Source organism: Epinephelus lanceolatus, chromosome 12 (genome assembly GCF_041903045.1).
Source record: "Epinephelus lanceolatus isolate andai-2023 chromosome 12, ASM4190304v1, whole genome shotgun sequence".
NCBI classification, from domain to species: domain Eukaryota; kingdom Metazoa; phylum Chordata; class Actinopteri; order Perciformes; family Serranidae; genus Epinephelus; species Epinephelus lanceolatus.
In genome coordinates, this window is record NC_135745.1 from 3627501 (window position 1) to 3906020 (window position 278520).

The window sequence follows — 278520 nt, forward strand, 5'->3', positions numbered from 1 at the left end:
TAGACCGCGGAACCAGGGGGGCCATGGCCCGGGTAACTTTTGTACTCTGACATAGAGGGCTGCATTGGGATTGGGTCCCGCCGGGTCCCGCGGGTCCCCATTAAACAGTAGAAGAAGAAGAAAAAGAAGAAGAAGAAGATGTAGCCTAGCGACAGGATGTCAACACAGGAACTTGGTGCACATGCATGAGCGTTTCCACTCCATATTTATTCATAAATGGACGAATATGCCCCCTGAACAAGCTTTCATACCAAATTGCTGCTTGCTCCACCTGTCTGTCTGTCTGTCTGTCTGTCAGCTCCATCTGTCATGAGACAAACATGAAAGAAGACGTGCAGTTTATTGTGTTTCACCGGCGACGAGCTGTCATTACGTGCGACTATTACGCAAGTCTGCACGCTCTTTACAACTAACTGTGTGAACCTATGTTGCATAATAAAGATTTGCCCCCTCGTAATTTTTAACCGCCCCCTCAGTAACTTCATCCTGGCGCCGGGCTTGCCTTAACCTCAATCACTGCGTGATTATATAAAGGTAGAAAGATAAATAAATACAGAGGAGGAGTATAGAATGAGAAACAGCCTTTATTTCATTAAGAACTAAATGAAAACAACGAAATAGGAGCGTTATTCCTGACCAGTGCGTTAAGACATGCAGACCAGGGAAACGAAACAAACAACCCCATGAATCTCTTTATTAATAGCCTATAAAATGACGTGTTTTCTCCTGCGGGACGGGAGAAGACACAAAATCAATGCATCTCTATTACTGTGCGGGCATAAATTCTCAGAGTTTTGCGGGAGCAGGCGGGAGTGGACATACACATTGCGGTTGCGGGTGGTAATGGTCAGAAATTCAGCGTTCTGGTTACTTTTCAGTAACTGCGCAGCTGCGCTTGTGTTGTTGTTGTGTGTGTGTGTGTGTGTGTGCGTGCGGCTCTGCACATCAGTCTGATATGAGTGCTGACTTGTGATGATAATGAATATGATGTTGATTTAGATTCATTAGATTCATTGGTTGTGGACTGGATGTACTTTGTTGTTTGCTATAGTTTCATCTGTGCGTTTATGTGTAAATAGGCTTGGCCTGGTGTGTGTGAATGTTAGAGTGGGATCAGAATGGTTAATCTGAGCAAGCATGTGTTCGTGTTCATGCGTGTACTGTAGATGTGACTGTGTGGCGTCGGAATAAAAAAAGTGCTTTGCAACGTTATTTAATACATCAGTAATATTGTCTGTTTCAATGCATATCCCCCCCCACCCCCTCCGCGTGACTTGAAATTATGGCCCCCCCTTGTTCAGATGCGTTCCGCGGTCCACGCCTGGACAGCCGAGCTGTGGCGGCACACAGGTATGTGGCGTGTCAGAGGAGAAACAACCCGTTCACATTTCTCTCTTGTGGCAGGTAACGTTCCACAGACCTCACCGCACTTTAGGGACTGTTCTTTACTCCGACGATTTGGGAGTTATGCCCTTTCTCTATCATTTTCATATTGAGACAGCGGCTAGCATGGCACTTGTAGGGGGTCAGTACATCTTGCGCGGAGGGATACACCAGTGAGCAACAGCTGCAGCTCGCTCTGGGACAGGTGCGCTAGGTCACTCGGTAAAAGCAAACAAACAAACACGGATGATACTCACCCGACTGAAAGCTGTCCATCAGCTCCTGCTGGCCAGGGGTGTTTTTTCCAGTTCATCTTAGGAACATGAAAAAAAGTTTCAATCACGCCAGGATTAGCGATTGCTGCAAAGTTTTCAATCCTTGTGATGCACTCTCTGCTGCGGTTTTCCTCCTGCTGATACATCTCCCCAACAATGGTAGCACCGAGTCCCATTCTGTGCAGCAAAATGGGAGCGGAGGATTCAGCCTCTCTTCTCGCCTGCTCATCTGTGTACTCCGGCTCAAACAGGTATGGCTCTGGATCTGTGTCCGCTACAAGAAACTCTTCAAAATCGCGTTCAAAGTCGTCCATTGCAGCTACTAAAATCCGGAGATATCGCTAGGCTAAATAAACAGTTGCGTTTTGTTCACAAGCTACATCTGTGCCTGTCACCGGTGTATCCCTCCGCGGATCACAGCGCAGGATGTACTGTCCCCCTATAAGTGCCATGCTAACCGCTGAGACCCAGCCACTGGACGTACAGACACAAAAAAGATATAGATCACGTTGTCTGAATATGAAAATGATAGAGAAAGGGCATAACTCCCAAATCGTCGGAGTATTCTTTTATGTGAAGATACACAGTGAAGACATAACATAATCCTAACATAATCCTAATCCAAAACTGTTACCTGCAGCCTTTGCTTGCAAAGCTAACACTACTAACGTTAGGTCAGTCCAAGTAATTAGTGGAAACATGCTAACATGCTAACGTTACACACAAATTAGTAGTAAAGTACGACCTGTTCATAAATGTTCTGGTGTAGCTCTGAATTTCTTATAAACTGAGGACAACTGCCTGCTGTATATTTGTGTTCATGGTCACAGTCACAGATAATTTTAGATGATGTTCCTTCGTTATCCGCCATGACATCAAAAGTACAACCAAGTCCTCATAGATACATCTCTGGTAAAACTGCTAGGTGTTATGTGTTCAGCAATGCCCGTTGCGTACTGCTTACTCGAAGAACACTGTAAACACGGCTCCTTCTTCTGTGGTTTAATCACTGTGGGCCGCTGCGGGCGAGCAGAATCACTTCCACCTCGGGTGCCGTATTCTGGTTTGCTGACTTCCGCTGTGTATCCGACCCTAAATAGCCATATAGAGAAAGGCTTTTTTGTCGCTGTTGGGTTCAAATAAATATGCAGATCTTCAAGGGGGGGTGATACGAACTAGGGATAGTTTTATTAATGGTAAAAAGTTCCGCACAGCTGCTTTAAGCTAAGCTAACTGCCTGCTGGCTGTAGCTTCATGTTCATGAGAGAGCTACCAATCTTATAATCTAACTATTGTTTTAAGTGACAACAATCAATTTGTTCTATTAAAGGGTAACCTCAGTAAATGTTTTCTATCCTGGACTCTACTTCCCTATGTTTTTTGAGTCCAAGTGAATAATGCGAGCAGCAGTTTAAGAAATTGATCTAGTATTGATCAAGACCGCTGCAGCCAGCAGTGAAACGGGCAGCAATGTAATCCCTGGCAGCAACTGAGCACTGTCAGAAGGTGCTTGTATTTGCCACTGACAGGCTCAGATTGTTATTTGAAGAGTCTGACAACATCCCTACATCAATCGACCTCCTTTTTAAAGAGTGATGCCAGGTTTAGACAGATATTAGCCCGATTACAGCCCGACACAGCTGTCCTACGGTGTCGGTTCGGATCGTAAACAGCGAGTGCAGTGCGCAATAATCCATCATATTATCCTGTGTAGTGTGTCATAGAAGCGTCTGGGACGCCTCAGGACACGATGGAAAGTCTAGCTGTTTGAACTTTTTGTTTTTGTTCTTCTAAGACACTTTTGGTCACAGCTGTTACTTTGACCAGTGAGAACATAGAGTAATCTGTGCTTTGGATAACTGTATGGCAACAACACACCAGCCTTTATGATATTTTATCTTGGGACTACCATGACAGAGTAAAAGGGAAAAATGCTTGCATGAAATAGCAGAGGCACTTCATGCCATTAGCATGATGCTAGCAAAGAATGATAATTCTTCATAATGGAGAAGGATAGACAGGAATGAAATTCACAAATAGTGTCCTGTTTATTGCTTGGGCGCTGTTATTTATGTGACAACACCTGAACATTACACACACAGACACACATTGGCTGTTTGTTTCTACCTCTCCCCTCGCTGGAAGTCTCGGACCTCCAGCCACCCGCCTCCACCTTGATTAAACGCTGAAAATAAAATAAAAGAGGGAGACAGGTTTTTCCTATTTTATCTTATTTTGTTTTATTTCTCCCTCTCCTCTCGCTAGAAGCGTCGGACCTCCCGCCTCCCGCTCCCGATCCTGTCTCAAACACGGAGGTCTCCCTCTCCGCTGAGCACGCCTGGTCTGTTAAATAGCTTGTAACCGTAACAACTGTGTGACACAAACTCAGTGCTTTGGTCATTAAATAATGTCGGGCTCGGTTCGGGTTCAGACAGAAATATGCTGCCCATGCCGCACTCTAACACACACACACACAAACACACGGAAAACCGGACATTATCATCAGTTTATAAAAAAAACCCCGCACGCCCCGGACGGGAGGTGAAAAGTGGACATGTCCGGGCAAAAGAGGACATTTGGTCAGCCTACTATCTGCAGCACCAAACAGACAGTTAGAGAGTAGCTGGTGAACATTGTGGAGCATTTACTTTCTTAGCAGACAGTGGAGAACAAAATACAGCTAAAAGGCTATCTAAGTTTAAAATCTTACAAAGACTGCTGATACATTATCAAAGGGCTAACTGAGATGAGACTGTTCTTCCCAGGTTTATTGGCCTGTCAGCTGCTATGCTAGTTCCTTGTCTCGGATCTCCAAAAAACATCAGAGCAAATTTTCAAGCAGGAATCATTTAAACAGTCAATAATTCAAAAATCTAAACAGTTGATTTCTCTTCTGAAAAACACGATAACAGTGGGAGAGTTGTGAGTCTAATATCCTGAGCTGCTAATTGATGCCAAATAACATGCTGGGATACCCACACAACTCAGCTCTCAGAGCATCATTGATAAAATCGGGTCTAATGAGAACATCTTCCTCACCTATTGCTGACTGACTGCTGTAAGAAAAGTCTGTTAGGAAAGCTTTCAGATCTTGTGTCAACTATCTAACTTGAATCTTATTTTTTGTTTCAGGGGTCCTTCATAAAGCATCTCATCTTGGCTGCCTTGGCTCTAGGGAACTCTGGTCTCCTAATGGCCTTGCTGTCTTCTATTGCTGAAATCTGACATTTAATGGCAAAGAAACTCAAATAACTTTTGAGACCATAAAATTGACTTTTTATGCAAGGCTTATAATACCAGTAATATTCAGAGTTCAGCAAACCCTGTTAACAGAAAGAAAGAGGAACTTAACTTTAGTATTCAGCCAAAGACACAATCCTTTTTTAAAATTCAAAACCAGATCTGTTTCTTTTTTATTTATATTCATATTTCAGTTGTATTTGTGTAGTTATAGGTTTACTTTATTCCTATACATTTCTAATTAAATGTTCACACTCTTACTCTATTTTGAGTAGCGTTACTAATGTTTAATGGCACTTCTTATGGAATAATTCATTAAAGAAAACTCCTAAATCAGCAAAACCGTCCACCGCTGCTGTTTAATGCTTTTGTTGCTTTTATGCTGTCACGGATAGTTTGTTTTAACCATGTTGAACTTAAGTGAACATTTTCAATAAAACATCTTAACCAGGTTTGTCTCAAGTGTGTCTTAATGAGAGATCAAATAAAAAAGAATTTAATCTTATTTCACTTCCATTTAATGACACGTTTGATTTGCAAAACTATGAATCAATTACATTTAACATAAATATTTATATTTTCGCTTGAGTTGGATTAACTCAATTAAATTATATTGCTTAATGTAATTCTTTTCTTTCAGCTGTGCCTGATTTAAAAAAAAGGTTGTATTAACTCAAATTATATTGCACGAATATACTTAGTTTAAGTTGGGGCTACATATATTCACTGCATGGAAAATCTGCCCACAATTTAACTGAGTTCACTCAATGAGTTACTTTTTTGAGTGACTTATTTTAAATCCAGATTAAATGAGCATGAAAACCATTAAAGGTATGTACATTATTCACAAGGACAAAAAAGAGTGCCATCTGCTCATGCATGCAACATTCACCGCAAACACAAGACACCACAGGGATGCTAGTGATAGAATGTTAGTCTGGGTTTAGTGTCCAGTTTATGACATCACACTACAGGTTATAGCAAAATGGTACATCAAGGTTACTTCACAATTGAACAATACTGTGATTAGAGCCTGGCAGTGCTTTTGTAAATGAATGTAATAATCAAGATAAAAAGGTCGTCACCAGGCCCGGAGTGGCTAATTGGGAGGACCGGGACAATTCAGATGTAGCATCTTTAGCGCGCACAAACCCATTACCTTCAATGTAGAAGCGCGTCATGCACGCTCACAACACTGTAGTGGTGTGCATTCGGTGCGACACGCTTGTTTTTTCATCCAGTGCACAGCTCCACGGACCTGCTTCTCCCTCCGGTGTTGTGTCAGATCCCAGTTCCCCCTCGGGCTGTGTCTCTCCTACTGTTTCCCACGGAGCTCTGCCCTGTTTGAAAGGCGAAGGAAGCCCGTATGTGGAAAGACGTTGCCTCCGAGATGTAGAATGTGTCTTATAGAAGAGAAACACACATTTGAGGACCATGACTTGTATCATCAGAACAGACATGTCCTGTGATTTTCAGTCTACTTTCATATTTAATAGAGGGGGGACAATACCTGACAGTAATATTCTCAGCTGTCAGGATGTGCCTGCTGTAAAAGGTAAATATAATCATAGAAGGCTGAAAATCACAGGACATGTCTGTTCTGATTATACAAGTCAGCAGGGTAAAGCTCAAGCATGTGGGGGCCTCCTTTCATATTTAATAGAGGGGGGTGGCCGTATCTAAAAGTACCGCTGTCAAGATGCCCCCTGCCACAGGCCTTTGCCACCTTGGTCTTGAAAAAGTCAGGGAAAACCCTGAGAAATAGTGTTATCAGAGAGTGCAACATTTTTATTTTATTTTTTATTTTTTCAAATTTAATATTTAATATTTTTAATGTTTGGATATCTCTGAACACTTATTTGAACAGAATATAGATTCTGATATTGTTGAAAAGGATGTTGTGTTGTTAAGAATAATGTTGGAGATGTGCACTCATGTTGAAATAAATCTACATTGTGAAGCAACCCTCACTTGCACTGAATTGGAAATATTTTAGAAAATACACTGAATTACAAGGCTTTAGAGAACAGTGCGATATTGTAGACTTAACATGTAAGGTTAAGGGCCGGGCTGAGGCATGAAACTCCAGGGCTGAAAATGAGTCCCACTCCGGGCCTGGTTGTCACCTCCAGTGTGGAAAAAATAAGGGACACCTTCCTAGTTGCCCCATGCCCACGAGAAACAAATCAAGAGGGGGGCCAGGGGGTCTTCTCCCAGGAGATTTTGCATGTCAGATACCTGATTTTGTGCATTCTGGCTATTTTATGCACCAATTTGTGTGTGTGTGTTTTTTTAAATGTATCAGATGATACTGATAATGATAGTAATCAGCTGCGTCAGATACATTAAGGATGAAGACATCAGATTATAGGCATGGGCAAAATGTTTGGTCTATCAAAACTCAACTATTTGGTATATTTGAAAGAAGCAAGACACGGGAGGCTTTATGCAGGAATCCTGAGGTTAAACCTTATAAGACCTTTTTCAAGAAACTTTCCATAGCCTACATTGTAAGACCTCATTTCACTGCTACAGTGTAAACAAGGCTTGTGCATGTGTGCCCACTATGTAAAACTGTCACAGTGGGCACTTTTCATCCGCCATACATGCCATGTCCTCAGCCACTTCAGTAATTTTCTACTCACCCTGCCTCTCCACCACACCCGCCTGCCAGCCTATTGGCTGTCCACCCATTTTCCTCTCCTTCCAGTTCACCACGCCCACCAAGCCCACCTCATCAGCCTAACGGCTTTCACCTGGGGATCATTGTCTCCTGTCACTATAAAGACACCCGCTTCACAGACACTCCTTGCCAAGAAAAACATAAAAGCATTAGAATGACAGACAGACACACATCCCCATCTCTCTAGTTTAAAGGGATAGTGCACCCAAAAATGAAAATTCAGCCATTATCTACTCACCCTCATGCCAAGGGAGGCTCTGGTGAAGTTTTAGAGTCCTCACATCCCTTGCAGAGATCGGCGGGGGGAGCGGCTAGCACACCTAATGGCTGACAGCGCCCCAGACTAACGTCCAAGAACACAAAATTGAAGCCACAAAATATCTCCAACATGCTCATCCGTAGTGATCCAAGTGTCCTGAAGCCCCGACATAAAAAGTTGTTTTGAAAAACATCATATGAACTCTGTTTTTAGCCTCACTGTAGCCTGTAGCTCTGACTGCTTCTCTGTGCTCCGTGCTCACGTGTGCGCGCGCTTGCACGAGACCAGTGAAAGACCAAATAAGGAGTGTGGACTGGTAGCTGGAGAGGTGTCAGTTCACCTGCCCTTGAGCAAGGCACCGAACCCCCCCAACTGCTCACTCTGACATCCTTCCACTTATTGCATGTATACGTCTTGTTTATGCATGTGTGTGTTCGGACCTGTGTGTAATTGACAGCAAGAGTGAACAAAATGAAATTCCCCTCAGGGGGATCCATATATATATATCACACAAGACACACAAGGCAGAAAGAACACTATTTATCCAAGTGACCACACTTCAGGAACTGAACAATAGATCCCACCACACTTTCACAGCCAAATCCATCCACCACAGAAAAAACAATGCAACCTGTAAAACTACCCAAACCCTCCAAAGCTGACATACAAGCAACCACCACAACCAACCCAAATCCGTCCATACTGCCAAGACACCAGCTCTTCCCTCCACTGAGAAGATTGACAACCTCATAATTAAGAACATGTTTGACATGTTTGAACATGTTTCACTCAGCATGTTTAACCTCCTGTTCGCAGATATCAGCAAATACACCAAAGCCAACCCTCTCAACAGTACCACAATGCAGATGCAATCCATGCTGCCCACCATGGAACAAATTCTTCTTTTTTTTAGCTGTTCAATGTATTGAATAATTCACATCTTTACAATATTGTCTTTCTTACAGAGACATTTTTCTTCATAGAAGCATTATAAAAAAAAAAAAAAAGATTTATCAATACAAATTAATTCTGAGTATTTGAAATGGTTTCAGTTCTAATTTTCTGCAGTATTGATACAATGGTACCAGCAGCACTTGCCTGGTTCTCTTTCTCTTTCTCTTGTTAATGTTACAGTCATTCTGCTGTTCTGCAGTCTGCTACAAACCAAAGAAAAAAAAGTCATTGTTGTGGTATTATATTTATCTTCTACCTAAAGATATTTATTTAACTGTAAGCCCTCAATGTCAATCTTCTTTACCATGGTACTGAACATGTATAATGGTATCAATATAGTATATTCAATATATATCAGCTATTTGATATTATACTAATATCAAATACCAATGTATACCAATACCAGCATCATAACAACACTACTTCATAGTCACTGTTACACCTGGAATACAACATGTTCAAACACAGATGTTTTTTTTTTTTTAACAGGATCCTCAGGCAGTCATACCTAAAGGTACCTTACTGGCCATCCTGATAATTGGAGTCGCCTACCTGGGTGTGGAAGGGATCCCTCTTCCAGAAAGGACGGACTTGCAATAGATGTTGTGAGAGAGAGAGAGAGTGAGAGAGAGAGAGAGAGAGAGAGAGAGAGAGAGAGAGAGAGAGAGAGAGAGATGCAAAGCAACAACAGTAAGAACAATAACTGCAATAACAATTCTAGAAATAATAATAGTAGTTTATGATATTATAGATGTTATATGTATATGATACTATATGATAGTATCTGTACGTAACAATAATAATCATATGTGTATAATAATAGTAGAAGTATAATAAATGCTGAAGTAGTAGGCATCATCATCAATACGACCAGCAATCTGAGGGAACCTGCGAGACAGTGGAGCACAAAGACTCCGGGGGAGAAGCTGAGTTAGTGACATGCAGTAATAGGACATGAATGCTAGCAAATGAAGAGAGAGAGAGAGAGAGAGAGAGAGAGAGAGAGAGAAAGAAGAGAGAGAAGGAGAGAAGGGGCTCAGTGTATCATAAGAAGTCCCCTGGGAGACTAGGCCTATATCAGTCTAACTAGGGGCTGGTCCAAGGCAAGCCTGAGCCAATAAGCTTTATCAAAAAGGAAAGTCTTAAGTCTACTCTTAAATGTGGAGATGGTATTTGCCTCCCGGACTGACACAAGAAGTTGCTTTCATAGAAAAGGAGTCTGATAGCTAAAGGCTCTGGCTCATTTTCTACTCTCTGGGACTTTAGGAATCAAAAGTAACCCCGCATTCTCAGAGTGCAGTGATCTGTTGTGATTATAGAATACTATGAGGCAGGGGCGTAGGTTTGATTTCAGCTTTGGTAGGGACCATGCGAGCACCCACAGGGCGTGAGCTGAAAAAAATTCAGCAATAATTTGTGTGCATACTGTTTTGAGCTACAAATCAAATGATCTTGATGACTGTTTCTTTAATCAGCTTCCTGAACTGATGCATTTGGCCTACAGATGATATAGTCAGACTCATATATGAGTCAGACTCTAATCTCATGCATCTGATGCATCTCCAGACTCCTGCCTCTCCTGATCTTTCCGTTCTGCTGCTTTGGCAAAAAAAATTTCGAATATCCATTTTTTTAACTTATTTTTTGGTGGCATTTTGCCCTCCACTCACCAGCTATCATAAAAGGGAAATGATTGACAATATCAAACTACTTGCAGACAGAAGCACTTTGTTCCGTGTAGCCTACAGCCTATTCTGTGTAGCCTATGTAATCAATCAATCAATCAATCAGTTTTATTTATAAAGCCCAATATCACAAATCACAATTTGCCCCACAGGGCTTTACAGCATACAACACCCCTCTGTCCTCAGGACCCTCGCAGCTGATAGGAAAACCTCCCCCAAAAAACCCTTTAACGGGGAAAAAAACGGTAGAAACCTCAAGAAGAGCAACTGAGGAGGGATCCCTCTTCCAGGACAGACAGACGTGCAATAGATGTCGTACAGAACAGATCAACATAATAAATTAATCCAATAATAATAATATGAACATAATTACGTTGGACTAGTTATTCTGCAGTCACAGACATCAATTGAATTGCATAAACACACCAGATGTCACTGATACAACTCTGTACAGAAAAATAATAGTTGTTCAACATTTTATTCCCTATTTTCAATAACTCCAATCTGCCCAATCAAAATCCTCGCTGTTGCCGATCGATTGTGCTTTGACTCCGAGCTGCGGAGCTCTCATCTCAAGACACTGACAGGCACGCTGGTCGAGGAAGGGAGGGAGGGAGGGAGGGAGGAAGGAAAAGTAGGCTGTTGATTGGATAGCTTGCTGAACGCAGCTGTCAACCAGGCCAGATAAGGTTTCGCAAGTTGTGAATGGTAATTCTAAAATGGCGATTTTGCGAAGTAGGCTACAGTTTTCACTCAGCATTATTTTTGGTACGGACAATTCGTGTTTCCGTGGCTTTGGTATGGACATGTCCATTGCGTCCATACCTAAAACTACGCCTATGCTTTGAGGGATTATAAGGGGTTAATAGCCTAGCAGCTTAATTTCGAGCCAGGGTCCCCTAGCAGGTTAATGCAGCCATGGTTCCTTCAGGAACCTTTAGTATTCTACTTGACATTGAAGCCTCTAAGGGTCAATAGCAGGCCTTTAGACAAAACAGGGTTCACCAATTTTTTTTAAAGAGACATTGCTCTTTTCTTTAACAACCCAACCTGCAACCTGTTTGTGTGTGTCTTGGATATATTAAAGCACGGGACTAGTAATTTCATGTGGTTTACTGAGGCTTATGTTGTCCAGTGTTGTCTCATATGTAACTGTTCTGAATAAAAAAACTACCTTGCTGTGACATCACATTATACATCAATGTCTTACATAACGTCATTAAGCCATGTTAATCAGGATAACATCACAAATTGCAGCTTTTCCACGCCTTATACAGAACACAAGGACTGTTACACTGCAAAGACATCACACACAAAATCACAATGATGCAATAACCATCGCAGTCAGACAGTGAGTATAAAGGAGATTATCATGTGGAGTTTCTGTGTAAAAGGAAAAAAAAAAAATCCTCTGAATGGTTGGATAAGATGGTCGCAGATGACAGATGTGCTTCACTTGTGTGTGTGTATCTGTGTTTGAGAGAGCGGATACTGTGTATGTCTGCATCCGTCCCTATAATAAGTGTGTCAGTGTGAGTGTGTGAGGCTGAACATGTGTGTGATGCAAATGTCGCTAAGGCTGCTGTTTTCTGATTGGCTGCTGCCCACACACACTCAATATGCACCCCGCTGGCACTGAGATGTGTGTGTGAGAGAAAGAGAGAGAGAGAGAGAGAGAGGGAGAGAAAGGGAGAGAGAGGGAGAGAGTCAGGGGGTTTATAAAAGGAAAAGACAGGAATAATATAACGGAGAAGAGAACAACTGTAGTATAGGAATAGAAACAGAACAATTTGTGGCTGTCACACCAGTGTAAGCAGTTGACATCACAACACTATAACAGCTGGAACAACAGGTAAGACACAGCTCTCCAGTTTTCTGTGCTTTTGATTGGCTTCAAAGTTTTTTTGAGGCCTATGAAACACACTGACAAGACTAGGAATTAACAACTGCTGTAGGTGATTATTGTTTTCTGTCTGCTATACATATTTGAGAAGAGATCCATTCAAGGTGGTCTGCTGTGAAGCTCAGCATTAGAGTGATGATACCTGTTGGGAAAAAATGACATCCAATTTGATGTATGCTTTATGATGACGACGATATTCTCCAGGTGTATGGTCTATTCATTTAAAGGGGGTCTGAGAGTGAGCAATTTCTATTTAAATTTTATATTATATTGTGCTGATCCCTGTCATGAAATGACCTAATTTAACATCAGTTGTCAGGTTTGGTTGTCAGTCCCTTTGAATCAAGAACAAGCTTCTTTCTAGTGATTCTTTGTTGCACGGATGTTCAGCAATCCCCAATCCCTAATTAAAGAATGTAGATGTCTGTACTGACAACAGCCTCAGTACACTGGACATAGTGAGTACATTATGCACAGTCTTCCTTGAGAATCTCTGAAGACACAGACGACTGTTATTACTAGTCATTGGTCTCTAGTGGTTGGCATTCTGGAAAATGTAGGACATTAATAACTCAGGTAGAAGAGGGCAAAGAGAAAAACTGAGAGATTGAAGATTAGTAAAAGGAGATTAACATGTTGGAAGACAAAAAGTTTAGTCATTGATGTAGAAAATCTTATACTCTTAATCAGTTTTCATTTTGATGAATAATATCCAAATATTCAAGTTAGTATAATTTCTCTTGTTCTATGACCCCATCATGTGGCACACTAAAGGAAAAGCAAAAAAATCTTTCTTTAGTCACCGTTCATCGTTCTGTTGGGATCCTGCTAACAAGGCCAAATTGATGTAGAAATGATGATCTTGCACTCTTCATCAATCTTCATTTTGATGAATGATATAATGAACTCAGTGAGCCGCAGTTGATCTTATGTGATTATATATCCATTACAACACAAATCAGATCTTTTAGCACAACACATGCATGGACAGAGACATACCAAAAACTTAAACAGAGCAATGATTCAGCCTTAAACAGTACATTTCACAAGTCATACAGCTGTGTCTTACACTGAAGCCTAAACATCTTAACCATCAGACACCCTGGAGTCGGTGAAGGACTCTCAGGTCTTCAAACATATCTAAACCAGTACCATGAATGAGTTCATACATCTTCATACAGTTACTATTCATGATAGCATTCACAGATTTTCAGATGTAATAATTGTCCACGACAGTCATATTTATCCAATTGATTGATTACTGTTGCCATATTTATTCATGTTTTCCCAATGTTATGTACAGCTTCAACTTCACAAGAAATTATATAAAGTTTTATGAGCAATGAAGAAAGAATTTGATTTGGTGTGATTATGATACCAATTACAGAATCAGAAAAAACTATAAAACTGATTGCCTTTTATCTCCTAATGCAAGAGGTATTTTTATGCAATAATTTGCCCCATGGCTTGATTGATCGGTGAGTGTGGAATACAGGAAACATTGTGTAGTGTGTGTGTGTGTGTGTGCGTGTGTATGTGCTGTGTGTGTCTATATGAGACCAAGCTGGCAGCACAGTGTCATCTATCTGTGACCTTGCGTTTCATCTACTAGTCAAGAGAAAAGCGTGTAATGATTCACACTGCTAGAAAAATCCACTACATGCAATGCAATCACAATGGAGCCATTTTGACATGACTGCTTGATTAAAAAGGGAATGTGATTCAGTCAGTGACCTCTGATATGACATGATGGGTGACAGATGAAAGTTAAAACCATAGATTCTTCAACAGTGTGGAACTCTACAGGAGAGATAAACAGCCTTCTTTCTGTTTTGGTGATGGTGGTGGAGAGGACGCTTCAATAGGCGCACATAGGTAAAGGGTTGGGTCATAGCATATTATTCATATCCCTCCCATTACATAATTATATCTCTTTACTTATTTAATCAAGGTCTTTCCTTTCATTTATAACCTTTCTGTATTTATCTCAGGCTTGAACACTTAAAGATGCTCAATATAATTTAAAGACCCGTGTGTCAAACACTAGTGATGCTGCACAGTGACAATGATTCACAGTTGTTATATAAATGGCTGCTGAGTACAGAATAAGAGTTTTTTTTTACATGTTGGGCTGCAGCTAGCATTTGTGCATCACATGTTCCTGAAACCCAAGGCGATGTCTTCAAATGATTTGCTTTGCAAAACCATAGTCCAATACCAAAAGACATTTCATTTTGAATCATACAAAACAGAATGAGGAAACTACAGAATGTTTGGCAATTTTGCTTGATTGAACAATAAATCGATTATCTAAATGATATATTTGTCAACTAATTGGCTAATCGGATGATCAACTAATTATTGTGGCTCCACTTACATTGAATTCGAAATCTTGCATTTGCAACTTCACAACAAAACTATCATTTAACCAATATTGACTGAACATTCATGATTTCATAAGTAAACCTACTATTTATCAGAAGTACAAACTTATTTTATTACATTGATTTGACATCATCTCTCCCTAATACTTGATGGAAGTAATATTTTGACTCATGGACCAAAACCTGTGCAAACACATTTTCAGTGACAAATAAGCCCAACCTTCAACTCGTTCAGAACAAGGTAAACCGCACAACTCACACCCAAAAAAATGCACCACTTTATGATTCAAGTCACTGCTCACTCTGACCCTTTAACAACTTAAGGCCCTGACACACCGAGCCAACAGCTGGTTGTCAGTCAAAGTTGGGCCATTGGGGAGCATCTGTCTCCCTTGTCTTTGCAGTGTGTCCCACCCCACTGGCCCTTGTTAGACCCAATTGGCTTTTTTGTGAGGAAAGTAAACAAACATCTTAAGTCAAGAGGGAGTGAGAACAAAACAACTTTGTTACATAAGGTAAGACTGTTTTTTTTTTTAGCCATTGAGCTCTTTAGCAGAAACATTTCCTGATGGTTTGTGTTTTTGTTCACTGGTCCATGGTAAATGTGCTCTGTTCTTTCAACACTGGATTGTGGTGTTGATGTGCTAACTGTCTGACTAGTTTCAAGACGGTCTTCTGGTTTCCCTTATTGAATGATGAATACAGACTACTGGCGTCTGCTGTTGTGGAGAATTATTTCCTCTCACGCAGGCGCAGAATATACATGCTGGTTGGTCAAAGGCTGTAGTCTTTGTGGTGTGTTTATGTGCAACTTCTTCACTGAGGCATGGTGATATGAGGTGACGCAACAGAGGGTTTTTGTTGCCACTAGTCCTCTGTAGTTGGTTTGGTGTGTCTGGGACTTTAGACGTTACTATCACCGTGTGTGTGTGTGTGTGTGTGTGTGTGTGTGTGTGTGTGTGTGTGTGTGTATGTGTGTATATGTGTGTGAGAGTGTGTGTCATCACAGCATCCCAACCGTGCAAGATGAGGTCTTGAAACTTTAAGGATACATAGCAATGAAAGCCGGGTTCAAAGATGCTGGTGGTGGGGGATAGGAAGAAGCCCTCCCCTTTACAACCCTAGCTCACATTCATTTTAAGCTTAGACTGTAAAATTCATAAATGTAGCTACTGTGATGTCACCCATTGGTTTGTGGACTTCTATACTGAAGCACTGCATTTGGCATTTCGGCTGTCGGTTTTTTTTGGAGCCAGTGACCACATTTGGACGAAAGGCTGGTGCTGTGGGGGAGCGAGGGGTGGATCTGACTGAGAAGCTGTGGACACTATTTGCAGACAGCCTGTCAGCCAAAGCAGCTCGCCCTTAATTATGCATAACTTTAAGCTTTATCAAAATGTAAACAGGTGAGTTATATACAAATTCGACCCCCCTACAGTTGTCACGAATGTTGAAATTAGCTACAGAGACCAAAACTTTTTTTTGGTACGTGGCTGCAAACATGTTTATTTCTGATGTAAAGTTGGATGTTTTAACATGGGGGTCTTAGGGGCTTGACTTTGCTTTGGAGTTAGCATCAAGTGGACATTAGAGGAACTGTAGTTTTTGGCACATCTGCATTAATTTCAAAAGAATTCAGTAAAACATTGGTAAAGACATGATGGAAATACTTGCAGTGATCCTAAAACAGCCTTGTCTTCACTTGTTTTTACAACATAAACAAAAAAAAAACAACTTAAGTCTAATCTTTTGTAATCTATACTGCATTTAGAAATATAGTCAGTACACTACAAGCTTTCCATTCACCATAAAGGCTTAAGAGCAGATTGTCACCAGATTAAAGATCAAGTCATTACATCAACAGTCTAGTTTGGTGGCAGTTCAATGATGATTTTCTATCTGAAGGTCAAATCTGGGTTTTGCTTCCCCTAGTCATGGCAGAACCACATGATTCTCCCTCTCTCCCTGTTCATCTGCCTGTCAGTCCATCTGTCTCTCTCTAATCTGTAGTCCTTATCCAGGGTGGCTGGCACTTACTCCTTTGTTCAGTGTGTGTGTGTTAGTGTCAGTGTGTGTGTGTGTGTGTGTGTGTGTGTGTGTGTGTTTGGTCTGGTCAGTCAGATGTGATCTGGTGTGTAGACACTGAAACCTTACCCCAGCTCACCTAGCTCACAAACTCTCTCTCACGCTCACATACACACACAGATGACATAACAGTCTATCAGTCGATGGTAAAGGTCATGAAACAAACTCCAGCAGGGTCATTTTATTTCATCCATCACTTCTCTTGCAACTGTGACAGCAGCAAGGGTGTTTTTATATATTTCCCTAAATAGCAATGGATGGAAAAATGTATTATTGATGTAAGGAATGAATTGGGCTGAGTATCATAAGCTGTGTCACAGCTACTACTGCAGTTCCAACTGCTGTGTTGAAACTACAACAACTAAATTTCTGATGTTCTTAGAACCCCAGTATGCACCTGTCCCTTTTAGCTCATGCAACATCTTCATCTTGTCTCCGCCTTGTGCCAACCAAGACCCCAGTGTTGGGAACATAGATTAGATGTCACACGGAGGCACCAGTTATGTAGGGAACATAAATTAGGCGTCACATGGAGGCACCAATTATGTAGGGATCAACATTTCTAGGCATCACACGGAGGCACCAGTTATGTTGGGAACAACAATATTAGGCCTCACCAAGGGGACACCATTAATGTTGTAAAGTGGCTATTGGAAATAATTAATTATTATTATTATTATATTATATTATTATATTATTAATAATAATAATATATGTTAAATAATCATGTTAAATAATGTGACTTAATTAACATTAAATCATCTCGTGGGGCACCATTCCCGGAAAGGGAAAATGATAGCCAGTTAAAGATATCAGTCTCATAAAATACGCTAAACTATTAATTTGGAATTCTGATTAATAATTTAATAATAACCATAACCAAACTTAACAGTAAAGCCTGAAAGATTTTGGAGTTCTTGATGCAGCAGAGGTTGACTATTCATTCACTCTTGTGTAACATTAAACAGACAGCAGGTATGATTCCAAAGAATTACATTTATTCATAAAGTAAAACCAAACACACAAATTCTAACTAACAAACTATATACAACCTTGGTGTGTATGTGTGTGTGTGTGTGTGTGTGTGTGTGAGAGTGAGAGAGAGAGGGAGAGAGAGAGAGAGAGAGAGAGAGAGAGAACTACAAGATGGCGGAATCAAAGCTGGCTTTAGATCGGGGGAGGTATTTGTCTGACCGTGTGGTCAGGAGAAAGACAAAGGAAAAGGAGTGGGAACTTTGAGATGCCTCTTTGGGTGTAGCTCTGTTGAAAGCCTATTTGTTAATGAGTCTATAGTACCATTCGGACGGGATTAGTTTTACATGGGCACGTGGGGTAATGTCACTTTACCACAGGACGTCGGTAATATTAATGGCCAATTCGCACGGGATAAGAAGTATCAGTAAAACTACCACAGGTGGGAGGGGTAAATCCATTCATGCACCGCAGTCCCCTCCTGTCGTCATGTGCGTATGACGTTGCTTCCTGTGCGTACCACACTCAAACACACTTGAATCGTGTTCGTCGTAGGCCCACAGTACCTGAGGTTTCACACGGACTTGTCCGACTGTGAAGTGCAAAACTGAGTGCTTCTTCAAGAGCCTCCATGCTTGAAAATCCGCGAAAAACCACTTGTAAACAGGATATGACGAAATATCTACACACAAGTCACACATATTTACTGCTGGTCTATTCGCACAGGATTAGTATTACCTGAGGTAATTTTCCGGGACCCTTTTACAGAAGGTAAAAGTCGCGGTAATCTTTACTGACATAGTGCGGTAATGATTACTGACACGGCACATTCGGATGGGACTAAAATCTCTGGTAATTATTACTTTACCTCACGTACCTATGTAAAACTAATCCCGTCCGAATAGGGCTTATGTCAATGTGATTTGTGTTGCAAACAGTCTGGATTAGTGCAGAGATTGTCTAGTTGTGTGCAAGAATCTGTCTGTGAACAGCATTAGCAAACTAAACACTTAGCTTTGGCGAAGCCAACTAACCAATGACCTAACTGCAAACAATCACAACAATAACTCAATGACAGCATTAAATACCATACAACAAGTTAAACAGTCTTGCTTAGCCTGTAAAGCTGTGATAAAGCTATACCCAGTTGTTAGGTTACCGATCCTTGAATGGATGGAAGAAAGAGTCGCTTTGGTGGTGTGCTGATTTGTTAGCTGGCAGAGGAAGGCGGGAAAGAGCTGTGGTTCCAGATGCAATCTTTGTTGTGTCCTTTGTTCCAAAGGTGAAACTCCGAGGAAGCTGGTCACTCAGGGTCTTTGCAGAGTTAGACACTGTGTGCTAACTCAACTTGGTTCTCCTTGTTGCTGGAAAGTTAGTTGCAAACCTTGTGCTTGCAAATCTAACTTCTCTGGTTCAGGTTTGCCTCTGTCTTGAGCGTGGGCAAATCGTGGTCCAGGAAAAAGAGAGTCTGTGAGCAACTGCCCTCCCATTGATGGTTCAGGGCAAGGAGCAAGGGTCTGAGCATCTGGGCTGTTCCAGGCCCAGCAGAAAAGAGGAAGGCTCTGAAAGAATGCAGGACTTATCTTAGAGTTTCTTACAGTGAGCTCGCGGAGGGGCATGTCACTGTAACAGAACTGTCCAAACAAGTTTGACGACTGAGTCTCACTGGGAGGTGAAAGGTGACCCCCTGTGGAGATGAGTGTCAAACAACTGTCTTTGTTTGAAGAACAAAGAGCATGCAGAGAAGAAAAGCCCTCACATGTCCAGTTTAGATTTTAACAAATGACAAATCATCCGTTGTCCAGTGAATCCCAACACCAGGAACGATTCATGTATAGCTGTGGACACATTCCATTCGTAGCATACACAACACACCCCTACAAACTGTATCCACCACTAGTACAATAATAATCTTTATTTATTTATAAAGTGCTTTTCAAAACAGAGTTACAAAGTGCTTTATATGTTGATAATTAGAACAGACAAGACATGAAATCAACAAAGAACTGATAAAACACTTTAGTGTATAAAAACTGAGGGAATAAAAGACAGTGTAAATGAACTTAAAACTCAAGAAAAATCAGAAAGTACAAGACAAACTGACAAACTTGCTTCTCTGAACCCTGCTACAACACAAATGTGTAGTGAACAAATATGAGGCCAAACGTAGCAATAATCCACTTCATAATTCATTATGCATTAAGACATTATTCACCTTTTAAGTAACAAGATATCGCCCTTACCATTATTTTAACCTTACCTGTTAACCTAGCACTTCATAGCTAGCTAAATGCTAACTTAGCGCTTTCTTCAGGGTTTCCATGTCCGGACCAGGGGGCAAAAGGGGCTGATTGTGGACTGACATGTAGGTATAGTGGGCGGGTCACATAACTGCTCCAGCTGCACCTATACCTACTCACCAGACCAACATAGCCAGGTTAACATAGTGGCCAAACCTGGAATTACAACTTCCTAGTCTGTGACATGTTGCCATGTGGCCCAACAATACTTTTCCCCACAGCTTACATTGTGAAAGAGATGTCTGTAAATCAGCAGATACATTTTTTTTTAACTTTTTTTTTTTAATACTTTATTGTTGTGCCTTTCAAGTCACCACATTGCTCTTGTACAATTGCACTATCCTCTTTTTATACCTATACATGAAAACATAAAACGGAACATATAACCACAGAAACCTTAAAAAAAAGTGTGTTCATGTATGTATGTATTATATGTATGTATGTATGTATGTATGCATTTTTTTGTGCACAGAATGTCTGTTTTACACTTTGTGGCTATTGAAGGACGTAGATATTTTGTTTACTATATGTTTAGGGTATATTTTCTCCCAGTTCACTGAACAATTTCTAGCTGTTAGTGTGATTTTTTCCATTTCCAGTACTTGTTCTGTAGTGTCAAACAATGAATGCAATTCTGGAGTTCTAGGTTGTTTCTATGGTCAATTGCTTCATGGCAGTCAAAGACGGTATTTTAAATAACTTTCGGTCCCTCGCTTTTATCTGGTGTGCTATGTTAATACCTAAAAATGCCTTTTCTGGTGTCAGTGGTACGTTAATATCAAAAATATATTGAGTAGCTCTCTCTACGTCTTCCCAAAAGAATTTAATTTCAGGACATGTGAAGAGTATGTGATTGTGAGAATGATTTGCTTTTTCCTCACCACATCTTCTCCAACAGCTAGTTGCTTGTACAGGTGTGATTTTCCCACATCTATCAGGTGTCCCACATCTATCAGGTGTAATGAAGTATCTCTGACTTATTTTCCAGCCATATTCTTTCCAGTGTTTCGATTGTATTATTTCAAAATTTTCTTTTAAGAAAACTCTCCAGGCTTCGTTGGAAATATTTACGCACAGTTCTTTCTCCCATTTATCCTTTGTTTTACTCTCCACATTTGTTAGCTTTTGCAATGTTCTGTAAGCACTTGAAACAGTTTTTTTTACCTCTACTTCTGCTCTCTACTAAAAAAAATATTAAATCATTTTCCATCTCCTCTTCTGAGTTTTGTTTAATGTAACTCCTTACTTGCAGATACTTTAAAAAACTGTTTTTTTCACAGAGATTCATATGTCTCTATGGTGTATTTATTTAAAAGTTGTGCATATAAAATTAGTCCTTTGCTGGCCCATCCTTCTACAATCTTATCTGTCCTATGTGTTATAAAATTTGGATCATATGCCATTTCTCTGAGATGTATACTCTCACTCTATATTTTGAATTTTTTACACAATCGTTTTAATGGTATTACCAATACAAAATACTTGTAGGAATTGTTTTTGTCTCTCTCTAAGCAACGTTCTGATTAGTCCTTTTGTCAACTCTTTATCTATATTAATCCATTTTGTCTCTGTATCACACCTCATCCATTTCATTATTGTTTAAACTTGTGTAGCATAATAGTAATTTTGTAAATTTGGGGCACTCAACCCTCCTTTGTCTTTCTGTTGTATAAGTAGTTTATATTTAACTCTGTGTCTTTTACCATTCCAAATGAAATTTGCAATCATTTTATTCCATGTACAGTAAGAAAGCTATCTGGTAGAATAACTGGCAATGCTTGAAATAAGAGGAAGAGTTGAGAGAGTACCATCATTTTAATTCTTCCCAGTCTACTATATATCCTGTCTGGTATTAGTTTCCATCTATTTTAATCCTGTTTTATTTTTCTTTCCAGAGCACCATAATTGTTTTTGTACATTTCGTCCAAGTTATCACTAATGTAAATACCTAAGTACTTTATGCTCTCTGTGTCCCATTTTAACTTGTAACTTTTTCTCAAACTTGAATTTATTTGTATTCCAATAGTCAGAGACTCACATTTGTTCTCATTTATTCTATATCCTGAAAATGTGCTATATCCTTTAATCATCTCCATTAAATGTTGTATTGATATTTCAGGCAAAGTTAAATAAATGATTACATCGTCGGCATATAATGCTAGTTTATGTATTTCTTTCCCTATCTTTATCCCTTTGATATCTGTATTTTGTCTAATAGCTATCGCTATCCCTTTAATATAAATAGCAAACAGGATTGGGGAGAGAGGGTGTCCTTTCCTGGTGCCCCTTTGAACGTGAAATTTCCTTGACAAAGTACCATTTGTTTTTACTACGGAGACAGGTTTACTGTAGAGTGCTTGTATCCATTGACATAATTCTTCATCTACACCAAAAGTCCTTATTGTCTCAAACATAAAAGGCCAGCTAACTAAGTCAAAAGCCTTTTCATCATCCAGTGTCATCAAAAGGACGCCTTACATCTCTTTCCTTGTGTAGTCAATTATATTTAACGTTTGCCTAATATTATCGGCCAAAACCCTTCCTGGAAGGAATCCACACTGATCAGTTGTTATTATATCAGCAATGATACTCTTTAACCTGTCAGCTAGAACTGCTGATATTATTTTATGATCTGTGTTAAGTAATGATATGGGTCTATAAGATGCACACTTCGAGGTATCTTTCCCTTCCTTATGTATAAGTGTTATCATAGATGATGTCCATGTTTCTGCCCATTTTGCTGTATCTAACGCATAAGTGTATGCTCTAAGTAGTAGTGGTAGCAGTAACTTGATCTTTAAAAATCCATTGTCACCTGGAAATTTTCCTGTTTTCAAATCCTATATTTGTTTACTTACCTCCTCTACTGTAACTGGTTTTGTCAACTTCACATTGTTTTCTTGTGTTACTTTTGGTAATTTAACTTTTCTTAAATATTCCTGAATATATCCAATATCTTTATTTACCTCTGACCTATATAATTTCTCATAGTAATTAGCAAACTCTTCTGCAATCTGGTTTTTATTAGTTATCATTTCAGCTTGGTCTGTTTTTAATTTGGTTAATGTGTGCTTTCTTTGTTTGTTTTTTGAGCTTGTAGGCAAGTATTTTTAAGGATTTTGGCCCTCCATCGTAGCTTTCTTGCTGTGTGAACCTTATTAGCTTCTCAATCTCAGATATCCGGACATGTTCCAATTTTATCCGTTTTTCCTTTAACTCTCGCTTGTCTTTGTCACATTTTGTTTTACTATGTCTAATCTCTATTTCTTTTATTTCTTCAGCTAGCTGTTTCTCTTGCGTTCGTCTTGCTTTTGCCCTAGCTGAGGAATAAGAAATAATATGTCCTCTCATTACAGCTTTTGCTCCCTCCCATAGCGCAGCCGAGTGGTGGAGGGTTTCAAGTTCGGTGACAGGAGGATCTCATCTCTGCATTTTGCGGATGACGTGGTCCTCCTAGCCCCATCGAACAGTGAACTCCGGCTCTTGCTGGGATGGTTCGCAGCCGAGTGTGAAGCGGCTGGGATGAGAATCAGCACCTCCAAGTCTGAGGCCATGGTCCTCAGCCGGAAAAAGGTGGATTGCCCTCTCCAGGTCGGGGGGAGGTCCTGCCTCAGGTGGAGGAGTTTAAGTATCTTGGGATCTTGTTCACGAGTGAAGGTAGGATGGAGCGGGAGATTAACAGGCGGATTGGGGCGGTGTCAGCAGTGATGCAGGCGCTTAACTGGTCCGTTGTGGTGAAGAGGGAGCTTAGCCAGAAAGCGAAGCTCTTGATTTACCGGTCAATCTACGCTCCAACCCTTACCTATGGTCATCAGCTCTCGGTAATGACCGAAAGAACGAGATTGCGAGTACAAGCGGCCAAAATGAGTTTCCTCCGCAGGGTGGCTGGGCTCAGCCTTAGAGATAGGGTGAGGAGCTCGGACATCCGGGAGGGACTCGGAGCAGAGTAGAGCTGCTGCTCCTCCACATCAAGAGGAGGATCATTTATTTATTTGAATCATTTATTATCATTTATATCATTTATTTCCACATAGTCATTTCATTCTTTTCTAATTTTTTCTATAAATTCTACATCCTGGTAAAGTGAATTATTTAATTTCCAAAGGGATTTACCCTTATTAGCGTGCACTTTTAGTGTCAACAAGATTGCTGCATGATCTGACACATTTATTGAGCTTATTTGACATGTTTTAACCAAGGTTACATTATCTTTATACATTAAGAAATAATCAAGTCTATTGTAGACTGAGTGTCTTCCAGAGTAACAAGTGCAATCTTTTTTATCCAGATTTAGCTCTCTCCATATGTCTACAAGACCCATTTCTTAGCATGCTTTCCTCAATAGGCTGGCATTTTTCTCTGCTTGGTGTACCTTGGTACTTTTATTAGCGAAAAACCATAAAAGGAAACAAAGCATTATAACAAAAACAAGGACATACATAAGGGGGCTGGGTTCCATCTGTACCACCCCCAAATAAGATGGTATCCAATGGTGACTTGTTGTAAATATCTTTGGGATCAGGGTGTCAGCCAACAGTGTAAGCATGTACATACCCTTTTGTGCCAGCTTGTGCCTCCCTCCCTTCCTCCAAATTTTTCTGACAAACGGCATTCTTTTTTTTTTTCCTTGCTTCCTCCTTTTTTATTAACTAAGTAAATAAAATTTTGAAATACAAAAATCATAAGGGGAGGAATTCTCACAAAATTAAACATTCTCTTAAACATAAAGCGAATTACCAACTCTGTGTTACACGTTCCTATAATTATTTTCTACAAATTTAACATTTTCCTTTCTCCCCTTTGTAATAAAGTTAAATAATTAAATAGAAAATTAAATTACAGCTACATTTATTATACCATACAAGCAAACCAATTAGCAAAATGGTTTAGCAGCAGTGTTTGTTTTTTTTTATTTGAGAAAATAAAATAAAACAAAACAAAACAAAACATTGTGAAGTCATGGTCGAAGAAGATCTTTGTGTCTTGGAATTTCACCTCTTTCTTGCTCCATGCTGCTTGCAGGATCTTTCTTTTCGTGTCAAAGTTATAAAAAGCAGGAATAATGGGTCGTGCTGAGTTTTGTCGCTCATTCGCAGTTCAGTGAGCTCGCACAATGTTGAGATCTCCTGAAACTCCAATGGCCTCCGTGAACAGCTGTTTAAGAAAGGCCGTCATGTCGGATCCTTCGCTTCCTTCAGCAACATTGTAAATGCAGATGTTGTTTTGTCTTGATTTATTTTACAACTAGTCCACCTGTCCAATGAGTTGATCGATTTAAGAAATCATTGCCTCAGTCGTTTTTTTGATTATTGATTTCGGCGTCATCCAGGCTGCTTACCCTGGCCTCCAGCTGATCAACTCGTGCCACCATCTGCTCCATGCCATTGCGTAAGTCTGCTGTTTGCTGCATTATTGTTTTTGTGTCACGTTCATTATCTTTGCGAAACTCTTTCAGCTCAAGTCTTAGCTCCTTAAGTTCTTTAGTTAAAGAGTCTTTCAGCTCATCAAACAGTTGCTGAATCTCGCGTTTCTCCACCATGCTGTTTCCGTTTGTGGCTTTGACAGATTTTTCCTTTGCTTTCTTCTGAAATGTAAGTTCATGCAACTCAGAGACGCCACTCGAGCGGAGATTCGTTCCTTATTTTCCGCAACGAATATTTCCACTGTTTTATGAATTTGGTCGAACTTCATTAAAGTGGGGAAGCTCATTCAAGCTGCCGTCATGTCACCGGAACCCACAAGCAGTCTTCTTTGAGCCTGGCTCCTGGTCTGTCACATGTTGCCATGTGGCCTAACAATACTTTTTCCCACAGCTTACATTGTGGAAGAGATGTCTGTAAATCATCAGACACAAAATGCAAAATGGCTTGTTTCACTAACAGGATTTGATCCAATAGATAACTTTTAGAAAGTCTTGAAGAGCTGCAAGATTAAATCATTTTATTCCCAACTGAGTTAGAGGTGGGTTAAATCGGAAATTTGCTGCTTAACTGGTTAAGGCGCGGGCCATGCTGTCTTCACGAACAACACGAGATGACTTCCTCACTGAACTGCTGCAGCTCACACACTTGCAGTGTTCACACAGACAGCGTTGTCGCTGTAGGGCTGCTGCAGAACTGTCTGCGACAGCAGCTAGTACTGTATTTCCACAATTTAAAGCCAATACTCCACTTATTTATGGAGGCATGCAAGCCACTGCATTGTCAGCAACATGGCTATGCAAATATTTCACAACAAAAAAGCCTTGTGTTAATTGTGTGCATTGTCAGAGGGCTTTTGTTTTGAAACAGAATGGTTAAGTAAAACAGAAGTGTTTTATTTAGTCATGTCTGTGAGTGGTCCAGACATTGAAACCAAAGTGAAAGGTGGTATGATGTCAGTATGATTTTCAAAAGACCATTTTCAGTCTGAGTGCGTCACACTGAAAAAAAATGCAAGCCTCCAAATCTGTAGATATACAGCAGCTGAGTAGCAGCCAAGTTTGGCAGTGTGGCTGCTTTAACCTGTTAACATTGGCACCAAAAAAAAAAAAAAATCAATTGTCTTCATTCTATGAGATTAGTAAAACAGTCACAAACAAGCCTCAGTGTTATTAACCTACAGTAAAATGGACTCAAATGTGTTTCAAAGAAACTAAGAAGCCATAACTTGGCAATAGAGCTCAAAATCAGTATGGTGAATGTAAGTTTGTGGCATGGTTTGTTTAAATGTCCAGTGTGTAAGATTTAGGGGGATTTAGTGACACTTAGCAGTGAGGATTACAGATTGCATGTAGCCAAAACTCCTCCTAGTTAGAATTCCTTTAGTGTTCATTCTTCAGGAGGTTGTTTTTTTACCAGGAGCCAAATTGTCCACAGAGGTCTCTTCCTCTTTCAAACAAATGGACCAGGTAATTTAAACCATTAAAAACACAGAATAAAGCAGGTTCACGTTAAAAAAAACAGCGTTGGGGCATTGCTGGCTTAGTGGATAGAGCAGGCGCCCTATGTACAAGGCTTCAAGGTTCGACTCCAGCCTGTGGCCCTTTGCTGCATGTCATTCCCTCTCTCTCTCTCCCTCTTTCACACTTGACTGTCCTATCAATTAAAAGCTAAAATGCCCCAAAATATATCTTAAAAAAAATAAAAATCAGTGTTTCTCCTATCCTGTTTGGCATCTAGCAGACAGGCTGCTAGTCCAGCACCTGCTATCTTGTGCTTATGTACGGGCCACACTGCCTGCGTGAGCAGTATGTGTCCATTGTGGAACATTTTATTTTTCATTTTGGCATCTGTGTTAACAGGTTAGAGAAGCCCCACTGCCCGTGTGAGCAGTGCTGCTTAGGTGGGCAAGGCTGCTGTTCAGCTGCTGCACATTTAGAGAATAGAAGTCATGTCTATTATTTGCATGACATGCACAGTTATCTGTAAAAACAGAGAGTGAAAATAGCCTTTAATAATCACAATGACATTATATGACCTTTCACTGCAGTTTCATTGTTTTATCTGTCGCAAACATGAAAAAATATAAATATTTCTTTTTAACTCAAACTTTCCCTCATGTATTTTTAATTAAAGCCCTCTGATGTTTTTGTGGACAGAATCCCTTTATTTTTCATCACAAGGCATTTGTTGTGAAATATTTGCATGAACATGTTGTTGACAATGCAATGGCTTCCATGACTCCGTAAATGATCAGTGTACCAGCTTTAAATTGTGGAAATACAGTAGTTACAGCAGCAGGCAGCTCTGCAGCAGCAGCACCACAGCAACAACGCTGTCTGTCTGAGTACTGCACGTGTGAGCTGCAGCAGTTTAGTGAGGTAGCCGTTATGCGCTGCCCACGCGGGTAGTGTGGCCCAGACATCATCCATTCTTCTGATAACTTAAAGTTGCTCACCTTATTTCTGATCCAGACATTCAGGAGGTTTTCAGGACCTCGAGTGTGATATTGCTTTTAGGTAACAGTTCAACAACAGCTTAAACAGCAATGCTGAGTAAGAAAATGTTAACAAAAGGTGATGAAATAAATTATTTAAGTATGTTATGTAGCTCCACAAAAAAAACAGTTCCCCCTGTCTGTTGCCAGGCAACGCAGCACACATGCCAGGAACTCAATCAATCAATTTTATTTATAAAGCCCAATATCACAAATCACAATTTGCCTCACAGGGCTTTACAGCATACGACATCCCTCTGATGCAGTAATAGAATATGAGGGAGAGAGAGAAGGAGAGAAGGTGCCCGGTGTATTATAGGGGGGGTCCTCCGGCAGACTAGGCCTAAGTCAGCCTAACTAGGGGCTGGTACAGGGCAAGCCTGAGCCAGCCCTAACTTTAATTTAATTTTAATTTTATATACTTTATTAATCCCCGAGGGGAAATTCAATTTTTCACTCTGTTGTCAATTACACACAGGTCCAAACACACACATGCACAAACTGGACCTATACATGCACTAAGTGGAGAGATGTCAGAGTGGGCTGCCCATGACAGGCGCTCTGAGCGGTTGGGGGGTTCGGTGCCTTGCTCAGGGGCACCTCGGCAGTGCCCAGGAGGTGAACTGGCACCTCTCCAGCTACCAGTCCACGCTCCATATTTTTGGTCCAGACGGGGACTTGAACAGGCGACCCTCCGGTTCCCAACCCAAGTCCCTATGGACTGAGCTACTGCCGCCCCTAACTATAAGCTTTATCAAAGAGGAAAGTCTTAAGTTCTCCCTGTGTCAGCGTGGGTTCTCTCCGGGCACTCCGGATTCCTCCCACAGTCCAAAGACATGCAGATTGGGGACTAAGTTAATTGATAACTCTAAATTGTCCATAGGTGTGAATGTGAGTGTGAATGGTTGTTTGTGTCTATGTGTCAGCCCTGCGATAGTCTGGCGAACTGTCCAGGGTGTACCCTGCTTCTCGCCCGATGTCAGCTGGGATAGGCTCCAGCCCCCCCACGACCCTCAAGAGGATGAAGCGGTTAGAAGATGAATTAGAAGATGAATGAATGAATGAATGAATGAATGAAAGTCTTAAGTCTAGTCTTAAATGTGGAGACGGTGTCTGCCTCCCGGACCGTAACAGGAAGATGATTCCACAGGAGAGGAGCCTGTTAGCTGAAGGCTCTGGCTCCTGATCTACTTTTGGAGACTTTAGGAACTCACAAGCTACTTTGTATTTACGTTGATCTGCAACTGTGTAACTTTGTCCAGTTCAGCTGATGAAACGTTGGCAAACCTGGATGTTGGCACGGCCGGATTCAGCTTCCGCTCTCCCTCATCCTCATCAGTACCTCATCAGATGATCATTGATAATTCAGTTCAAACGATATCACAGCTTTGCTTTGCTTTTATAGCCTATAGCCTAGTTTGCATCAATGTAGCGAGTGTGACAGTTGGTTATATAACACCTGTCAGCAGAGTGATTTTACTGTTACATGTCCCAGTGATGTTGTACTCTTATCAGCACTCATGGAATGCCTCTCGTCCAATCAAATTAGTTGGTCGGAACTAACTGTTGTATAATATTTCTGCCACACTGGACCTTTGAATTGTTACAGTGTGCTGGTTGTTGAGTTGAGGTAGGTTGCTACATTTAGTTTTTATTACATTAAGCAGCGAGTTGTGACAGGCTGCTATATTGACATACTGTTTGGAAACACCCTGGGCAATGACTGAAAAAACCCAAACCTGTCAATACTGAGTGAAAGCATGTTGAAATATACTGAGATAAATATTGGCCTGAATGGTATTGGATTACTTTTGTTTTACCAGATGTCATCAAGGCTCCAACTACAGGGGAGCCAGGGGGTGCTTAGCTCCTCGTAATAAGACACAAGCTCCCCTGAAAACATAATTTGTGAAGTGTTTTTTTTGTATCAGATCAGAAGAAAAAAACATTCTTGGTCTCACTAAGTCTGTGGGCTAATCGACATTTTTCATTTCTCTGTTTTGTAGTCAGTATACAGATTTATCAAAAAACAAGGAAGTTTATAGATTTAATACCCATACATTTTGTGTGTATACAGGCTGTTTTGCTATTTGACCTATCTTTGTTTTATTTGTGTGAATAAACCAGAGGATATAGTGAGATACATCACTGTCCCCTGCTGAAGTTGGTTATATTGCATCATACTGTGATGTTTGGTTTTGATACCCGTGTGGAGGTTTGATGTGTCATTAACTGATTATATATCAGATGTGCTGACATAAAGCAAATAGGCCTACATACTTGCAGCTATGAATATTTATTTGCAAGAGGAGTCACAGTCAGTGCTCTCTTACCCCTTTTCCACCAGCATGGAACTGTTTCTGTTCCAATTCCCACACCATTCTGAACCATTCGGAGCATTTTGATGAAAAATAAATTGGTTTGAAAAGTTGACTCTCTGCAGGTTTTTCTTGGCCTGTAGGGCAAACTGTTATGACATCAGTGTGCGTGTTATATGCTATGGGTTGGAAATAGAGGATAGAGAAGGCAACGATGAATAAGTTGAGTAAGAAATTATCGGAAAAAAACAGCATGCAGAGGTCTCATTATAAGTTGGACCGTGCTTGTTTTGGATATATAACAAAAATCTTAAGTATCAAGTGAATCTGGATCAAGTCATCACATCCCTGATTACAATGGATCTGATTGAAACTAACTTTAAGTGGGCTAGTTCGCAAGAAAGCATGAATACTTTGGTGGATAATGGGTATCTTTGAAGCAAGCGTGATCTCCAGCCCACCCTGCATTAAAAATCCACCAAGAGTGAGCTCCCCCAAAGTCATGGTGTAGTGTGCACACTGAATGACATATCATATTTGTCAACTGGCATCTAAATTTAAATTCCATAGCCCTTTGATGTGGTTGTTGAAATAGAAATAAACAACATGAAAAAAGTCCGCACACCATAGCTCCCATAAGTGCAATTAATTGGCACATCCACAAGTGGTGTTTAGAGCTGAATGCTCTTCTTCAGACTTTAAATACATATGCTAGGGTCACATGGTAGTCACGTGATGATACTACATTATCTAATTGCTACATAGATAGACATATTATGAATAAACAAAGATCATACAGTCAGTAACAGCAAGTAGCCTAAACAGTTACCAGTCCACCTATTCATCAGTGATTGTTACTGTTCATTATGATTGGTGTATTCAGAGGACCCCTGTTGTAATTGGTATGTCGATCCTCTCCCCTATGAGTAATGGTGGATTTTGTTAAGGTCTATCAACACATTCTCACTCTGACCTTGTCACATATTGACATTTGGTCATGGACTTTCCACGTCGACATATGATGTGCAAGGTACCTGGGTGCATTGGTTGTTGATGTTCTGGGACACCATGTCATCTTCAGCCTGTTCCATGCATTGTCTGTTTTCAAAATACACTTCTGTTTTCACAGGAAATGTAGAGTTTGCATACTGTCTCTTTCAAAATAAATGCACTACATTGGTACAACACTGCAAAGTGATGTTTTTTTCCTTCAACAACAAACACATGTGGTTACATTTAGCCAACATACACTCCTGGTTGGGTCTAGGAAAAAAGAGCAGGGTTTGGCTTTACAATTTTGCGGGAAGTGAACACTGGCCCCCCACGTGAAAGTCAGTGATTGTTGGACCCATCCACCACCCCTCTCACCTGCCCTACTCAGACTTCTACTGCCTTAACTTCCGTTGTCCTGCTGCATTTTCCCTTGATGTTGTTGGGCGCCATTAAACAATAACGGCAACCGGCCACGTATCATGGCAATGTGAAAGGATGGTTTTTTGACTGCGTCTGAAATCAGAAGTCACTGACCAAGCACCGGTTTTCGATGACTTTGGAGTGAGACTGGGTTGATCCTATAGTAGTATAGGGACATCCTATTTAATATAGAGGCGCATTTATTTGGATCTAGCCATAAAAGAAGTATGATGGCCTCTGGCCTTCTTATGTGCTCCAAGGTCTTCTCTCTATAAGAATGTACATGTGTTTTTCTTTACATACATTGATTTATCTCACTCATTTGTATATATTTTGTATCTATTTTTTGTAATTGTTTTTGCCGGAGCGCTCTGAACTCCTCAAGTTGAAAAAAATGGGATGATTTGAGAGGCAGACTTTCTGTGGTGGTCACAACAACAATGTTGGCAAACAATGGAGGAGAAACTGGTGGTAGTGGCTGCTGGATACCCAGAGCTACATGACTTTACAAACCCCAGGTACCACCATCTCAACAGAAAACAGCAGGTGTGGAAGCATGTAGCCTAAGTGTAATACTTGAAACGCGCCTTAAGTGGTTTTTGGATGTGTGCAGCTGCTATGTTTTCATGTTGTTGAAATGGAAGAAATATTCTCAAACACTGCCTGTTTAATTTGTTGTAGGCTGTGAAAAGTGTAATCACCAATCATGTCCTCCACCATAAGGTCACAAGTCAATTGTGAATTTGATGAACATGACATCCCTACAGGCCTAGCCTACTTGTTAAGATGGCTATCTTTTAGAGTGTTGGAGCCTGGAGGGCGGAACGGCTGGATGCAGCATGCGCGTGCAGCGGTAGAGGGATGACAGAGAGAGACAGAGCCAGCGATAGAGGAGAGAGAGAGAGAGGGAGAGAAAGAGAGAGAGAGAGAGAGAGAGAGAGAGATGAACAATATTCTGCCAATACAGATTTATCTCTTCTGCTCTAATTCACCGGCAACATAATAGCCCAGGTCGATATATCCTTCCTCTCTCTCTCCCCCTGTCCCTCTCTCTCCGCTCCTCTCTCCTCTCACTCTCTACCTCTCTCCACCACACACACATACACGCGCCGTCAGCTTGTATGCGTCCCTCCTCGAGCCAGCGGGTGGCCGCCTGGCTGCTCGCGCTGCCGTTGGGGAGAGGTGGAGAGGAATGCGCGCGCCGCGGCCGTCTGGAGATGATCTCGTTTTGGTTGCTGTGCTGGAAGCTGTTGGTAGGTAAATGAACAGATCAGCGACACACGTCAACGACGTCTTTACGTCTTTATAATAAACAACAACACCCTTCTCGGGGTTTATGTCGTGCGGTGGAGATTTGGGGACGTTTTTGGCGGCCACCATGTAGCCTATGCGTGAGGTGTATGCGCGAGGCTTTGGCTGAGCTGGAGCTACCATCAAAGTCCGATTTTCTTGGCTTCTGTATGTGCGATTATCTGTCACGATTTTGGTGCTTTGCCTGATTTTAGGATGCTGTCTTATGCAACATACTTGGCAGAAACGAATATTGTAGCAGAATATTATCATCAGAATGTAACCACACTGGATGACAAAGAATAGAATAGAGTAAAACAGAACAAAATGGAACACATGATTGAATACAACACCACAAAATAGAATAGAATGGAATCCTCATCTTCAAATTATTCACATGATGCCTAAAGCTGCTCTGTAATCCTCCCACACACACACACACACACACACACACACACACACACACACACACACACGCACACAGAGGTGTCTGATTAAATGGTGTTGATGAGGCTGTCTCCAGCTGTTGGTAGTGGGTAAACTGAGGTTTGAGCCAGGCAAAGTAATTATGGTTTCTTTTTTTTTCTTTTTTTTTTTTAAATCTGAAGTTCAAAAGGAAGTTAGATAGCAGGTTAGATAGCAATGATCCAAAAGGTCACTGTTTCACATCCAGGCAGACAGTGATCAGAAGCATGGATTAGAGCTGAGAGAGCTGCATTGCAACTAATAACTCTTCAGTCCTTCCCCCATATGTTCTGACATGATTGACTAACAGCAGAAGCATCTATGTACTGTCCATTCATCATTTAGGAACTATAACAAAGTTGTAAGTTGTTCTAACCTAACCTAACCTAACCTAACCTAACCTCAACCATGTATGTGGGAGATCAGAAAACACTCATAAGAATCATCTCTTCTTCAAAAACACTGATAAACTATGTCATCCTGGCGATAGGGATGCCAGATCAAAAAACATATGAATCTTTTTGGAACAGAGGAGCAAAGAACCTTATTTGTTGTCTTGGTATAACGATTTTTGGCATCGCAAATCTTGATTCTCCTGCTGCATGGCATGTTTCATTTGTCTGGTAGGTCATTTAGAACAAACTTGACAATGTCACGAGATGTAATTTTTTTCAAATTCAGAATTCAACCAAAAGCTTGCACCAGTGACTGGTGCTTTCATCATAGAAAGGGTCACAGGAAACACACATGATTGAATGATGAAGAGGACTGTCAATCTCTGGCTGTGTGATGTAAATAAAATAATGCTTGTTTAGAGAAAAAGTCTCTTGAGCCATGCCAGATCACACTTAACTGAGAGCTGGAGTTCCAGTGGTCATTGTTATTATACGAAACGAGCATGTGTTACTGTTGCAGAGGCATTACTAATTTTCATAAATGATTGAATTTAGTCCTCTGAAGCTGGGCTGTGTTCAGGATTCATTTTAGATATGTGTTTGTGAGTGTTTGTTAATATTTATTTATGGGTTAGAAAGTATTAATAGGAATGTTGTTATTTCATTTTTTGGCTGTTAAACTTCTATAGGCCTACATCTACTATCTCATCACACCAGTATAACTATCACCCAGCTCAGGAAGAATATGGAAAATGTCATCAATTTTTTTGCTGAATAATATGCAATTAATTTGATCTTTCTCCACACTGTGACTTGCCTTTGCAGCTATACTTAGTGTTACCATAGCAACACTTCTCATCTGTCACCAGCACATGCCTGGAACGACAGACCATAATAATCTGCTAACCCACTCACTGCCAACGCATTGCCACCATGGTAACAATATGAAGGCTTGAGTTTAGCACATCACACATTTACAGGGTGTATACAGTTATATAATCTACTGTGTGTGTAGCCTACGGGTTTGGAAATATGTGACTTGGTTGAGTGTGTCTAGAAGTGCATATAACTTTATGTGTGTCAGGGGTCCATGGATGTAAGTTTAAAAAAGTCATTGTTATTTCTTCACTTTTCCATTTGTTGTCCACACAAAGCATTGTAGTAGATTACAAATTTGTCAGGCTGAATCATTATTTTGTCAATATGTGGCAGAGAGAAGCTTAATAAGACAATCTGTGTTAACATTTGCATGCTTATAAATTGATTTATGGAAGCCTATTTCTGCCGCAAAAAGACTCTGAGTCTAAATTACAACAAAAATAGGGTTGCACAATATGCAAAAAAATAAAATGAAATAAAATCATATTTCAATTATTTTGACAGATTTTGCAACTGTGATATGAGACCAGATAAAACAGAGTGTGTAATAAACATTGTAAGGTACATCAAGACTGTAAGTTACAATGTCAATATTTTGGACATTTTGACCTCAGAATTATTTGGGAAGTCTCAACTATAAAAGTATCTTCCAACAGGGATCTTCATTGTTTTTCAGGCCAAAGACCCCTTAGGTGAAAGAGACATGGGGCAGGGACCCCTACTACATATATACTATAAAATTGTATAGCACATTGAACCAAGCAGATGGAGATTGTCAGGCCTCAGTCTTGACCTGTGTTTGCTTTTCAGGCCGGTGAGGAAGGAAGCTCCACTTTCACAAAGATAGGCTATTGCAAAAGGCAAAACATGTTGGGCTCACATTAATGTATATTCTCAGACGTAGTTTAATTTTAAAAGAAAAAAAATCCCTTAAAAAAATGATCAAACAATAACTTGGATGCCCTCCTGCAGTAACTCTGAGGGGTCCCACACATCCTGCTGAACACGAGGTGTTCTCTCTCTCTCTCTCTCTCTCTCTCTCTCTCTCACTCTCATCCTATTACTGCATCTTGCTAACTCGGCCATTCTGGATGTCACTAACTCGGCTTCTTCTCCGGAGCCTTTGTGCTCCACTGTCTCTCAGAATAACTCATACCGCAGCGGTGCCTGGACAGTGTGACGTGTGTGGTTGTGCTGCTGCCGTGGTCCTGCCAGATGCCTCCTGCTGCTGCTGCCATCATTAGTCATTAGTCATACTTCTACTGTTATTATACACATATGACTATTGTCACACAAGTATACTGTCAGATATTAATACATACTTTCAACATATTGTACCACAGTAGCCAGAACTATAACTATAATATTATTACTTTCATTAATGTTGTTGTAAGCTACTGTCATTACCTGCATCTCTCTCTCTCTCTCTCTCTCTCTCTGTCTCATTGTGTCATATGGATTACTGTTAATTTATTATGCTGATCTGTTCTGTACGACATCTATTGCACGTCTGTCCGTCCTGGAAGAGGGATCCCTCCTCAGTTGCTCTTCCTGAGGTTTCTACCGTTTTTTTCCCCGTTAAAGGGTTTTTTTTGGGGAGTTTTTCCTTATCTGCTGCGAGGGTCTTAAGGACAGAGGGATGTCGTATGCTGTAAAGCCCTGTGAGGCAAATTGTGATTTGTGATATTGGGCTTTATAAATAAAATTGAAATTGAAATTATAATATTGGCTTAAAAAGTCACAACTGAGTTGAGTTTGAGTTTACCTCACTTTTGACTTACTATCTCATAGCTTTGATTTAGGATCTTACCATTTTGACTTGTCTCAGAATTCTGACTTAGTAATTACAAAAAATTGTATTCAATTTTGACTTCCTGTTCTTGATTTGACTTGAAAAGTCTAAATTGGGACTTAGTGTCTTACACATTTGTCTTTTTTTTTTTTTTTAGCTCATTCCTAAAATTTAAGCCAGCGATTTCTGCGTCAGATACCTATGCAAAAAGGCACCTTTTGTAATGGAATGGCATCGGCGTATAACCCAGCTGCACGCCATCAATGTGTAACACCTCAGATAACAACGTAACTTAAGGAGCTGAAAAGTCCTGGTGGGAGGGGAGGGCTGGTGGGAGGGGAGATGGATAGTTCCAACTAACCCTGGACTTTCACCCATGAAACCAGTGTATTGTGTCATACGGATTACTGTTAATTTATTATGTTGATCTGTTCTGTACGACATCTATTGCACGTCTGTCTGTCCTGGAAGAGGGATCCCTCCTCAGTTGCTCTTCCTGAGGTTTCTACCGTTTTTTTTCCCCGTTAAAGGGGTTTTTTTTGGGGAGTTTTTCCTTATCCGCTGTGAGGGTCTTAAGGACAGAGGGATGTCGTATGCTGTAAAGCCCTGTGAGGCAAATTGTGATTTGTGATATTGGGCTTTATAAATAAAATTGAATTGAATTGAATTGTTCACCTCCTGTGTTAGTTTTAAGCCAAACCATGTTTTTTTCAAAACCTAAGAAGGTGCTTTTGTTACACAAGGACATAAGCATAAAAACACTGTGTTTAATTTTGAAAAAGACTGTATACATCTAATGAGCAGAAACTGTACATTTCCTGTGAAAACAGAAGTGAATTTTGAGAATGCACAATGTATGTAACAAGCATAAATTGACACGTCGTCCAGAACATAAACAGCATACGCAGGAGGCTACCTAGTGAGTAATATTTAGATGTGAAAGGCCACTGACAAAGTGGCAGTATTTGAGGAGTTTGGATGAGAACATACTGAACATTTCATCTTTTAAAAACAATTTTTTTTTGGCAGAAATGGACTTCCATACAAATATTGTATAAATAAAAACCAAAATGTTCAGAATGTTTTAATATTCAGGCTAGAATGAAGTTATCAGGTTATAATTATAAGGTTATAGGTATAATATAGGTTATATAATTAAGTGTTTGTGTCCACAGAGAGCAACAGCTGGGCTAAGGAGGGCCACAGCTGAGCTAACGGACGTCAACCACGAGAACAGCAGCTCTGGAAACAATAACCCCGTCAACAACTCTCCCACTCCTATACAGCCAACAGATCCAGTTGCCATGGAAATCAGTTCATCGCCACCACTAACAGACATGGAGAGAGAAAACTTGGTTAGCTGGCACAGTCAGGAAGTGGAGGAGCTCCATTACCCAGAGGTCCTTGGGGTGCAGCAGCCAATCAGGGACAAGCAGGAGGAAGATGAGGCTGCAGAGAAAGACAATGGAAAAAGAGATGGAGATGAGTGTGACTATCTTGTTTTTGAGATAGGAGAGAAGAAGGGAAGGGGTGAAGAAGACAGAAGTGAAGGACACACCACTGACAAAGGAGGAGAGGGAGAAGAAGATGGAGAAAGAGGAGAAACAGAAAGAAAAGAAGAAGGCAGTGGAGAAACAGAGAAGGATGAAGGAGGAAGAGGAGAAACAAAAGAAGAGAATGGATGGATTGGAAAGACAGCCGGAGGGATGAAAGATGATACTCTGTCAGAGCTCCTCTTCATCTCTGATAGCTCAGTGTGTCCTTCATCATCAGAGCCCCCGACTGTCACCTCAGATCCTTCGGAGCAACCTGCAGCAGCCGTGGTACATGAGACCTGGGGTCACGACCTCAGCAACAGAGATGATCTTAGCGACAGTCACCTTAGTGACTGTCTTCAAGCTGAATTGGCTATTGTGTACTCGGACAGCGAGGCAGGGGAGGATCAATGGGCAGCCTTCACATCCTGTGATGTCACTAACCAGGAAGAAGCAGGTGGCGGGATTCAGAATAGCATCTGTGATGGAGAGAGCAAGGAAGAGGAGAGAGGTGTGGATGATGAGGAGAGAGGGGTACAAAAGGATAAGGCAGAAGTAGAGACTGGACGGGAGGAGCTAGATGGGAGAAGAGGCAGGGATGATGATGAGGAACAAATGAGATCAAGGAGAGATCTTTTCCTGCGATCTCCTTCTGTCAGCTCCACAGCCAGCTCCACAGACCCAGACAGGAAGGTAGGATTTTCCCTCTTTTTATGTAACACTGAGCATTAACTTTGGTTCCAAGAAGTCTCAAATGTATCCTCCCCACACAAGAAGTTTGCACATACACTGATTATTACATAGCCTACTCTTTCCAACAATGAGATGAGAATTTAGATATCAATGTTATGCATTAAGATTATGCATTAAGAACTAAGACACCAATGCTGACCCTAATGTTGGATGCGGAAAAGGCATTCGACAGGGTGTCATGGCCTTTCCTGACCAAAGTCAGACTTTCATTAATCTGATAAAAGGAATATACAAAGAACCAACAGCAAGAGTAAGAGTAAATGGGACTTTATCTGACACACTGACTATAGGAAGGGGAACCAAACAAGGGGACCCCCTGTCACCACAACTTTTTTGTTTTATGTATAGAACCCTTAGCTGAGAGTACAATACAGAATATAGGGATAAGAGGACTTACCATAATAGAGGAAGAACAGAAAATTGCACTGTATGCTGATGATATAGTTATGTATATAACAGATATTTAAACTCTTTATCAGAGTTGTTAACCGAAATCACAGAATATAGCGCTTTATTAGGTTATAAGTTGAATTTGAACAAAACAGAAGCCATGTAAGTTAGACGATCTCATTAAAAAACAGTCTGAATTCAGATGGGACCAAGATGAAGTGAGATATCTGGGAGTGACTATTCCAAACAACCTGGATAATCTATATCATTGCAACTACGGGAAATTAGAAAAGTCAATAAAACAAGACATACACAGGTGGAAATATCTACCATTAACACTATGGGAAAAAATTAGTTCATTTAAAATGAATGTTTTACCACGTTTTCTATTTTTGTTCCAGAATCTACCCTTGTATATTACATGGGCTTCTTTCAAATACTGGGAGAACTTGTTGAGAAAACTTTGTATGGGATAGAAAGCAACCAAGAGTGAGGCTGACAATTATACAGCAAAAAAGAAATTAAGGGGGACTTGCCCTACCCAAACTAACTAACTATTTTTACACTGCACAAGCAAAATCAATTTTAATGATGATTGATAAAGAAATTACCCCCAAATGGAAAACACTAGAGAGTAAATTGGTGAGATCATTACATAGACTGATTTCTTCAAGTCAGATGAAAGCAAATTGCTTCACACTTAAAAATACAGTCAAGACCTGGAGAAGATTATTTAAAATAACAGATGTTTAAGACAGAGATCTAATTTGCCTGAGACAAATACAAGACCCAAATACAAGACCCAGTCATTTGACAATGTAGCAAAAACATACAGTATATTTTTGCTACATTGTCAAATGACTCAATTCCTTTCTCACAGTACATTTGACAATATATTGTTAGGCCTCTGTTGCCCCATATTTTGAAAGCATCATCTAACTTGCTTGGTATAAAGGATGGGTCTTGTATTTCTCTCAGGCAAATTAGATCTCTGTCTTTAACATCTGTTATTTTAAATAATCTTCTCCAGGTCTTGACTGTATTTTTAAGTGTGAAGCAATTTGCTTTCATCTGACTTGAATAAATCAGTCTATGTAATGATCCCACCAATTTACTCTCTAGTGTTTTCCATTTGGGGGTAATTTCTTTATCAATCATCATTAAAATTGATTTTGGCCTGTACTGTATCAACTCCCAAGTAATCACTTTTACAGGTACTTGCAAGTTAGAATTAGAATTAGATTACTGGACAACTTTACCAAATATTACAAGATAAGGAGATTAAAGACTTGAATGGTATCAAAGAGAATTGGGAGAAGGAATTGAAAATAAAAATCTCTGACAATGAATGGACGCAAAGCTTTAAAGACATTGTAGCTCATAAAAGATCCCCTTATTGGCAGGAATATGCATGGAAGATGAATTTAAGATATTTTATAACACCACAAATATCTCTGAAGTATGCACAAGCCAATACCAATTGTTGGAGGGATTGTGGGGTTAACAATGCAGATCATACACATATATTCTACACATGCAAGAGATTGCAAGAATACTGGACTGATGTCTTAAACATTCAAAACAACCAGATGCACTGACTCAGCTTTCCTAAGTCTTGACATCGAAGTGAAGTGAACAGGTATGGTACCACTGAACAATGACCTGTATCGAAACCTTCTGTCTCTCTGACTGTACCTGCCATAGCCAGTGGTGCTGCACAGAGGTGCTGGGTGGATTAGTAAATTATTTTTTACAGCATGTAATCCATGCTGACTGCTGTGCACTGGCCAATGTCTTCCCGACAGCAGGCCAGCTTTTAGGAAATATGGGCAGGGGGACAACATTTTCTGTAGTGGGCCCCTCATTCACACTCATCACAGTGGGGTTGGGTGCAAAATCACCATACATACCACTATGCAAAATGTATACTGCCTGTGAATATAATCAAATTAATTATATTTCAACATGTATTTTTTATCCACTCTGTGTTAAGACCTTATATTTTGAAAAGTAGAGGTAGTCACCTGTGTGTCCTGGGCTGAAAAAAATGCCCTCCAAGAATGGTCATAGAAAATTCAAATCAGACACTGACTGAAGAAATTACTGCAAGGTATTAAATCATAAGATCAAATCATGAGTGAAAAACAGCCCTAATATTTTTTCTTCATTTATTTATTCTATCTTGAGGGCTACTTAAATCAAATATTTGTTAAATTATGTGCTGAACTGAAACAGTGTAAAGAATATATGGTTGTCAACTCTCAGTTTTTCAATCAAACCCAATTTATGCAATTTCAAGACTGTTTAGGGACTCCAGTATGCAGAAATATTTAAATACACCATTTTTTTTAAAAAGAGGCAATATTCCCTTTTCCCTCACCAAAATTTAGCATAACTGGAGTGTCATTTGAACTTATTTTCAACAAGATATGATAACATGGTTGGTCCCAATGGATGCCTCAAGCTCTCTAGTTTGTTATGATACCAGTGTTTTCACTGTAGCTTTAAAACTGAACCTTATACGGCAGATTGTATTTGCCAACATTAGTCTGCCTCACTTCTCACCATCAGCTCTGCTTGTCATACCTGCTGCTTCCTCACATTTTTTTTTTTTTTTTTCATAGACATTTGTCCATTGTTCTCTGCTTCTTTCATTGTCTTGTTTTTTCTGTACTCTGGCTTTTTTTTATGAGTCCCTGATTTTTTGGTGAGGCATTCTGACTTTGTTAGTCAGACTGCAGTCCATCTCACATGTTTACATTAACAGCGCTTGTGATTTCTGTGTATCACACACCTGACCCCTTCTGTCAGATGGACTAAACCATTTCACAATACCTGCGGGGAGTGGGGGTATCAGATAGCACTTTGAAATGTGTTTTTTTTTATTATGCAAATCTTGGCAAAATTCTGTCTGTCAGACAGCATCATCGCAATATGTGAATCCTCCAATGTATGAATTCAGTCTCCGAACCTGCAGAAGTGTGATGTGTTCAATTTCAAATGAATGTTGAATTTGGTGTTGGCCTATCTTAAAGGTCATTTTTATGATTCTCTTCATTAGTTATTCTTTGTATCTGATTGAGCAGATTGATTGTTTCGATCTTTGCAGGGGTGGTTATGGGTCCTGGTTGTGTGTGTGTGTGTGTGTGTGTGTGTGTGTGTGTTAGTATGTGTGTGTGTATGCTAATATAAGTTTTTGTGGTTCTTGTGGTTCTTTGTCATTGGTGTATTCGTATTGTTTTTGTGTCTTGTATTAATGTTTGTTTTCTTGTGTTTTTTTTTTTTGTTTGTTTTTAAAAAAGGAAAAAATGGCCAATAAAAAATTGATCACAAAAAAGAATTCAGTCTCCATTTTAATGTACATATGTCAACATTTTTCTATGGTGGGACCCCTCAAATGTCCATTCAAAGTTTCGATCACCTATATGTTTATTAACCTAATCCTGAACCTCATTATCCTGTCAGGTTCCTGTAGATTTCTGTGTCCAACAAGAAACCCACAGTGAAAATGTCTCCACTGAGCATGTGGACTTTCTGTTGGCCTGCCAGCAGTGGAGGAAAATGGAGGAGGAGGTCAAAGGTCAGCCAATTCCCAAACCAGGGCTCAGAGCTCAGGGGAGTTTCCAGGGAACCCACACTGCACTGTACCCCCCCACTCGCAGCCCCCGACTCAAACACAGGTAGGAAATAGGAAATGGAGGTAGGTTATTGACTGTCTTATCAGAGAATATGCTGTAGAGCTGAAACAACTGGTTAATTAAGCAGGTAACTGATTAGCGAAAAATATTTGACAACTGTTTAAACAATTGCTTAAAGGGATAGTGCACCCAAAAATGAAAATTCAGCCATACTCAGCCATATGCCGAGGGAGGCTCAGGTGAAGTTTTAGAGTCCTCACATCCCTTGCGGAGATGGGGCTAGCAACAAAACTCCACCTAATGGAGGCTGGGCGCCCCAGATTAAGTCATTAATTGAGAGCAAAACCAGGACATATTCTCTGGTTTCAGCTCTGTAACTTATTTATTTTTTATTTATTTGTTTATTTATCAGGGACAATGCATATTAATGAACAGTGAACTGTAAATATGCCGGAATCATCCAAAAGGCTAGTTTTCATCTGCGGTCCCTGGCCAGATCTGAGCTGGCAGCCTAAGTAATAAAAAAGTTAGAACAAGTTTAAAACAATATCATTGCATGCATTGCCTTATATACACACTGTGAGGTTCAGCTGCTTTTGTTGGCTTAATGAGATAGTAGAGTGAATATCTTTGGGTGTTGGACTATTGCTCAGAAAATGCAACATGTATGTTTTTGGGCTTTAGGAAATTATAATGGGCCTCTTTTTCTCTTTTCTAAGATTTTTGTTTAAACCATCAGCAGATTAATGGATAATGAAAATAATTATTTGCCAACCTTAAATGCTGACATTTCTCCCTAAACACAAGAAAAAGTCATTGTATGTCAGACATGTTGTCTGTTTCATTCACCTGTTTAATGGACATTTGAAATTTGAGTGAAAAGGCCCAAAATTAGAAGAACCCCCCCCCCTCCAATAATATTACCAAAAAAATGCACAAAGTTGTGAGGTTGGCATATCAAACAATAATATGTTGTAAGCCTGATGGAAACATTTTTTCAAATATGCCATGATGTTGTTAGCCTGGTAAGACCATCCTATTGATGTGAGCTCAACATTCTGTTTCACTCGCTGTATCGGTCTGGACTCAGTGCCGCTCCAAACACTTGCAGCCACCATTTTTTTTACCATTTGTATGTGATATGTATCTCATCACCAACAATCTCTGTGAGGTTTTCATGATACACTGGCATATTTTGTCATTTCTCATTCAGCAACCAAGTGTCTGGACTACTGAATACCAGCTGGCAGTGTCCTTGTTGTGTATCCGAAGCATTGCGAACACTAATCTGCGTGGCCATAATCCCCAGCTTTGAAGCCTCTCCTATCTTGTCTTCCATTAGTGCAGTCAGTTAGTGAAAACATATTTACCTCTGGAAAACTCGGCGAGTGCATACTCTTGTTCTTGTTTGATTATTGTTATTGACTCTATTTCTACAATAACTTCACTTACTGCTGTGTTTACTCTGCTAATGTTAGAGTTGGCGTTTGTTGCTTCGGGAGCGGCCATTACTGTTCTGCAAGCTGTGGCCTGCATTTTACGTCATCAACTACAGCGCAGTCCCTGATTGGCTGCTTACGTTGTCAATTACGGTGCAGATCCCTGATTGGCCCAGATTGGATTTTAATGTCTGGAAAGTGTTTGGGGGGGCACTGAGTCCATACTGATACAGATAGTAAAACAAAATGTTGAGCTCATGTCATCAGGATGGTCTTACCAGGTTATGATGTTACCATACCTGTCTCTGCTTGTTCTGGTGTATCAGCAGAATAAACTGCATGAATAAGATTGGATGGTACTAGTCAGGTCAACCTGATCTCACAGAAATACGTGAAATGACCACGACCTCTTAACACCGCATTCCGTGGTGGCAGCACGTAATGGGTTGAAATTACGTGCCGGTACCACGGAAACAATGCCAATGTAAAGTCAATTAGGATCCATTGTCGTGGTGTCCACACGGATTCCCTGATTCAACAACGTCCTGTATACACACAAAAATACGAAAGTGTTCTTGATATTAAAACAGCAAATATATTCCTCTGTTATAATTTCCCACCAATAATAGTTAGTAGTTAACAGATAGTTCGGCTGTACTAGATATTTGATATATTCAGTAGATTTACTTTTTTATGACACTATTTGACAACTCTACAACTGGAGTCCCAAAAACGCCATTTCTAGAGAACTTGCTAAAATATCTGAAATTAACCATCATCCTTACTTTTTCTTAACATATTTTATCTAGGTGCAGTGTCATTAGTAGTTCGGCTTTACTAGACATTTGATATATTCAGTAGATGTATCTTTTTACGACTCTATTACAACAAGCTGCAAAAAACTACGATTCCAAAAACGCCGTCTCTTGAGTACTATCTAAAATATCTGAAATTAGCCAACATCCTTACTTTTTCTTAACATAGTTCATCTAGGTGCAGTGTCATTACTAGTTCGGCTTTACTAGATATTATATATATTCAGTAGATCTATCTTTTTATGACCCTATTTTACAACTCTATTTTACAAGCTGCAAAAACCTACCATCCCAAAAACGCCGTTTCTAGTGTATTAGCTAAAATATTGAAAATTAACCAACAATCTTTACTTTTTCTTAACATAGTTCATCTAGGTGCAATGTAATTACTAATTCAGCTTTACTAGATATTAGATATATTGGGTAGATATATCTTTTTACAACCCTATTTAGAACCCTACTTTGCAAATCAGAAGAACTACAACTATGTTGCTAATATGTATCAAACTGCATGGTGCGGTCCTAGGGAATTGTAGTTTTTGGAAAATGTAAGTGTTTTTCCTAGATTTGGAATTGAGAGTACACTGTGGACTTTAAGGGTATGGTAAACACATTTGTGTAATCAGATTTTAAATATCTAACTTCTAAATGGGTGAAAATTATTTTTATCCATATTTTACCCATATCTGACAGCACCCCCAGTTGTTGACTACACTCACATGATAGTTGAAGTCAAGAACTCTCTATAACAGTTGGTCCCATGTCTGTACCCCCTTTTGTTGCTGAGTTATACACCTTCAAACATGCACTGAGGTCAAGGTTCAAAGGTGAATGGCTCAAAACAGGAGCCATGTAGAATCTTCATACTGACATATGTCACTCTCCAGGTTGAGACCTTTCCAATGATGTATTTGGTTTAGCTCTACGACAAAGTTTTGATTTTTTTTTCATTTTTTGGACACAAGTCATGCCAGGTGTAGTTTCAGAGAGCACTCTGAAGGCCCAGTGTATAAAATGATTTTTGTTTTTTTTCTTTTTTACTGTACGCAGTTACTAAAATGAGTCATCCTCAGAGAATACAATACTACTAAAAAGTAAACCAATAATAACAATAATGAAATAAGCAAAAATAATACTAAAATTATATTGAAATTTTAAAATCTATTTACAGAGTGGAATGGTAGCCTAATAGATAACTTAGATACTATTTATTATTGTTTAGACACTTTATTATTGCTTAGATACTATTTAGCCTATTATTGCTTAGATACTATTAAGCCTATTATTGTATTTACTTTTAGCATGCTCTAATTTTATCTACTGTAGGCTATATGTTTTAATTTATTTAATAACAAATTTATTTTATGTTAGGCCTACATCTTAATATTTTATGTCATTTATCATAGTTTAGTTCTTAACTCCAGTGTTTCCTCAGTGGGAGCAGTGTGCGCCAGGGGGCGGCTGCTGGTTCTGTGGCACTGGCTTGGGGTCCACTCTCCCCTGGTGGAGTGGAGAGTGGCCAGGTTGCCGCCTCCTGATACAGACGGCTCCATGTGATGGTGTTTCCTCTCTGGTTCTTCCATGCTCAGCCTTATTTTTTTTTCTTATTTATTTATTTATTTATTTATTTATTAGTGGCGTTTGGATTTGGTTACGGCAGACGGACGACAATTTGAAATGGAATGAACAGTAGCTGCAAAACAGTAGTGGAACGCGCCCACAGCACAATGCTCTTAAAGCCCTACGCTATCAAAAGCTGGCAAAATACATTTATTGTATTTTATGGCCTTGACATTAACCTGTCATATTGTTGAGTTATCAAGGACACTTTTGTGTTTTTGTGTGTATACAGGAATGTTAAAGATATCATTGAGGAAAACGAGGTTGACGTGACGTTGTTGAATCAGGGAATCCGTGTGGACACCACGTCAATGGATCCTAATTGACTTTACATTGGCATTGTTTCTGTGGTACCGGCATGCACGCAGATGGCACTGGGGATGGGGGAGACGTGTCCCCCCAGATTTATAGTGACCCCGATCCGTCCCCCCCACTGCTAGCCTGGTTCCAGACCATAGACCCCGCCCACTCAACTGAGTAGGCTTGCATCTCTAGTCTGGCATACTGCAATGAATTTGCGATTTATCTCGTCCAAACGATGGACAGACCAATGAACGCCGGGAGTGGGGGCAGGTCTAGCGATTAGCCAATCAGCGCCACGCTGATGTCAAGCTGTACGCTGGTGGGTAACTGGTGAGGATAGCAACAATGGCGACCACTACAGATCCTACAGACCACATTGACGATGCTATCGAGGTATTTCGCCACTACTCGCGTTAATGGAGGATCAAATTAAGGAAGCTGCTAAACTGGATTTAACGGCGATGCAGCTGGGCGTGCACGACGACGGAGACATTTTAAACGGGCAATGCTCACTTGTTTTCGGCACACCCGAGGCATGGATACTAATGACGTCAGATTCTGGGTGAGTCGTTGATCTCTACTGATTGGTTAGGGAAAAATCAAATTCCCTCTCCCTTGTAAATCGCCTTCAATGGAGGCAATGTCAGACTGAAGGTTCTGAGAGCTTCAGTCTGACACTCAGGCTACCCCACTGCCCCCCCCACACATAGGTGAAAAAGAGGATCAATATTCTGTTAGTTAGGCTAACTAACGCATTGCAGCACAAAGTTGAAATTGCAGCGGCAGTAGCCTTGTCAGTGATCAATCCACATTACACTGATTCAAGAAGGGGAAAGGCTGGAGTAGATCCTTGCTGAGCTGGGAAAGCAAGTTGTTCAATTCTCCACGTAATTCTCGGTTAATAACACTGCACAGCTGATCCATTGATAGCCCGGTGTTTGTGCCACAACTAATGGTGCATTCAGTTGTACTAGTAAGTTGGAGGTTTGAAGTCGGAAAAGCATTGAAATCTAGCATCTACAAGCATAAACGTTGGGTTTTTCATTTCATTTCATTAACTGTCCATTTTTTTTCAAATTCCATGTTCCATGTCCCAGTTTATAAACTGAGAAGCGCTCAGTTCGGAGGTTACATTGTTCGGAGCTCCGAGTTCCGACTTACAATGTAAATATAACGCACCATAAGGCACGGGGGTCCTAAGAGGAGCTGGTAGCTGTGCCTGTGGATGTCGCGGTAACCATAGTGATCATATACAACTGTCTAATGAATGAGCTGGTGATTTTTCTGCCATATGAAGCCAGAGAAGAAAGAAAAATAATCACAGTGTTTTTTTCAAGAACCAAAAGATGTAAATATCCTATGCCTGTTGCCTGTTGACTCTCCCAGATGTGGTGTTTTGTAATGTTGAGTAGCTAGTCTGACAATAATAAAAAGGCATTTGGACTTACCTGAAGTAGGCTAAATGTAAAATAACAGCATTCTAGGCTGTAGGTGAATATCTTTAATGTTGCCGTAATTTCAACCCATTATGTACTGCCACCACGGAATGCGGTGTTAAGAGGTTGTGGTCATTTCACGTATTTCTGTGAGATCAGGTTGAGTCAGGTGGTAGCCAGGTGAAGCATGAGCAAAGCAGTTGATGCCAATCAGCTGATGCTATGCTCTGTAAAAAAGAGAGATTGCATACGGTGTAGATGCAAAGCCGATACTGTAGCCTGATGGCCTCCTCCTGTTGTGGTTTTTTGTGAGCAATGATCAAGGTTGACAGGAGAACATAGCTGGTTAATGATTAGAAGCATCATATCCTGTGTTAAACTCAAATGTTTAATCAAGAGCACCAAATGTTTAAACAGAAGCACTGTGTTTTGAATTAAATCTTTATGGTGTGAATTAAAACTGTTAAAAATATAATTTGGATCAGATTTGAATCTAATGGAACAACAAAACTTGTGAAATGTGTTTTTTTTTAATGGTTAGAGTGGACAAAGCAACATCTCTGTCAAGAACAAATCAAAGCTTTCCCGGATCATCAACCAAGAAAGTAAAATAACTGGCAAAACTCAGACTCCATTATCAGAACTTCATACCCAAGCAGTCACACAGAAAGCCAACCTCATCACAGTAGATCCCACTCACCCCCTGCACAAGTCCTTCCACCTCCGGTTAAAGTCCCCCTGCTATAAAGTCCCCCTGTCCAAGAAAAAACACTTACCGCAACTCTTTTATCCCCACTGCCATAAACATTTTAAACAAACAACAACAATGATCCCTAGCACATGCACTTTACCACGTTGCACATTTTAGTTTTTCTTAAACTCTGTATAAATTATTTATGCTTCAGTATTCTTTTATCTCACTAGGTTTTAGGAATTGTGTGTTTCTGTGTTGTGTTGTTTGTTGTATGAGCAATGTCTAAGACGATTTTCTGTCACGATCAATGAAGCTTTCTGATTCTGATTCTGAAGCAATATCAATGTAAAAGCTAGGGAACACTGGAAATTTCCCCAGAGATTGCTAGTTTTTCAGGAATGTAGTAAACAAGTAGATCTGGAAAGCAACTAAAATGTGTTAATTTCATTGATGAAAACTATAACGGAAATTTTTCATCAACAACCTTTTTTCCATGACAAAAACAAGACAATGACGAGCTAAAATAGGTCTTGATAATAACAACCAAGATGAAATCTATGTTTCATTTTTAATGACAAGATGAGACGAAAATGTTAGTGGTGGACTATCGGACATTGAAAGCTGACAACGGCTATGCCTATAATTATAATTATTCAAATGCTGCATAAGAAACAGGCTGGCAAACTCCAGTAATTAGTCGGTGCCAGGATGATTTGCGAGCAGCTGAATGGCAGTGGAGCAAGCAGCCACCAACTGCCAGATTCTCATCTGATCTCCGCAGGACTCCACTCAGTCGGGACTGGAGAAGGTTAATGGTTTGATGCTGGTTGATAGGCAGGTAGGAGGTGCAGTTATCTGTGAGTGTAGCTGTGATGTAAGTAAACAGTCTGAACTCAGGTCAGTTTTCTCTGACAGCTTAAAGTTTAGTTTTAATCACCAACTCTGTGAGAGGAGTTTATAAGTTCATACCTCCAGACTAAAATGTTGCAGACTGAAAAGAATTCAGGCTTTAATTAAGTTATTTTTCAGCTTCTTAACAGTGAAAATGATAAGTCGGAGTTTACAATGAACCTGGGTACAAATCCTAGTTGTCTCAGATTAGTTACTTGTGGTGTCAAAGTTATTGAGAGCATAAATAGAGATATGTTGAGCTTTTCAAATTATCACTCCCTCCAGGAATTAGACGACACCATGGGTTTTCAGTTACTGATGGATTTATTCTCTTTTCTCCGCCCTTCATCACCGTCATCATATCCACCATCAAACTGTTCAAATATATGACAATTTACAGATGACAACATATTAATATCACTTACAAGCTGTAGAAACATGACAGTAAAAATGCACAATGAACATACAGTAAATCCCAAAATAAAACATACCTCGCTGGCTGCACACAACCGAGAGGCAATGAGTCCACTTGAGCAAAAATATAAAAATAAAATCTTCAAAAACGGCAATAAAAGTTACTTCTTCTTTTGTCCGATAATGAAATGTTACTTTATACTCTTGACTTTCTCCACTCTCAACTCCTTCTTGGAGGAGATTACAACTGCAGCATCTCTGTACCTGCTCTGCACCTCATGTAAACATTATGCGCAACACCCGAAAGCGTCCCCTGCGCAACACAATACACACCCAGTACCTCTGCAGTCCTGATACAAAACAAAATCGAAATTCAGGAAAATAAATCATTTAAATAATGTATGTAAACAAAACATATCAAATAATGACATAAATAATTTATGGCAGTTAAACAAATGACGATCAGTTTGTACATTGTACATATTGTAGATTTTCACTAGCACGAACCACACCACAACAATATGTCGTTTATGGGTTTAATGGAATACAGGAGTTATTGTATGTTGAGAATAGACGAATGGATGTGGGTGAGGTAGAGGGAAGATGTCATCTGTTAGGCTGGTTGGGGGGGATGTACTGAAGACTGGGCGGAGGGAGACTCAGTGCGGGGGTTCCGTCTCAGGCATATATATCCACCCGAGCTGATCACTGGCCCCCAAAAGAGTCAGATTTAAATTGAACTGATTTGAACATGAGCTTGACGGAGATCGTTAAGATTGTTGCAGATGTAGGAGCGATATGCTTGGGATGACCAGCAGCCTAGGACCTGAATGGTTTGGTCTGAGATGCCTAGTCTGGCTGCTGTGGATGCTGCGCCGATGCGGAAGGAGTGGCTAGAATAGAGTTCTGGAGATACGCCTGAAATGCGTAGGACTTGGTGTAAGTGTTTCTGGAACCAGAATCAATTGGCCATTTTTCCTGTTTCAGTGACAAAGAGTGGGTGTTGAGGTGATGCCTTAGCAGCATACCTGGAGCTGATGTATTTGGTCAGTGGCTCGTATGGGCTTAGGTAGGATTCGAGATAGGGAAAGAAACTCCCAACTGATCTGTTTTGCTCCTTCGGAGCGTGAATATGAGTGAGTCAGCAGTGTGGATGGTTATGTCAGATAGACTGGGGTAATGAGAAGGATTATAGACAGATGAAGTCGGGGCAAATTCAGAGCACCTCAGGAATCCGAAAAAAGCCAGTAGAAACATGGATTCTAGAGTTAGGGCAACCATAGGATATATGTAGCCTGAACGAAGGGAACGAATGCAGAGGCTGAGAAGGTCTGAAGTGAGTGGCAAGCGCCTAGCTGGGACAGCCAGTTCCTGTTTACGCAGGCCTTTTATTAACATAGTAACGTGAGAATGGGAGGTTGAAGGACAATGGAAGCCAGTGACTAGTTTGATGAAGAAGTTGATTCCTGCTAAGTAGGTCTGGATGGTGGAGGACTGTATTTTTTGGATGGAATGAGCATGGGTGATGAAATTGCAGATGGACATGACGTCCAGAGAGGGAAAAGGCAGCTGGTAGGTGGAGTGATATGCCTTGAAGCAATTCCAGCCAGTTAGGTAGGCTGAGAGTGTGCTTGGCGCGAGACTGTTAAGGATGGCTTCTTGTGAAGTGTGAGAGAGGTTTGACAGCTGTCGAGCTAGTTGAATATTGTGGCTGAAAACGGTGGGATAGGTGTTGGGTGGAGATCCAATTCTGGGGCCAAATGTCTGAATTTCTGGAACGAGAAGCGAGACAATGAGTCAGCAATGCTGTTGTGTTGACCGGGAACGTGGGCTGCCTGGAGGATGAACTGGTGTTGAGTTGAGAATAAGGTGAGTCTGCGCAGGAACTGCATGATGGCTAAAGAACAAGATCGACCTTTGTTCAGGATTTCTACAACTGCGGTGTTATCAGAATGGATAAGTATGGACTTCCTAGACCATTCATGTCCCCAAAGAATGGCAGCTATTATGATGGGATACAGCTCGTGAAGCGCAGAGTAAGGAGAGCGGGACTCTGAGTCGAGGGATTCGAACTTTGGGGACCAAGCGGAGACGAACCATCTCCCTCCATAGCAGCCATCAAAACCTGTGGAGGGAGCCGGGTCTGTGAAAAGTTGAATGTCCTCAGGCTGGGTGATGAAGTCGTCGTAGAAGAAGGAAATGCCATTCCAAGAAGATAGGAAATGTAGCCACATACGCATTTCCATTTTGCAGGCATCGTCTAGAATGACCCTTTCGTGGAGAGAGGGAATGGCAACAGCCTTAGACAAAAGGATGGACAAGAAGGATTTAGCTTGAGGGATTATGCGGATGGCATAATTGAGATGGCCAAGGAGGGCTACCAGCTGGCGTTTGGTGCATCTGTCTGCTAGGAGGTAGTTTAACAGAAGCAGAGAGATGCGCTGTATTTTCTCCAAGGGCACGGATGCTTGGAAGGAAATTGAGTCCAGGGTGATGCCTAGGAACTCAATGGAAGTGCCAGGTCCTGATGTTTTCTCCTCGGAAAGTGGGACGCCGAGTTCAGAGAAAGCATTAGTGAGCGTATTGAGCCCGTGGCGAGGAGGTGAGGATGGTGGAGTGACGACGAGAAAATCGTGGAAAATGTAAGGGAGCCTGTGGTTGTTTGTAAGGATCCAACATAGAGCTTTCTGAAAGAGAATTGAAGATCTTAGGACTGCTTTTGCAGCCAAAGGTAAGGCACACAGAAAAATAATATGCCCCCTTCCAGCAAACGCCAAAAAACCCCCAGAAGTCAGGATGAATGGGCAAAACTCTGAATGTGCTGGTGATGTCTGCTTTAGAAAGCCAAGCTCCACATCCTGCTAGCTGAATGAGGGTGATGGCATGGTCGATGGTTGCGTATTGCATGGAGAAATCCGGACTGGGAATGACACTGTTGATGCTTGGAATGTGTGAGCCGTGTGGGGAAGACAGGTCCATAATTAGCCTCTTTTGTCCAGAGTATTTGCGAGTGGCAACACCTATTGGGCTGATGCGGAACAGTGGAAAAGGAGGAATATCGAATGGGCCTATCATGAATCCTTCTTTGACCTCTTTAGCCAACAGGGTGTCAACAGTGTGAGGTTCTGCAAGAGCAGACTGGAGGTTGTGACAGACGTGGGAAATGTCAGGGAGAACTGCCATACCGGGATGAAAACCATGTGTGAAGCCATCTATGAGAAAATGAACAAGCTGTCTATCAGGATGGTTTTGTACAGCAGTGGCAAGGACATTTACCTGAACGGGGGGTGCTGAGGTGCTGTACAAGTTGGTCTGCAGCTGTGGTTGGATTGCGGGGGCAGGTGCTCCTGGCATGCACACCGCCGCAGAAGGAACAGACATGCAGGAGGCGGAAGTTGGAAGTGAAGGAGGAGGCTGGAGATCACCGAGTTGGTTAGCCTGTGGTGGGACCCCTTGAGTTGCTGACTGAGGCTCTCCTGCTGCGTTGGCTCTTGCAGAAAAAAAGAGCAGAAGCCATGTTTCTGGGAACGGCTGAAGGAAGGGTAGGGGAAGGGATGATGGGATGAAAGGATGTATGTGCACAGGGATTTTGTGAAGCCTGTGAAGACAGGGATGAAAAGAAAGCTGAAATCATCTCAGAGAATTCAGGAACAGAGGGAGCAGGCACAGGGGGACATACAACCTGGCCCCCACCAGAGGGGGCTGATGATGCAGGCTGTGGCTGAGGCAGCGACGGCCCTGTGACGTCATGCCTAACGACACCAGCAGTTGGTGGCACGGGTGAGGAAGCTGGAAGAGCGCGAGGTATGGAGTCTGTTGCTGCATTGATAGAGGCTTAATACAGCCGAAAAAGTGTGGCTTTGTTGGCGTTGCGGTGAAATGGGATGCCCTCACTCCGCAGGAAACGTTGGAGGCGAGTGGCGGTCCAGTCTCTGATATTGAGCTCAGTTTGAGGACGCAGAGACTGCCGACTTGCAGATGAGGGCAAGAGCCGGGAGCTGGAAGCCTAGGCGATGGGGTCAGCTGCCGATGAGGAGAGGGTTGGAGCTGGCTCATACGCCCATGCCCGCGGTGTCTGGTCCTCGCTGAAGGAGGAGAGGAGGCCTGAGATCTGCGGACCCCTGTGATCTGAGTCGGAGTCAGAGAGATCTCGTTGGCAGAGCTTGAATGGAGACGCCGGGACTGAGGTACGCTGACCACTGTATGCAAGTGACTACACCGGTGTGTTTGGCTGCGGTCTGGTCGCTGCTGCGAGTCTGTGGAACAGAACGTCGAACGGATCACTGCCTGAATCGGTCGGGTAGATCTGCAGTACCGGATCCATGGTAGGTAACGTTAGACAATCTTTACGTTTTGTCTTTGTTTGAATGGAAGTTTTCTCTATGAAGCGTTTAAGCAAGATGCGCGGTCTGTCTGAGCTCGAGAAATCTTAAGACAAACAGGGTAGGATGGGTTGACCCGGCATAAGTAGGCTTGGCAGGTGATTAGAGGTGTGGTTGAGGCGTGGTTCTGCTCCCGAACCTAAGTTAACAGGTTAACTACATACATAAATACATAAATTGCAGCTACATTTTAGTAGAATGGTTTCAGTAGAGATTACATCTAAGACATCTGAATGTACTAGTTATTTCTATTCATTTGTTTTTGTATAATACAGGAATCTGTCATCTCAATCTGCTGTGGTAAAATTGATGAATTCACGGGTTAAAACTTTTGTTGTTTAACGGGAAATGTGTTAGGAGCAGAATTTTTAATAACTTTGGTATTATTACCTAACACAAGCTATATTAGTCTGATCATAGATAAGCCTGCTTAGATAAAAAAAGGAGTTATGCTTTACACCACTGCATATAACTGGTGAGAGCTGCTGTTGGTGTTTCCACGTTATGTAGTAACTGACTATATTGTTAGAAACCTTTTGTACTCTGCAGCAGATGTTTTTAACTTCATTCAGTCAGAGGACAGACATACAGTTGTTACCATAATGTCATCATGTTACAACTGAAATATAAGACAGCTACAAAGTAAAAACTTCCCACTGTGAAATGTCTTGCTCCAATCTTTGTTTCAAAGGTGCTTCGGAGTCTATTGGCTCGTGTTTCTTCACTCAAATTGATGAGGGAGAATGGCCGCCATTGTTAGCTTAGCCTCAGTTGTTGTTTTGCAGCAGCCTACGGAGGTGAAGTCAGATAAGGTAAGGGGCGTGATGTTTCTGATACACGCTCTAAACATTGCACCAGCTACAGCAGACTGAGTGAGCTGATCAATCAGAGCAGATTGGACAAGACAAAAAATGTGTGTTTTGAACATTAAAGCACATATATCTATTCCACTAGACCCCAATATTACATATTTAAATCAATATGACCCTGAAAAAAGCATAATAGGTCTCCTTTAAGATGGGTTTCCTCCTGTCCTCTCAAAGGGAAATGCAACCACCAGTGCCCAGGGAGCCCCCCCTGTCCTCCACCCTGTCCCCCACTTCAGAGGACTCAGGCCTGGATGACTTGTCATACCGCAGCCCACTGGAGGAGCCAGAGAGCGCTGTGGAGAGAGAGATCCGACTGACTCTGGAGAGAGAGGAACGGCACCGCAGGGAGAGGGGGGGGATTTCACAGGGCCTCACTATACCCAGGTAACAACAAATAAAAAGGATGGAAAGGATAGTGTTTTTCTGTAGCAGTCAAATGTTTCACTATGTTCACCTGCTAGTCAATCATTTTGTCTGTCTGCTGTTTGCTCCTGGGCAGCTAATGTCAAAAAATATTAGTACGTTTTTAGGAGAGGGATTTTAAATTAAATAATGGATTTACAAGGAGCAAGAGCAGAAAAGCTGATTCGGGAAAAATATGATTCTAGTTCCTGTCAGTATGTGTTTCAGCATTCTGGATAAACTGCAGAGTCTTTAAAGTCTTACTTAGGCAGTCTGATAATAAGAATTTACAATAATCTAGCCTAGATGTAACAAATGCAGGGCAAATTTCTTTTTTTTTCTTGCATTTTTTTGAGATGGGATGTGCCTGAATGTCAGTGCTTGAGGTTTTTATACGTGGGCATTATATTATTATTATGGCATTTTCTGGATCCTGTTAAGGACTTATCGTGTTCAAAGATAACTCCAAGATTCTTTACATTGGTTCTTGAGGCCAGGGCAATTCCATTTAAAATAGCTACTACTTAACTTTAGATAATTTTGTTTTGGAGGTGTATGGGGCTAAGTACAATATCTTCAGATTTGTCTGTGGTTAACTTGGTTGTGAGCTTGGTGGTTAGCTTGAAGCTTAGCTAACTGATTGGTTTCACACAGTTTGATATGTTATAATTGTGTGTCATCTGCATAATATTAAAGTTTATGGAGTGTTTCCTAATAATACTGCTTAAAGGAAGCATATATTGTAGTATTAGGTGACATGCCGAGTAAGGAACCTTGTGGAGTTATTGTGTTGCACGGGGAGCGTGAACTAAGAAGGCACTGAAACGTCCCTAAGTGTCTGCCATACGTTCCTGTGTTAAAGGAATACTCAGACGATTTGGGAGTTATGCCCTTTCTCTATCATTTTGATATTGAGACAACATGATCAATATCTTTTTTGTGTCTGTACGTCCAGTGGCTGGGTCTCAGCGGTTAGCATTGCGCTTATTGGGGGTCAGTACCCTACTCAGTAAAAGTGAACAAATAAACGTTACAGAAACCCTGAAGCTGGCATTTCTGCACATGCATTTAAAACAAGCATGTTTAAACATTAATTCAAAAAATGAGAGTCCTTTTTAGTCATTTTAGAAGAAGTTTGATACATGGAAGTATAGTGTGTTTATGTCCTGTGCGGAGGGATACACCGGTGAGCAACAGCTGCAGCTGGCTCTGGGACAGGTACGCTAGGTCACTAAAACCAAACAAAGACGACACGGACGATATTACTCACTCAACTGAACTTTTCCAGTTTATGTTAGGAACATGAAAAAAAGTTTCAGTCGCGCCAGGATTAGTGATTGCTGCAAAGTTTTCACTCCTTGCACTCTCTGTGGCGGTTTTCCTCCTGATGATATATCTCTAGCCTCCCCAGCGATGGTAGCACCTAATCCCATTCTGTGCAGCAAAATGATTCCACCTCCGTAGGCATAGGTTGGCAAGCCCCGCAGCTACACCACCAATCCTCCCCTGACCTCCGTCTCCCCTTGGCCCCTTGCTGTTCCGCTGCCTCGGAGGATTCAGCCTCTCTTCTCACCCGCTTAGCATCCAACACATGCAGTTCCTCATCTGTATACTCTGGCTCAAACAGGTATGGCTCTGCAGCTACTATAGTCCGGAGAGATATCGCTAGGCTAAATAAACAACTGAGTTTTGTTTACAGGCTACGTCTGTGCCTGTGCCCGCTCACCGGTGTATCCCTCCGCGGATCACAGCACAGGACATACTGACCCCCTATAAGCGCAATGCTAACCGCTGAGACCCAGCCACTGGACGTACAGACACAATAAAGATATCGATCATGTTGTCTCAATATGAAAATGATAGAGAAAGGGCATAACTCCCAAATCGTCTGAGTGTTCTTTGAAGCCTCCAGATATTACTCGACAATAGACAAGAGTAACAAGACATATATGAGGTCCAAGTACAGAGCCTTGTGGAACTCCATGACTAATGTTGGCTTGCATGGAATCATTGTCAACAAGTACAAACTGAGATCAGTCTAATAAATTGGACTTAAACCAAATGTTCCAATCTCTATGATAGGATGTGGTGTCGAATGCAGGAAGGAAGGAACCATTAGTGCAGCGTTAAAAATATGGAATATTGCATTGAATATCCATTAATGAAATTGCAGTATCAGAAGTCAAAAAGCTCCTTTCCACTGTGTGACCTTCTACTGGGAAACAGATAAACTGAACCAAAATGAAACTTGTTGAAACTGATTGTTGTTTTTTTATTGTTCTGTGTTCAGACCCTCTACGTTGCAAACAGGACGATCTCCACCCAGACCTCCAGCCTGCCGCACCCCTACCTTGTCCATTTCCCCATCCCCTTCCTGCTCCTCCTCCCTTCCCCGATCTGTCTACCATGAAATGACAGCCAATAATGTCATTATCTTGGAGCCCGACTGCTCCAGCTCTGCCTCCAGGAACCGCTTACTCTCCTCTGCAATTGGGGGCCTCTCCGATTGGCCAACAAGCCAGGATGCAGTTCCTTCCGCCAATGTCATTGTAGTGGAAACCTCCAATCTCATCATTCGCAGTGCTTCAGAGTTCTGCCTAAGCTCCGCCCCTGTATCCATGGAAATGCAGGAGAGCACTTTTTCATCCAATCCGTTCTTTAAGCTACGTTCCCTCAGCAGCCAATCGCTGGTGGAGCAAGAGATCCGCTTGGTGAGACAGAGGGAGGAGGAGTGGAGGAAGCAGAGGGAGGAGATGTGGAGGAGGAGGAGGGAGGAGGAGTGGAAAAGAGGGAGAGAGAGGTATGATACTGTGCTGGTGTCTCCAGGCCTGAACGATAGCATCAGCTACAACGGTACGTAAAGTCATGGCCACCAATTTAAATTTCAGGAACACTCATGGGTTCATGACCAGTTGAACATCCTAGAAACATCACTGTTGTGTCGTAGTTCAGCTAAAATGATTAATTGTAAAACTTGTTAAAAGGGGTCTTTGAGTTTTTAATCAACAGGGCATCACTCAAACTGAACCAACTAAACCGCTGCTTCTATTTGTGATTTAGTCAAAGCCATATTGTCATTAGTCAAAGCCTTATTGAGTAAATTTAGTGTTGGGGATTCAAAATACTGTCAGTAATAATTAAATGGTTTGCAGATGATGGTGTGATTTCACCATTCTTATCCATTATTGAGTAGAGCACTTGTCAATCAATACTGGATTAAGAGTGTGGGATAAGAAACACATTCTTAAAAATCTGGTTTCTGTCTGGGATAAAAATCAGATTAAATTATAATGATCACTGCTTTGATTCAATTCTCTTTGTTCCATTTGTTTTTATTCCAGTGCCAGAGGTCCCAGATAGATGTGTCTCCTCCCCATCATCCCCCTCCAGGACCCGCAAAATGGAACGATCCAGTGTGTCTTGTGACCACAAGGTGGGCTGACACACACATGTATACACACCTATATACACACAAACTCTATCTACAGCAGGGATGCACCAATTTATTGTCTGAACATCGGTATTGGCCGATATTCTCAATCAGCCTATCATCAAATAAGACAACATGAAAGTGACTGATGTTTTTCTGTTGTGTCACATCAGTTTTGCCCAGGCTAAAAAGTAGGGCTTGATGATTAATGGCCACAGTCTTAAAGGTCATATGTACAGGTGTTTCATCAAAACGAGTATTTGAAAAAAAATAAAATAAAATAAAATATATCCATAGAACATCTAGAAAGGTGTATAATTAAAGTCTATATTTTCCTGAGAAAAATAATTGCAGTAGAGAAATAATTGTTTTAGAAATTTTGACGGGTCCAAAATATGTCAATATTTTGATTTGGGTATGTTGGTTACGTGCAGAGGGGGGGGGGGGGGGGGGGGGGGGGGGGCTCAGGGTTGCCAGATTGTGATAGCTGCAGAGGTATGGCGTTGTCCCAGTGCTATCCATCGCAGATTATAGCCGACCAACGGAGAAGCAAAACCAGAATCATCTGCTGAATATATCTAATATCTAGTAAAGCCGAACTAGTAATTACACTACACCTAGATGAAATATGTTAAGAAAAAGTAAGGATGATGATTAATTTTAGATATTTTTAGGAAGTTCTCTGGAAACAGTGTTTTTGGGACTGTGATTGTTCCGGTTGTAAATTTGATAAATAGTGTCGTAAAAAAAGTAAATCTCCTGAATATATGAAATATCTAGTACAGCCCAACTATCATGTTATTATTATTATTATTATTATTATTATTGGTGGGAAATTATAACAGAGGAAAATATTTGCAGTTTTAATATCAAGAACACTTTCGTGTTTTTGTGTGTATACAGGACATTGTTGAATCAGGGAATCTGTGTGTCCACCACGACAAAGGATCCTAATTGACTAATTACGTTAGCATTAGTGACGAGTAGAGCTAAAAATGCTTTACGGAGATTGTTACAGTGTGTTACAGGGCGCACAAGAGAGGATTCATGATTTATTATTATTATTTATTAATTACTATACCACAAAAAAACTCTTCACTTGACATTGCTGTCTTCAGTGTCTGTCGTTTACGAAGTGTCTGTTGTTTACGAACCTGGCAACCTGTATAATTGAAGAGTGGAGCGAGAGCGGGCGAGTGTGAGTGCGACACCTACTGACCGGGAAGTATGAATCCTATATCTATCACCACAATTAATGAGCAGGTACAAGAACAATACAATGACTGTTTGGAAAATCGCCTCTGTGATCTCATTGTTGTGTGTTGTGATGGCTAGTAGCACCTGGCATCCTGTCCTCCCTGGGACAATAGAAAACATGTTTGTGACAAACAGATCTTCCCGTTTGGGATGAAAAGATGCAGTAAACTTACTACTGTCACATCAGAGGACGCACCCTATTGTTTCTCCGACAATGCTACATTGTGAACAATGAATATGTGCCAATATTGGCAGCAGTAGTGCTACTTAAAGTTAGCTTTAAGCAGACGGTGAACAAAACTAACAGCACATGGAGGTTGCATTGTGTTACATTATGATAAGTTCAAGCTCTATTCAGTAAAAATTACTATTAGGTGAAGGTGAATTCAAATGTTCTCATAATGTCTTCAGTGTAATCTTGTAAAATGTAGTTTTTGACTAGAAATTTTAAAGCAACACAGTGGAGTTTTTGAGCCCTCAAAATATATATTCAAGATCCTTGTGATGGTTCATCAACTCACAATAGGTTGGATGACACCTCCGTCATTGCTTGAGAGCATCTGTTCCACTTGCACTGGCACTATGCAGTTTCGGGGTTCAGGTAGGAACCTGGACTCCAAAAGGACTACAAAATTTGTCTGCTTTGCTGCATACGTCATATCCCCCTCCTCTCTTTAGAGTAGCGTAGCCAAACCAAGGTGAACGAAGTTAGACGTGGTTGTCATGGCTGACAAAGAAAAGGAAGAAGGTGAAGGTGTTGTTGGAGGGAAAAAGAAAAGAAAACAGGAGAGTGATAAAACAAGAGCTCAAACAAGGATTAATTTTGGCCCGGCTTTCACACGCTGGCGAGAGCTGAAAGAGGAGGAGGGATGCTTGACCGATGGTGACCTGGCGCTGTTACTGCTGTTAACTTCTACTTAGGAGACACACTGTCTGCAGGTCGGCTGCCTCAGGTACATTTTAAGATAAAGTGTTAGCCTACATAAAGACAGCTTTCATTTTACTTTGTCTTTAACAGTTTGCTGTTAGCACCGCGAGCGCGATGTGCTTGTGTGGACCGCGATCGTAAATCATAATAGCGGTGAATGAGAGACTGCGGACAGAGCAGATTGAAATATGGCTTCCTACATGCTGATCACATGTATTGATAAAGTATTGGCTTGGCTGGCAGAGGTTTTATTGCACTTACTTACAGTAACAAGCATAGTTGTTGTCAACTAGAGTAATCTTGACATTATATTCCCTTCATCTGCACTGCAGCCTCCCTGCTGTTGTCTGACTTCACTCCGTTGTGTTTGTGTGTGTGTGTGTGTGTGTGCGCTGTGAGGAGGAGGTCAGCCCTGACATGGGAGCAACTAATTTCGAAGTTTCGAAAATGAATAAATAAATAAAGCAATCGGCCTAATCATGTATGTACAAAATGCTATAAGGCTACTTTACCTGTTCTGAAGACATGATGACACGGCTAGCTTCAGGAAGTTCATCGGTATCATTGGCTTGTCAACAAATGCACGCACAGAAAGATTTTTGCGACAGTTGTAACAGACAATAAAGTTTTTTGTGTGTAGGGGGACCCCGTGAGGTAAAAAGCGCAATCCTCCATTGTGTTGCTTTATTAAATACCGTTGTTTCAAATAGAAATGTGTTGATGTTTTCACAGTAATAAAAAATAGATATTAGAGAGGGTATTGTGATATATATATACAGTAAATGGCTTTTGAAGCAGTTTTTAAAGATGTATTTCATGTGAATATTTGTGTTATATTAAGGGTTGTTTCATAAATGTGTATGAATTTGTGCTCATGTACAGGTAATGTAATGAAGGGCTTAACTACTTTAAGGCAGTTTCTTTGCATCCCTGGCACAAAAGGAGGAATAAATAACAACAAAAACAAAAAATAACAATATAAAAGCATCTGTATTGGCTCCCAGCCAAATTGTTATTTTAAACATTGGTATCAGTATCATCCCTGAATTTCGAAATTGGTGCATCCCTAATCTAGTCAGTAGAACTTTATTTTGATGTGAAGTAACTGGTAGCTTAGCTAACTACATTTTATAAGTAGCTTGCCCAACACTGATTATCATTCATTAATCAATGTACATACGGTACACCACTGAAAAACATTTAACTTTACAATCATTTTGTTACCTTACAGTAACATTCACTATAAAATGTCATGTCCTTCCTGATACAAACATGTATATAATGATTTTATGATGATTATAATGATTGTATCCTGTTAGACAGCAGCTAACTGTATTTCACTGTGTTGAATTTCTTCATGTATCAGTGCATGGCATGAAAATCATATTCAAATTTTCAAATTTGTTCTTTTGTACTTTCTGTGTTGGATAATTGATTTCTTCCTTTACTCATTCGTTCATTTGTTACCTTTAATAATTGTGAACTTCCTGATTTGTTAATCAGTTGGATTGATACATTTTTTAATCCAGTAGTTCACAATTTAGCAACTATATTATTTGTCTCATTTTTTCATTAACCCTTCACTCTTGCATTCATTCATCTAATATTTTCTCCAACCATCCCATCCTCTGTTTCTCTTTTTCCCCATTTATCAATCATCCATCCATCCATCCATCCATCCATCTAACCATATTCATTTATCCACCCATCTTGGCTCCAGTGGTTCAGCTGAGTCTTCCCCCTCCCTCCAGTTCCCCCCTTGTCTCTCTTCGGTATCAAGACGACCAAACGCCATGGCGCAGCGATGGGAGGCCTCCCTATTAGCCAATCAGAAGAAGGAGTGAGCAACAACAGTGCTCAACTGTCAGCCATTTAAAAGCCAAAATGAAATCTTACACCTCTATTCCTTCGTCCTCCTGTCCAGAAAACTCTTACAGTCCTGTCTGTCTGCAGCTGATGTCTGATGTTTGTCACCGCTGTGGGTTTGAAACCAGTGGGTCACAAATGTGTTGTCTGAAGGATGTCCCATGAGAGAAGGACTGTTTCTTTCAGTCAGCTTGGTTTCAAAGACTAAGGTAATTCACCTAGTTTGACTTTCTACTATGAAAATGTTAAAAAGTTTCATAGTCAGAGTGGTCTTTTGTATGACGTCTGAAACAGTATGACTGTATGAAACAATGGAACTGCCAGCCATGTCACAGTTTAGACATTTTTTATGTACTGTATATTATAACGTTTGTGGACTTGTAAGGCACAGGAGGCTTGTCATAATAATGACTAAATACAAAGTTACAATTTAATAATACCACTGTTTTTGACATTTGACCCAGATTTTATGAAAACCTTTGAAGCACATGTCAGAATCTGCGGTATTCTCCTTTAATATTTAGTATTAACAGCACTTTGATATCTAGATATGTATGAATTATGGTACTGGTACAGCTGCTGATATTTATTGATTTTTATGACTGACTGACTGTAATGCAATGATTTTCAAACTTTTTCTGGGCAGTCACATTTTAATTTCACATATTAATTCAGTCTATTTATTTTAAAATGACAGACGACATACAGCATTTTTTTATATTGTAGCTATGCATAGCAAAGATTTGAGACGGTAGCCTACATGCAAAAAAAAAAAAATATATATATATATACCATGTTGTGTTCTTTTCAAATGACACTATGTGTATTTTACCAACCCAGACTTTGAAAATCACTGCAATAGTGAAATGTTATAATAAGCCATATAGATCAAAAGAGTTTTGATGTTCCAGGTTTCCATGTTGGCCAAAGACTGCTGGCTGCTAACTGGATAGTACCATAGAGTGCCCCAGGAATAAGTTCTAAAATCTGGAAATGAGTCAGCATTTTAGCACTGGCGGTTCCCTCGTCTCAAAGTCAAAATTATGTCAAAATAATGCATTAATTTTGATAAATTAATCAAAGAAAAATTAACGCATCAAAAAAACCCACTGATTGATCACATTCCATGGTGCCCTTTGACCCGGTGCGTCATTGAAGGCCACAGGGGCTTTGTCATTTGATGGAGGCAGATAAGACAAAGCTGCTTGGCCCCATAAATGGAACATATACATTTGATAAACGCCCAAATGGAACTGTTGATAGGAGCACGGTTCTCAGCAGTTTCTGCAGTAAGTAATTTTTGTACCATCAGAGTACTTCCAGCCTGAAATATCACCTCAACACAAAGCATATAGCAATGAACCTGCGGAGTCCTGAGCTAGCACAGCCTCTATTGCTAGCGCTATTAGCCAACCGCGTAAAGCCACAATCAACCAGGTGTTCAGACGCAAACTGAGTTAAGTCTATACTGTGATCGACTAACTAACTCCCTTGCAAAATGGATTGAAAAGGACTCTAGACCATTTTCGGTGGTAAAGGACAGGAGGACCATTGTGTCCAAAATCCAGTAGCTTTACTACGACCGACTGCCAAAATTCATTTGAATTGAAATTTTTTGTAAATGATTTTTGATTAATAATCACAGAGCATGTAATTAATCAGATACATTTTTTAATTGCTTGACAACCCTAATTTCAACATTAAAAAGTTAGTGTCCAGGCTGCTTTAAGTTGACTGAATTTGAGAAGACAAGTTGAGGTACTTTTGTAATGATTCAACGTGTCGTCCCAAATTCAGTCAACTTAGAAATTAAAGGCAGCTCCCACACTAACTTTTTGAAATTAAATACAAATAGTTTTATTTTACAGTGCAGAAAATGTCATTGCTAGAGCACTCTATTTGGGTCACAGTGACACCAACTAGCTTTTGCCTCTGCTTTGGAGGACATTGCTTACCGCGATAGTGTTCAGGAGTGGGGTGCAGTTTTGTGGTCTTCTGATTAACTCAGTGGGACAATGTAAACAGCAGTCTTTTTTGAGGACATCGTCTTCAACTTGCAAACCATGCTAGCTTTCTTTACTTTTAGCTTTCTTTCGACGTCAACATGTAATGCACAGCGTGCAACACAGGGCATGGACATTTTTGACTATAGCTGTTGATGTTCTACACAAAACCAACAACTGTGCAAGTTGAGCCTGAGCTCATTTTTAAAACAGTATAAATGATGTAATATTAGTTTTGGTTCGCTCTGTTTGCCCATTGACTTCTGAAGAAATGTGAGGCAGAAAGGGTAAAATAACAGAGCTATTTGAACAAAAGAAACTTCTAATATGGATGCCAGAGAGACCTGACACACACAAGCACACTCCACATGGCAGTGCTTGCATTGCTAGCTAGATTTCAGCTAATGTCTTTAGAACTGTTATATAGGTCATTGGCAGTTTGGAGCAAACAGATAAACAGACTGTAAGAATGCTCCAGCTGTCAGATGCATGTGGATAACTCAATATTCACATTCAGTCTGAACACACCTTTGAAATAGACCTCTACAACCTGGTCAAACTGTCTGTCTGTGGCTCTGCTTTTTTTTAGCAAAAGAACTTCTGAAAGAACTAGATATTCTATTCCTTGAGTCTAGTGAAGAGTTTTACATATTTTTATGTCCTGTCTTGATCCCTAAAAATAGATTTATTGTATTGTATTTTTGCTGCATATATTTATGAATTGAGCAATGCTTTTAAATCCTTAAAGCTTTTATTTGTAAAGGGTTTATATTGTGTCAGAATGACTGACTATGAAGTGGAAGTCTGCAATGTTTTTTAGGAGATGACTTCTGTGTGTGCATGTGTGTTTTATAGTTATCAGCTAGTCAGAGCTTCCTTTAGTTTGACTTATAGCTCCAAAACAAGCTCACTCACTAGTTTCTCCATTTAACTCAACCTGAATCCGCTGTCAAATAAAGGTGCATTCAAGTCAACTCAGAAATGGAAGACTTTAACTGCCAGGGTGAAATAATACCAGGTGAGTGGAATGCTAGTCAGTTTAGCATCATTATATTTTTTGGTTGTGCTTTAGGCTTTGATGTGTTTACACTACTGTGTTACAGTATAAATATACAACAAAGGATCAAACCACCTTGGTAGCTGATTAACTACATTTGAGCTGTGAGTCACTGTGCAACCTGAAACTGTTTTGATACATATGATGTAGCTTGTATCTATATCTTCTGCACTTAATTTGGAGGTTCAACTCTATCTTAGTATAATACTACAGTTCATATGTACATTAAAATAGTTGTTGGTTGCTGTTTTCCTCCTCTTCATACTGGCTGTGTATTTTGTCTGACATATTCATAAATAAGTGTTTGGCCAATGACATCCATGTCCTTTAAATGATGTTGTTAGATCAAGGGTGAAGCAATATCATGAGTTTGCCATTGTTTCTCAAACTACCTTTTCCGAAGTTTATTTAGTGATTTAGTCTGTCCAGTACAACAAAAGAGAACGTAGTGGCAGATTTTTCTATAGGCAACACAGGTGGCTGCCTAGGGCACCACCCAGAGGGGGGAACTGATTAGAATTTGGTGGTCAAAGGTCAATGTGACCTCACAGAAAATGTTTTTGGCCATAATTCAGGAATTCATAAGCTCATTATTACAGTATTTTACAAAAATGTCTAACTGGATAAAATGATGAAGTGCTGGAATTTTATATCCAAAAGGTCATCATAATGTTCTGCAAAAATACTTTTCTGGCATTATTCAATGTCATATCTCAGGAATAGAAGGGGAGACATTTGGTCAGATACTGAATTGGTGACACTAATCTTGGGTGCCCACCTTACCCAGGATACCAAATGTGCTGGGTCAAGCACTGAGAGAATGACATATACAGCAAAGATTAAGGAAAAAAAAAACAAAAAAAACACTCGGTCACTACTTGAGATTGGACCACTGCTGACCAGATGCATAAAAGAAAACAACTTGAACTTGGGTTTATTTTGTTCCTGTGTGAATTGTCTGCACTCTGGGACTCTGTCCCCCCACGCCAATGGAATTTTCTTCTAGACTGTAACTCTAGAAGATTTCCACTTGATTCGGCTTACTTAAATTGCAGAGACCCCATAATAGCTGCAGTTTTGCCCAGAATTAGTCTGGGAATGTTTGTTGAGCATCTGTTCTATTGTGTTCACGCTAGGGGGAGATCCATTTAGGGCAAGCATGGAGAGGAGGATTGATTCCAGTAAACAGTAACTGTTTCAGTACACCTATAGCATGTGGGTGTTACATTAAGGTAGACTTGAAAAAATCTGAACATATTCTTTAAGAGCAAAAATCTTGGAGCTGTGATGTCATGAGATTCTGAGATGTATTGAATGCACAATAATAACTGCTATGTCTGAAGCAGGGCAGATTTTAAGCTGAGCATGTCATGATGTTCCTGTGTTAGATATTCTGTATGATAGCACATATTACACACTACATGCACTCAGTGTTTGCCCTGTGATTTGGGCTGTTATATTCACATCCATACCTGATTCAGCTCCTGTTTTAGCCTCAGCGTAGTCAGCTTTACTATATAAGATACTTTATTACTCCACAACTCTACTTTAAGTTTTTAGAAGACAGTACATTTAGTCATGAAGTTCTTTAACATTTCTGGATTTCTCTTGTCAGGTGTGGTAGAGTTCATGAATACAAAGGGTGACACTACATGCTACTTGCTAGAATATTCTGTATGGTCTCATAGAAACAGCTGTCCACACTATTACAGCTTTTCCTCACTAGCCTAACATAATTTATTCTGGCTCTGTTTATTACTTAGTTTATTTGCCTTGAGTTTTAGTCTATTATTGCCAAATTAAAGCTCTGGTGATGACATCTTCAATAAACTCTTGAAACCTATTGTGTGTGTGTGTGTGTGTGTATTGTATTGTATGTAAAAAAAAACAAAAAAAAAGGGGCAAACAAAGTTAAGGCATGAAGTCAGAGGTTCTGATATCATTAAATGACTTGAGTTTTATAACTATATCAGTTGGGGCAACCTCTAGCTCTCCAGGTGGAGTGTGCACCCCATATAGGCTAAGGCCTTTGCAGCAGCCTGGGTTCGATTCTGACCTGTGGCCCTTTGCTACTTATCATCCCCCCTCTCTCTCTCTCTTCCACATTTCCTGTCTATCTTAAGCTGTACTATCAATAAATGAAAAAGAACAAATGACAAATCATTTCTCTTACAAGTCAATAGCAATGATTCTCAGGCTGCAAAGTTTCATGGCTGGAGTCCTCCATGTCAATGACAAATGTGACAACGGGGTTAAAAGTTCAACTAGTCGGGGCGTCGGTGGTTTGGTGGTAGAGCAGGCACCCCATGTACAAGGCTGTTGCCGCAGCGGCCCGGGTTCGGGTCCGGCCTGTGGCCCTTTGCTGCATGTCACTCCCTCTCTCTCTCCCCCTTTCACACTTGTCTGTCCTATACATTAAAGGCTTAAAAATGCCCCAAAATATATTTAAAAAAAAAAAAAAGTTCAACTAGTGTCATTGATTGTCAAAAGTAAAAGGAATTGCAGCTTGATAATAATGATTTAGATGTAAAAATATTATACATATACTGCACATCTTTCAGGTTTTATTTTGAAAAATGAAAAAAATAAATGTTTGTTCTCACCCGCTGCCTGTCCGCATGTAGTTCATTTTTACCCGTGACCGTACCTGTGAATTTATATGTACTGTATGTAGGACCCTGTTAGTGAGTGTTAAAGGTGAAGTCTTTGAGTCTGAGACAGACTGTTTATATGAACTAAACACTCAAACAAATACACTGCTCCTATCAGTGCTCCTTCAGTAGCTCTTCTAACATCTCCAATGTTATTTATGTTTCATTACAACCATGGTGTAGCTCCATTCCTCATGGGTGAAGATGTAGAAGAGATAGAGCAGCCGGCACACTGTGAAACTCAATCTGAGCCTCATAGACGGGGACACATCCCCCCCTCAATATATAAATACACTCAAAATGTCTCCCCAATATATTGAAAAAAAACAAATCAAGACAAAAAGTTGCTGTGCTATGAAAGGCAACCACGCACCACTGTCTGAATTAATCACTGATATACTAAACAAAATGCCATTATTATTACTACCGGTTCTAATATTTTGATGTACTGCAGTTCTGAGTGTGGTTTGACCAAATGATATTGCTGTGCCCCAGCAGAAGCTGTTGCCCTACTGCTGTGGGTACAATCAGTGTCAGACACTGTACTGTCTCTATTTCATTACTTTCAAATGTGTGAAAAAGCGGGAAACTAAAATGGAATAGGGGTGTTATGTAGGTTATATTGCTGATGTCTGTTATAGTATTTGTAACGTGTTTGTATTTCATAAAAATTTATAGTTTATGCCCTTTTCCTGTGTGTCCCTCAGTCTGACACTGACTCAGAAGGTAGAGCAGGTCATCCATTTTTGGAAGCTCGGTGGTTCGAGCCCCTGCTCCTCCAGTCTGCATGTTGAAATATCTTTGGGCAAGATACTGAATCCCAAATGGCTCCTGATGGCTAATTCATTGGTGTGTGAGTGTTTGTGAATGGTTACTTAGCAGCAGGTGGCACCATGTATGGTAGCCTTGGCCACCAGTGTGTGAATGAGTGAATGTGACATGTAGTGTAAAAGCGCTTTGATTGGTCAGGAGACTAGAAAAGTGCTATACAAGTGCAGTCCATTTACCAGTCCCCATTCCCTGAAATGGCATTCAGTCATCAATAGCTCAGTCCATAGGGACTTGGCTTGGGAACCGGAGAGTCGCCGGTTGAAGTCCCCGCCTGGACCAAAACAGCCAATCACATGTCATCAAAACAAATGACAACAGCCACTACATATTCTACCACATTTCAGTTTAACATACATATATATATTTTTTTTTTTACCATATTCCACAATGTTAAAATACAGAAGCATTAAGCAGATTACTAATAGATAAAAACAAAACAGAAGTTAAGACATCAGCTCTAAATGAACATCATGAACAACTGAGGATAAATATCCAGTAAATAGCAGTACATTACAGAAAACATTTTACATTATAGTCTTCATTTTTTTCCTTTTTTTAAGATTATCATAACTCCAATGCCTAAGAATTTATTTATTTATTTATTTTTATTTATTTACTTATCTCTCTCTCCAACATACACGCCATACCCCACCCTGTGTAATTCACTAAACATGTAAAGACTGACGTACGCAGGGACTCAAAAGCAGATTCGTGCACAGTGGAATACACAAACTTGTCCTTTAATCTTGCCAAAGTCGGTACACGGGAGGTCAAACAGCGGAGGCAAAGGTACAGAGACAGCAGGCAAAAAGCAGGGTCAAAAAAGGGTAGCAACTGGTCAAAAAACACTGAAGACTCACAAGGAAAAAACGCTGTCACAAAGGAACAAGATGAACTGGCACAGAGGGGAGAAAACAAGCAGACTAAATACTCTACAGGGAGGGAAGACAATGAGACACAGGTGCAACACATTAGGGGAGGGGCAGGTAATCACACAGGTGGGAAAACACAAGGGCAGGAAGTGAAGGACCTGAAATGAGACAACAGGTGAGTTTCAACATAAAACAATAAACAAAGATAAATGTGAGAAACAAAAAGTAACTTAACTAACAAGGCGAGGTGTGACAAAACATGGACATCTACCGCTCATTAAAATATTGAAACATGCCCCATGCTTACGACAACCTAATTTCTACTTGGACTCTTACTGTATGAATACACACACCTTCATATCTGTTTTTTGTTGTTTGTGTCTATCGTTTGTATGTCTGCTCACTTTATGTCTACTTGTTATGTCCTATATTACTGTTTTTTGTTCTGTTGTTTTGTTCTTGTCACCCTGCTTCACCAATAAAAGGGGGGGGGGGGAATAAAAAAAATTATAGTCTATATTCAATCTGTGGGGTGACAGGGTTCTCAGACAGTGGATCCAGCAATGTTCTCTCCTGGAAAGTAACACATCAGAATTCCCTCCTCTTGGGGGGAGGGTTACCTTTTCAATCCCAACATATTTTAGAGAGGAAATAGGATGATTCAATTCAACCAAAAAAAAATTTTTTTTTACATCCAATAGTACTTCTGTATTCAGTGGTATGTGTGTGTGTGTGTGTTCCGACCTGTGTGTAATTGACAACAGAGTGAAAAATTGAATTTCCCCTCGGGGATTAATAAAGTATATAAAATTAAAATTAAAATTAGGTGTGGCCTATGTAACAGATTAGTGTACCTGTGTCTCAGTGTGATTGTTGATCTTGAAGGCAAAACAGCTGAAATGTCATTATCAAAATAAAAGAAATGCATATTGAGACAGAGTATGTGACACTTGTTTTCTATGAGCAAGTGTACTGCCAGTGATCAGCACCTAGTTATAATTCTTGGTGTGTGTTACTTTTATATGTTAAATAGGAGATTACCATCCTGCTTCCTCTCATGCATGTGAAATGCAGGGCCCTTTTGCTTCTTTCTTGTCTCACCTTGTGGCAGCTGGACAATAATTGGACAATTTTTAGTACAGAGATTTGAAAATCTTTAGTAAGTACATCAAACTAAAACTGTAAATGTGGGCTGAACACAAATATGAATATGTCTCCCCTTCTGTTCCTCAGATATGACGTTGAGTAATGGCCAGAAAAGTTTTGATGTTGTTGTGAAATAGACCTTTAAAATGTCATCATTTTATCATTTTATCCTCTTAGACATATGTGTTTAGTTTTATCATAATTAGCATGAGAATCCTTGATTTATGGCCAAAAACATGTTTTGTGTGGTCACACTGACCTTGACCTTTGACCTTTGAACACAGTATTCTAATGACTTTATTCCTTTGTCCAACCTGACGATTGTGCCAAATTTGAAGAAATTCCCTCAAGACATTCATGTTCACGAGAAGGGGATGAACCTAAGTAGGGATATACATATGTACAGACGGACAAACGAGCTGAAAACATAATGGCTCGAGGCATAATAAAAAGCTTTTGAGCAGTGGAGGCTGAGCACCAGGCTGGTGATGAGTTCGTTGGTGTGGTCACTAAGACACAACCCAAAACTCCTGCATGTCAGATGGATCAGCTCCTCTTCTTCACTTCTTGTCTGTACCTGACACACACACAGTACACACAGTCATCAGTGCATCTCCACACCAGGCAGCGCTAGTTTCACACTGACTGTGAAATGTGCTTTGCTCAAAGCCAAAATGGTGAAAACAGAAATTATATTATTGTGTTACACTTCACACATTTCACACACTAAATTGCAATAAGGCATCACAGGAGTTTCAGGTTGGATTCTTTTCTGAAATACATTGTGTGTCTATACATGCTGCTGAGAACAACAAAACAACCACAATTCTGAGTGGAGAAGCCTACAAAAGGCTTAAATTACTCTTAATCTGTGGAGAAACATTACAATGTACTCTTTTTTTATCTGGTAAGAAACAAGTGTCCACAAATATCTGATACACAAATATAATATGAGCTCATTTGAAAACAACCTTGGAACCTTGGAAGTTTACATTAAAAAATATTAACTCCACTTGCTTGTTCTGGAGCTTTCCACCATGTCACACTGTTTTCATCAGAAGAAGTTTATTCAGTTGTTGTGGACCTGGAGATATTCAACCTGTTCAGTGTCCTGATGTTACAGATCATTCTTGTCTTAAGGCCCGAACATACCCGGGTGGAACGTATGCGAAGCAGACGTCCGCAAGCCCTGTGCGCGCAAAGCTCAGATTTCCGCGCACCAGTGACTGCTCGGCATGTATTTTTCACATTGCAGGGATTTTTCACAGACATTTTTACAGGAAACTACAACGCGGAAGTGCGCTCGACTATGAAAGCCCGAATGACTGCGGACATTCCTCACGGAGTCCACTTCGCTTATAGTACGCCCGAGTATGTTCGGGCCTTTAGATACAGTAGTTAACAAAACAATTCCATCTGCTGATGAACATTATGTGATTCTGTTGAAAGCGCTGCACAAGAACAAGCAAGCAAGTGGACCATCAGTTGAGACTTTTTTTTTTTCTGTTGAGGTATGTGGAGGTGAATGCGGTTGGGTTGATGTACCCTGAAGACTGCAGCCATGAACAATGGTACCATTGTAATCAATGGCAAATGAATGTTGTCTGCCTGTCAGTGCCAATGATACAAGTACTGCCATTAATGTCATTAGACCTGATGCTGTCAGCTACAGGATGCATCCTGTAATGGGTGTTTCAAAAAGAAGGAGGCAGTGTCCTCACTCTGTTGCTGAAATACACTTTTTGGTCCTCACAATGTATCATGTACAAGTACATACACACACACACACACACACACACACACACTGTGATAAAAGTTAGAGCAGCACAAACAGAGCAAGCCATTAACATCAATTTCTAACAAAGGTTTATTATAGTCATCATTACACATGCTCATCATCTGACATACTGTAGACAAACAGTTCACAGTTCAAACGTTTAAAGTTAGTATAAAACTGAGTCGAATCAGCTGTTAAAAAAGAAAAGAGTTCTTAGATCACATGCTTTCTGGTAGAATTATGGAACAGTAAGATAATTTTAATCTGTAAATAATTCTGCCTTGCCTTTTCCACTATGTGTCACTGATAAATGTTTTTACAAATGTTTTGACTAAATATTACTGGTAAACACTGTGTTGATCCATCATTTTAATTTTGAGAAACCAAATGAATGCTGCATCATACCTAAGACTACATTAAATGAAGATCTCCTATTTTACACCAATTTGATTTGATACTGGGCTAACATCTAGCAGCATTAGTCTATCAAAATTATTGAAAGTGCTTTCATTTCCCAGTTTACCACAAGGTATTTTCTGAAATTTTAGAGACCACTGTAATACAGAACGCAGCACAGTTTGTTGAGCTCAAAATAGAAATGCCATACAGTTTTAGCTGAACTATAGGTCTACTCTGAGTTATTATAGCTGCTCATCATTTTCTGCTGTTTCATCTATGTCACCACCTCACCTTGTTTGAACCAGCAGAGGGAGCCACAGGAGAGCAGATAGAGCTCCAACCCTGTGCATGTTTAGTAGCAGTAAGTTTAGTAAGTTGAAACCATTTTAGAAAGTTGCAGAGGAAAGTTGCGGCAGTGTGAACTGGCCGGTCTGAGCTCGACTCATGTCGGCTGATGGTGTCACCAGCGCCCACATCATCCCGTTCATAAAACTGGATGATGTAATATAAAAACATTGATCAGTGGAGCTTTCAGCATGGGTAAAGCCAAATGTATGCCTGATCCAAGTGGTCAACATGAGTCCCCCTACAGATACCTATGGGAAGGCTTTAATATTGAGTTGAGCATTGGATTTCACCTGGATGTGTAGTACGTCATTGAGTCATGTCCTGCTTTCCTTAGATATCCCACAGTAACTGTTTCACTTGAGACACAGAACAACGGTGGGCTACTAGGGTTGGGCGATATGTTAAAAATTTCCAATCGGCCACCGTCAGCCCATCAACCGGCGGTTGCCGATATATTTGGCAGTTGTGTGTGTGGCGGAGAAAAAAGAGAGGGGGGATGTTGCATTCATGTGATGTCGAAAAGAATCGAAAAATGACTTTCAGAATGGGATAATTCACATTAACGCCACCTCATGTCAGAAAAACAGCTCGGCAACTTGGATCTCCCGACACCACATGAATGCAGCAAAAAAATGCAGCGTGCTTTGCGAGCCCACTCATGTCCAACATGGCACGGAAATATCTGTGCATACCGGCAGCAAGCACGCCATCAGAGAGGGTGTTTAACAGGGCTGGTAACATTGTTAACCATATGCGCATATGAATTCACGTTATGGCCGGGTTCCACCGGCTGCAAACGTAAGCATCACGTCAAGTGTCTTGTTTACCGTTTGCTGAGCCATGATAGTTAAAGCATTTTCCACCTAAGTTATTACATATATTTGAGTAATCTACAAGTTTACTGTACTATTTGTCATCTACTCGCTTTCAAATGTCCGCCACGGACATTTACACAATGTCACGGATAAACATGGGTAAATGCATGAAAATGAAAATCATCACATATCACCTCTGATAATGGTTTATTCATTTTAAAACACATTGTGCTCGTTTAGCACACTATTTCATGTAGTTTTTATCTGCTGCAGGGTCGCGTAGGGGAACGTAGCGCGACAAAAATAGAAGAGCATCCTAAAATAGAGAGTTGTCGCGCGGCAGATGGGGGTTGTTGCGCCGCTCCCGTTGCCGGTGCAGCCGCTGTAATTGATTAACGGGGGGTGAGCTGCTACGGGACTCGCGCTGCAGACGTGTCGCGCCGCTCCCGTTGCCGGTGGACCTCGGCCGTAACTTTCAGCTCCGCAATCACTGACGTGTTTTGTGAAAGACTCGATGGAAATCAGTGTGAAGCTGCCAGTTCCAATACGCACACACTGTGAATTGTGCTCTACATAGTGGTTATGGAATATATGTACCGAGTTTAATTCTGTGGAGACAGACCATTAATTTAGCAAAATAAAATGACAAAAATCGCCCATAAAATCGCCAAAAATGAAACCAACCATGATGGACTCAGCCGATGGGCGATTGGCGATATATTCGTCCAATCGCCCAAGCTTATGGGCTACTTACATACTTTTATAACTGGAGATACATCCAGGTCACCTCTATTTTGCCTTGCCACATTACTGAATATGCCACGCAATTGCCACGTTCATTTTCTTCCATTTATTGTGATAGACATCAGTGATAAGGCTCTTTCCTAGATGTGTTTAACTAAAAAGGAGCAACCTCACTAACATTGTCGTCACTAATAACAATCTCCACTGGGACTAGAAACTGGGCTGCTTGTGTTTCTAAGAAGAAATACAAGCAGCCAATCACAGTTCTTGTGGTCCCAATGTGTGGTTACATGTTTAAAGAGGCGCACAGCATCCAATGCATAGCTTAAGCCGTAGTTTCTTAACACATGAGTCAAGCTCAAGATTTAACAACCTGTTCCTAGTTCTCGTAGCTTAACCCTGTTTCCACCAAGCAGTCCAGTATGGTTGAGTTCAGTATACTTTTTTCTGTTTCCACTGTGAAAAATTGTGGATGATACCAACAGAACTATTCCTTACCATCCCTATTTTTAGTCACCCCTCTGTTGGGGTACCTAGCACACAGATCTGGTACTAAAAGGTGGAGCTAGAAACACTGCAGTCTGTTGATTGGTCAATAGAGGACGGTCACTCTGCTCAGGGCTGAGTTGTGGCTGGTTTTGAGACTTGCGTAATCACTGTTCATGGCAAGTCTGACATATATTAGTAAACAATGACTATAAAATAAAGGATGTTTTTCTAATCTCGCAGCAGCTGTAGACTGAGGACTGCCAGCAACTTTTAAAGTGGAATGTTTACCTATTATGTCATTCAATGCATGAGTTGATGACTGCCATCCATCACCTTAAATTTCAATGACAAATTAGACCATTCCATTAGTCTTTATTGTCTCTCTTGGATGACATACACTTTTAGTAATGAGTGAATCTTCAAGTGTTGAAAAATATAAATTAATTTTGACCGGATTATGTGAACTGCATGTATTCTAATCCTCATTGGAGGAAAAAAAAAGTGTTACAGAGCATGGTTCCTGTGGGCTTTGGCAACACTAAAACCCTATGTTTGCCTGAGAAGGATTAAATGCACAAACCCAGAGAGTGAGAGAGAGCGAGAGAGAGAGAGAGAGAGAGAGAGAGAGAGAGAGAGAGAAAGACTCTCACTGCAGCCTGTTCTATTTTGTTCTGAAAATGGTGGCATGCGACCCTGTCCTGTGGACAATAAATGAGGTGCAGACTTCCCTGTGTCACTGGTGATGAGGAAATACAGCGAGCGCTGGACGGAGCAGTGAGTGACAACAACACTGCCCACATTTAAGAGTACTGTTTGCGGTGTAAAGGCTTAACAGACATAAGGTCTGGGTACCATGTCTGAAGGATTACTTTTGGTTCTAAAGACACTATACCGAAAGTGTTTGGTAAAAATGGGGCTTTATTGTACTGTACATTACTCTTGATGTTGCACCTAAATCTTGCACTGCTCTAGTTTAGGTTTTATTCACGTATCAACTTTAAATCATCCATTGTTCAACAATTTATTCCTCTCTTTCTACACACTTGCCCGGTCAGTTGAACATTAACTGTGTTTTTTGTATTGTTGTGTTTTATGTGTTTGTCATAAAGCACTTTAAAATGCTGGTCTTGAAAAGTGCTATGCAAATAAACTTTATTATTAATTCTGTTAACAATACGTGTGCTACAGCAGCTCAGTTGGTTGCAGTTAGTCATGAGGTTAGCGGACTGATACAGCTGGTTACTGAGTTCGACACTCGGGCATGCATTAGTTAGTCCCGTTAGCAGACAGTGCAGCAGGGTTTGTGTTTTTTCTGGATCTTTCTGATACCTGGTCCCACCCGTCTGTCCATACGTCTGTCTCCAACTCCCTCCACACGTCCCATGTTTCCATTGGCTGACCTTCCTGTCTGATAACTGTTTCCTACAAGCTGGATGTGGCGCTGCTTCCCCTTCATTCTGTTGTCGTCAATGTTGTCTTCATTGTCCTCAATGATGACAAGCTCCGCCTTCAGGGAGCCCTCAAACTCCTGACTGTGCCCACTGTCATCCTGCGCTGTCTGGAAGCCCATGAAGATGGCCGTGATTGGCTCAGTGGTCTCCATGGCATTGAGGATGGTGTAAGGGGTATCGTCTCCGTAGAAGGGGGAGGGTACTCTGTCAGAGTGGGTGGGGCCACTGTATAGAGCAGTGGGTGGTTTCCCATGGTTGCTGTGATAGGAGAGTGGGCTGTAGCAATAAAGTTCTTCTTCATCCACGCTGACATAATCACTAAGAGGAATATAATTGGCTGGAGTGTAACAGAGCTGTGATTGGTAGGGAGACACTGCTTCCTGGTCATGTGATCTAGGAGGAGGGCAGTCATTGGCTCTGCCTCCATTTAGCAGACTGTTGCTTCTGATGATGCTGCTGGTGTGGTGGCTAGCAGGCTGGTCTTCCTGAACACTGTGACAGTTTCTCACCTGGTCCAAACTATGACCATCTTTCTGGTTGCCATAGTGATGTCCCAGCCCCTTGTGGCTTCCAAGCTGATGACCTTCGCTCAGGTTGCTTTTGTTATTATTTCTCCCTTTCTGCCACCTGTAATGGCTTTCCTGGTGACCATAGCCATGGTTTGCCTCTGGTTTTCTCTGCCAGTTTTCCCTGCGAGTGCAATCTTTCTCTGCAATGTTGTTTCTGATGAGATGGTTACCATAATAACCTTGCTGCTTTCTGAGGTCAAACCCCTCCGCTCTGTCTCTCTCATCGCAGTGGTTGTAAAAACAATGCTCCTCTGTTCCAATGTGATTTTGATGGTAGTTTGCTTGGTTTACTTGGCGATGCATTGTGGCGCTTCTCAGCAGCTGTTCCACCTCGTTGGCTGACAGCTCAGACACACAGCTCTGATCATGTGACTCCTATGAGCAGAAAGGAACATGGGTCATTATTAGGGGTGTAACAATATACATATTCATATTGAACCATAAAGAGGCTTTCAGTTTGGAACGATTACAAACTGTACGATATGCTGAATTATCCTATTATATTTGGAAAATAAAACCTACAGCTTAAACTGTGTTTAATATAGTATTCTCAGTGCCACTGTGCTCAACAAGGCAGCCCACAGGACAGAACAGGCAACATGCTGTCTGCCCTCAAACCCAAAATCAGAGCATTCTACTCCACTGAGATACATTGGGAGGCAGCTATGTTAAGCTAGCTCGTTGCAAGAGGGCCAGTACCGCCATTACCAGACGAGAAACAGAAGATCCTCCAATAGGGTTGGGTACCGTTCATAATTGAACCGATACGGTACCGGTACTGGTATCTGGAATTCGGTACCGGTACCAAATGGTACCTTATTTCGGTACTTTTTAACCCTAGAGGCCCTAGGCCTTTTTGGGGTATTTTTACTGATTTTACTTTTAAGCTCATATCACAGTCATTATAAAGGCTACATACACGCTATATCTTGTTTTTTTCAGGACAATCTGGGCTAACCAGATTTGCCATCATTTCATGTTCTTCTATGTGCCTGTATTTTATATAAATTTTTATATCAATGAAAAAAACAAATCTGTGTGCCTAAATTCTTACATTTTTACATGTATCTCAGCATAGCAAGTTGGAAAAAGACATATTCTACCATATATGAAGAGGGGAGACCATGATGCTGGGACATTCTGTCACTTTAAAGTTGTCCAAAACATGTGGTTTGTGCCAGGTGGACATGTTTGCCAGTATTTTTTCATTATTGCAAGAAATTCCATTGACTCATTCACAAGTCAAAAATGTGTTTTATCTGAAAGAAACATGCAATATTTACATCTAAGATAATAGAAAAATAGTCAACCAAATGCAATGATGTCCTCCAAGATAATATTTGTTTTTCAGTTTCAGTTATATATTGGGGAGACATTTTGAGCATTGGTGGGGGGGGCACGCGTCCCCCTCAATGTATATGGTGATTACGGCCCTGTCAGCATGCATTAGGCTGCAGTTGTCTGGGTGCGCAAAGGTGAAGTGGCTGGTCTTGTCATACAAAGTTTGATGGAGTGTCAACTGGACAATATGGAGATATTTGCATCTTGAAAGCCGGACTACAAATGTGGATAGACAGGGAGAAACACACGCAAGCCTAAAACGTGGTAAGATACAATATTCCTCACTATATGAAGTGACTGATAACAAGATCTGTATATTGGATTGTAAAGAAATTCGTCAAGTTTTTATTTTGTAGACAACTGATCTGTATTTAGAGCGTGATGGGATGACAGCACAATGATGTGTGTGGTCCTGCGCTTTCATGTGATATGCGTGGCATTTCTGTGCGAGCCTGCATTCGCGAGTAATCCGTCCAAGAGTAATGTGTGTGCAAAGCTGTATGAAAGCTCTGTTATACATCATTTTATTGTAATTTTTCGCTGTGAAAACATTGGATTACCGACAAGTGCAAGTGCTTGTCAGAAAGCTACAATTCTGCTGTTTCCGCTGAACTTGGACGCACTATGCATCGTTCGGGCCCATAGTCTAAACTTCTCAGTTTCAACATTTTATTGAGAACATTTAGGAACAGTGCTGCACGTTAATTTTTGTCTGCACATTGTTTTTGTTGCCATTGTTGCTGAGTCTGAGATGTGAGTCATGCGCTCTCACTCCGCCTCCACCTCAGGTACCGAAATTTGGCATCGTTTCATTTTAAGTGAATCGGTACTCGGTAGTACTGACGTGAATCGGTACCAAGTACAAAAAGTACCAGGTTTCGGTACTCAACCCTATCCTCCAATAACCTGCAGCTCTGGTGTTTGGTGAGAGAGAGCGGTGTATAAAAACGCACTGAACCAAAGACAGACAGCAACCTTACAGCTACAGACTCTCCTTAGCAGCTAACCCAGTAGCACAGTAACATACACTACCCCCAAGCCAGAGCACGAGCTGCTGCTGAAATGCTCACACATCATACTGAAATGCTCTAATATAATATACTGAAATGCTCTCACACATCATACTGGAATGCTCTCACTTATAGTGAAATGTCTATGTCTATGCTCTGATGTCAGTAGTAACCAGGTTTTCTAAAGTGGCACACAGAGATGGCGATAAACTGTTTAACTCCATGGTATAGTACTACACAGTTCCCAGTCTTTTGACATGTTTTCAACAAGCATTTTTTAACTTGTATAATGTGTTCAGAAAGAAAATACAGATTTTGCTTTACCCAGACTTTAATGAGCCCATTTCAACCAGACTGTAATTCCTGTTTTGTACAAAAAACACAAAAGCCCAAATTATGTTAATTTTCATACATTTAAATCTTTAAAAATCAAGGAAATTTCTCTGGCATTTCTGGCAGCATTTCTGTGACACCACTGTATTGTATTAAACTAAACCGTGAATTTTGTGACACTGGTCATGACCTAGTCATTATTAGGAGAACACAGTAGCCCCTTTTACACTGCCAGATTTTCCGCAAATATTGGGCCGTTTTGCCGGCAAGCTGCAAGCGTTTAGACACACAGAGCCGGACTGGCGAGTTGATCCGTGATGCCCAATTTTCCGCCTCGTAGGGTAGTCATATTGGCGGAACTCTTTTAGTTTAAACAGACCGAGGCGGCCTTCTGCAACGGCAGGGGCTGTTGAAGACTTGTGGGAGGAGCTGTTGATGACGCTGCACGTGCGAGCCACTGGCGGTGGCAGGAATTAGCGAGCAGCTAGTAGCAAGAGGGAAACACAAACCTGACAGATACTGTAAAGATGAGCAACTGGGGAGACAAGGAATTGCGTGCCTTCCTTGTCCTCGCAAACGAAGAGGCCATTAAGTCAGATGACAGGAACGGTGAACTACAAGAGAATCGCCGAAGGCCTGACTAGCCGCGGCTTCCCTCCCACGTCACACGCTGAGCTACACGTTTTGCTACTTGCTCACGCTCCCCATTGCCCCAAAAAAGGCACATTCTGTATAAATAAAAGCAGGTAGGCGGCATTTTGCCGCACTCCCCGATTTCATTTTTATACTGCCAATGCTGACAAAAGACTGATTGGGCTTTCCTGCAAATTTGCACAATTCCTATCTAAAAAGGGCTAATGACTGTAAATGTCACAAAAGAGGTCATTACTTTAAAGCACTCCATGCTCTGGCTCCAGCATACATTAGAGCCCGTATATGCACTCATTATCACATCTTGCAACAAAACTCTGCTAGCCATCCCTCAATCTACAGTAGGCTTCAAACTTAAAAGGAGATTGTGCATTTGCCATCAGGGCCCCAAAGCAGTCTTCCTGTTGACATTTAACTTGCTACCTCAGTGACAATGACATTACCTCTTGTGAATTCAAGGCATAAACACACTTCCTGCCGTCATCATAAACCTTGAGGCCGGCGTGTTGGTTTATCTCCTCAGGAGGGACTGTTGAATGAACTGTGCTCTTTCCAGTCAGATGGTTTTTAGTCACATTGATCTCCATGGCAAACAGAGCTGAAACACAGAAGACAAACAAAGTCTATGTTATTATCTGTTAATGTTGGCCTAATCTCACATCTGTATATATGACGTCATCGCTTCAGGTTGCTTCCATGATAAGCAATGACCACTGCAGCTTCAGCAGCTGCTCCCTTGTAAAAGTACTTTTTTTTTTTTTTTTAGCATATAACAACCCCAAACCCCAAAAGTCCTCAAAGTTCACTCCTCAGTGAGATTAGAAATCATTTGGTTCTCAAGAAGGTATAACCAGCACTGCGTGTTCAGCTTGCTGATCCTATCTCCATCATCACCTGATAATAAGTGTTTACATGTGCACTACATTTCCTGGTTAGGTCCACATGTTTGGAGTATCCTGGTTTTGTGTTTGCACATGTAAACACTATTCCACTTTGAGAAATCCCTAATCCTGGTTTTGTGAAAATCAAGTATGTAAACTGTAGCACTCAATGGAAACCAGGATATTGTGGCAAGTAAACACCTTATTCAAGGTTCTGATTAGTGTCTGCCATGTTCACAGATCCACCTGCAACTGGTAGTTAGTGAGTAAAACTAAAAGTACAGGCTGGCTGGGGCCACTCAACCTTTCTTTAGAACTTACAACTTCAGACATTTTGTTGGGGGTCCTGGATGAAACTATCCCCAGATAATAAATACAATAATGTTATTCTGTTGGGTAAAATACATATATGTAAAGCTCAATCCAGAACACATTTGAATTGAGGTTTCCTGAAAAATACAGTTCAAAGTCAATTCTTATGGAACAAATTACTACTACAAATCATTGTAAATTAGCACAACATAACACGCAATGGAAGAAAATTTGCTCTAGTGAAGACTGAAACTATATAGAATTATAATTATGCTCTACCTGTCATATAAATGTAAGCGTTTTTGTACTAGTACCATCAACTTATTTATCAAAATTATTCATGTGATCCTGTGAAGTTTCATATGTCCTTTCTTTTATTGCCTTTATTCTCTATAAGTCAACTTTTTTGTTTGTTTTTTTCTTTGTTTGTGAGACTATATTGTTATGACATGTTGTCATATATGCTATGCGTATTATTATTTGCCTGTAATTCATTTAGAATGAAAAAATAAAAACAGAGTGATCAGATGGAAAAACTGAACTTCTGTGGAGGTAACAGGGTACAAAAACAACAGTTTGGCAAGACGCAAAGATAAATGGATACTGTTGGAATCATGTACAGGGTATACAAGGTACCATGTACAGGACTGGTATTCAAGCCTGGTTATGCTCAAACCAGGGCTATCTGGAAAACTACCAGCTGAGCTATGGAGTCATTCAATAAAGCCAGGAAAAATGGGCACACCAAAGCACACACACATGTGAGTTTAACTAAAAATAATGCAGAGGCAGATCAGTTCCTCAAATGTTGACACCTGCCTGGTCCCTCTTGAAGGGGATTTATGGTTGTGAGTAGACCCTACGCACGTTGCCTATGCCGTTGTGAGCATTTTTACTTCTGCGGTGGTGTGTCTGTGTCACTCTGCAGTTACACCTCCAAAACAAACAAAAGGACGCAAAGGAGGCGATAGACGCGAACTTCGCGGCTGTGAATTGTTTTTTGCTAGTCACAAGTTATTAGCTTTAGCATGTTTACATTGTATAAATTAGCCTAGTCACTAGCAGATTTTTTTTCCTCTACTCATACCTTAACAAATTTACATGTAACGTTATTGTTTTTCTTTCTCACTGTTGGTTTAAGTCTCTGCATCACCTGACAGAACAGTTCGTTTGAATTTCAGCCTGCATGCACATTTTTTCAGCTGAACGTTGTTGAAACAGAGCAGCTGATGTAGCTGCAAGAAGTAAATGGAGTGAGATGGCAGGCAGGTAACGTTATATTGTGTTTTATCTTGCAACAGCATCATTTACATACAGCATGTGCTTTGTCTGTTAACCTATATTTTCTCTGAAATCCAAAATATTTCCACACTGCTGATTTAATTCCTGATTAAATAACTAGTAATATTATTAATAATAATGGCGATAATAATACTAATACTAATACTAGAAATAATAACAAGTTAGAAAATTATGCTCATCATCTTTCACTTGGCTGCTTGCTGACTGCTGAACTGCAAAATACAATGTGCTTTGACTGACATTACAGGACTGTGTAAAATGATCTCACTTTTTCTCTGTGTGCTTGGTTCAGGGTGTTTGTTGGCTGTTGGAGAGAGGAATTCTGGGACATGACAGGTCACTGTGGTGACCTGTAATGGCTCTGTGGGGCAGAAAACAGAACTGTTACCACAGATTCAACTTTGAAGTTAGTTAAAACATTGAAATGATGTCATGACTTACCAGGAAAAAAGCTGTCCTGAGCCTCCTGGAGGACAAACGCAAATCAGTAAATGCAACGTAGTGGAGGCACTAAAATAAAGCTGTGTGTGTGTGTGTGTGTGTGTGTGTTTGTGCGTGCGCGCGCACACCTTGATAATGTCCCCTGGACTTTTCTCCACAGCCTTCAGTCTGTTGAGGATGAAACTCTCATTGGTAGAAATCATAGACTCCTCTCTCTCCAGACACTCCACCTCCTTCTCTATCCTGATGTTTCAGAGGAGACAATGCAACAACAGCTCATATTGATATGCAGTGGTGGAAAGTAACTAAGTACATTTACTTAAGGACTGTACATACGTAAAGTTTTGATGTTGTACTTGACTTTAGTATGTCCATTTTATGCTACTTGATACTTCTGCTCCTTTACATTTTGGGGGGAAATAATGTACTTTTTACTCCGCTACATTTATATGACAGCTATAGTTACTAGTTGCTTTGCAAATTTATATTGTTAATACAAAATATTATTCAACTAATAAATTATGATATATTATAATAGGTTAAGGTACCCAGAAGTGGGTAAACTAATTAAACTCCACCAACATTACCAACATTAAAGTAATGAACACATTAATGCATCAATAATTATAATCCAGTAATATAATACATATGAAAGTGAAATATGCATTTCTACATTGAGAGCACATCAGTTTTGGCACTTTGAACTGCTAATACTTTTCTACATTTACTGAAGTTAGGTTTTGAATGCAGGAATTTTAAAACAGAGTATTTCTACACAGTGGTATTGCTATGTTTACTTAAGTAAAAGGTGTGGGTACTTCTTCCACCTCTGTTGGTACGTGGGTGTCTATAATGTGTGTTTGTGTTTAGTACCTGTGGATGTTGAGCTGCAGTGCTCGGGTGTGCTGCAGGTCAGACAAAATGCTCTGCTGCTGTGGGGAGTCTGTTGCATTGTGGGAAGCAGAGTCTTGTAGGAGCCACTGCTCTCTCAGTGCTTTTTTCTGATTATTTTAAAGGACACAACACAGGGGTCTATCATGTGGATTAAGATCTCTTTAAATGGAGTTCAGGTTTACACCAACAGCTGTCATTTTCTCAGATCATATTCTGATTTCACTGAATGAGTGCATATGACAGCAGCTGGTCAGTGTAATCAAACAGTAAATGATAACCACAGTGCCTGTCATGTCACAGGAAGAAGAATTATGCACATTTGTGGACAAACAGATGGACAGAGTGATTATTCATGCTAATAAGAGATAATACCCATCTATGAAAACGATTTAGCACACACCTCATCTGGTGTTAGTGCTGACCCTTTATAGAATTGAAACAATGTTTGAGCGTAGATGAGTGAAGTGAACCTTTAGGTGCTTAAGTGTCAGTTTTTCTTGGTCCAGTTCGAGTTTCTTCTGTCTAATGTGTTCCTGAATGCGATGCTTCTCCTGGTACATTAAAGACAAAAATGTGAGTGAATTTACAGAGCAGTGACAAAACATTGCAACAAATGAAAGGTTACAGATAAGGCCATCAGAGAGATGCAGATAGGCATAATATAAGTTGTATTTTTAAAGGGATAGTTCAGAAATTTGAAAGTGGGGTTGTATGGGGTACTCATGGACAGTGTATTACATACATAGTCAGCATGCCCCCATATGGAGAAGCAGGCTGGAGTCTGACACAGTAGCCAAACAATCTATTACTGTGGAAAGGGTCAACAACAAAATGCATTTTAGCCACCTAAAAAAAGTCCCACCTAAAAAAGTTAATATTGATTTAAGTGTATGCTATATTGAGATTATTTTCACTGCTTTAGCTTAATGCTGGACAGTGATTTCCAAGGGAAAATTAAGCCGTTATATCAAAGCCAGACTCATTTGAATAAAACAATGATTTCACATCGCTGAACACAAGAGCTGCTAGTCTACCGCTGCTAGTCTACTGTTGCCTCAGTTGCATCGATCATTTTCTTTGTGTTATTGTGTGACTTTGATCTTTAAAAGGGTTCATTCAGATTCACCAAAGGCACACAATAACACAAACAAACTAACCCACCAAAGTAACGGTAGACCAGCAACTCCTGCATTCAGCAAGCTAAAACTATTGTTTTTCTCAATGGAGTTTGGTAGCTTTGATGAGAGCATAGATGGAGAACTCAAGCCATTAATAGCTTCCCCATTGGAACAGTCTGTTGGACGGAAAGGTAAAGCAGAGAAAATACTCTCAATATAATGTACACTTAAACTGATATTGATCTTTTTTATGCCAGACTTTTTTTAGGGGGCTAAAATAAATTTGTTGCTGACCCACATCCACAGCAGTACTTTGCTTAGCTTCTGATTCAGACTCCAGTCTGCTTCTCCAAACTAGGGGCGTGACAACTGATATCTAAGAAAAGCTCTAGCGATAGTTCAGTCAGGAAGACAATACTTTTCCTGCTCAGGCAGTAGATTTTGTTCCTCACCCTGCCACTCACTCCTTGCACATATGCTGACTCACTATCTCTAACTGTCATTGTTCAGGGCTGTCAATTGAGTCATCAGCTGTTGTACAGCTGATTCACAATCAATGAATTTCACAGCGACACACCCTTCCTGTCAGTCTATCATCTTACTAACCTGGAAATCCAGATGCCCCGCCTCTAGCAAATTCTAATTTGCACTACACAGGAATCTGGCTCCGACGAGCAGAGCCCGCTGAATCGCCAATCGGACCAATCCGATCAGTCTGACAGAGGCGCACTCTGGGTGGGTGTAACGTGATGAGGACAGCGCTGCGCCTTAGGAGTCGAAAAGTAAACAGCCAAGATAGCAGCCGCCGAAGGATCACGCCCATTCAATTTGGCTTTGGAAGAAACGCTAAGCCAACTACACTTATCTTTTTCCTTGAGAGAGGAACAGAAGACTGCCCTAGAAGGCTTCGCTTCCAGGAAGGACATTTTTGCTGTTTTGCCGACGGGATACAGCAAAAGCATAATATATCAGTTAGCCCCACTGTTCGGCAAACAAATGGGGCTTAGTGCAATGAATAAGTCACCTTGTTTTTTGCTCTGATTGGCCATCGTGCTGTCCAATTGCGTGCGGCGGCATTTGAAATGCCTCAGTTAGTGCCGCCCCTTGGGTAGAAAGCGTGTATCGGTGAGGGCCAGACTCAAAATCTTTTGATCTTTTGATTTGAGTCTGGATTTCCAGGCTATCATCTTACTGCTTCTCATTTTAAATATGGTTCTTTCTCTGCCATAGTTCTATCTTGCTGCAGTCATGTGCACCCTCCATCTCCCATTACCACATGGTCTTCACAGATTCATCATCCTCATCTTTCTCATCTCCCACTGGCCTCAGAGTCATCAGCCACCACCACCAGTGTCTGGACTCCATGGGGGAAATTTATCTTGCTGCTGTCCAGATGTCCCTCGATCACAAAATCCCCTTGGTGTCTCAGTCAGCACAAATCATCTGTTACTCTGTATATTCATATTCCGTATTAAATATTACCTTAATTATTACCTCCTGATTGAACTGTAGGTAACACATTGACTATGGATAAGTACCCCATACAGCTCCACTTTAATACATAGCTTTTTTTAACTGTAGCAGATATTAGAGTTATGGCTACAACACTCCAACATCACTGTTTCACTCAAGCAGATATTGAGCAGAGTAGAGTAAAGCATTACGGTGATGGCCTGTAGCCTTTCCTTCATCAGGTCAGACTCCTCCATACTGCTGCAGGAGAGAGAAAATCGGAGCAAAGAGAGAATGGACAAGAAAAACAGGGAAATTTGTTAAACACCTTTTTCTACAGTTACACGTCACAATAAAAGCATACTGCAATAAACCACAATATAAATCAATCAAAGCTCAGCCAGACTGCCATGACAATAATGACAATTATGACAACTTTTACAGCACAAAGCAGTGCAGATGGATTTGAGTCTTACTGTACTATACTGTATCTCACTGTTTTATTCTGAATTAAATTTACTGTTATTCATTATTATTGAGTAAAACAAACATTGTAAGAACAACAACAAAAGAATGTTTCTCAGGATTTCACTATTATTTACCCACGACAAGAAAATAGCTAAAAGGAGCTGCATATAGTTACACAATAGACAATATTCTGTACACTTGAATTTGCATAATGATGGACCTAAAACTTACATCCATCTAACATCATCCATCTTATTGTCAACCATCTAAGATAAAAATTTGAAAGAAGCAATGAGGATTCCAGCATCCCCTGCTGGTCTAAATGCTGCTTCACACCTTTTTCCACCCTGACAAGATTATCATTTTAAGAAAATTGATTTGTCACCATAAAACTGCTAAGTTTTAAAACTCTGCACACTTCTGCTCACTAGATTGGCACTTTAGTATACTAGTATTCAAAATGAACACTTCTTCAGCTTTTGGCGTGTCTGCTGGCCCTGCTTCTAACAGTTCAACTCCATCAACATTTAGATCATTGTTCTTCTTCTTTTTACTGCTGACTGTTGCTAACTCAGCCTTAGTTGTGTGTCCTTACTCTTGCAATGTAACTATAAATCATGGAATCGCTGTCTTTCTGTCTTTATGTAGGTACAGTGGCATGCAAAAGTTTGGGCGCCCCTGGTCAAAATTTTGTTTACTGTGAGTAGTTAGGTAAGCAGAAGATGAACTGATTTGAAGTGAAAGATGACATATTTCTTCAATATCTTAAGTAAGATTACTTTTTAATTTTACATTTTCTAATAAAATTTAATAAAAAAGGAAAGGGGCCTGATGCAAAAGTTTGGGCACCCTGCATGGTCAGTGCTTAGTAACACCCCTCTTGGCAAGTATAACAGCCTCTAAACACTTTTTGTAACCAGCTTAGAGTCTTTCAGTTCTAGTTCGGGGGGATTTTTTTACCCATTCTTCCTGCAAAAGGCTTATAGTTCTGTGAGATTCTTGGGCTGTCTTGCATGCACTGCTCTTTTGAGGTCCATCCACAGATTTTTAATGATGTTAAGGTCGTGGGACTGTGAGGGCCATGGCAAAACTTTCAGCTTCAGCCTCTTGAGGTAGTTCACTGTGACTTTCAAGGTTTGTTTAGGATCATTGTCCTGTTGTAGAAGTCATCCTCTCTTCATCTTCAGTTGTTTTACAGATGGTGTGATATTTGCTTCCAGAATTTGCTGGAATAACTGAATCCATTCTTCCTTCTACCTGTGAAATGTTCACTGTGCCACTGGCTGCAACCAAAGCATGACTGATCCACCCCCGTGTTTAACAGTTGGACAGGTGTTGTTTTTTTTTCATGAAATTCTGTATCCTTTTATTCTCCAAACATACCTTTGCTCATTGCATCCAAAAAGCATTAGGCTTGTTTAGATGTTCCTTTGCGAACTCCTGACGCTGAATTTTGTGGTGAGGACGCAGAAGAGGTTTTCTTCTGATGACTCTTCCATGAATTTCACATTTACAGTATACAGGTGTCACTGCACAGTAGAACAGTGCACCACCACTCCAGGTCTGCTAAATTTTCCTGCACTTCTTTTGCAGTCAAACAGGGGTTTAGATTTGCCTTTCTAACAATCCTACAAGCAGCTCTCTCTGAAAGTTTTCTTGGTCTTCCAGACCTCAACCTGACCTCCACAGTTCTTGTTAACTGCCATTTCTTAATTACATTACGAACTGAGGAAAGAGCTACCTGAAAACACATGCTATCGACTTATGGCCTTTTCCTGCTTTGTGAGCATCAGTTATTTTAGTTTTCAGAGTGTGAGGCAGCTGGTTTGAGGAGCCCATGGCTGCTGATGGGACAAGGTTTCAGGCGTGTTTATAAAGCTTTAAAATGTGCATCACATGGCCTTTTTTAATGATAACTGTGAACAAGCCAGAGTCCAGAGTCCTAACAAGTTAATTATGGTCTGAGGCCCTGGTAAAAGTTGTCTGAGAGCTCAAATGTCTTGGGGTGCTCAAACTTTTGCAGGGTGCTTGTTTCCTTTTTTTCCACTCTAAAATTGTACAAAACAGAAATGATACACTAATCTTGCTTAAAATGTTGAAAAGAATATTCCATCTTTAACTTCATGTCTTTTGGATATAACTTCATCTTCTACTCAATTAACTATTCACAGTAAACAAAATTTTGACCAAAGGTGCCCAAACTTTTGCATGCCATTGCATGTGTGTCCTTTGCAAATTTTAGGAACTGTTCATCCAATCTTTGTCACACTTGGTAGGTGTAATACTGGGGATCCAAGGACATGTAGTGTTGAACTTGGTACAGTGTTGGACAAATGACATGTTCAAATCACCAAACTTTGAATAAACAAGCCAAAAGCGCTTTGGGGCTCTGTGCAGCAGCAGGGGCGAGGCTTCAGGGCTCTGCAGGGTCCATCATGTTGTCAGCAGCGAGCTGGCCACTGCTCTTTCAGTACTTTTACATGACATTAGAGAAAATTGATTTATTATGTTAGTCTGACTAAAACTGGACTTTTAAAATACATGTAAACATGTTTATCCGACAGAAATTGTACTAAATTAAGATAATGCGATTGGGAATTGAATTACTCCTGTATGTATACAGTAGGGCTGTCAACGAATATTCTAAATTCGAATTTAAATTTGAATTTGAAATAAAATGGACCTTCGAATGTGAAAATTGATATTCGATTGTGGAGGAAAAAAAACACCACCGCAGCTGTCCTCTTTGCGAGTGGGAGGTGGGATCGGTTAACATGGTCGCCGAAAGGAAACTGGCTTCGCTTCTCGGCACTTCGAGGCTATTCGCAGCGCTTCCGCGGGCCCGCGGTCGTTTACAATGTAATGTTATAGATAATTGTTTTATGTGTTTTAATGTGTAGGTATGTAAATGTTTTCAAAGACATTTATGTTGAAATAAAAATACCTACATAGCTATGACTTGAATGTGTTTTTCAGGGGCAATTTAGCGATTTGGGGGCCCCCCAGCAAAAGCCATCTTGCTTTACCTTTCAGGCACTTTCTAACTGGAAATATTGGTTTTAACAGTGGTAGAAGAAGTATTTTTTCTGAATTAAAACTATCATTTATTAATAGTAAAATTATTAATACTGCATGGTAACACTGCATTCAAAGTTTGACTTAAAGAGTGAAAGAGGGGAATTATCAGTACAATCTGCCTAAATTTACATAACGTCTAAATAAGGTTGCACTTTCAATTCAAATATAACGCTGAATAGTTAAATGAATAACAATGTATCATATTTCAACTGTTATATTTTGTGACTAAAATCTGAATCTGGAATGTAACTAACATGTCAGGTAAATGTGGCAGTACAATGCTTTACTCTGAGGTTGAAGTAAAAGTACATAGGAGGTAAGCAATATACTGTTGAGTTGTATATTTTCTAAGTGCTCTGGGGGCCTTTTATGAGTTATTTCAGGGTACAATGAAGTGGAAAGCAGTGAGCAGCTGTACAGTGAATCACTGTGACATTGTGCTAATAACACTCACTTTCAGGGAGACAATTGGCAACAGATTTCATTTGTGGAGATATGTAAAATTGGCAGGCTTGTTGATTTCTGTTGTCATGTTCAGTTAAACATGGTATCCAAAATTTCTGTAATTTCCGCTGTGCTTATTTTATGTATCATTTTTTTCCCTGTTAAAGGTTTTTTTTGGGGGGAGTTTTTCCTTATCTGCTGTGAGGGTCCAAAGGACAGAGGGATGTTGTATGCTGTAAAGCCCTCTGAGGCAAATTGTTATTTGTGAGATTGGGCTTTATAAATAAAACTGATTGACTGATTGATTGATTGATTGATTGTGTTGGTTTGCTATCATCTTTGGTAAACCAAATCAATTAGCTCGCAAGCTAAGCAATGTACAGCTGTGGGCCACAACAAAAACACATATTAGCCACCTGAAAAAAATTAATATCAGTGTTAAGTGTACACTATATTTAAATATTTGCTCCACTTTACCTTACTCACTAACCAGTCGAAGCCTCGGTGACCTGCAACTCAGTGTTCTGCTCTGAAATTACTCTTTTGTCATTGCAGTCTGGTGGCTTTGATATAACGGCTTTAATTTCCTGTCAGAGAAGGCTGTCTGACAGTAAGATAAAGTGAAAATATTCTAAATATAGCGTACATTTAAACTGATTTCTTCTGATGAGCCTTTTTTTCAGTTGCTAAAAACATATCAATTGAGGCAGCGTTTGAAATGATCACATTTCTAGTTGGATTAGGTATACAGTATGTATTACACATACTGTCAATCAGTGTGATAACATGATGTTTTTTACGTCTTTACTTGTAACTACATGTGTAAAAGTGTGCCAGCTGCTGTACTAGGAGTAGATCTGTGACTTCCTATTGAGAAATGAGGCAATCTGGCTTTTTATATACTGCTAGGTCAACTCTTTTATTTCTATCCAGTGGGTCAGTGGGCTGTCTCCTGGGAGAATGCTGATGTCCTGCTGGTGCAGCTGTCCACAGCGTGTCACATGTCATTGCCTTGTTGTGTTTTTAAATTTACTTTTTTTAAGCAGTCTATGGTTTAGTGTTGGGTTGATTTCTGGTTTTGCTGGTCTGGTGTATGAGCTGAAGCTGGTTTGAGTTTAAGCAAACCGACTGAACCATCATTTGTCATTCCAACACCTCAAAGAAATTAAAAAGTAGCCCTAAAATGGCAACCTGTGCTGATGACATCGTAGCACTAAATCCAACATCTGACTGGCTGTGAGCCGAGGCCAGCAACATGAAGGAGATCACATTTCGAGAGATGGGAGGGACAGAGCACCACAGTCTGTGTTTGTTTACAACAAAGTTCATGTGTTTTTGTGGTGACAAGAAGAGACATGGCAAGAACACTGAAACTGCACCAATATGACAACATTTCAGATTCCAAGCTGACATAAGAGGTGTCCTAAATAACCGCAAGTGACGCAGCGCTGCTGTTTTTTGTCAGACAGTCTGTTTATATTTATATCTTTCACTCACTTCAAAAGCACCACAGTTGGTGAGGAACAACTGACTCATGCCTTTAAGATGAGAAATTATCTACAAGATAGCTTCTCATTTCACTACAAAAAGCTAAATAAGGCATCATCTGGCTGGAGAAAGATTGCCAGGGAGCTGAAAGTTTCTGGTGAGCTAAATGATGCTCACTAATTACAAGCTAGGCTACTTCCTAGTGGCTATATTCTCATTTCCATCAAATATCACAATATAGAATGTGTGTTTTCTGTTTTAAAAAGTAATGATTCAAACATAGGAAGATAAGAAGTAGGCTACTTCCTCATCTTTTAAGTGAATATGTCTCCAGTAGGGATGCACGTTAACATTGGCACGTCAGCAGTATAAGCCAATATTTGCTTTAAAATGAACTATCAGAAATGGCCAACATGCTTTTTCCTATTTTGCACAATGAATGAATATTACATACATTGAAAAGCATTCTATTTCATGTCTCCATCTGTTGGTGGACCATCACGAATAAGAGCATGCACGCATAATGCGATGTTAATTCCACTACAGAGCAGACTTGATGATCGCTAAAATTAGGTGGGGAAGAACGTGGCTATAACAATACTGGTATCAGTTATCAGCCAAATAAGTTGTTATACAGTACAGGCCAAAAGTTTGGACACACCTTCTCATTCAATGCGTTTTCTTTATTTTCATGACTATTTACATTGTAGATTCTCACTGTAGGCATCAAAACTATGAATGTGTCACAGTCTCCAGTCTCCTTCACCCAGTATGTTTTCCTTGCCACACCCATCTCATCAGGCAATTCCACTCACCTGTGTTCTTCAGCACACCTGTAACTCATCTCATGCAATCAGCCCAGCATACTTAAGCTCCAGCTCCACACACACCAGTTGCCAGATCGTCTTCGCTCTCATGCAAGCCTTTCCAGCAATTTGTCTTGGACTGATCACCCGTTGCCGACCTGTTTCGTCCCCGTTCCTGCCTGCTCGCCTTGCCCTCGGACTGATTGCAAGATTCCGACCTGTTTCTGCTCTGACCCTGCCTGCTCGTCTGATCCCCGGCTATCGACCTCGCCTTCTGACTCTGACACCGAGCTTTCTGCCTGTAAGTCCCAACTGTGCTGGTTATCTGATCCCTCGTCTGTCCCCGACTCTCCAACTGTCTGTTCCCCCGCAACTGTTCATCTGGACTGCAAGTCACGTAATCTCCTCGTGGACGGGAGGTTGCGTCTCTGACTCCCCTCCCGGGTTAGTGGTAACGCTGCCGATTTTCCCCCCGGCAACCCGGGTACGAGACTCACCTGAAGCAGTTACACATTTTCCTGTGTTTTCGATAAAGACTGTTGATTACTTCATCTGCTTGCTGCTTCGCATCTGGGTTCTTTCCTGTGAGTCTGGACGTGACAGAATGAACACATGTGGAGTTATGTACTTAACAAAAAATGGTGAAATAACTGAAAACATGTTTTATATTCTAGTTTCTTCAAAATAGCCACCCTTTGCTCTGATTACTGCTTTGCACACTCTTGGCATTCTCTCCATGAGCTTCAAGAGTTAGTCACCTGAAATGGTTTTCTAACAGTCTTGAAGGAGTTCCCAGAGGTGTTTAGCACTTGTTGGCCCCTTTGCCTTCACTCTGCGGTCCAGCTCACCCCAAACCATCTCGATTGGGTTCAGGTCCGGTGACTGTGGAGGCCAGGTCATCTGCCGCAGCACTCCATCACTCTCCTTCTTGGTCAAATAGCCCTTACACAGCCTGGAGGTGTGTTTGGGGTCATTGTCCTGTTGAAAAATAAATGATCGTCCAACTAAACGCAAACCGGATGGGATGGCATGTCGCTGCAGGATGCTGTGGTAGCCATGCTGGTTCAGTGTGCCTTCAATTTTGAATAAATCCCCAACAGTGTCACCAGCAAAACACCCCCACACCATCACACCTCCTCCTCCATGCTTCACAGTGGGAACCAGGCATGTGGAATCCATCCGTTCACCTTTTCTGCATCTCACAAAGACACGGCGGTTGGAACCAAAGATCTCAAATTTGGACTCATCAGACCAAAGCACAGATTTCCACTGGTCTAATGTCCATTCCTTGTGTTTCTTGGCCCAAACAAATCTCTTCTGCTTGTTGCCTCTCCTTAGCAGTGATTTCCTAGCAGCTATTTGACCATGAAGGCCTGATTTGCGCAGTCTCCTCTTAACAGTTGTTCTAGAGATGGGTCTGCTGCTAGAACTCTGTGTGGCATTCATCTGGTCTCTGATCTGAGCTGCTGTTAACTTGCCATTTCTGAGGCTGGTGACTCGGGTGAACTTATCCTCAGAAGCAGAGGTGACTCTTGGTCTTCCTTTCCTGGGTCGGTCCTCATGTGTGCCAGTTTCGCTGTAGCGCTTGATGGTTTTTGCGACTCCACTTGGGGACACATTTAAAGTTTTTGCAATTTTCCGGACTGACTGACCTTCATTTCTTAAAGTAATGATGGCCACTCGTTTTTCTTTAGTTAGCTGATTGGTTCTTGCCATAATATGAATTTTAACAGTTGTCCAATAGGGCTGTTGGCTGTGTATTAACCTGACTTCTGCACAACACAACTGATGGTCCCAACCCCATTGATAAAGCAAGAAATTCCACTAATTAACCCTGATAAGGCACACCTGTGAAGTGGAAACCATTTCAGGTGACTACCTCTTGAAGCTCATGGAGAGAATGCCAAGAGTGTGCAAAGCAGTAATCAGAGCAAAGGGTGGCTATTTTGAAGAAACTAGAATATAAAACATGTTTTCAGTTATTTCACCTTTTTTTTGTTAAGTACATAACTCCACATGTGTTCATTCATAGTTTTGATGCCTTCAGTGAGAATCTACAATGTAAATAGTCATGAAAATAAAGAAAACGCATTGAATGAGAAGGTGTGTCCAAACTTTTGGCCTGTACTGTATATCAGCATAATGGATATCGCCAAAAAATCCAATATTGTGCATCCCTATTCTCCAGTCTGATCTCGAGCAAAGAGCTGATATTTACTAAGTGGTTTGTTTACATGAAGTAACAGAAATGCATATTTAATTCAGTGTGCACAGACAGCTCCAATGTTTCGTGGTGTAACGTGATAGTCTAACACTCGTTTGCTATTGGGACACAGTGTCATTATGTTCCACTCTCTATCTACTATAGTTAAAAAATAGCTTACAGTGCACATTAAAAACACATCCAAAAGAATATATTTCATGGCAGTTGTAAGGGTGCAATGTGTTTCACACATTCTAATCATTCATATTATGAATTCCCTGGTTACTACAATGTCTTTCTGTTCTGTATATCAATACTGACTTTTTTAAAAGAATACAATCGAAGACTCGTCATCTCATCCCCTTCATCCCACCAGTCAATTTTCTTTCACAAAAACACATCAGTGTTATTATCCCAGTTTATGCAGTGGATTCGTTAGGTAACAACATTCTTCAGCCTGTCAGTTGCTGAGTACACATGACAGCTGAGCAGATGTTCCCGTGCAGTCTGAATAAATTACATTATTTGTCCAACTGTTCAATACTCAACACTGTGTTTTGGGTGTACAACTTTCTACCACCTATTTGATAACCAATTGAAGGGATCCTTGTTACAGAACACCTGTGTGAATTACAGGAATTCCAGGGCTGATATTTTATTTGTTACAGTAGCCTACAAAATGAAATAAATGTTAAATACTCTTGTGGTTCATTTCCCACCCTACTGTCTGCTGTATGTGTATAGGCAAGGAGGCTGTGTGTTTAATATAGATGTGGGTCAGGAGAGTTTATAGTGGGGGTTCAAACATGTATAAGGGGGTCAGAGGGTGGAGAGTGTATATATAGAAAGAAATATACACATTTACTGCTTCTATTTCCAGGTCACCATTTGCCAAACTGAGTACAAATCCAGGTGGCTGCTGGAGGGCACATCTCCACTGGTATTGTACCAATACCTCCTAAACCCCTTACATGTACAGTCTGCTCCATAAAACAAGCAATATGCTACCATGCTATTGACCCACTGCCTCAGGTCAGCCAGGAGAAAAGGGGCTCAGATTAATTTTGCTCTAAGTCACCTTAACAAGCCAGCCCATCCGCACTTCTGCCCTAACTCCCTCAGACAAGGCATCCATCCTGTCAGCCTGAGGCGGGGGCTTAGCTGACCCACCTCCAGTCACACAGACTGTCAGTCAGACAGTTCCCTATTTATCCAGTCAGCTGTCACAGCATCTCCTTAATGACAGGAAAACACATTTACCAACCAGCCTGTCAGTATTCAGTTAGAATGGCTGACTTTTCTATCACTCCTACAAAATAAAAGCAAAGTAGAATTTATATCAGCTTGTCAGTCAGTAAAGCAGTGGGCAAACTCAGCTAATCTGCTCATGAGGCTGCTAATCTGTGTAAACCATCTGCTTGCCAACCACAGTATAGACAGGACAACCATGTGGGCTGATCAGTATGACTACCATGTGCTCAGTGCCTCACCATATGAAAATACTCCAAACTGTTTTTTTGCTAAAGTTGTTCAAAAAGCATTTATTTTATGTCATCTGCATTATATTATCACTGTACTCTTACACTTATTTTAAATTCAATGAAATACCGTTATTTTTTTTTCCTTTTATGGGATTATTTTGAAACATTAATGCATCTCTGAAACATTCAATATAGAGTGCTCTATTCAGCCTCCTTCCACAGAATGTGCCAACTATCACCAATTACTGCAACAAAACCACCACATCAGTGGTATTCAGATAGGTCCTGTCCATGTGTTTTATATTACTGAGGATTCAACATGTAATCCTACACCCCTGCGGAGAAATATCTCACATAGTAGGGGGTGGGACCAACTGTAATGAACCAAATCAACAATGTGAATTAAAACGAAGAAAATGAGGAAAAAATAGATTAATAGTATTTTTTGTTCGGCAAAACAATTTACAGAATCAGCTTTAGGCCCAGTAACAATGAATTCCTTTAACAAATGCCTTTAACTGGTTTGAAATCATCATAATCTGATGTCTTTCACTCAACAGCAATGCAGGACAATGTCATATGTGGTCAAATATACCTACTGGTGTCAAGTCAAGCTAATAAACGCTGGAAACTGTATGAGGAAAATGCATAGTTTGAATAATATATCATGAAATTTGCATGCTATGGCACAATTACACTGAACAATGCAACCGCTTAAGTGTTTGCAATATATTTATATAATATTACTGTATTACTCAAAATAAACTGAGTTTGTGTTGAGTAAATCTGCAGATGTCTCCCAAATAAGAATTTCAGAGTGTATACACATGGGGTTAAGTCAGTGCAGCCTACCATGCCTTGTTGGAGCATGCAGTGTACACAGACTCTTACTGGGACAACCAGCAGCAGCAGCAGTGAGGAGAAACTGAAGCTTAAACAGAATTAAGGAATTATCTCCACCTCTCTCTCTCTGTCTTCCTGTGTGGCTCTTTCTCTCTTGTAGGCCAATTCAAATGGTCAGTCAGTTTATCAGATTACAACATTTTTCCTATCTAAAACTTGGTAATTCCAACATCCAGTGAGTTAACTGCTTTGCTGAGCAGTAGGCTACACTTATTGTATGTTGCTCAGGCTCATCACTTTGTCAACATAAATGCTCTGAATAGGCTTTTTGAACGGATTTTAACTAGCTACCTGACTGTATCTGAAGCTTTGAAAAAAATGCTGCTGCATGTTGGCAGACTAAAGTCCGTAATGACAAAATTAGTTTAATAGTCGGTGGTCCATGTTATTACATATCTACACAGCTAGAAAACACTTAATGCTTTACATACTTAATACTTAATACTTAATACCCATTAATACTATTAAAGATAAACCTGTAGAAAACTGTGTTCAGTTAGCTTACCTAGTAGAGGCCCTCTTCTCTCTCGTGCTGGGCGGTTGTGGCTGTCCCGCGGGGAGACCACAGGGCTGCAGGTGGATGTGGGCGGGGCTATGCGTGAGAGTATATTGTCACATCTGATTGACAGTTGGCTGTTGAGTCAGCCAATCGCAATGAGATCACTGTCGGTACTAGAAATTCTACTTAAGTCCTCCGTCTGTTTATCTGAAGTTCTGTGTGACATCCGTAGTTAAAGAGCTCTCTGTTACCATATATTTGTTAGGTGGGGAAAAAAAGTCCATTGACAAAAAAACATTTTTTAACTCTGAACTGCTGACTGGTCTGTAACTGCGGATGACAGGTCCACAGTTGTCTACGAAATCCTTCACTTACATGTGCAGTTACAAATATTAAATATATCAATATTATTATAATATTATTATTATCATGGGTTTCAATCTGCAGTCCCTGGCAGGTTGATAGCATATTAAAACACAGTAAAAGCAAACACAAAAGTACAAAAGCAAAGACAAATAGTAAAACAGTGACATAACCCCACAGAAAGCAATAACCCACTTGATTGGTTTGTTTGTGGATGTGAGGTCAAATGTCTTATCCTATATTGTTTTGGTACGTGCATTAATAGAAACATCTTATGTTCATAAGGAAAACTGCATGTTTTGAAATTGAAATGAGTCATTATGGGCTTGTAATGGGTCAAAATGTTTATTTCTGAGCACAGTGTGTATTTGGCTAAACTCATTAATGGAATGACCAAAACAAATCTTCAAATATGGCTTACAGTAAATAATGTACTTAGAAAAATACATGCTCTATGAAAGCACTTTAAGTCAAAACACTGCTGAATGTTTTTATTTATCAAACAGTTGTTGTGGTGGTGATATTGTGATATAATCTTTTACACTGGCACATGCCTAATAGTGAGCCCTCAAGTATGAGTACTCAAGTGCGATTGGTTAATAATATTTTATCTGATGGCTTTATTCATTTCATCAGACAGCTGCAGTGAAGTCAGAGTGCAGCAGATGGGAGTCTTGTGTCATTTATGGACAGTCCCTGACTGACTTCTCAAAATGCTGTGTGGTGTGGTCTACAGTCCTGAAGAGACCAGAGACATAAACCTCTACTTCACCAACAAGTGTTCTTAAAGTGACTGTATGGGACTGTTCTTTATTTGTCAGAGGAGGGGCTGGTTGCAGTGTGACTTTGTTTTTTGTTTTGTTTTGTTTTTTGTTTTTGACTCTCCCTAAAGCTAAAATATGGAACATACATTACCCTCCCTCCACCATGAATGAGTTATTATATTTTTAAAACTTACCCTGTGATGTTTGAAAGTTAAAGGTGAGGATAAAATCCTGGAGTTGAAAACAGCCTCGGTTTTTCATTCTGTGCATGCTGGTAGGTTTGTGCAAATGGTTTATTTTTAGCCAAATATTAAATGAGATGTACAATAAAGTGATTTTGATTAAATATCACTATTTTATGCTTTTTTTCCCTGATGGACGAGTTCGTCACACATGATGTGTCCAAGGACTATTGGAAATTTTTGAAAAATCCAACAATATTTTTTGTTTTTACAGTTTCTACCCATTTTAAATGGTGTAATTTGGGTAATATTTTTAAAGAAAACATGCCCTCTAAACCCACCCAAAAACAAACAGTTGCTGACTCTTGTGTCAGTATCAGGCTTATAGTTATTATAGGTCATTGTTATAGCTAATAATAATAATAATAATAATAATAATATTAATAATAATAATAATTTAATAATAATAATACTAATACTATGTGATGAATGTGTAAATCTGAACAAAGACAGCACAGTCAGATTGACTTAAAATGGGATTTACATTTAATTAGGCAGGGGGGTGGGGGGGGTTTCAACCCAACCAGACAATAACAATAAAACTGATTTTGACTTCTGCTACTGTACAACCTTAAAATCAACATTGTAGTTTTGAGGCCTTTCTCATTCATTTCACCATCCACTGAAGCCCAGACACCTAAACATCCCTACAGATGATGCATTGAAGAAGTCATCACATCACTGCACTAACAATGTCAAAAGTTTCAGCATCAGTCTGAGAAATCACTTGTGACAGCTTCATGGCAACTTGATTTAAGTTCCTACTTCATGGCGAAACTAAATCCATAGTATATTTACATTTGTACACTTATCAGAAGAGACAAATATGCATTCATATCAACAGCTACAGTATATGAAGCTATAATTTTTTATTGACTAAAATAAGTAAATACCTACTGCCCCAGAACACATCATACTGGCTTATGAGACCAGGTCTTATCATCATTTTGATTAGCAGTGTCTGAGATTTTTTTATTTAAAATTCTGGAACGTTTGGATATACAGCAGACTTTATTAGAACGGTAAACAAACAAAAAAGAACTAAAACATGCAAATACATTACTAAACAGAGATATACAAAACCAACAAAACTGGAAGTTATGCAATCAAACTACCATTAAACACAGATGCAACCAACACAAAGTGACCGACATGATTTCACTCAATTTTCCCTTTACACACCCTAAAACCTATGGATTACTACTAATATTCTATGATATATATTATGAATTCATGGTCCACTGTTTTATGTAATGTCATATTAGACATGAATGGATGGCAGAGGAGATACCCGCACACCAATGTAACTGGGCTAGAAAGCCACAAAAAGGACTATCATCAGTGCTATAGTGTATGAGGACCTAAACATTTGCTGCTGTTTTTAATTTAATATTTTTTCACTGTGCACCTTTTTGTGCACAGATATCTTAAATAAATAGACTATTTTTGCACTGATATCAGCCTGTGGACCTTTTTGTGGCTTTCTAGCGCAGTAACATTGCTGTGTGGATACCTCTTCTGCCATCCTTTCTAGTTTGTTTATTGTATCGATGCACCCAAGACAAACTTTTTTGTTGCCCCAAGTACGCGCAGTTTTACAACAGCCCAAGACTTTGCATATCTCCATAGACATGAAGACATGAAGAACTTGTTTGTACATGTAGCCTACCATTATTTACAGTGTAGCATCATAGGCTTTGGTATAATTAAAGTAAACAAATCAGACTATGTTTAAAGTGACAGCAGCTTTTGTCTGACACCAATGGTATTGCCAAAATTAATAACACATTTGTGCTTTTTTTCCCTTTCTTTTTGAACTGCGCCTGCCAGATTTCATTGTGGAAGAAAAGCACCCACTTCCTGCTGCGCACAAGAAGCTGAGGATAAAGCAGATATCCAGCAAAACTGATTTGGCATCATGCAAGACAAAAGCAGATGCATGTAGTGACCATTTGTTTGCCACATTTACACTCATTAGTCAAGATTAAGGTGGTAATAACTGATTATTTCCAAATGCTGCAAAAAGGATCTTAAAGAGAATAAGGTCTTTGAATATGAAGGTCCTAATGTGACGTAGAACAGGTGACTTCCATTTCCCCCTGGTCATGCAGTGGGGGGGGTTCATAGTCATGTGACTTCTGTGAAGGATCCTGGACTCTGTTGGAGAAGAACAGCAAACACATTTAAATTAAAAATTCAAAGAGAACTTGTAAATTGCTACATATTATTGAGATCTTCATTATTTGAGTTGTCCTGAAAACTGTTGAAAGTTTTAATGGTGCTCTGAGTATTGTGAACATTTCTGTATTGTTAGACTCCTTCATAATTGTCAAGACACTGTGACAAGTGACACTCCCTTTACTACAGTGGTTAAACTTTTGATATGTGTCTACTATCAACTGATGTCATGTCATTAAAACAGTACATATGGACATACTGGTTTTCATCTACAGAATGGTATGTTGTGCACTGAAAACAAACCTTTCCGTGTATAAAAGTGTTACCTTTGTAACAATGTATTTGTCACTGGCTTCCATGCTGTGATTTCTTTGGGGAGAAGCCTCATCAGTGTCTGCTGTGCCTGTGTCTGAGGGACTCTGAGAAATCACAGGTCTCTTTTTAAAATACTGAACCACAAACATCACCTGGAAAGACAGAGAGAGGAAGAGACATTGGTTACAGTTACATACAGCCATCTTAATCATTTCACACAATTCCTTCCAGATAAGACAACTATTTGCATGACCAAAATAAGTCATTTGTAAATCACAAGGAACATATGTAGACAAAAACAGACATACGACAAAAGAGTAAGCCTAATACAGAGACCTGTATTAGGTAACCTGTGCTACTGAGGTATTGAGACAAAGCTTCGTCATTTTTGATGACATTGTCTCTGTGACCCAGCTTTTTTACCCGACAAGACTGTCGTGCTTGACTTGTGACACAAAAAAGGAATTCAAGTTCATTCAAGCAACAACTTGTGTGCATTGTGTATGTGTGTCCTGCAGCATTTTTGTCCATTAGACCAGTTTTCTATTAAGAAAAGTGCCTAAATATATTTGGTTAAGTGACTTAATAATGAAGAGTGGCAGAGTGGTGGTCTGACTCTCTGGAAAGAAGCTCTGGGATTCCTTTGTGAGGCAAAGTCATTCATTATATCATTTTAAATCAATATTATCATCAGAGTTCAAAGAAGTGGCAGGATGTGAGGAGCAGGACAATCAGCCTTTGTTTATTGCAAAAGAAAAACTTGATTTCATTTGCGTTGACCGTTTCGTTGATTTTATTAATGGATTTACTGATTTCTAAAATGATTAACCCTTTTGTAAATTTATACTCTGACTCCAACTTCTTTTAAACTCTCCCTGCCTTTTCCCTTTATATGAGGAAATGTTTACAGTACATGTAGTGCAGACATGGGGGAAAGTCACACATGTGCAAGTCACAAGCAAGTCTCAAGTCTTTACCTTCAAGTCTCAAGCAAGTCCCAAGTTAGTTGTGGTGAGTCAAGTCAAGTCCCTCCTATAAGTCAAGCAAGTCAAGTCGAGTCATTGCTCAGGTCAAGCAAGTCACAAGTCAAGTCATATGTTACATACAGCAAACATCTCCTCACAATCCGCTAGCTACATGTCCTCTGAATATGCTGTGAAAAAGTCTGGTATCTGTAGGCAGCCAAGGCTCCGCAAATGGCAATAAAAACATTTGGGTCCATGATGTACCAACCAGCCAGCGAGAGACCAGTGAAAGCAAGCGCACACACATGAACGCGATTCCCATGTCTCACAGTCTCGCGCAAGCACGCACACGTGAACGCGATGCCCAGAGAGGTAGTTAGAGCTACAGGCTACAATGAGGCTAAAAACAGAGTTCAAACAGGGCTCTATGCTAACCTTTTTCACTAGGAGCACATGTGCTCCTAGTGAAAAAATTTAGGAGCACAGAAAGAAATTTAGGAGCGCAGTGAAAATTTTAAATAACACATTTAATGTTCATCAGATGAACTCAGCTAAATTTTAAAAATCTAATTCATGGTGAAGAGTCATGCATTTTCCACCAGTCACTTCAAAAAGCTCAAGGAAAAATATTTGGTAAGCTAGCTCCATTGTGTTTGATAACATTGTTGAACGTAAACAGAAGTGACACCCAACGATGCTTAGCGTGCCTTTAATATTGAATTAAAGCCAAGTCCTTTCAAGTCATCTGTCTCAAGTCAAAGTCAAGTCTCAAGTCATGAATACAAAGTCAAAGTCAAGTCGAGTCTTTTATCAACGTTAGTCAAGCAAGTCTCAAGTCATCATATTTGTGACTCGAGTCTGACTTGAGTCAAGTCATGTGACTCGAGTCCCCCATCTCTGATGTAGTGTAAATTCACCTAAATTCACCTAAAATGCCTGTCCAAGTCATTCCTATAGTAAATTGAAAGCTTTTTTTGTTCCATTGTTAGTGCATATACATGCATGGTCTAATTTGAAAGGTAACACTCAGAGGTTTTTCCTCAACAGTAAGAATCACTGTAAGTGCTTCTGTATTGACTTATAGAAGTTTCAACACACTAACATAAAAGTTGTTGTTTTTTTCAAATCTGAATGTTTTCTTGAAAAAAGCTGCAAATGACCGGAACTGGGAAGTATTAGCTGGAAAACACAATAGGGCCATACCGTGAGGTTACATGTGTAACCCTGGTTCTCTGAGTGAAGAGGCTTCCCCTCCACCCAGAGATTTGTATATATCTCTATTGGAGACTTGAACCCTTGGGTCAGGTGACGTGGATAATTTCTTTAAGACAATCCACCTGTGGTCGTGGCTGACAGCCTATATAAACCCCTGTCAACCACGCCCCCAGTGATCTAGATATGATGGAACGAATCCCAGAGCGCCCTCGAGGTGGAGGGGAAGCCTCTTCACTCAGAGAACTAGGGTTACAGCATCAACTTCAAATGATACGTCCCCGCCACCAAAGTGCTCTACAAAATACACTCTGTGCCCAATGAACTATATACAAATGTACACTATATACACACCCCAGGCTAGCCAGCTCCGCAAGATGCAAGATGCATGATTAAAGGGGTGGAGAGGCCACTCAGGTGAGCCACACAGGCTGGCATGACAGGGAAACCATATTTCACTACTGCTCGGCCAAGCCAAGAACTCGCTCACCGAACGATGTGCCTGCAGCCACACTGAACTGGTAGAATCTTGCAAATGTGGATGGGGCAGACCAGGTAGCTGCTGTGCAAATCTCATCGAGAGACGCACTGCGCCATGACGCCCAAGAAGTAGCCATGCCCCGGGTTGAATGTGCCTGCATCCCAGATGGGAAGGTCACCCCTGCCCCTACATATGCCTGCTGGATAGTTCCCATAATCCAGTGAAAAAGACAGGCCTTGGACAGCGGCTGACCCCGGAGGTCTGGCCTAAAACAGACAAACAGCTGATCTGTCTGCCTATGGCACCGTGTCCGTTGCAAATACACCCTGAGTGCCCTAACTGGGCACACAAGTGAGTGCCTACGATCACCTTCCTCTGCTGAGTTGGAGAGGAGAGACCGTACCACCATGTCTTGGTTCGGCTGAGAAGGAGACAGAACCTTAGGAAGCAAAGCAGGGTTTGGACGTAGGACCACCCCTGCCCCCTCTGGCATGAACCTGCACAGATGCTCATGTACAGAGAGAGCATGGAGCTCCCCCACCCTCTTGGCTGTTGCCAGCACCAATAAAAGAGCAAACTTAAAGGACAACCATTTTAGGTCCACTGACTCCAAAGGATCAAACGGAGGTACCTCAAGAGCCCTTAAGACCAGCTCCAAATCCCAGGGTGGGAGAGACGGCCTGGAACACAGACCAGCATGTGGCCTAGCACCCTTAAGGAACTGGGAAACCAGTTTGCCTGCCTCTTCAGGCAACTGGTAGTGTCCCATCCAAGCTGCCTTAATCGCCGCCACCATACCCCTTAGAGTTGAAAGCGACTTCCCGGCATCCAAAAGACACTGAAGGAACTGCAGGATAGTCGGGGCTGAGCAAGTTACTGGGTCAACATGGTGCCCCCCACACCAGGCTGCTAAGGCCCTCCACCTGTATGTGTAGAGCGATCTTGTAGATGGTGCATGAGCCTCCTGCAGTGTACAGACCACTGAAGGAGATAACCCCGTAACTAACAATTCAGACCCCTCAGGAGCCATGCACACAACCTGAGCCCCTGGGGAACGGGATGAACCAGAGTCCCGCGAGCCTGGGACAGCAGGTCCCGACGTATTGGGAGCTCCCAGTGAGTCCCGTCCAGCAACGGTGGGATGTCCATGAACCAGGTCATGTGTGGCCAATATGGGGCCACCAGAATCAGCCTCATTCCTTCCTTCCGTACCCTCCCAAGGAGGGGCGGAAGAAGGACAAAGGGGCGAAAGGCGTACAACAGGACGCTTGGCCATGGGTGAGCCAGAGCGTCTGCTCTGAGGGGAGGATTGTCTCTGGACCCAGCAGACTGCCCTTGGAGAAATTCCTGCTGTCCTCCCACCAATGGAGAGCCACCCGCAACCACCTGGTTACAAGCACCGTGGTATCCAGGCGACTCTTGGGACCCAAACCCAGACCCAGGATGCACCTCTGCACTGGCCGCATGTGTAGGAGAGCCAAAGGGACTGCTTGGACTGAGAACGCCATCAGGCTCAGAAGGCAGAGACACAGCCTCCATGTGACCCCGGCCCCCAGCCTGAATAGAGAGAGACTGGACCTGAGAGACAGCTGCCTCTCCTCTGTCAGAGAAAGTAGACCAGCGTGGGAATCTATAACTAGGTCCAGGAACTGTGTCTCTTGAGATGGCTCCAGCCTGCTCTTCTCTAGGTTGAGATGCAGGCCAAGGTGCTAAATGTGGTCTAGGAGGAGAGTCAGATGCGCCCAGCACTGAGCCTCCGAATGTGCACACAGGAGCCAATCGTCTAAATAATTCAATATTCGTATCCCCTTCTGCCGTAGAGGCACAAGAACCGCCTCCATGCACCTTGTGAAGGTGCGCGGAGCCAGAGAGATACCAAGCGGCAGGACTTGGAACTCGTATTCCTTGCCGTTGAACACGAAGCGGAGAAAACGCCAATGCCTGTTCCAGATTGGAATCTGAAAGTAAGTATCCTTCAGATCTACTCTTGTGAACCAGTCCCCTTTGTTGATGGACTGTCTCACCCAGGGAATCGTCAACATTTTGCAAGGCAGCCACCTGAGATGCCAGTTCAGACCCCTGAGATCTAAAATGGGTCGCAATTTCCCATCCCTCTTGGGGATGAGAAAATAGCGAGTAAAACCCAGCCTGCCTGTTGCCGTGAGGTACTTCCCTGATGGCCCTTTTTCCCAACAGAGTACAAATCTCGGTCTGGAGAACTGCTTTTCGTTCTGCGTCCACCACCGTGAACACTGTAGGTGTCACTGAGGTTGGGAGACGCTGAGCAAACTGAATACGATACCCCTGGGTCATGGTTGAAACCACCCAGGGGCTCGCATTCATTGACTCCCAGGCTGCCACTCAAGCCTGAGTTTGCTGGAGGCAGGCTGGATGTGATCTGGTGTCAGGAAGAAGATGAAGGCTCTGCCCACTTTGCCTCTGGCAGCTTCTCTGGCTGCACCGGCGCGACCGTGGCAAGCATCCAGGGTAGCCCTCAGGTCACCAGGCCCCCAGCCTGATCCAAGTGCCTATGTGGGGCCCTGAATCCTCTTATCCCCAGCCTGACCAGACCACCTGGGCTTGGCCTTGGGGGTCAGTGCACTAGAGACCTCCTTAGCACAACAGTGGGCCTCCTGTGCCCGTTGCAAAAGAGTAGTGGCACCAGGCCCAAACATGGCTGTTGGTACGACTTGTCCTCTGACTGCAACTTAGATCTGGACAAATACAGCTGGTGCCTGGTAACCCAGAATGATGACATGACCTTCCTGGCAGTCAGTGTTTGCTCTTTAATCAGTGATGACAACATAGATGAAACGAGCTGTATCTCAGAAATAGGACGGGCATCAGCCCCAGTGCTCAGCTGATGTACCAACTTCCGCTGGTACAGCACTAAGACGGACCCGGTATTCACCAGTTGAGTCTGAACTTCCATAGACCTGTGCAGTCTAGCCAGTGAGGCATCCAGCATTTTGCAGTCCCCTGACGGAGTAGCTAGCCCTAACACAGAGCTGGCCAGAAATAAGAGGGCTGAAACCGACTGGTCTAGCTGAGGCAAAGAACCACAGCCCACCTTCTCCTTATCCTGCATGGCAGACATCCGTCTGGTGGTAGCAGTAAAGGAGAGCTTAGCCGTGGGATTCTCAAATGCCTTGTGCATCAGGTGTTCCACATCTTTTTTTATATTTAACCTTTGAATTACCAGGAAATAGTCCCATTGAGATTCAGAATCTCTTTTGCAAGGGAGTCCTGGCCAAAACAACAGCATAATAGTTCCCCTAAAAACACAGCAGGTTAAAACAGACAACATGAAACAAACAGTTACAAAACAGCTGGCAATTCATTCGAGACAGTATAATCACCAGAAGCGCTCAGTAACAGGACATGTACATTCAGTACTCAAATAGTCCTTAATCCTACTTTTAAAATGTTCCATACTTGGCAGGTAATCCATTTTAAAATGTCTCTGTAACTCACACCAGGACGAGGGTGCGAATACTTTAAAGGCAGGAGAGGCACTGCAAAAGGCATCTCCGTATCAGGGAGATCATCATCCTCATCAAAGCGTGAGGGGGGAGGAGCTTGACCTAATACTGGTCCGAGCCCAAGAGCCTGAGAAGCCCTCTCAATCAAGCTTCTGAATTGCTAGTGCTTACTTTCTTTGGTCTCACTCTCCTCAATCATCCCCTCAGCATCTGCATCATCCAATAACCCTAACACATCAACTTCCTCCTCCACATCCTCCTGGTCATCAGCTTCGGGCCTTCTGATTCTGATCGTGTCACCAGGCAAGAAGGACCTGGGAGGGGACTTAGGGCGGGAATCTACAAAGGAGCTGCCTCCAAAATCCCCCATCTTGAGGCACTTAGACTGCTGGGGCACTATGGATGGTGTAAACTCTCTTCGCCCCCACCTACGCTTCACCCTAAACACACAAAGCCGAGCCTCTAAGGATTGTGCTGGCAAAATAGAACAATCCATACAGAAGGATGGATTGTCGACTGCCGCAGCATGTTCCTCCCCCAAACAATGCACACACACATCATGCCCATCCTCAGTGGGCAATTGAACGCCACACACCACACAAAAATGGCTTATTGACTCCATTTCTCCAAATCTCACGATAACCCCACCCTCGCGGGATCACCACGCGGAAACTGGCTCTCCCTGCACGCCTCCTGCCAAACTTTTACCGGTAAAACTGTGGGATTGTGGAATGTATTGTGTATGAATGGTGCAATGTACAAACAAAGGGACAGGCAGCAACTTTAATAACCCACAAACTCCTTCTCAATGCCCCAGCGAACAAAGAAGAGAGTTCTGTGTCGGTAACATGAAGAAAATCCCCGCACAGGGACAACACGCTCAACACTATCAACAAACTCACGGATCCTTCTCCCCTCGGCCAAATGGGACCGGGATAAAGACCCTGGTGTTATCTGGCACGGAAGCCTCTCCACAGAGACAATATGCCAACACCAAGAGTGCGACAGCAAGGACGGCAACACAGCCACCGTGAGAGGCAATCACCCTCTCTCAAACCCCGTGAGGTAAGCGGCACGGACTGTGTATTTGTTAGCATTGCTAAACGAAAGTTTTCTTTTTGTAGAAAGACAGAAGATAGAATTGTCTCAAAGAAGCACAGCGACACACACCACACTGCTCCAAATGGAATCAGAAAAATCACTGGAGGTGTGGTTGACAGGGCTTTATATAGGCTGTCAGCCACGACCACAGGTGGATTGTCTTAAAGAAATTATCCACGTCACGTGACCCAAGGGTTCAGGTCTCCAAAAGAGATATATACAATATATCTCTGGGTGGAGGGGAAGCCTAGAACGATAGAGAACATGAAGCCTCATTATTTTTTTATTTATTTTTTTTTTAAAGAGGGTAAAACAATATAAATGTGAAAAAACTAATCAGCACAGACAGAAAAGTCTATTTAGGACCTTACTCAATATAAACACAATTCCAGAAAACCTAATTTGATAAGAAAGACTGTTTTTTTTCCCTGTAAGACATCAGAGGAGCCATTTGTTTGCCATTTCTGTACATGTGTGCTGCCTGTAAGGAGTTCACATCTGCTGTGGAGCTTCATTTGTTATTGACTACAAGACCCATAAGCCCCGGGTGAGGTTGGCCAATCAATGGCTCTAAACTACAGGAAATGTGTGTCTTCAGCTTAGGCCTCATTTGGCCAGTAAGGCCATACAACAGCACTGGAAGCTCCTATTGGCTCAAATGAGGTGTCAGTGGAAAGGTCAGTAGCTCACCTCCACTTTGAGATAGTCCAGTCAGTTTGTTTACATGAAGGACAGAGAAATTATTGATAATATGTGGAGAAATATGGGTGTTTAAAACTGATGCAACAGCAGTTTGTGTATATCTATGGTTGTAATAATGTGTTTGGAGTGGACTTAATATTTCACTAGATTTAGATCATCTGGACCTTTGTCAGTGTGAAAACTGAAATGGGATCTGTGTATGCTGTGATTCTGTCTGAATAATATGGATCAGTGGATTATGATAATGCATCATAGGTGAGTAATAACTATTTAATTGTTTGTCTGACAGAAGTATTTATTGAGTCTGCTCTGGTGGTTTTATCTTGAAATGGTCAGTAGTAATGAACTGACCAGAAATACAGCAATAGCTCCCCCAATGGCTTGTCCTGCAATGACATCACTCCAGTGGTTTCGGTACTCGGCCACTCTGTTGATGCCTGTTAGCACAGCCAGACTGACCAATGAGAGGCTGACGAGGGGTCCAGTCAGACGGCCTCCTCTGGAACCGACACAGGACATGACGTACATCTGAAAAGGATGGTTACTTTATTTCTGTGACACTATTCAGAACCAGTGTTATATGGTGAGATACAATAAGATTTATACTCAGTGGTAAAGCAACCTGGTCTCACTCTAAAGTCACTGAATACCAGCGCTTGGTCAGAGACTTCCCTGTCAAACACCAACGAAAAAAGCCATCCTTTTATATCGTTTGCTTCCTGTAAGATTGTAAAGTCAAACCCTGTTCTTTTTTCCTAATCCCAACCACGTGTGTGTGTTGGCTAAACCAAACCATGTGCATTTGTTTTTGATGGGAAAAAATGTCAATTTGTGGTGTTTTACTGACATGGTGCACTTATTTTGAAAGAGACTGTTTGCAAACTGTACATTTACTGTAAAAATGGATATGTATTTTGAAAACAGACAATGCATAAAACAGGCTGAAGTTGACACAGTGTCCCAGAACGTCAACAACCAACGCACCCAGGGTGACTTGCACATCATATATCGACATGGAAAGTCCATGACCAAACATTGATATGTGACGAGGTTGGAGTGAGAATGTGTTGGGTAAAAATAAACTGCATGGGGATCTTTTATGCTTGTCTCTGTCTCTGCACATCTTCAGCAGCTGTTACATTAAACAGAGCCACTCACTGCCAGGTAAACAGCCGTATACAGACTCAGCGCAGCCTCTTTGGAGGGGAAAGTCTTTCTGGCTCTCATGATGTCATCAGGGTCACCAGTGCAAGCATCTGATTGGCTGACAAAAAGCGTTGTGTCCAGACAGCCGAGGGCTGTGTAATTGGGCTGGCAAACAGACAGGAAGTGAGGAGCCAGACATCCTGTGACCAGCTGACCTGTGTTGACAAATATGTCTGTTGTAAACAGACCAAAGACATACACACCTACAGAGAAACACACAGAGATGATATGATTACAATTCAACACATTTAAAAGCAGCATGTTGCCATAACATAGAACATAGAACATAACATAGAATGAGACAGCCCATTCAAGCTTTAGTTAAATCACATCAACACTGTGGTGGAGGAAGAATTCAGATCCTTCAGTAAAAGTAATACACCTATATTAACATACATTACAAGTACAGGTTGTGCAAAGAAAATGTTACTTAAAAGTACAATGTGTACCATATGGGCAGAATTTTGGTTTAAAGCTTTCCAAAAATTATCTACCATCATCAACAAAATGTGAAGAAGTAACAGTGTCTGTTATGTCAAAGTCGTCTACGTATAAGCATGCTAGCTAGCCCTGGCCCGTCCTGTTTGAAACACCCATTGGTTTGAAGCTAAGCCCACACAACATTTATGTTAGACCATTATTTAACATTTAACAGTGGCTATTGGCAAAACATATTTTAAGTGCAACTAATGACCACAAAAAGTGCACCAAAAAATATTCCAAATACAAAAAATAAAAAAATGGCCCCCTTTGGTTTCGGAGGGAGTTGCTGTCCTAAGCAAAGGAGTTCAAGTGTATCTGGGTCTTGTTCATGAGTGAAGGTAAAATGGAACGTGAGATGGATCAGCGGTTTGGTGTAGCGTCTGCAGTGATGCAGGCACTGCGCTGGACCGGCATGGTGAAGGGAGCTGAGCCCGAAGGTGAAGCTTTTGATTTACTGGTCCATCTACATCCCAGCCCTCACTTATGGACATGAGCGTTGGGTAGTGACTGAAAGAATGAGATCACGGACACCAGCGGCCAAAATTAGTTTTCTCCAAAGGGTAGCTGGGCTCAGCCTTGGAGACAGGGTGAGAAGCTTGGACATCAAGAGGGAGCTCGAAGTAGAGCCGCTGCTCCTTCGTGTCGAAAGGGGCTAGTTGAGAAGGTTCTGGCATCTGATGCCTCCTGGGTGCTTCCTATAAGAGGTGTACATTGACGTCCAACTGGTGGGAGGCCCTGGGGCAGACCCAGAGCACACTGGAGAGATTATATATCTCGTCTGGCCTGGGAATGCCCCGGGATCCCCCAGGAGGAGTTGGAAGGCCTAGCTGGGGAAAAGGACGTCTGGGGTTCTTTGCTTGGCCTGCTGCCCTCAAGACCCAGCCCCGGATATGTAAATGAAAATGAACGAATGAATGAATGAATGAACTAAAATTTGATATATGGTTTTGTTGTGCCTGTTTGTTTGCTATGATGATCTAGCTAAAACTGAGCTAAGAAAGATGCAACGTAAGCTACACACAAAGATTATAAGACCAGTGTTAGTTTGACTGGCTCTAAGAGTTTCAGCAGTTTTGTTGAATTTAACATGTTCTTGCTGTGCTGATATTAGCTATTTTATTTTATTTTTTTCAGTAACTGATGACTGTTAATGTAGATTGAATGGACCCAGTAGTGGGCTGGTGAAATGCTGCCCCCTATTTCTTTGGAGCTTGTGGCCAGGCATTATACATTGCACATTTAAATAAAAGAACATAAATATTATTAGCAAAATGTACTAATGTATCATAAGGAAAAGCACTCTGATGTAGAATCTTAATTTGCAGAGTAACAAGTAACTATAGTGTAACTGTCAAAATAATAGTAAGAAGCACAATATTTATGTAGTACAGTGTACGTATCAATACTGTAGCATAAAATGGAAATATTTAAGTAGAGTAGCCAACAAGTACCTCAGATTTCTACACAAGCACAATCCCTGAGTAAATGTAATTAGTTACATTACGCCACTGCATCAACATAGGTAATGCCTAGATGTTGGCATGGTATTTTGTGTTTGTTTCAAAATGTTTTTTATTAAGGTTTTCAAAAAGAAAAAATGCTGGGTTGGGCAGACACATTCCACAATACCACACAATACACATCAGTGTACAATACAAACAAAAGTAAACATAACCCTGAGGCGATCAAATTAATACCCTATATGATACAACAGCCCTTCCCTACTACCCCCCACCCATCCCCCTGTCCCTCGTTTTTTTTCCTCCCTTTAAATACTTTTAAGGCACAATGTCTGGATTTAATGAGCAAAGTAGCAATATCCATGGAATCAGATTTTACTTTTAGAACACATTGAGAGCTGATGTTGTTGGGTGTTATGAAAATAAGACGGAAAGGGTCCCTAGGTCTTACAATTTTTTTCTCTGAACCATTGGCAGACAGTGCAGTATCTCCAATTTTAGGCAGGACATTACATCTCGAAGCCACTGGCCAGATGTGGGCGGGGCAGCCTCCTTCCATTTGAGCAAGATTGCACGTCTGGCCAAGAGCAAAGCATAAGTCACCATATGGTGCCTGGTCGTCTCCACCAGCAATACCAAAGAAGCCAACAATAGGGAGTAGTTCAGGATTTTTTAAAGGATTTTAGAGAGGAGCATGGTATAATCTATCACTTAATATAGTGTATGCCACAGTGTTAACATGACACCTTCTATCACACAAATGTGCATGCATGAGTGAATTTGCTATATGAAAAAAACAATGTCACTGACATGAAACAGAAACAACAATAAACAACATCATTACTTCAAACATTTGTCATCATAACGAAAAAAGAATCTTGTAAGAATCATTTAAAAGCAGCATCTAAAAGCACCTCTGTCGGGGCGTCGGTGGCATAGAGTAGGCACCCCATGTACAGCGGCCCGGGTTCGACTCCAGCCTGTGGCCCTTTGCTGCATGTCACTCCCTCTCTCTCTCTCCCTTTCACGCTTGTCTGTATCGATTAAAGGCCAAAATGTCCCAAAAAGTATCTTAAAAAAAAAAAGCACCTCTGTCATTTTATTTAAATGGCCACATTATTAATATGAAATTTATACACAATGTATTCCCCCCCAAATTCTAATGATGAAGAGCAGTCTGGGCACTTCTTGCTGCCAACAATCCCATGATGCAAATGCAAAAATGACAGTTGTGCAGCACTTCATCTCAGTGATAATGACAAGAATGTATTAGTGTCTGAAATCTGTTGGGATTCACTGGACTAAAGATAATTTGTCATTTGTTACAATCTAAACTGGACATCTGAAGGCTTCTTCTCTTGCCATCTGAAATGGTAAGAAACCTCATGTTCTTTGTTCTTCAAACATATGACAGTTATTTGATACTCATGTCCACAGGATGCCCCACCTCACACCAAAAGTGACACCAGTCGTCAAACTTGATTGGACAGTACTTTTACAGTGATATGCCCCTCTGTGATGTCACCAAGCAAACTTCAGGGAAAGTTGTGCTCTCTCACACAGTCTCTCCTCTTTCCTCCTGGGCCTTGATAAGCCCAGACAGGTCTTCCTCTTCCTCATGGGCTCTGACAAGCTCAGAGGCCCTTGCCCCCAAATCACTAAGGGGAGGGCAATTGCTCTGCAGACTCTTGCTGTCTTTCTCCTGGACCATGATCTGCATGCCCACAACAGGACCAAAACCTTAAAACCAGAGAAGTTAGTGTGCCAAACACAAGGTTTGCAAATAACTTTCCAGCAACAAGGAGAACCAAGTTGAGTTAGCACCCCATCATCTAACTCTGCATGGACCCCGAGCGAGCTGCTTCCTCAGATCTGCACCTTTGGAACAAGGATACAACAAAGACTGCACCTGGAACCACAGCTCTTTCCAGCCTTCTCCTGCTGGGTAACAAAAGCAGCACACCACAAAGCGACTCTTCCCTCCATTCATTCAAGGATTGGTAACGTAAAAACTGGGCATAGCTTTATCATAGATGTACAGACTAGGCAAGACTGTTTAACTTGTTGATTGTGATTTAATGCTGTTTATTGAGTTACTGTTGTGATCAATCAATCAATCAATTTTATTTATAAAGCCCAATATCACAAATCACAATTTGCCTCACAGGGCTTTACAACATACGACACCCCTCTGTCCTTAGGACCCTCGTAGCGGATAAGGAAAAACTCCCCCCAAATAAACCCTTTAACGAGGGAAAAAAACGGTAGAAACCTCAGGAAGAGCAACTGAGGAGGGATCCCTCTTCCAGGATGGACAGACGTGCAATAGATGTCATACAGAACAGATCAGCATAATAAATTAACAGTAATTGGTATGACACAATGAGACAGAAAGAGAGACAGAGACAGAGAGACAGAGACAGAGACAGATGCAGGACAGACGGTAACAGTAATAGCTTACAACAACATTAATGAAAGTAATAATATTATAGTTATAATTCTGGCTATTGTGGTACAATATGTTGAAAGTATATAATAATATCTGATAGTATACATATGTGACAATAATCATACGTGTATAATAACAGTAGAAGTGTTATTGTTATTGTTATTGCTGTCAGGTTATTGGTTAGTTGGCTTCGCCTAAGCTAAGTGATGTTAGTTTGCTCAATTCAGTCCACTCAGACCCAAAGTAGTTCACAGTCAATCAATCATTCAGTCTTCATTTTCACCACAAGGAAGTTTAAAAATTCATCTTCCACTACAGTTTTGCCATCAGTAGCAGTATAAATCTCTAGTTTTATCCGTGATAACCGTGATTTACTCAGAGCTGCCACACCTCCACCTGCTGCCTCCAGCATCTTGTTTATCATTATTAATTTAACTGTTAATCAAAACTTTTGAGACTGATACCATTAACTGGCACAAATCATTTTTCAATTATATATCTCGTGCCGCACAAGGTGATTTAATGTAAATGAACATTATTCAATAAACAATTTAACATAATTAATATTGATTATTAAAAGTTATTAATTATTTCAGATAGCCAATTTGATACTTTAATTGCAGATCTATTACGAGGTCAGGCCCATGTTAAGATTTAAGTCCCAACAAATGGTGCTGCCATGTAAAACATAGCACTGATGCCTAGATCACAACATTTTGGTGTCCCCATGTGACACGTAGTATTGTTATAGATTGTTATAGAACAGTTTGTTCCTACAGTGTGTGGAGAGCAATGATTTGCCTAAAACAGCACAACACACTAACAGATTCCATTCCAGGCCTTTCTCTTTCCGAAGTAGTCATATACTGCTTATTTCAGTTTCAGACATGGATGGCAAAAGCCACCTTTCATGGCATTAGGATATGCTGCCGGGTGGTGTTGGTTTGTAACGCAGCCAGACGGAATCTTTTGTGGTGTTAATATACCCTGCCAGTCGGCCAGATTGCACCTGGCCCTCCCCTGTCCTTAAAAAATAATTTGCCATCCCTTTCTTTTGCACCACCCACTCCCCCCTCATAAGTAACGAAAATTGTCTTATAAAATCCCATGTGAGCTCCATGTCTTGTGTCTTACCTTCCAGGCTCCAGACAGTCCCTTAGAAAGTTATTTTTGTCTTTCTTTTCCTTCTTTTCTTTTTGGAATCCCAGAATTCCCGCCTTTTGTGGAAAGACATGACAGTGTACGTTGGTGCTCTAGAAGCAGAAACACTCGAAGACAAATCCTAGTGCAGTGGTGGAATAAACCATGTTTGTGTTTGATTTTTAAGCAAAGCTCATTTTTTAACCAATTTATTTAGCACACACACACACACACACAACAACAACAACAACAACAACAACTACCCTTGTTTTTTGTATAACAAGACCATCACGTCGTTATAATGTTTAAAGTAATTTTTATCAACACTGCACAGGAACATTTTAACTGATCAAGTCCTGATGTGGTTACAACTGTGCAATGCTAAAAAAGGTGTTCTCATCATCAGAAAGTATGTAGCCATAATGAGAAAAGCATCTCATAAAATGTTCTTTCATAACAAACAACATACCTTGTCAGAGTGTTAAGCTGTTAAAAATGAAACACCTTCTCATATAATGGCTGAATGAGTCTGACTCTTTATTAGCTCCTGAAGCAGAACACCTGGGAGACAGTGTATTTGGTGTTTTGGATGCATAACAATTTAGAACTTTGCCTTTCACCTTTTTACCCATAAATTGAAGCCTGGACTGCCTACATCAGTGAGAGCTGGCCAAAACCAGACAAAGCCTACTGGCAGGGTGACCACTACCACCACTGATTGACACTGACTGCTGATTAAAAATGCTATTCAGTATGAAGCAGGCTGGATTAAACCACAAAATATACAAAATTATGAATAACACATAGCAGCTAAATATCAGTATAGGTTTGAGTTATTTTTAGTGCATATATGCAATTAGATTACCAAGGAAACGGAAGGTCCTGCGCACCATGGGGTTCACGTAGCAACAGTCACCCATGACAACAACCTTCTCCTGGTTGTATAGGTTGTTTGAGTTGTAGTGAAGGAGGAAGATAACGAGCTCTACGCCTGAAATCTGCCAAACAGAAAAAAAAACGAAATTACTATTGGATCCAAATACTTAGATTGTGGAACTGTTGAAAAAAAAGTTACCAGTGATGATATCTGTCAAACACACCACATGTTCATTATCAGTCTCAAGAGTGTCAAAAAATCTTCTAAAACAGCATCCATACCGTATTGGGAAAACAAATCCTACCTCTGAAAACCACTACCTATGCACAGGAGATCTACAGGTTTCACTGAGTTTGCCGTTCAGACGTGCAGTGAACGCACTGTGATATATTATGGAGCTTTATCCCTACCTTTATTCAAGAGAGTGGTCTATCAGTTTGAGAGCATTATTTATTAATTTCACGTTCAAAAACCCTGCCCTCACACTCAAATAGCCTCTGCTTGCGCTCGCATCTACTCTGTTTCTGCTCAAACTGTGTGCTCACACTCAGATACCATTTGCTCGCACTCAGATACCATGTTGCTCACGCAGATTTCCTGCTCGAGCTTCGGCTTTTCTCCTCGCGCTCAAACTGTTTCTGTGAGCTTGCGGAATTTCTGCTCTCAGATTTCTGCCCTGCTTTTGGATTTTTTTGTGCAACAACCCTGTCAAAATCCCCCAACCAATAGAACGTCAGGTTTATTGTTGACCAATGAAATGATCTCTGCCTCCTTGCGGGCGCTCTCGCTTTAGTTTTAGAGCATCCTGTCCGGGCGGGAACTCTTTAACCGGGTTCATCCACTCCCACCCTCCAGGGATTTATTAAATGTTCTTCCCTTGCTTTCTTTACCACTTTTGGAATAAAGGGACTGTTAATTTCCACACGTGCACCATATATATATATATTAGGGCTGTCAAACGATTAAAAAAATTAACTGATTAATCGCAGTACTACTCTGTGATTAATCACGATTAATTGCGATTAAAATACTAATATTTTTGTATTTTGGTGGGGAGATGTGTGGTGTTGGAAATAAAGAAATGACAAACTAGTCTGAGAAATCTCTTTTTCTTACTTTATTAAGAATAGTGAACATTCCCTTTTCTTAGTGCCTGTGTGGCGTTACAGGTCCCATTTCACAGTTAGACCTTAAATTAACATAAAATTGTGCTTGGCGTTACAGACAAATTAAAACCTGAGCAGTCCTGTTTCACAGTTACTGTAGACCTTAAATTAATACAAAATTGTGCCTGGTGTTATCTGAAAACTGAACAGTCCCTTTTCACAGTAAGGGGGATCCATAATATACAAACAATAAACAGTTAGTTCTTCAATTAACATATTGTGCCTGGCATTACAGAAACAAATGAACAGTCTCTTTTCACAGCCTTAGAAGTCCACTACTTCTCTCTTAACCAGTTGCTTAGGCATACTAGCTAGTTCACACATCTAGAGCTGTTGCTGCCTACAGAAAGAAAGAAAGAAAGAAAGAAAGAAAGAAAGAAAGTTTAATTTCCCATATGCAATAAGTACAGGTAGCCTACATTGAAATTATTGCTTCTCCCTACACAGTTTATCAGTTCCATCCTTATCAGTTCACTAGTGTGACATACGTACCTTCAGCCATGACATGTTCAGGTTCTCCTTCCGCTTGATGAGGTCCTCTCTGAATGTAGTCTTGAAGCGTAAGACATAGGCAGGGTCATCATCTGTCACCTCCAGGTAGCACTGCAGAGCAGGACACATATTTGTCACCACCCAGGAGGTTAGTGACATACCTACAAACACACACACACACACACACACACACACACACACACACACACACACACACACAAGAGCAACAGATGACTACACTTTTCATTCCCACTTTTTCACATCCATTAAAAAAACAGGCCTAAAATTATTTCAACAATACAATACCAAAATGACTATTACTTGTACGCCTGTTAGGCAACAGAAAATAAAATTGGAAATGAACTTACTTGCATGGTTCTAGCAGTGTTTTCAGTCTTGCCAGCCTGCCATATTCAGCTGCTGTTAGCAGGGCAAAGTTGTGCTTCTGCTGTGCCAGTGTTGCCTTCAGTGGCTCTTTGTTTTTGAGGACTCGTGTTATCATCCCCAGGGTCGAATTCCAGCGAGTGGGTACGTCCTGGATGTGTGGCTCTTCGTCTTGACCATGAGAGGCTTGCTGTGCTTTCAGCTCAGCTGTGTTTGCAGGGCTGTGTTTGAAATGTCCCACGATTTTGCGGCACTTGGCTAATGCACCATCAAACCTACTGTGACTGAGAGACACTGCTATTACTCTCTGTATCGTGTGCTGTACAGGACAGATGCTCAAAGGGCAAGCTCCTTGCTGCAGCAATCATGTTACGAGCACTATCTGTTCCTATAGTTGTGACCTTATCCGTTATTTTCCACTCGTCAGAAACTTGAATGAACTGCCTTGCGCATGCGTCTGCAAAGTGTCTTTCTTCAGTTTTCACCACTCCCAATGCGAACGAGTGCAGCTGCCATTTATCATCAATAAGGTGTCCTGTTACACCGAGGTAGTTTTGGTTATTCACCGATGTCCAGTGGTCGCCAGTCAATGCGATACACGGAGCTTGAGCCAACAGCTCCGTTTTCATTAACTTCTCATTGTCATAGAGCTCATGGATTCTTGCGACAACAGTGCCCCTCGAAGGTGCTTTGTAAAATGGGTCAATGGGTCTTCAACAATGCTGATGGGCCTGCAGTCCATAGCAACCCATTTAGAGATTGCATTTGTTAGTCTACTTGTTGTTGCTTTGTTGACAGGCTTACCTTGGCTGCACTGTGTTATTTTAAGTTGCCGGACCTGACTTCCAGCTAGCTCTGTGCTAGCGCCACTGCTAGTACTCGCACCAGAAATGTGCTTGGCCTTGAGGTGATATTTAAGGCTTGTTGTGGATCGGTGGTATGATAAAACGTCACGGCAGTATTTGCAGACAACTTTGCTTTTATCTAAATTCCCACCTGGAGTTTTTTTAAACAGAAATTGGTTCTGTAGAACGCCAATGTCCGACACTTCCTCCTCTGCCATCCTTAGTCACTGCCAGGCTGCAGGTGTGGCGACACAGACACAGACCACACAGACAGGCTCTACCTAGATCATGTGACACGATTAATCATGCGTTAATTTTTCTTTAACGCGTTATTATTTTCAGGTTAATCACATGTATTAACGCGTTAACGTTGACAGCCCTAATATATATATATATATATATACATATATATATCCCCTTGATGACTGAATGTATTAAAAATTAATGCTATGTGCTTTTGCTTTCAAGCTAATGCGAAATTAAGTGGAGATTGTTAATTTGTCTTTTGTACATAGAATAGATATAAATTTAGGTATGATGCAAATTAGCGACAACAGGCATAAATGGAAAAAAATGGTAAAAAAAAAAAGAAGAAAAAAAAAGATAATAATAATAATAATATTAAAACACATTTTCCTGTCTCAGGTATGTAGATTTTATTGATGCCACATAATTATTTTCAATGTTCTGACTATAACACCAACTATTATAATCCAATGTGAAACAGAGCTCAAGCTTTTCACTTAGAACACTGGTGCTAGGAAGTGCATCGTGATTTCCATCGGAGTCTTCATCACTGCTGCTCCTGTTGTCAGTACTCTCACTACTGCTGCTTTCATCACCTGGTGTAGAAAAAAGAAATCACTATGTAAGAGTGCAGACATTTTTATCTACATTATATACACATCATGTACACATGGTTACATTCACCAACATATGGCCATGTGTAAACCGCAAAAAGCTGAAACTCTACACGAAATTATAGCATTATTACTGCTGGGTTTTTTTTATAAGATTATCTATTTGGCCTTTTGCTTTAGGACAGCATGAAGTGGGGAAAGAAAGAATGGGGGAATGATGGGCCCCAGGCTGGGATCGAGCCTGCGACCGCTGTGGCGCCTCTGTGCATGGGGCCTGTGCATGCTGCGTACAGACTACACTCCTAAACAGGTGATGTAAACGGCAGTAACAGGGGCATCGTTAGCTTAGTGGATAGTGCCAACGCGGTGTAGGAGTGTAGTGTTCATCACTATCCCCACTCACTGTCACTGAGGCAGCTGTCGTCACTTTTGACTGGTGGAACCCTGATTTGAAGTCCACCTGGTCTCTTCCCATAGAACACTGATGCATTCATTTTGTTCTGTGTTCTGAAAAACTACAAAAATGCATTTATGCATTATGCATGCTATTTTTATAATGTTTATAGAAATTAAAGCCACAGTGTGTAGGAATTTCTCCCATCTAACGTTGAAATCATATATTGCATTCAAACAGATGGCGCACTCTAGTGCCTTACTGTTTCAAACACGTATTGCAACAACTGTAGCCGCTGTGTACCAAAAAGCTATGATAACACTGATGAAACCATGTCATCCGATACTACCAATTCAGGCTCCTACACAAACACACATGACGCGAGTTGACAAACCCCCTCCGCACCATGCTGGCTGTGTTTACAACGTAGGACTGTTGGGGCGGATGTAAATTGAAACAAACCAATCACGTCTTGTCCTTTGACAACTGACAAGTGGCTCAACCTCACACACCTCATCCCTCTCCGCGCATTACTGCGCCGCTAACAGCTGTTAGTGGCCAGCGGCACTACTGCTGCATAACAAAGTCCCACTCTTTGAGCATAATGCAGGATCATGTATTATGCAGCATCACGGGAGACGGAATCCTTGTCGCCAAGAAAGTGCAAAAGGGAATCAAAAAGGCAGCGTGACCGGCGAATTAAAAAAACAAGGGTCAGCATTGGGGTTGCCTTTCCCAGGTGGAGAGAGCTGCTGAAGGAGAAAGGTAATACAATCACAGGCCAGCACTAACAGTGGCTAACAGCGGCTAACAGTGGCGCAGTGATGCGAGGAGAGGGATGAGGCTGTTAGCAACTGGCCGGTAACAGCGGCTAACAGCCAACAGCGGCGCTGGCCTGTGATTGCATTACCATTCTCCCTCAGCAGCTCTCTCTACCTGGGAAAGGCTACCCCGATGTGGGCCTTCATTTTTTTAATTCGCCGGTCACGTGGGCAGGTGTATTCTCAAGATGGCGAAACGTAATGGAACCCCACAGACGACTTACCCGCACAATGTACAAACAAATCCGAAATTCTCCTTTTACGAGAATAAGTCAGATTATTGGTGGAGGTAATAGTACACCAGTGATGACATATTTATGAATGCAGACATCAATTTTTGCCAATAAACAACTGAAAATGTTACACAATATCCCTTTAACTAGAGTGTCCTTTCCCAAAGAAAATGTATGTGAGTGCTGAAATACACCTAAATACAGCGTTATTTCTATGCTGCTGTTATGTAACGTTAGCGAATTCGCGACAGACAGAAATCTTCAAATAACGTAAAAATTAATCGCCACATGAATTCTTTTCCAATATGTCAGCTGTAGAAGTAAACAATAAGCTGGCACATATTTTTACCTTAGCACAACTTACCTCATATTGGACATTTTTCTCCAAATTTGCAGCTTCCACATGCAGCGGTTGTTAGCCAAAGCGTTAGCTTCCATGAACTAGTTCTCACTCCGACCAGTCCTACAAGAAACCAGTGCTTGCAAAAGGTTCCTAGATACATATTGAATATGCACAAACTGGCACTGGGGGAATGCATACACTATCTCGGCTGCAGTCTGAATGGAAGCCGTATGATGCAAATTCACAACAATCGGCTTCAATCCAAAAGTCGTAAAGAAAGTAAGGAAAGAGCATTTAATAAAGCCCTGGATGGTCAGAGTGGATGAACCCGGTTAAAGAGTACCCGCCTGGACGGGAAGCTCTAAACCTAAAGCGAGCGAGCCCACAAGGAGGCAGGGATCATTTCATTGGTCAACAGTAAACCTGGCGTTCTATTGGTTGGGGGATTTTGACAGGGTTGTTGCACAAAAAAATCCAAGAACAGGGCAGAAATCTGAGAGCAGAAATTCCGCAAGCGCACAGAAACAGTTTGAGTGCGAGGAAAAAAGCTGAAGCTCGAGCAGGAAATCTGTGTGGTCAACATGGTATCTGAGTGCGAGCAACATGGTATCTGAGTGCGAGCACACAGTTTGAGCAGAAACAGAGTAGATCCAAGCGCAAGCTGAGGCTATTTGAGTGCAAGGGCAGGGTTTTTGAACGTGAAATCAATAAATAATGCTCTCAAACTGATAGACCACTCTCTTGAATAAAGGTAGGGATAAAGCTCCATAATGTATGTGCTCATTATTCAGTGAGAGGCAGACAGGTACCAAGAAACACAGGTCAAGGAGAATTCAAATACTGGAATCAACTGTAAATATCAAACATTATTATCCACCCATCCATTTTCAACAGCTTATCTGAAGCTGGGTCACGGGGGCAGCAGGCTGAGCAAGGTACTACAGACGCCCCTCTCCCCAGCAACGCTTTCCAGCTCTTCCGGGAGGATCCTGAGGCGTTCCCAGGCCAGATGAGATACAAACTCTTTTCAGCTGCTTATATCAGGGATCTCATTCTTTCAGTCACTACCCTAAGCTCATGGCCATAGGTGTGGGTTGGGATGAAGATGGACTGGTAAATCAAAAGGTTTGCCTTCTGGCTCAGCTCTCTCTTCACCACAACAGTCTGGCCAAGCAACTAATCCATCTCATGCTCCATTCTACCCTCACTTGTGAACAAGATCTCAAGATACTTGAACTCCTTTGCCTGGGGCAGCAACTCTCTCTCGACCCGGAAGAGGCAATCTATCATTTTCAGGAAGAGAACCATGGCCTCAGACCTCAAGGTGCCAACTCTCTCTTATATATAAATCCTACTATTAAATGGAGAAACCTCTGTCCTTCCATCCATCTGTCATCAACCGTTTTCCTCCTCACTGCTTTGACCTATTTCTCTGAACTTTCACATAGGCTTTCATCTTGGTCATGTGCAGACAGCCACGATGCTGTTTTTGCATTTTTCCCACATTTCTACTGTTTATATTCACGTTTTTTTCCACTACCCATTCATACTGTTCTGTCCCCAACAGGACATTATTTTTTCTTTAGTTTAGTTATCTTCTCTTGCTGTCAGTAGTTTGTAGCTATTATTGTAGTGTGGGCCTTTAAGAATCTGATCTTTGCACCATGTGACACTCTGCACCATGTGACTCAGTAAGGCAGTTCATAATGAACAGGACAGCCACAGGACTGCACATGCTGCTGCATGTTGCATATTATTGCTAAGTTTGATGTACAATATGATGATTTTTATGATCGTTTGTTAGCTCACATGGCACATGGCACCATACTAGCATGCTACAGTAACTACAGTCAGGTCCATAATTATTTGGACAATGATACAGTTGTCATCATTTTGGCTCTGTACACCACCACAATGGGTTTTAAATGAAACAATGAATACCTGCTTTAAGTGCAGACTCTCAGCTTTCATTTAAGGCTTTTTTCAAAAATGTAGTATGAACCGTGTTGGAATGACAACCATTTCTTCACACAGTCCCCCAACTTTAAGGGCTCATAAGTATTTGGACAAACTAACATAATCATCAATTGATCAGTCAGTTTTAATACTTGGTTGCAAATCCTTTACAGTCAATGACTGCCTCAAGTGTTGGACACATAGGCATCACCAGATGCTGGGTTTCTTCCCTGGTGATGCTCCCACTCCAGATGCAGCGCTTCACCATTCTCACCTGAGACCTCTAGCTCTTCAGATTCCTGAAATTGACCACCAAGCTGCAATCCTGCTACTCCTTGGACGGGACATCATAAGGGTGCACCAAGTGCATGAACAGATCAATGGTCCTCATGACACCCCATATGTGCAAAAGCTTGACCTAGGGTGGGTCATTGTTGGGGACGTTTGTTTGGGGAATGTTCACAAACCAACGACTGCAAACACTCTCTTCACAAGCACACTAGAGAATGGTTGTCCATCTCTCTTTAAACCTTGTCCCAATCGTTTCCTCATCAAAGAGAGATACAGTGAGTCTCTGCCCACCGGTCTCATCCAGGGCTACCACAGAGATGATGTCACCTGTGACAAAGAAGGAAACCACCTTGGATGCACAGTATTCCAGAGGACAAAGGAGGATAGCCAAACAGCTCCCTCAATTGAAGATCGGGCCTTCATGAAGATGATGGAAAAAGGGCTTCAAAAGGACAAAGGCAACAACTGGGTAGCCCCCCTTCCCTTCAGGAACCAGAGGCGCCACCTTCCTGACAATTGAGCACAGGCACTGAAACGGCTTTCTGTGCTTAGACGGAACTTTGACAGAAAACCGGAGATGAGAGACCACTTCGTTTCTTTCATGGAGAAGATATTTGAAAACGACCACGCAGAGGTTGCTCCTCCACTGAGGGAAGAAGAGGAACATTGGTACCTACCAACCTTTGGCATATACCACCCGAGAAAGCCTGGACAAATTCGTGTGGTATTTGATTCCAGCGCGCAATGTGTGAGTTTCGTTGAATGATGTCCTCTTGACAGGTCCAGACTTTAATAACACCCTCCTTGGTGTCCTGATTCGCTACAGGAAAGAGTCCATTGCGGTCACTGCGGGCATATAGCAAATGTTCCACTCTTTCCTGGTCAGAGAGGAGGACAGGAACTTCTTGTGATTCCTTTGGTTTAAGGACAACGACCTCAACAACAACATCACTGATTATCGCATGAAGGTTCATGTCTTTGGCAACAGCCCCTCTCCAGCTGTTGCCATCTATGGTCTCAAGCGGTTGGCACAAGATGGTGAGGCTGAGTTCAGCACAGACGTCAAGCAGTTCATAGATCGAGATTTTTATGTGGATGATGGCCTGAAGTCACTGCCCTCCGAAGAAGCTGCCATCAGTTTGCTGAAAAGAACACAGGACATGCTCGCCTGCTCGAACCTCAGGTTACACAAGATCGCGTCAAACAGCAGTGAGGTAATGAAAGCCTTCCCCTCTCAAGACTATGCAAATAATCTGAAGGATCTGGAGCTCGGCACAGACACCTTGCCAACGCAGCGTAGCCTTGGGCTCAACTGTGACCTGCAGACGGATACGTTCATGTTCCAGGTTTTGGATGAAGATAAGCCGTTCACTCGTCGGGGTGTCCTATCTACAGTAAACAGCTTATACGACCCCCTGGGATTCGTCGCTCCAGTTACTATCCAAGGCAAAGCTATTCTACGTGAGCTCACCATGGAAGCGGGTGACTGGGACTCCCCATTACCACATGAAAAAGCGGAGCTGTGGACAGCATGGAGAGACTACCTGAAGGATCTCGAAAGTCTTCAAATCCCGAGAACATATGCTCCAGTCTCCATCTCAGAGGTTCAGCGGCGAGAGCTTTGTATCTTCTGTGATACTTCAGCCAAGGCCATAGCTGCAGTTGCCTATATCAAAGTCATTGATATCGAGGGGAAACACCATGCAGGGTTCGTTCTGGGTAAGGCAAAACTTGCACCACGACAGGAACATACAATACCGAGACTGGAACTGTGTGCTGCAGTATTGGCAGTAGAGGTAGCAGAGCTTGTCACTTCAGAAATTGATGACCTGGACGTTACGAGTTACTACACAGACAGTAAAGTCGTGTTAGGTTACATCTACAATGAGACTAGACGGTTTTATGTCTATGTTAGCAATAGAGTCCAACGCATCCGAAGATCAATGAAACCTGAGCAGTGGCATCATGTCCTTACTGAGCTTAACCCTGCAGATCACACTACAAGAGCTGTTCCAGCAGCCACTCTGAAGGACACCACATGGCTGACAGGGCCAGCATTTTTGACAAACCCTGAATAGAGTCTTCCCAAGAAAGATTTCTTTGAGATGGCAGATCCAGGAGCAGATCCAGGAGTTCGACCTTAAGTGTCTACACTGAGCACCACTGCCTCAAATGCTCAGCTTGGATTGCAACGCTTCGAGAAGTTTTCCAGCTGGAAATCACTGACTCGTGCCGTTACTTTCCTGATCCATATTGCTCGACTCTTCAAGAAAGCATCGTCGTCGGGACCAAGTGAATGTAATGGCTGGCATCACTGCCAGAAGGCCTACACAGTGGATGAGCTCTTGCAGTCGAGAGACCTCATAATTCGCACAGTACAGCGGGAGGCCTATGTGACAGAGTTTGAGTGCCTAAGGAACCAGGAGGAAATCCCTAAGGACAGCACTCTAAAGAAACTGGATCCATTCATCGATGAAAACGGCTTACTGAGAGTTGGCGGCCATATCACAGAAAAGAATCCTCTGATCATTCCCGGCAGCCACCACATTGCGAGGTTACTTGTGCGTCACTACCATGAACAGACCCGTCATCAAGGGCGCCTTTTTACAGAGGGTGCTGTTCACACTGCTGGTCTGTGGGTAGTTGGAGTGAAAAGGCATGTGAGCAGCATAATCTACAAATGTGTCACCTGCCGCAAGCTCCGTGGCACATTTCAGGCTCAGAAAATGGCCAACTTACCAGCAGATAGACTGAGCACAAAGCCTCCCTTCACAAATGTGGGTCTTGATGTATTTGGGCCCTGGTCTGTTCTGGCAAGGCACACACGAGGAGGCCACTCCAACAACAAGCGCTGGGCAGTAGTCTTTACCTGTCTAAGTATCAGGGCTGTACACTTTGAGGTAATCGAGTCCTTAGATACATCAAGCTTTGTGAATGCCCTCAGACGATTTATCTCCATCCGCGGGCCAGTGAAGCACATACGGTCAGATAGAGGCACCAATTTCATCGGGGCCTCTAAGGAGCTCAAGGTTCCTTCAAACATAGACAGCGTCCGTGTGGAGAGGTACCTATCTGAACAGGGCTGCACATGGACTCAGTAAGGCAGTTCATAACGAACAGGACAGCCACAGGACTGCACATGCTGCTGCATGTTGCATATTATTGCTAAGTTTGATGTACAATATGATTATTTTTATGATCATTTGTTAGCTCACATGGCACCATACTAGCATGCTACAGTAAGCTAGTAGGCAAGTCTTGGTTTGTATTGTGATACATGCACATTCATTTAAATTTGTGATAGAGGTTGTTTTACTGTACATACAGTACTTTGTGCATTATCACACTAGTTCATCATATTATTTTGCAAGCTTTAGATTGGCTACACCGTATGTTAGCTACACTTTACGTTAGCTGCTCTGCTGGCTGATATATTTTGTAATATATTTTGGCGATTGTGCTTGTTTTTCAGTTTCACCCTTTTTCTCTGTCAATAAACTGACACTCGAAGATTTCAGTCTCCAGTACTTGATGGAGGAAGGTGTTTAGCTGTTTGTCAGTTTGCACAGGGTTACGTGCATGTGGGACAAGACATACTGTGAGCACCATTAGCAGTGCGAGCTGCGCATGCGCGGAGACCACTTGGAAAACACCTGCACTGGGACCACAGTTTATGGCTGGGACATGCAATTTCAAGCACCAACACTTGCTGAAGACTAAGGTAATGATTTTACTGAATGAATGTGCATCTGTGTCTGTGTGGGCGAGCCAGCCGTTGCGTATTTTCACTTTACTGACATTAGCCTACAAACTAAATTACAAACTAAACATTGCGCTGTGCACTTTGCACTGTTTCTTTCATTCTTCCTCCGTGTTGCATGTGTATGTGTGTACCTGCGTGCCCGCTCGTGCCTCTGTGCCGTCAGCCAAAACTATGCTCCATGTATTTTGCCATAAAACATGTTTCTAAATACAGTGTGCATTGTTTGTCTTACATTAATATTTATTACACAGTGCATTTACAGTGCTCTGATTTTGCATCTCCTCTAATATACTGTTTTTGATTTCTTATTCCTCTATACACAACACATCCCCGGGTATGGACTAGTATATATAATAAAACAAATAATAAGAATGTTGTTGTCACAAAAATACCCTGAAATATTGTGATATTATTTTGGGACCCTATCGCCCACTTCTAGTAAATACCCCACTGTGAATTTTGAAGCTTTTCTGTGTCTTTAAAAAGAGGTGATTGCTAACAAGTGAGACTACAGAATGTCATCTCATGGCTTTACAGCCTGTTCATGTTTTGAAGTAATGTGGTGTAGTTTGTTTATACCCTAACATTAGCTTTTTACTTCTGGTGATTGCATTTTGGCTTCAAAAATCATAAAAGTGGTTTACAATTGTGAAGATTATCCTGCTGAACAAAACATGTAAGTATAAAAAATGTTTATTTGCCATAGATCTTATTTTCTGCAATAATCCAAAATCTAATGGAAAAATCCCATTGTCTTTTTGATGAGGGAACCAGGACCAGGCTAACTTGTGTGTAGGCCTGTACCAAATTGAGGATCATCCATCTGAATCCTGCACTGATTGAGCAAATCACACAGTAAGTTGAACTATATTTTATCTGTCTGGTGATGTTTGCTTATTGAACTATCTGGTGTGGACTGGCCATCTGGACTTTTCAAGAGAATCACAGAATGGCTGGTGGTCCAGAACGACTGGCTGAACTTTTATAAGATTTTGAGAAATCGCGATTTGAAACGTTGCAATTAGCTAATGCAAAGGCTGCGACATTAAAACACATATGCAGTGCATCTGAAGGCAAACTCATGTCCTCCAGGAGGGCACAGAGTTGGAGCTAGCAGCATTCAGTCACAAAGTGGAAGCAGTGAGTACCAGAGAGCCGAAAGCAGCTGCAAATGTTCAAAACTTGACACAGGCAGCAGTCGCTCCTGTAATGTGAAATGCAAAGCTGGCAAAGGCAACAAACAGTAAATACAGTTATCTTGTCCATTGTTACCCAAATAACAAACTGTGGGTAACAAAGGACATCAAAGCCATCCTCAATGCAAAGAAGAGGGCCTTCAGAGCTGGTAACAGGGAGGAGGTGAGAACAATACAGGAGGAGCTGAAGATGAAGATCAGGGCGACTAAGGAGAGGTATAGGAGGAAGCTGGAGAGAAAACCCCAGCAGAACAACATGAGAGAGGTCTGGAGTGGAATGAGGACAATCACTGGCTTCAGGACCAACAACCACAGAGGAGCTGAAGGTAGCATGGACAGGGCCAATGAACTGAATCTGTTTTTTAACAGATTTGACACTGCTGGACCTGCCCATCCCCCCCCCTGACTCTTCTGCTGTCTGTCTTGGTCAACCATCTCCCACTCCGCCCTCCTCCCCCACTCCTCCCTCTCACTCCTCAACATCCTCCTGCTTGACCCCCCCCCCCCCCCCCCCCTCTCCTCCTCCTCCTCCTCACACCTCATCCCCCCGTGGTCAGACTGACTGCTCTCTCCATCATGAGGACTACACCCCTCCCCCACGTGTCGTCACCTCCACAATGTGCTTCACTGCTGACCATGTGAGAAGACAGCTGATGAGACTCCACTCAAATAAGGCTGCAGGCCCTGATGGTGTCAGCCCCAGGGTGCTCAAAGCCTGTGCCCCCCAGCTATGTGGAGTACTTCAGCATGTCTTCAACATGAGCCTGAGTCTCCAGAGGGTCCCCTTGCTGTGGAAGACATCCTGCCTCGTTCCTGTGCCAAGGACCAAAGAGTCCCAGTGGCTCCAAGGACCACAGACCCGTGGCACTGACCTCCCACATCATGAAGACCCTGGAGAGACTCGTCCTGGAGCAGCTCCGGCCCATGGTCAAGCCACTTTTGGACCCCCTCCAGTTCGCCTATCAGCCCGACTTGGAGTTGAGGACGCCATCATCTACCTGCTCAACCGTGTCTACGCCCATTTGGATAAGCCAGCGAGCACTGTGAGGGTCATGTTTTTTGACTTTTCTAGTGCGTTCAACACCATCCGTCCAGCTCTACTGGGTGACAAGCTGACAGCAATGCAGGTGGATGCCCCCCTGGTGTCCTGGATTGTAGACTACTTGACTGGCAGACCACAGTATGTGCGCTTGCAACGCTGTGTGTCAGACAGAGTGGTCAGCAATACCGGGGCCCCGCAGGGGACTGTCCTCTCTCCCTTCCTCTTCACCCTCTACACCACGGACTTCAGCTATTGCACTGAGACCTGCCATCTTCAGAAGTTTTCTGATGACTCTGCTATAGTTGGATGTATCAGCAAGGGTGATGAGGATGAGTACAGGGCAGTTGTGGATAACTTTGTCACATGGTGTGAGCAGAACCATCTGCAGCTCAACGTGGCAAAGACAAAGGAACTGGCTGTGGATCTGAAGAGGACCAAGACACCGGTGACCCCTGTTTCCATCCAGGGGGTCAGTGTGGACATTGTAGAGGACTATAAGTACCTGGGGGTACACATTGACAATAAACTGGACTGGGTTAAGAACACTAACGCTCTCTACAGGAAGGGCCAGAGCCGTCTCTATTTTCTGAGGCGACTGAGGTCCTTCAACATCTGCCGGACTATGCTCAGGATTTTCTATGAGTCTGTGGTGGCCAGTGCTATCCTCTATGCTGTTGTGTGCTGGGGCAGCAGGCTGAGGGTGGCTGATGCCAACAGACTCAACAAACTGATCCGCAAGGCCACTGACGTTGTGGGAATGGAGTGTGACTCTCTGATGGTGGTGTCAGAGAGGAGGATGCTGTCTAAGCTACGAACTATCTTGGACAATGTCTCACACCCACTCCACCATGTGCTGGTCAGGCACAAGAGTACTTTCAGTGGGAGACTCATACCACCAAGATGTACCACTGAGCGCCACAGGAAATCATTCCTGCCTGTGGCCATCAAACTGTACAACTCCTCCCTCTGAGTGGCCCTGAGACTTTTTCACACACTGCAATAATTTCATTTAACTTGTGCAATAACCCCATTCACCCTGACTGTATATATTCTGTTTGTGTAAATAATCTTGTTCAGTTTACAATATATATATGTATATATATATTTATTTACGTTTATGTTTGTTAATAATTCCTGTTTATTTAACTATATATTTGTTAATACTATTGTTTAAATTTCTTATATTTTCACGTATCTTTCCTCTCTTGCAAGGAGCACCTGTAACATAAATAATTTCCCCTCGGGGATCAATAAAGTATTTCTGATTCTGATTCTGATAAAAGCTGATGAGTGCAGTTTGTCAGCGTCCCGCACAGCAGCTGCTGCAGCTAATGTTAGCACGCCTGCACTGACTGCAGGCTGTAGAGACAGTTTGAGAGGGGAGAGAGATGGATTTTCTGGATGCTCTTAATGAATAACAAAATATTCCAAAGAAATAACAATGTTACAATTAGTTGAAAAATGTGTGTATTATGCTTCAGCAACAGATTTGTGGTCAAAATAGATGACTGTATTGTCTGTGGTGTGAAGCTTAACTTAACACAATTAAATCACACATCAAATCGCAATATCAGTCAAAAAAAAAAAATTCAAAATTGCTCAGCCCTAATCTTGATTTACGCTATGTGTTGTGTGCTTTCAGGTTACTGTTTCCTTCTGTACAGCCAGACAGATATGTGATGTGTTTCCTCCATCTTTCAGTGAGTATTCTACTTAAACTGTATAAATACAGTCTATTTATCTGTTTTATCATGACTTATACCATGTGTTGTTGTGTGCTTTCAGGTTACTGTTTTCTTCTGTACAGCCAGAGAGATATCTGAGGCGTGTTTTTTTATCTTTAATGGAGTTTTCAGCTTCAACTGTATAAATACAGTCTGAATTTATTATCTGCTCTATCATGACACAAGTTGTTGTGTGCTTTAACATAAAACACACATTAAGTATTTCAGTTGGGTTAAAGAGTTTCTCATATTTTCTAAGTCTCTTCTTTTCCATAGATTTTTTTATAGCTGCATTTTAGTTAGCTAAATAATGCAGTATATGTTGCATATATGTCAGTGAAATTGATAATTAAGCAATATCACACGAGAGGGAGTGATGTTATACTCGTATATCGTCACGGCTGTGATTCAGTCATATGCACGAGGCTGAGTGCCAAAGACAATCACAGCCGTGATGATCACAACAAAGACACTAAAGCTGGTGACTTTTGTGTGTTACATTTTATTGGCTAGTGCTACCTAGCTAATGTCCACATATTGTTGTCATGGAAACAAAACCCACATGCAGCGCATCATTTTAAAAAAGGCACTGGGAGCGCTGGTTTAATGAAGTGCTGGGCTTGCATGCTCCCCAGCATCTTTCCACCACTCTCCAGCAAAAGAAAAACATCACGTAGTAGTGCGCTCTCACATGAACCATAAACCAACCATAAACCATTCTGCTTTTTAGTTCTGTTTTGGTCTCCACCAACTCCTGAGAAAAATATCAGTTTCTTTAGCTGCTAATTGCTCCACTATGTTCACCATCCAGTCTCAAACTGTGTCTGTCTGTTGTTTGCTGCTGAGCAGGTAGTGTACAGTGGGTTCTTAGAGCTTTTTCATTAGAAGCACCTGAAGTTACACACTCTAAAACCAAAACAATGAGCTGAGAGATGCTAAAACGTCATGTGCTGACATTGCTATTTGCAACTGTTTCACTTTTGCATCATCTGCAGCACTCTGTGTATTTATAAGGACTATATTCTATTTACTTTTTGTTGTCCCAGCTGCAACAGGCCAGTTTTCCAACAAGGGATCATTTCATGTAAAGTAAGCTTATGTTGTCTACAAATGTGTCATCACACCTCTGTCTCTCTTTACACTGTCTTGTTAATTGGCACTTTTTTAGTATCCTGTCAAGATTGGCTACCATATTACCTTAAACTCAAATTAGTAGTCCAGGCTATTATTTGCTTAAATCACTGAAGTCAACAGGCATATATTTGGGACAGGCATTTATATGGGACAGGCATTTAATTCCTTTTACACAAAACTGCTGCTCAGCAAAGATGGGAAAAAAGGTCAAATTGTTTATTTAAGCCAGTATGAATATTACTTGTATAAAAATTAGGTTTCAAATAATATATAAGTTCCAAATCATTAATTTAATAATCATTTATTAAGCTCTGACCGTCAGGGCATCAGAGAGAGGGAGAGAGAGAGTGTTATGGCACTCGAGAATTACAGCCCCCGACATACTGACCCAACACCACTTTATCCTGTTAAAACAATACTTACAACTTGGATGAATATTTATTATATTCTTTTCATCAATAGACCCTTATGGACTAAAGGAATATAAATAACTTACCAGATATTTTAAGGAATGGACACATACTCTGACTTTATGACAGCTTCAGATGAAGGGAGTCATCTCTTTTTTTCTTTTGTCATGCTAGTAAATCTGAATGAATTACGGTCTTCTCTGGTGCTGATAGTTTCAATAAAATGAGCTCAGCGATTGAATTGTGGAGAATCAAACCGAGCTAACAACATGTGACGTTAATTCCAGTGGGTAGCCAACAACCTGGTTTTACACATCCAAAGAATTATAAAATGAAGTGTTTAGCAACCAGACCAGGTAACTAATTGAGACAGGCCTTAAATTGTCAAAATGTGTAGCCACACCAGGCTAGTAAAAGGAACTGAATGTTTCATTGGGACTAGGCTTTTAAACCTTTCAAGTATAGTGTTCACCACAGTGGACAGCTGTGTAAAAGCCATTTTCTTGTATATGCATGGGTTTTGATGCTATAGTTGCATTTAAGTTTCTACAGTGGACCCTTATGTGTTATACCATACACTGCCACCCACTGGCCAGGTGTTGGCAGTGCAACACAAATCTCTCAAAATCAAGATAGCTGACAGAATGCAAGAAATGTTGTGCCCCCCAAGAATATCTTGCCAATCCTTCTATGACAGGAGACCCTCACAGGTAAATAAGACTTGGAAAAAATCAAGTAACATCTAAGGATTAATACAGTTGTTACATTTTTTTCAAATACTGATTATATGTTGTGAGGAAATGGTAATTAATCACCTGTCCACTAAACTGGGCCTAATGCATCGCGGGCTTGATTTCAACTACAATGCATGAGTTGAAAGGGGGGGATGGGGGGTTAGTACAGAAGGGAGGAGTAGAAAGAGAGGCGAGAAGCTTAGGAGTCAGGAGGAGCAAAGTTCAACACCTTTGTGTGGCATTGAACAATATTAGAATTTGTTAAAAAAAAAATGTGAACACACTAGTTTAAATGCATTAAAATATATTTAAAGTTTCACATGATATATATCATTTTTTTGATTGGTTCATATTTTGTTTTAGTTTAAAACTTAAATGCATGCTGTCTACCCAAGTGGACATGTGAAAATATATTTGAATAAAAACACTTAAGAAAAGAAAATCTTGACTGAGGTCATAATAATTCATGCATGAACTTTTAAAGTATAGTTTAAAGGGGCATCAAGCAATCTATGAATGCTGCTGGGAGATGTAACCCATCTTATTCGAGCACAGTCAACACATACATCAGGAAAATTAGTGGTAGTATATCTGTTTATCTTTAATGAAAGAGAACAAGAAGGAATGTGAATGTCAAAACTTGAGATACAAAAAAAATGTTTTGTTTTTTTTTAAAGATAAGGCATTTTGCCTCTTAGATATGTATGACTGTCGGCCTCTCTGTCTCTCTCTAGATCTCTTGACAGTAGCATCATCATCATCATCACAACAAAGAAAAGATACCTTTGCTAACTGTATTTAAATCATAGTTAGACTTACCAGCACAACAGGCAGTCCACCCACCACAGAGTACAGTATCACTGGCTGTACACGGCTGTCCTGTTCAGGTCCAGGGTCTGGTTTAGTTAAAGCAGGGTCTCTGCAGATAAAGCCCTGTTGGGCTGGACTGAAGGTGTCAGTAAACTCACAGTAGTAAACCAGCATCACTGTAGCTGCCAAAATCACCACCTGGAAGTACAGCATGGTGGACCCTGCCTCCAACAATCTGATGCTACACGCTCTTCAGTACTGTTTCCACAGTGATTAGGTATTCAGTCGTACAAAATCCTGGATACCCTGGTGATGGAGTATCCAACTTAAAATTTCCAATGACTGCTGTTGTTTGAAATCCAATTATGCCAGTTTCTGGTTTGGGTCACCATGGTTAATGTGGTTTTAATCATTCCTGCTTAATAATGCTTAAAAAAAAAAAAAAAAATGTGATGTATAATCTGTGCTGAAGATGATGATTATTTGCCCCTCAGAGACAAAGTTGTTCTTCTTTGCCTCCTTTGTGAGTGAGAGGGAAGCCGTGTCCTTCCGCCCCGCTGAATATCCTGAATCAGCTGACTGCAGTGAACCAGGGAATAAATTCTTTTTCACTGAACAATCTCTAAAGGGTTGCCTGCAGTCTGCTGAACACAAACTCACATCAGTACTTAGCAGTATTGGTGATTTAGGGACAGTGGAGGGCAGATAACTAGTTTTAGTTAGTAATTAGTTTGTAATAGTGATTACTTTTTTTCATCACAATTTTTTACCATTAGTTGCACATTATTAGCTGTGTGAATGGAATGGGGTTTTTTTGGCCACTTGGGGGCAACATAGCAAATAGTAGCATGGTGACTGGGGACAACAAAGAACCTGAGCTTGCTACAGTGAACACCACTGCGTAACAGATGGAGGTTTTACATATTTTTTGCACTTGGTATCAATACTGTTGTTGAATAGAAGCTGAAAGGTCAAATGTTGGAGACAATGTTTGCAATTTGCTGTTTAAAAAGAAGACAACAAAGACAAAAAGGCAGTTAAAAAAAAGCCATTGTCAGTTCCAGTAAGTGCAAAGCGGCAGTGTGTGATTTGAGACAATACTACCCTGCTGAAATTAGTGCACCATGCAGTAAGTATGTGGTGTACATAGTGTACTGCATTGAGGTTTATGTAACTCACTGCCTCTGTACGCCCGTCGCCAGACTCCTTCTGCACTTCCCCTAGGACTCTGCATTGTGATTTTTTCTTTAAAGTTGCAGTGGAGTGTCATGCAGGGAGAAAAGGGGGCACCAGAAGCAGGGTTTGGGGATTGTGGTTGACCTTGACTGCGGTTTTATTTGGGGAACATTGAGTAAAATCTCTGCTGCTGGCATTCCACTGAACTTTTTTAAGGAAATAAATCTCTTACTTAAACAATAATTACCATTAAAAAAAAATAATACATCAAATGAAAATAAACTGTCAAGGTAAATGAAATATGACTGTCTGAAATGAATAAATTACCAACATAAGACATACATTGTCAATTAAGCTTTAACAGCTGAAGCTGTGAAGTGATGTTTGCAATGTGATGCATTAAAACATGTCTGATGTACAGAAAATATATAGAAACATTTTATTTATTAACAATGTTCATATATTTTAATATAATTTGCTATATCCTCTTATTCTTATTCTTATCTGATGGGGGCCCAAACGCACTCAAAATCAAACACAAAAATATTATGCAGGCTGGAAGACATTTTACTTATATTTTACTTCATTCTGTCAATATTAGGCTGAGGTTAATTGAATTGCTGAATTGCTGTGAAATTACATCCAATTCACATAATCACCTTTATGCTCAGATGGAGCTATGATGGGGATGTGAGTCCCATAAATGCAGCCAATTACACCACGGAATCTTTAAATACATGAAAAGTATTCATAAATCATTATATAATGTATCCACGTAGATTAATTTCTTAACACTGACAAACCTGCAATTCTGTGGAATTCCCCCTTGATGATCCTTTCTGATTTAAGCCCAGAGAAAACCACATCAACGGGTGAAAGTCTTTTCAGAGCCAGAGTCACTTTTCTTATGGTCCGACAAAACGTTGCTTTGCTATGTTCAGTAGCTCTGATATGGTTATAAAGAAAACTGCAGTAGCTGAAAAATTGATGGGATAGCATAAAATTTGCTTCGATGATAATGCAAATCCACAATGTGTAATATTTGATATGGGTATGGATATGATCTGGGTGGAGAAGATTGTTAGATAAATGATAGAGTGTGAGGTGAAGCAGTATCCTTCATATAGACACTCCTTCGGGAAAGATAAGACATCCAAATGGGGAATAATCACCTTCTCCTTACACAACAGCCTCTTAATAATTTGTGCCTCAACATCCCCAACTTAATTCACAAAAGGACACGCAATGTCTCTCCCTCCTACTACACACTCAGCTGGTGATCAGCCTCAGGCTTAGATGAAGCAAACCTGCAAGTCAGCAGGTGTACAGTTGTTTTATTAGAGCTTATTCACAACAGCTACTGCTGGAAAACAGGTTGATTAAGTGTTGAGTGTACTTCAAAACTTCAAACCAGAACAACTTGCAACAAGAGACTAAAAGGAGCTGAGAGGAGCAGCACTGTTGGGTTATGTGATACTATGAGCAACTTCTTTTAAATTACAAGGCCGGTTTACCAATGAAGAGACTGACTGTTCCAGGGCCAAGAGCCTCAGATTCAGATTTTTAATAATTTGATTAATTGCAAATGCATTACAAATTTTACAATCCTACTGTTCCTGACATTCAATGAAGCTATCATGCATAGTCTGCAGCCCTTTTTACGCAGAGATCATGCTGCAGGGCTGATGTCAAGTCCCTACTTTATGCTGCCTTTGCACTTTCACACTGAACCTAACAACAGTTGCGTCATGGCGCTCCAGTGTGTGATGTTAGACAGCATGCTGGCATCATGGAATAAAAAGAAGCGTAACATAACACAGCAGAATCAGCCTCTAGTGTGACATATAGTACGTTCTCCACTCGGAGGGAAAGGAGCTCCAGGACCTCATTGTTTTCACAACTGGCAGACATTTTGAGCTGCTGTTTTACCTCTCTGTGTTATGGACTTTGAGTCTCTGAGCCACTAACTGCTGTCAGCTACTTTTAAAATCTCCCATGGTGGGTCACACGCATAACATATCGTCAAACATCACACCCGTGCCGCCCAGTATCCCATCTAGCTGGCTGTCCCTTTTATACAGACATTATTAAAATTGTACCTTTAGTACAGAATGGCGAGGCCACATAATGGTGTAAACCTTGCCTTGAAGAGGCAGTGTAAAAGGACTCCTATGTAGTCTGTACTTGATGGGAACTTGGAGGCAATAAGGTGTATGGATAGATTGGGGGTGTGATGGACCAATAGGGGTCCACCAGCAATTTTTTGCCATGTGGCCCCAAACATGTTCATATGGCCATGACATCACCCCTGGATACTAAATATTTACTAAAAGGCCACCAGGTGGTTAATTTTTTTTTTACTAAATTATTATATTTATACAAGAGGTCAGTTCAATCCCAGTGAGTGTCACTGAATACAAATTATACTGAGAAACCTTGGAGTTGGAGTTGTTATATAAACACTGCTGCCCTCTAGTGGAGATACTGAAACACAGTTAATTTTAAGAAACAGCTTCAGAATAGTAGCATCTGTGTATTCTGTTCGATGTCATTACAAGCTTTCAGTCAACGACTACAACTGGTCTTATATCTCAGATGGTGTAGTTGGGACGTATGCCTAAAGAATTTACAGTGAGAGCTACAACACAGTGCACAGGACTGAGTGCAGAGCAAGATTCTTCATACCTGGAGGCTGAACTAATAGGGAGGTCTAATTAGTGACTGTAAAGCAATTAACAGGTGAACTGTTATATTGTATGTAGGTAGAAAAAACTCTATCAGGCCTACTCCAGGACAGAATCACCTCAGACAGCCCTGCTGCTTTGTAAATGCATTCAATACACACATACAAACAAATAGCACACATATAGGGGTGATTTCAGACATCTAAGTATGAATTAAAAAGAAAACTGTTTGCTACACCTTTGCCCATGAATCACCAATATGTGTTTCTGACAACAGTAGCCATGATAGATCTTTTTCTTTTGTTCCTGAAACAAGGATAAGAAATGTTAATGATTTGTGTATCAGTTGGAACATCATCAGTGCCTTCAGTGATGCATAGCTCAGTGAAAATACACTCAGTGGCCACTTTATTAGGTACATCTATACAATCTAATGCAGTCCAATACAACAGCTGTGTTCATTCAAACATGTTTATTATGGAGGTCATATTTAAGGGTGGTCTTGGACTACATTATATTGACAGGCTAGTTTCCCAGCTCATTTATAGATTTTAAAGTGCCACAGGATCTTAGACGTGTCTTTATCAGCTGCCCTGTGTACTATCTCCCTACCTCACCTATCTGCGTGCCAACTGGTCCATCTCATAATGCAGATTTTCCTACCAAGCGACAACCTCCAGGGCTGAACAATGAGGTAAATGCTGCAGTGCCAAAAACTGCAGCTCCTCTAATGGCTACCTAAAGCTGGCCGTAAAACAGAGTCAACCCCTAACTATCAACAGAGCCACTTTTGACCAAAAATAATTGACAACTAACTAGATAGGTCATACTTTGTCAGTACATTGATTAAATTAATCTGGAATGTTTAACTCCCAGAATTGCATCTCTGCTTTTCACAGACAATGTGGTTCTGTTGGCTCCATCACATCATGACCTCCAGCCTCCACTGGGGCGTTTTGCAGCAGAATGTGAAGCAGTTGGGATGAGAGTCAGCACCTCCAAGTCTGAGGCCATGGTTCTCTGTCGGACACCGGTGGATTGCGCTCTCTGGGTTGGGGGAGAGTTACTGTATCAAGCGAGGGAGTATCTTAGGGTCTTGGTCACTAGTGAGGGTAGAATGAAGCGTGAGATGGATCGGCGGGTCGGTGCTACTTCTGCAGTGATGTGGGCGCTGCGCCGGTCCGTTGTGGTGAAGAGGGAGCTGAGTCAGAAAGTAGTGCCCAAAAGAATGAGATCGCGTATACAAGCGGCGGAAATGAGTTTCCTCCGTGGGGTGGCTGGGGTCAGCCTTAGAGATAGGGTGAGGAGCTTGGACATCCGGAGGGAGCTCAGAGTAGAGCCGCTGCTCCTTCGCGTCGAAAGAAGTCAGTTGAGGTGGTTCAGGCATCTGACTCGGATGACTCCTGGGCACCTCCTGCTGGAGGTGTCCCGGGCACGTCCCACTGGTAGGAGGCCCCGGGGTAGACCGAGAACACGCTGGAGGGATTACATATCTCGTCTGGAACGCCTTGGGGTCCCCCAGGAGGAGCTGGAAAGCGTTGCTGGGGAGAGGGATGTCTGGGATGCTTTGCTCGGCTTGCTGCCCCGCGACCGGGCCCCAGATAAGCCCATGAAAATGGATGGATGGATGGATGGATGGGTGGATGGGTGGATGTTTAGCTTTTGAAATCATGGAAAACAAAGTGACTGTGCTGATGTTTCTCGTTTATCATTTTATTGTAAATGCAGTTCTTCTGTCCATGTTGGAGCCGTGCAAAATTGGTAAATCCATCACTCCAGCAAGCTGTTCACTCATTTTAAACTGATCTATTCACTTAAAGCAGATCCAAAACAGGGTGGCAGTGTGGTTTAGGTTACCATAGTGATCCTCTTTGTGATACAGCGCTCTCAAATAAAACTGATAATCTTCACCAGTACATTCAGAAAAGAGTGACATTATTATCTAGTCAGTGATCACAGGAGCATGTCAGCATCTTCACAGAGTCACTCCTTCATGTGAATAGATCCAGACAGTCATCCAGCTCTGGCACGATGCTGGGCCCGTCACCATGGCAACAGTAAGTCTGATGGTGCTGTTCTCTCTTTCGCCTTCGTTTATACACACTTGTTTTGTTTGTCTCCCCCTTTTCTGTCTCCGCTCTGTAAGGGACTTCCTGTGGTTCCTGTGAGACAGGAGAATCTGACATTTGTAATTTGTGTAGTTTCTCTGTTGGCAGGGCAGACTGCAGATTCTGGTGGAACCTGGAGATATAATTAAATTTAGATGTATAGAATTAGTAAGAACATTTTGTTTGTGTAGTGGTTAATAGCAACTGCTAGTTTTACCGATCACTGAATAGGAAAGAGCCAATTATCAGACTGACCTGTGGATCCGTCTGAGGTTCTCCTCCATCTTCTGATTGGCTATCTGAGTCAGGAAGTGGATGTACTCATGATCAACCAGGAGCTTTCCTGCGTGGCTTAGAGGAACCTCCAGGCCGTGGGTGCTACGGACTGCCTAGAGGGACAAAACACAGCAGAGCTACATTCACATCTTTTACATGGTATATACAAGAAACATATGAAGCAAAGCAAAGGGCTGTTTGAATTGCACGGATTGTCTAAAGTTTTTATTTACTATTTAACATAATCTAATATTCTGATAAAGTTATGGCAGCAAAATGCCACTGATGTCACAGAGCCTACCGTGATGATTTTTCCTGTCTTGCCGACAGTGAGACCAGAGTTCCTGAAGCCTGAGTTGATGGCCACAGAGTGCTGGAGGAGTGACAAGACATTTTGATGACCATGTGCTCAGTTCATTTAATATTCAGTATAAAAGCACTTTGGTGGCAAATGGCCCCATGTTAAGGTCTAATGAGACAAAGTCAAATCTAACAAATCAGTCTCCAAGAATAATTTATTCCTAAACAAGAAAAAAACAAACAAAACAAAAAACTGAATTAACCGCGCTGCAGTTGTATGCTTCGGTGCACCAGTCAAGTTTCTCTTACAGTTAACATCCATGTCCATGAAAACATGGATGCTTCACACACATCTTCCCTCCAGCAGCACAAAGGATCTACACAATCAGCAGTTTCAAGGTGGACACCCAAGATTAGTGTCACCAATTAAGTATCTGACCAAATGCCTCCCCTTCTATTCCTGAGATATGATGTTGAGTAATGGCCAGAAAAGTGTTTATGCAGAACATTATGATGTCACAGTGAAACTGACCTTTGACCTGGATATAAAATCACTTCATTATTTTATCCTTTAACTTTGTCATAATTAGCGCATGAATTCTTGAGTTATGACCAACAACATATTTTGTGAGGTCCCCTTTACCTTTGACCACAAAATTCTAATCAGTTTATTCTTCAGTCAAAGTGGACGTTTGTGTCAAATTTAAAGAAAGTCCCTTATGGTGTTTTTGAGATATTGCAGTCACCAGAACAGGACAGATGCAAGGTCACACTGACCTTTGACCACCAAAATCCATTAAGTTCATTGTTGAATCCAAGTGAACATTTGCACCAAATTTGAAGAAATTCATTCAAGGTGTCCTTGAAATACCGCACTCACAAAAATGAGACAGACAAGGTCACAGTGAACTTGACCTTGACCTATGCACTTCAAAATCTCATCAGTTCATGTGTCCCGGGCAGTCCAAGTGAATGTTTGCGCCAAAGTTTAAGAAATTCATTCAAGCTGTTCTTGAGATACTGCGTTCACGAGAATGAGATGGATGCATGTCACAGTGACTTTGACCGTTGACCCTTGACCACCAATATCTGAAGAGTTCATCTTTAAGCCCAATTTTACCTTTCTGACAAATTTGAAAAAATTCCCTCAAAGTAGTCTTGAAATATCGCGTTCACTGAATGAGACAGACAAGGACACAGTGACCTTGACCTTTGACCTACTAGAACTAATAGGTTCATTGTTGAGTCCAAGTGGACATTTGGGCCAAAAATATAGAAATTCCCTTGAGGCGTATCCTGTTGACAGGTACCTTTGGTGCATTCAAGGACAATCCGACATCTGTGATCAGACAACTGGAGATGGGGAAAAAAATCTTTAATTTAATAAATTACCTTATTCATATGATCTTATTCAGAACATCCATTTTTAAAAATTGTTCTCTCGATTTGAATTTCCAGCTGCATTTTTCACTAATGCTTCACTGTGTGGCAGTGGGCCATCAGTTCTGTCATACACCACCGTTCAAGGAGAGCTTTAACATCAGTCCCTGCTCACAACTGCATTACCATGCAACAGACAAAAGAATATAAGTGACTATTTGTTCCCTGGGATACATCATCTGTCTCAATCTACTTTCAAGTCAGCAACGTTCAGACTGAAAAGTGTCTGATGGTATTCCACTCCAGCTGAACACAAGACTGCAATCAGCACCAAAAATATGGAGTATGCAATTACATGTCATCATGTCTCATATAATCACGGCTCTTCTGCATCTCTTAGATTCTGGGGAATTAAAAAAATTACACCATCCCCGAGAGGTGGAGATATTATTAATAGATTGCTATGTAGAGGAGTTTTCTGGATCACTGAACTAAACCCTTTTAAACAATCAGGATTTACAGGGAGCTAAGCATTACTTGTATTTTACCAAGCCATTAGGTATTGCTTAACACAGGCCACTGACTACTGTTGCTGATAAATTGTTACAGTCTAAGGGTGGATGTAATGACATGTGTTTTTATATATCATTTATTATTTGATAATCAGGACTTACAGGCAGCCTGTAGCTAAGGGTCCACGGCTTAGCTGTGGTAAAATCGCCGGCAAACCACAGGCTCTTGGGGCTAATTGCTTAATTCTAAAAGAGGCTGGAGGCTAATGCAGTATAATGTGTGAGAATTACTTTGTGTTAGTCATAAGTCTACCAATTTTTGAACATCTTGGAGCTGCTCCAGTTAGGCGGCAGGTGAACAAGGCATTACATTAATGGAGGCAGGAGGATATAAGAGCATATTTTGTCTGTGTTACTGAAGGACCGAACTGATCTAAGTTTGGAGACAGTCTTTAGTTGATAAAAACATGACTGGACTTCTTTCTCTACATGTTACTCCATGCTCAGTTTACTATCCAGGATAACACCCACATTTTTTGTAAGTGACTTTATGTTAGGAGGAGTGGCTGTATTTGTTTTGAGATGAGCTCAGAGCCAATGCTGAGAACTTCTGTCTTGTCAGAGTTAATTTAAGAAGTTTTAGGTCATCCAGCTTTTCATGTCATATAAACAGCCTTATATTGAAGCTAATTTACTGGTGTCAGAAGGTTTAAATGACAGGCACAGCTGTGTATCATCCACATAACTATGGAATGAGATGTTTTGATGATGGATTATCTGTCCCAAGGGTAACATGAACAGGGTATACACTAACAGAACAGAGCACAAACTGTCATTCTCACCATCAGCTGTGCATCTTCCAGCCGCCTACACTGAACATGGAGCACAAAGGGCTCAAACTTTAACACTGCTTCTCCACTGGAGTTTGCCAGAGCAGATATCTGAGGAAAAAACACAAATGCAATCTGGTAAATATTAAACCCATATTATTAGGAGAAATATCAGTGGTGCAGGAGTCCATCATATCTCACCAGGTCATCAGATTTGCATTTCTGGTGTGAGACAAACAGCCAAACACAATTCTGTTTGTGAATATCACTGCTGTCTGGAGCCTGGAATGGAAGTCACAAGACACAGAACTCACATGGGATTTTATAAGAGACTGTTTGTTATTTAAGAGGGGGGAGGAGGCGGTGAAAAAAAGTGGAGGAATGCCTTTTTTTTTTTTAGCGCAGGGGAGGGACTTATGCTTTCATATTTTGGCTTAGGGGAGGAGAATAGAAATTTAAACTTAGACTTTTTTATTTTATAAGAAAACATGTTTTCTAAAAAAATTCACCAGTTACACCATTTATCATCATCAGGATTTTTACATTTCTGACAGTCCTTGGCTATATCATGTGCGAAGACACGCTGGCTCAGGATCTGCAGCAAAAGTTGCAGTCTTGGGTCTATTTTTCCCATGAGCTGTGAGCAAATCTCACAAGAAAAGACACTGGTAATCTATTTTGAATGATCTAAAGACTATATTAGATAGGTGAAAAAGGTGAGAGGTGAGGTGAAAAACTGGGGCTTTTTTTTAACTCCAGGATTCGTTCTCAGCTTTTAACTGTCACAGATCAAAGGGTAAGTCTTAAAAAGTCTAATAACTAATTTATAGTGGAGGGAAGGTCATGGATCTTCTGCCAGTCACTCAGGGAGGCTCAAGGAAACATATCTGTAGCTGTAGGGTAAGTCATACTTAAAAAACAATAACAATAAAAACGAAAATAAATAAATAAATAAATAAATAATGATAAAAGAAGTCACACCCAAGCCACCCCCTTCTCTGATAAGTAAAGCACACTCCCTGACCAGACTTAGTAGAGAAAATGTTGGTCGGTGGTAATATTCAATATGTCATTTTAAATAGTTATGTTTTTTTTTTTTTCATGCCAAAGGAATAACGTTACCCTTCAGCTATGTGGAAGCCAATTGGCTTGTTAGCTGTGCTCACAGTGCAGCCCAAAGTAAAGCCACTCTCACCCCGTCGATGAGAATGATTCTCCCGGAGCAGGAGCTGGTGGTGAAGAACTCCTCAAAGCTGTTGAGCAGAGACACTACATGTGCAATATCCTCATCCACGCTGCCCTTCTTACTCAGGTCCAGCTTGTTCAGACACTGCTTCTTCCATTGACTGAACCTTTTCTCCATAGCTAACGTTACTCAGTTCATGTGGCTACCGCGGTGCGTTTTCCGTAGCGTGAGCTGACGGTGTCCAACAGCTCAGGACCTTGGAAACACAAGCAGAAAAACCTGCTTAGCTACGTCCTACTTCGTAAATATTAGTTAGCTAGCTGTTAGCCCTGGTATCCTATGGTAGTGGTGTTTGTTCGGCTTCTTCCTCTATCACGTGTCTTTTTCTTCTTCTTTTACATTTTAATGGCAGATTAGGCGCGTTTGGCGCTTTGCTGCCTCACTCTGTTTACAGTGGTCATTACACGTTACAGCTCTTGCTTGTTTAAATCATGGGAAACGGGCCTGTAACGTGGAGAAAATATATGATTTTCCCGGCAGTTTGGCTTTTGTTGTAGATCAGCTCAGTTCAGAAGACTGCAACAGCCCTGTCTGCCCTGATAGAACTCAAACCAGGATGTGCTCATTCCAAATCCTGCTCTGCCACTCTCAGGATCTTTTGACCCATTTGTATACATCTGTTGAGCTGAGCCCCATTTTAGTTTCAAATGCTCATCAACTAACCTGGCTGGGTCTCCAGCTTTCTCAAACCTCAGTCTGTTCTTGATACTCATCTCTACATCAACCTCTGACACTAACCAAAAAGGAGCTGGTAGCCAGCAAACTGATAGTGCAATCTATAGCCTGATTATTCATATCTTCCTTGCCCACTCAGTCATACAGTTATCCCAACTGACTCTGTTTGAACTTCCTCCTCTTCTTGGGAATTTCACTGTGGCCTCAGAGGGGCTTCCCTCATCTCCACCAAAACTGGGATTGGGGTGGTACAGAAAGCTCCAGACCATAGCCTTAATGCCTGAGCTTGAACTCTGCTTCTTCTTCTTCTTCTTCTTCTTCTTCTTCTTCTTCTTCCTTAGTACAAATAGCTGCCTGAGATATGAGCCAGTAACAGCTACCTGCTGTACCATAGGTGATACTCTGAGACATTAAAACATGCTCCTCATGTCATACAAGGAAACTGTAACATTTATATTTTCCTTGATGTCATAGGGTGAAGTCAGGTAATTGAGACACTTTTGTTACATTACCAAGAAAGCCCCCTAAAACACTGGGTACTACCTTGAGTGTTACTTTTAGAACTTGTCATGGATCTCTGCTATATTTCTATGAAGAAAATATGTTGCCAAAGTAAAATAATTTTGAAAATTTGGACCTTTAAACATATTGAGAATCCCTACCTCACTCTGATGACATTTTCAGGTCAAATAGGACAAACTCAGATTCAGATTCAGATTCAGAATACTTTATTAATCCCGGGGGGAAATTGTTTAAATTGAACATGTGTTTGTGTTTTAACTGGTTAAATGCATTTATCAGTTCGGTCATTAATTCATTATATCATTAATGCAACCTGTGGCTATTCATTAATAAAGATCATCCATCTTTTCTGCCATGCTTTCTCTGTTCTTTTGCTGTCTGTTTCATTGGTACCATATTGTCTACAATGGACATGCATGTGTGTAACAAATATGGCGAATTCTGGACTATAGTGGCTGACATGGACTTACTGTATTAACTTCAACACTTTTTGAGTGACAAAAATACTACAAATGTCTGTAATATTATAGGGTGGCACACAACAGCATAACTTATGATTTCATGGCACCTGGTTGTGTAAAAACATGCTGGTTTCACTTCAGAAAAATGTCGCTTTTTAGCTTCAATTTTTGTCCCATTTTACCTGAATGCATTTAGTGCACACTCAAACCCTTTCCTATAAAAACCAAAATTTATTATAAAAATAATTTGGTTAAAAATTAAACATGTAATAAAATGCAACATCTTACAAGTATTTCTGTTGTTATGTCCATACTGTTTTAGCTGCAGTGTTCTTATTACAAAAAAAGAGAAATTAACATGCCATATGGCATGTTCCTGGCAAGTTGTGGGACCAGTGAGTTTTCAGATGTTTTTTCAGCCCATCCTAGGTATCTCAGACCAATTAAAATGATTGTTTCATGCAAAGCACATTTGTATTAACAATGCAGTAACATGTTTGGTGATTAGCTGCTAATATTTAAAGAGCATAAGATGTAAAACCTTATTTGTCTCATTTTACCTGACGCCCCATAATACCTGACTTCACCCATTTATTGCATAATTGCATTCTAACTTTACTAAGCGCTCAGTGAGTGGTAGCACATGCTAATAAGACCTTGTCACTGAAAAAAGCTGTGCTCCATTTACAGGCAAATATAGGATTAGGTTATTGGTATACTGAGACAATCATTCGGGTTTTAAAGGAATTCTGTCCATTTAAATTGGGTATTTATTTAAAATGGAGGTGTACTAAAGACAAAATGTGACAAATTATACAAATAATCAATGGAAAAGTGAATAGATAATCACTTCATCTCTGTTCATTCATTCATTCATCTTCTAACCGCTTCATCCTCTTGAGGGTCGCGGGGGGGCTGGAGCCTATCCCAGCTAACATTGGGAGAAAGGCAGGGTACACCCTGGACAGGTCACCAGACTATTGCAGGGCTGACACATAGAGATAAACAACCATGCACACTCACACTCACACCTACGGACAATTTAGAGTTATCAGTTAACCTAATCCCCAATCTGCATGTCTTTGGACTGTGGGAGGAAGCCTGAGTGCCCGGAGAGAACCCACGCTGACACGGGGAGAACATGCAAACTCCGCACAGAAGGGCTCCCACGCCCAGGATCGAACCGGCAACCCGCTTGCTGTGAGGCGAGAGTGCTAACCACCACACCACCGTGCCGCCCCTTCATCTCTGTTAATATCTGTTAATAAAAAATGACACTAATAAATTAAAAATGTAATAAAAGGTAGAAATGTCTCCCCATATTTAATAAACAAGTAAAATCCAGTTAAATAAGCTACTGATTTTGTTCATTCAAAATACAGTTTCAGCTGATGCAGTAATTATGACTGATACATTTCTACAGATCTTTGTATTCGCTGCAGCTTCTTTTGTCTTTGTGTCTCTAAGTCATTCCAGAGCAATTTGAAATTATTTTCTTGACACCATTTTCCCCATGAGCCAAACTGTGCCAAATATCTCTATTATTTTCTTTTTTTTTCTTTTCTTTTCTTTTTTTGAGATATGTTTTTGGGCATTTTGCCTTTAATTGATAGGACAGCCAAGTGTGAAAGGGGGGAGAGAGAGAGGGGGGGAATGACATGCAGCAAAGGGCCACAGGCTGGACTCGAACCCGGGCTGCTGCAGCTATTATTTTACTTTTTACTTTTATTTATTTGCGCTTACAATTTTGCTTGCAAAACATAAAAGCCATCATTAACAACTCAACATACTAGACATGTGGGGAGTAGAAGGGGGAAGGTTCAAACCGATGATGTACCCTCCCCCCATGGTTCTTGATCATGTTCCTGTGTTCACTCAGGCAAAACAATCTAGGATCTATGTTAGGGGCCTCTCTTGAGATTGCTGTTTCTGAATTTGTTGCTGACCCAAGAAGGTCAGCATAGTCATGGAAGGACTGATATGTAAGGAAGTTATGGCTTTTCAGCCGTGACTGTGAGGGATGACAGAGGTATGTTTGAGCAATGTGCCATGAAATTCTTTACTGTTCACCAGCAGGGTTTTCTTTTGTTCTCATCTGGACTAGGGATGCACGATAATATTGGCATGTCATTGGAATCGGCCAACATGCTGATAACATCGGTTTCTCATCAGCATTGGCTGATATTGGCTTTGAAATGATCAGATCAGAATCGGCCAACATGCTTTTTCTTATTTTGCACAATGAATGAATATTATATACTTTGAAAAGCATTCTATTGTATGTCTCCATCTACTGGTGGGCCATCACGACCACAGTATGCATGCATAATATGATGTTAGTTTCACTACAGAAGAGACTTGATGATTGCTAACCTTAGGTGGGGAAAAAAGTGAATATATTGATACTGGTATTGGTAATCAGCCAAATGTTTTTTTTATATATTGGCATATTGGATATCAGCAAAAAATCCCCACGTCTCATCTCATTCAGCAGGGGAAGAACATTTTCATCCTTTGCTTGTTTGCCATATGCAATCCTACAGGCAGCAATGAAATCGGCCAAGCACATTGCCTCAGATTCTGGTGTTTCAGGTCGGGATTTATACTCTCTACAAAAGAGAGGGGATAACCCATTTTAAGTGCGATGTACAAATGCAGTTCTGTGTGTACACATTTTTTTTCCCATACGCAATCATATAAAACATGTTTATAGGAAAACATATGAGACACATGAGATATGTATGTATGTATGTATGTATGTATGTACTGTATATATTTTTTTCTATTTTGCTTAATTATTTTATTACCTATTTTGCTCTGATGACTATTGACACTTGTGTAATCAGTTGTACATTTTATTTACTGCCTTTTAATTGTAGTTGTGTTGTGACAATACATTAAATGTCAGGCCAATTACTGAATTGAATTGAACTGATTTGAAATGAGAGAGAGACAGAGAGAGAGGGAGAGAGTTGGTAGAGAGTATTATCCCCAGTTGGACTGGCATGATTTCACTGCCCCAGAATCTATTAGTGACGACAGAGCAAAGAACAGTAGTGAGGAAAACAGCTGAAAGAGATTGTGATACAGTTGCACAGTCAGTACAGAATCTTTGCCATGAAGACATCATGAGGATCAGACCACAGGTCAGTCTCACTCTTTTCTCACTCCATTTACATGTTGTAGTGACCTACGGTGTGTGCAGCAGCAGTATGAGCTTCAGTTCCGAGATCACAGATGAGTGAATAACCAGCCATGAGGTAATGAAGTGTCAGGGGTCAAATAAGAGGCCAGTGTTTGGGAGCAAATCACAGCAGGACAGTAGACCCAGGCTGGAAGGAGTTCTTTCCTCTACTGGTGTCTCAGCTGTTGTTGGAGATTATTGCAATAATAATGACTGGTGCCATCCAACAACATAACCCCCAGTGCTGTACATAGGCTACAGGAGAAAAGAAAAGAAAAGAAAAGAAAAGAAAAAGAAAAAGCAGTCCTAATAGTTTATATTTCACCTCAGTGAATAGAATATGGCATAAAGGCTACATTTTCATAATTTTTGGGTAAAAACTGAGAAAAGTGCTCAGTTGTTTTTTCTTTTTTTTTGCTTTGATCAGTTGACTGAGACTAAAATTAAAAACACTCTCTGTATATTTCTATTTTAAGTAGTTCTTGAAGTAGTTTTTACTCAGTCTTTACTTAGTTTTTTGTGTTGTTTGTATTGTTTTTCTTTTCTCTAAGGTCTCATTTTTATTTATGTTTTTATTTCAGTGGACTAAAATGTTGTTTTCCACCCGCAGTTCTGGTTTTTGGTTTAGATTTAGTTACTGTAAAACTTCCATTAAAGCCTAGTCCCAATTAAACACCCAGTCCCTTTTACTAGCCTGATTAGGCTAGTTAGGGGGCCAAGCCCGAGGGGCCTCGGGGAACGCGTATGCAAGCAGACGCGTTTCCTGGGACCAGCGGTGCTAGGAACCCTATTGTATTTGTAAAGATTTTTATAGTTCTCTATTTTTATTCTTCTGTTGATAAAAGTGGTGCTGCAGGCTAAACCGTGCAAGGGAGGGTGGTGCAATTTGGAGGGTTGATCCAGACCCCTGCACGTACCTCAGACGCAAAAAACTACATATGTCCACCTGCAGGGGGCGCTATAACCAAGGCCAACGCGTTTTGGCCTATAACTCCTACACCGTATGTCGTACATTCAAAAACGTTATATCCCCAGATTCCCTGAATAGAGCTGAATCACTTTGCAATTGGCCACGCCCACTTCCACCTATATTTTTATTCCGCAAAAACTGGAAAACCTACTTTTTTGAACTCCTCCTTGGGATTTTGTCAGATCTGCGTGAAACTTGGCACGTACACTCTTCACCTGGACCTGATCTAAAGTTATCAAAAGAATTTTGTTCCGTCAAAAATTCTGCAAATTATTAATGAATAAATTTGTGTAGCTAGCTATAAAAATGTAAACTGTTGCATATCTCAGTCAAACTTAATGCTATCAACACCAAATCTCAGATCCTTAGTTGGCATGACACTGTGAAGGTATGAGCCGAATTTGGCGAATGTTGGCCACTAGGAGGCACTACAAATATGGGAAGTTTATATCTCTTAAACGGCTACACCCATTTCTACGAAATTCGGTCAGTATGATGTAGGGCCATTCCTGAGGCCATGTATTGAAGGTGGTCATGACTGGTCAATGTGGGCGTGGCTTATTATAGGATAAACAACAAACATTTACTACAGCTGAACTATTATGCTGAGGGCTGTGAAATTTATAGGGTACATATAGAATAGGACACAGATCTTCCATACCAAAAATTGTGCATATGCTTCACTAGGTGGTGCTATAACGGATGCAAACACGTCTTTGGGTGTAACTTCCACATTTTAAATGACACATTCATAAACATTATATCCATGTGTTCCCTGAATAGAGCTGGGTTTTCTGACACAGGCCCCGCCCACTTCTGCTGCACATTCTCCTTGCTAATTCGCCACATGTCCAAAACCTACTTTTTCGAACTCCTCCCACAGTTTAAGCACCACCTGTATGAAACTTTGCACATAGCATCTCCAGATGTGTCTGATCAAAAGTTATCAAAAGAATGTTGGCACTCCAAAAAATGCGCTAGTTATAATCAAACTATTTTTTTTGCTAGCTGAAAAACACATATTGTTTCATATTTTGGTCAAAATAAATGCTTTCAACATCAAACTTAAGTCACTTGTTCCTGAGGTCATCAAGAGGCTCTATGCCAAATTTGGTGTAAATCGGCTAATGGGGGGCGCTAAAAACCTACAAACATCAAGTCTCAAGTACAAGATTTGAACAAAATTTGGTGAGTGTGATATGGGGTCACTCCTGAGGCCGGACATAAAGTTAAGTAATGATTGATCAAAGTGGGCGTGATTTATTACAACAAATCCAAATCACCACACTTTCAGCCTTTCACACTTCCAGTGCACTTCCCATTATAGCAAATACCGCGGCTCGGACGTCGGCCCGCGTCCCTGTGCTTGCCCTGAGCCCGTCGTGCTTCGGGGCCGGCTTCCGTGGGCTCCGTGGGGCACGGGGGCCGAGTTGCGCGGGGAGGCTTGGCCTCCGTTCAAGTGCTTGCAGTTCTAGTTCTTTTTTGTTTTTTTTGTACAAGTTGGATGTCAAAAACTGGGTTGTTGGCTACCTCAATTTATGTGTCCATTCTTTGATTACCCAGTTAGTCATATTCCTTTTGTCTATATGGGTCCTCAGATCAAAAGAATCAAAAGGGGTTTTCACAAAAATCAATCCAAATTGTGAGTATTGTTTTAACAGTATAAAGTGGTGTTGTAGTATGCAGGGTGCCTTAACCCTGGAGTGCCATAACTCTCTCCCTCTGAAAAAAACAACAATGTATTTGTGTGTCTCTTGATATTTTCTGATTTCGCCACCCTTTTCTTTGTTTCTCAGTTACAAACCCTTTTTTCCAACTGAAGACATAAATCTTAAGCAACAGCTCACAGATATATCATTTCATTTTCAAAAAAGATTCAGTATTTTCCTAAAGCAGCTGGCCACTGTAGTTTAGGACATTGCATTCATTTGGAACAAACAGATCCTGTTATTGTTTTTCCAATCTATAATATTAAGTGTTATGCAGTATGGAATCAGAGCATGGTACAGTTGTTTCTATGTTCAGCTTAAACCTACTGTGGTGAGACTGCTGCGTGTCTGCTCAAAGATTGTTGGTCAAGCGCTTGAGTTAAGTTTCCAAACTGTGTATTCCGCTGTGCCTGGTTGGTAAAATTACATCAGACCCCTCTCATGCACGATTTCAAGAATATGAGCTTTTTGCCATCACACAGAGGATTCAGAGTCCCACCGGCTCTATTGAACAGGTTGAGAAGCTCATTTGTTCCTCAGTCTGTCAACCTATTACATCAGAGTATGGCTTCTAAGTAGCCTGGGTCAACACTGGATGTAATAGGTCATGACAAATGCGTTGCATTTTTATAATGTTTGCTGTGATTTGTATCATTTGTTGTATTTTGTTGTTTGGTTAAATGTTGTTTTGTTTTTTTGTATTTATGTGAAACTGTTGACATCTTGGTACACAAAGAAATCTAAAATTATTTTCCCTGTCAATAAAGTGAAATCAAACATTACTCAAACAGGAGGAAATAGTACATTTATTGGGAAAAAAAATTCTGTGGCGAATTAATCCGCATTTGGTGCCAGTGAGTATTTGGTGCAGCAGGATTGTGTATTTATTTAAAATAAATCACAGTGTGTGTTCATGGTAATGAAGGAACATGTTTGCCAGTGCAACAGTGTGACTAACTAAAATGTGAGTTTAACAACAGTGGAGCTCTATGGCACAGAGGAAGAAGAAACATCAGGCAGTGGATCAGGTTAATAATTTAAAATAAAAATAAAAGTACACTGTAATCATCAAATCTGACCACAAGCTGGATGAGCATCATTATTGTATTGTCATGTATGGATGCAAGCAAGCAAGAACACGAGTATTCAGCCTTTACCCATGTTATAAATGTTTTCAACCTAGAGTTTCATGTAGAGTATGTGCACTTCTCATTGAGATCAGCACCACTGGTGTCTAACACAAACCCTCCATCTCTGATTTTGCCATTTCCATCTGTGTTTGACATCTGACCAGCATGTACAACTTTTGATAGCACCAAAGGACTTTCAATCTAGTTGTATCTTTTTTTTTTTTTTTTTTTTTACAAAGAAACTAGTTCATATCTTCCAGCTGGTGTAAAGCCTGTCACTTTGTTGCCAGAAGGGATTTATTCATATTTGATGAATAATTAAATATAATTAGAAAGTGTTCCTCCCACCTCCCCCACACACACTAACATTTGTCAACAATTAGTCAGGCAGTTGTATCACATTCTGTATCTTTTTCTACCAAGTTGCTCTTTCATCACATATTAAAAAAAACATAGGTAATTGCAGTAACATGTTACTGTTACTGTTAGTCCTATTATACTACAGAAACATGCGGTGTAGAGTTAGACTTTATTTAGAAAAATGAGAGGACAAATGACTGAAAGTCATCACACACAGACACTCGTTGCAGCATATGTCAAAAGTCCCACTGTGAACAGCTTCATAGTCTCTAAGAGGAATGTGTATCTCTTACTCAAAATGGTTTTGCAGTTCATTCCAATAGTGAGGGGCATTGTACTGAAAACCAGTCTGTCCCAGTTCAGAGCTAGTATGAGGAACTGCAATAAAAGCTTTTTTTGCCACTTGGGGGCAGCAGAAACAAACTCTGAACACAACATTAACATGTCACTTCCTTCTAATCTGAAATGGTGAACTTATTAGCAAACAGAGAGACATTATCATTCATGTGTGCTGTTTGTGCCCACCCCATTGATCAAAATTCAATAATAATAATGTTCACCAGCAGTACTTTAACTGTGTCTTTCTGCTGCTTAGCAGGTAGTGTACAGTGGCTTTGTCAGAGCTTTTTCACTGAAAACAGCTGCTGCTGCTGCTGCTGCTGAGAACAACACAATAAGAGTGGTGAGACTGATCCAAAACAGCAAAGGTGTAGACTGGACACCTTATACATATATATAAAACTGCACTGCCTGCACTGTCTATATTTATGCCCATGCATTCCACTATTCTGGAAATGGGAGGATGACTGACAGACAGGACTGATCACATGTATGAGGCAGTCTATCAACACACTGACAACATATTGCAGGCAGCGACCTGAGGCCATAACATGGCACAGTGTTTTATGGCCATGTGTCCTGGAGGCTATGTGCCCCACATATTATCGCAGTACGGCTCTGTTGTGCTATCAGGGGCGTTCACACACACACACACACACACACACACACACACACACACACACAGATGCGCGCTACCCGTGCGGAAAATAGGTTTTTAGCACACTTGTGACGTCACGCCCATCGATCGACATTGGTTTGCCTTCAAAGGTTGTATATTGATCAGATGAATCACTCTGTTGGTGAATACAGGTGCTAAATACTGGGCTGGAGGTGGGTTTTAAAGGGGCAGATCACCCAAATACAAAAAAAAAAAAAACCAACAGAAAAAAGAAAAATTAGCCTATATTAGCCTATTAGATTTGTAGAAAATTATAATTCTACCATCAAAACAAATGTTAATCTCCATTGGAAATAAAAGGCTAGTTAAAACCTTACTAAGGTTTGCACAAGTGTTGTTTAAAATGGGATTACTGATTGGAGAGGAGACTACTGAGAAATAGTCCAATGGTTTTATTGTGAAAATCGTGACAGGAAATCTTATTGGTTATTGTGGCTGCTTTAACGGCGATCACCTGCTGCAGCAAAGCAGAGCTGGAGGAGAGCGAGTGGACCAGCATCAGTGAGGTACCCGGGGGGTGACCGAAGGAATCTTCTCCTCTCAGCACCGTAGACATTATCAGGATGCATTTTAATGTCAGCACACAGGGTGGACAGTGTGAGGGGAGACAGTGCCAGTCCTGCGCTGGCACTATTTTTTGAAGCCCAAAAACCGCATTTTAGGGGGCCACGGACAAATCACAGTAACAGCCGTCGACACCTCCCGCTCTCCTCGCCGGGCGATGGAGGTCTGCCGTTAAAGACTTGGGGGTAGGGGGGGACCGGAGTCTGTCGGAATTTCGCCAAAATTACGACGGGAATCAAGTACAGCTCCCTGTCTCCCGGTAACGGGAGAGTTCACCGGCCGCTCGTGATGTCTCGTGCCAAGGAGCGGCTGAAAGGCGGGAATGAGACCAAGGACAGCGTCACTCTGCTGCCGTGCTTTTATTTTGTAGAGGTGAAATATCTGTCTATCTATCTATCTATCTATCTATCTATCTATCTATCTGTCTGTCTGTCTGTCTGTTTGCCTGTCTGTTTGTCTATCATTTTGCAGAGGTGCAAATGGAAGTGAGTGGTTGGCAGGCTGTGTGATATGGTTGACTGATAAATTGGTTAACTAAATGGTCAGATGGTCTGAGGAAGCAAGCACACTGAATACCACCATCAGGTTAAACTGATGATGCAAATAAATATTAAGTTATCATTCTGGATTCTTGATCCTAAAGATGCTGTGTGCTATTGAGATGCCACATAACAATGAGCTAGACAGGCTTTAATCCTGGCATCAAGAAACCCATGCAGTTTGATAGCAGTGATGCTGAGAATCTGTATTCACTTCGTCCCTGTTTACCCTGTTTTTTTTGCAGCCAATGACACTGCAGTCTCCACAGGGTATTATGATTCCTAGTGTATACACATAACATTTTGTGTGGCATGATGCAAAGATAAATATGTCCAATACGTGCAATGCCTCATCATTTGTGTATCATCAGTCAGAATGCATAGATAGGAAAAAGGTAAGGAGAGCCACAGTGTTTAATGGAGGCTGTGAACGACACCAGCTATCCAAATATGAACATGCACTTCAATTTCATGCCACACTAACACAGTTTAGACACAATATCCATTTAATCATCCATATTAAGAAGCGATTGGCCACAGTTTAGCCTGTCCCTGTCAGATCACCGTGTTCCACTGACTCTTTCATAGTAATTGTTCCTTGCCCCAGGACCAACATTGATGCTGCATTTAGTTCATACGCCCCCAGACTACGAACAGCCCTCCTGTAGGCTCCACAATGTGCACTTCTTTCAACATTTTAAATTATATTAGAGTTATTGCTATTAGTAATGGTAGTGGCTGTTAGGATCACATTTCCAGTACTATGGTAGTGTGATATTTAAATATGAACACACACAGATATGAGGTGCTGTGATTTAGCAGTGTGTTCCGAATCAAAGAAAGAAATGTCTTTTCTTACATCTTACAGATGTAAGATGTGACATTTCTACCTTTAAATGTCTAAAACCTACTAGACCTATAGGCCTAATATATATTTTGTTGAGTTGTGTACTGACATAATCTTAGATGTTTACAACAGTGTTCAGGCCCAGAGAAATCTGTAATTTTATTCATGGTGTGTTTCATTTGGTCCCATGTCAGTGGCATCACATCCCCTTCACCCCTCTAGTGGCTCTAACCTCCAGGGAAACACGGGAAACACCAGCTGATACATCATATAAATCATACCATTTCACAGAATTTACTTGATAATTATAGGGGTAGGAATCACCGGAGGATCCACCATACAATATTATCACGATACTTAAGTCACGATACAGTATTATTTTAATTTTGAATATGTTGTGATATGCTGAGCATTGCTATAAAATGTATTGTGATATATTGCAATTTATTACCTTTTATCATTTGTAAACTATGTCCCCAAAACTTTGTCAACATATGTTTTATCTAATAAGACAAAGTTTTCAGTCTGTTCGTCTCACCTTAGCCATGTTTTTACAGCAGTAAAATGTATGTAGTGGATTAAATAAGCAATTGGTTACATTATTCTAGCAAGCTACCCAAAGTTTAATTTGCATTTGTAATATTAATAATTTATACAATAAAAAATTAATACTATTAAGACCATATTTGGGCGAGAGGCTGGTGCTGTGGAGGAGCGAGGGGCAGATCTAACTGAGAACAATAAGAATATAATAGTAAATAATAATAATGAGTTCTATGAAATTTCGCCCCCGCAAAGTTGTCATGAAGGGGGAAATTAGTTGTAGAGTCCAAAACTGCTCTTTATACCAGGCTGTAAACATGTTTTTTTCTGCTGTAAAGTTGGACATTCAAACATGGGGGTCTGTTGGGATTGACAAACTTCTGGAGCCAGCCTTAAGTGGCCATTCAAAGAACTGTAGTCTTTGGCACTTCTGAGTTGGCTTCATTTTTAAGCCCTGGAGGTTGCCGCTTGACTATGAGTCAAAGTCAAAAGTCAAAGTCAATGTATCTTTATTGTCCCTTTCAGAGAAATTGGTTATCAGCCAGGAAAATACACAAAACATACAACATACAAAACACTGATGGACAAAAACACATAACATGACATAATGGGAAGATTCTAGGAGGCTTTAAAAATAAAAATAAATGAAGATTAATAGGAAAATAATCAGCATCAAAGTGCAAAGTGCCAATGCAAAGTGCAGATTCCAGCAGCCTGAACAATCTGTGCAAATAGACATAAGCACATAAACAATTTACAGACTATCTGCTATTCAACAATTGAATGGCTGAAGGGACAGAGGAAACCTTAAATCTCTTTGTCCTAAGAGCAGGCACCTTCCACCGACAGCCTGAAGGCAACAATACAAATTCAGAGAGAAGGGGGTGATTTACACACTCCAAAATAGAAGAAGCCTTCCTGACCACTTGCCTACTATACAGATAGATCAGTAAGTTGGGCTTGACTCCTCCCTGAAGCCTTACTGGCCACTTTGACAAGAGGCTCATACCAGCCCTCAAGCTAATGCATGCAGTAAGCTAACGTGTACAGTAACATTATACATAACGTTACAACAACAGTGTTTTCCCTTAGACTATATATAAAGATGGACGACGTGTCTCCATGTGCCCCCACAGTACAGAAGCGGAGCTAAAACATCTTGATTACGGCCGCTGCCATCTTGCTCTGGTGACATCATTTAGAGCCAAAGTCTGCGCAGTAGTGATCTCTGCAGAATCAAGTCTCCTGCCCATACACCCATCCGACTACTTGCTAGCAGTGCCACTGAATGGCTCACACAGTTGTCAATCACATTGTAAAATCCCAGTGTTATAGCATTAAATAACTAATTAAAATCAAATCTATCAGAAAAACAAACACGGACAGAAACCATCTTTGGGAAAAAGTTATTTGATGTGCACTTTGTGTTTTTAGTTTGGCCCATGTCCCATCCACTAACATGGAGGGGGCAGGCTTTATGACTCATACTGCAGTCAGTCACCATCTTTATATACAGTCTATGTTTTCTATACATTGATTTATTTGTGTTAGCCCGCTACAATATCCACATTGACTGCCACATATAGATTTTTTTTTATGGAGCCTTGAGCTGCTCTGGTGAGCAAGTGGAGCTGCATATCAAATGTAAGGCAACAGATGTCATTAAGGTTGTAATAAACATCACAATCAAATACGCTGAAGTTGCAAGAACACCCAGCATTTCCGCTAGTAATGTTCTTTTGTAAGTAATAGTAGTTACTGGATGTAATTTCAGTTCAGAACTGCAAGGAGAAGAAGAGGAAGTGAGACGGCTCCTGGACGAGGGTGTAAGACATGATGAATGTATCATAGTTTATAAAAATGCAGTGCAAAGATGATACAGACATTTTATAAACTAAATGTATAAATCCCACAAACCTGCAGATCTGCATGTCGCCCTTTTGACATGATCACATGACTCAGCCATCCCATCATTCTGTTTGTCACTGTGAGTTGGGACCTCAGTCTGCAGCGTAGTTCATATACTTGAATGATAAACCAGAGAATTATACAGTAACATTTGGTTTTATGATCAAAGGAAATTTTTGCATAGCATCAACCTAACCTGAACTCTAACCCAGTCTCCCTCTCTCCCTTTTTTTTTTTAAAATCCTTTTTAATCCTTTCTCCACTCCCCTTTAATTTATTTTAGCCAACCCTAGCTTTTTATGGAGCTTTTGTAAGTATTGTATACTCCCTTTCCTTGAGCCCGTACCCCCGCAAGTCCTGTCACACTGCGACGAGCTTTGTGTCCCCTGCAAACCTAACCTTAACCTGTGTAATGGCAGCAACAGAAAGTTTGCTGATCTGGCAGGGAGTGGAGCAGTCTGAATTTGAGTTGCTACAGGGCGCTCACTGAAGGTCAGTGTAGAGAAAATGGTTTTACAGTGTACAGTGACAGCCATGCTCTGTTCACCACTTGGATTCTCCCCCTGATGATGCAGACAACCATGGACTGAGCAGCACCAAGACAATCATGTTCAACTAGAGTCTGACTTCCTGGTCTCAAAGGATTACATGGTATGGATAATCAAAGGTCTTGGGAGTGTACCGAGTCTTGCTTGCTGCTGCTCAGCTCCTGCTTGCATCATCAAGTGTTAAATTTGGGGTTGAAGTGGTTTAATTTAAAGCAGCAGAAGGCAAAATATCCCTTTGTCCTTAATGTAGGTCAAGCCCCACCACCACTGATCCTTAACATCCCATAATGCAACTCAATAGCACCTTTTATTAGAAACTCCAGATGGGAATGGAACATACTGTATATGGAACATTTTCCTGGTCTGTGTAACTTTATGTCACAATATGGATATATACTATATAGTTTGGGATACATTTAATGAAAACTCAATAGAGATACCATATACAGAGAAATAACCAGAAATAGCACAGCTTTTTTTTGCCGGTGTCTGACGTTGAAAGTCACTGACCAGTCGCAGGACCAAGCTTCCATAACCCTGATGGCATTATCAGAGTTCTTTGCTCTGAGTTGAAAAAAGCTCCTCCAGTGTAGTAGCTACTTACCGTGACTAGAAAATTTGCAATGACATGTAAAATTGATGACGTGTCTTATTAACAGGGTTCCCCATTCCGCAAGTATGGAAAAGTATGGAAATAAATTTGATCAATTTCCAGGTATTAAAAAGTATGGAAAAATATTTATGTTTCCAGACTATTACCACTGTTCTAAAATACTGTTTTCTAAAATAGAAAATTAGGTATTTCCAAAAATAATTTAATCAATCCGGATTGTGTTTTATGTTTACTCTCACACAAACTGAGCTTGGCCAGGCCAAGCACAGTTTGTGTGAGAGTAAACGTCTCAGAAAACATACCACCCCTTTTACCTGATTGACAAGTGGTATGTCCAGTCCGCTGCCCCATGACCCTCCTCCATCCCTCCAGGTATCAAGTTTCACTCCAACACTGCACCTTCGACAAGAAGACGAGTTTCACGTGGTTCACAATGGGTAGATGCAAGTTTTTGGATGGATGGCTTGACAGTACCGTATATAAATACTGGTTGGCCAAGGATTCCCAATTCACACACAGAGCTAGATGCAAGCTTTGTGTGAAATCGTTTGACATCGCCAACATGGGGGAGAAGGCGATTCTGAGCCACATGAAAGGAAAAAACACCAACGTCTCGTTACTGCATCTCTTGCACCCAGAATCCCAATCTTTTTGCCTCAGCCCAGACATTGAATTTACCTGAGTTTTTATTTGCATGCCATTATAGTACGTGGCTACAATTGCCTATTAAGAATAATTAAATATGATGTGAAATGTGATACACCGATATATTTACTCAGATGTCGCATATTCTCTGGGAAAAAAAAAATGCTGAGAAGTCTGGAAATTAGGGTATGGAAAAGTATGGAAGTTTGAAATTCCAAATGTGTAGGAACCCTGTATTAATGTCTGGGGGGATTTTGCACTAGTCTACAAGCTCATAGAAAACAACAGTAAAATGGATATGTGGCTATGTATTGATTTTCCTCTTGATGACATTATAAAGCTTCCTGACACAAACTTTATCACTTAGGGTGATAGCTGCACTGTTAGGTAGCAAGTGGTTGCCACCGCTGCTTCCTTTGTTTACAATGTAAATATGACAGCAGCCCCCCACAGAGGAAGTGTCAGGGAGAGAAAAGGCTGCTGTCACTCTAACCAACATGCATGGCTATTTGCTGCTGCTGTCTGAGTCAATGATGTCTCACCTCTGTTTGATTTGCCACCACAATCTTTGTATTGTATGTCCACCTCTAGACCAGTAAACAGTGTTTTGATATGGGGGCGGCTGTGGCTCATGGACTGTGGTAGAGCGGTTCGTCCATAAATCAAAAGATCAGCGTTTCAATACCCGGCTCATCCTCCAGTCTGCATGTTGAAGAGCAAGATACTGAACCCCAAATTGCTCCTGATGGCTGTTCCAGCAGTGTGTGAGTGTGTTAAAACCTGAGTAGCAGGCGGCACCTTGTATGGTAGCCTCGGCCACCAGTGTATGAATGTGTGTCTGAATGGGTGAATGTGACTCGTACTGTAAAAAGTGCTTCGAGTGGTTGGATGACTAGAAAGGCGCTATACAAATGCAGGTCCATTTACCATTTACCATATAAGTTAGCTAAACCTACTATTTTAATATATACTATATTATATTGTTTCAATTTATATTTACATTTTTCAATTGTGTGGCTATCCAGAGTTGTATTGACGAATGTGCAGAAACAAGAAAGGTTTTGGGGAGGAGAAGTTGACCTGGGGTTTCTGTTAAGTTTGGGACGTGCTGACGCATTGCGGTAAGCGAGTTGTGTCATTTCCGGTGTTTCTGTGACAGCGTCTCTGTACTGCTCTGGTGAATTCTGCTAGCCTGCTTTCTAACTTCAGTTGCTTTAACGTCTACTTCAGGTCTTAACCCACAGTGGTTCTGTTTAAGCACTTATAGCTCTCCTCCTTTCTGCGACTTTCTCGCTAATCTCTTAGCTGTTGTTTGCACGTTACTAGCCTTGGTAGCTACATTAGCTTTACAGTTAGCGATGGCTTCTCCTTCTGCTCTTTCTTGCTCGGTGTGCCAAATGTTCAGTTATGCCTCTGCCTCCTTTAGCGACAGTGGTAATTGTAATAAGTGTAGCTTATTTGCTGCGTTGGAGGTGAGGCTTAGTGAATTAGAAGCGCGGCTCCACACCATGGAAAACCATTCAGTAGCTGCAGTAGTTAGCCAGTCCCCTGTAGCCGGTGCGGAGCCACATAGCATAGCCTTAGCCTCTGCTAACTGTCCTCCGGCAACTCCCGTGCAGCCGGGAGGCTGGGTAACTGTTCGTGAGAGGCGCAGCTCCAAGCCGAAGCCCATGGCTCACCACCAGCCTGTTCACGTTTCCAACCGCTTTTCCCCACTCAGCGACACACCCGCTGAGGATAAAACTCTGGTTATTGGCAGCTCTATTCTGAGGAACGTGAAGTTAGCAACACCAGCAGCCATAGTCATATGTATCCCTGGGGCCAGAGCGGCGACATTGAGTCAAATTTAAAACTGCTGGCTAAAGCTAAATGTAGATTCAGTAAGATTGTTATTCACGTCGGCGGCAATGACACCCGGTTACGCCAATTGGAGGTCACTAAAATTAATATTGCCTCGGTGTGTGAATATGCAAAAATGATGTCGGACTCCATAGTTTTCTCTGGACCCCTCCCAAATCTGACCAGTGATGACATGTTTAGCCGCATGTCATCATTTAATCGCTGGCTGTCCAGGTGGTGTCCAGCAAACGATGTGGGTTTCGTTAATAATTGGCAAACTTTCTGGGGAAAACCTGGTCTTATTAGGAGAGACGGCATTCATCCCACTTTGGATGGAGCTGCTCTCATTTCTAGGAACCTGGCAAACTTTATTAGTAAATCAAATCCCTGACAACCCAGAATTGAGACCAGGACTCGGAGATGCAGTCCTATACGCCTCTCTGAGCTTCTAGTTCAGTTACCCAGCCACAGTTTTCATAGTTTTATACAAACGGTGTCTGTCCCCCGACCACCTAAATTATTTAAATCTAAAATTAAACAAAGAGGAGTTGTGCATAACAACCTCATAAAAATTAAAACCTCTTCTGTGACAGAAAGACAAAACAGGAGAATTAAATGCGGACTGTTAAATATCAGGTCTCTATCATCTAAAGCAGTGTTAGTAAACGAATTAATATCAGATAATCATATTGATTTACTCAGTCTCACAGAAACCTGGCTGTGTCAAGATGAATATGTCAGTCTCAATGAATCCACTCCTCCCAGTCATAATAATACCCACATTCCTCGAGGCAGCGGCCGAGGAGGGGGAGTTGCAGCCATTTTTAACTCTAGTCTGTTAATCAGCACTAAACCTAAACTAGATTATAATTCATTTGAAAGCCTCGTTCTTAGTCTTTTACATCCGACCTGGAAAACCTCGCAGCCACTTTTATTTGTTATAGTGTACCGTGCTCCTGGCCCGTATTCTGAATTTGTATCTGAATTCTCAGAGTTTTTATCCAGTTTAGTTCTTAAATCAGATAAAGTTATTATTGTAGGCGATTTTAACATTCATGTCAACGTTGATAATGACTCCCTGGCTACTGCGTTTATCTCATTATTAGACTCCATTGGCTTCAGTCAGGGTGTACATGAACCCGCTCATTGTTTTAACCATACCCTCGATCTAGTTCTGACGTATGGAATTGAAATTGATAACCTAAAAGTCTTTCCACAGAATCCCTCGCTATCGGATCATTATCTGATTACTTTTGATTTCTTTTTACCCGATTACACGCCACTCAGCAACAGTTACTATACTAGATGTTTATCAGATAGTGCTGTCGCAAAATTTAAGGAAAAGATTACTCCGTCGTTAAATTCAATACCAAGTCCCTCAGTAACAGAGGTTTCCTGTACCGACTTTGATCATTTTGTCGATAGCGCCGTTGGCTCGCTGCGAACAACACTTGACTCTGTAGCTCCTCTTAAAAAGAAGTTAAAAAAGCAAAGAAAGTTCGCTCCTTGGTATAACTCGCAAACCCATAAGTTAAAACAAATATCGCGAAAATTTGAAAGGAATTGGCGATTGACCAAACTGGAAGAATCTCGTTTAATCTGGACAGACAGTCTCAAAACTTATAAGAGGGGCCTCCGCAATGCCAGAGCAAACTATTACTCAGCATTAATAGAAGAAAACAAGAACAACCCCAGGTTTCTTTTCAGCACTGTAGCCAGGCTGACTGAGAGTCGAATCTCTATTGAGCCTTGTATTCCTTTAGCCCTTAGCAGTAATGATTTTATGAGCTTTTTTAATGACAAAATTCTAACTATTAGAGGCAAAATTCATGACCTCCTGTCCTCAGATAGTAGCTATCTAACCTCAAACACAGCTGTAAGACCTAATATATATTTAGATTGCTTCTCCCCAATTTCTCTTCAAGAATTGACAGCAGTGATTTCTTCATCTAAATCATCAACGTGTCTCTTAGACCCCATCCCAACTAGGCTACTTAAGGAGGTCTTTCCTTTAGTTAACACTCATATATTAGATATGATCAATATATCCTTATTAACAGGCTATGTACCACAGTCTTTTAAGGTAGCTGTAATTAAACCTCTACTAAAAAAGCCCACCCTGGATCCAGAGGTGTTAGCCAACTATAGACCAATATCTAATCTTCCCTTTATGTCAAAGATCCTTGAGAAAGTAGTCACAGACCAGCTGTGTGATTTTCTCCATGATAATAATTTATATGAGGAATTTCAGTCAGGATTTAGAGTGCATCATAGCACTGAGACAGCACTAGTTAAAATTACAAATGACCTTCTGATTGCTTCAGACAAAGGACTTGTCTCTGTACTTGTTTTATTAGATCTTAGTGCGGCGTTTGACACAACTGACCATCAAATTCTACTGCAGAGACTGGATCACTTAATTGGCCTAAAAGGTTCTGCACTAAGCTAGTTTAAATCTTATTTATCTGATTGTTTTCAGTTTGTTGACGTTCATAATGAATCATCCTTACGTACCAAAGTTTGTTTTGGAGTTCCGCAAGGTTCTGTGCTCGGACCAATCCTATTTACTCTATATATGCTTCCTTTAGGTAACATCATTAGAAATCACTCTATAAATTTCCATTGTTATGCGGATGATACTCAGTTGTATTTATCGATGAAGCTAGAAGAAAGTAATCAATTAACTAAACTCCATAACTGCCTTAAAGACATAAAAACTTGGATGAGCACCAATTTCCTGATGTTAAATTCAGACAAAACTGAAGTTATTGTTCTTGGCCCCAAACAACTCAGAGACTCTTTATCCGATGACATAGTTTCTCTAGATGGCACTGCTCTGGCCTCTAGCACTACCGTAAGAAACCTCGGAGTAATATTTGATCAAGATTTGTCTTTTAATTCTCATTTAAAACAAACCTCACGGACTGCATTTTTTCATCTGTGTAATATTGCAAAAATTAGGCCTATCCTGACCCGAAAAGATGCAGAAAAATTGGTCCACGCTTTTGTTACCTCTAGGCTGGATTACTGTAACTCTCTATTATCAGGTAGCTCTAGTAAGTCCTTAAAAACTCTCCAGCTAATTCAGAATGCAGCAGCACGTGTACTAACAGGAACTAAGAAACAAGATCATATTTCTCCTGTTTTAGCTTCTCTGCACTGGCTCCCTGTAAAATCCAGAATTGAATTTGAAATCCTACTGTTAACTTATAAAGCTCTTAATGGTCAAGCCCCATCATATCTTAGTGAGCTCATAGTGCCATATTATCCCACCAGAACACTGCGCTCTGAGAACGCAGGGTTACTCGTGGTCCCTAAAGTCTCCAAAAGTAGATCAGGAGCTAGAGCCTTCAGCTATCAGGCTCCTCTCCTGTGGAATCATCTTCCTGTTACGGTCCGGGAGGCAGACACCGTCTCCACATTTAAGACTAGACTTAAGACTTTCCTCTTTGATAAAGCTTATAGTTAGGGCTGGCTCAGGCTTGCCCTGTACCAGCCCCTAGTTAGGCTGACTTAGGCCTAGTCTGCCGGAGGACCCCCCCCCCCTATAATACACCGGGCACCTTCTCTCCTTCTCTCTCTCTCTTTCTCGTATTCTATTACTGCATCTTGCTAACTCGGCCATTCTGGATGTCACTAACTCGGCTTCTTCTCCGGAGCCTTTGTGCTCCACTGTCTCTCAGATTAACTCATATCGCAGCGGTGCCTGGACAGCGTGACGTGTGTGGTTGTGCTGCTGCCGTGGTCCTGCCAGATGCCTCCTGCTGCTGCTGCCATCATTAGTCATTAGTCATACTTCTACTGTTATTATACACATATGACTATTGTCACACATGTATACTGCCAGATATTAATACATACTTTCAACATATTGTACCACAGTAGCCAGAACTATAACTATAATATTATTACTTTCAATAATGTTGTTGTAAGCTACTGTTATTACCTGCATCTCTCTCTCTGTCTCTCTCTCTGTCTCATTGTGTCATGCGGATTACTGTTAATTTATTATGCTGATCTGTTCTGTACAACATCTATTGCACGTCTGTCCGTCCTGGAAGAGGGATCCCTCCTCAGTTGCTCTTCCTGAGGTTTCTACCGTTTTTTTTCCCCGTTAAAGGGTTTTTTTTGGGGGAGTTTTTCCTTATCCGCTGTGAGGGTCTTAAGGACAGAGGGATGTCGTATGCTGTAAAGCCCTGTGAGGCAAATTGTGATTTGTGATATTGGGCTTTATAAATAAAATTGGTTGAATTGATTGATTGATTGATTAAATGTGCTTTTCTGTTAAATTTTTACTTAGTTTAGCTTAGACCATAATTAAACACATGCATAAATTGTATGGGGTATTTGAAACTCCAACATCTATAGCAGTATTTGAAACTCCCTGTATCTTTGTAGTTTTTTGTTTGTTTTTTAACTTCTAAATGATCCTGAGCTATTTTTCTCAGTGTTGCCCGAGCAGCAGTTTGTAGCATTAGGAGATAGAAAAACGGGTTCTGAATGTTCTGGATTTGTTGGGGGGATGCCTGTTGCATTGTTCAGGGACAGGTGCGAATGGTCTTGAATGTGAACCTGTAAGTGCTCTGGGGGGATGCATGTGTTCCTTTAGTGATTCAGTAACATCTAAAGAACTGCTTTGCCCATCACTACACCAAAGTGTAACAACATCAGCTGGTTCAAACTAACTGATGAACAGAGGGTAATACAAAAGTGGTAAAGTGAGCTCAGCAGTGTGACATCATGTGGTATATAATATATATTTAAACAAGAGTTTAAACTGGAGAAGGATCTGTGGCATGAAAACAAAAAAGGCTGTTTGTAACTTTAGAGTAAATAACACCAGAAGTCCTGAAGTCAGTGAAGATGTGACGGGCTGGACAGAAACCAGAGGATCTGTAACCTCTGTGATGGTGATGACGATGATGATGATGGTGTGGGACATGAGTTTCATATTCAGTTTGAATGTCAGAATGAAGCTTAATGACTTCCAGAGAAAGGTATTAGCCAAAGTATTATTTGAACCGTCCATCTAAAGTCATCTGTTAACTGGGTGTTTTGTCTAAAGAACGTTCTTCCTCTGTTTGAGTAACATTGGTTGTACTTTGGCCACGCCGTGTGCCATCCTTCTGTTATTGTATGTAATGTGATATGGTCTTGAAAATGAAAATAAGAAACTGAATGTATTTGCCATCATCCAAAGGTTTTTATCACCTTAATTGGGATCAGTGGACCAACAGTATCTCTTTAGCCCATGAATTTAACGATCCAATGCCTGTTGCATTGTTCAGGGACAGGTGCGAATAGTCTTGAATGTGAACCTGTAAGTGCTCTGGGGGGATGCATGTGTTCCTTTTAGTATGATAAGCAGAGAGCATAATAGGCCAGCCAGACAGTATTGTTTGAATGTAGTAAACCACATTGAAAGTGATGGAGGAAAAAGTTTTGTAAATATATTTTTTTCCAATATTTTTATTTATAAATGCTTATTCATAAAACTATGATTGTTGTGTGATTATTACTCATGATGTATATTGTTATGGGGCTAAGTAAGCAATCAACCCTGCAAATGAATACTTAAATGTTCTGTATATCTGTTCAGACAAAGTGAGTACAAACACAGAAGTTCTGCTCCCAACTATGCCCAACGTTGCAAATTTACATTTCCCTAAAAACTTACTAAAATGTAAAAAATTTGAAAATTCTTTGATTTCTACATCAGAGGCCTCCTAAAACAATATCTGAGAGGTCAAAAAAAAAATTGCTCATTTTTTTCTATATCTGGGTCTTACAGGGTTAACAGTTTGCTGTTAGCACCACGAGCGCAATGTACTTGTGTCGACCGCGATTGTAAATCATAATAGCGGTGAATGAGAGACTGCGGACAGAGCAGATTGAAATATGGCTTTCTACATGCTGATCACATGTATTGGTAAAGTATTGGCTTGGCTGGCAGAGGTTTTATCGCACTTACTTACAGTAACAAGCGTAGTTGTTGTCAACTAGAGTAATCTTGAAGTTATATTATCTTCATCTGCACCGCGGCCTCTCTGCTGTTGTCTGACTTCACTCTGTTGAGTTTGTGTGTGTGTGTGTGTGTGTGTGTGCGAGCGCGCGCGCTGTGGGGAGGAGGTCAGCCCTGACATGCAGAGAGCAACTCATTTCTGAGTTTCGAAAATGAATAAATAAATAAAGCAATCAGCCTGTGTGTACAAAATGCTAAGATAAAATAAGATAAGATACACCTTTATTGATCACAGTTGAGAAATTCCAGTGTTACAGCAGTCAAGGAGAAAGAGTCAGATTAAAAATTTCAAAATTTATACTTAAAAACTAGGCATGCAAAATAAAGTACAAAAATACAAGAAACCGCGATAAATAATAATAATAATAATAATAATAATAATAATAATGAGAAGTGAATAAAAATGAGTAGTGGATTAAAGAGAGCATATCTAGTGCAAGTGATTGTATGTGCAAAAAAACAGCAAACAGCAACAAGGGGGACAGTAATCTTAAAATGGTGTTTATAAAGTGTCCATAGTGTCCATAAAGTGTCCATGGTGCAGTTTACTGTGAGCAGTGCTGGTTATGTAGCCTGACAACAGCAGGCAGGAAGGACCTGCAATAGTGTTCCTTCACACACTTTGGGTGAATCAGTCTATTGCTAAAGGAGCTCTCCAGAGCTTTTATCTCCTCCTGCAGGGGGTGGGAGTCCTTAGTCCTCAGAGATGACAGCTTGGCTGTCATCCTCCTGTCTCCCACCACCTGCACAGAGTCCAGAGAGCATCCCAGGACAGAGCTGGCCTTCTTGATCAGCTTGTCCAGTCTCTTCCTATCCGCAGCCGAGATGCTGCTGTCCCAGCAGACCACAAAAGATGGCTGATACCACCACAGTTTCAAAGGTCTTCAGGTGCGCCCCCTGCACTCCAAAAGACCTGAGCCGCCTCAGCAGGTAGTCTGCTTTGGCCTTTACTGTATAGTGCTGTTATATGATCAGTCCAGTCCAGTTTACTGTTAAGATTAACACCCAGGTACTTATAAGATGTCACCATCTCAATGTTCTTTCCCTGGATGTTCGCTGGTGTTGGGGGGAGGAGTCTGCGCCTATGGAAATCCACCATCAGCTCTTTGGTTATCCCCGTGTTGATCTGAAGGTGGTTCCTCAGGCACCAGTCCACAAAGTCCTGGATCAGTTCTCTGTACTCCCTGTCGTCTCCATCTGTGATGAGGCCGACTATGGCAGAGTCGTCGGAGAACTTCTGCAGATGACAGGTGGGGGTGTCGTATGAAAAGTCTGCAGTGTAGGGTGAAGAGGAACGGCGCCAGCACCGTCCCCTGTGGGGCCCCGTACTGCAGACAACCAAGTCCGATACACAATCCTGGGTCCTGATATACTGCGGCCGGTCCGTGAGGTAGTCTAGGATCCAGGATGTGAGGTGATTAGCCACCCCTATGTGCTCCAGTTTGTCCCTCAGAAGCGCAGGCTGTATGGTGTCGAAAGCGCTGCAGAAGTCAAAGAACATGATTCTCACAGAGCTTCCGGGCTTTTCCAGGTGATAAAGAGCTCTATGCAGGAGGAAGATGACGGCGTCATCAGGCTGGTAGGCAAACTGCAGCGAGTCCATTGAAGGGCCTACTGCAGGGCGGAGACGAGACGTGACCAGGTGCTCCAGAGTCTTCATGAGGTGTGATATTAATGCCACCGGACTGAAGCTGCTGAAGTCCTTGGGGTGCGGAGTCTTGGGCACAGGTACCACGCAGGATGTCTTCCACAGCTGTGGTACTCTCCCCAGCCTCAAGCTCAGGTTGAAGATGGTTTCAACTATCCCGCACAGTTGGTCTGCACAGGACTTCAGGAGCCTGGAGCTGATGCCATCTGGACCCGCAGCCTTCCTCGTCTTTATCCTCCTCAGCTGATCTCTCACCTGACAGTTAGTGAAGGACAAGCTGGAGCAGGGGGGCTATTTTACCTGTTCTGAAGACATGATGATCATACATTACACGGCCAGCTTCAGGAAAATCACAGGTATCGTTTGCTTGTCAACAAATGCACGCGCAGAAAGATTTTTGCGACAGTTGTAACAGACAATACCGTTTTTCGTCTGTAGGGGGACCCCGTGAGGTAAAAAGCGCAATCCTCCATTGTGTTGCTTTAAGACCTACGGGAGTGCCTGCAATGCCATTTGCATATCTATTTTTAAATGCCGGTAGAATTGCAACCAAATAAAACAGAGCAATAATTCTTATGGCATAAAAAAACAGAGGAGTTACAATGACATAACATGCATTCATCGTGTCCCAGAGCGCTGTTTCCTTGCACAAATGGGTTTGTAGAAAAAAAGTACAAAGCGCACACAACAAAATCATTATAATCCAGACCGCCGATATTCACAGCACTTCCTACGTTGGAATAAGCATCATCATGTTGTGAGCATGAACTGACTTTCTTGTGTGTATTTAGAAAAATATGTGTAAAAAAAAAATTCTTTTCATTTTTATTGTAGTTTATTGCACTCATTAGCAATTTATTTCATTTGTATGGACATAAGTCCAAACAAATTAAATTTGGGATATAAGGGATGTATTGATGGATAGCATAATAACTACTTCAAAAATGGCACTACAGCATATAAAAATGTAAAGCTATGCTCTAGCAGACTTGTTCTATGGTAGGTCATAACGGGTTAAAAAGCTATGAGAGCTTATAGAACATAGCAAAGTCACTGTTGGAACATACTTTCCAGCTGCATACACACCTGTGATAATACAGTCAGTCGCCGGTTGTTAGGCCGATGGTGGCTGGGTGGAAACAAACAAATCACCCAACCCTATACTGTAGGCTAGACAATGTAATTCATGCTACAAGCCCTGGCCAGAGGAATAATGTTTTTGGGTTGTCCGTCTGTATGTACATACCTCGTACTTACGCACCTCTGTATGTACACATGTCCATCCCATCCTTGTGAACATGATATCTCATGAATGTCTCAAGGGTATTTCTTGAACTCTGGCACAAATGTCCACTTGAACTCAACGATGGACTGATTAGTTTGTCGTAGGCATAGGTAAAAGGTCACTGTCACCTTATCTGTCTCATTCTTGTGAACATGATATCTCAAGAACACCATAAGGGAATGTCTTTAAATTTGACACAAACGTCCACTGTGACTGAAGAATAAACTGATTAGAATGTTGTGGTTGAAGATCAAAGGTGACCACACAAAATGTTTTTTGTCATAACTCAAAAATTCATATGCTAATTATTATAAAACTTCATACAAATGTCTATTAAGATACAATAATGAAGTGATGACATTTTATATCAAAGGTCAACTGCTCTGTGACATCATAATGATCTGCATAAAACATGTTTCTGGACATTACTCAATCTCATATCTCAGGAACTGAAGGGGAAACATATGGTCAGATACTGAATTGATGACACGAATCTTGGGTGTCCAACTTGAAACTATGCTGATTGTATAGATCCTCTGTGCTGTTGTCTTTTTTACAGACATGGATGTAAACTGTAAGAGAAACTTGACTGGTGCACAAACGAATACAAAAATTCTAAAAATACGTAAATTCTAGTGTATTTGTATTTTTAACACAAATAGACTACCGCCATATACCATATGCCGCAGTTATTTGTCAGGAAGGTACAAAGATATAAAAAAAATAAATACCACCCAAGCCTACTTTGTTCCACAGTGGTCCCACTCCACACCACTCATATACTGTACCTAGTGTGCAAACCAGTTGATATTTCTCAGCAGCCTGGCTGATACATATCTTCAAGTTGTTGTATCACAAAATATACTTTAATGTGCTGGTGGGTGATGATGTCTTTACCTGTCTTCTGCCCAATGGACGCAAGTTTCCAAACCACTCTTCAAATGAAGACACAATGTGATACAACCATGCTTCTCCCAAGCGATAGGCAGTGCTGTATATTATGTGTTCGGCACACTGAATAATGAATAAAAGACTAATGAGAAATAAGCCTTGGCATGTAGTTTTTGCTGATTTTATGCTTTTATTGAAATTTTGCCCTGTTAACTGTAAACAGAGCGCATGATTAGGGATAGTTCCAGCTTGGCCTCTTTTTCCAGAATCAACAATATTGTGAAGTCTGGCGTGAACACAGAATTGCACATCAGTATTTATTAGCATTGGACGACTGGGTTGAATTTTCTTTGCTCTGGGTAAAAAAACATTGTGAATCTATCATAATTATCGCGTGTTTCTCCTTTGTGAGAGCTGCTCTGTGTCTCCTACATTTTCTATCTCACACACTGTCACACCATCCTACCCACCAACTGGCTGCTAGGCAACATGGCCCTCTGAATGGGGTGTATTTTTACATCTGTGTGTTCAGGGCTAGAGACATTATGAGGAGAAAAACATCCCTACTGCAGCCTGGTTTCCTCTGTGTGCACAATGGCCAGTGAGGCTTCAGTTGATATGTTTTTAAAACAAGGGAGAAGGTGTTGTTTCAATATTGGGGGGGACATATGAAATGGGGGGATTGGGGGTCCTCTGCCAAAAATCTTTAAGCGTCAAACACTTAATTTTTACCATTTGGCTGATTTTATATGCACGTGTAATCGTCTTAAATTATGTCAAAGTAGAACTCCTCTGCTACTTGTTTTTAAATATTGAGGGGGATGTTACCCCTGTCCCCCTTCCCCAAATCTATGCTTTTGCTTTAAATTGATCATCACAATGTATTTACTTCATGAGAAATAAAAAAACTTGTGGTTTTTCTCAGGCTCAGGAGGTACAGCGAGTCATCCACTAATTGGAAGATAAGCGGTTCGATCCCCAGCTCCTCCAGTCTGCATTCCGTAGTATCCTTGAGCAAGATACTGAACCCCAAATTACTCCCGATGGCTGCTAACATCGGTGTGTGAGTGTGTCAGAAAACTGAGTAGCAGGTGGAACCTTGTATGGTAGCCTCGGCCACCAGTGTATGAATGGATGAATGTGACTCATAGTGTAAAAAGCGCTTTGAGTGGTCGGATGACTAGAAAGGCGCCATATAAGTGCAGTCCATTTACCATTTACCATTTGTCATATCCTCACAGTATGGCAATTAAATTCACATCAGCAGGTCTGTGTCACGTATGTCCTGTGTATGAAATGTCTGTATGGTAACTGCGCTGCATTTTTATAAACTGACAATCTGGTCACTTCTCTCACCTTTCCTTGCAGTTCTCATACAAGTGTAGTTACATCCAGGATCTGCTGTTACTAAGCCACTTCTCTGTTAAATCTGTTTTCCGGTTATGGCGTCAAGCTCAACGGCAGCACTCCTCCTACTCTTTCGCAAACTTCAAGATAACTACTGCAATAACCACCCAAGTACTCCTTTGAAATTTACTCAAAGTTAAACTAGTTATCTTCAGCCAAATATGCCAAAACCAGTGACAAGATAAACCGTCTTGCAAATGGGTGACGAGACTGCCGCTAACTCGGTCCACCACAAGGAAGACGCTGTGCTGATGGAAACAGACAGCAGACAGGTAACTAATATTACCGGCGTTGACATAAAAGCCATTAAATCCCTAAAGCAGGACTTTCACACAGAAATTGGCGATGTGTTAGCAGCTATTAAGGATATTCAAAACCAACATAAATGAGTGCAGCAGCTGTATCACACAGGCAGAAGAGCGTGTATCCACCGCTGAAGATGCTATCAATGTGCTACAATCAAAAATTAACATGCTGGAAGGAAGAGTAAAATAGGGCTACTTGACAAGCAAGACAGAAGATCTGGAAAACAGGAGCCAACGTAACAACATGCGAATAGTGGGCATACCTGAGAGGGAGGAGGGGATGGATCCCTGCGCATTTATGGAGAGGAGATTTACAGAAACCCTTGGCGTGCATCCCCCAGTGGTACTGGAGCGGGCGCATCGTATTACTGGACAAATGCGCAATTCTACTGCCCCCCAAACCTTCATTGTGAGGTTCCTGAACCATCAAGACAAGGAACGTGTATGGAAAGCTTTGAGAGCAAAGGGCCAGGTGACCTACCGAAACAACAAGATCAGATTCTACCCGGGCTTGTCGGCTGAGGTATATAAACAACAACATGACTACTATGAAGTTCGCCAAAAACTTCGGGAGAAGGGGCTTGATAAACACCGGATTATTTTTCCAGCAAGACTGCTTGTGACCCACGAAGACCACACTCATACCTTTGATACGCCAGCTGCAGTTAACCAGTTTATTGCTGCTCTGGGAGAAGAGACATAGAGAGGAAAAGGTGGATATCTGACGACCCTAGACACCTGTATACAGAACGGCACTCATTTCACTTTAAGTTCTAGATGCCAAGAAAGGACCTCCTTGTTTTTGTTTAATCTTTTTTTCTTTTGGGAAGAGAGAGGACCACAAAGATAAGTGATGGCTCATTACTTGTTCATGGAGGTAAGCTGAGATATTCACAATTTGCTTGATCAAGGGGAGGCCAATGTTAATTTATACTGGACATAAGGACTTAAAATGGCAATACCCTTTCAACCATAACTTTTTTGTTAAGAAATGGTGTTCAGTGTAAAAAGGTTGAATAGAAAACAATCGTGGCTAAAAGCTTACCTCCAGTATGCGATGAACAAAAGACAGAAAAAGGAGCTTTGATATCTGTTTGGTTAAATATCTTGGTAGGAAAAAAAAAAGAAAATGAATGGTGCACTGCTGTAATGTTTCCTTCAGGGGTGGAGTAGAAATAGTAAATAGTTACGATTTGAGTGGGAGATATGAGCGCGGGAGGTCTGTGTAAATGGATGGAAATACAGATTTACTTCAAGACTGCAGAAAACAATATGCAGTCAAGGCCCAGACTCCAATGTGGATGATCTGCATAACCCTTTATTTCTTTGCAGCAAACGTTCCTTCTTTCTCAATCCAAACATGTTTTGGGATTTTGTTAATTATACTGCAAGGAAACCCCATATATTTATGGGATAACATAACAGAAGTCTGGATTCTGAATATTCAAATATATGTAGCTATTGCGTTTGTTCTAATATTTTGTTTTATGTCATGGCTTTTGATTAAAGTTTCACCTCAGGGTCATTTATCTTTACAGTATTTTTGCAAACTAAAAAAAATAAATGGTTTGATAAACAAAATGCAGTTACCAATGAAAGATATAAGAGTAATTAGTTATAACGTTAAGGGTCTAAATAGTCCCTTAAAGAGAAAAAAAATTCTTAATGAGCTTAAACATTTTAAATGTATGATAGCCTTTATACAAGAAAGCCACCTGTGTGTGTGTGGCAGAACTCCGGCATGCGCGATACAGAGAGCAGAGAAGAATTGATAACGCGTGACCATGTAGAGACAGAAATGATATGATGACATAACACGATAAATAGTATAGTGTTATGTTATTATATGAAGCTTCCATCGTGCAAAATAATATAACTTTAGTTTATGAAGAGATAAGACGGAGCCCTCTCCTCTCCTCTTATATGCTTTATTCACAAGTGTGTGAATTGACCTGGATATGAAGCGTCCATAGCGCCAAATAATAAAATGGTAGTTTCTAAAGAGCTGAGATGAAAAAAAATAAAAATAAATAAAAGCAGCAGCTGCGGTCATATTTCAGCAGCGGCGGTGTGCTGAAGTTTACAAATTAAAAGCACTTTGTAAATGCAGGTTCGACAGTTCATATATCAATGTAACAACCTCCAAATATGTATTTGATGAAAATTGCAAATACTTTTACATGTGTACATTTGTGAATTTCAATTGCACATATTTAAAACAAGAAATATTTGTGTGTGCATCACAAATATGTTTATAAATCTTATTTTCTATATATGGATTTTCTTTTACCTATATATGGAATGAAACATATTTACGTTCGTTCATTCGTTCATCGTCCTCCTCTTATCTGGGTCCGCGTCGCGGGGGCAGCAGCCTCAGCAAAGAAGGCCAGACAGTCCTCCCTCCAGCCACTTCCGTCAGCTCTTCCGCGGGAACCCCGAGGCGTTCCCAGGCCAGCCGGGTGATGTAGTCCCTCCAGCGTGTTCTGGGGCGGGCCCGAGGTCTCCTCCCGGTTGGACATGCCCGAAACACCTCCCAAGGGAGGCGTCCGGAAGGCATCCTTACCAGGTGCCCGAACCACCTCAACTGGCTCCCCTCGATGTGGAGGAGCAGCGCCTCTACTCCGAGTCCCTCCCGGATGTCTGAGCTCCTCACCCTATCCCTAAGGCTGAGCCCAGCCACCCTGCGGAGGAAACTCATTTCGGCCGCTTGTACTCGCAATCTCATTCTTTCGGTCACTACCCAGAGCTCATGACCATAGGTGAGGGTTGGAACGTAGATCGACCGGTAAATTGAGAGCTTCGCTTTCTGGCTAAGTTCCCTCTTCACCACAACGGACCGGTTAAGCGCCTGCATCACTGCTGACGCCGCCCCAATCCGCCTGTCAATCTCCCGCTCCATCCTACCCTCACTCGTGAACAAGATCCTGAGATACTTAAACTCCTCCACCTGAGGAAGGACCTCCCCCCTGACCTGGAGTGGGCAATCCACCCTTTTCTGACTGAGGACCATGGCCTCAGGCTTGGAGGTGCTGATTCTCATCCCAGCCGCTTCACACTCGGCTGTGAACTGCCCCAGCGAGAGCTGGAGGTCACTGTTTGATGGAGCTAGGAGGACCACGTCATCCGCAAAAAGCAGGGACGAGATCCTCCCGTCACCGAACCTGACACCCTCCACCACTCGGCTGCGCCTAGAAATTCTGTCCATAAAAGTTATTAACAGAACCGGTGACAAAGGGCAGCCCTGGCGGAGTCCAACCCTCACCGGGAACAGGTCCGACTTACTGCCAGCCACGCGAACCAGATTCATGCTCCTTCGGTACAGGGACTGGATGGCCCTAAGCAAGGGGCCACCAACCCCATACTCCCGGAGCACCCCCCACAGGATGCCCCTGGGGACACGATCGTAATCCTTCTCCAAATCCACAAAACACATGTGGACTGGTTGGGCAAACTCCCATGCCCCCTCCAGCACCCTGGCGAGGGTAAAGAGCTGGTCCACGGTTCCGCGTCCGGGACGAAAACCACATTGCTCCTTCTCAATCTGAGGTTCAACTATCGACCGGACCCTCTTCTCCAGCACCCTGGAGTAGACCTTACCGGGTAGGCTGAGGAGTGTGATCCTCCTGTAGTTGGAACACACCCTCTGGTCCCCTTTCTTGAAAATGGGGACCACCACTCCGGTCTGCCACTCCAGAGGCACTGCCCCCGATGTCCACACAATGTTGCAGAGGCTTGTCAGCCAGGACAGCCCTACAACATCCAGAGCCTTGAGATATCCAGGACGAATCTCATCCACCCCCGGGGCTCCGCCGCCTCGGAGTTGTTTCACTACCTCAGCAACTTCTGCCCCAGAAATTGGACGACCCGCCCCCGAGACCCCCGTTTCTGTTTCCTCACTAGAATACGTGTTGGTGGGATTGAGGAGCTCCTCAAAGTATTCCTTCCACCGCCCGACAATGTCCCCAGTTGACGTCAGCAGCTCCCCACCCCCACTGTAAACAGTGTGAGCAAGTTGCCGCCTTCCCCCCCTGAGGCGCCGGACGGTTTGCCAGAACCTCTTTGGAGCCGATCGATAATCTTCCTCCATGGCCTCACGGAACTCCTCCCACGCCCGAGTTTTTGCCTCAACGACTGCCGCCGCTGCGCTCCGCTTGGCCCGCCGGTACCCGTCAGCTGCTTCCGGAGACCCACAGACCAACCATGCCCTGTAGGCCTCCTTCTTCAGCCTGACGGGTCCGCCGCAACTGGCCCCACCGGCCTTGCGGCCACAGCTCACAACTGCCGCCTCGACAATGGCAGAGCGGAACAAGGCCCATTCGGACTCAATGTCCCCCTCTGCCCTCGGGACGCGGTCGAAGCTCTCCCGGAGGTGGGAGTTGAAGATCATCCCTTTCGTCTACCGGGGTAAACCCCAACGTACAGGCAGAGAGTCTGGGGGCTATCAGAAAGCCCATCCCGGCCCTCCGCCTCTCACCCGGAGCAACTCCAGCGAAGGAGAGAGTCCAACCCCTCTCAAGGACTAGGGTTCCAGAGCCGGAACTATGTGTCGAGGTGAGGCCGACTATATCTAGCCGGTAGCGCTCAACCTCTTCCACAAGCTCCGGCTCCTTCCCCGCCAGAGAGGTGACATTCCATGTCCCAAGAGCCAACTTCTGCAACCGAGGATCGGACCGCCAAGGCCCCCGCCTTGGTCTGCTGCTCAATCCACATTGCACTGACATATATATACATATTTATGTGTACATTGAAAATGTGTTTGTGTTTTGAGTCATATATATATATGTAAATCCTCCAATACATTTGTTAATCCTTTTTTGTGCATTTATTAATTTCTGTGTGCATATATTCATTTTGAGACTCTTGTAGCTCCATAGATACCTATTTAGAAAATATAAAATTACCAAAGCTGTCTGATGAGACTTCACAAGCTATAGATGGTCATATAACAAAAGAGGAAATAGTGGAGGCAATTAAGGGGTTGAAAAATAACAAAAGCCCAGGCTCAGATGGATATTGTAACGGATTTTACAAGGTTTTTGTGGATGATGTAAGTCTGATTTTAGAGAAAGCATACAGATATGCATTTGAAACTGGGGAACTCCCTCAAAATTGGAAGGAGACAATTATCTCATTGATATATAAAGAGGGTAAGGACCCTACAGAGTGTAGCTCTTATAGACCCATAGCACTTCAAAATTCTGATTGTAAAATACTGACCACCATACTTGAAAAAAGGCTTAAATCTGTCATTACAACCCTGGTGTATCCAGATCAGACAGGCTTCATTGCCGGTCGTCAGCTGTCTGATAATATTTGTAGAATATTAGATATATGGGGTATTGAAGTGAATGGGAAGGAGCACAGGTTGTTGCTATATGCAGATGACATAATTATGTATATAACTGACCCTGCAAAATGTATTCCAAATCTTCTTCTTCAGCAAACCTATATTTGCTATGAAAAGATAGAGTGATGGTGTCCTGAGTAGAGAATGAAGTCACACCACTTCTCTGTGTGTGTGTGTTAATCCGTGTGGTTTGTTGTGGTGGTGCCTGTGCATGTTAGTGCATGTACTGTATGTATTCCACTGGCTAACTGCCGCTTTGTACTGCACTTATATGGTGGTTACCACTGATATTGGGATGGCATCATAGCAGAAGCACAGTGCCCACTTTCCAGTCCCCTCCAACACTGTTAGCTCTGTCAGCACTGTTGCTGTTGTTTAGCACTGTTTATGGAGTTAGCACCATTAGCTGCTAGTCGCTGGCTCAGCCACCTCCATGCTGAAAACTGTATCCAGACAACTCATACACTCTGGATTTAGCAAGGAGACCCTTTAGTGCTGAGACATTATTTTCCTGCTCATATGGGTCTTCAGTTCAGTCTTAGATTGTAACATCTGTTGACGATGACTGTAATTGAGACAGTAAAGAAGTCAGCTAAGTGCTGCTTCCCTCTTGCCTTTACTTTTCAATGTAGTTTGTTATAGAGGGCTTTTTTATTTTCCTTTTTATTGTTTCTAAAAATCAAATCATAGAGGGTCTCAGTAAGAGTAAAACAAAATCCCTGTCCGATCATGCAACAGCGTCTGAAAACCTCCTGTCTGACAGTGCAATCAGAGTGGCTGTGTCTGACAAGTTTTGTAATTTTCTAAAAAAAAAAAAAAGACAGAAGACAGAACGGAGAAGACTGATGGGGGAAAGCAAGACAGGATTTCAGTTTTTCACACAATTTTTTCTGTCACTTACTGTGTTTACAGTTGCGTGCAATACCACAAATGCCTCATCTCATCTCCCCCCTTTTATGACAGAAGCTTTTCACCCTGCCTTCCAGTGTGGCCATTTACAACATGGGACAACACTTTTGCCTTTAGACGATCATTGAAAGCATACTGCAGCTTTAAGTTAATTCAGTCTGTAGAAGCACTGTCAGTAAGGTTAATAACTCAACAGCCAACCATCTGTCATGACTGTTTCTGTATATTTTGCAGTACTTGATGAAGCTTTGAACTAGAGCCCGACCAGCACTGGATTTTTGAGACAGATATCCATGTCGATACATGACAGTAAAATAAAAAAAAAAATCTAAAATTACGTACAAACCAATATTGTTTTTATGCCTCCGTGTTGGCGATAGCTGTGGCTGGAGGCATTATGTTTTTGGGTTCCCATTCTTGGAATACAGTATCTCAAGAAAACCATCATGGAATTTCTTAAAATTTGGCACAAATGTCCACTTGGACTCACCAATGAACTGATGAGATTTTGGTGGTCATAAGAGATCATGGTCGTTGTGACCTTATCTGTCTCACTTTCCTGAACATAATATCTCAAGAATGCCTTGAGGGAATTTTTTCAAATTTGGCACAGACATTCACTTTGACTCAGTGATGAACTGATTAGAATTTGGTGGTCAAAGTTGGGGGGTGGTGGTGATGCAAGGGCGACATTTATGTAATATACGTAACACCGCTTTAAAAGTGTAGGGATAGAGTCCCATTGGCCCTCCAGCCCCTTATCAAAGGCTTTTAACAGGCAGGCCTGCCGTTCCATGTTTAGTAGGTCCAATTATTCCTTCAGCCAAGAGTCCCTTGAGAAGCAAGATGCTTTACGCTCCTTCCAGTTTAGAAATGTTAGTCTCTTAGTGGATAAGCAAGCCAGTGTCCACAGGTGCTCAACAGTTACTCCGACATTATTATCCAACTTCAGGCCCAGCAAGCATACTTTAGGGCACACAGGGAAAATGACATTAAAAAACTCAGACACAAAAGATACCACTTCTGACCATAATGTTTTAACAGATGGACAGTCCCAGAGTAAGGAAAATAGAGAACATCTGTCCACAATTATGACAGCATAAATCTTGATGTTTATCATCCATCTTGGATAATCTGACAGGAGTGATATATGCTCTGCACAGAATCTTATATTGTATCATCCTAAATCTCACACATTTATAAGATCTCAAAGCCGAACTCCGAAATGCCGAAATTATGTTCCACTGGGAGGCAGCCACAGTTGTATTAAGATCATGCTTCCAAGCCAGCTGGACAGAAAAATATGCATTAGGGGCAGCTACGGATATTTTGTTATCGATGTCTTAGACCACAGCTCTTGCCAGAGTTGCCTTCTTTAGAAGCTGATCCCACTCTGGACATGAGGCAGGGACCACTCCTTCTTCACATTTCTTATTTAGAACAGAGGATAATTGAGGATATGTGAAGTGAGAGTCCAAGAGGCCAAACTGATTTTTAGGTTGATGAAATGGTAACATTTTTCCACTTAATGTTTGTCCAACTCTAGTAATGCCAAGTCTCTGCCATAATTTATTACTTAAAGTGTTTCCACCAGCTGAAAAAATGGGGTTACACCAGTGAGGGCAGGATGGAAGGGCCCCTCAGTGCTAAGAAATGGAGTGCTAAGTCTCTTGTGCAGCTGCTTAACAATAGAGCATGAGAAACTAATATTATCTAATGGGGGTGGGGGTTTTGGAGAGTACCACAATGAAACCAAGGATATGTTCTTATTTACAGATATAATATTTCTCTCCACTTGCAGCTGCCCACTACAGCCTCAGATTTATAGGCCCAAGTCAATGGATATTGCATTGTACGAAAGATAGAACTGAAATATATCTGGAACTCCTCCTTTTAAGAAATTTTAAAGGGATAGATGCAGATGAATAAGTCTTGGTAGTACATTCATTTTTAGTATTTCTGCTCTACCCCATAGAGACAATGGTAAAGCAGACCATCTGATGATGGGAGATATGATGTTAATTCCCAGGTATTTCATCTCATTTGTTTTCCAGATAAAGGGGGTGTCCATTAAAACAGATTTAAATGTGTGAGGGTTGAGTGGAATTGCCTCACTCTTTTTCCAATTTATCTTTATATCTTAAAAAACTGCCAAATGAATCAGTCAAATTCAAAATGGCAGGGACTAAGGACGCTGGCTTGGTTAAGGTGAGCAAAATATCATCAGCATACATATTCAATTTAAAATTATGACCATAAATGTTCACACCATGTATATCATCATTACAGCGATAGCACATGCTAATGGTTCAAGTACTATAATGACAAGCAAAGGGCTGACTGGGCAACCCTGCCTGATGCCCCAATGTAAAAGAAAGGGTTCTGAGATTAACCCATTAGTTCTGACAGAGGAAAGTGGGGAACTATAGAGAGCTTTTACCCAGCTAATGAAATTAGGCGTGGTGACGCAATGTGGTCGCGCACATGCACGTGACATTTTTCAATGAGTCAAAGGTCCATTTATTATAGTTGGTCAAGCCACAAGCCATAATACTGTCATATTCAAAACAACAAAATAAAAATACATACTAAAATAAAATAAAATAAAATACCATTTCCATTTTGACATAAATTCAAATACTCACTACTACTACTACTACTACTACTACTACTACTAACAAAACATTTCAACACCTTTCTTTTCTTTTCAAACTTTTTTTTCATTTTCATTTGCTCCATTTTTCATTCAATCTAGGCTTCTACTGCTGGCAAAGTATCCATAAACATACCGCTTCAAAAGCGAAAGTAAAAAAGTGCCCTTCTCGCTAACAGCCTATCAGTACATAGTTGGCATGGGGATTACAGCCCATTTATACGTGCTGATCAAACGAAAACACACACAGTGAAGGAGTCACACGTTCGGCATTTAGACGGCTCATTTGAGGGCCACTGGTCTAGATGAACTATAGATGGCACTACCTTCTCCAAACGGAGTTCCAGTACCTTAGCCATGATCTTGTAGTCAAAATTTAACAAACTTAAAGGACGGTGGCTACTCATCAAAAGTAATTTTCACTGTTACATCATAACGTTGAGACATTGACATTACTCAACGTCATAATAAAAGAGGAGACGTTTGGTCAGATACTGAATTGGTGACACTAATCTTGGGTCTATCTTGAAACTGTGCTGATTGTATAGATCTTCTGTGCATCTGGGGGGAAGGAGTGAAGCATCCATGTTTTCATAGACATGGATGTAAACTGTAACTGCAACTTGATGTGTTTGTGGAGGCAAACAACCACAAGGCGATAATTCTACTTTCAGTATATCAACATTCTGTTTTTACATATTAAACACCATACTGCTTTTTTTACTCTCAAAAAATCCAATACAAAAATCAATATACTGCTCTGCCTGATAACAGCAGGGAATTCTGCTGTATTACTCTTTTGTTGGCTTGTTGGTGCACACATCTACTGCCCCACTTCCACTGGAGCTTCCCACTAGCGTTCAGTTTTCAATATATCTTTGCAGGAGCCATTTTTTAATTCTTTCCCTTCTCTTTCTGAAAAGTTAGTTTTACATGCTCCTAATGTGTTGTGCTATGTAGATCCAGATTTTGTAAATGTCCTATTTGCATGTAGAAATGAATATATGAAGTGCTCCCCCAGACTTTTCAAGCCAGAGTATTGAAAATCTCGTAGGTGGGTGAGCAGCTCCTTAGGGCAGGAAGCAGGCTTTACTGCAGGTACTACTGACTGACACTCATAAAACTATTTTGTAAACCCTCCTACACTTGAATGATTTGGTTCATTTCTCACCTTGAATAAATACAGAAATTATTCCAGCATGCAGGGAATCATCAAAATGAGTTATTAGAGTTGGAGTTAAAAATTTGTTAAAATGAAAATCACAGCAGTATAAAGTGAGAAGCTGTATTGCACTACCTTAACTATTGAAGAAAACGGTGGCTGTCATCATGTAGTACAAGTGGTGGGCTCAGGGCTGCCAGCTCACACACACATTGACCTTTAGACTCACAAGACACTTTTAACAAGACACTTTCCATACGACAATTATCTCACGAACTGAAAAACAAATTTAAAACTGATAATGTTGCAATCTGAAAAGAGGACTATAGTCGGGTTTCCATCCACCTCTTTTTATTCACATTTTCAACAATTGCGAAAAAAAAACTTGAATGGAAATGCCAGAAATTCGAAAAAAGGCCAAAATATCTCAAAAAAGTTTTTACGCTTGGGGGGGGATGGGGGAGGGGGAGTCAGCGTATCGATATTAGGAAATTGCGACTTTTGGCAATGGAAACAAATTTAGCGAATAAACAATGACGTAGGCTATGGGATCCTACTTCTACTACACACACACACCTGTGTGAACTTAGAGAGAGGTAATCACTCCAGTGTCAGGTGAGTGTAGGCTATTTCACAACTTACCTGAATAGACTGGATGTGTTGAATACCGCTGCATCATGTGCGCTGCCTGGTGTACCAACACAGACATCACGGCATTATGTAGGCTACGCTGACAACGCTGATATGAGTGTGACGAGAGCTCTCGCAATAGCCAAGACGTTCCCAAGGAATCTCTCCATCTCGCCGTAGTCATGGATGTGCCGGTAATTGTTTACATCAGTTGTGGACATGAGACACTCTCAATGATGTCATCTCATGGCGCCCTCTTCATCTACGGGTGTTCTTTTGCATTTTATTTTTCATGAGAAGCGCCACCTTCTGCTCGACCTGTTGACTCCCAATACTCGCAAAACAATAATGAATGGAAACGTGCATAAATTTGCATTTTCTTTTGCGCATTTTCACAAAATTCGCTACTGACGTTACTGACAGCATACACACAAACGAGACAGTAGCACAGTGCAACAGCACTACAGTGGTCAAGTGAGCTGTCATTCAGATTTCGATGCACATCTATTCTTGCTGTTAAGGAGTGGCCAAAAAGCACCATGGAAGACTTGAATTACAGTAATAATGTCTCACATTTATACCAAATAAAACTGTCAGTACTTGATAAATCAGTTTCCATAATAAGTAGGGCTGCCCCCTGAAAGTCAGAGATTTTAATCGTCAGTCGGAGACTGCTTCAAGTTGAGCAGTCTTTGTTTTTTGAATTGCCTGTCAATATGCATTGTAGGCTACTTCTGGGGATGTTGTGGTCCCCAGATTTTGCTGCAGAGTAAGCGCTCTCTACTTTTTTTCCAGAGCTTTGACAAAATCTTAAATGTTAGGCCCCAGTCACACAGAAAGCATTTTGCAGGTGGCGCACAGCACTGCCTTTTTTTATATTAAAAAAAAATCAAATGCCACAAGTAAAAAATGCTTGCTGCACCTTTTTATTGTTGCCTAGACATTGCTGCTTTTCCTGCCAGGATTGTGCCACCCAAACAGGGTATTTTATGGTAAAACTTGATCTCTTTCTAACCATAACCAAGTATTTTTTGTGCCTATACATAACAACACGTTAGCCACAGTGTTGTTGAAACGTTAGGTTTCAACATTTACATAATAACATGCAAATTTAATGTGTCCGTGGTTTGCAGAACATTAGATGCAGAGATCCTGTTTTGTTACAATCCCAATGAGTGAAAGGAAAATATAAAATCTCTTCCCAAAAAGAAAGAGAATATATTACTCAAAATGTTAAACTATTAGATTTATGCAGTAGTTTATTTAAATTTTCATGGATTATCATTTGATATCACAAGCATATTTGATTCAGAGTCAAATTCCTTCTATGTGCACACATTAGGGTTGTCAAAAGTATCAATACTCTGAAAAGTATCGATACTCAAACGCTGTATCCGGATACAATACTAATTTACAAAAGTATCGATACTAACAGTGCACGCCACCTCAACGCCTGTCGGTTGCACGCGATGGGTCCGACGGACATGCGCTGTGCAGGCAGTATCTGGCAGGCACAGAGCCCTTGCTGCAACCCGGCTTGTTGTCGTTGCTGTGCATGCATGCACACATTTCTGTCTGTAATATGGCCAGCGCAGCTGCAGGAGGATCAGAGCAGCCAGTTTTGGTGAAAAATGATAAAGGAAAAAGCGCTCTTTGGAAATATTTAGTGAAGTGAACACAGCACGCTGCAGACGGCAGGTACAGCCCCTCCCCTCACTAGCAGCTGAGCAGCTGGTGTCGCCAGCATCAAACTAAAATATAACTTCTAATGTTAATGTGGGAGCTAAGCAGAAAACTTTATCAGTCATGCCCGTCTGTAACATTAATAGACAATGTTAGTTTAACAGGACAACACAATTATGTGTGTCTGAAAAGTTATGTTAACTGTAAAGTCACAGATTGAAGCTGAAAAAACGTTTGGTTTCTTCTGTAAACCCTGGTTCTCTGATCACATAGTGAGGTAGAAACCGGAACATCCTGAGCCTAAACTACCAACTCTATTTGATCAGCAACGAAAATATGGTGCCAATTCACCAGAAGCACAGAAAATAAACAGGGCTGTAGATAAATACATTTGTATGGACAGATCTTGTTTCTGGTTGTTATTTATTTTGGGGGGATTTTTTGTTGTTATCATTGATGTTACTGTTCTGATCTTTATTTAAAAAATGACATGCCTCTTAATTTTTTGCTGCTGTATTTGAAAATGGTATCGAGTATTGAATATTTTCCTGGGTATCGATATCGAGTTTGAAATTTTAGTATCGTGACAACCCTAGCACACATACTTGACCAATAAAGCTGATTCTGATTCTGCTTCACTTAATACTGGGTGGGTGATTTTGGTGCTCTCTTTGATCAACTCAAGATGTTAGATGTATCAACATCACTGCATTCATGCTACCCAGAGAATGAAATGAAATGACACTGTTGATCCTGTCTTCTTCTCTAGCACAACATAAGCTTAACATTTGTGTTTTTTTGCGAAATGTCTGACAAGATTTGGTACAGACATGCATATTTCCCACAGGATCAGTTGTAATAACTTTGATGATCCCCTATTTTTTTTCATCTATTGCCATTTTAATGTGTCATTTTAATACCTTGGTTAATGACCAAATATACCTACAAAACTAATGACATCCCCATCAGCCTCAGCTGGACTAAGCGTTTAGTGTTGATTCAAGTTAGTATGCTAACACATTAAACTAAGATGGATGGATGGATGAACACTGATAACATCATACCTGCTGAACAGCGTGTTAACATTTTCTTTGTAAGCATTTTGCGATGCTGACGTGCATTTAGCTCAAAGCCCCACTGTGCCTCAGCACAGCCTCAGAGCCACTAGCATGACTCTTTGTAGACATTGCAAATAAACAAATTTACCTCTCTATTTTGTTATTTTTTTAGACTCTTATCCATACTGACTTTAAATACTTTAAATACTTCGTGTTGTCATGGTGTCAAAAGAAAATAATTTGTAAATGTGTAATTCTAAGAATCATGAGAAACTTCTAGCAACCTTGGTGGTTGATCCTGGCATACAGGCTGTGGAAAAAGAGAGCATTTCACAGTCAATGACAACACTTTACATAACTCCTGCAGTCAGAAATGTGTGCACCTCAGGCAAAAGGGCAGATCATGTAGTTGATAATTTGAACAGCAGGGAATCAGGGCACGATGCAGCCTCACACTCACATACAAGCAATATCCATCATTTTGCAATTTGTAATCTTGCTAGTACAGAGCAATAAAGTGAACATGACATTCTTTTCAGGATTGTCATGATGCTTCTATGCAGGGGTCTAGGGAAGAGTTTGGTAACAATCATTCTGCTTTTAATGCCACCAGTCACCAACAACAGTTTTTTTTTATCCACGTAGCAACATTTTTGTTTTCATTTCATGGTAAATGGACATTCACTTGTTTAGGTAGGAAGGAAGGAATCAAGAATTTCCTTCAGGATAATCAAGAATTTCCTGTGGGATAAAATAAGTTCTATTGAATTGAATTGTATTGAATTGAATAGCGCCTTTCTATTCTACCAACCATTCAAAACTCTTTTTCACATTCACATTCATATACTGGTCACTGAGGCTACTGTACAAGGTGCCACCTGCGACTCTACTACGCTACTATCTTATCTTACTCAGTTCAATATTTACACAAGTGATTTGGGGTTCAGTATCTTGCCCAAGGATACTTTGACATGAGGACTAGAGGAGCCGATGATCGAAACAGTGGATAAATCACTCTACTGTCTGAGCCAAAGCCATTACTTAGTATATAAAATGTTAGAAAATAGTAAGAAAAAAAGGAAACATATTAATTGCTTGTCAATTGCCTGTCAGTGCAGTCTGACAATGCTCAGATGCGCAGAGCTCTCAAGTGCTGCTAAAAAAATCAGGGACTCTCTCAGTTTTAAAGCTACAGTGAAGACAAGACAAGACACCAATAGATGCCCCAGGACCTGGGACATCCATTGGTACCAACCATGTTAAGCTATGTTCTTGGAAAGGGGACCAAATAATGCTCCAAAGTTGAGCTCAATTTCAGCAAGAGACAAAGGAATATTATTAAGGAATAATATTTTTCAAAGTGGTGTATTAATGGTCCCTAAACAATTTCATAAATTGGGTATAACTTGAAAACTGAGAGTTGACTGCCATATGCTTTACACAATTTCAGTTCTGCACACAATTTGACCAATATTTGATTAAAGTAGCCTCAAGACTGAATGAATAAATTAAGAAAACAATATTTGTTCTCTCCCGCTTTGACGTTACAATTTAGTACCTTGCAGTTATTTCATCAATCAGTGTTTGATTTTATATTTCTTCAATCATTTATTGGATTGCATTTTTTCAGCCAAGGACACACATGTGACTTCCTCTGCTTTTCAAAATAATATGACAAAGAGTAGACAGAGTAGATACAAAATACACATGGAAATGTGATTAGTTGGACTATATTTGCACGAAGTATAAAACTTTGCATAGTGATTGTGCTCACCCCCACTCCCTCTATGGATGTGGATGAGGGACCCAACTGGAGGAGCTGGGGATTGAACTGCTGATCTTTCGCTTGGTTGACAGACTACCCAGCAGCCACAGTTGCTGGTGGTAGCAGCAAGTACTTTTTACCATTACAGGTCGCAGAGGTTCACCTCTCTATTGGAATGAGCGGTGTCCTCACTGAGGACTTTGTGGCAAGGAAAGCCAGAAGGGTAAGGTTTTAGCTGCAAGTGTTCTTCTGATCAGTGCAGTAGTATGTGCGCGCATTGGGGCGGAACTCTGCTGTGCGCGATACAGAGAGCAGAGGAGATTTACAAAGGCGCAACCATGTAGAGACAGAAATGACATGCAGTGGTGTAAATAAAATAAATAACAAGGTTATTCAGTTCGTTTAATAAGAGGACAAGGTATAGACCTGTTCTATAGGAAATGACTTCTGTTGTGATCTGGCGCTATATAGAAAATAAAATTAAATAAAATTAACTTGACCTTCAAGGGGGGCAGGGGGTAATGTTGGGCCATAGGGGGGTGTCGCCCAGGGCGGCATTTAGGCTAGAACCACCACTGGCTGTGAGGCACAATGCAACCGCTGCATCCTTAAAACATATTGTCGGATAATTAACACTTATCTCACCTACTTATTTTCCCTAATTGAAAGTTAAAATCTATGAATATATAACCCTCAATAATTTTTCAATATCATTCATGTGTAAGCTGCATACTGGCCCATGACTGGCTCCAAACTAGTTGTGATGTCATAAAGCCTGCTGGTACGTTTACGTGTTTACACTGAAAAACGTACCCCCATTTGGCCAATGGTTGTGAAAACAGCCCTCTGTTGTCAAACTCTGCGCATATATCATTGTGCATAGTAAAGCAACTACAAGCAATACATTTTGACTGGAGGGGACTTGAACACAGCTCTGACATGGCTGTAGGATGGCCGTCAGCAAACAGAGAAGCTTCTATCAACTGGTTGAAATTACTGGTGTTGCTTTCTCTGATACCCTTGTCTATAATGCTTTTAGAATATCTAGTATGTACCCTTTTGTTTTTCCTCCAGCTCAAAAAAAAGCAAACAAAATGAGCAGAATAGATGAATCCCTGTCTACCAGTACTATTTATTATAAAACACCTTTTGTTTCAGCCTAGATTTGATAAATATTGAAACTCACATCATGTGCAAATGGTGTCCTTTGATCAGGATTTCTTTGAAGACACTAGGAGCAGTCTCCTTATGCCAGCACTGGCCAACATTTATTTGATGCTCATGCCTGGCATTACTTTGTATATGTTCTGTATCACAGACTTAAGTGCAGTAAGTAAAATTATTTCTGCTCATGGTGGTTTGCAGTGTAATATTTTGCCTTGTGCGGAGTGTTTTTACATTCAATTCAATTCAAATCAGTTTTTTATAATCCTCTGTGTGCACTGCAGCTGTGTGTCCTTGTGTCTGTGTATGTATGTGCTGCTTACCTGACAGGTATAAGGTTACCAGAAGCAGAAAGAGCTATCATTCCTAGGGCTGTAGTCAACCAAAGAAAATCTTGGTTGGCTGAAATTCTACCTACACATCAACCAATCAAGTGGTCGATAGGGGGTGGGGGGTGGGGCCTGGTAGCCTTAAGTCTGAGTTTGGCGATTTTGTATATGTCAGAAAGTTACAAACGTTAAATATTTGTGGAACATTACATGAGGGAGACTAACTTTTAGTCCCTTTTAGAAGCTTTGCAATTCAGTCATGAATTGTGGTGTCTTTATTGAGACTTTGGAAAATATTCATGTTCCTGTTTGAAAAATAAGAGTTGGGCAGTGCAGGGCAGCAGGCTGAGCAAAGAACTCCAGATGTCCCTCTCCTGAGCGATGCTTTCCAGCTCCTCCTTAGGGATCCCGAGGTGTTCCCAGGCCAGATGAGAGATTTAATCCTTACAGTGTGTTCTGGGTCTGCCCCGGGGCCTCCTACCAGTTGGACGTGCACCTCAAAAGGGAGGCAGCTAGGAGGCATCCTGATCAGATGCCCAAACCACCTCAACTGGCCCTTTTAAATGTGAAGGAGCAGCAGCTCTACTCCAAGCTCTCTCCAGATGTCCAAGCTCCTTACCCAGTCTCAAAGGCTGAGCTCAGCCACCATTTGGAGGAAATTCTTTTCGGCCACTTGTATCCATGATCTCATTTTTTCAGTCATTACCCAAAGCTCATGACCATAGGTGAGGGTTGGGACATAGATGGACCGGTAAATTGAAAGCTTTGCCTTCTGGCTCAGCTCTCTCTTCACCACGACAGTTCAGCAGAGCCCCTGCATCGCTGCAGACACAGCACCAAATGGCTGATTCATCTCACACTCCATTCTACCCTCACTCGTGAACAAGACCCTGAGATACTTGAACTCCCTTGCTTGGGGCAGTTACTTTTGGGTTAAAATGCTACGCTTGTCACTTTTTACCCAACTGTTCAATCTCAGTGGAGGAAGGGCGGGAAAAATACCCCAAGACCAACTGTCACATACACGTACAAGTGCTAAACTACAACAACAACTGGGAAATGGGCTTTGGTGGACAAATGGCCTTATGAAAGTAACACCAGCAATTGTCTGACCAATGAGAATTTGATCGGACAAAAGCATATTGACTAACCAGTCAACCAACCAACCAGAGGGTGTCAGCCCGAGACATTCTAGATGCTACTTTAGCTATGTAAACTGTGTCCGTGTTGAAGTGAACTAGGAAAACCTTGAATATCTCAATACTGAATGTATGATTTTTTGGGGGGGCGGCTGTAGTTCAAAAGGTAGAGCAGGTTGTCCATCAATCACAAGATTGTCAGTTTGATCCCCAATTCCTCCAGTCCACATATCAAAGCATGCTTGGGCAAGATACTGAACTACAAATTGCCACTGATGGCTGTCCATGGTGAATGAATGGTTTGCACCTTGTGTGGTAGCGTTGGCCACCATTGTGTGAATGTGGCAAGTGGTGTGAAAGCACTTTAAGTGTTCAGAGGACTACAAAGGCACTTTAAAAGCGTAGGTATATTTTGTTCCAATAGAAGTTGGAGTGTCAACAGTATACATGTGTAACTGCATATTTTCTTCTGCCTTATGCACTTAACTACAGTGGCTGTAGTTACTGATTGTAGTTAAGATGTGAAGCTGCTGCTCTGTTAACATGCTGTGTAGAAACTGTGTTGTCGTCCTGCATGAAAGTATTGTGCCATTTAAGGCATATTAAGATTAAAAAAAACATTAATGTTTGGAGACATTGATTGACATGGTCCAAGCCAATGACAGTTAGCCATAGTGGCTGATACAACAGCACTATCTTGTTGAACAAATTTTAATTTTCCCTTTACAACCAACTAACAAAACTGGCTGCAGGTATTAACCCAAAATCTGGGCTTCAAAACTTCTGTTAAAAACTACTACATTCATATCACTGACACTTGGTTGATGTTTTTGTGTGTGGTGTAAAAACTGTTGCAGAGGCTTGCTGCCTTGATAAGAATAAAATTCTTGAGGAACCACAGAATAATAATATAATAATAATGATAATAATTTTGGTGTGAAAACAGTCCTATAGCCTGGAGTTTTCTTGTCCTTTTAGTACATTTTTCTTGTCAAATTAATACTTCTGCATTCACAGTTTTTGATGGACATCATTCTGGTCTTTGCTAGTGTCAGTGTGTAGCGGGCCCTGTGGCTGGGCATAAAATCTCAATGCTCTTTTTGTGCCATCCAAAACATGACCTATGCACGAGGTATTTAAAACTTTGAAGTTCTTAAACCTGCCATTTAATGTCATTGTCAATTTGTACTCTTTCTACTTTGATTAGACACATTCTGGATTGATTTGGAATATTTAGGCTAAATTCTAGTAGAGCTCCTTGTTTTTAGATGACATTCAAAAATGTAACAAGGTTAGCTTCTTTAATAAATATATTTTTAAAAAATTGTAAACTTTGTAAAAAAGCATGTGTAAATTACTAGTAGTAAGGTATTGTGTTTTGGTATCAGCACAGAAACTTGGGCGTCACATCAGCATAAGTACTGACAAATTTAATACCCAGTCCTAGTCCCCTGATGAACATGAGATTTTGAAACTATTTTCTTAATTCTTTTGTATTCTTTTGTTTCTTTGCTGCAGCTCCCTATCCTGGCCTCCTCTGTTGTCAGTCTTTATTTCCTGGAGCTGACGGATATTTTCCAGCCGGTGCATTCTGGTTACAGCTGTAGTGACCGCAGTCTGTCTCTGCCCTACATCCTGCCCAGACAGGAAGTCTGTCCACTGCCTCTGCTCTTCAGCTTAGCTTTCGCCGCTCCCACCGCCACTGTGAGTAAATCTCCACACTGGACCTCACAGTAACATCTACATGTGGCTAACTCAACAACTGGTTTCAGGACTGTGATTATAGACGGGTTTCTGTGCAAGCCAAGCTCCAACACAGAGATGATAAGGAGATGTTGTGCAGTAAACTGCATCAAATGCAGAAAAGATAGATGGAACGTGTCTAATATTCTGAGGGGATCACTTCCCTTTCCTAAGAACAGGAGGACATTATGGATCCAGGCCATTAAAAGGGTGAATTGGGGGTCCTAAAGTCAGTGACAGTATGTGCTGTATGTTATCTACGCTTTGTAATTGATGCAAGGCATTTCCACACTGTCCCAGACATTGCTAGCTAGCTGTCACACTGATCTCATGTCTTATACAGTAGGTTTACAATTCCTGACAAAATTCTTTCAGATGTGGCAGGTCGTAAAGTAGCCTTGTCATTAATATTTTTACTTTGAAATAGTCAGTTGGTGTAGTGACACTAACATTAAAACTACCTCCTGATATTGGGTACGTTTACATGCACAAAATATATTTTATATTTTTGCCCTTATTCCAAAAATGACAATATTCACACTAAGCTGTTTAAATGACTAATGAAAATGAATATTCCATTAATATTCTTGTTTGCATGCAGCCCTGCTGCATGTAAACAAGACGGGCGTTAACATGCCATTCATCACATCAAAATATGGAATTGGAGCTGCTTGTTATTTTGCTTCTTTGCGTCTGACCACAAATGTTGGCTTTTCTTTTGGGGATGCATCTGTACTCCAACCTTCAAATTTTTGGCAAGGTGGTTTGTGTACAACGTCTCCAACGCACAGAGCTATCCATAAACAGGCAAGAGGCCATGTGTCACAAACTGTGGTAAAAACCCCAACAGAGATGAATATTCTGAATGGGCTATATACATGTCCAAAGAATTCTCCAAAAAACCTGAATGATATTGGCATATCTCACATATCATAGGCCCTGATCACACAGAAAGTGTTTTGCAAACTGCAAAATGCGAGGCGCACCACAATAGTAAAATAATTAGTAGTAAAAAAATATTTATTAACATGTGCACATAGAATGCAAAATGTGAAAAGTCCTTGGCAATTAGACCCCTTAGAGATTGCTTGATTTAAGGAGGGTGATGAATCCATAGTTGAATAGGAAAAAGGCCTAATTTGGAATATTCAAACAGAATATGCTGCTTATAAGACTCGCATCACATTCAGAATATTGTCACATTTGGAATAATAGTGGAATTTTAGTGTGCATGTAATGGTAAACATAGCCTATCACAAATAAGGAAAGGATTGATAATCTCAACAACCAAGACCACATAAGCTGAGTGAAATACATACGACATATCAGCCATAAAAGTTTTTGTGATTTGGCTATCTCCTTGTAGCTAAACATTTATGTGAATAACCTGCCAAATTTCATTCTGAGACCTGATAACCATAGGTCACTAGTCAAGTATTGTTAGCTAACAATTCCTTAATGATGTATTAATATACAAATAAAAGACAACAGATCCATCTCTGAAACTGCATTTTATTATCGAGTCAACAAGAATTTACAAACAATGCAAATTCCACTGATTACAATGGTTGACTACAGTCTTGTGAGCAACAACCAAAGTGGTTTTGTCCCCTGGATGCTTGAATACAAGAAACGTGTCTATACATGCAGGGACTCAGCTGGTGTCCACACTAAGACAAAAGCCTTATTAAAGCTATTTCTATGAACTATTGCTTCTTATGCTTTATTGTTACCACCAATAAACCATAAATATACCAGGTGACTAAGTATTCCTCCTCTGACTGACTAATTCATTACATTCAACTGTGGAAAAATACACATAGTAGCTGATGTTTTAAAGGGAGAGCTATCTTCCCACACTTAGAGGTGGTCTTGTACATGTTGCAGATTTAAAAATGTGCCCATAATGCTGTGGGAGTCTGACCACACTGAGACAAGTACAAGTGAAAGCACTAAGCTGTTACCATGCAACACAACCATTTGATGGGAATAAGCCAGTCATTTTAACTATGCTGACTAGAATACTTTTAAACTAACTGCCATATGTGGAGTGAAATTGCCTCGTCCAGCTCACAGTAAAGACTTTCTTTCTATTTTCAGTTCACTCCAAAGCTGCTGTTGTGGTATGTAACAGGAAAACATAACCATTAAACACTGCAAATTCCCTGCTAAGAATTTCTATGACTTCAAAGAGGTCATAGAATCTAGTATACAATCACTTCTAATTTTGTAAACCTTCCCCCCAGGGCTTTTTAAAAAATCTGGTAAGCAACTGATAACTGCTAGTACAGCCCAAACATTACTGGATTTTTCTACCAGCAATATGTTATTTTTGTCCACAGCTGGCATTAGTGTATCAGACAGTTAAGCCACCAAGCAGTCCGGTACGTTCAGTTCAGGACGCATTTTTTCCATTTCCAATGTGAAAAGTTGTGGATGGTACCAATGGAACCATTTCTTACCGTCCCCATTTTTGGTCACCCCTCTGTTGGGAGGGAACTGCCCATTGGTTCGACAGCCCATTGGTTCGACATCCCATTGTTCCGACCATATTAAACTCATTGTTCCGAAGTCCATTCCGAAATCATCATGACGCCCTGTGGTTAAGGTCTGGTTAGGTTTAGGCACAAAAACCACTTGGTTAGGGTCAGGAAAAGATCATGGTGTGGGTTAAAATGAAAAAGAAAGTGGCAAACACATAAGCCGTGAGCCTGCTCCGCCTCAAGCCGGTCGCGGCGCACCATACGCCCGCCGCGAGCCGTTCAGCACCGCGGACAGTCGGACTAATGGGATGTCGAACCAATGGGCTGTCGAACCAATGACATGGACCCTGTTGGGATACCTAGCACACAGATCTGGTACTAAAAGATGGAGCTAGAAACACTGCAGTCCATTGATTGGTCAATAGCAGACGGTCACTCTTGCTTAGCACTGAGTTGTGGCTAATTTTGAAGCTCATGTAACCAGTGTTCATACCGTGGCAAGTCTTACATATATTAGTAAACTATAACTATAAAATGAAAGGATGTTTTGCTGCTTCTCACAGCAGCTGTAGTCTGACAAAAAAATAACTGAATTCACTGAGTTGCCTGCTGGTAACTTTTAAGGTGGGCCATCTACCTGTAAGGTTACTCAATGCGTGAACTGACAACTTGAATCCACTTTAAATTTCAGTATGACAACTTTGATCGTTTCTTTAGTTTGTATTGTCTCCCTTTGATGACATACACTTTTAGTAATGAGTGGATGTTCAAGTGTTTAAAACTATATATTAATTTGAACTGGATTATGTGAACTGTACATATTCTAATCCTCACTTGGATCCGTTCCTGTGGGCTCTGGCAAAACTACGCCCCTGCACTTGCCTTAACCTGCTTTTTTTAAGTATCCCATCGAGAGAGACTCTCACTCTGGCCTATTCTGTTTTGTTCTGAAAATGTCTGCATGCATCCCCACTGCATGGACAATAAATGAGGTGCAAATTTCGCTTTGTGTCACTGGTGATGAGGAAATACAGCAAGCGCTGGACGGAGCAGTGAGTGACAACAACCCCACACACATTTAAGAGTACTGTTTGCAGTTGAAGCGCTAAACGGACCTAGGGTTTAGGAACCATGTCTGAAGGGTTACTTTTGGTTCCAAATGTACCATACTGAAAGTGTTTGGTGGAAACCAGGCTTTATTGTGGGCGGCTGTGGCTCAGAGGTAGAGCGGGTCGTCCACCAATCGGCGGTCTGATCCCCAGCTCCAGTCCAGTCCAGTTCAGATACTGAACCCCAAATTGCTCCCGATGGCTGTTCCATGTGTGTGAGAGCATGTGAATGGTTACTGAGTAGCAGGTGGCACCTTGTATGGTAGCCTCGGCCAGTGTGTGAATTTGTGTGTGAATGGGTGAATGTGACTCAGTAGTGTAAAAAGCGCTTTGAGTGGTCAAAAGATGAGAGAGGCGCTATACAAGTGCTGGTCCCTTTATCATTTACCATTGTACTGTATCAGCACGGTACACTACTGTATCAGGCTACAGTGCTAGCACAACAAACACTGCCATCATAACATAAATGTAAAAAGTTTTAAATGCTATTTTCTGAGGTATTACTGTAAACATATAGCTTGTTTTCATTATTTATGTTTTTCTAGAGAGACTGGATGCAAAGAAACCTGAAACAGCCAGCGAAGAGTGGACTTGTCAGTATAGAGAGCAAAATTAGCATTAGCGTAGTGAAAGTTTTGATGGCAAAGTGTGTGTGTGCAGACCAATCTGAACACACTTTAACATCGTGGAAGATATTATTGTATGTTTCACAACCGCTTACACTGCATCAGCCACTGGCAGTTACAAGCTACAGGATGCTAACTTCATTCTATTCTGATACGTCTGCTAGTTGCTGATTTTGGTGCACAGCAGACTCCTCATCTAAGTCTGGGTCTGACTAAGGCTCAGACATGTATGGCTGAATCTCTCCCATGTTTCCTCTAACACTAACGCTAGCCATCTTGGTGCACACTGCTCCATCACTGATCAACTGCTCTGGGGTCTAGCCCTAGAAGTGCCGTGCCAGCACTGGTGAAAGCAGAGAGTGAGGGGTGAGAGGTTGTCTAATAAGATAAAATAATTGAAGTGATGACATTTTATATTCAAAAGGTCAATTTAACTGGGCATCATATGTTCTGCAAAAACACTTTACTGAACATTATTCAGCATCATACCTGAGGAACAGAAGGGGAAACATTTGGTCACATACTTAATTGGTGACACTAATTGTGAGTGTCCACCTTGAAACTATGCTGATTGTATAGATCTTCTGTGCTGTTGGGGGAAGATGTGTGTGAAGCAGTCATATTTTCACAGGTATAGATGTAAACTGTAACAGAAACTTGACTGGTGTGTGAGAGGGCATAAAACTGCAGTGTGGTAATTCTAGTTTTCTTTTACTTTTCATGTGGCAAAAGCCTGTTAAACAAAATATCATAGATTAATTAGTATTTCTACATACACTAAAAGGTATCTGGAGGAGGAGTTCAGTCTTTCATTTAAAGAAACTACATCAAAGAGCTGTCACATCAAAAATAAAAAATAAAAAATAAAAAAAAATCTTACTACTAGCCTTTCTTGAACATCTTGCAGTCTTCCTCCTCTGGGATTGAAATCTCTGGAATTTTTTTGTGAAATCTTGCATTTTATCTTCTATTTATTGTTTAAATAAATGAAGAAAAGCATAGACTGTGATTTTCAGTCATGACAGTGGGATGTTTGCATCAATAAATGGTCGAGTTAATGCATTCAGCAGATCTGTGAGATAGATTTATCTGGTAATACAAAATCTGCATTGTCAACAATCTTTTGTTTCTCTGTGTCTGTATGTAGATTCTTATAGGAGAGGCCATTCTGTACTGCTATCTCTCCAGGAGGTCATCAGCTACACAGACTGAGGCCAACATCAACGCTGCAGGCTGTAATTTTAACTCCTACATCCGCAGGGCTGTACGCTTCATAGGTGGGAGGACACATGCGTTATACACAGCTGATTATATGCATGTTGTTAAGAACTGAATCTCAGACACAGAAAACAACAGTAGCTGTAAGATAATAATAACATTTGTCAGACCACGAGTGGACACAGACTAAAACACATTATCATTTTTAAAGAAGCACAAGGTTATAATCTAACTAATCCACTGTTTGATGTTGTAACATGTTGTTTTTACAGGTGTCCATATCTTTGGCCTGTGTGTGACAGCACTGATAACTGATATCCTCCAGCTGTCCACTGGTCAACACACCCCCTACTGGTTGGATGTTTGTAAACCCAACTTGACCCACATTAACATGTCCACTTGTGACGAAGCCTTTATTCTGGAGGATATCTGCTCTGGACAGGACACTGGGCTCATTAATGCTGGGAGGTAAGGCTGAGTTTTACAAAGCCAGGGAGTGTGGGAGGGTGTACGAGTGAACTAGTGAGTGTGTCAGAGGATGTGTGTGGGTGTTTTTCAGTGCGTGTTTATGGAGTCATTTTTAATGTGCAGTTTGAGCACACACACACACATGCACACACACACAAACACACACACACACACACACACACACACTTGTAGCTTGCAGCCATAGACTAGTTTTCTCTGTTGTTATGGTTACGAATCTGCTCTCGGGACATGTACTGAAACATAGAAAATAAGAGCTGAATATTAGCATACTCTACATCATCACTGCCAAGGTCATGTGCTACAACATAAACTGGTGACAACATGGCCGCTCTACTGTGATGAGATTGCAAATGAAATATGTTAAGATTACCTTAAGGACGTGCGTTACAGCTCACTTAAAGCACTTAGACCCCCACAGGTGTTTTCACTTATTGGCTGATTGCACCATGCTGAGTCAGGACATTTTCCTGAAGATAGGGCTTGTTTTATTCTCAACGTTAGGACTGTTTTTGGTCTATTTAAGCAAGCACTAAAAAGAAACTAAAGAAGTTGAATGTAGTGCAGCAGACTTCTCTCAGTCACTCAGTATGTTCAGATGACATTAGAGAAAATTGATTTATTGTGTTAGCCCGACTAAAACTGGACTTTTAAAATACATGTAAACATGTTAGTCTGACTGAAATCATACTAAATCAAATTTATCAAATTCAGAGTAACACACCCAGATAATGTGATTGGGAGTCAAATTACTCCAGCGTGTACACAGCCAATTGGACCCAAACTGGCCTAGGCACTCTGCACATGCTCCACAGTTTCCGCCCCGGGCTTTGACTCGAAAGTCCAATAGCATTAAATGCGTACCACAAGAAGAAGCTCCTAACAATATGGTGCAATCTGCACTCAGAGCCGTGCATCTTGGATGGACGAGGAGACATAGTTCATGCTGTTTCAGCTGAAAAAGTTAAATATTTAACAGCACATACTAAATGTGCAGAGCTGTTAAGTTGTCCACCATGATACCAGTTTGCTGCTAGCTAACTGTAGCTAACTTATTTGTCAGTTGTTTGGTCCATGACATATTATGTCATCTGGAAAAAGGTCCAGTATTAACAAGCAGGAAGAGGGCATATTTTCACCTATCGTAGCGGAGTTGGACATACTTCAGTCAATAATTCGATTTCCCTTCCCATGCTTGTATACTTGGAAGAAGACAGTAGTCCAATTAAATAGCCTAGTTGAGCTACAACTCCACTTAACTTTGCAAGTAAACATACAGAGTGAGACCAGTGACTGAGACCTGCTTGCAGTCAGTCAGCTGCTGCAGGTTATAAGCCTTGCCTTGTTCATGTTTTGAAAAAAAAACAAAAAACAAAAAAAAAACAAATTAAACATATTTTGATGGTGGACAATTATTGAGATTGTTGAGGACAGTGGAGATGATGGTTTGCATAACTCTGCTGCAGTGGGTCATTAAGTGAAAATTATGGTATGATCATGTAGAGGGTGTTGGATGCCAGGTACATTCAACCTGACAAGTCATTTGACTTTGTCTCATTAATGAAATGTAAGATACTATGTAGTATAGGCAACTTGACTTATAGATACTGTATGTGTGAAGTGTATGAATGGCAGAGAAGAATTTAATGCAGAAAATGAAGCCGACTATACCATTTCTAGCAACTTCCTATGCAACACACTTTTGGTATAATCCAAATACAGATATGAACACATATTTATGTGACATAAATGGGTAGAGATACTAGCATTGTGTTGCACCACTAGTAGACAACTGGTAAGGCTGCCATGTCACAAGCAGCACCATGTCGGCAAAAGGCTGCCAATCTGTAGTAATATTTGCCGCTGTTGGAATTTTTTGAGAAGGGGACCATATTTATTGTACCAGCTTTGTAGTATTATACTGGTGCAGTTCAATAAGTGGACTGATAGTAAGCTACTGTAAGTGTACACTGTGGCTTCCAGTTGTAGTTGAGGTGGTACAGCAGGTTGTCCATTAATTTTAAGGTAGTTGGATGACCCCTGGCTCCTGCTTTCAACATTTTAAGCATTCTTGAACAAGGCACTGAATTCCAATCTCCCTAGCTTCAAGACCCGCATCTGACAGCTTCTGTATGGCAGTCGCCCTGAGGCTGTGATTGGTGTAGATAGCTGTTGTCCCCGCCTCTTTACACATCTTCGGCAGCATCTGTGCGAGTGAGTTTATTCCCAGTGGAGCTTTAGTGTACCAGATATTGTCTGTGTGAGCTGCTGTCATCCTGGGCTTCAGATAAAGGGCATTTGCATCTGGTGGAAGTTTGTTTTAATACTTTTCCAGGGATGCAACGCAACTGCTGACCTATCTGACACTAACCGTCAGTTTTGATTTGATTGTTGATTGCAATCAGCTGTGAGGCGGAGTGATACATACACAGTGAAATAACCGTGATGTTGTACTCCAATATCGTCACGGTTTTACTGTCTCTCGACCAATCAGATTGCAGGGCCGGAACTAACTGTTGTATAAAGAGGAATAAGAAATCAAAAATAGTATATTAGAGGAACTGAATCTCAGACACAGAGAGCACTGTAAAAAAATCAGAGCACTGTAAATGCACTGTGTAATAAATATTAATGTAAGACAAACGATGCACACTGTATTTAGAAACATGCTTTATGGCAAAATACATGGAGCATAGTTTTGGTTGACGGCACGGAGGCGGGCGCGGGGCCGTACGCGGGCACACGGGTACACACATATAGGTTTCGATCCACAAGTGTCGGAGATGAAGGCTTCCCAGCCAAACTGTGGTCCCATCACAGGTGTTTTCGAAGTGGTCTCCGGGCATGTGCAGCTCGCGCTGCTAATGGTGCTCACAATATGACTGGGTAGTGGACAAAAACGCAAATATAAACAGTAGAAATGTGGGAAAAATGCAAAAACAGCATCGTGGCTGTCTGCACATGACCAAGATGAAAGCCTATGTGCAAGTTCAGAGAAGTAGGTCAAAGCAGTGAGGACGAAAATGGATGATGACAGACAGACGGAGGGAGGGACAGAGGTTTCTCCATTTAATAGTAGGATGATGTACTGTAGTCAGTTTTTTTAAGAAATGCAAATAATATAGCTGGAATTTTAGGCAGTTTAGCAGAAAAAAATAAATGTACAAAAAAAATGCTGTACAGATAGTTTATGTTGCCCAGTGACTGCACGTTGCTCAACATGTTATGTTATGTTATGCTATGTTATATTATGCTTTGTGTATCTCCAAAGCAGTGCTTGAGGTGTATGATGAATTTTTGGAAGCACTGTGGTTAAAAGACAACTTCGGTATTTTTCAACCTGGGCTCTATTTCCCCATGTGTGTGTGCGCGTATGATTCATAGGTACAACTCGTTCTAAAATTGGTTCAGTATTGAGGGAGGCGGATGCAGCTGGCAGCTGTGAAACGAGCTAAAATGGTAATGGGGGCAAATGCGTCCCGTATAAGTTTGCGCATTAAAAGTACTTTTTATCGGTACTGTTGCTGCCAGTTACCTAACAGTAGGTTTGGGTGGTATGTATTTTTTTTATACCTTCATAACTTCCTGAAACTTCAGCGGGGCATATGGTTCATGAGGGTATTTGTGTGGGGGCACTCCATACTCCAGAGGGGCAAGTATGTTCTAACAAAACAAACTCACAAAATGTCAAAAAGGTAATATTGTGACATGTATTTATGTTATTAAACAGAGAAATACAACCACACACTTCCTGAATTCACTGAGTTAAGATTAGCTTAACTGACTTGTTAAAGTCGGGTGAAGTAAAATCTGAGATTTACATTTAAACACAATATACATGTTAGAAAACACTTATTGAAAATGCACATAGACTGGGAACTCTATAGTACTGAATTGTGGCGTTAAACCGTTAAACTGTTTTTCACCAGTTCTGTGTCCAGGATTTTTTGGCTGGGGCCGAAAGCATGCAGGCTGACCCAGTGGAGCGACCCTTAGCATAAGCCCGGTTCCTATACTATGTAAGAACTGGAGCCTGTTGAATTTTTGAACCCAACACACCCAAGACCAGGTCAGCTAGCACCACAAATAGAAATAAAACTCTGGTGAAGTTGACAAAATATGTTTTGTTTGTATCAATTTATAGCCTAACTTTATATGGCTAGATCATGTTAAAGCATCCATTGTAGTGCTACAATTAAAAGAGGCTGCTACTTTCCTGAAAGTGGGCGTGGCTACAGCACATTCAGCGGGAACGCCCCCAGCGTCTCAGAGCAGAGAATACTGCCATTTTTTGTAATGATTTTGAAACTTTATTTTATATTCTTGATGACTTTTTTAATCAATCAAATTTGGCTGGGTGCTTAATAACACATTCTGTGGTGTGACAAACTCATTTATTTTTACTTTACCCAGACTTTAACCAATCGTAAAACACACTACATTCAAACTAAACAGAAACACAGTAAAACACACTAAAACCATCATAGTCTCATTAGCCATCTAACTAATTAGTCCACTGTTTCTACAATCATCAATGCTGGTTTAGTCAAAATAAACCCTTAATCTGCCTTTGCTGTCCGCCTGTTCAGAGTTTTGTAATGTGATCCCCACCACTCAAAGGCACCATGTTTTCCAGCTCAGCTGCTTGTTAAAGTAGTAAAGACTGATCTCTAGTGGTGCATGATGTGCACTACATACAATCAATACAGCATCTTTGTATTCATTTAATAGAAAGAGGAGCATCTCTGTTTTTGAAAGTGTGTCATTGTTACTGCATCTCACTAACGCGGCTGTACTGCTTGTCACTAACTCGGCTTCTTCTCCGGAGCCCTTGTGCTCCACTGTCTCACAGGTTAACTTATATCGCAGCAGTACCTGGATAGTGTGACGTGTGTGGTTGTGCTGCTACCGTAGTCCTGCCTGATGTCTCCTGCTGCTGTTACACATATGATTATTGTCACATATGCGTACTATCAGATATTAATATATACTTTAAACATATTGTACCACAATAGCCGTAATTAGAATTATAATATTATTACTTTGATTAATGTTGTTGTAAGCTACTGTCATTACCGTCTGTCCTGCATCTCTCTCTCTCTCTCTCTGTCTCTCTCTCTGTCTCATTGTGTCATGCGGATTACTGTTAATTTATCATGTTGATCTGTTCTGTGCTACATCTATTGCACGTCTGTCCGTCCTGGAAGAGGGATCCCTCCTCAGTTGCTCTTCCTGAGGTTTCTACCATTTTTTTTTTCCCTGTTAAAGGTTTTTTTGGGGGGGAGTTTTTCCTATCTGCCACAAGGGTCCTAAGGACAGAGGGATGTCATATGCTGTAAAGCCCTTTGAGGCAAATTGTGATTTGTGATATTGGACTTTATAAATAAAATTGATTGATTGATTGATTGATTGATTGGCGGAATTTCTAAATTCCCTGATACTGCCCAAACCTACACTGCAGCTGGAGCTGAAGGCTTCTCATTATGCAGCTCTCACTGTACTGTAAATGACACTTCAACTGTGAAGACAACAGTTTTCCTGCCCACTCCATCATCAGCTTCAGTGGCAGCTTATGTACCTATGGCTTCTAGTCCCTTCCCCACTACACGCAAGCACTAAGCATGCAGGAAGCTTGTCTCTTGTGCTTCATCGTAACAAAGCTTATTGTTTAGTCAGCACAGACCTGCTCTTAATTTTTAAGTAATTTAAGTATGTGTTGTGTTTAATGTTAATTAATACAAGTAACTGAAAAGAGATGAGTGCTTGTGCCCCAGATCCTCCATCCATTATCTAGACCCACTTTTCTCTGTCAAAGTGTAATCTTCCAGCTCACATTTGGCCTTTGTGGGGTACATCCTGAGCAGAGACAACCAGCCACACTCAGAATATAGAGTCGCTAGGTTACCTAACCTGCATGTCTTTGGACTGAGGTAAAAAAAATAAAATAAATCTTAGCATACAGAGGTAACCCACACAGGTGAGATGACAGTGCTAACCACTGCTCCACCATGCCACCCCTCATATCTACTTATCAGTAATAGATCACACTTCTGCTTGTGTGATCGTTTTGCCTAAGGCTTGAGAGCTTAGATGAAGTAAGTGGCTGGCTGGATCTCACTTGTAAAAATCCATCTAGTATTCATCTGTGCAGACATACTGAGATGTACTGAGGTGTAAAAACATCTTGAGTTCCTCATGGCTGTAGATATCATCTGAAAATATCCTGATAAACCAGGAGGTGATAGAAGCTTAAGGTGTACATGTACTGTAGTTCAGTGTTCTCCTTGCAACAGCATATTTAGCTTATCTACCAATATGCGCTGACTAGTTGTTGCCATATTATAGTTTTCAAACACATCCCGGTCTCACACCCACCTCATCAAATACCAGTGCTTAGTCAATGGCCCTCGACATCAGATACTGATGCACAGAGGCACCCTTTAGCAGTGGTACGACATGCTCCAGACAGTAAGTTATTTTGATGCTCAAGGCACAGGCAAAAAGCCCCTTGAGATGTAGCATCTCATTTTCAAGGGGGTCCTAAAAACACAAAATACGGAATATAACACATACTTACAATGACAACGTTACATAACAAACATAGACTACAAATACACAGATACAGACAGCTCTCTCACCATCTCCCACCCACACCCCCACCCTCAGCAGTTGTACAAGAAGCTAGATACAAGAAATGAGAAATGACCCGTAAAAAGAGATCAGTTTCATCATTACCAAGAGCACTTGAAACAATTAATCTTCTAATTGCAAATACACACAAATTAAAAGCATGAACAGGTTGTTTTAAGATGACAAAATAAAGAAGTCTTGAAGCAGTGAAAAGAGTAAATAGATCTAAGAGAAAGAGGAAGATTATTCCAGTCGACTGGAGCTTTGTACTGAAAAGACCTGCGTCTGGGGACAGAAAAGAATGGATATTGCATATGTCTGAGTGAATAAGAAGATCTATATGGAACCAAAAACTGTTTCAAATAGAAAGGACAATTAAAGTAAACACATTTAATCAATCAATCAATCAATCAATCAATCAATTTTATTTATAAAGCCCAATATCACAAATCACAATTTGCCTCACAGGGCTTTACAGCATACAACATCCCTCTGTCCTTTGGACCCTCACAGCGGATAAGGAAAAACTCCCCCAAAAAAAACCCTTTAACGGGGAAAAAAAAATGGTAGAAACCTCAGGAAGAGCAACTGAGGAGGGATCCCTCTTCCAGGACGGACAGACGTGCAATAGATGTCATACAGAACAGATCAGCATAATAAATTAACAGTAATCCATATGACACAATGAGACAGAAAGAGAAACAGAGAGAGAGACAGAGAGAGAGAGAGAGAGAGATGCAGGACAGACGGTAATGACAGTAGCTTACAACAACATTAATGAAAATAATAATATTATAGTTATAGTTCTGGCTACTGTGGTACAATATGTTGAAAGTATATATTAGTATCTGCCAGTGTACATGTGTGATAATAATCATATGTGTATAATAACAGTAGAAGTATGAATAATGACTAATGATGGCAGCAGCAGCAGCAGGAGACATCTGACAGGACCACGGCAGCAACACAACCACACATGTCACGCTATCCAGGCACCGCTGCGATATGAGTTAACCTGAGAGACAGTGGAGCACAAGGGCTCCGGAGAAGAAGCCAAGTTAGTGACATCCAGAATGGCCGAGTTAGCAAGATGCAGTAATAGGATACGAGAGAGAGAGAGAGAGAGAGAGAGAAGGAGAGAAGGTGCCCGGTGTATTATAGGGGGGTCCTCCGGCAGACTAGGCCTAAGTCTGCCTAACTAGGGGCTGGTACAGGGCAAGCCTGAGCCGGCCCTAACTATAAGCTTTATCAAAGAGGAAAGTCTTAAGTGTAGTCTTAAATGTGGAGACGGTGTCTGCCTCCCGGACTGCAACAGGAAGATGATTCCACAGGAGAGGAGCCTGATAGCTAAAGGCTCTGGCTCCTGATCTACTTTTGGACACTTTAGGGACCACGAGTAACCCTGCGTTCTCAGAGCGCAGTGTTCTGGTGGGATAATAAGGCACTATGAGCTCTCTAAGATATTACGGAGCTTGACCATTTAGAGCTTTATAAGTTAACAGTAGGATTTTAAATTCAATTCTGGATTTTACAGGGAGCCAGTGCAGAGGAGCTAAAACAGGAGAAATATGATCTCGTTTCTTAGTTCCTGTTAGTACACATGCTGCTGCATTCTGAATTAGCTGGAGAGTTTTTAAGGACTTACTAGAGCTACCTGATAAAAGAGAGTTACAGTAATCCAGCCTTGAGGTAACAAAAGCGTGGACCAATTTTTCTGCATCTTTTCGGGTCAGGATAGGCCTAATTTTCGCAATATTATGCAGATGAAAAAATGGAGGTTTGTTTTAAATGAGAATTAAAAGACAAATCTTGATCAAATGTTACTCCGAATTTAAAGATGAACTGAACCCAGTGAAACTGCCTTCTAGCTTTAGGCTGCAACCAATTAAGTGATTCATACATAAAGCAATGATGAGTTCTATATAGGCACCTCAAAATAAATCTACAGAGAGTTATACAATACATTTAGGGGTCTAAGATAAGTATCAGAGGTGTTCAGATAGACAATGTCAGCATAATCAATTATAGGTAAAATTAACTGAGAGATTATTCTTTTTCTGACATGAAATGAAAAACAATTAATTGAGCGATAGAGTGAGCACAGACAGCCAAATGTTCATTTCATAATAAAATCAATGTGGGGCTGAAGGCAGAGTTCAGGGTCAATCCAAAGTCCGAGATATTTGAAGGAGTCAACTTTCTCAAGGGGATAGCCATCATCAAAATTAATATGAAAGCCACAGGGATGTGAGCGTCTTTGTCGCATGCCAAACACCATGCTGCAGGACTTCTTCTTACTCAGTATGAGTCTGTTATTATGAAGCCATTTTTGAACCATGTTAAAGTCAAATTGTCAAATTGAGTTCTGGATCTGTAATATATCGGAGTTAGAGGTGTATATAACAGTATCGTCAGCATGTAGATGAAAAAGAGAATTTGAGCATAATTGTGGTAAATCATTAATAAAGATAGAGAGAAGAAGTGGTCCAAGAGTGGAGCCTTGTGGAACACCCTTATCAACAGTTAAATAATCAGACTGAGAACCTTGAAAGACAACACACGACTATTGTGAAGATAGGCATTAAACCAGAGGAGAGCATTTTGAGATAGACCAATAGAATAGAGCTTATCAAGGAGGAGGTAGTGATCAACCAAATCAAAAGCTTTGGAAAGATCAATAAAAATTGCACCTGTAAGTAGGCCTTTATCAAAAGAGAAGAGAGACACACACATCATTGGTGAATTTTAGCAGGGCTGTTGTGGTGGAGAAATTAGGTCTAAAGCCAGATTGGGTTGGAGATAGAATATTGCACAGATTGATGTACTGATATAATTGATTAAAAATAAGTTTCTCAAAAATTTGGCAATGGTACAGATAATAGAGATTGGTCTGTAGTTATTCACATCTAGTGGATCTCCTCCTTTAAAAAGAGGGGTAACTCTAGCACATTTCCATATGGGGGGAATTGAACAAGTAGATAAAGACATTAAATAAATCAGCAAGGGGATACATAAGAACATGAGCTGCAAGTTTAACAAATTTAGCTTCCAAACCATCTGGACCAGCACTACTATTTTCTTTTAACTCATTTATAACATAAAATACATCAATAGGCAGAATTTTTCTAAAGAAAAAGGAGTGCAGTTTAAAGAGCAAGCAATATCATAAGAATTAAAGTGTTGGGAACCACAGATGAGAAATGACGGTTGAAAGCTTGGGACATAAGTGGAGGATCGGTAATAGTTTCATTATTCATACATATCTGATTTAAGAGGTTTTTGTTAGTTTTATTGAGAATATTGTTCAAATGTTTCCAGAACTGTCTAGGGTTATTGGAATTCTGTGAAAATAGTAGTTAGATTTTGCATTCCTTGTTTTGGTTTTACAAAGATTTCTCAAATATCTGTAGGTTTCCCAATCAGCAGCATCCTTAGACAAGCGATATTTGGTCCAGGCTTTATCCCTTTGTTTGAAAAGGCTGATTAACTGTGAGCTAATCCAGGGTAGGTGTCTACCTTTAACTCTAATTGTTCTTATTGGGGCATGTTTATCAATTATGTTCATAATTTCAGAGTAAAAAAAGTTCCATGCATCATCAACAAAAGGAATTAACTGAAATCTGTCCCAATTAATGGAAATTATATCTTGAATAAAACTATCTACATTAATGTTCTTACATTGTCCCAGTCTAATATATTTAGGAGGCACACTTGGAATTTTGATTTTCCAGACACAAAATATAACAGTGATCACTTAAACATTTTGACATAACACCAGATTTAATTATTCTTTCAGGATTAGTGACAAGTATCCAGTCCAACAGAGATGATGACTGATAAACAACTCTTGTAGGTTCCTTAATTAATTGAGTGACGTTTACACTATTAATTAAATTCCTATCATTGGAGGAGGAGCGATCAAGCCAGTTACTATTGAAGTCACCCAAGATAATCATTTCGTTATGCCTCTCAAGAGAATTAATAGTTGGCAAAATACACTTAATGGAGTCAGTCGGAGCAGAGGGAGGCCTATAGATGTTGCCAATTTGAGGCGACATATGTGGCCACTTCACCACCTCTAGAAGCCCTATCAGCTCTGTACAAAGCAAAGTTGTCAATTTTAATTTCGTCATCAGTAATATTACTATGTAGCCACGTTTCAGAAATAGTGATGATGTTGGGTTTATAAAGAGTAACCCAGGCTCCGAGGAGATCGATCTTTGAAACAAGCCTGCTAATGTTGAGATGAATGACCTTTAAACCTTTGGCTGATTCAATTGTGCCTATAGAAAAAAATGGAAACAGCAGTTCAGAGAACAAAGTTGGGAGAGGGAAGGTGATGGAGGAGGAAAGTGAGAGCAACAAGCACACACACATATATGAAAAACATAAGAGCAAGGTGAGTGGCTGATAACTAAAGTAGAGCAAATAGCCACAGGCTCAGACTGCTACATAGCCTATGTGAGGAAACAAAAGGAGGGCCCTGCTTAATTTATCCCAGGTCAGAAATAAGTAAATAAAAATAAATAAATTGAAATAATAATCCAAGATCAAGGAATCAAGTAGCTTATATTCAGGCAAACATAAATATATATAGATGGCCACAGATAATCACAATAAGAAGAATGAGTCACAAAAGAAAGAGGGCCATTTCATTATTTCGAGAGGGTAAATAAAAGATAAATAAAAATAAAATAAAAACAAATAACAGCAACAGACGCTCAGTATTCTGCGACATTGCATTGTTACGACAATTTTGGTGGAACGACGTCACAATTTACAGCAAACATTGACTGTCCATAGCAGCATCGGTTCTGCAGAGGTTTAGGAGCCTGAGCCCGTCAGCGGCTCAGGAGAAAGAGCAGCAAGAGTGTGATGGAAAGCAGAACTTCTGCTTAAGTTGTCTTGGTGACATCACAAGGTCACATGTCACTGTCAAAGTAGTGTCCCATCAATCTGAAGACTGGTCTCTCACTTAGGTGTGGAGATGTGGCAATAGAGTAGAGTTTTTGACTAGGTTTTTCAACAAGGTCTTAGAGAGTGAGAGGATGCCTGAGGAATGGAGGAGAAGTGTGCTGTGTCGATTTTTAAGAACAAGGGAGATGTGCAGAGTTGTGCATCTACAGAGGGATAAAGTTGATGAGCCATACAATGAAGCTATGGGAAAGAGTAGTGGAAGCTAAACTAAGAGCAGAAGGGAGCATCTGTGAGCAGCAGTATGGTTTCATGCCAAGAAAAAGTACTACAGAATGCAGTATTTGCTTTGAGGATGTTGATGGAGAAGTACAGAGAAGGTCAGAGGTAACTGCATGGTGTCTTTGTAGATCTAGAGAAAGCATATGACAGGATGCCAAGAGAGGAGCTGTGGTATTATATGAGGAAGTCTGGAGTGGCAGAGAAGTATGTTAGAGTGGTGCAGGACATGTATGAGAGCTGTAGGACAGTGATGGGGTGTGCTGTAGGTGTGACAGAGGAGTTTAAGGTGGAAGTGGGACTGCATCAAGGATCAGCTCTGAGCCCCTTCTTGTTTGCTGTGGTGATGAACAAGATGACAGATGAGGTTAGACAGGAATCTCCATGGAGTATGATGTTTGCAGATGACATTGTGATCTGTAGTGCGAGCAGGGAGCAGGTGGAGGAAAATCTAGTGGATAGGATCAGGAATGAGTACATCAGAGGGACAGCTCACGTTAGATGTTTTGGAGATAAAGTCAGAGAGGCCAGACTGAGATGGTTCAGACATGTTCAGGAGGGATAGTGAATAAATCGGTAGAAGGATGGTGAGGTTGGAACTGCCAGACAAGAGGCCTAGAAGAAGACCAAAGAGGAGATTTGTGGATGTAGTGAAAGAGGATATGAAGTCAGTTGGTGTGAGAGAAGAGGATGCAGAGGATAAGAGGTAAGACGTCCTGTATCCATTTATTGTGTGTTGGGGGAGAAGAATCTTTTCATTTGGAAAGAATGGTGTGCCTGGCCAACAAAGTGGTGAAGGCAATGACACGCTTTGCAGTGTAAGGCAAGTTTTCTGTTGGCATCACTGTGGTTACAATATATTTTAGCTTATTTTTAATTGGTGAAGTGGGCTCTATGGAGCACTTTACATTGCAGAAGGCCGTGTCTGGCACATATGGATGAGGAATGGACCAGTTTTAAAATGCTTCTCCACTGGTTGTCAGTTATCTCTGTCCCTAAATACTGCTCTCACAAATCCTTAAGTGATATAGTGGGGACTGGATTCAGGAGTCCAATTTTGGTGGTGGTGGATATCAGTCCTTTTCGATCAGGATCGAGGCAGAGTAAGTGGTCTATTTCTGCTTCGGGGGGCGGTTCGGGAAATGAGGAAACTGTTTTTGGAGGAAATGCCTCACTTGGAGGAATCAAAAAAAGTGGCTATTAGGCAAATTGAAACAAGAAAGATGAAAAAGTCTCTCTTTCATACAGGTCGTGTTTTGAGGCCTTTAGTTGACCATATACGAAAAGTGGGATCAGAGCAGGAGGGAGGAAATGAGTAATTGTTCATATCGGAGCATGGATCCAAGCCCTAAGTAGACCGTGTTGTTTCCTGAATTGAAGCCAGATCTTAATTGTGTTAGTGATGACCAGGTTTTGCAACATCTTATGAACACTTATGGGCAGAGAGCAGTAGGAGGATGAAAATTCAATGTGAGTCCAGTGTGGACAGGTGTCTATAAAACTGCAATGGACCCAGTGTATTAGTTTGTTGATGTTGCAGGCCCAGAAATAGTGGTGAAAGTTTGGAAGTGCTAGTCCTCCTTCAGACTTAAGGAGCTGAAGACTGGATTTCCTGATACGGGCTGGTTTGCTCTGCCAGATAAAGGCATTAAACTGTTGGTCCACGTTATTAAAAAAAATATTTATTGAGATTGGCTGTGTTGAAACAAGTACAAAAATTTGGGAAGGATAACCATTTCCGCTAGGCACAGAGTAGGGGCTGCCTATCTGGCCAGGTCTGATTTACACTTGTCTAACAGTGGTTGGAAGTTTTTAAGGAACAATTCTTTGAAGGAGCCAGCGACCAACACCCCCAAATATCTGAATCCCTCCTCAGGTATTTTAAAGGGGAATGTGGTTTGTTGGCGTGACCTTGCCAAATCGTTCACAAAAAATAGTTGGCTTTTTTGAATATTCAATTTTTATTCCGACAAGCAGCCAAACTGATCCAAAATTGACAATATTGGAGGAAGAGAGGATGCGGGGTTTGAAATAAAGAACAGAAGGTCGTCAGCGTATAGAGAAAGTTTGTGGACTAGGCCAAAACGGGTAATGCCTTCAAATTCATCTTGGCTTCTAACCCAGATGGCTAGTGGCTCGATGGCTATGTTGAACAACAGAGGCGGGAGCGGACACCCCTGCTGGGTCCCACGTTGGAGAGGGAAAAATGGAGAATGAGTGCCATTAGTGTTTACCGAAGCTGATGGGGTAGAATACATAAGTTTAACCCAAGATATAATAGAATCAAAGCCAAATTTCTCTAAGACAAAAAACAAATAGCCCCACTCAACCCTATTGAAGTGCTACTATAATTTCAGGGGTGTTAGATGCACTTGTGAAAATTATGTTAAACAGCCCTCTGGTATTAAAGAGGGTTGTCTCCCTGACATGAAGCCTGTCTGGTCAGATGAAATTATGGATGACATCACCTTTTGGAGACGAAGGGAAAGAACCTTTGTCAGAATCTTGTAATCCACATTTAAAAGTGAGAATGGTCTGTAGCTACCACAAGAAGTAGGATCTCAGTCCTTCTTTAGAAGCAATAAAATAGATCCCTCTGACAAGGTTGCTGGTAGTTGGCCTTCATTAAAGTAGTCGTTGAACATTCTTGCTAAGATGGGGGCTAATAATGCTGAACATGCCTTATAGAATTCGACTATGAAGTCATCTAGACCAGGTGACTTCCTACTCTGCACAGACTGGATTGGCTCTTGAATCTGTAAAGCAGAGACAGGTCTACCCAATTCCCTCGCCATATTATCATCAATTGAGGGTAAGTTAATGAATCTAGGGGGTCAGGGGTCATTGTAGTGATCGGGGGGCATTCTGAGGGATACAATTTGGTGTAGAATTCAGAAAAAACTCTGTTAAGGCCAATTTAATCAGAGATGTAGCTACTGTCAGGTAATTTGATTTTAGAGATTAGTCTAGAAGCACTAACTGCACAGGCCTGTTGTGCCAGAAGTCTCCCAGCTTTGTCTCCCTGTTCAAAGACGCATTGTTTGGTTTGTCTAATCTGTCTCTCCACTATATGCGTCATCAGCAGGTCGTGCTCTGAGTGTAATAAAACCCTAACCCTTTTTTATAGAGGTTGGGGAATGGAGAAGTCGAGTAGATTCTGTCAAGTTTGAGGAGTTCACTGCAATTTCTGCCAGCCTAGCCCTTTCCGCCCTTCTCATTTGAGAAATTTAGGATACCACCTGTCCATGAACTGTAGCCTTCCCACAAAATGCCACTACTAATGCCTGGAGTATTGCTTAACTCTATATAGGAGCGGATTTGTGTAGCAACAAAATCTTTGAACTTACTATCCGAAAACAGGCGGGATCTGAACCTCCGTGATTGAGGTTGAGTTGTACCATGTGGGAAACTGATGTCTATAGAGGTTGGAGCATGGTCAGGTATGCCTATAGGGTGATAATCGCATGCACTCACACAGTGTAAAAGATAATTATCAACAACAAAAAAATCAATTCGAGAGAATGTATTGTAATGAACCTTGTAAACTGGGCAGATGAACGCTGCCACCACCTGGAATTACCAGTAAGGTTTCTGTCAGAGGATTTGAATAAAACCACACAGGACACAGAAAGCGATAGTTATATAAAAATATATGCTTTATTTATTTCTTTTAAAGTGGGCAATAATTTAGGGTGCAGGAACACAGTGGCTGAGAGACAGACAGTAGATTAACAGCCAGGAAGGGAAGTACAAAACATAGGCTACAGAACTCACCCCTCACCATAGAGGGCTAGATAGGAAATAGACTAGCTTAAACACACCGCACTCTAGTTTAAATCACAGCACGCCACTGTGCGCTTTAATTAAACAGCACACCTCTGCACGCTTGAATTAAACAGCACACCAGTGCACACTGGAATTAAACAGCTCACCACTGCACGCTTGAATTAAACAGCACACCACTGCATACTTGATTGATGTTTCCCACACTGCAGCTACTTCATGTATTCGACCTCCCGCAAGGCTATCATCCAACCCTCCCCGCTACTAAGCTTGCCGGCTCCCCACGCAATTTAAAATGAATTAGTAACACAGACAAACTAATAACCTAACATACAAGACAAAACTATATAGGACAAAGACACAAAAAGATGAGTATATACTCAACTCGCCCGTTGGCGAGGACCCCGTGCTGTCTCACTACAGTATGGTGTACATGCGAGAAGAATGAGAAAGCTCTACCCTGGGGGTTGCTAAATATCCAGCTCATAGCTCATCACCACATCTGCTAATTTCTATAGTGTGATTTGATTGAGAGAGGATCTGTCGAGACTCACATCAAGTTTGGGATCCTGCAAACAAAAAACACAACAACATCAACAAGAAATAGAAAAAAGGGGAAAAAAAGAAAAAAACAGTGGAAAGCATATATCCTTGAAACACCAGTAATCCTGGAACCAGAACAAGAACCAAATCCAAGCTCTGGCTCACAGTTTATAGCTAAACCTACCTTCCGGGGTCCCATTCCTTACAATAATAGTATTTGACCCCATAGGTCCAAAGAGAACAGTCAAGTAAACACAGAATAATAAAATAGTGTGTAAATGTTTCATAGAACTGAACAAAGGCAAACAGTACTCTGCGTAAGGCACATGTATCAGTAACCCTCCTTCAGTGCAAATTATATCCTGAAAACATTGTCTGTGTATGGCAGATTAACACCCATCTTGAGGTAGAACTGGCTGTGTGATCTTAATAACACTGATAAGAAACCAATCACATGGTAACAGCTTAGCATTGCTCTCCGTTAACATAGTGCATGTTGCCTCCAATGCTTATAAGTGTTCATCTTGCAAGTTAGCATTTTCCTCAAGCAAGGTTATATTCTGAGCATTGCCCAACACTAGCGTGAACGTGATCGAGCTTTGTTTTGAGTGTCAAAATAGTAGTCTTAAAATGTGTGGCAAGGGCCTGGTGGTGTTCTTCAAGGAGGCTAGCTATGGCCGACATGTTAAGCTTGCCGTCGTCTCCGCTGGAGGGATTGGGCTTGGCACTCTGGTCTCTCATACTCTGCCTGGTCAAATACGATGTCATTTTCCGATGGTGTGTCCTCGGCTCGTTTGTCTAGTTTATGGGGTATCAAAAATGTTTAATTGTAAAAAGTTGCAGGGGAGGGACTCAGACACGTGTCTTCTCCATCTTACCCAAACCGGAAGTCCAGTTTAGATTTTAACAAATGACAAATTATCTGTGGTCAAGTGAATCCCAACAGTACCTCTATTTTGACATGTAGGGCCACTGACCAAGTGTCACTATTTGATGAGTTAGGAGTTAGAATGTGTTGTCAAACAAGCGTCACAATCCAAAGTACATCATGTAAAACTGACAACCATGTGGCAAAACAGGACAGGAGTAGGCTCTGTTGTCTTTTTAGGACCCCAGCATGAAAGTGCAAGGAAGCTATTGTTTTTGTAGAGATTATTTTTCAGCTGTGTAGTCACGTTTTTGTGGAGCTTGGGATGCTGTAAAACTCATGAAAACTTGCACACAATTCAGAAATGGTGGAAATATCAAAAATCTGCAGTAACTGGGCTCAAGCATGGCCAGCGGGTTCTAAAGTGCTCCCAAATGCATGTCAGAGTAGGGATAAAGGTCCTTTGAGATTTAAGAAATTCGGTTGCATCATTTCTCACATCTTTAAGAACGTGAACTTTTTTAAAATCTTTCACCCAACAGGAAATCAGCCATTTTGGATTTCCTGCATTACTTATCATTTCACAAACACTTTTGAGGACTTAGGGATGCACAAAAACATAAGGTTACATGTGTAAACATGGTTCTCTGAGTAGGAGCACCACCCCACACGTATGGCGTGGCTTTCAAATGAGACGTCACCGCCACCAAAGTGCTCTACAAAAAAGAAAACCCCCGTGTGTCAAACCAACTATATACAAATGTACACTATATACACATCCCCCAAGCTAGCCAGCTCCGCAAGACGCAGGACGCTGGCGCCCCAGCCCTGGTGCAAGACGCAACCAAGGGCCAGATGGCCCCACAAGACGCAAAGGCTCAATCAGAGGGGTGGAGAGGCCACTCAGACCAGCCCCCACGAGGCTGACTGACAGGAAAAATGAAAAAGTCACTACCGCCGGGCTACCCCAAGCACCCACTCACCGAACGAAGCGCCTGCAGCCACATTGAACTGGTAGAAGCGAGCCAATGTGGACAGGGCCGACCAGGTAGCCGCTGCACAGATCTCATCGACAGACGCACCGCACCATGACGCCCAAGACGTAGCCATGCCCCAAGTCGTGTGCGCCCGCACTCCTGATGGGAAGGGCACCCCAGTCCCCACATAGGCCTGCTGGATAGCCTCTACAATCCAGTGGGAAAGACGGGCCTTAGACAGTGCCTGACCCAGAAGGTCCTGCCCTAAAGCACACAAACAACTGGTCAGTCCGCCTATGGACCCACGTCCGGTGCAGATACACCCTAAGGGCCCTGACAGGGCACACAAGTGAGTGCCCACGCTCCCCCTCTTGCGTTGGTGCAGAGTAACGAGACAGGAGCACGACCTCCTGACCTGGCTGCGATGCAGAGAGGACCTTGGGAAGAAATGCAGGGTTGGGTCGCAGGACCACCACTGCCTCCTCCGGCAAGAACCTGCACAGATCTTCATGTACGGAGAGAGCATGGAGCTCCCCCACCCTCTTGGCCGTGGCTAGCGCCAACAGGAGGGCAGATTTGACGGACAGCCATTTCAAGTCCACCGACTCTAAGGGCTCAAAAGGAGGATGCTCCAGAGCTTGCAAGACCAGCTCCAAATCCCAGGGCGGCAGAGGTGGTCTACCATGTAAACCAGTATGCCTCCTAGCACCCTTGAGGAACCGGGATACCAATTTGTCCACACCCTCAGGCAATTGGTACCTCCAATCCCGAGCTGCCTTGATTGCCGCCACCATACCCCTCAGGGTAGAGGACACCCTCCCAGCATCCAAGAGTCCTTGTAAGAACAGCAGGACAGCTGGGGCTGAGCACCTAAGTGGGTCCGTCTGGTGTCCCCTGCACCAGGCCACAAAAGCCCTCCATCTGTGCGCATAAAGTACTCTTGTCAACGGTGCGTGCGCCTCCTGCAGCGTACTGACCACCGAAGGTGACAACCCCATGGCTAGCAGCTCGGACCCTTCAGGAGCCACGCCCAGAGCCTGAGCCCTTGGGGAAAGGGATGAACCTGAGTCGCCTGTGCTTGAGACAGCAAGTCCAGATGAACTGGAAGCTCCCACGGAGTCCCGCCCAGTACTGGGGGATGTCGAGAACCAGGTCATGTGCGGCCAATATGGAGCCACCAGGATCAGCCTCACTTCCTCCATGTGCACCCTCCTCAGGAGAGGCGGAAGGAGGACGAATGGGGGAAAGGCGTACATTGGGACCTGTGGCCAAGGGTGAGCAAGGGCGTCCGCTCCGAGGGGAGGATTGTCCCTCCCCAGGGAGAAGAAAAGTGGGCAGTGGGTGTTCTCCCGTGACGCAAACAGTTCTACCTCGGCCCGTCTGTAGCGGAGCCAAATCCCTGCTACCACCTGAGGGTGGAGTCTCCATCCGCCTGGGTCTGGTTCCCCCCTGGACAACCGATCCGCTGCACGATTCTGCACCCCTGGCACATGGACTGTGAGAGAAACCTCGGGTATGCCCAAAGCCATAAGCGATGAGCCAGCTCGCAGAGGCGTGGAGAAACCAACCCCCCTTGCCTGTTGACATATGTGGCTGCCGTCACACTGTCTGTCATAACCAGCACGTGCTGGCCCTGAAGGTGTGGCAGAAAATGGCGAAGACCAAGATGGACCGCTGTCAGTTCCAACATGTTGATGTGCTGGGTGGCTTGAGGACCACTCCAACGACCGCTGGCGCCGTTTCCTCTAAACACTGCGCCCCAGCCTGTCAATGAAGCATTCGTCAGGAGAAAAAAACGATGCATTACCGGCCCCAGCACACTCCCTTTGGCGAGATTCCCGCCATCTTCCCACCAATGGAGGGCCATCCGCAATCATCTGGTGACAAGTACCCTGGTATCCAGGCGACTCCTGGGGCCCAACCCCAGCCCCAGTAGGCACCTTTGTACCGGCCGCATGTGCAGGAAGGCCAGTGGAACGGCCTGTACTGATGACACCATCAGACCCAAAAGACGGAGACACAGTCTCCATGTGACTCCTGCCCCCAGCCTGAAATGGGAGAGGCAAGCCCTGAGGGACAACTGCCTGTCCTGCGTCAGTGACAGGAGCGCAGCCTGAGAATATACCACTAGGCCCAGGAACTGCGTCTGCTGTGAAGGCTCCAGTCTGCTCTTCTTCAAATTGAGCCGCAGACCGAGGTGCTCTATGTGCTCCAGGAGGACAGCCAAATGAGCCTGACACTGAGCCTGCAAGTGTGCACAAAGGAGCCAATCGTCGAGATAATTCAGAATCCGTATTCCCTTCTGTCGCAGAGGTGACAAAACTGCCTCCATGCACCTGGTAAAGGTGCGAGGAGCCTGGGAAATTCCGAACGGCAGAACCTGGAATTCGTACTGCTTGCCATCGAAAACGAACCTGAGGAACCGCCAATGCCTGTCACAGATCGGAATCTGAAAGTAGGCATCCATCAGATCGATGGTGACAAACCAGTCCCCTCTGCTGATGGACTGCCGTACCCTCGGGACGGTCAGCATCTTGCATGGCAGACGCCTGAGATGTCTGTTGAGACCCCTGAGATCTAAAATGGGGCGTAGACTCCCATCTTTCTTGGGGACAAGAAAATAGCGGGAGTAAAAACCAGCCTGCTTGTTGCCCTGAGGCACCTCCCTGATCGCTCCCTTCTCCATCAGGGTAGAAACCTCGGCCTGGAGCACTGCCTTGTGTTCTGAGTCTACCACTGTGAAAACCGTAGGGGTCTTCGAGGTTGGCGGACGACGAACAAAATGAATACGAAATCCCTGGGTCATGGTAGAAAACACCCAGGGGCTCGCCTGCAGTCCCCTCCAAGCCGCAACCCGTGGTTGGGCTGGCTGGAGGCAGGATGGATGTGACCCAGCATCAGGAAGAAGAAGAGGGCTGCGGGGTGACCCTGCCTCGAGTGTGCTTGCCCTTGCCCGTGGGCGCCCCTCAGCGCCCACGACGCACATTCAAGGTGACCCTCAGATCATTAGAGGCCCAGCCCGACCCCTGTGGCCCCACAATCCTGGGGGCTTCCTTCTTCTTACCCCTGAACTGACCAGACCACTTGGGGGTCAGTGCACCGGAAACAACTACGGGCCTCCTGGGCCTGCCGTAACATCGCAGTGGTACCAGCACCAAACATGGCACCTGGCACGACCGGTAAATTCAAGAGAGCCCCTTTGTCCTCTCGCTGTAACCTGGATCGGGACAAATACAGCTGACGCCTAGCAACCCAGAGTGCCAACATGCCCTTCCCTGCGGTCACCACCTGCTCTTCCATAATCTTAGATAAGATTTTGGAAACGAGCTGAATCTCATTAATGAGATGAGCATCTGCCTCACCTTGTAGCTCACGCACCAGCCGCCGCTGATACAGTGCTAACACAGAGCCAGTATTGGCCAGTTGAGTCTATATTGCCATAGGCCTATGCACTTTAACTAGCGAGGCGTCTAGCATCCTACAGTCCCCCGGCAGAGTAACTGAACCCAGTATTGAGCTGGCCGGAAACAAAAGAGCAGACACAGACTGGTCCAACTGAGGTGGCGAACCACAGCCTACTTTGTCCTTATCCTTCATGGCAGACAAACGCCTGTTGGTAGCGGAAAAGACTAACTTAGCTGTGGGCTTTTCAAATCCCTTATGCACAAGGTTCACCACCTCTAGGAGAGGCACTGTAAACAGCGCTGTTTTAAGTGACCCCTCCTCATCCTCATCATTAAAGCGCGAAGGGGGAGGGGCCTGACCCGTCCTCAGTTTAAGCCCCAAAATGCGGGAGGTCCTCTCGATTAGACCCCTGAATTGCTGTCTATTGCTTTCTTTGGCGTGGTCATCCAGGACCTCCTCGCCATCATCTGAAACCCCCTCCACATCAATGTTGTCCTCATCCTCCTCCTGAGCCCTGGTATTATCAGGCAAAAAACACCTGGGTGGGGGACTGGGGCAAAGATCTGCAGAGGAGCTACCCCCAAATTCCCCCACCATACGACGCTTAGTCTGTTGGGGCTTATCAGGTGGAACAGTCATCCTGCGCTTTACCCCAAACACACAAAGCCGAGCCTCTAAGGTTCGTGCTGGCAAAATAGAGCAATCCATACAGGAGGAGGGATTACAGACAGCCTCAGAGGCATGTTCCTCGCCTAGACAACATACACACACATCATGTCCATCCTCAATGGGCAACTGGACCCCACATGCCACACAAATATGACTTATGACCAAATCTAGGTCCCGCCCTTGCGAGATCCCAACCCGGAAAAACAATCCGGCTATACACACCACGAGACTGTTGCGGGGCGATATGTGTGTAATGAGACGTGTGTGCTTGGTGTAGCGTTGCAACCGCAACACGGTGTCAAGAGCAACAGAATGACAGACAGGCAGATAGTTAAGTTAACAGCTCAGAAAGTCCGCGGCCCTGCTCTCACCGTCCGCACGGAACCGAGAAACAAGACCTGTGCTGATACGCGACAACCTCCGCACGGAGACAACACACAGGACCTGGTGTAAACGGCACATGAACCCCCACACGGAAGCAATATGCCAACACCGAGGAAGATGCCAACAAACGTTTATAAAGGATCAATGTTAACAGCCACCGCGAGAGCCGAACATCTCACTCTTTCATACCATCAGGTAAGTGGCACAGACTGCTAATGTTGTTTAGTTAAGAACACAGAAAGATACAGAATTGATTTGTCTCAAAGCAGAACGACACACATGCTGCTCCAGTGGAAAATAAAAATCAACGTGGCCGTGGTTGACAGGGGTTTAAATAACCGGTCTGATTGATAGCCACGTCCACTCCACAGGTGGTATGTCTTAAAGTAGTTATCCACACACCTGACCCTGATGGATCAGGTTTCCCGTAGAGGTATATGTAATATCTCTGAGGTGGAGGGGAAGCCTCCTTACGATAGAGAACTCATGAAACATTGCACTCATGATTGAACTGGTAATTTCTGTCTTTGAATGCATTTTTGGCTTATAAACTCACAAAACTTGGGGACTTGTAAACACATTAAAACCTGTGAATGCTGCCAGAATATACAGCTGTTTGTGCATGTTTACAGGGCTCCATAGCGCCCCCTATTGCATGGAAGACCATAGTTGCCACAAATCTGCTTTGATATTCGCAAAATTGGGTGCACACATTTGCTCTCATTGTTTGACTCATTTCTCATTAGGTTTCATTAGCTCCGCCCACCTGGAAATCGGCCATTTTGAATGTTGTACGTTTTTCTCCAGCGGCAGCCTCTGAGGCTGAAAAAACGTTTTCATCAAACGATGTTGCCTTGGCATGGCTGTGATTTTGCGTGTTTTGCCATAAAACAGGAAGTTGTAGTGACTTGAGTGTGCATTGTTTCATTCTACCCAAAATTTCTTTTGCTAATACATAAAAGTCCCTGCCGGAAGACATCTATGTGCCAATAATGAATTATAGTCATAGCGCCAACTAATGGCAACAGGAAATTACATGTTTACATGTTTTTGTACGAAGGTTTTTTTGGGGGGAGTTTTTCTTTATCCGCTGTGAGGGTCCAAAGGACAGAGGGATGTCATATGTTTATGGAAATTAAGCTAATTTAATTTAATTTATATATCAAACTTGTCCATTCTTGATAAGAGTGAGCAGCCTAATAAGACTGAAGACATATTCATGCCAGTACTGAGTTACAGTCATAGTGCCACCTACAGGCAACAGGAAGTAAGCCTCCTGTGACAAACATAATTTTAGTTACATACGTTTTATGTTGAGTGGTCCACACTTAATGCCAGGTTCAGACTACACAATATTTTTATCTGTTACTACAGTCACTAATCACTACTCCGATTAGGCAATTGTCAGTCATAAAGAGTCATAAAATCTTGCTGTGAGTTGGCCAACAGACATGACAGACTACACATTAGTGTAAGACAAATCATCACTGGTCATCTTTCATGACGCATCTGATTATTCTTGTCCTTTTATATTATTATTATTGTTATTATTACAGTCACTGTGGCTGTACATGTCCCAGCCCAACTGTTTTGTGGTAGTGTAAAAAGCACCACCTGATAGGAGGAGCTACATTTTAAGTACCACTTGAAAACCATGCAAGTCACTGAGTCCTCCGCAACAAGTTCCTGCAAATGTTTCACAATAAAAGCCTTTTTAGAAAATGAAGGGATTCTCTCAATCCAAATGTTAAGGAGCTTTCTCATTTTACATGGATACAGGAAGTGTTGAGTTTGAAATGATGGCGCGATGCATTAAATTTAACAGGGCAGATGGGAATGGCTTTAAGATTAAAAAAAAAGAAAAATACAGAGGGAATGAGAAATAAAGGCCTGTGTCAATAAATAAAGGCAGATTGCTAATATTGTCTGTTTCAAATGAAGCTGGTACCCTCTGCAGTTGTGGTAAGTAAAAGCCAAACCAGTATTTGTGAATTTTTGTCCTTTACATCCCTCTCAATTCGGAAGAAATAATATTCTTTGCTAACTTGATGCTAATGGCAGTCGTCATTGGGTTGCTGAAGTGCCTTTGCTGCTTCAAGCCAGCATTTTCCTTTTTTTACTCTGTGTAGTAGTCCCTTTCAAAAAGGCTGGGATAGTGTTACCATAATGTTGTCTACAGCAGCAGATCACTGTGTTACTACTGGTCAAAGTGACGGCTGTGAACGAAAGACTCCTGAAAGACAAAAAGAAAATCAAACATGCTAAACTTTCTGTTTAGCATGGATATTAAACGCAGGATATTAAAAAAAAAGAAAGAAAAAAAAGTCATACACGCAGTGTCTGATGGTTGCGGAATTGCACAGCCGTGTCAACTGACGTCCCGTCCCACTGGTACCCCTGATGTGCAGGCAGGTGCAAGGGCTTGTTCATCAGGTTAATTTTTTTAAATTTTTTTTTCAGTTGTGCATGTTGGCTTATTTTGAGGCTTCAAATGACTTACTTCCAATATGGTAGATTGAGTGCCTCAGCTGAGATTGTGTCTATAGTGAATAAATAGCACAGTGCAGTTTTGTCACCCAGTGTTGTTTGTGTTACCACCCAAGAAATAATCTCTAATCGTAAAGAGAGCAATTTTTATAGCAATAGATGGCAGAGACACACCTGCAATCCTCTCTAAAATCTCATAAATGTAACATTTTACCAAAATGCTGCACACTTCTGCTCAATCCAAACCTTCTGATACAGCCAACAGGCTTTAGCAAAAAAAAAATTATACAGAATGTTCTGTGCTTCTCTACACACCAGACTGGTGAGCTGTTCCACACAGATTCCTAGTTTGTACTGTGAAATTATCTGGAGTATAGCACGCATCCTACGGATGCATCCTGTTTTGTTTTGTTTTTTTGTTGTTTTTTAATTAAATTTCAAACAGCATGTCCTCTACATAATTTAAATATTATGTATTTGTATTTTTCTGTTATGTAAACAATATTATTCCAGGGAAATGTATTTATGCAAAAGTATAAACAGATTAAACAGACTACTGCTTTTCTCTCAGTATTATTGTAGATATGACTTACTGAATCTACTCGCATAATTACTGAACAAAGTAATGGGCAATGGACAAGTTACTGTAAATGTAGCCTAACTGAAAATATATCCCATAATGGACATCTGTGTATTTGGTGACATATTTAGAGAGCTGTGTATTTGTACTTCTCCTCCAAGAGAAGAACAGTTTCTCCAATGTGAAGGTGCGGTAGACTCCGGAAACGAGAACTTCCAGTCACCTCTTCCTACAAGACTTCTCATTTTAAAATGAAAAATCACGCTTACCAACAGTGTCAATGCAAAAGTGTTTAAAATTGTAGTTTATTACAAGGATATATACTGTTGCAGTATTTGGGTGATGAAGTAACAAAACACTCATCAGAGGTCGAGAGTTGTTGCCCTCCTTGTATCCTTTATGCATTTATTCAACACCTGCTATGGCAGAGCTACCACACACACACACACACACACACACACACACAAGTTTCTTTGAAAGTCACTTCCCAGTTGCAGATGAATATTCAGCATTGTCCTTAACTGTCTGAACATGGTAATTGTCAGAAAGAACACACTGTCTCTCTTTTGTTCTTTATAGGAAGTCTTTCCCCTCCCAGCATGCAACTCTGGCTGCCTTTGCTGCTGTCTACATCTCAGTAAGTAGTTAAGTTGTAGGCATTTGTTATGGTTAAATATCTAAATAACTGAACTGAATACGGTACTACTATCACAGGGGTGGAATTACCTGTTTTTCTATCAACATTAAAAGATCATGATTGGCTCATGTGAAATTGTGTGTTTCAGATGTACTTCAACACAGTGCTGACAGACTCTGCCAAGCTGCTGAAGCCTCTCCTGGTATTCTCTTTTGTCATGCTGGCTATCCTGGCTGGGTTAACCAGGATTATCCAGTTTAGAAACCATCCTGTAGATGTCTACTGCGGATGGTTGCTGGGAGCTGCCATCGCTGTCTATCTGGTAATGCAGTTAGTCAGTCACAAGTATTTTCATGGTTTGTAAAGTTTCTTGTATAGCTTCAATTCTTACAAAAGAATCACATCCGCAAAATAGAGCAAAAAATGGACCTCATGCAAAGCCATTCTGCTCTTAACAAAAAAGGGAGAAGTTGTGTCATGCTGAGGAGACACCAACAGAACCTGCTGGGTAAACTGAGATGAAATAAAACAAAGTAGCATCTCATGTTCATCACTAGCTAAAATGTTTCTGCCAACAACCTGTATGCTCCTTTCCAAGTTGGTGTAACCGAGCGTCCCGCCTCTCTTTTACTCAGAGCGTCAACAGCAACACACACAACGGCGGAACTCCGCCAACCACAGCCCTACGGCAACTCTGGAGGGACACCATACTTTACCAGGCATTCCTGTATGCAAAGACAAAATAGTCTGTTACACACGTCCCCCCCTTAGCTAGAAATGTCCCTTTTTCACCATATACAGAACCAGAAAAAAACCCAAACAAAACAAACACATTACACACTGAAACACTTCCAGAGATACTAAAACATATATAACTAGCGCAGACCCCTGCCGCAGCTAACCATAGTAAGGCACAACTGCAAAAAAAACTGCATAACCGCCCCTTAACACCCACCAGTTAGCTCTCCCAGAATGATAGCAAGGTTAGAACACAGAAAACTCAAAACATGACAAAGTCTTGAAGGTGCGAAGGTGGTCGCACCGCTCGTCCCCTGCGAGACTGCCTGGCACTCAGCCCCAATGAGTCCCCCCACCATCCATTGTCCAACCCCCCAGCCTGAGGCTGATCCCCAACCTGGGAAAAACAGGGGACTGGCGAAGCCTCCAAGGCAGGTGGAGACATGGAAGGAGTGACAGGAACAGTCAGTGTAGGCAGTGGCAGCGTATAAGGTTTCAGTCTGTCATGATGAACGACCTGAGGCCGCTCCACAGAATCCAGGGGGTTGATGATGTGGTACGTCAGTGCAGCTTCCCCACCCGAGGTCAGCATTTGCATGACCCAATAGGGGCCCTTCCAATGTGGTGCCAGCTTTGTGCGACTCTCTGTGGGGTTACTCAGCCACACCAACACGCCCACTCCATAGGCGCAGTGGCAGCCACCCTCGTCACGATACAGTTTCTGTCTCTTGTGAGCCTCTGCAGAGTTAAGCCTGGCTGTGCTGAAGGCCGACTCCAGCTGCTCTGCTATGGACGATGCATACTCTGTCAGGGATCCCGAGCCCCGAGAGTCCAAAACACTAGAGGGCACAAGCACGTCAGCAGGGACCCGTGCCTCGCGTGCATGCATGAGGTAGAAGGAGCTGAACCGGGTGCTGGCATGTTTGGAGGTGTTATAAGCAAAAGCCACCTGCTTCACATATGTGTCCTATTCACCCCTCTGGGAAAGCAACATCTTAGCCAGCTGATTGATCAAAGTCCTCCACCATGCCATCAGACTTGGGGTTGTAGGCAGTTTTTTTTTATCCCCGACAATAGGCAGAGGCTCTGGATGACTTCTCCTTCAAACTGGCGGCCCTGATCACTGTGCAGGACCTCTGGCACCCCATGGACTAACACATAATCCTCAAACAGGCAGCGAACCACTGTGAGAGCCTTCTGGTTTGGCAGCGCAAACAGAGTAACAAACTTTGTGAAATAGTCCTCCACTACCAAGACGTACCTGTTCCCCCGAGAAGTCAATGGCAGCTTCAGAATATCCGCGGCCACCCATTGCATCGGGCGGCTAACCTGGGACCCCCCCATGGGTGCTCTCTGTCCAGGGACTGACAGGCTCTGCATTGTTCACACCACTGTCTTATGTCCCTCAGCATGAAAGGCCAGTAGTAAGATTGCCAGGCCTTTTCCCACACACGCTCAGCTGAAAAGTGTGCAGAAGCTGGCCCTCCATGCAGCTGCTGAAGAAGCTCTGGAACCAAGGATGCAGGGACCACGACCTGAATTCGCCCCTCCCCTGTGGTTGCAGACTGCTCCGTTCGACACAGCAGTCCCTCAGTGACCGACAGACGGTGAAACTCAGTCCATAGCTTCCTCAGGCTGGCTGAAGACCCTCTGCGGAGTCTGTGAGGCGGTCTTGTCGCGCCCCTCTCCAACCAAGCCAGCACAGTACTGATGTCTGAGTCCTCATGTTGCAATGTCCACAATTCAGAGTCACTGCCACGGACAGAATAGGCAGGAACATGGCCCGTTTGTGACAAAACACGGTCCGGCACCCCCACCAAGGCAATAGTTTGTGTCCCCGCCGAAGGGGAGTCCAAATCAACCGGGCTGGAGGAAACACGTTGGCGAGACAGAGCATAAGCGTTTGTATGGCGGGAACCATCCTTGTGAACTATGACCCAGTCAAACGGTTCCAGCTCTAACACCCACCTGCCTCTCCGTCCAGTAGGGTCATTATCAATAGCCATGCGCCGGAGGCCCAGCAATGGGCAATGATCTGTTATGATGGAAAGGCAGAGAGTCCAACATAGTGCTTGAATTCACGCACAGCCCACACAATAGCCCATAGCTCTCTGTCAAAAGTGGACCACCGCTTCTGTGTGTGTATGAGGGCCTGGCTGGCATAGGCTACTACCTTCTCACGTCCCTCATCGTCCTGTGCCAGCACCCCCCCCACTGAATCCTTAGAAGCATCAGTGTACACCTTGAAAGGAGCTGCAAAGTTAGGCATCATCACCACTGGTGAGGAAGTGAGCACCTGTTTGAGGTAGGTGAATGCCACTGCACACTCATCAGTCCACTCAAAGGGCACATTTTTCCCCGCCAGGCGATTCAGCGGTGCAGCATGTCGGGAGAAATCCTGCACGAACCTCCTATAATATCAGCACAGGCCCACAAAGGCCCTGACCTCAGGGGTTGCGGGGGGTCGGTCAGGTTCTCACCTTATTGGTATTCCGTGGGTCTGGTTGGAGGCCATGAGAGGAGACTACATGGCCCAGGAACACAACATGGTCCCTGGCAAAGTGACTTTTTTTTGGATTGAGCTTCAGGCCTGCCAGCTGTATCCTGGACAGGATCTCCTCCAGGTGTAGGAGGTGGTCCTTGAAGGTGCGACTGTAGATTAGTATATCGTCCAAGTATACCATGCAGATATGCCATGGCAGGCCTCTCAGGACGAGCTCCATCATGTGCTGAAATGTGGCAGGTGAATTGGTCAGGCCCATAGGCATGGCCCGCCACCGGTACAAGCCCCTGCCTGTCGTAAAGGCTGTTTTCTCTCTGTCCTCCTCAGCCACGTCTACCTGCCAGTAGCCATTTGAAAAGTCAAGTGTGCTGAACCAGGAGGAGCCCGCCAGGGCATCAAGGCTGTCGTCCACTCGTGGGAGGGGGTGCAAGTGTTTGATTTTCACTGAGTTGAGACGACACTGTCCCCCTTTCTTCCTAACCAGCACCACTGGGGATGCCCAGGGGCTGCAACTCTCCTCCACAACCCCATCAGCTAGCAGCTCCGCCACTTGACGTTCAATCTCAGCTCGTTTCTCTGGAGACGCACGATAAGCGCGCTGCTTGATAGGGGGATGGTTGCCAGTCCTGATGTAGTGTTTAACAAGTGTGCACTTGCCTGTGTTCCTGTCTGACAGGTTGAAAACACTAGAAAACTTCTGCAGCAGTTCTGACAGCTCTGACCTCTGCTGTGCAGTGATAGGTGACATATCCAGGGAGACAGGGCCTGCAGGTGCTGGTGGTGTGGCTGCTTCCTCGCCCGTAGCACAGGGGGGTGGTAGAATGTCAGCTTCTCCGACTGGGTAAAATTCACCCAGGTGCAACCCCCGTTTGAGCTTGACCGCTTCCCCTGTGGGATTGAGAATGCGGGCAAAGGTGACACCGTTTTTCACACTGTTGACTGTGTGAGCGACCACAAGTCCTGTTGTCTCTGGAATATTAGGCTCCAAATACCCATCAAAGTCTTTGGCAGGCAAGCCAGCACCACCAGGTGAGAGAACATTCACAGGCACTAGGGCCTCACTCAGGGGGGAATGATCATGACATCAGCAAGGGACACGTTACAGCATTCAGGGACCAACTCACCACCCCGAAGCAGGGGCACAGTAACATCCCATAACTGTAACACACCCCGCCCCCAGTCCAGCAGTGTGTGATTCGCCCTCAAATAGTCCAGACCAAGCAAAACACTCTGAGTGGATTCCCTCAGCACGTGCAAAGTGTGCTGCCAGCAGGAGGGGCCCAGGCGGAAGGTGGCCTCGATGGTGCCCAGTGCGTCCAACATTTGTCCATTTACTGCACAGGAGTCAATATAGTTCTTCCTCAGGGGCCGGTTCCGCAGGGCAGGGACTGACATACGAAAATCTGCACTAATCAGTGACACAGTGGCTCCTGAGTCCACTAACATGGTGACTTCAGTGCCTTCCACCACACCTCAAACATAAGAGGCAGGGTGGTCGCCACGTTCCATACTTGCAGTGGCTTCAGAAACATCATGGTGCAGGGGGCCCTCGGTCGGAAAGGCTGGTGTTCGGGTCCCAACACCAGCTAACGACCGTTTCCCTGATGGCTGTTGTCAGCATCCTGCTGTCGTGACAGGAAATGCACTCCGCGCTTCCCCGGCTCCTCTTCACGTCGTGCACGCCACCCCGGAGTGGGGCTCCTGCCCCCAGATGGCTTAGGGATGGGAGATACGCCCAGGTCCGGACAATGGCCCTGTGGTGGATAGGCCCCTGAGGTGGGAATTGTCCGCGCTCGGGAGAGCAACCATGGTAGCTGTCATGGGGGGGGGGCCCTTGACTGACACCCCCAGTCACCACAGTTGCAGTTGCAGCGTCCTCTAGCGGGTGAGCAAAATCCACGCTCACATCTGTCAGTGTTCCACGCTCTCAGTCTCTGGTTTTCATCATACGTCTCCTTCAACTCCATTCTCATAGCGCCCATCTCTTGTGATAATCTATCGACAGCCCTCTGGAGGCCATCTGAGACTGACACGGACTGCACAGATGAACTCTCACTTGAGTCGGTGCCTGCACATATACTCACATAGTCTCTCTGCAGGGCCACTCTGGCATTTTCACATCGTTCTGCTATTGTCAAAGCCTCCTCCAGATCTGTGGCACCCTTATCGAGACACTTGGCCTTTAACGCCAGGTCCAAGCCAGCGAGGAAGCGTCGAAACTTCTCCTCCCTCTGTGCGATGTCCCCATACCTCTGCAACTAGCCGGCTGATATCTGCAGCGAACACCTCCAAGCTCTCACTAGGGGCGCGCACACGAGTTGAAAGGCTGGCTCTGAAGCGGTCCATCAACTGTCTCTGTCCAAACGCCACTCCAAGTCTTTCTTTAACAGCAGCATAATCCGATTTGACTGCAGCCGGAAGGCTGTCCCACAGCAGAAAAGCCGACTTGCTGAGGCGAGTGGGAAGGATCCTCACCAGATCCTCACTGCAGCCGCGGTCGCCTCCTGTGGTCGCGCTGACAGCCACCTCCAACTGCCTCACCCAGCTGAGGAAACTCCCGTCACAAGCAAATGGAGCAGGCAGGTCGACTTTAACATCCCTGCTAGGAGAGCGTACGTCAAACATCCCCGTGCCAGGTTTAAAAGGGTCCTCTTCACCACACCACATGTCCGTAACATAGCTGTGCACAGACTTTGAAGCACCGCGCGGAGTTAGCTGGCGTCTAGCTATACTGGGGCAGCTAAGCTAATAAAAGAAACAGCGCACACAACGGCTCGACACGTAACGTCACCAAGAAACAAAAACAGTGGCTCTTAGACGACCACCGCTGCCACCAATGTAACCGAACGTCCCGGGGTTCTTATAACTTTGCAACTAATAAACAATAAACAGACAGGAGTCGGCATAATGTGTTCAGCGGCAACCACCTCTCTTTTACTCAGAGCGTCAACAGCAACACACACAACGGTGGAACTCCGACAACCACAGCCCTACGGCAACTCTGGAGGGACACCATACTTTACCAGGCATTTCTGTATGCAAAGACAAAATAGTCTGTTACATTGGTTTGTTGTGGAAAATCAAAGGATGGCATTGGAAACAGTTTTAACTTCACAGCCCTGAGGCATATTGCAATAAATTTCACAGAAATATTCATTAAATAATCAGTCAATCAATTCAATCAAACAATTTTATTTATAAAGCCCAATATCACAAATCACAATTTGCCTCACAGGGCTTTACAGCATATGACATCCCTCTGTCCTTTGGACCCTCACAGCAGGTAAGGAAAAACTCCCCCCCCCAAAAAAACCTTTTAACTGGGAAAAAAAACGGTAGAAACCTCAGGAAGAGCAACTGAGGAGGGATCCCTCTTCCAGGACGGACAGATGTGCAATAGATGTCGTACAGAACAGATCAACATAATAAATTAACAGTAATCCATATGACACAATGAGACAGAAAGAGAGAGAGACAGAGAGAGAGATAGAGACAGAGAGAGAGATGCAGGACAGACGGTAATGACAGTAGCTTACAACAACATTAATGAAAGTAATAATATTATAATTAATAATAATATATTAATATCTGATAGTATGCATGTGTGACAATAATCATATGTGTATAATAACAGTAGAAGTATGACTAATGATAACAGCAGCAGCAGGAGGCATCTGGCAGGACCACGGCAGCAGCGCAACCACACACGTCACACTATCCAGGCACCGCTGCAATACAAGTTAACCTGAGAGACAGTGGAGCACAAAGGCTCCGGAGAAGAAGCCGAGTTAGTGACATCCAGAATGGCCGAGTTAGCAAGATGCAGTAATAGGACACGAGAGAGAGAGAGAGAGAGAGAGAGAGAGAGAGAGAGAGAAGGAGAGAAGGTGCCCGGTGTATTATAGGGGGTCCTCCGGCAGACTAGGCCTAAGTCAGCCTAACTAGGGGCTGGTACAAGGCAAGCCTGAGCCAGCCCTAACTATAAGCTTCATCAAAGAGGAAAGTCTTAAGTCTAGTCTTAAATGTGGAGACAGTGTCTGCCTCCCGGACCGCAACAGGAAGATGATTCCACAGGAGAGGAACCTGATAGCTGAAGGCTCTGGCTCCTGATCTACTTTTGGAGACTTTAGGGACCACAAGTAACCCTGCATTCTCAGAGCGCAGTCTTCTGGTGGGATAATATGGCACTATGAGCTCTCTAAGATATGACGGAGCTTGACCATTTAGAGCTTTATAAGTTAACATTAGGATTTTAAATTCAATTCTGGATTTTACAGGGAGTCAGTGCAGAGAAGCTAAAACAGGAGAAATATGATCTCGTTTCTTAGTTCCTGTTAGTACACGTGCTGCTGCATTCTGAATTAGCTGGAGAGTTTTTAAGGACTTACTAGAGCTACCTGATAATAGAGAGTTACAGTAATCCAGCCTAGAGGTAACAAAAGCGTGGACCAGTTTTTCTGCATCTTTTTGGGTCAGGATAAGCCTGATTTTTGCAATATTACACAGGTGAAAAAATGCAGTCCGTGAAGTTTGTTTTAAATGAGAATTAAAAGACAAATCTTGATCAAATGTTACTCCGAGGTTTCTTACAGTAGTGCTAGAGGCCAGAGCAATGCCATCCAGAGAAACTATGTCATCAGATAAAGAGTCTCTGAGTTGTTTGGGGCCAAGAACAATAACTTCAGTTTTGTCTGAATTTAACATCAGGAAATTGGTGCTCATCCAGGTTTTTATGTCTTTAAGGCAATTATGAAGTTTAGTTAATTGATTACTTTCTTCTGGCTTCATCGATAAATACAACTGTGTATCATCCGCATATGATGATGAGTGATTTCTAATGATGTTACCTAAAGGAAGCATATATAGAATAAATAGGATTGGTCCGAGCACAGAACCTTGCGGAACTCCAAAACAAACTTTAGTACCTAAGGATGATTGATTATGAACGTCAACAAACTGAAAACGATCAGATAAATAAGATTTAAACCAGCTTAGTGCAGAACCTTTTAGGCCAATTAAGTGTTGCAGTCACTGTAGCAGAATTTGATGGTCAATAGTGTCAAACGCCGCACTAAGATCTAATAAAACAAGTACAGAGACGAGTCCTTTGTCTGAAGCAATCAGAAGGTCATTTGTAATTTTAACTAGTGGTGTCTCAGTGCTATGATGCACTCTAAATCCTGACTGAAATTCCTCAAATAAATTATTATCATGGAGAAAATCACACAGCTGGTCTGCGACTACTTTCTCAAGGATCTTTGAAAGAAAGGGAAGATTAGATATTGGTCTATAGTTGGCTAACACCTCTGGATCCAGGGTGGGCTTTTTTTAGGAGAGGTTTAATTACAGCTACCTTAAAAGACTGTGGTACATAGCCTGTTAATAAGGATATATTGATCATATCTACTATATGAGTGTTAACTAAAGGTAAGACCTCCTTAAGTAGCCTAGTTGGGATGGAGTCTAAGAGACACGTTGATGATTTAGATGAAGAAATCACTGCAGTCAATTCTTGAAGAGAAATTGGGGAGAAGCAATCTAAATATATATTAGGTCTTACAGCTGTGTTTGAGGTTAGATATTAGATACTATCTGAGGACAGGAGGTCATGAATTTTGCCTCTAATAGTTAGAATTTTGCCATTAAAAAAGCTCATAAAATCATTACTGCTAAGGGCTAAAGGAATACAAGGCTCAATAGAGATTCGACTCTCAGTCAGCCTGGCTACAGTGCTGAAAAGAAACCTGGGGTTATTCTTGTTTTCTTCTATTAATGCTGAGTAATAGTTTGCTCTGGCATTGCGGAGGCCCCTCTTATACGTTTTGAGACTGTCTGCCCAGATTAAACGAGATTCTTCCAGTTTGGTTAATCGCCAATTCCTGTCAAATTTTCGCGATATTTGTTTTAACTTACGGGTTTGAGAGTTATACCAAGGAGCGAACTTTCTTTGCTTTGTTAACTATTTTTTAAGAGGAGCTACAGAGTCGAGTGTTGTTCGCAGCGAGCCTATGGCGCTATCGACAAGATGATCAATTCGGGTGAGGTTAAAGTCAGCATGGGAAACCTCTGTTACTGAAGGACTTGGTATTGAATTTAACGACAGAGTAATCATTTCCTTAAATTTTGCAACAGCACTATCTGATAAACATCTAGTATAGTAACTGTTTCTGAGTGGCGTGTAATCAAGTAAAAAGAAATCAAAAGTAATCAAATAATGATCCGATAGCGAGGGATTCTGTGGAAAGACTGTTAGGTTATCAATTTCAATTCCATACGTCAGAACTAGATTGAGGGTATGGTTAAAACAGTGAGTGGGTTTATGTACACCCTGACTGAAGCCAATGGAGTCTAATAATGAGATAAACGCGGTAGCCAGGGAGTCATTATCAACGTTGACATGAATGTTAAAATCGCCTACAATAATAACTTTATCTGATTTAAGAACTAAACTGGATAAAAACTCTGAGAATTCAGAAACAAATTCAGAATACGGGCCAGGAGCACGGAACACTATAACAAATAAAAGTGGCTGCAAGGTTTTCCAGGTCGGATGTAAAAGATTAAGAACAAGGTTTTCAAATGAATTATAGTCTAGTTTAGGTTTAGGTCTGATTAACAGACTAAAGTTAAAAATGGCTGCAACTCCCCCTCCTCGGCCGCTGCCTCGAAGAATGTGGGTATTATTATGACTGGGAGGAGTGGATTCATTTAGACTAACATATTCATCTGGACACAGCCAGGTTTCGGTGAGACTGAGTAAATCAATATGATTATCTGAAATTAATTCATTTACTACCACTGCTTTAGACGATAGAGACCTGATATTTAACAGTCCGCATTTAATTCTCCTGTTTTGTCTTTCTGTCACAGAAGAGGTTTTAATTTTTATGAGGTTGTTATGTACAACTCCTCTTTGTTTAATTTTAGATCTAGTTGGATCTAAGTCGGGGGACAGACACCGTTTGTATAAAACTATGAAAACTATGGGTGGGTAATTGCATTAGAAGCTCAGAGAAGCGTATAGGACTGCGACTCTGAGTCCCGATCTCAACTCTGAGTTGTCAGGGATTTGAATTACTAATAAAATTTGCCAGGTTCCTAGAAATGAGAGCAGCTCCATCCAAAGTGGGGTGAATGCCGTCTCTCCTAATAAGACCAGGTTTTCCCCAGAAAGTTTGCCAATTATTAACGAAACCCACATTGTTTGCTGGACACCACCTGGACAGCCAGCGATTAAATGATGACATTCGGCTAAACATGTCATCAGTGGTCAGATTTGGGAGGGGTCCAGAGAAAACTACGGAGTCCGACATCGTTTTTGCATATTCACACACCGAGGCAATATTAATTTTAGTGACCTCCGATTGGCGTAACTGGGTGTCATTTCCGCCGACCTGAATAACAATCTTACTGAATCTACGTTTAGCTTTAGCCAGCAGTTTTAAATTTGATCCTTTGTCGCCCGCTCTGGCCCCAGGGATACATTTGACTATGGCCGCTGGTGTTGCTAACTTCACGTTCCTCAGAATAGAGCTGCCAATAACCAGAGTTTTATCCTCAGCGGGTGTGTCGCTGAGTGGGGAAAAGCGGTTGGAAACGTGAACAGGCTGGTGGTGAGACGTGGGCTTCGGCTTGGAGCTGCGCCTCTCACGAACAGTTACCCAACCTCCCAGCTGAACAGGTGTTACCGGAGGACCGCTAGCGGAGGCTATGCTATGTGGCTCTGTACTGGCTACAGGGGACTGGCTAACTACCGCAGCTACTGAATAGTTTTCCATGGTGCGGAGCCGCGCTTCTAATTCACTAAGCCTCGCCTCCAATGCAGCAAATAAGCTACACTTGTTACAATTACCACTGTCGCTAAAGGAGGCAGGGGCATAGCTAAACATTTGGCACACAGAGCAAGAAAGAGCAGATGGAGAAGCCATCGCTAACTGTTAAGCTAATGTAGCTACCAAGGCTAGTAACGTGCAGACAACAGCTAGGAGATTAGCAGGGAAGTCGTAAAAAGGAGGAGAGCTATAAGGGCTTAAACAGAACTAGTGTGGGTTAAGACTTGAAGTAGATGTTAAAGCAACTGAAGTGAGAAAGCAGAAAGCAGGCTAGTAGAATTCACTAGAGCAGTACAGAGACGCTGTCACAGAAACACCAGAAATGACACAACTCACTTACCGCAATACGTCAGCACGTCAGCCATACCAGTACCATATCAATAACTAATATGTTGTGGCATTTAGGCTAATAGTACTCCAGACAAGTTGACCATAGTTGTTCAGGCTCGTGCCAGCTGTCGTTGGAGGAAGGTGGCAGGCTTAGGGTTGGATAATTTTATCTTTGGAAGGTACTGACTTTTTGTTCCAATGCAAATTGAGTTTTAAAAATCAGAAATGACAGTGACCAACAACACACAACCAAGCAGAGACATAAAGGGTGATACAAGACGAGGTTTGATGTAAGAAAATAATGGATGAGGTTAAGGCATTTCCTCATGAGCCTTTTTGGCACATTTATTGTCTCTCCTGTAATTACCAATAGATGAAAGAAGGAGAGAACAAAGAAAGGCTACAGTATGCTTGATTATTAACTATTTGCTTATAGTCACTTTACCTCATGATCTCACCATACCATGTGCTACAGCTGCTATGGTTGCAAAGTTATCTACCATGCATAAATTACTAAAATGAAAATATGTTTGAGGTATGGAAATGAATGGACGCCTATCAGCTAAGAAGAGTATCATTTTCCATTCATAGTGTTGCATTGGTCATTGGTGCTACAGTAGTTTGTCTTGGACAGAGATAATCATTTCCTATAGGAGACATGCCATGCAGACACATACTGGTTTTGCTGTACATGCAGTTCAGTGTATTAATCAGTCCAGTTTTATGGGCTAAAAGCAGACATGGATGTTCAGACTCTTGTATAGAAATTGGTGGCTTTTCGCACAGTATATTTGATACCTCCCACACATCATCACCCTCCAGCCCACACACACTCTGATAAACATGTCCAGCATACACTCAAACAGCAGAACTGAAGCAGTCATACTTGTGAGCACGCACACACACACACACACACACACACACACACGCACACACGCACACACAGAGCCCTGTTCAGCTGCCTACAGATATGTGAGGTTGTACTCCAGAACATCAGCTCTACCTTTCAGATGATGCAGAATCACTAGTCACTTAACACACATTTAACTGAATCCATTTCACCAGTGAACGTTCCTTTTTTTTATGCAAATAGAGAATTATTGACCTGGGAAAAGGATCTTTGTGATTAACTTAAGTTGCAAGATTTTGTCCTCCCCTGATGTGATGATTACTCACATTTGTTCTTCAGACAACAATTTTACACAGTGCAGGCTTTAATGGGCTATTTTAGGTTTCTTTGATTGGCATTGTATCATCTATCATCAGTGTCAAAATGAAAAGAAACACAGATAAATTAAGGCTGATTGGCAGCCTCCATTTGTTTCTGTGCTGCAGTGCATCAGTACTGCTCTGGGTCAGGTTTGGCAGAAAAGCAGCCGATTACTTGACGGCACAAAACAAGAAATGACTTTTCCAGTAAACACATTTTTATTCTAGTTATACTTCCCCGACAGCATGTTTTCAACTACATCTACATTTTATCCAAGCAGATGTACAGAATGAAAAGTTGTCATCGGGCAGAATGGCCCCTTATGATACATTAAGTAGTTTATCAAATGATTGTTATTACTGATTCACTAACAAGTAAGCACTTGCTTGCACTTCATGGTGAACTCTTGATTCACCAACAGAGCAATTTCATAGGAGATGTGTTTGGATTTCACCATGTCAAACTAAAGACAAAAAAATGGTGTTTGGGTCTTATTAGTTTTTTTTAACCATTACCCTCCTCCTCATGTCTACCAAGGTGAGGGAGATGTTTGTGGAGGTCAGCAGTCCTCTGCAGCTATAGCTCTATCTCTCTCACTGCAGCTCTGTATGGCATTATTATATTCGTTAAGCCATGACTTTGGAGTGATCCAGTCATCTAAGGGATGTGAGCACACACTGTGTGTCATGTGAAACTACATCACATCACTAAAGATAAAGATGCTGTGACTTTAGTGTAGGCTTTGGTGTAGATGTGAAATGCTGACATGACTGCCACCTGAAACTGGATTTACCAAACTCCTTCATGCTAATGTCTTTGCTACATGCTCCTCTGTGTCTCACTGTGTGTGTGTGTGTGTGTGTGTGTGTGTGTGTGTGTGTGTGTGTGTGTGTGTTTATATGCAGGGTGTGTATGCAGTGGGGAATTTCCAGCCCAGTGAGGATCGGTCCAGAAGTCGAACACCTACCCCAACCCTGAGAGAGCCCCCCCTCTCCTCCCTACCCAATGTCAGCCAGTCAGCAATTAGCAACAGCCACCAAGGTAAACCATTCCTGTCAGGTGTATTTTAGAATTACAGATAACATCACCCTGACATGCCAAGTACTGGAATAAATTTCCAGAAAAAATGCTGTACTTATATGACATAAACAGAGGACCTTGTAGTTTAGCTTTGTTATGTCCCAGAAGTCTGAGTTTGGACATTCTAATGCAGATAGTCACAATGAAATAACGCTCTACAGAGTGAAATGCCATAAAAACAAAATGAACATAGAAAATACATGTTTGCCTTGTCACTACCCTGAAACAGCTAAAAACAGAATAAAATTTCAGGTAAATACTTACCTTCTTAAAATGTATATTTGTTTACTTTTTGACAGTTGTTTTTTGATCTAACCTAAAACTAAAAACATGGCAGGTATGTGCCATGACAGATATATATATATATTTTTTTTAGCTTAGCTCATTTACTTAAATCAACGTGTTGAACCCATGGATGTATTATAAGATTTGGATATCACACTCCCAAATCGTGCCTATTCAGTCCAGTGACAATTGCTCACCTGGAGCTTTCATTCCCCCTCGGCCCATAGACTTAACACTGTGATTGTTAAATCACTTTTCTTGGTTTAAGGAAAGACTTACAAATAAAAAATCTCCATGGTTCAAACTTCATAATAATCTCAGGGACTTGCCAGAGATAGTTACTATCTGTGGACCCCCTATCCCGTCAGTGATGGGATACAGTGAAGAGCCTGGGGAAGGTGTTTACATGCTCCGTTGGATTAATCTAGGAAACCCATTAGGCTCTGCGGAAGTGAAGATCTGTGAACAAATCGTGACTTCTGGTAAAGTTCAAATCCTGACGTAGCATTCTTCAACACATCCACTGGCCTTTGATGATCTACGAAGTCCAATTAACTACAGTGGAGGGCTTTGAGATGAACAGTAGCCATCTACCCTGTGAACAACTGGGCCTGCTCTGGAGTGTCATTAACATTGCTCTCTACAGTCACCAGACCAAGTTCAGGCTTCCCTTCAGCATCGTGAGCGAGGAGTTCATAGAGGCCCATATGAGAGATGTGCTCCAGTACAGCAACTCTAAGGGCCCTAGCACACAAAGCCGACTGTCGGCAGCTGGTCAGTCTTCAGTGAACGTCTGTTGCCCTAGTTTTTGCGGTGTATTCTGCATCATTGGCACTATTCAGCTCATGTCAGCCATTGTCAGCTGTTTCTTTCTTCTTCTTTTTTTGCATATTTAGCATGTTAAAACAGCTTTAGATGTAGCAGTCTTTTTTTTTAATGCCACTGAGCTCTTTAGAAAAAACAGTTGGAAATTGTTTGTGTTATTTGCTAGCGCATTGTAGATATCTTTTGTTGTTTCAACATCAGACTGTATTGTTAATGTACTAACTGGCTAACTAGCACGTTGAATCCATCCTGTTGGTCTTACGGTTTCCCTTTTTGAATTACTAATACAGACCACCGCCACCTGCTGGTGCGGAGAGTTATTTCCTCTCATGCAGGCTCAGGACATACGTTCTAGCTGGCCGTTGGCTATAATCTTTGCGGTGTGTCAATGTGAGGTGACACAACAGTTGCCCTTTGTTGCAAGTAGTTCTTTGATGTCTGTTTGGAGTGATTGGGCCTTAACAACCCCAGAGTTTTACATGCAAGCATCGAGGTGAGAACACTGAGGTAGTGGAGGGCAGAGGAAGCTCTAGAAAAGTCAGAATCCTGACTGCTTAACATTGTTCTGATATGAGCTGTGACAAGAGAAAGAGACCTGGGCTAGGCAGTGGCATTGTGGTGTGCTATGACCAAGCCCAAGACAAGTAGAGGTGAAAATCTGCACAGAACCCTCACACTCCTAGGTCTCTGGTAGAGGACCTGAGCTTCAGGATGATACAGATACCATTCTAAGGTATATATATACATATACAGTACAGGCCAAAAGTTTGGACACACCTTCTCATTCAATGCGTTTTCTTTATTTTCATGACTATTTACATTGTAGATTCTCACTGAAGGCATCAAAACTATGAATGAACACATGTGGAGTTATGTACTTAACAAAAAAAGGTGAAATAACTGAAAACATGTTTTATATTCTAGTTTCTTCAAAATAGCCACCCTTTGCTCTGATTACTGCTTTGCACACTCTTGGCATTCTCTCCATGAGCTTCAAGAGGTAGTCACCTGAAATGGTTTCCACTTCACAGGTGTGCCTTATCAGGGTTAATTAGTGGAATTTCTTGCTTTATCAATGGGGTTGGGACCATCAGTTGTGTTGTGCAGAAGTCAGGTTAATACACAGCCGACAGCCCTATTGGACAACTGTTAAAATTCATATTATGGCAAGAACCAATCAGCTAACTAAAGAAAAACGAGTGGCCATCATTACTTTAAGAAATGAAGGTCAGTCAGTCTGGAAAATTGCAAAAACTTTAAATGTGTCCCCAAGTGGAGTCGCAAAAACCATCAAGCGCTACAACGAAACTGGCACACATGAGGACCGACCCAGGAAAGGAAGACCAAGAGTCACCTCTGCTTCTGAGGATAAGTTCATCCGAGTCACCAGCCTCAGAAATCGCAAGTTAACAGCAGCTCAGATCAGAGACCAGATGAATGCCAAACAGAGTTCTAGCAGCAGACCCATCTCTAGAACAACTGTTAAGAGGAGACTGCGCCAATCAGGCCTTCATGGTCAAATAGCTGCTAGGAAACCACTGCTAAGGAGAGGCAACAAGCAGAAGAGATTTGTTTGGGCCAAGAAACACAAGGAATGAACATTAGACCAGTGGAAATCTGTGCTTTGGTCTGATGAGTCCAAATTTGAGATCTTTGGTTCCAACCACCGTGTCTTTGTGAGACGCAGAAAAGGTGAACGGATGGATTCCACATGCCTGGTTCCCACTGTGAAGCATGGAGGAGGAGGTGTGATGGTGTGGGGGTGTTTTGCTGGTGACACTGTTGGGGATTTATTCAAAATTGAAGGCACACTGAACCAGCGTGGCTACCACAGCATCCTGCAGCGACATGCCATCCCATCCGGTTTGCGTTTAGTTGGACGATCATTTATTTTTCAACAGGACAATGACCCCAAACACACCTCCAGGCTGTGTAAGGGCTATTTGACCAAAAAGGAGAGTGATGGAGTGCTGCGGCAGATGACCTGGCCTCCACAGTCACCGGACCTGAACCCAATCGAGATGGTTTGGGGTGAGCTGGACCGCAGAGTGAAGGCAAAGGGGCCAACAAGTGCTAAACACCTCTGGGAACTCCTTCAAGACTGTTGGAAAACCATTTCAGGTGACTACCTCTTGAAGCTCATGGAGAGAATGCCAAGAGTGTGCAAAGCAGTAATCAGAGCAAAGGGTGGCTATTTTGAAGAAACTAGAATATAAAACATGTTTTCAGTTATTTCACCTTTTTTTGTTAAGTACATAACTCCACATGTGTTCATTCATAGTTTTGATGCCTTCAGTGAGAATCTACAATGTAAATAGTCATGAAAATAAAGAAAACGCATTGAATGAGAAGGTATGTCCAAACCTTTGGCCTGTACTGTATGCATGTAAGTGATAATGTATAATGAGCCGGTGAATACTGGGAAAATAACTCCCGACAGGGGAATAGAACCCCGACGCGCAGCAACGCTGGGCTACATAGCAACGGTCATTACACAGTAATATCAGACCTCTGAATGCCGCGACTGACCAATCAGAATACAACATTTAATAGAGCCGTGTAATAAATATATATATGACATGACAAAACCTTGAGTTGACTGAACTAGTTGATATCCAGCTTTGTAATACCACTTACCCAGACGACCAGTGTTAGAGTTAGTCAAGCCTGATAACAAAAAGATATCCTGGGTAAGTTGAACTGGCTTTGTAGTACAGGCCTCAGGTGTATATTGCTGATACTATTTTAAACTAGCTTTTTTGACTTCAGACGCAGAAATACAGCTTATTTGCATAGAAATACTTGGATGGAAACCCACTTTTTCAGAATTTAAGCAGATGAAATTTAAGCAGTCACTTGTCTGATGTCCGATGCTCATACTATAAACCTCAGTTGTTTTCACAGCCAAGTAGTGTTAAATGTTTAGATTCAGTCATCTTTTATTTTCTTTTAATTGTTAGAAAGATGAATTCCAGTGAGTACACTTAGTTAAAATCATCCCTTTTTAACTTGACATTAGCAGTGTGACCTCTCCTTGTTATTCACTCACAGGTCACCACACCCTGGCTCCCAGCCAACCAGAGCCCATCATTACCAGGACCTCTTCCCACACTCTGTCCCCCAACCAACCAGAGCCTATCTTGACTCGAAGCGCCTCCTACCGAGAACCGTCCATGTCCAATCTCAAGAGAGCCAGTGCTGAGGTGGAGGTCATAACTCCATCCAGTCCCCTGGGCAATCATGAAAACATGATGACCTTCAGTAGCAGCACACTGCCAAGGTAAATATGTTTAGTGGAGTCTTTATCCGAAGAGTTGGTTTAGGAGAGAAAACAAGGTGCTAGACCTTGCTTACCCATAATACATCACATATAACTGTCACATACTGCTCCATCTGTTGAAGGCTATTTTGCTATTGGCCTTATTGCTCTATTTCAGAGATAGAAGACAGCATTTCAGAATGCTGTTTTAGTTCAGTTAATTACCACCTTGCCTAATTAGCTGCTTATTGTTTCAACATGTGTGTTCAGAATGCCTCATGCATGTATGTGATTGGGCAAGTGAAAAATATATATGATGGCCCCAGACATACTTTCAGCATTTTCTTCTACCGTACATATACAGTACAGGCCAAAAGTTTGGACACACCTTCTCATTCAATGCGTTTTCTTTATTTTCATGACTATTTACATTGTAGATTCTCACTGAAGGCATCAAAACTATGAATGAACACATGTGGAGTTATGTACTTAACAAAAAAAGGTGAAATAACTGAAAACATGTTTTATATTCTAGTTTCTTCAAAATAGCCACCCTTTGCTCTGATTACTGCTTTGCACACTCTTGGCATTCTCTCCATGAGCTTCAAGAGGTAGTCACCTGAAATGGTTTTCCAACAGTCTTGAAGGAGTTCCCAGAGGTGTTTAGCACTTGTTGGCCCCTTTGCCTTCACTCTGCGGTCCAGCTCACCCCAAACCATCTCGATTGGGTTCAGGTCCGGTGACTGTGGAGGCCAGGTCATCTGCCGCAGCACTCCATCACTCTCCTTCTTGGTCAAATAGCCCTTACACAGCCTGGAGGTGTGTTTGGGGTCATTGTCCTGTTGAAAAATAAATGATCGTCCAACTAAACGCAAACCGGATGGGATGGCATGTCGCTGCAGGATGCTGTGGTAGCCATGCTGGTTCAGTGTGCCTTCAATTTTGAATAAATCCCCAACAGTGTCACCAGCAAAACACCCCCACACCATCACACCTCCTCCTCCATGCTTCACAGTGGGAACCAGGCATGTGGAATCCATCCGTTCACCTTTTCTGCGTCTCACAAAGACACGGTGGTTGGAACCAAAGATCTCAAATTTGGACTCATCAGACCAAAGCACAGATTTCCACTGGTCTAATGTCCATTCCTTGTGTTTCTTGGCCCAAACAAATCTCTTCTGCTTGTTGCCTCTCCTTAGCAGTGGTTTCCTAGCAGCTATTTGACCATGAAGGCCTGATTCGCACAGTCTCCTCTTAACAGTTGTTCTAGAGATGGGTCTGCTGCTAGAACTCTGTGTGGCATTCATCTGGTCTCTGATCTGAGCTGCTGTTAACTTGCGATTTCTGAGGCTGGTGACTCGGATGAACTTATCCTCAGAAGCAGAGGTGACTCTTGGTCTTCCTTTCCTGGGTCGGTCCTCATGTGTGCCAGTTTCGTTGTAGCACTTGATGGTTTTTGCGACTCCACTTGGAGACACATTTAAAGTTTTTGCAATTTTCCAGACTGACTGACCTTCATTTCTTAAAGTAATGATGGCCACTCGTTTTTCTTTAGTTAGCTGATTGGTTCTTGCCATAATATGAATTTTAACAGTTGTCCAATAGGGCTGTCGGCTGTGTATTAACCTGACTTCTGCACAACACAACTGATGGTCCCAACCCCATTGATAAAGCAAGAAATTCCACTAATTAACCCTGATAAGGCACACCTGTGAAGTGGAAACCATTTCAGGTGACTACCTCTTGAAGCTCATGGAGAGAATGCCAAGAGTGTGCAAAGCAGTAATCAGAGCAAAGGGTGGCTATTTTGAAGAAACTAGAATATAAAACATGTTTTCAGTTATTTCACCTTTTTTTGTTAAGTACATAACTCCACATGTGTTCATTCATAGTTTTGATGCCTTCAGTGAGAATCTACAATGTAAATAGTCATGAAAATAAAGAAAACGCATTGAATGAGAAGGTGTGTCCAAACTTTTGGCCTGTACTGTACATATATATATGTATATATATATATATATATATATATATATATATATATATATATGTATATATATATATAGCAGGCTTCTACATATATATATATATATATATATATATATATATATGTGTAGCAGGGCTCGACAGTGCGAGCGTTTCACTAAAAATAGGTGTGTGCAAACTGTAAAAAATATTTAGGGGCACATGTGCGCATAAAAAAATCAGCCTACGCAGCCTATATTTTTGTCATAAAAAAATATGATAATCTAACTGCAAATGTTGGAGGAACTCCAGCAGCCTTCCCTCTTCCCCGTGTGATGCGGTTATGGGCAGTTTTCCAAGCCACTGTCGGCACAATGAATATAAGTCCCACTGTCGGCAGCGTGGAAATAAGTCAAAGTGTGGAGGAGATGGACCGGGTTAAGCGGCGGATCTCCGGGGAAGCCTGCTCCGTTCTCCCCGTAGTTCAAATAATTTCAACTCTGAGCGCAGCGCTCGGGCGGAAAATCAGAGCAGTGCGCGACACCAAGGGTAGCGGTGCCGCTTTGTCAGGCGTTGCTGCCCTCTCCATAGACAAACAATGGGACAGCCAGCGCAAAGCGGTTTTACAGCTGATCATGTGTAAAGGCCTTTAGGGACCGTTCGCCACGGTACCGCTGCTGGGCAGGGTGGAAATAAAGCCTTTTTCACACAGAATGCGCAAAGCGCAGACCTCCGCCGACGAACCCATTCATTGTGTATGTGCTACCGCGGCGCAAGAGCGCACCGCTCTGCCGCCGAGCTGAGCGGCCTGCACTCGAATTGAATTTTTTTTTAAATTTCACCGCAACGCGCTGTGACGACACCTCGGCGCCGCGCGTCCAATAGCAGAGAAGAGCCTGAAGTAGACCCGAAAGCGGTCACCATGGAGCTGTAGCTCCTAAACGAGCCTGTACTCCCCTAAATCCTGTCCTCTGCGCCCTACCCCGCCGTGGGCGCCACGAAAGCTCTGTGTGAAAGAGGTTTTAAGTCCTGCAGAGTTTCAGAGGACCTGGAGAATGTTTTAGGATAGTAATAACATTATATAAGATAATCATATTGCAAAGATAATATATATAAGATAATAACATTAAAGATAAAATTAAATTGCAATAGGCCTACTTTTCCAAAACTTGATGATTTTACCTTTCTGTACATTTTGTATACAAATTCATTAAATAATTTTGCTTGTAAATGTCTATCTGCATCACGTTTATTAAGGAAAACACATTATTTGATCAATTTACATTGTGCCCCTAAAGTTCTTTGTGCGCTCCTTACTTTTTCAACTTAGGAGCACATGTGCTCCTTGGGAAAAAAACGTTAGCGTCAAGCCCTGTATACATATATATTTTAAATGTATTTATTTATTAATTTATTTATTTTTGCATCTGTGCCAGCGATAGCTGTAGCCGGAGGCATTACGTTTTCTGGTTGTCCGTACGAACATATGTACGTCCCATTTTCGTGAACTCGATATCTTATGAGCACCTTGAGGGAATTTCCTCAAATTTGGCAGAAACGTCCACTTGGACTCAACAACAAACTGATTAGATTTTGATAGTCAAAAGTCAAGGTCACTGTGACCTTGTCTGTCTCATTTTTGTGAACATGATATCTCAAGAACACCTTGAGGGAATTTCTTAAAATTTGATGCAAATGTTAACTTGGATTCAACAATGAACTATTAGAGTTTGGTCGTCAAATATCAAAGGTCAAGGTCACTGTGACCTTGCATCCATCTCATTCTCATTAATGTGGAATCTCACCTTAAGGGAATTCTTACAATTCGGCACAAATGCCCATTTGGCTGAAGAATAAACTGACTAGAATTTGGTGGTTGAAGGTCAAAGGTCAAGGTCAGTTGACCTCACAGAATATGTTTTTGGCTAGGATATAGTGATGACATGATGAAATTTTATATCCAAAAAGTCAAAGGTCAACCACTGTGACATCATAACATTCTAAAAAAAAAAACCTCTTTCCTGGCCATTACTTACCAGACATTTTGTCAGATACTGAATTGGTGACACTGATCTTGGGTGCTCCTTGATCTGTGGCTGTGCTGCCTGCTCTCTCCGGTTTTACGCCAGGCTCGACTCCTTTCAAAGACTCCTTGCAAAGCACTCCTCCGGGGTTTTTTCAGACCTAATTGTATTGCAGAGTTTTGTACAGCGGCGACCGAATCTTTGCTCTCAAACCACAAAAAAATGTGATGGCACAACAGTCTCCTTCAATACATTATTCTATGCTTTTTTTTTATTTTCACATTGGCTAGTCATCCTGTTTAATTTGTCTTCTGATTAAATCGGAACCGTTGAAACAAGTTGTAGGAAGCCTCTGCAAGTAATTGGTTGCTGGCAGACACTCTGTGCTGCAATAAAATGGTTAATCAGCAGTGCTGTGCACGTAGAGCCGATGCGCTGCTGGTTCTGCCGGCCTGAATAGAATATAATGTCTGTAGCCTTACTGTTGTGTACAGCATTTATAGACTGAGCTGAGTAGTGATGCGCGGGTCGACCCGTAACCTGCGGGACCCGCAAATGGACCTGCGGGTCGGGCAGCAGTGATCATCTGTTAAATCGGTCTGTAAATGACATTTTGACATTATTACTATAATCTTTAATCTATTACTGTCATGGCAGTCCGCGGTCGTTTTCAAAACACACTTGTGTCACGCACTCCAAAAGAAACTTGTTGAAACTTTAAACAATAATTTATTGTACAAAAGAGGGGAAACCGTAATTCATATTAAGTTCAAAAGATAACGAAAAAACAGCTACAAGTTAGAGGGAATAGTGATAAAGTGGTAAAACTTGGCATTGATCCACAGCCTCAGACGGATGCACTCAAGCGTGCCGTGCGCACAAGCTCAGTTAGTAGGCAATACTATATTTTAACATTTTTAACAATGCAATTTAAAAGTTTTGATTTTTATTGATAACCTACATTTACCAACAACAAAAAGACTACATTTAGCACCAAAAAAATATGTAAAAAAAATAAAAAATAAAAAGTAAATAAAAAAATGAATATTGAATACCAAATTTTCATAACAAATACCTACCCATAGAAACGAATATTCAAATATCCGAATATTTGGGTACAGCCCTAATGAAATGGTGATTACATTTGGATGCTCTGACTGTGAGAATAGAGGAACAAACTTTTATGTCTTGTACTCTTGGCCTTTGGGTGGGTGAAAAGCTAATTGATTGAGTCCATTTAGCCAACCTCTTCATTCAGCAGCCTATATTCGCTATACTATAGCTACAAATTGTGACTGAACAGCTTGTCTTGTCACAGCTTTCAGTCCTCTGTGGTGAAATCCTGGAGCAAGTATCATATTAAATATGTTATTTAATCTACATGACCAGACCATTTAAGTAAGTAGCTTATTCACTGTTTACATAATAATTAGGTCTACATATGGTTTATTAATGGTGTATTGAACACAGTTGACTCAGTCCGACCATGTAGAACCTAATTTTATATTGGGATATAAAAAGAAATTGTGTGTGTTTAATTTCCACAGCTTTTCTACAGCTCTTCTATTACCATGAGCAATCTGTCTGTTCCCCTGTCATCTTTGTCTGTGGTAGAAACACTGAGGGAACAGGAAAAGGGATTTCAGATGTGATAAAATTGATTGTTCATCTGAGAAAGAAGTGCAAAGGTCTGTGTGGGTGTAATTGAGAAGACAACAATGAAATTCTTGCAAAAGAGCACCACACTAAAACAGCACATATATACACACAGGGCTTCGTGGAGCATGGCAGGGTTTCTGACATACGCCTGGGACATACACAGCTGTTTGAGTAACTCACCGCGGACCTGAATGCACCAAATTTAAAAAGAGAGGGATAGTAATTGTATGTGCCATGAAACACAACATGAGAGTTGAGTTTTTTAATTAAAAAATGTGAAAGACAGAGAGAATCAGTGAAAATGGCTTTTGCACTGGGTCATTTTCTCTTTCTCAAAATGCTGAAGTTCTGTGGTACACTGCACCGATTTTGAAAGAGAAGGCAAGAGGGGATTGATTCATCATGACTGGTGTTCTGCCACACTCCAGACACCTGTTACCAAATTCCTCAAAATTTCCAAGTCAATCCAAAATTCAACCATTTACAGTATGTGTACCAGCTACCAGTGTAACAGTAGTCTCACGTAGCCAGACCTATCTCCACAGCACTGTGTTAGTGCTAAAGAAAGGTCAGGAAGCATACATGATCATTCTGCTATAGGGGAACACAATGCTCTGGGTCGTTTGTATTTCTTTAAACCAATCACAATCGTTTTTGGCAGCACTAAGCCAATAATGTAGTAATGGTGCCCTTGCAAAAAGGTAGCATGCAGATAGTGAAAAGGGAGGAGAATGCTGGTTTACATAGACAGCCAATGGCGGGCTTATACCCACAGTCTCAATTGGCTGAGTCAGACTAGTGTAACAGTTGCGGTCTGCGTTGTGTTAAATGAGTGCCAAAGATGGCAGCTGTCCAATCAATCACAGATTTATTGCACAGTCTGGGGATGGTGGATGAACACACACAATGCATGCATTCAGTTAGAGCAGTCAGTGGCCTGTGCACGCGCTAAATAATACAACATGTATGTCATTCGTAAGTGCTATATCGTAGGCAACTGGACTTGCTTACGTTTCTTGAAGGCGTTTCGCCTCTCATCCAAGAAGCTTCTTCAGTTCTAAATGACTGGTACAAAGTTGCAGGCTATAAACCCTGTGTGGGTGGGAACACTTGCAGAGCCGTAGGGGTCACGTGAGCTTTTAGTTTCAGAGTCGTTAAGGTCACAATGTGTCGTTGACCCACCTGGCCACCATGTGAGTCGTTAGGGTCAGGTGGGACCAGGGGTGAATGGGTGTGAAGTCATCTGGGGAGGGATCCCAAGACCTGGATGACTGAGAATCTTCACTGACAAGTTGCCATTCAATTTGGGAAGAATGCTCTTCGACTGGTACGGGAATTTGAAAGAACATCTAGGAAGCTGGCTGACTACAGGAACCACCTGTGTTTCAACCTGAGATGCAGGCAACACAGGTTCATCCCTAACAGCCTACGCTTGGGTTCCACCGTGAAAGGACACAAGGCTGCAACTATCCTTCAGAGGGCCCAGAACCAGCTACTCAACAAGAGAGTGAGACAGATTCACTTCACCATTGATGCACTTAAATCCAAGACAGAACAGATATTGGAAGAACTGACAGCACTTCTACCCAGGGAGGTCCTGGAAGATGTCTCCAAGTTTGTTGAGAAGGCACAGGCTTCGCAACACTCCAAAGGGAAGGAACGACAGACATGAAAATTCCTGACACTACAGTCCCGTCATAACATCTCTAATAGAACAGACATACCGACCTGGAGAAACAAGGATCACAGCACAGCACATCCGGACATACATGAGAAGTGGGTAAAAAACTTATCGGACAGAGAGCTCACTCAATCGGAAAAGGATGTCCTGACCAAGGGACTGAACACCAGAACAGATACCAGTGGTAGATCTTATTTCAGCAACAGAGACAGCCATCAGAAACAACGAGCTGGCAGACACAGAGGCAGAACAACTGAGCTTAAAGGTATCAGCCGCTCTCGCTGGAGCAAAAACACCACCTTCCAACCTCACCATCGAGGAAAGGAAGGCCCTGGCATCACTGAGGAAAGACTGGAACATCACCATCTTGCCGGCAGACAAAGGGAGATGCACAGTGGTGCTGAAGACAGCAGATTACCATGTCAAAATCACTGCTCTGCTCAGTGACACAGCCACATACGAAACACTGAGGCGTGATCCTACCAGTGGCTACAAAAAGAAGGTCATAGATTATCTACAAAAACTGGAAAAGGACAAAATCATTGACAGACCACTGTATTATCGACTGTACCCTGGTGAGGCCACCCCATGCATCGATGGACTCCCCAAGATACACAAGGAAGGAGCACCACTCAGAACCATCATCAGCGGCATCAACTCAGTCACGTACAACATCTCCAAACACCTAGCTATGATCTTAGCTCCATTGGTTGGTAAAACTCCACATCATGTAAGGAACTCTCAGGATTTTACCAACAAGACCAGAGAGATAACACTGGACTCTGACGAAACTATGGTATCATACAACGTCACTTCACTTTTCACCTGCATTCCCACCAAAGAAGCAGTTAAGACAGTGAGGAAATGTCTGCTACAAGACAACTCCCTTCCATTCAGGACCAACTTCACCCCAGACCACATTTGTGACCTGCTGGACTTTTGTTTGACCACCACCTATTTCAAGTACAGCGAGGGTTTCTACTGACAAAAGCACGGCTGTGCTATGGGCTCACCGGTGTCCCCTATAGTGGCCAATCTTTTACATGGAAGATGTGGAGAAGAGAGCGCTGACCACCTTTATGGGAATTGCTCCTAGCCACTGGTTCAGATGACACCTGGGTCAAAATCAAAACTGAGGAAGTGGAAACCTTCACGGAACACATTAACGCAGTACATTAAATTCACACGGGAGGATGTCAGAGGAGATAGTCTACCCTTCTTAGACTGTGCAGTGCACATTGAAGAGGACAGAAACCTAAACATAGAGGTGTACAGAAAACCTACACACACGGACCAATACCTGCTGTTTGACTCTCACCACCCACTGAGGCACAAATTGGAAGTTATCAGGACACTGAATCATCGGGCTGAAAACGTGCCCACTAGAACAGAGGGGAAGGTGAAGGAACAGAAACACATCAGGGAAGCACTTAAAACCTGTGGCTATCCCAACTGGGCCTTTGCAAAAACCTCAAAAAGACCCAGAGCAGACAGAGAGGAAGAGACACAAAAACATAACAACATTGTCATTCCTTATGCTGCAGGAGTGTCTGAGAAACTTAGGAGGATTTTCAACAAACACCACATCCCTGTGCACTTTAAACCCAGCAACACACTGAGACAGAAACTTGTCCACCCCAAGGACAAAACACCCAGCCATAAGCAGATTAATTTAGTGTATGCAGTTCAGTACAGCCAGGAATGCACAGATTTATACATTGGGGAGACAAAACAACCACTCCACAAGCGCATGGCACAGCACAGGAGAGCCAGCTCCTCGGGTCAAGACTCGGCTGTCCACTTACATCTATAGGAGAAGGGACACTCCTTTGAGGACAGCAATGTGCACATCTTGGCCAGGGAGGAAAGATGGTTTGAAAGAGGAGTAAAAGAAGCCATCAACGTCAAGCTGGAATCGTTAAACAGAGGGGGTGGCTTACGACACTACTTATCCCCTACCTACAATGCAGTCCACTACACAACTTTTCTGCCCGTTCTGAAAGTCACTATGTCACATTGCACGATTGTGGAGTCATAAAATCATGCCGTGACTTGGCCGACACACCTGACACACTACATGATGGTACTCACCAATTATCCCCGGACCGCTCGTCTTTCATGTCATCGGGTTATTCTTGTCCTATTTTTATTACTTTTACTGTTATTTGAGTCACTGTGTCTGTTCATGTGCCAGCTGAAATGTTGTTGTAGTCACCTAAAAGCGTCGGCAGGAGCTACATTTGAAGTACTGTACGCAAACATTCAAGCTACTGAATCCTCCACAGCTAGTTCCCACAAATGTTTCACCATAAAAGGCTATTTAGAAAATGGAGGGATTCTCTCAGCCGAAGTTATAAGGGGCTTTTAATTTGAAATAAATTCAGGAAGTGTTGAGTTTGAAATGACGATGCGATGTGTTAACTTTATGAAGACAACGGGAGTGGACAAAAAGTAAAAATATAAAGATACAGAAGGATTAATAACGGACCGTCTATAATGTAGTCTGTTTCAAATGAAGCTGATAAGCTGGTAGCCTCTGCAGTTGTGGTGAGTAAAAGCCCCGTCACTATTTGTTAATGTTATTACTTTATGTCCGTCTCCATTATGAAGAAATAACATTATTTGCTAGCTTGATGCTAATGGCAGTACTCACTGGGTTGACAAAGTGCCTCTGCTGTTTCACACCATCATTTCCCCCTTTTACTCTGTGTGGTAACATCCCTAGAAGAAATATTAAAAATGCTGGGGTTGTTGTTGTCATACAGTTGTCTATGTTCTGTGTTTCTACTGGTCAAAGTGACGGCTGTGATGGGAGAATTGGATCTCAGTGAAGGGCAAGTGGTCCATAACTTTAATTTTGGAGACAAAAAATGTAGGCTAAGTGCCCTGTGGTCCATTGCCCAATAGGACATGTAGAATATTCAAAAGTACTTTAAAAGTACTTGAGCTACTTTTCTCAGGGAGTAACGTTGGAAGTACTTTAAAAGTACTTGAGTTACTTCTCTCAGGGAATAAATTTGTAAAGTAACTGGTTACTTTTTTACTTTTTTAACGCAGTAAAATAATTTGATTACTTTTAAAGTAACCCTTACCCAACTCTGATCTCCACTGCATGTTCCAACCAGGGAGGTTTGATTCCGACAGAATTGAATTTATTGAATTGAATTTATTAAAGGATATACCCCTTGAGATGGACCATCTCATTTTCGAAACTAGCTAGTGAGTGACGTCAGCCAGTGGTTTTGCATATTACCCAGAGGGCGTTTCGGGTCGTGTTGAAGGCTACTTAAAATAGCCCATTTTATGTTCTTTTATAGCCCTTTTATTGTATTTTTGTTGTAGTTTAGCCTATCTTATTGTTGTGGTTGGGGCTGGGCTAATTTTGTGTGCAACCAAGAGTGTCATATCGTTTAGTGACTTCCCTCAGTAGCGAAAAATTGAGGGCCAATTTTATAGCTGTTTGCACGCAAAAACATTTGGTTTTTTAATGCAGTGCTGAGCTGAGTCTGTATAATAAGAAGCAGTTATGTCAAGCTATCTGGTAAAACCTCTGATGGAGGTATCTACTTTAACAAACGTTAACGGGTCGGAATAGCAGCAGGCGGAAAAATGGCATCCGTCCGCTGCTAATCCAACTTCCTCTCCATGGCATCCGCTGGGCAATGTACTATTACTTTATTGTAGTTGTTTATTTTAGCTAATCATGTCGCTGTCCCTGCATTACACCAGTTTTAAGATCACTGCATTGGCTCCCCATGTGTTTCAGGATCAATTTTAAGGTTCTTTTATTAGTTTTTAAATGTATTAACGGTCTTAGGCCATCTTATTTATCTGACCTGCTTTTATCATATCAACCCTCGTGGATCCTGCGGTCCTCTGGCACTGGCCTTTTAATTGTTCCAAAAGTCAGAACAAAAACCCACGGGGAGGCTGCATTCAGCCATTATGGCCCTCACTTATGGAATAGCCTGCCGGAGTGCATCAGGGGCCTGTATCACGAAGCAGGTTTAATGTCTTAGCGAGGTAACTTCAGGGTTAACCCTGGGTTTTCGGTCTCATGAAGCCGGTTCAGTTCTTATCGGGGTAGATCACCATGGTAACTTACTCTGAACGGCTATCCTGCTCCGGAGCAGGATAAGTTCAGGGTTGAATCTGATCCTATAAAAAGCACCACCCACTGGCCAATCAGCTGTTCGGAAAAAATGACTCTGCTGACAGAAATGCAGCCCAGTCATGACGGGAAGTTTAATTCATTTGATTGATTTTGATTTGAAAGTTTATTTTGAACATTAAAAAAGAAAAGAAAGCAACAACAACAGACAATGAAAAGACTGTTCAAAAAGGAGTGGAAAGAAGTCGAAATGTCATCCCACCCCTTCATAAGAAAAAAACTGATAATTTGCGGACACTTAAAAGCACCATTAATTAGTGCCAACATTTTGTTTTGTTGGAGGAAATGATCCCTGTTAAAGATAATGGGCCTAACTGACAGCTTTGCTGCTGGAAATGTAGAAAGTAGCCTATCATGTCTACACTTCATGATGTTTGAGGGATTTTCCTTTTTGTTTTTTAAAGAGGGAGACTAGGTATATTTTTGTGCAGCTGTTAATTTCTAACACAACTCAATATCAGGATGATTTTATTCAGACTATCAATTTGGTGTTGATATGATTTAATTGTGACGTCAGCTTTAAGCTTTATTGTAGCATATATAACGTTATGACAAAGAAGACCAATTTATCAGACGCAATGATGTTAGACGATAATTGTAATACACGCAATTCATCTGCGCAGCATTGATTTCATGGGATTCAAGGGTGTGATCAGTGTCAGATGTACAGGTACAGGTACTGTAGCTACTTGAACCAGTGGTGAGCAATTTAACCTACACATAATTTTATTTGCTACCTTGTTTTGTCTTGATTTTTCCCTCTCTCCTCCTCTATTTCTTCTTTCCTGACCCATTTTTTTCTCTCTCTTCTCTATTATGTGATTTCATTGATGTTTTGACAGGGGAATTTCTTTGATAAGCTTTTAGTGGCTTCTAACCTCTCCGGCACTTTTCTTTTTTTAATCTTGTAAATTTTATACTGTCTGTTTTTAACATTATGTGCAAATAAACTAATCTAAACTAAAACTAAACATTATTCATCCCGTTATGCGTTGCCACGCATGTTTCCTCCTCCTGCAGCTGTCACAGTGTTGGCCTTTTCTCTAATGTTGCTTTTCTCCTCCTCATATTTTAGTAGAATTAATCTCTGATCCTCACATGAGAAATACTTTTTTTCCCTCACATACGGCGCTCTGTGAGGACGCTCAGTGACGCTCGGTGACGCGGCGCTTCTCTCATGATTGTGATTGGTCCGCTGCGTGCGCGTTCACGGCTCTTGATAAAGCAACCCTGGGTTGAGTTACCGAGTTGATATCCAGCGTCGTGATACCGATTATCCTGATTGCCACTGTTAGGGTTAGTTAACCCAAGATAGGTCTGGGTAACCCAGGAAAGGTTGATCTCGCTTCGTGATACAGGCCCCAGGACTGCAGAGACTGTTGATGTTTTTAAAAGGAGGCTCAAGACTCAAGACTTTTAGTTTGGCTTTTAACTGATTTCTTTTACTCTTTTAATTCTTCTGTTATATGTTATTTTAATTTCTAATGCTTTTAAATGATTTATTTTTAAATCTTTATGCATTTTATTATTATTCAATTTCTAAATCTTCATTTATTTATTTATTTATTATTATTATTAATATTATTTTAATCTTTAAATTTTTTAATTTTTTTCTAAATCCTTAAATTTGTATGCATTTTATCATTATTTTATCTCATACTTGTTTTATCTTATCATATTGCCTTTTAGTCTTTAAAGCCCCTACAAGGAACTTTCATTTTGAGTTGATTTTGGTGACCCTGTGGACAAAAGCGGTAGTGTTTTGCCGGAATGAAGCCTACATTTCCCATGAGCTCTAGCGCGTATTGTCATATAGACGCTTACCTGGTTCGCGCATGTGTTTGTTTTGGGGATGAATGAAACAACATGACGGGAAAACTTTGCCCCCGCTCCTATCGGGGATCCCAGCTCACCTCTGCCGCGCCCCAGCTCCACCTCTCCGGCGTAAGCGCCACTGCCGCCAGGGTAAACGCAGCGGTCGGCTGGTAAGGATCAAAGCCTGTTTGGCGAGCACTTCCACGGCTTCTTGGACTGAGTATGGAGCGGTGCCTCGCCTCTTTATTTCTCGGCGCTCGCTGGACCCTGTTGACGCCTGGCTGGTACCCGTCGTTGGCCCGGATGAGGTGTTCCAGCCCCGCGGCCCCTGCTCTCCTCGTTCCCGCTGGCGCAGGGTTAATCTGCGCAACCTGCGGCCTGTGTGTGGCTCCCCGGACAGCTAACGCCATGGACCCGCCAGCTCCTGCCAGGATTGGGCTGGTAAATGCTAGATCGCTAGCGAACAAAATGTTTATCCTGAAGGATTTCCTGACTTCCCGAGGACTGGATTTTCTCTGTGTGACTGAGACACAGCTGACTGTTGGTGAGTCCAGTGCTTTCACAGAACTTTTACCCGATGATTGCTGCTATTTTAACTCCCCGCGGACGTCGGGTCGAGGAGGAGGAATAGCGACTATTTACAAGAGTCACTATAAATGTAAGCAGCTAGGTAAGATGAAGTGTGCCGTCTGAGTGCCGTAAATCGCTTCGTCCCGGAAGCAACCTGGGACAGACCCGTAGGCTACAGTTTCATAAAGGTATGAGTATACACTATATAGAAATAGCTTATCTTGACAACGATGGTCTCATTTGCTGTTGCAGGTCACGCACAGACATCAGCAGAAACGAGAGACTTTTGCATATCCAGTTAAAAGTTCCTTGTAGTGCCTTTAATTTTTTTAGTTTTTAGCTCCAGTGTTTCCTCATGGGGGACCTCCACACTGAGAGGTGTGTCCGGTCTGCCCGCGGGGACGTCGTCCTGGAGATCCCTCAGGTCCGGAGGACTGGGAGGCTCTGCACCATGTGTGGAGTCTAACGTTACCCCAGTCTACCCCGGTCTGGGGTCGGGGTGGTCTCTGTGGGGCGCTCCCTGTGGCCGTAAGCTGTGACGCCTCTCAGTGTGGATGAGCTCCCCATAGGTGGTTCTTTCCTCACCTGGTTCCTCAGTGCCCAGCCATGTTACTATATTGACTGTGTGTGTGTGTGTGTGTGTGTGTGTGTGTTTAGCCTATATGTGGGGGTAGGAGAGGCGGGTTCTCAATATGCCTATGTAGTATTTTTGTTGTATGTTTTTATTCTGTGAAGCACTTTGTGCTGCATTTTTAATGTATGAAAAGTGCGTTACAAATAAAGTTTGATTTGATTTGATTTGTGGTTGTCATACTCACTGGTCACCAGTGAACAAATGTGAGTGTGACATCACTAAAAAAATGTGTGAGGTCTTCTTCTCTCTGGTCCTTATAATGTTTCTTTGCCACTTCGTCCAGGTCCCACGGAGGCTCCTCATTGGAGGAGGGTCGCATTCCACGCCGTCATGCCTCCATCCACGCATCAATGGACTCAACCCGATCCAAACAACTGCTCAGCCAGTGGAAGAATAAAAATGACAACAGGAAGCTATCTCTGCAGGTGATGGATGGAATAAGGCCAGCATCATCCTCATCTCCTCAAAGGAACATGGAGCTGCGCTGCTCCTCTGAACCTTCTGCTATGGGCCTGGAGGCAGAGCTCCGTGGGGTAACACACCTGCCTACACTTATCTCTTGTCAGGAAACAGAGTTGCGTGCTGGGGCCCACATCCCAGCTCAGTACATGAAACTGGCAGCAAGCTCTGTTCCTATGACTAATCATAATCACATGGCCCATAATGGCAGCACCGGATTGGCTGGTGCAGCCAGAGTGTCTATTCAGTCTCGGCCGGGATCTTCTCAGCTGGTTCACATTCCTGAGGAGGAAAATCTCACCTGCAAGGATCAGGAGAGTGAATCAGAGGACAGCATTATGGATGGAGGTGGGTCAGTGAGGGAAAAGTGGCTGAGAGTGGCTGAGAAGACAACAATTCCCTGCCGGCCGCTCAGTGCTGGAGGACAGCCTCGTCTCATGCAGGTGAATTATTCTTTTTCTTCACCACCTTAATCTATCTATCGATCTATCAAGTTAAGTGCTTGTTTGATTACATCATATGACATTCATTTAGAAGAGGTATTCAAACTCAATAGGTGTAAAAGCTATATGTCATCAAAGACTGGGAGTGTATTCCTCCCAAACAACCAAAACACGTTCAGAATACTGGAGTTCAAAGACTCATCTTGGCTTTAAGTGATACTGACATCCAGTCTGAGACATATGGCAGGCAAGCAGTGAATGTCAGAAGGGGGATATGAGAAGAATAGACCAATAGTAGGAGAAGTCTTTTGAGTGTACGACAGCACCAAGTGTCCTTGCGTAGAGGGAGAAGAGGAGAGGGCCCAGGACGGAGCTTTGTGGAACCCCTGTTCCTGCAAGGTTAGACAGAGAGATTGCAGAGCTTTAGATCCCGAACCTTTTTGGTTATGGGGTCTATAGTTGACTTCGTGGATGATTTTTTAGTAAGTTTACCGAGTAGAGTTCCCAAATGTTCGACAATCTTAAATAATTGTAAACTGAATTCCATAAACACATTTGTTGTTCTGAATGTTTGTCAGACAAAAGAAGCCATATGAAGGCATGACTTCAGACTCTGATAGCTTTATGATAATCATAATGACAAATGATGGCCAATTCTCTCTATTATGGCATTTTATAGAGCAAACAATGAATCTTTAAATTGACAAAATAAGGTACAGCTGATAAATCAATAAGGGCAATAGTTGTTTTAATCAGCATCTTGAGTTGATTTAAATATAACTGTTAGTTAAATCAAGTACACATCTCTGATGAGTACAAGAACTGTGAGCATAAATTAAGCTCACAAATTTAGGTTCACTTATAGATACTCACTGCTAATGCATGCAAAGGTTATTTTGGACAAACATGAAAAAATAGCGCATGCACAGAAGAGACTGAATTCAAGTATTTACACAGGTAAATAAATGTCTTCTCAGTGCAGGCTGTATGTTTTGTGGACAGCTACAGTAATAGCCTTTTAGTCTGAATAGCATTTCACCTACAGGAAGAGCCAGTTAATAATTAGCAAACATTCCAGGAGCGAAATATTGAATAGTTCACCTGACACTGTCATCCTCCTATTCCAGGTGATAGCCTTATCCAAACAGCAGGGTCTGCTTCACTCTCCTCGCTCAGAGGATGGTGGAAGCACCGTCAGCTGCACTGGATCTATTCGGTACCGAGCCCTGACAGACCAGGACCCATCACCACCAGCCTCCACCACCGGAGCAGTGGGAGGAGGAGGTCTGTACTGCTAATAGAGAAATATATACATATATCTGGTGTGTGGTAATGCATCATACTGAAGCCCAGCAGCCTTAGCTGACCTCTGCCCTACTTTTTACACAGCGTTACTGCCAAACACCATAAGGTGGATTGTTTTATGACAAAAAAATTGCATGAGGGCTTTGGTAATCCAGTGATATGGGCACATAATTTTATGGCAGTGATATATACTGGAAAGAATGAACAGAGCAGGAGAAAGACTTTCAAAGCATTTTTCGTTTTAGTAGGGAAAAAAACAATATTTACAGGTAGGAAGAGGGTCTTACTTTTAGCAGAACTGGTCTAAGATAGAGGCTATCAATAATCACAGCTTGTTGAGGTATCCTTGGACTAGAAACTGAACCATCAATTGCTCCTGAAGAAGAGTATGCGTCTGAATGATTAGGTGAAATTGGATTAAATGAGATGAGATGAGAGTGGATCCTTTTGAGCAGTATGCATGGCAGTCTCTGCCACCATGAGTGTATGAATGTGTGTGAATGCGTGAGAGTTGCACGTAGTGTAAAGCACTTTTAATGGTCGGAAAACTAGAAAGGTGCTATATAAATACAAGTCCATCCATTTACCAATTGAACACTCCACTGAGCCTAGGCAGTATGTCTGAGGTTTGCAATTTAAGGAAAACCAACAACTAGTCTCCTATAGCATATCTGATTATCTGGTTATACAGTGACTGCTGTGGAAGTGCAGCAAAGGAAAGATCTTGTGACAGAATTGAAAGACAGCTGGTAGCTAACTGTAGAGAACAGACCCAAATGGAGCTCCCACAGATTAGCTACCCATGGCACAGGATCCAGCACTAAAGTTGTTAGGGCCCCAAACACATTTTGCGACCAAAATTACCTCCTGAGTTAGCGAGAGTGCGGGCACAAGATGTCTCAATGGCAGACAACAACGTAAACGACACAGGAACGAAACAGACAACGAATGTGATGATCAGCACATCTTAAGATTCAGCAGCTACAGAAGGACACATACTCCTGAGTTGCATATGAGGCTTTGCAAAACTTTATTCCACCACAGGCCTTAAGATACAGTACAGGCCAAAGTTTGGACACACCTTCTCATTCAATGCGTTTTCTTTATTTTCATGACTGTTTACATTGTAGATTCTCACTGAAGGCATCAAAACTATGAATGAACACATGTGGAGTTATGTACTTAACAAAAAAAGGTGAAATAACTGAAAACATGTTTTATATTCTAGTTTCTTCAAAATAGCCACCCTTTGCTCTGATTACTGCTTTGCACACTCTTGGCATTCTCTCCATGAGCTTCAAGAGGTAGTCACCTGAAATGGTTTTCCAACAGTCTTGAAGGAGTTCCCAGAGGTGTTTAGCACTTGTTGGCCCCTTTGCCTTCACTCTGCGGTCCAGCTCATCCCAAACCATCTCGATTGGGTTCAGGTCCGGTGACTGTGGAGGCCAGGTCATCTGCCGCAGCACTCCATCACTCTCCTTCTTGGTCAAATAGCCCTTACACAGCCTGGAGGTGTGTTTGGGGTCATTGTCCTGTTGAAAAATAAATGATCGTCCAACTAAACGCAAACCGGATGGGATGGCATGTCGCTGCAGGATGCTGTGGTAGCCATGCTGGTTCAGTGTGCCTTCAATTTTGAATAAATCCCCAACAGTGTCACCAGCAAAACACCCCCACACCATCACACCTCCATGCTTCACAGTGGGAACCAGGCATGTGGAATCCATCCGTTCACCTTTTCTGCGTCTCACAAAGACACGGTGGTTGGAACCAAAGATCTCAAATTTGGACTCATCAGACCAAAGCACAGATTTCCACTGGTCTAATGTCCATTCCTTGTGTTTCTTGGCCCAAACAAATCTCTTCTGCTTGTTGCCTCTCCTTAGCAGTGGTTTGCTAGCAGCTATTTGACCATGAAGGCCTGATTGGCGCAGTCTCCTCTTAACAGTTGTTCTAGAGATGGGTCTGCTGCTAGAACTCTGTGTGGCATTCATCTGGTCTCTGATCTGAGCTGCTGTTAACTTGCGATTTCTGAGGCTGGTGACTCGGATGAACTTATCCTCAGAAGCAGAGGTGACTCTTGGTCTTCCTTTCCTGGGTCGGTCCTCATGTGTGCCAGTTTCGTTGTAGCGCTTGGTGGTTTTTGCGACTCCACTTGGGGACACATTTAAAGTTTTTGCAATTTTCCGGACTGACTGACCTTCATTTCTTAAAGTAATGATGGCCACTTGTTTTTCTTTAGTTAGCTGATTGGTTCTTGCCATAATATGAATTTTAACAGTTGTCCAATAGGGCTGTCGGCTGTGTATTAACCTGACTTCTGCACAACACAACTGATGGTCCCAACCCCATTGAAAAAGCAAGAAATTCCACTAATTAACCCTGATAAGGCACACCTGTGAAGTGGAAACCATTTCAGGTGACTACCTCTTGAAGCTCATGGAGAGAATGCCAAGAGTGTGCAAAGCAGTAATCAGAGCAAAGGGTGGCTATTTTGAAGAAACTAGAATATAAAACATGTTTTCAGTTATTTCACCTTTTTTTGTTAAGTACATAACTCCACATGTGTTCATTCATAGTTTTGATGCCTTCAGTGAGAATCTACAATGTAAATAGTCATGAAAATAAAGAAAACGCATTGAATGAGAAGGTGTGTCCAAACTTTTGGCCTGTACTGTACATCAGGTCAAGAAAGGGTGCCTGAAGAAAGGACAACAGAGACCTTGCATCATTAGCTACTTTCTGAGAAGCAGGTTGAGTCAGTTGAATGAAGCTCAGCAGCAGGAAAAAAACCCAAAGTGTACCAGGCATCAGCAATCCTGTCCAAGCAGAGGAAATGCAAGGCACAGGAGAGCAACCTGAACTCAGCCCATTCCAGCCTGCAGTGGAAAAGAAGATCCAGGGGCAAAAGCCCTTGATCAAGTGCAGAGGTCAATGGTGACCTCTGCAATGTCTCTGAGATGCTCAGGGTCGCTACCATGAGGAAGTTAGAGAAGATGGTGGAACTAATCTACAACTACGGAATGGAGTGTTTTGGAGCAGTAGAGAAGAGGAAAACTACATCGACCAAGTCCAGGAGGCAAAGAAATTCATTGCTTAGCTAGAGAGAGATGGCAGCTGAAGAATCAATAGATGAAGGCTACATAGGAGGTAAAGGAAGGCATAAAACTGTTGTAGTAAGACAACCGTAGCAGGCTTGCAACACTGAGAAGAACTGACAACCTGGTAAAGAAATGCAGAAGTAAGGAGCAGACAAGAGCACGTTTCAGCCAGATCAGCCTCCTGAACTTCAAGCGAAAAGCTCCTTTAGTGTGGTGGCTCACAGGCTACTGGCACAGGCCAGGATACTTGGAGTGAAGGCATCTGATTGACACATCAATCCACAAAGGAATGATCCTAGGCTTCTCTGTCTATAATGCTATAATGCTACTACCATCTGATGTCAGATCCAGGTGGCCAGAAAGGAGGGTTCAGACCATAATGTGGTTTTCTGGGCCTTGGCAATGCCTTTGGCTGAATAAGTGGCATTAAGAGCATTGATAGGACTATGCTCCTTGGCAAATTGAAGCTTCCGTGCATGCAGTTCAGGCTTCTGTCATGTCTCATATGGTCACTAACACTAAATGGAGCTCCAAATTTGAAGGTCAAGCTGGAGAGGCAGATGAGCTCATATCCAAGAAAGTGGCCTTGGCTTCCCGGGTGCCTCAGTAGCATTGGGCTCTACAGCAAAGGAGTCCTAGACCCACACCCTCTTCGGTCTAACAAAGGACTACAAGTGCACCACAGTAAGATCAAAGATGCTGAGTCACGTGATCCACTTGGAGCCTCTGGGGCCCCCACCGTAATTTCTATGAACAGATTCTGTATATGGGATGTATGTAGGCGATGGGACAAGATTTTGATATTGAAGTGATTGTGGTACTGGAAGCATTCGGATTTACATCTGTGGTCCAAGTAAGATTGACCAGTTACTTTTAAATAGCAGGTAAACAGTCTGTGTGGAGAAGCAGAGTGCAATAGCCGAAATGCAATCTCTTAACCCACTGCATATGGTATGTTGACAAGTTAGCCTTCATATGCAGACATCTGTTTATATAGATGAGCCGAAATGACTGGTGCACAAAAAAGGAAGACTTTGTTCAGATATCCATTGGCTACACCGTATCAGCCAGAGATACTGGCCTTCACCCTCAGAGGCTTTATCAGACCATAAGCCAATGGGTTTGGCTTTGGTTTGCCCCCACTCTGGCTACAGGCAGAAAATTGACCCCAGCAGAAGCAACTCAGCAGGCAAAGGTGGCTTTCAAACACTGAGACATTGTGGGCCAAGTGCAGCAAATAAGGGGTGACAAGGCCTTAGGACCTGCACACTGGCTTGAACTCGCCTCAGAAATTTAGCCTTGTGATAGAGGAGATATGGTGACAGGAGAAGGCCACAAGGTGCACAAAGACTGTGATTCAGGCAAAGCAAGGCAAGGGCATTACATGAAATGGGAGGGGAGTGGAAAATAAGATGTCTTGGAGAGAGCTGTGGGAAATGGAGACATTCATAGCAAGCATCATCATCAAGGCTACTTTTGATGTCCTGCCAGGTAGCTCAGCAAGCTGTACAGAGATGACCCCACATGCCCCCTCTGCCCTACACTAGTAACACTAAAATACACTGGGCAGTAAGACTAGCCTCATCATGGCAGATACGGTTAGTGGCACCAGGTGCTACGGTGTCTTGCAGCAGTGCGGGAAAATCAGTTTACAAACGCAGGACCCCCTTCAGCATTTGCCTTCAGCAGCAACAATTGTCAGGGTAAGAGGCAAGGCAGGCTCATCAGACCAAGGCTAGATTCTTGGTGGTTGGCCAGAGCACACAACTGGAAGATAGCTGCAGACTCTGCTTTCTAGCTGAGATTGCATCCACCAGCCTCACACCAGCCTGTGTGCTATGGGCAGTCTCACTCCATCTCGTTCACAACATCAAGCTCACAGTGCCCTGGGAGGATGCAGTGGAAGTGGCCTACAAGTGCAAGAAACTGAGGTATACTGAACTTGCAGCCAGCCCTCAACAACGTGGCTGAAAGCATAAGTCTGTCCAGTAGAGGTAGGCTGCAGAGGGTTCATAGCCACATCAACATCAAGGCTACTCCGGGACATGGGAGTTTGAGGCATGGCCTACTAGCAAGCAGTCAAAGACCTCTCCAGAGCCGCTTAAAGGGCAGTCAGTGGTTCTAGATGAGAAGGGACTCCACTTGGCACTTGGGCCCCCAAGTGAGCAGATGGCATCTAGGGAGTGAGGCTGGGACAGCAGGGGCCCATCAGCAAAACACAGAGGAGAGAGGGCATCTAATTGATAGCCTGCCCGTCAAGTAAGCCATCGCTCACTTGATGAGCAGCTGTGGCTCAGGAGCTAGAGCAGGTCATCCGCTGATCGGAAGATGTGCAGTTCAATCCCTGACTCCTCCAGTCCCACAGTCCACCTCTTAAGACTGAACTGAATGATCACATTAGATTAGATTTGATTAGAACCTGGTGAGCAGTATGGCACCTTGCATGGCAGACTCTGCCACCATCAGCGCATGAATGTGTGTGTGAATGGGTGAATGTGGCATGTAGTGTAAAGTGCTTTTAGAAAGGCACTATACAAATGCAAGTTTATCCATTTATCATGTAACCACCCTACTAAGCCTAAGATGAGCAATTTAAAGGATACCAACAGCTACTCCTAGACTAGAGCTGATTCTGCTATCATAATATGAAAGCTTTGCTACATTGGAGGCAGATTGATTTAGTTTTAGATTGCCAGAAATAACTTGAAATTGAAATGAAAAAAAGATCAGTCAGTGACCAGGTAAAGGATACATCTTCATTTTTTTCACAGATCCCACAAGTTCAAAAAAGATAAGAATGATAAAAACGCACTGACACATTGTTGATTTTTGACGTTTGTGGGATTTCTTGGCAGAAACAAAAGTAAAGACTTTTTTTCCAGCGTTAACCTTGGAGGGAACAGTTAAGCATTCAGGGAGACACATCTGTTACTCTCCCAGAAGCAGATGATCAGTGGATATCAATTTCAACTCTTTGCCTCTAGCACTGTTATGCATCTATAAGGATTTACTTAGACTTTATGGAAATAGGGCTACCTTAGTTCTATACTTTATTCCCAGCAAAAGACTGAATAAAGTCTGGACTGTCTGAAGAATAGCAAGCAGTATGACCTAATATATCAGGTCCTGGACTCTGCTGCTTCGTGGCAGTCACTGCAGTTAAGAGAACTGAACCTTTAGATTTATGGATTTAAACATTCAAGATGATGATTATTATTGTTAGTAGTAGAAGATTATTATTGAGTTATTGATTATTTGTCTTGTTCTGTTAGGAGGAGGTTTAGAGAGAAGTGGCAGTATAGTCCGTGTTGAAGCCCACCCAGAGTCCAGATCAAACAAACCTGTGGTGAAACCTCCGAGCACTGATGGAAGTGGCTCCTGGCGATGGAAACCACCAGAACAACGAGCTTCGCTCCGACAGTCAGGTTTCGCCCTTAATGACCTGAACAGACACACAGACAGCTGTGATTCGCTGAGAGATGGAGGGTCAGTGGATGGACGGAGAAGTGTGACAGGAACTGAAACGGAGAGTGAAGGTGGTGGAGACGGAGGGGGAGGAGGAGGAGGAGGTGTATACACAAACCACCCACATGTTGTACACCCTTTACATCCCTTACATCCCAATAACCCCAACAACTTCCAGCACCCCAATTTTAACCCCAACAACCCCAACTTTAATAATACCCATTTTAACTTCAACCCCAACTCTGCAAACTTCAACCCCAACTCTGCCAACTCCAATATGTCATTCACCCCTACTGCCACCTTTGCGCCTCCATTCCACCCCCACCCTCAGGCCATCACCACCATCAGGGTCACCCCAGTGGAGGGAACGGCTGCGAGCAGCGACGGTGGCTCAGACAGCCAATCAGTTGCCTCGTCCAGCCGCGAGTCCACCCTGAGGAGGAAGAGCAGCTCCCATATCGTCCATGTCCCCGATCGAGGACCCACCCCCGACCTTCACAATAACCACCGCCTCTGTGATGACAGTAACCGCATCGACAATGAAAGCAGCAACCGTTTCCATGAAAACCTTCGAAGTTTTCAAGAAAACCCCATCCACCCCAACCACCCCAACCACCCCAACAGGCAGTTGCAGGGTATGTTTGGCCGTCCTAGCCCAACCCCTCCCCCTACTTTACCCCGCCCCGTCCTGACTCACACCCCGCCTCCTACTCTGGGGTTGGCCTATAAAGAATGACACGCTCAGTGTTGAAATCATCCATCTATCTCCTGTGATTAAAATGTGTCCTACTCGACCAGTAAAAAAAAAAATCAATGGAGATGCTGCATGGGCCATACAGAATCTCAGATTAGGCCACACATAAGGAAAATTTGGTTAAATCTGTCCACCACCAGGGGGTCAGCCAAAGGGGGATGGCCAAAAACTTGTTAGTCCCACCCATTAGGGCCCAATATATGGCTATTTGTGTCCCCCAGCATCCTAGCCAGTTTAGATCCCAACTGAATAAATGTTATGTCTTACTAAGACACTTGAAGTAGGCTTATCAAAACCTATTACTAAGAGGTTCACAATCCTCTTTGGGTCAAAAGCCATAGAGAGTACTAACACAATTAGCCCTGCCCACAATCTCCAACTGGCCAGTCAGAAAGGACTATAGTCAGGGCCCAATGTAAGAGGGGTGAGTCTGATTCAACATTTTTCCTTGCCTTTTTTTAAAATCTGGATACACCCATTTTTTTGTAAATGTAATGAATGGAGTGCACTTGTTTCATAGGCACAAGAATAATGGGCTAAATAAACTGCTGACCCTTTGACTCAGGAGGAGAGACTCCAGCCTCCTCGCTCTGTCCCATAGTTCCCTGTCAGCAAGGGGGTATTCAGCCTATTGACTCTGACTGCTGGGTCAGCTGTCAATGAGATAACATTCTTATCAAAACATTTTTACACACAGTATATTCTCGTCTTTCATCCTTTTGTCAAACACAGGTAACAATATTGATATATAAACTTTACAATGTAATCACATGCCATTAGATGGAAATTTGCATTCAAAGCCCATAACTGTGCTGTGCTTGTACATATGAATGTGAGTGGCCACAGTGGAAATTAAACCCACAGTCTTAATTGTGTCTGAGCTAAAAGGAGTCCCTTTTGGGCAATAACAGTATCTCTTAGTTCATGGTGGTATTGTGTTTGTGTTGGATAAGAACAATATCATGGGACATACCTTGTGTTTAAATATAGTTAATCAATTTTTTACATGCTGTGTTTTAATGATGTGCAGTATATGAATTATCCTGACTGTGTAGTAGCTGTGCTGTACACTGGTACATGCAGCATTTGGGTCATCTGAACAAACTTAGGTCATACATAAGTCCAAAGACTGAATGAAGTGAAGTATTTTGTTTTCTTTATTTGGTTCGGTTTTCCAGCTCATCATGACTCCCAGCTTTACAGTATGGGTACCATTACAGTTGAGTTTTGGGGCAACTGCCTGGAAGAAGGAAATCTAATATTTTTATCATAAATTTGTGATATTTTGAGACAAAGCTTGCAGTGCCATAAAATAAAGTTGTAGTTCTTTATGAAAAGGGTCATATTACCTGCTGAGAAAAGTGGTGATTTTACAAAAATGGCAAGACATTGAAATAATAAAAAAAAGTACAATATTACATAAATACAGTCGTACATTTACAACAAAGTTAGAAAAAACACAGATTGTAATTTTGAAAACACAGAGTATAATATTAAATTAAAGTGTAATTTTACTATAAAGTACATTATTACAAGAATACGATTATAAATTAAAAACAAAATGCATTACAGTATAAAAAAGCTTTAGGTTTGAGGAAAAACTTGTAATGCTACATCCATAAAATACAATTTTGTAAGAATTTACAGTACAATACAATTTTATATATAAAAATCTAGTTTACTAAAATTAAATGTAATTTCAAAGAAAGTATTACAAAGTTACAAATGATAATTTTACAATTAAAAGTAATAATCCTGAAAGAATAATGTCTTACCTTTATAAGAAATTGTTACATTACAAGATATAAGTATTATAACGTAATGTTATTATGGAAAAAGTCAGTATTTAAAAATAAATAAATAAAATAAAATTTGGCTATATTTAAAAAAACAACAAAATGTTGTAAGTATGTATGTTTGCTTATTTTAGCATTCATCAGCCGTCAGTGCAGTTGTTATTTGACCTAAGGGAAGACTTAAAATGCCTGTCCTAAAATCTATGATAATATAGTGCAGATTTTTAAAAGCTATAACTTTAGATCCTCAACAACCCTCAGTTTGACACGGAAGCTGACAGGCTGCTCTAACCTGTTTACTACAATAGAATATTGATATAAAAATATAAAATCATTTTACGACTTATTCTCAAATGATTTCCCTTTTCCCCAGAAAAGTACAATTTGTTTTTCATAATATTTTGACTTATTTTAACTTTATTGAAATGTTACAACTTTTTCACAAAATAATGACTTAAATCCCACACTATTATGCCTTTTTTCTTTTACACAAACAGCTTTATTCTTATAGCTACACGACTTTATTCTTGAAATCAGTTTTCCCCTCTTAACAGCGGCCCCGTTTCTCAGTCATAGTGTAACTCTCTACACTAATTTTGCTTTAGTGTTTTGCATGTGCGGTTGAATTTCTGAAGTTGAAAATATTCTGACAATTCTACTCCATGAATTTTAGAGAAAAACAAATACTGATTACCAGAGACAAACAACAGTGTTTGGACTACTCGACAGTGATTAGCCATCATTTTCTTAGCCCAGTGTTTACATTCTTTGTTTAACTTAGTGCCCAAGTGCCATCAGGAGAAGAAGTCATGTGGCTGTGGGCTAGTCACATACTGTAGATATGCTGCCCGAACATACTCGGGCGGAACGTATGCGGAGCGGACTCCGTGGAGGCCCGGACCAAAAGCGGATGTCCACAAGCCCTGTGTACGCAAAGTTCAGATTTTACGACCGCGCGGACTCCACTCCGCACACCAGTGACTGCTCGGCATGTATTTTTCACATTGACGTGCAAGAATTGTGGGTAATGTAGTGTGTTTCACTGACATTTTTACAGGAAACTACAACGCGGAAGTGCGCTCGACTATGGAAGCTATGGAAATGACTGCGGACATTCCTTGCGGAGTCTGCTCCGCTTATAGTACGCCCGAGTATATTCGGGCCTTAGTGCAGGACTGGAAGGACTCTCAGCAGTCAGAGTTTTAATGTAACACAAAGATCCTCAAGGTTGAATCATGTAGAATTTAAGAAAGCACATTCACTACATCTTGATGAAAGTGTCAACAGATGAGATGGATATTTCTGACTGTGTACATATTCATATATTCCTGTAAGCCACCACTTCTGGTCTAATGTCTCTTTGATGATTATATTTGTAGGTGCAAGGCCATGGTGAAGATTTAGGCGATAATGTTGCTGCTATTGGGGTTGTAAAGAGCATTTTGTTTTAAGTGGAATGCACAATAGTTGAGTGGAGAGAACTTTTATTCTAATATTTCAACATCTATTTTAGGGAGTGTCTTAGTTAAATAGGCTGATACAGTGTTTATGGTTGAATGTGAAAGTTGTAACTTAAGTCCTATACATGTGTTAGTGTGGATAGGATAAAGAGTTCGGAAGCAAGGGCCCTGATTGGTCAACAAGAAACACTGACGTTTGATGAAATGGATTCAAGAGTGTTTCTGTGCCCATTCTGGTGGTAATTAGTGATCTAGTTCTTATTGATCGATGTCATTGATTTTAGCTTGAAGTTTGGAGAGAACAGGCAGTAGCTGGAGTGGACATTTGGAGTGTTATAGAAGCCACATCATCACATTACCTGTAAACACTGTAATACATACTGTATTTGCTGATTTCAGAAAGCAGCATGATAAAGATTTCATGAAATTTTCATTAAAATATATAGAAATATAATCTTTGAAGAAAAAAAGAGAAACGTTGTAATTCTCAAAGGTTTTAACAACAGGGGCCACTGTGGATTAATCTGTCAGCTGAAGTAGCTTGATAATAACTTTGGTCCACTCTTAGGAAGCAAAGTCATAGTGAAATGACCTTTTATACAGTCTTGGTGAATCTGGACCTGATAGTCAACATCGTTGTAAAGAAGGCTATAAACAGCTCTATATTGAGCTTTGGAGACAATATTTTGATATAGATGGAAGAGGATATTTTAAAATAATTGAAACATATTTATTATCAGATACTTGCAAAAATCATAGTAATTGTGCCACTATAGAGCTGCAGAGTCAATTATTCAAGGACCATCAGTTGTGTTTTTTATGTGTAGGTTTATGTAAGAATATTATGTGGCTAGGGGCGATCTTATAGCACTAGTCCAGACCAAGAAATACTTGGGCTGAATACTGAATAAAAGTGTCCACCAAAGTGTCCACTACTGTTAGCCAAGGCTGCAGCAAGAGCTGAACCATTAATTTGTCTGCAGAAAACACTTTGAAAAATGTCTTAATACATTGAAGTGTTTACTTGAAGTACCTTTGGAGCACTTCAACACATGACTGCATCCTATTATCTGGAAATGTTCATGTGGAAACAAATTCATGATTATGTCTGCAATTTGAATGGCACTTGTGATCAGAGAAATTTATATTTGATATTTTCCTCAAATAGTTTTAGACCAAACTGCAGCAGACCTGTAGAGAAAGCACAAGGAGTTTACCACATAATGTTAATAGATAAACTTGCATGGGCAGATGGATGTACTTGTATTTGCTTTGACCCCCAAGTACCTGGCTTCCATTGCTAATATTTTTTTAGTCAGGTTTTAATGTACATAAAGTCTTTAACAGTTTATATTTAATTATCTACACATAACCCACCCCTTAACCAAAGCTGCTTTACCAACTTGTTCTCGTCCCAGGTCGTGAAATACTGATGAACTGTCAGGCTCCTTGGTCTCTCATAGCAACACACAGGCCACACAGCTGAAACACATTGTAACATGTGGTTAACAGTAACATGTCGTGAGGTCAGTAACAGGGTAGGCAGTGCATTATGAAAGGGCGATTAAACCCCACCAAGTATTTCTTCTTTCACTTTGTGCACACACGCGTGTGAGCAGGCATGCACACACTAGTTAATATCAAGTAAGCACGGACTACCATGGCTATCCTGATGGCACATCACTGGGGCTAAATATTGTGAAATGGACACAGTTGGGTTAGGCTGCCATGCTAAGATGGCATATGTAACCTTGCTGGATATTGCAGTCAGTACCTTCAGGAGAGAGCGCATCAGAGAACATGAACATGTTTGCAGAGAGTGATGAACAGCATACAGCTATTTCAGACTGCCAATACATTCACAGAAACTCACTGATGGTCCGACACTGGTGTGTCAGGGCCTTTGTATGTTCATAGATACAACTTAACCTCTTTCTCCATCATACACCTCTGGGCAAACGTATTTCCTTATATAGACAAATAGGGGCATGGCAGTGTGCTGATTGCAGATAGCAGGCACACGCATGTCAATTTAGAATGATTTAGATTGACCAAAATCAGCCGGTGCACACGTGGCATTATTCCAACAGTAATTTTTCGCACACGTATTTTATGCACAGAGTAAGAACCTTATGCAAATACTAGAAAATGAAACACACTGACTTTTGGTTTCACACTGGACACAAACTATAGTCTCCTTGATGAAAGTGTGTCCAGTATTGCCCCTAATGGGCTTACATTGGAGTTAGCTGAAAGCCAGGTGCGTCTCATAAAGATGTTAAATGGTGCCTTCAGCATCTATATCACACACAGAGGGGCGTGACAAATTTAGTATTTGATACCCTAGGTATGAGAACAGGCTGGCTTTACCTGCCTCAACCTTTTGCAAATATACTGTAACACAATCCAGAGGAATGTAATGAATAGAAAACTCCCATTAGAGTTCATTATCTTTCATACAAATCTGTGCATACATCTAGTACATTTGGTTCCAGCATGCTCATTTCATGAATTTCAGTGAGACTGTGTTTAACATGAATACTGTAATACAGTGAAACAGTCCCTGTAGAAAGAAATATTCATGTACATGATGTGTTATCCCATTGTATAGTGTTGGAGAAGTATATTTTGATATGGTAGATGTTGTAGAATGTGATTTGTATTTAAATGCAAGAAATGTTATTTAATTTGATGTTAAAGGCATGTCAGTGCATTACGATTTCAGTTAAGTGCACTACCCATACTCAGTACAACTATTTAATAGTGAATATCTTAGTTTCAAAATCATACATTTTAGGATAGTTTATGTGCTTTTAGCAAAAGCAACAAAGAAATATGTTTTAATGGGAAAGATATTTTGAGAGGGCCATTTGTTGAGCCTTGTGAGGTATGGTGTAGTCGAAATGAGAAATTGATTTTGGAATGCTGATGCATGCTTGAAAGGGAAACCTTTGGGATATAGTTTCTTAAGACATACAATGAATGGTCAAAGTATTGGAAGACTATCCTCATACCAGTTTTTTTCCTAAGATGATGAAGGCATGAGGCACCCTACTCTCCCTCTGATTGGCTAGTGCTTGTTGCTTTTGTTGGTTGGATTAGGACCCTACAATACCAGAGTGATGACACTACCATTGACTCCTCTGGTATGCTGAAGTTAAGCCTCACGCGCCCTCTAGTGGGGCATAAGGGCATTACCTTTCCGACCAGAAAACCCATTCACTTACAGTATGTCTGACGCGCACTTGCTTGTAAGTTGATGAAAACGGCCTTGTTTTTACTTTTAGGTGTCTTGGTCATATTAAGTCATGCTTATAATTTGTTTATTTCAAAATGTAGAGAGTAACATTATGGTAGACAACTGTTTTTTTTTTTTACCTGCAAATGGGTCACCGATGCTCCTATTACGGTAGATTATGGTA

The 278520-nt window shown here is 41.8% G+C and overlaps 6 protein-coding genes across 17 annotated transcripts in view; 3 read left to right on the top strand and 3 right to left on the bottom strand.

Annotated features, from left to right (window-relative positions):
• frrs1a (ferric-chelate reductase 1a) overlaps positions 1-5349 on the top strand; it is a 31641-nt gene extending 26292 nt beyond the window's left edge. For both annotated transcript variants that reach the window (XM_078172873.1, XM_078172874.1), the window contains one exon: positions 4791-5349. In XM_078172873.1, coding sequence (XP_078028999.1) covers positions 4791-4883 — 93 coding nt within the window. In that variant the 3' untranslated portion in view covers positions 4884-5349. The remainder of the gene's footprint in view (positions 1-4790) is intronic.
• Positions 5350-12205: 6856 nt separating this feature from the next.
• LOC117271795 (uncharacterized) lies at positions 12206-68557 on the top strand. Of its 6 annotated transcripts, none has more exons than XM_033650191.2 (7): positions 12206-12331; positions 37768-38820; positions 42736-42950; positions 55946-56155; positions 58464-59026; positions 59515-59606; positions 63540-68557. In XM_033650191.2, exons 2-7 carry the CDS (start codon positions 37897-37899, stop codon positions 63630-63632), a joined length of 2097 nt encoding a protein of 698 aa, XP_033506082.2. In that variant the 5' UTR covers positions 12206-12331; positions 37768-37896; the 3' UTR covers positions 63633-68557. The 6 variants fall into 6 exon arrangements, with proteins under 6 accessions (XP_033506082.2, XP_033506081.2, XP_033506080.2 ...); XM_033650190.2 differs by lacking the exon at positions 12206-12331 and adding an exon at positions 32656-33024 and having other exon boundaries at positions 63292-68557; XM_033650189.2 differs by lacking the exon at positions 12206-12331 and adding an exon at positions 32656-33024 and having other exon boundaries at positions 63509-68557.
• Positions 68558-71588: 3031 nt separating this feature from the next.
• palmda (palmdelphin a) lies at positions 71589-99965 on the bottom strand. 3 transcript variants are annotated; one of them, XM_033649798.2, is made up of 10 exons: positions 99918-99965; positions 88754-88802; positions 86442-86522; positions 85951-86078; positions 85206-85320; positions 85078-85102; positions 84905-84997; positions 82585-82739; positions 78116-79181; positions 71589-72791 (listed from the first exon to the last, which is right to left on the bottom strand). In XM_033649798.2, exons 2-10 carry the CDS (start codon positions 88796-88798, stop codon positions 72775-72777), a joined length of 1725 nt encoding a protein of 574 aa, XP_033505689.1. In that variant the 5' UTR covers positions 88799-88802; positions 99918-99965; the 3' UTR covers positions 71589-72774. The 3 variants fall into 3 exon arrangements, with proteins under 3 accessions (XP_033505689.1, XP_033505688.1, XP_078028998.1); XM_033649797.2 differs by lacking the exon at positions 71589-72791 and having other exon boundaries at positions 74064-79181; XM_078172872.1 differs by lacking the exons at positions 71589-72791; positions 85951-86078; positions 99918-99965 and having other exon boundaries at positions 74064-79181; positions 88754-88790.
• Positions 99966-101821: 1856 nt separating this feature from the next.
• LOC117272175 (phospholipid phosphatase-related protein type 5-like) lies at positions 101822-138490 on the bottom strand. The gene is made up of 6 exons (XM_078172879.1): positions 137939-138490; positions 119320-119452; positions 112875-113125; positions 112068-112244; positions 103785-103925; positions 101822-103437 (listed from the first exon to the last, which is right to left on the bottom strand). Exons 1-6 carry the CDS (start codon positions 138140-138142, stop codon positions 103408-103410), a joined length of 936 nt encoding a protein of 311 aa, XP_078029005.1. The 5' UTR covers positions 138143-138490; the 3' UTR covers positions 101822-103407.
• A 4991-nt stretch (positions 138491-143481) lies between these two features.
• tyw3 (tRNA-yW synthesizing protein 3 homolog (S. cerevisiae)) lies at positions 143482-148762 on the bottom strand. Of its 3 annotated transcripts, XM_033651164.2 has the most exons (6): positions 148391-148762; positions 147397-147477; positions 147208-147306; positions 144475-144546; positions 144153-144286; positions 143482-144030 (listed from the first exon to the last, which is right to left on the bottom strand). In XM_033651164.2, exons 1-6 carry the CDS (start codon positions 148556-148558, stop codon positions 143781-143783), a joined length of 804 nt encoding a protein of 267 aa, XP_033507055.1. In that variant the 5' UTR covers positions 148559-148762; the 3' UTR covers positions 143482-143780. The 3 variants fall into 3 exon arrangements, with proteins under 3 accessions (XP_033507055.1, XP_078029004.1, XP_078029003.1); XM_078172878.1 differs by lacking the exon at positions 147397-147477; XM_078172877.1 differs by lacking the exon at positions 144475-144546.
• A 4414-nt stretch (positions 148763-153176) lies between these two features.
• LOC117272174 (phospholipid phosphatase-related protein type 4-like) lies at positions 153177-273221 on the top strand. 2 transcript variants are annotated; one of them, XM_078172881.1, is made up of 11 exons: positions 153177-153245; positions 197435-197620; positions 203025-203154; positions 203368-203563; positions 229680-229737; positions 229886-230059; positions 243256-243391; positions 247592-247820; positions 262599-263217; positions 264345-264501; positions 270896-273221. In XM_078172881.1, exons 1-11 carry the CDS (start codon positions 153228-153230, stop codon positions 271822-271824), a joined length of 2832 nt encoding a protein of 943 aa, XP_078029007.1. In that variant the 5' UTR covers positions 153177-153227; the 3' UTR covers positions 271825-273221. The 2 variants fall into 2 exon arrangements, with proteins under 2 accessions (XP_078029007.1, XP_078029006.1); XM_078172880.1 differs by lacking the exon at positions 153177-153245 and adding an exon at positions 158915-159406.
• The last annotated feature ends 5299 nt before the right edge of the window (positions 273222-278520 follow it).

Coding starts and splice junctions, on each gene's coding strand:
- tyw3 (XM_033651164.2), bottom strand. CDS start 148,558: ATGGAGAAAAGGTTCAGTCAATGGAAGAAGCAGTGTCTGAACAAGCTG. Junction 147,307..147,396: donor AATGCAAATCTGATGACCTG/GTGAGATATGAT, acceptor TTTTTTCCTCAG/ATATCTGCTCTGGCAAACTC. Junction 144,031..144,152: donor AACCTCAGACGGATCCACAG/GTCAGTCTGATA, acceptor TTATATCTCCAG/GTTCCACCAGAATCTGCAGT.
- LOC117272174 (XM_078172880.1), top strand. CDS start 159,323: ATGTCTCGTGCCAAGGAGCGGCTGAAAGGCGGGAATGAGACCAAGGAC. Junction 159,407..197,434: donor CGTGCTTTTATTTTGTAGAG/GTGAAATATCTG, acceptor TCTTTGCTGCAG/CTCCCTATCCTGGCCTCCTC. Junction 203,564..229,679: donor GGGCTCATTAATGCTGGGAG/GTAAGGCTGAGT, acceptor TGTTCTTTATAG/GAAGTCTTTCCCCTCCCAGC.
- LOC117271795 (XM_033650188.2), top strand. CDS start 32,893: ATGCGTCCCTCCTCGAGCCAGCGGGTGGCCGCCTGGCTGCTCGCGCTG. Junction 42,951..55,945: donor AGCCCCCGACTCAAACACAG/GTAGGAAATAGG, acceptor GTCCTCTCAAAG/GGAAATGCAACCACCAGTGC. Junction 56,156..58,463: donor CAGGGCCTCACTATACCCAG/GTAACAACAAAT, acceptor TTCTGTGTTCAG/ACCCTCTACGTTGCAAACAG.
- LOC117272175 (XM_078172879.1), bottom strand. CDS start 138,142: ATGCTGTACTTCCAGGTGGTGATTTTGGCAGCTACAGTGATGCTGGTT. Junction 119,453..137,938: donor GTGGACTGCCTGTTGTGCTG/GTAAGTCTAACT, acceptor TCTGTTTGGCAG/ATTTCAGGCGTAGAGCTCGT. Junction 112,245..112,874: donor ATACGGCTGTTTACCTGGCA/GTGAGTGGCTCT, acceptor CATCCTTTTCAG/ATGTACGTCATGTCCTGTGT.
- palmda (XM_033649797.2), bottom strand. CDS start 88,798: ATGGAGGAGTCTGACCTGATGAAGGAAAGGCTACAGGCCATCACC. Junction 85,103..85,205: donor GTCCAGGGGACATTATCAAG/GTGTGCGCGCGC, acceptor TTTGTCCTCCAG/GAGGCTCAGGACAGCTTTTT. Junction 79,182..82,584: donor ATGCCTTGAATTCACAAGAG/GTAATGTCATTG, acceptor TTCTGCTCATAG/GAGTCACATGATCAGAGCTG.